General features: G+C 39.7%; 8 protein-coding genes, 1 long non-coding RNA gene and 1 pseudogene across 13 annotated transcripts; 3 read left to right on the forward strand and 7 right to left on the reverse strand.

The window, feature by feature from the left end:
* Positions 1–3,672: 3,672 nt before the first annotated feature.
* On the reverse strand, positions 3,673–4,354 carry LOC133446539 (uncharacterized). The gene is made up of 3 exons (XR_009782846.1): positions 4,215–4,354; positions 4,037–4,124; positions 3,673–3,826 (listed from the first exon to the last, which is right to left on the reverse strand). It is a non-coding gene; the product is annotated as an uncharacterized LOC133446539 (long non-coding RNA).
* A 6,870-nt stretch (positions 4,355–11,224) lies between these two features.
* On the reverse strand, positions 11,225–11,295 carry LOC133446633 (U6 spliceosomal RNA; annotated as a pseudogene).
* Positions 11,296–21,467: 10,172 nt separating this feature from the next.
* Positions 21,468–33,093, forward strand: cep97 (centrosomal protein 97). Its single transcript, XM_061724585.1, has 11 exons — positions 21,468–21,583; positions 23,755–23,897; positions 24,004–24,162; positions 25,503–25,604; positions 25,710–25,823; positions 25,907–26,073; positions 27,811–27,975; positions 28,107–28,285; positions 28,444–29,092; positions 29,264–29,339; positions 32,360–33,093. The coding sequence occupies exons 1-11, from the start codon at positions 21,547–21,549 to the stop codon at positions 32,861–32,863; spliced, it is 2,295 nt and encodes a 764-aa protein (XP_061580569.1). The 5' UTR covers positions 21,468–21,546; the 3' UTR covers positions 32,864–33,093.
* A 1,302-nt stretch (positions 33,094–34,395) lies between these two features.
* On the forward strand, positions 34,396–53,275 carry nxpe3 (neurexophilin and PC-esterase domain family, member 3). The gene is made up of 6 exons (XM_061724586.1): positions 34,396–34,652; positions 43,130–43,285; positions 43,936–44,717; positions 49,577–49,644; positions 49,736–49,957; positions 52,279–53,275. The coding sequence occupies exons 2-6, from the start codon at positions 43,169–43,171 to the stop codon at positions 52,839–52,841; spliced, it is 1,752 nt and encodes a 583-aa protein (XP_061580570.1). The 5' UTR covers positions 34,396–34,652; positions 43,130–43,168; the 3' UTR covers positions 52,842–53,275.
* Positions 53,276–59,586: 6,311 nt separating this feature from the next.
* Positions 59,587–82,138, reverse strand: me3 (malic enzyme 3, NADP(+)-dependent, mitochondrial). Its single transcript, XM_061724587.1, has 14 exons — positions 81,938–82,138; positions 75,498–75,631; positions 74,613–74,762; positions 74,458–74,533; positions 72,357–72,518; positions 70,127–70,230; positions 69,934–70,043; positions 68,444–68,541; positions 65,962–66,075; positions 65,773–65,878; positions 64,064–64,206; positions 62,907–63,080; positions 61,545–61,643; positions 59,587–60,302 (listed from the first exon to the last, which is right to left on the reverse strand). Exons 1-14 carry the CDS (start codon positions 82,121–82,123, stop codon positions 60,141–60,143), a joined length of 1,818 nt encoding a protein of 605 aa, XP_061580571.1. The 5' UTR covers positions 82,124–82,138; the 3' UTR covers positions 59,587–60,140.
* A 2,814-nt stretch (positions 82,139–84,952) lies between these two features.
* On the reverse strand, positions 84,953–105,280 carry ildr1b (immunoglobulin-like domain containing receptor 1b). Its single transcript, XM_061724588.1, has 9 exons — positions 104,995–105,280; positions 102,472–102,642; positions 98,537–98,686; positions 97,593–97,712; positions 96,104–96,250; positions 92,962–93,087; positions 90,240–90,469; positions 87,450–88,076; positions 84,953–85,522 (listed from the first exon to the last, which is right to left on the reverse strand). The coding sequence occupies exons 1-9, from the start codon at positions 105,041–105,043 to the stop codon at positions 85,484–85,486; spliced, it is 1,659 nt and encodes a 552-aa protein (XP_061580572.1). The 5' UTR covers positions 105,044–105,280; the 3' UTR covers positions 84,953–85,483.
* An 18,191-nt stretch (positions 105,281–123,471) lies between these two features.
* Positions 123,472–156,430, reverse strand: LOC133446192 (immunoglobulin-like domain-containing receptor 2). Of its 2 annotated transcripts, XM_061724114.1 has the most exons (9): positions 156,294–156,430; positions 150,629–150,958; positions 148,899–149,018; positions 136,155–136,211; positions 133,297–133,443; positions 131,538–131,699; positions 129,566–129,679; positions 125,871–126,066; positions 123,472–124,335 (listed from the first exon to the last, which is right to left on the reverse strand). In XM_061724114.1, exons 1-9 carry the CDS (start codon positions 156,331–156,333, stop codon positions 123,666–123,668), a joined length of 1,836 nt encoding a protein of 611 aa, XP_061580098.1. In that variant the 5' UTR covers positions 156,334–156,430; the 3' UTR covers positions 123,472–123,665. The 2 variants fall into 2 exon arrangements, with proteins under 2 accessions (XP_061580098.1, XP_061580099.1); XM_061724115.1 differs by lacking the exon at positions 129,566–129,679 and having other exon boundaries at positions 123,476–124,335.
* Positions 156,431–159,434: 3,004 nt separating this feature from the next.
* LOC133446193 (cell surface A33 antigen-like) lies at positions 159,435–171,821 on the reverse strand. The gene is made up of 7 exons (XM_061724116.1): positions 171,674–171,821; positions 171,245–171,411; positions 167,530–167,743; positions 164,550–164,714; positions 164,302–164,418; positions 162,571–162,694; positions 159,435–162,463 (listed from the first exon to the last, which is right to left on the reverse strand). Exons 1-7 carry the CDS (start codon positions 171,723–171,725, stop codon positions 161,791–161,793), a joined length of 1,512 nt encoding a protein of 503 aa, XP_061580100.1. The 5' UTR covers positions 171,726–171,821; the 3' UTR covers positions 159,435–161,790.
* Positions 171,822–181,985: 10,164 nt separating this feature from the next.
* Positions 181,986–214,581, forward strand: pou2f1b (POU class 2 homeobox 1b). 4 transcript variants are annotated; one of them, XM_061724118.1, is made up of 15 exons: positions 181,986–182,021; positions 195,387–195,452; positions 196,164–196,249; positions 197,748–197,843; positions 198,808–198,987; positions 200,063–200,171; positions 200,297–200,388; positions 200,562–200,735; positions 202,442–202,583; positions 203,091–203,236; positions 204,593–204,781; positions 206,067–206,178; positions 209,799–210,132; positions 210,227–210,315; positions 213,472–214,581. In XM_061724118.1, the coding sequence occupies exons 2-15, from the start codon at positions 195,428–195,430 to the stop codon at positions 213,750–213,752; spliced, it is 2,055 nt and encodes a 684-aa protein (XP_061580102.1). In that variant the 5' UTR covers positions 181,986–182,021; positions 195,387–195,427; the 3' UTR covers positions 213,753–214,581. The 4 variants fall into 4 exon arrangements, with proteins under 4 accessions (XP_061580102.1, XP_061580104.1, XP_061580105.1 ...); XM_061724120.1 differs by lacking the exon at positions 197,748–197,843; XM_061724121.1 differs by lacking the exon at positions 197,748–197,843 and having other exon boundaries at positions 209,808–210,132.
* Positions 214,582–223,885: 9,304 nt separating this feature from the next.
* Positions 223,886–236,811, reverse strand: LOC133445636 (T-cell surface glycoprotein CD3 zeta chain-like). Its single transcript, XM_061722959.1, has 5 exons — positions 236,651–236,811; positions 225,167–225,261; positions 224,199–224,228; positions 224,053–224,079; positions 223,886–223,975 (listed from the first exon to the last, which is right to left on the reverse strand). Exons 1-5 carry the CDS (start codon positions 236,721–236,723, stop codon positions 223,886–223,888), a joined length of 315 nt encoding a protein of 104 aa, XP_061578943.1. The 5' UTR covers positions 236,724–236,811.
* Between the last annotated feature and the right edge of the window lie 3,700 nt (positions 236,812–240,511).

Here is a 240,511-nt window from a genome sequence, read left to right on the forward strand (position 1 = left end):
CGGCCTGGGGGTTCTACTTGAGCTACTTTCTCATCAGCAAGAGAGGCGACGGACGTCGTCCCATCTTGGACTTGAGGGACCTCGACGAATACATGAAGGTCCTGCCCTTCCGGAGGCTTGACCACAGCAGATGCTCTGCGTAGGTCAGGAGGAAGTGGTTTGCAACTGTGGACCTACAGGGCGCTTGTTTCACGTGCCGGTCGCGGCACGTCACCGGTGGTTCCGGGGGCTAGCCTACCGGGGCCACCGTTGTCGGTTCAGGGTGCTCCTGTGCGGGCTCTCCCTGTCACCGAGGATTTTTTTCACCAGGTGCGTGATGGCAACCCTTGCCCCTCTTATACCTTTGGGCCTGCTGTCGCTACGCCCCCTGCAATGTGGCTGGACAGCCTCGCCTGGATGCCAAGAGGCACGGGCGCAGGCCGGTCAGGGTTTCGCGGGTGTGTGTCTATACCCTTGCACCCTGGAAAGGCGGGACATTCCGGCTGAGGGGTGTGCCCTTAGGCGCTGTCCCCTCCCTGCCGGGAGGCTGTCATCAGTAGTCCTCCCGGGTCCGCACGCGCCACATCAACGTGCTGGAGCTCTGGGCTCTGCACTTCACACTAACATTTTTTGCAACTCCTGTGGGGGAGGCACGTGCCGGGTCGGTCGGACAGTGTGTCCACTGTTCCTTGATCGGCCACCAGAGGGGGCCCCGACTCTGCACAGCTGCTGCAGGTGTCCCGGGGCCTCCTAGCGTGGACAGCTCCTCGCCTGCCCGGCCTTCGGGCGATGTTCCTGCCTGGAGACAGGAACCGGGTGACGGACTTCCTCTCCCGGCGCAAGCCGCCTTTGCAGAGGGTCCTCCAGAGGGCTCACGGGCTCCTCTTGGTGGCCCCCTTCCGACCGGGGAAACATGGTTTCCACTGCTGCGGGGGCTCTGCTGCGACACAACATGACGCCCCTCAGAGGGACCGTCTTTTCCAGCTGGGGATTCAGGTTTTGCACCCCGACCCCGTCGCTTTTGGCTCTGAGTCTGGCCGCTGCGGCGCCCGACCCATTGTTGTCGAGCTGTCCTGAACCCGTCAGGGCTGGCATCTCGAATGCCCATGTGCCTCCCACCCGCCTCTGGTATGAGTGCGAGTGGGGGAGATTCTCTGTCTGGTGTGCAGACGGGGCAGAGGACCCTGTTCTTTGCCCCGTGGCCACGATCCTGGGGTCCCTTCGGTCCCTCCTGGATGGTGGCCGTGCTCAGTCCACTTTAAGGGTGCATGTGGCGGTCATTTCATCGCAACATGCCCTGGTTGAGAATGCCGCCGTGGGGTGCCGCCGGCTGGTTTCTCTTTCTCAGGGGGGCTCTGAGGCTGCCCCCCCCCGAGGAGCCCAAAGGCCCCAGTTTTCGATTCCATTCGATTTTATTTATATAGCGTCTAATACAACAGATGTTGTCTCTAGACCCTTTCCAGAGAACCAGAACATAAACATGAATATAAACCCCCGAGCAGTGTGGGACCTGCCCATGGTGCTAGGTGCCCTCTCTTCTCCACCCTTTTGGGCCCTTGGCCCGGGTGGGCCTGAAGTGGCTCTCTACGGAGATAGCTTTTCTCCTCGCCATGACATCGGCGAGTCGATGAGTTACATGCCCTGTCAGTCAGCTCAGGGGCTATGTTGTGGCCGAACGTGGCGTTCCTGCCCTAGGTCCTGCAGAGAGTGGGCCGAGCCCTTTGTGCCCCGTACGGGCCCTTGCTGCTTATGCTACCGCGCCTGTGCGACGGTCGGAGCAGCTTGTTCTCTGCCATGGTGGCCCCAACAGGGGGCGTGCTGTTTCTGGACAGCGCCGTCCCACTGGGTGGTGGACACCGTCGAGCACGCCCACAGGGCCAGTGGCCGCCCCTTACCAGTGGGGGTGAGGTGCCACTCGGCCAGAAGCGTCGCAGCTTCTTGGCTGCCCTGCAGGGGGTGCCTCTGGAGGACATCTGCACCGCGACTTCGTGGACGTCGCCAGACACGTTCTCCAGGTTTTACCGGATCAATGTCGCCACTCCCCAACCATTGGGCGTGGTTCTACTCCCGGGTCCTTCTGCCCCTGATCAGTGAGGTATGTGACCGGGATTCTATGTGACATTGTTGGTATTCGTCATCCAGTGCTTACAGCACCGCCTGGCGGTCAGTAGGGACGAAATAGAACGAAAGTTACGCCTGTAACTACGGTTCTATGAGTCCCGGATGACCGCCAGGCCTGCCGGTCACTCCGAATCCTCGTGCTCTCGCGAGAAGATTCTAGGAGCCGATCCCATGCTGACGCCGGAAGATATACCCTTCCGGGGGTCATGCAGGGGTCACGGGTGACGTGACATTGTTGGTATTGTACTCGACATGCGCATGCGCGAGGGGGAGATATCCAGTGCTTACAGCACCGCCTGGCGGTCATCCGGGACTCATAGAACCGTAGTTACAGGCGTAACTTTCGTTCTTAACCTTTCTGACCTTGGGGCCCAATTTTTTCAGTACAGAGTGGCCCGGGGCCCATTAAATATAAACACTGTATAGCAGGGGTATTCAACTTTAAGAGGTCCATTAAGAGAAAATGTACTCAAGCGAAGGTCCAGAACATCATAATATATATATATATATATATATATATATATTCAAGTAGCCTCATAGTTGTATCAACATCTGCATCTGACTGTTATATTAAAAAAGTACATATTTGCCCATTAACATGTGTAACTTCAATTACACATATTTCTTTCTCTTAAAAATAAAATAGATTTTATTTTATTTTTCAAATGCTATCTTATTTTATTTCTTTACCAGTTTGAATTTCCCCTTTTCTTTGTTAATTGTCTCAACACATTTGTATAATAAATTAATATAAACACATCTTAACAATTGAACAGTTTTGCAGTTTTTCTTTCTTCCCCTTAATCTTATGCCCCCACTTTGGGCCAATCCCAATTCTCCTTCACTCGCCCTTCTTTTCTCCACTCGCACTTCTTTTCTTCCCTAAGCCCTAAAAAAGAAGGGGGAGATTTTAGGGCACTTGAAATCTAGGGCACTTGGCCCAGGTGCCTGTCCCAATTCTCCCCCTACCCCTCGTTTCCATCCCTACCCTGATCAGGAAGCTGTAGCGCTGTTAATATGGCACTTATATTCCATATAAAAAAATGTGCACAGAAATATTTACAAAAAAAAAAAGTTTGCAGTGTATGTGCTGCTACTGCTGATGAGGTGTCCTGTCCACCATTTTCTCTAAAAGGTTCAGGAACCTGTCCATGTGTTCTTCATATAGTTTTGTACTTGTGTGGTTTTACTCACTTGGAAATACTTTTAAATTGTCTAATAAAACTTGTTACACAACAGTTTTCTCTTCTGGGGTTTCTCAAAGTAAGGTAATGTCTCAAATTATAAACTGTACAACGAGATCAATAGTAAAATAAGGATAGTGAGAGAATCTGCAGTAAAAAAGGCTTTATTTGCTATATTCAAATACAATTTTTAAAAAGAAAAAAGTAAACATTGCACGCAGAACAAAGAAAGGTGCTGTTCCATATAAAAAAATTTGCACAGAAATATGTACAAAAAAAAAATTGCAGTGTATGTGCTGCTACTGCTGATGAGGTGTCTGGTCCACCATTTTCTCTAAAAGGTTCAGGAACCTGTCCATATTCATTCTTTTGACATCTTCTGTCTTCTTTGGCGGCCTCAGCTTGAAGGAAGTCCTGCATAGAGAGTTTCTTTTTTTTGGGGATCGGGGGGAAAGTGGACCTGATGCCTGAAGCTTCCAGCTTCCTCTTCCAGCTGGTGAGGCAGAGCTTGAGGCCAATGTGCTGGCGTCTTCCAAAGTGTTCTGAGATAAAAAAAAAGATGGATACACATGTTGATTACACACATGACTGGACTATCATACACACCCACAACATCATACCAGGTTCATTATCACTGTATAAATAAAAATTACCTCTTTGCTATTAATAAATACTTTACATGGATCTTTTTTTGTTAAGCATCATCTCTTCAGCAGATAATATAACTTACCATAACCATAACCATTGCTTACCTTATATTTTTTTTTTAAGATTTTCCCATTTTTGCCAATTTGTGCTGTGGTCACCTTTCCCTCCAGTTCCAGCTCTTTGATGAGTTTCCTGTAACAGAAAACAGTGATGAATAGCAGTTATACCATGGTTAAGGACCCCATCACAGATATTCTGCAAGCAGATAGCTAGATCACTCACTCCCACAGTGGTTTAGCAGCATATTTCTTCTTAGTAAAATTCTCCTCGTTGGTAGTCCTAAAGCTTATTAGGTGTCGGACCTGATCCGGAGTCCCTGGAATGAAATGTGATTACTGCAATGCACAAACGACCTCGAAAAAAAAAAAAACAAACAACAAAAAAAAAAAACGTTTGAATTATGATAACAGGCAGCAAGCAACGTTATTATTACATCGTAACCCCCCCCAAATAACGTTGCTGCCTTATAGTAATGTGAAATATACAACAAATTTGTAGAAAATATGAGAGTTAACGAGTAGTTAACAGGACACGGCAATGTTATCTACCCGACTCATCATGAACAGCCACATATTATCTTACGTTAACTCAGAATCAGAATCAGCTTTATTGGCCAGGTTCTAACATTGTCCAACAAGTAATTTGACTCCGGTAATTTCACTCTTTGGTATTAAAAATAAACAATAAACAATGTGGTATTTCTATGTACTGTTCAAACTGTTAAAACATACAAAAGCACTGTGATTTTTTTAATTCCATGGGACATTATACTTACATTTGTGGGTTCAATATCCTCCTGCTCTTTGCGGTTCGCCATTTGACTCAAAAAAAATGAAAAAATGCTTGCTTGCTCAAAATCGAGACGAGTCTGCAAAGCATGTTTTCCTCGGTCGGCGAGCTTTAAATAGACGCAGCCTACGGCGTAGCTTACGTAACCTACAGCGTTGCTTACGTAGGTTACGTAACCATATTCCGGCGCGATCTTAGCGAACAACGGACAAAAAAGGGATGATGTACATTCACTGAGTGAATATTATGAAAGTAAAATATCGGTTTGCGCCGAGAAATGTAATCAAAATGCATTTTTATGCAGAAACTAACTCAAAATATTGATTTTATTCCCAAAAAAACAAGAAATGTCCTCCATGTTTTTTTTTTTGATTCAGTCCGCAAATGACGACGAAAAGCATTCTGGGAAATCTTCATACCCCCTCGCTCGCCAAGTCAGCATCTGAAATCCCTCGATTTGAAGGGGCTATTCTCAGCCCCTAGCCCTCGTTATGCCCCCTCCCCCTAGGTGAAAAGAGGAATTGGGACACCACTACCTTCACGGGAACGCGCAAAATTTAGGGTTAGGGAAGAAAACGAGGGCGAGGGGGAGTATTGGGACGCAGCCTTTCTGTCGTTCAGTGAGAGAACTGAGCTCTAACTTCTCCTGTCAGGACTTTAAATCTGGGCTGGATGGTGTCAGGTTCTCATATGCATGAGAAGGTGCTCATTGTTGAGCCTGGAACGATATTTAGTTTTAATTCCGTTCATTGTGGACAAAGCTGCTTCACAGCTGTATGTGGACCCAAACATGTTTTAAGATGGTCAGCTTATTTTCTGTGACTTCAGTTCAGACTTGAGTGGATATGTTTGATGAAAGACTTTGTGTTTTGTTTCAGTGGCGTTTCACTTTTGCACTTTGAACGCCACGGTCTCTGAACGTATGAGACACTGGTTTTGTCCCAGTGGGAAGACTGAACAGGATGAATTTGTCCATTCCGGGTTGAACTTTCCTTTCCACCTGTTAGGCTTCTCATCTCTGTAAGAGTCAAGCTAATTACTTACTAAGTAACTTACTAAGTTTTATTTACATTAATAAGTTGTCAGGACTGCGCGTGTCGGGTTTCATCCGAGCCTGAGCGGGCAGAGCCAGCACCGCAGCTCTCTGGCCGCTGCAGCAGAGTCAATTTCCGATGCTTTTGCGAGCCCGAACAACAGTCCAGTCCAGCAGACACGTCAGCCCACGCATCTACCATCCTTCAGCAGTAACGACGGAGCCCGCCGCCCGAGCGGCACCGACCTCCCCGGCCGCGGGGACGCGTCAGGATAAATGATCACGCCGCGCTCGCTCGCTCTGGGCGCAGACCCAAGTAATCGATCCCTGATCCTGGCGGATCTAAACCTACTCTGTGCAAAATGAAGGATTTTCTCTATAAATACACACCATTTCTCTTACTATTACACGTACAGCTAGCTGAGTGTCTTCTTCTCCTCATTTGGTTGGGAGTTGCTATGCAGTCCCGCGGCCCTCGCGGCCCACACGTACAAAACTGATTTTTTTTTCGCGGCCCACTAGATGGCGCAAGTGTGGGCCGCGGCCCTATGGTTAAGAATCACTGCTCTAGCGTATCTCTCTGTTGCCTTGAACAGGCTGTGTGCTGCAAAATGTGCTGCAATTGTGACCGGAATTTCCCGCGCTGTCCTGCGGATGTGACGTCACATGACGCTGCATGCACGTTCTCCCCGTTCTCCCCAGCCCCCGGGTCTCCCACTCAGAAGGCGCGCCGATTTTTTCCAGTGGCCAGCCGCGGTACTGCAGCAAAAAATCCCATGCGGCCCAGAAAGCTTTTTTCCCATAGACCGCAATAGTAAAAGAGAAGCCTCTAAAACTGTTCACAGGACACCTCCAGCTGTAATCACCGGCAATTACTAATCTTTGTATTCTATATTTTTAAGTCATGGACTTTATATCTGTCAAAAATGTTTTATAACGGCCAGAAAAGTCAAAGAAAAGTCTCTTTCTGGGCGTGACGTCACGGCTGACGTCACAGCCGTGTCCGTGCATTCCACGGATGTTTATATTAATATATATTATGTAATTATATTATATTAATACATTAATAATATATGTAATACTATACATGTAATAATATACATTAATTAAGATATTATATTAATACATATTATATTAATACTCGCGTCATTGCCCCGGGGCATGATGGGAGGCCCCAGAGCATCATGGGAGGTGACTCAACTGCGCATGCTCTATGGGCCGCTGTATGCGGAAGTAAACCCGGAAGTCAGAGATTTTTTCGGCTTATGCGCTGGCTGAGCAGAATGCATTGAAATGAATGGGCGGCCATTTTTGACGCCCCATCCAGTTTTATATAATACATCCATGGTTCTCCCGTGCCGGCTTCGCTGTTGGCTGCAGTACCCCCGACGGCCGTCGTGGCGAAGGGTTGCGCTATAGTCTGATTTCTTAAAAGGAGCCTCATGCTCCTTTAATACGGCCCGAACCGTAAAGTGCACCCAGGTGTGTTATACATCAAAATATGCGTCTCCATCTCGCATTTCTTTTCTCTTTCAAAAGCGTTACCGTGGCGACGCTAGATGCCAAAAAGCGCGCCCCCCCCCCCCCCCCCCCCCCTTCATCTCATTGGTCCATATTTGATAGTTCTCCAAAAGTCACCAAATTTTGCACGCAAGCCAGGCCTGGCGATAAATTCGATATTTCGTGGTTTGCATTAATGGGCGTGGCCTAATGGCTCAACAGCGCCCCCTAGAATACTTTTCTCTGCCATAACTTTTGAATGGTTTGAGATAAAGACTCGTGGGTGGTGTCATGGGACTCGGTATAGAGTCCTTGAGCTTCATTGGCCTCAATTAGCCCCGCCCCTTCTTCTGATTGGTTGTCCCTATTTCCTGCTATAACTTTGGAATGGTTTGACATAGAGAGTCGTGGTTGGTGTCCTCGGACTCGGCATTGAGTCCTTGACCATAATTGGTGAAAATTAGCCCCACCCCTTCTTTTGATTGGTTGTCCCTATTTTTGGTTATAACTTTGGAATGGTTTGACATAGAGAGTTGTGGTTGGTGTCCTCGGACTCGGCATTGAGTCCTTGACCATAATTGGTGAAAATTAGCCCCACCCCTTCTTTTGATTGGTTGTCCCTATTTTCTGTTATAACTTTTGAATGGTTTGACATAGAGAGTTGTGGTTGGTGCCCTCGGACTCGGCATAGAGTCCTTGACCATAATTGGTGAAAATTAGCCCCACCCCTTCTTTTCATTGGTTGTCCCTATTTTCTGTTATAACTTTTGAATGGTTTGACATAGAGAGTCGTGGTTGGTGTCCTCGGACTCGGCATTGAGTCCTTGAACATAATTGGTGAAAATTAGCCCCACCCCTTCTTTTGATTGGTTGTCCCTATTTTCTGTTATACCTTTTGAATGGTTTGACATAGAGAGTCGTGGTTGGTGTCATAGGACTCGGTTTTGAGTACTTGACCTTCATTGGTGCAAAAAAAATGGCTACAGCAGGTAACAATATACTCTGGTCCGTCATAAACGGTTAAACGCATATAATCAGATATTCTACAGTTAGAGTTGAGGGACTGCTTACTACTTCTTGGCAAATGACAAAATCTGAAACTAGCGCATCCTCCTGTGCTTCCTGTAAGTCTATGTGTAACCAGAGCTTTTGCTGAAGCCTAATGGTTTTATGTTTGATGTTAAATACAAAACGTTTTACTCTGAAAAGGGCTCTGGGATGAAGATTTTCTTTTCTTTGGAGAAAGATTGTGGATTCTTGCAACTGAGGGAACATTCTAGCTAAAATCTGCGATTAAACTCAGGTCAGACAGTCTCAGACGGTCCACCAACTGTAATATAAAACTATATTTGAGTTGGTGGACGCATCAAAAGGAAAAATGAGGAACGCTTCACGAATTTGCGTGTCATCCTCGCGCCCCCTGGACACCCTTCTTCTCTGTTCCATTTGTTCCAATTGTTCCATTTGTTCCATTTCTTGTTCCAATTTCCACCAGCCAATCACAATCAGAGCCCGAATTTGTTCCAATTTGTCGACCAATCAGAGCCCGAATTTCTGGGTTCACTTTTTGTAGGGTTTCCCCGTCTCGACATTCTCGTCTCGCATTCGGTAAGTAAGGACATATACAATGTTTTCCAATAACTAGTTAAACCAGGTGGAACATGACCTCAGTAACCGTGGTGTTTTTCCAACGTTATATTGTAAAATGACCGAGTTTGGGCCGGTGAAATCGACGCAGAGCTTACAGGCTGATTTATGGTCCTGCGTTAAATCGACGCAGACCCTCTCGTCTCTCTCATACCTGCGCTGCACACACACACACGCACGCACGCACGCACGCACGCACGCACGCACGCACGCACGCACGCACGCACGCACGCACGCACGCACGCACACACACACACACACACACACACACACACACACACACACACACACCCTTAACGGGACAGGGCTGGCCGGTAACAACTGTATGTGACGTCAGATTTGTTTAATTACACCACATGATTGTAACCTGCTCATCCTGCCATTACTGTCTGATCACTGATCAATACCTGACTGTGACATCACTGTCGTCTGCTCCTTTCCAGTCTAAACTGTATAATGGCAGTAAGAATGATTGTAAGTTGTGTTTTATTGCAGTCATCATTCTCTCTCTCCTTCATTCTTATGTGATTTAAAGGCACCATGTCTGAGCACTCGGGTCCAGCTGCCCCTGACTCTCCCAGAGCCTCTGGAAACCTCTGGAAACCTCTGGAAACCTCTGGAAACCTCTGGAACCCTCTGGAAACCTCTGGAAACCTCTGGAAAACCTGTCTCCTGACTCTCCCAGAGCCTCTGGACACCGGTCTCCTGCTCCACATCCTCAGATTCTGAGGTAACCACCACACTCACAGCTGACTTTAACAGACAAAAACATTGTACAGTGTTGCAGAAGATCTACATGATGGAGGTAAAGCAAGTTTATTTGTATAGCACAATTCAACACAAGGTAATTCAAAGAGCTTTACATCAACATTAAAAGCAGCAAGACACAATTAAAGAGTAAATAATAAAATGAAATAACATGATAAGAAAAGAGGTAAAATAATAGAAAGCACAAGTTGTTAAAAAGTATGGGCAGTAGAGTCCAGCAGGTTCATCTCATTCTCACAATGGCAAGAATTACCTTTCTATACGGTCAAAAGGTACAAAGACCAGGTCAAGTATAGTATTACGAGAAGCAAACAGCATTCTTAATAGTGTGTGGTTTGTGGCTGCTTCCGTTTTATTTGTTCACAACCGTCTTTTTCTCGTTCATTTCCTCCTCAGGAGGAGGTCCAGCGTCCTGATGTCCAGCCGGGATTTCATCATGTCCTGGTGGAGGCCGTTTGCAGCAGCTCTGCCGTCTCCATCCTGCCGCCACACGCGTGGGAGGATCATGAGGACCCGCTGGTCCCTCATCCACGGAGACTACGTGTCCATCAGGGAGACTACGTGTCCATCAGGGAGACTACGTGTCCATCACGGAGACTACGTGTCCATCAGGGAGACGGTGCTGGCAGCCCGAGGTTGATGCTCAGACCCAGGACTCTGTGGTGAGAGCTGCCGTTGGTGGTAGACTGGAAGGACAGGAAAAGACAAAGAAAAATGAGATTTTGTATATAAATGTATAGTCTTTTATAATTTGTATATAATTTGTTTTTATTTTGTATATAAATGTATATATTTGTTTATCATGTGTGTATTATTTTTCTTTTTGTATGAATAAATGTGGCTTGTTTTTCTTTAAAACTTTGAATCTTTGTCTCATTCCTTGTTAAATTATAGATGAATATAGTTTGATTATCCACTTGAAATGATTGTTAATTACATGACTGGATCAGATGAGATCCCATTGAAAAAAAACCCTCAGGGAATACCTTTAATTGTTCTTGTTATAAATGACATAAATAACAAGAAGAACTGGAGTAAGCAGCCAAAACAGGATCTGGTTTATTTACATATACTATTTATTTTTGCAGCTTTACAGATTCTTGGCAGGTATGTCGTCTGGTTGTTCTCCGGGCCCACGTATCTGAAAGAGAAACACATTTAATATAATAATATTAATAAAATAACTAATATGGTTTTAAATATAAACCATGTTATGGTTTTATCTATCTTTATCCTTGGGGCAGGCAGGGCACACTGTTGTGCATGTTTTGGTTATTTCCCTTCATAATCACACATTTTATTAATTAAGAAAAAATAATTGTTTCAATCTAATCTAATCTAATTGTCATCTGTTGATGACAGAGTTGGGAACCGCTGATCTGTTTTATCCACCGTTTGTTATTGTGGTGAATTTTTTCGTCCAGCAGATGGCGCCATTTCACCGAATCGGGCGCGTCTCCCCCGCCTCCCCCGACAGAGACGATTGGGCAGGGTCCCTCGCGCAGGGGCCATGCTAATCTTCTCTGTATCGTTCCAATTTTAGTATATGTGATACCGAAGTAACACAACAGAGAGGTCTCTGTGAACCGTATTTAAGTACGCTGGGTGTCCCACCGTGGAGTCACATGGCTGCCTTACCGGAGGGCAGAAATGGGCTCTAATGGGAGAAAAACAACTCAAAAACAAGTATCGCAACTTCATTGCACAGATATATACATTTAACAACTCATCCATATCCCAATGTGACAACATCTGGTTCTGATCCGTCACATTTAGCCTCAGTTTTCTCTTTAAAACATGCAGTGGGCTCACGGGAGAGAGAGCAGGCTCTCAGTCGTGATTGGGTGGCTGCAGAGACAAAGACGGGCTGATATGGCGTCCCTCCCCCACAGTAACCCGAGACGGCGGGTATCAGTAAACCGTGAATAAAACCTGCTCAGGGACTGAGAACTCCAGTACAACATAAACCAGAAGGCTAATCTGGATTCCTCCGGGCCTGGAGATACTCGTGTCCTGCTTGGATCACAAACCTGGCTGTTTGTTGCACTGTAGAACACATCTGGATCGGACATGAAGACGCTCTGGGATTTTTTAGTTCTGCTTAGAGCCTCTGTATTTAAATTAAGTGCATGTGAGTGATAGCGTTGCTGAAGAAATGCTTTTCTGCTTTGATAATCTTTTGTTTTAAACTGAAATAAAAAGGAAGTCGTTTTTGTTTTTTGTTGTTGATGTAATGTCATTTGCCTGCCACTTGATGTCGCTGTCTGACCGCTCTCCTGCAGCCTGCCAGCGGAGCCCAGCGCCTGGAAGGGAGAGGAATCCAGTTAATAGGTTTTAAGCAAATGTAATGGGTACACTGATGCCGCGTTCCATTTGTCCTCGGAAGTGGGGATTTCCCAGTTCCCAGTCGGAATTTTCAACTGGAACGCCCCTCGAAGTGGGATTTCCCACTGGGAAAGTAGGAGAGTCTTCACCACCCCCGAGTTCAGATTCCAAGATGGCTGTCCCGGTTGTAAACAGTAGAAGAGAGCTCTGTAAAAATTCGTAGCACTTCATTCTAGTTTTGGTCACACTAAATCAGTCGTATACAAGTATTGTTCGGCATATATATGCTGCTATAGTGTAATTTACATTTTTCATGTGGTATATGCGAACTACAATCTTGTTTTCCTACTTTGTAACTGGAACGCTGATAACTCGGCTGTGACGTCATTCCCAGTTCTCAGTTCCGACTTCCGAGGTAAATGGAACGCAGCATTAGATCTAGGTTGGATGTTTTTCTCAGCTGTGACAATGAAGACGCAATTTAAGAAGAGGGTAGTTATTCTGGATGCAGTTTACAAACATGTTCAGGAAGTTTACTGTCATCTGTCAATAATATGACAATAAGATGTGCAATAATATAAGATGTGCAATATCTGCCAATCTGCCAGTCTACCTCACAACACTCCACCTGCCTTTTCTGCACCGTTTCTTCTTTCAACCAACTGTATATACTGTTCATATTCTGTGATTATACATATTTTGTATATATTTTGTATATATTTTTTATTTCTGACTTTTCAGTCTTTTTACCCCTCCCCTGCATGTGTGTGCTAAGTGTACTGCTGACAACAAAATAAGTTTCCCCACTGAGGGAGAAAATAAAGGATATCTTATCTTATCTTATCTGCAGCAGTAACACAAGCACCACGAGCAATTAAAACCTTGTGACAAGGCATGCATTTAATAATAATATTAACACTTGAAGCAAATAAAAACAAGGAGCTAGAAGCATAAACAACAAGAAAAAATTAACTAAAATCCGTATAAATAAGGGCAGGTCTGACCCAGGTCTTGGACCTGAACAGGCCTGGTCCTGGACCAAGGCCTGTTCAGGTCCAGGTCAAGGTCCAGGTCCTGTTCGGTAAAACACACACCTACATCAGGGTGTCGGACTCCAGTCCTCGAGGCCAGTCCTGCATGTTTGACATGTTTCCTGCATCAACACAGCTCCTTGTATCACCATATGCTGCAGCAGGGCAGCATTTAAGACATGCAGGACTGAGTCCGAGACCCCTGGCCTACACAAGCCCCTTAATTACTTCGCTTTGCATTTACAAATGTATTGTAGCGACCCTGCAGTTATGTTCAGTTATGTTAGTAATGTTGTCATGTTCAGATGTTCTGTTTAATGTTAAGCCTGTGGGTAGAGAACAGGTAGGGGCAGGGTAAGCACGGGAGTTGTGAGTGTGAGTGTGCGCATGCGTAGAGCGGCTGAGCGGCGCCCGTTAGGAGGCGCGCCAGTTGAACAGCTGTTGAGCGGAGTTGAACAGCTGATTGAGTAACTCAGCAGCGTTTTTGTTGTTTTGGCGTGGTTACGGCCATCAGTAACCAGTTTAACAGATTTATTATCTGTCACAGAAATGGGTTACTGATGGCCGTAACCACGCCAAAACAACAAAAACGCTGCTGAGTTACTCAATCAGCTGTTCAACTCCGCTCAACAGCTGTTCAACTGGCGCGCCTCCTAACGGGCGCCGCTCAGCCGCTCTACGCATGCGCACACTCACACTCACAACTCCCGTGCTTACCCCGCCCCTACCTGTTCTCTACCCACAGGCTTAACATTAAACAGAACATCTGAACATGACAACATTACTAACATAACTGAACATAACTGCAGGGTCGCTACAGTATTACCAATTAATTTAGGTCGAGTTTTTCTTTATATAATTAACACAAATCACATTATTTAAGAAGTAAGTTACAGCGTTGTAACAGGTCATTTATTTTGATACAGTGTAACGATAAAAAGTTTTATTTCATAAAATGGTATCGAGAGAAATATTAGTTATCTTCAAACCTTTATACGGCCCTTTATTCATAAGAATATCCAGCAGTTTGACGGTTTACAGGACCGAACAGCGACGTCGGCCAAATGTTTTATCCACTGCTCTGGTTTCACCCATAGACATAAAAACGTAGACGCCCCATCGAGCTGCTGCGATACGTCAACGTCGCCGCCATATTGGATGTGGCAAGACTGCTGTAGTGACTATCATTAGACTTTAGACTCTTTCTTCTTTTGACCAAACATCTTACTCACTTCATGAATGGTAATGACGACAGGAGATTTTTTACGGGTTGAGTACGGCAACAGAACCGTCAACAGAACGGTAAAACGCTGTGTTGCTCCACCGTCACTCGTTTATTCTTTCAACTGACAATAAAACACACCTTCAGCTGCTACGGAAGCCCCACTGGCCCAAACTACCGAAACCGTTAAGGCAAAACAAATATCAGTAGTGAAATTTAGGTCTTAATCGTAAACTATAAAATAATAACTCTCAAAACTTAAACTTAAATATATTCCTTCTCTGTAAACAACAAGGCATATTATGCAATAAAAGAGTTAACTATAAAGTAAATTATAAGCTATAGGCCTACATGGCGCTTCTGCGCTGTAAACTAATACAAGTAAATTGACTTATTTTCATAAAGCACCTTTCTACAAAGAAATTTACGTTTTACGTCTCTTTTATTCATTCACACACGCACTAATATACTTGGGAAACAGTTAGGCACCAAATATAATATATTTCATTTTCTCAGATGGCAAAAATAAGAACTTTATTGATCCCACATAGGAGTAATTCATGTTATATCAGCTATAGAGAACAAGGTAGCGCCAAAAAACAATATACATCAACAAAGCATATTTTACATAAACATATTTTAAATTTTTCAAGTAACAAAATAACATATTTGAACCATTTTTCAGATTTTTTCAGTTATTTTATTGTCTGAAAAATGGTTCAAATATGTTATTTTGTTACTTTTTGTTACTAAAATTTATATTTGTTTTGTTGATGAGAAAATACGTTTCTCTATTTTTCTTATTTTTGTGAGGGGGGTTATTTTTTTTTTTTCGGCGCTACCTTTGCCACCTTTATGTTAACAAAAACTTCCACAGTTATATTAACTGTCATTTTTATATCATGATTTGTTACAATGGAGAACAATGGAGGAGAAGAGTCTAGTTACTGATTTCACGCCACGTTGCCGTGGAAGAACCAGGCGTCTTTCACTGGCTGAGCGGAGCTGTCGAGAGGGAGAGTAGCTCTGGAAGAAGGAGTGAAGGTAGAGGGAGAGTAGCTCTGGATGAAGGAGTGAAGGTAGAGGGAGTATCTCTGGATGAAGGAGTGAAGGTAGAGGGAGAGTAGCTCTGGATGAAGGAGTGAAGGTAGAGGGAGAGTAGCTCTGGATGAAGGAGTGAAGGTAGAGGGAGTGTAGCTCTGGATGAAGGAGTGAAGGTAGAGGGAGAGTAGCTCTGGATGAAGGAGTGAAGGTAGAGGGAGAGTAGCTCTGGATGAAGGAGTGAAGGTAGGAAGGAGCCGTTTGGGTAATTGTTTGGTAAGCCGGATCTTTGAACTTGGTGCTGCGACTGGAAGCCAGAGCAGGGAGATTAGCAGCGGGTTGGCTGAAGACCAGACGTGCGTCTGCATTCTGGAGGAGGTCCATGGTCCTGATGGCCAGTCAGGATTTCAGCATGTCCTGAAACTGGCCAGGGCAGATGGAAGATGGTGGAAGCCAGGAGTCTCCAGGGGCTCGGAGAGAGAAGGGTAGACAGACTCATCGCGTCGACAGAGAGTCGTCTACCCATTGATGACTGTATGTGACGTGAGATTTGTTTAATTTCACTGTGATCACATGATTGCTCATCCTGCCATTAGTGTCTGATCACTGATAAATACTTGATTGTGACATCACTGTTTTCTGCTCGTTTCCAGTCTAAACTGTATGATGGCAGCCAAAATGATCGTAAGTTGTGTAGGCTCAGTGAGCGAAGGTTAGATGGCGACAAGCGGCGAGTCGTCTACCCGTCCAGACACCAGAACAAAGTACAAGGGTTCAAGGCAGCAAAGGGGAAGAACACTTCCTGTCCTGGGAAAGAAAGTCTCCAGCCGTGAGTTTCATTTCAAACAGATCTGGTCCTCCTTTTGCCCTCTGCGTCTCACCTCCACTGTCTTCCAGCTGCTACTCCGACTCAACTCCTGCAGACGGGCCAGATGCAGCCGCCTGGTGGAGGCCGTTTGCAGCCAGCTCTGCCGTTTCCATCCTGCCTACACTTCGGCGTAGGCTCTGCGTCGATTTAACGCAGAACCATAATTCAGGCTTCACCCGTTGCCGCAAATCTTCACACACTCCTCAGCAGAACTTTTTCTACAAAACGGCATGATATAAATCTACACTTTTTACACAGAATGGAGAAAACACAATAGGTTTCGAAATATCTAGCTCCCATTGGTCGTTTATATCATTGAAAGAAAATAGAGGTTATAGTAGGCTACGTGAAAAGGAGTTCTTTGTATCTGCACTCGATTGCTCTTCCTCCGGAAGACCCGGATGTCTGGCACAGTAAAATTGAAATTGAATTGCAGGAACTGAATTTGAATTGTGAGAACTGAATGTAGATTCAGTTTTTCAATGCAATGATTCAAATTAAACAATACAAATTCAAATTATGTGATTCAGATTCAGTTTTTTAATGCAATTATTCAAGTTGAGCAATTCAAATTCAAATATAAATTATTCAAATTCAGTTTCTAGTGGCACATATTTCTGCCCATAGATCAGCACTTGTTAGAGTGTTTTGCTCCACATGATACGAGTGCTCTGGTGTGATGTCACCAGGTGTCACTGGAAATGAAGTCTCTCTTGTTTTGAGCAGGTGTCTGCGATTTCTCCTGTACATTTCTCCTCTTGTGGTTTTGATAATGTATGATCTGGGCTGAATGTGTTTCTCTACCACAGTGGCTGGTTCTTCCCAATTGTTGCCTTGTCTAACCCGCACATTTTCACCAACTTGGAGGTCAGACAGTGTCTTGGTTCCTTGATCAAAGTATTGTTTCTGTCTCTGTTGTCTATTGACGAGGTGGCTCCTGGCATCTTTATAGAAAGCTGGCTGCAATAATGTCTTTGTCACAGGTAACTTTGATTTGAGCCTTCTTCCCATGAGCATCTGAGCAGGTGAGTCCAACCCCACTCAGTGGTGTGTGTTCCAGTATTCAAGCAGTGCTAGGTACGGGTCACCAGCGCTGTCCTGTGCTTTTGTCAGCAGGTTTTTTATTGTCTGAACTGCTCTCTCAACTTTCCCATTTGACTGCGGGAAGGTGGGACTTGAAGAGGTGTGTTTGAAACCCCACTCAGCAGGGGCGTCAATTGGGTATATCAAGGTATGGCAGCCGCCACACCTTGGCTTCAGGGGAAAATGTAAATGTTTGTTTTTTAAATACATTTATGGAATTACTCTGTCTATTTGTATTGATTATTCTATTACTTAATACATATGGAATAACTACAAATGCAAATCAGAACATCATCGATTTCACTAGTTATTATACACTGCAAAAACTCAAAATCTTAACAAGAATATTTGTCTTATTTCTGGTTTAAATGTCTAATTTTTAGTAAAAAAAAATCTCATTACACTTAAGACAAGACTCAAAAACAACCATTTTCACCTGTTTCAAGTAGATTTTCACTTAAAATGAGTGGAAAAATCTGCCAATGGAACAAGATTTTTTTGCTTGTAATGAGAAGATAAATCTTGTCCCACTGGCAGATTTTTCTACTTATTTCAAGTGAAAATTTACTTGAAACAGGTGAAAATGGTCAAATAACAAGTTATTTTTCTGGTGATGACTCTTCTTTTAAGTGTAACGAGATTTCTTGACTAAAAATGAGACATTTTAACTAGAAATAAGACAAATATTCCTGGTAAGATTTTGAGTTTTTGCAGTGAGCGAGACTGCATTTGAAAAAGTTCCAATTTTCTTGACCACACAGATAAGCTACATAGCAGACTTCTGTTATAAGTATTTGCTGGACGTGTTGATTGATACTCTAGTTAAGTTCTGTGACTCGTAACCTTGCCATACCTTAGCTTCCACTGAATTGACGCCACTGCCACTCAGCACTGAAGTCCACCATCTCTTGGCTCACCAGCTGTCTGCCATTGTCGGAGAACTGGCACACATCTGGCACACAGTGCCTTGCAAATACAGACTTCAGCCCAATGATGATGTGTTTGCTTGTGGTTCCATTCAGTTTGATGATCTCTGGACACTTTGAAAAATAATCTACACACAATAAATACTCTACATCCTTGAAGTGAAACAAATCCACCCCTATCTTTGCCCATGCTCTCTCGGGCACTGGATGTGATATAAGTAGCTCTCTGGGATTATTGTTCTTGTGTGTGTTACATACAGCACACTGAGCCAAGACTTCTTCTATCTGTTTGCTCATGCCCGGCCAGTCCAGTACATCCCAGGCTCGCTCCTTACACTTAACCATGCCCATATGTGACTTGTGGATTTTCCTGAGCATTTCACTTCTCAATGTGTGTGGTACGACCAGCATCAACTCAGCATCCTCTTGTGTTGCTTCTTTGAACTCCTGCAACTTTTCCTCTGATACTGGGAGGTGGTGATTTACAAAGTTAATCAAATTAATGTCTTTTTTTCTTTTTTTTATCGAACACAATTTATAAACAAAAACACAAATGTGTGTCACACACATTTATACAAACTACTTGTGGAGGAAATACAATACAATGTAAGAAAATAGAACATATTTTGGGAGGTATCATGAACAAGAGACATACACACAAACAATTAGGTAAACATAAATACAATTAATAACAAGATAAGTAAGGCTTTTTAAGGCAAATAGCATTGATATTTCAGAAAAAGATTAAAATAAAAGATGCTTTGATATATTTGCTAATAATTTCTTTTAGTTATTTGAGTAAATTTCTTTATAAAGACAAAAAAACTTTTGAAATCATATAAAAAACATTGGAAAGAGGGCTTCATTTTTCTCCACTTACAACAGTGTATGATATTTAGCCAGTAGAAGAATGACATTGACATGACAAGAGAGACACTGATTTGTCAATTGTATCTATGTAAAAAATAATATTTGAGATTTCTAATTGTAAACCACTTTCTGGTTTAAAGACAGCGTCCTCACACTGTGAATAAAATATGCGAAAGAAATTAAAAAAAAGAAATTACATTCAGGTGGTTTATATAATCAAGTGTATTTTTTTATTTATTTTGCTAATAATAAATTAGCAATATTTTAACAAGTTTACAAACAGTTATGGCATGGTACAATGTAGAAAGCACGTAGGTAGGCAACAGACAGTACACAAAGTAAGATAGAGTGAAAGGAAATATGGAAATGAAACTATGAAATTAAATAATACAAATTAAAAGAAAATAAATTAAAAGAAAAGGCAGCTAGAGGTGCTTTGCAAGATTAAGTTCCTCTACTAAACTGGACCGTATTACACCGGTCATGAAATCACTACACTGGCTTCCAGTGAGTCAAAGGATAGAGTTTTAAATCTTACTGCTGGTCTACAAAGACCTGAATGGTCTTGGACCAAAATACATGCTTGGTCTGTTAGTTCCTATGAAGCTCCCAGACCCCTGAGATTCATCTGGATCTGGTTTGTTGTGGTTCCCAAGAACCAGAACCAAGCAAGGTGAGGCAGCGTTGAGTTATTCTGCTCCTCACCGGTGGAACAAACTTCCTGTAGACCTGAGGTCTGCTCCAACTGTAGATCCTTTAAATCAGGATAAAAACATTACTGTTTACTGAAGGTACTCTTAAATTAAATACTTACCTGCTGTATTCTACTGCCCTTACTTTTTAACAAATTATGATTTTTATAATTTTATTTATTCTATTTTATTTCATTGTATTGTATTATTATTTCTTATTTCTATTTCCCTTTTTAATTGACTTGTTACTGTTTAATTGTGTCTTGCTGCTTTTAATGTTGATGTAAAGCACTTTGAATTACCTTGTGTTGAATTGTGCTACAGGCTACAAATAAACTTGCCTTGCCTTACTACTCTGGTTTAATCTACTCTGTGAAGGAAACGTCAAATCTCTTTGTCTCTCTGCTTAACGAGATTTCCGATCTTCCTCCTTTCCATTCAACTGACTTCTGTGATTATCTCTTGTCCCTCTTTACTTTAAAAATATCTTAACAACTGACAACAACTTGCCTCTGAAGGAGCTCCTGCTATTGTCTACTGTATACTCTACTGCCCTTACTTTTTAATGACTTGTGCTTTTTATTATTTTACTTCTTTTCTTATCATTTTATTTGTTATTTACTGTTTAATTGTGTCTTGCTGCTTTTAATGTTGATGTAAAGTACTTTGGAATTACCTTGTGTTGAATTGTGCTATACAAATAAACTTGCCTTGCCTAAATTGCAAAGTTTCACAGCATTCTTCTTCTCCATACACTTTAAAGATGAAAAATAGTTTTGCTTGCTGGCCTAACAGCAGCAAAAAAAAATAATAGCAGTAAGATGGAAACCACCACACACACTTAACATCTCCCATTGGTATTTGACCTTCCTTGAAATTATCTACCTGGAAATATTTACAGCCCGAATCCATAATGCAAAACAACAAAATATTTTATTTTGGTTTATGGCAGCAGATAAAATTAAGTCCAAACACGAAAGATGTATTTAAAATTGACATAGATGTGTGATATGTATGTGTACGCATATGTATGCGTATATATATATATGTATATATATTAAATATAGTAATAATGCACATATATATACTTTTGGTTTCTACCGTCATGGTATCAATCATTAATATGTGTGCAGACAAGGTAAAAAAAACAAAAGAAATTGACATAGATTACCTTGTTGCAGCTATCCTGGTCCAGTTTTTGATATTATTATGTTTTGCCTTTGTTTTATTTTGTCCTTTGTTCTATTATCTTTGTAGTATCTGTTTTTCTGCATTACCAATTTATTTAGTCATTATTTTTTCTTTTTTTTCTTTTTAGGTCCAAGGGGTGGGTTTGGAAGGGGCTGAGAATGTGCTTGTTGTTAATGCTTGTTTAAAATCATTGTGGATGCCACCTTTGATAAGAAAATCATGAAAAATAAATAAAAACATTTGATCACAAAAAAAATATGAAAAATAGTGACATAGCTCCTTATGAAAAACATAACAGTTTGGTTTTACTATCAAGCGTATCTCAATGATCTCAATACATCTTTTTTTCACTCCTACAACCAGGCTGGCGGGCTTTAGCGCGCTGTATAAAACGTGTAGTCTTTTAGAGCGGAACGTCCCAGCGTCATCAATAGGTAGAGAGCCAGTATGAACTACATTTCCCAGAATCCCCTGCTTTACGCAGTTTGACAGGGTGAACCGGGGACGTCCAGTCTGCTGTAGCTAACAGAGTTGTTAGCTGAGCCTGCTCGCTGTCTGGACCAACAACATGGGTGTTTCAGATCTACAATTTGATGCAGATGCTGGTAAGTCACTTAATAGCTATTTAGTTCAGACAAAAAATACCCGAGGTTTCTTTAGCGGCCGCGTAAAAAAAAACAGCCTTTAGGTTTCCAACGTTACTGAACAAAAACATGTCTCACTTTGTGATCCTGCTGTGCCAAAGTTGAACATATTCACATATTAAAAGCACATGTAATGTGTTTTCGGTCTTGCACGTCTTGATATGCTGTTGAAAAATGTGTGTTTGCAGGATATTGATACCCATTTTTCTTGCCCTTGTTTGCCTTCCTGTTAATATACTGCATATATGTCGTAGTTAACATTATAATACAACATTAACGTGTAAATATGGGCACAATTTGACTAAGGGCAGTATATTTCCTTACAATATTATAACACATTAGGTTTGAATGTCATGAACTGTACTTAGAATACCCTTTATTGTTATTGTATACAGGGCAACTCCCATCAGTGCATTTAAAAATACAATCAAAATGTAAATGCATTTTGATTGTATTATACATTATATTACAGCAAATAAGTGTAAATCTGGGCACAATTATGGGCTGCATATGTTTTTTCAATATATAATACATCAGATATGAATGTTATGAACTGTACTTAGAATAGCCTTCATTGTTATTGTATATAGTGCAACTCCCATCAGTGCACTTAAAAATACAATCAAAATGTAAATGCATAGTAAGAAGTAAAAACAATTCATGCTATATAAATTAGGGCTGGGCGATATGGACCAAAAGTCATATATCGATATTTTTTCTGTGACATAATTGGGGTTTCCCCCAAAGCATTATAGCATAGCATCTCTGTTAGCTTCACTTCTTTCTGAGGCAAGCCCTTAAAAAAAACAGTTAGTTTTAATACAAAGCCTTGTGCCAAATGTCACACAGGTTCCTTTATTAATAGAGGTCTGCACAATATCAAAATTCATAAAACAAATGAAATAAAAATAAACTGCCTGCATGTATAGAATAAAAATGCTTCTTGAATAAAATAAAACAAATATCTCTTTCCTGCATAACAATTAAATTAAAATACACTGTGCAATTAATACAATGTAGACAGTAACAGGCAGACTTTTCCACTGAGGTTGACAGTTGTGCAAATAACAAAACATTTGTGCAAATCTCAAATAAAACATGTAAACAGATATTGCATCTCTTTGAGCAAATCTCAAATAATTATAAGTCAACTACTGTACATTTTACAGATTTTGTGCCAGGAAAACTAACCTGTCAACACTGTCAGGTTTCAGCACACAAAGGTACTTTTTGGCAGCGTGAGGGGTCAGCGTTGATGTACAGTCAATTTGTCACAAAATAAGCTATATCGATATAAACGATAATGTCTCGTACCATATCACGTTTGGAAATATATCGATATATATTAAAATCTCGATATATCGCCCAGCCCTGATATAAATACATATAGTCACACACTCTTATTGCACTGTTCATTTATTGCTATTATGAGTTAAAAATCTGATTTTCCATGTTATTCTAACAACTGTTGTTGAAATGGTTTGTTTGACACCTTTTACCGCTTGAACCTACTGTACATCCAGAGGGCAGAAGGTGGAACAGACCCTGACCAGGGTGCGAGAGGTCTGACAGATCTTCCTAGCAGCTGTGCAGCCAGTGTACCAGACCATGATGCAGTACACTTCCTCTTGTGAGGCGGTAAAAAGTCAGCAGCAGTTTGACCTCAAGTTAATTGTCTTCTGCAGTAAATCTTAACTGCTGCCAGTGGTCCGTGTTAATGTACACTGGCAAAGAAGTTAATAATAGGGATGTTCTCCACACCAGTAGTGGAGCAGTTTAGGGTTAAGGTGATGGACTTCAGGAGGCAGAACGGATGCTCTCTGCCTCCTGAAGTCCATCACCATCTCTCTTGTTTGCTGGCAGCTTTTTGACCTCTCTTTGTCACTTTCAGAGGGTTAGGTGGAGTTGTGTACTTAGAAACAACATGAGGGATTGTATTTACTAAATTTTAACTAATGGTTGGGGGATAAACACGTGGTTAAACACAGAAATGTGGTTTTATTGTCTTTAAACTCCTCGCTGGTAATTTGAAGTGAAAGGGTATTTTTGTATGACTGTTGTTTATGAGGTAAGTGTGGAATAATATTGATTATGATTGTATGCATGCTCTATCCCATCCCTTCACCCGACAGGGCCAGTGCTGGATCTTTCGGCTAGAGGAATGCAGAAGTTGGATCCCAGTTTCACCTGCTCTGAAGACACTCACACGTTAATCCTGGATCGTAACAACATCATGAAGTTGGACAATCTAGAACGAAGTCCAAGTCTTCAGCAGGTACTGTAGCATTTGCATAGTTGCCAGTGAACCAGTGCTTAAAGATTTGGTATTGATGCCTGTTCTGAGGATATACTTTTAAATCCATGTTATTTTCAAATCTTAGCTGTCTGTAGCCAATAACCGTCTGGTCCGAATGATGGGGGTGTCTCGGCTGACAGAACTGCGAGTCCTCAATCTTCCCAACAATAGTATCGGCTACATTGAAGGGCTTCGAGATATGCCTCATCTGAAATGGCTCAACCTGTCTGGGAACAACATTAAGGTGAGGAGAGATAAACTCTGTCTACAGCCCCAAATCTAAGGTTTTTATACTTTTATAGTATAAAAAACAATATAATTTTAAAGATATTTCATGTTTTGTAATCTCAGCTTCATTTTAATTGTTTATATCTATCAAGATTTTGCACTTCAGGGCTGTACCGCATTCTCTAAAAGATGGGATGGGAGCAAATTATAGATAAAACTAAGGTAAAAAAAACATAAAAGCTGATGATAATACTTCAGAAACGGTAATATCAACAGGCGATTTTTATTGTAATTTTGGAAAGAAGGGTTGAGTCTTTGATGAGTAATGACAGTCAAGATTCTCCAATTTCTGAATATATGTGTGAGAAAATGGTTAAAAACAATGTGTTTTTAGACCTTTTTAATATTTCCCTCTTGTACATATTATTAAAAAAATTATACTTACACAGTTCAATGTTTTTTCTTCAGTTCATAAACGGTAAGAGTGCAAACTTTAGCTGGACAGAAGGCAATCCATCAAACAAATCATTAGTAAATCATTTAGTCACTCGGCCGAAGTTTTAATGTGGGAAACCTTCCTAAGTAGTTCAATATGGAGCAGACTTAAAAATGTTTGGTAACTTTGGCGTTGTTGACTTTTCTGAGCTCAAGTGGACCGTCACAAAGCGGAAACTTGGTGACCATCAGTGATAATGAAAAGTCAGGACCTGTGATGGTACGGAGGTTGTGTCAGTGACCTTGACATATTAAATTTACACTTCTGCTACGACAGTATTAACGCAGAAAAGTACTTTGAAATTTGAGAGTGACATATGCAAGCTTTAAGATTACATTTCTACCGAGAATGAGATGATGTAAAACCTTATTCTGCACATGTCCCTTTTCATGGACACACAAGAACACAAGTGCTGGACTGGCTGCCTGCAGTCTTGACATTTCCCCCCAAGAAAATATATGTAGAATTAGGAAACCAGAAGTGCAACAAAGATGTTGAACAGGAAGAGTGGGACAAAAAAACACGTGAAACACATCGGTTGTTATCCTCACTGCCAGAACATTTTTATCATTGTGAGAAGAACTTGCAACATTTCAGGTTTGTAAAAAGATAATTGTTCCAACTTTTGGAGTTGGAAATGTCTTACAAGACTGAAATGCAAAGATAGATGAATATTAATTAATGAAATGAAGGTGAAAATACAAAGCATGCAATTGCTTGCTGTATCAAAATAAAAGTAAATTATTGATATTATTTTTTTTATTATTTTACATATTCCAAACTCTTTTTGATTTCTTTGCCACCAAAATTTCAAACTTTACTTGATGGCAAACACTTAACAACTCTCCAATCTGTTACAGGTGATCGAGCAGCTTAACAACTGTGTGTCACTTCAGCACTTGGACTTATCTGACAATAACATCTCTGCTGTTGGGGATCTGACCAAACTGGTAGCATTAAAGGTCAGTCTTGACGACAGTGCAGTTAAACAAAAAAGAAAAAAAAATAACCAGCTCTGGAAATTTTTTTTCTTACTAAAAATTTCTCAAATTTCTGTCGCTTTGCAGACTCTTCTACTTCATGGAAACAGCATTACAACCCTCCGTGCCATTCCTGCACACCTTCCTGCTCATTTATCCATCCTGTCCCTGGCAGAAAACGAGATAAGAGATCTTAACGAGGTGAGTATCGATGCAGTTAGTCTCATTATCGTGACACAAAGACGGACAATCGTTGACCACCTTTCAACCTGATTGTGCTTCAGGTGTCATATATCACGTGTCTTCATGAACTGGAACAGCTGTCCATCATGAGCAACCCCTGTGTCATGGCCACGCCTTCATTACCAGTTTTTGACTATCGTCCGTACATCATGAGTTGGTGCCTGAGGCTGAAGGTCCTGGATGGTTACGTAGTGACACAGAAAGAAGGGTGAGTGGATCATGTGGTGGTAGTTTTCAAAATAAGGATTCTCAATATATTTGTTTTATTGTGTCTTTTTTTATTTTTTTTTATATATCTATATATATATTATTTTTATTTAGTTTTTCAACAAAAACAAAACATAAGACAGACAGGGTCATCACAGGTGTATAGAAATGCATATTGTAGAAACAAGATTGGATGGGTCCGGGTTAGGGCTGGGGATCGATTCAAATGTCAAGAATCGATTCGATTCCGATTCTTAAGATTCAGAATCGATTATCAAGATTTGATTCGATTCGATTCCGATATTGATTTGGGTTAGTGTTATTAAAACAGTTTTTTGAGCTGTTGCATGAATTATATGACTGTAGTTATGCAAAATATTACTACTAGTATTATATTGAGATTCAACAGCAAGTATTGCAGCTAATGATGCTGTAAGGACCAATCAGCTCCCAGAATGCTGATAGAACTGCTTTCAGAAACATCGTGGGTCAGAATTACCAAACAGATCCAGGGAGGAAACAGAGACGGATGAAATCGGTTTTATTTTTTTCCCACATTCCATTTTTATTTGTTCCATTTTCGGTCTATTTTGGTTTTTAATTTTTGAGCATTTGGTTTTTAGCATTTTTTGCAAATGTAACCCCAAGACAGTATATAAAGTAATGAAATATAGACAATTTATGCAATTATAACCTAACACTTTAATGTTTTCATACCTTTAAACATATTTAAAGGCAAAAACATGGCACCAGTTATTCTCGTGTCCAACAAAACATTCCTTTTTTGGGGATAAACAAAAAAATAACCAAAAGTTGTAATGTAATGATGAAAAAAAAAAATACATAAATACATTTAAAAAAAAAAAACAACCCAAAAAAGAAAAAAATCGATCTTTAGACATATGGATCGATTTTTAGGAATTAATATGAGAATCGATTTAGAATTGGGAAATCGATTTTTTCAACACAGGCCTAGTCCGGGTTACATTCTTATCAAAATATATTGGGTCCTTACACTGTCCATGTGTGCCAATTGGGGTGCTAGAGGATTTTAGATCCTTCACTCTGTTTCTTGTAGATCCTAAGCGTTCCGTACCAAGGAAGATGTCTCCCATTCTTTCGTAACTCAAAAGTCCATTCTTTTTGGGCAGAGGGGAAATACAAAGAACAATGGCATATTTCTTCTACCAAACACATATACAGAAAATCATTTCAGGTTCAAATAGGACTTTAATTTTTCCCAGTATTTTTCACCTTTCTTGGTAGCATGTCTCAAAGAAAAAATCAATCGTTCCATATTATAGATTTAATTAACTATTTCGATCCATTCAAGGGTTGTAGGAGATTCTTTACTCAGCCATTTTCTGGTTATTGCTTTTTTACTAGCTACTAACAGTATTTGTAAGAGGTATCTGTCCTGTTAATTCAGTCCAGTCGGTACATTTCCTAAATATATAGGACTAAAATTGAAAATAAGTTCTGAATTGATTATAGATGTGATCTCTTTCATTATGTCTATCCAATAGGAAGTTATGTTTGGACATTCCCAAAAAATGTGAAATTGACCAGCTGACATATTACCGCACATTCTCCAGCACTGATTTGTTCAGGGTTGTTACTTTGCGATTTTTTTAATACTTGGGGTTATAAAAAACCTTAAAATGTTTTTCCAGGTGTATTCCCTCCATAAGTCAGAGCTTGATGTTGTACACATTGTGTCTTATTTTTTAAATCCTAGTCTCAAAGCGGAGTGGCTTTACAGTCAAGGCAAAGGCCGCTCATATCGCCCCGGCCAGCACGTCCAGCTGGTTCAGTACTTGGCCAATGTTTGCCCTCTGACCGCATCACCAGCCCTGGAGACGGCAGAAGATGCCAAACTGGAGAAGATCCTCAGTAAGCAGAGGTATAAATCTGAATCTAGCGGATCTACCATCCAGTACCTACTTCAATGTCTCCGCTAGCTTACATCTCTTTTCCCTTCTTTATGGAAAGTCCGGTACTTGAATTCATATTGGAAGTAACATTTGTGTCCAGGTTTCACCAGATGCAGCTGTTGGAGGAGAGCCAGGGAGGCTGTCCAAGTCCTCCTCGTCCTACTCAGCTGGACGTAGAGACGCACTGTCCTTCACATGCAGCTCCACAGGGGGGAGCCCAAGAGATGAACAATATCACTACATCTGGACCGGATGCCGTCCCGTCGGGGCAGGAGAAGGGTAAGACAGACGGCTGCTTTCTCTCTGTATCTGTAGCGATTTTGAGTGTTGTTTTTTTTTTGTGTGTGTGTGTGTGTGTGTGTGTGTGTGTGTTTTCTTTGTGGTATCGTTTTGTGATGCTGAGCTTTCTGCTGTTAACACTTTTTACTTTTCTGCAGAGCCAGTCATGCAGTTTAATACCTGGGTGAGCTGTGATTCTTCCCAGCCAGGGCTTCCAGCGGGTCGCAGCCCAAAGAGTGCAGAGGAGCACCTTTATCTGGAAGATGTGCAGACTGACGAGGACAAACTCAGTAACAGCATGCTTTCCTCAGAGTCCACCTTCCTCCCCTTCACATGTGACACGGAGCCGCAAATGACCCACTCTGAGAGCGAAGACGAGACAGAGACATTTGAGCCAGATTCTTTGGCTCCAAAATGGCCAGCACAACCCAAAAAACACGACACAAACAAGCTGCACTATGTTTCCCCTGGGGAAAGGCATGAGGGGAAGACTCCTGAAAGAGAGCTCGTTTCTATTCCCACCACAGCATCGTCACCGGTCAGAGCTTCCACACCACACAACGACCCAGAAACATCCTCTGACTTTAATAAAGCAGCAATTAAGGAATCTCATGAGCAGGAGGAAGTGGCTTTAAATGTCAGTAAATTGAATTTGGTGGAAGCAGAAAAAGCAGCAGTCAAAATACAGTCCTGGTGGCGGGGACATTACACACGGTGTTGTCACCCCGCCGCGAAGGAGGTGCGCGCTGAAATCCGCTTGCGCAGGATGCAAGAACACATCGTCTTCCTCTCTGACAAGTTAGACGTGTAAGTAAAGACATCACGATGGAATGAATCCAGAAATCATAGTTGCAAAAACACCAAATTAACTGTCTCTATTACAGTAATGGATCTTTTCTTTTATCTTCCTGCTGGTTCTCTCTAATATGGTTGCAACTTCCAGTCTAAGTAGTAAAGTCCAATCTGGTGTTTTTGCAGTGTCCAGAAACAGCATGAAGAGGAACGGCTGCAACGGCTGGTTCAGGAGGAGGCTGTGAAGTATTTATGGAAAGAGGTCTGCATTTGAAATTATTATTTATGATTGATAGAAGTTAATTTGACTACCCCTGGTATTTGTATTTGTTTGTACAGTTTTTCAAATATTAAGAAAGAAAGCAGCGTCATGGAAAATCATTGGCTCTGCTATTCCAGATGAGTTGATCCAAACTCTTGAGACTAATTGATAATGTCAGCGATATGATTTGTTCATACTTGTTGTTGGAAAAGGACAGATAATTGAAATGTCCAAGTTTTAAAAAATAATCCTCAACTGTTGGCCAAAAATCCAAACCAATGGTTTCCTTTAAAATAACATCATGACAAAATAGGTAATTCCTACAACGCAGCAGAAGTCCATGAGATAGTAACAAGTAATTTTCAAATCTCGCTATTTCAAGAATACAAAATATTGAAAATCAATAGATTAGATTAGAGCTTTATTTGTCGCTGAGCCAGCTTCCCGGCACAGTGAGATTTCTGCTTGGATAACCCATCAAGACAACAGAAAAAAAAGGCAAAACAGATGAAAACATATGACATTTGAGAAATGATGACACCGGATAGAGGAGGTAAAAAAGGCATCATCAAAATACAGCGTGAAAGTGCAAAAAACACCTCAGCTGATACAGGTCCACAGGTGTCATGAGGGGAATGGGGTGCTAGTGGGAGCAGAGCGTCTTGTTTTCATTCATCCAGGGAGATTGTGACTAGAGCGGCCTGCAAAGCCGCTCTGTCAAGGTCAGATTGTAGAATCAACAATTGCATTTGGGTCAGGCACACTCCAGTAATTTTCCATCTGCCTTAAAGGAGCATGAGGCTCCTTTTTAAGAAATGAGACTCTCTAGCGCCACCCTTCGCCACGACGGCCGTCGGGGGTACTTCAGCCAACAGTGAAGCCGGTGTGGGTACCAGATTGTATCGGGCTGCAATATTTTCCCCGGAAGTGTGCATTTTTTCCCCGAGATGGTATTTTAGTCAGAAGCAGCAGATCATAGTGGAGGTAAAAGGGAGAAGAAACACATACAAGGAATTATCAGAATTATCAGTGATCTTACTGACATAGGCTAAAAAAATATTAGAGTTAAAATATTTATTAGGGACTATTTTCATTAGACAATTGGAGATTCATCAGTGAGCTGAAACAATAATAGCCTACTATGTACAGTATAGGGTAAACAATCTTTTGCTTGCTGCATAGCAGTAAGCAGTTAAATATTTTGATCTTAATAGACATTTTAAATTATCGATTTGCTTTATTACATTTATTAATCATCAGTTTTCACAAGACGGAACGTCATCACGTACGGTCAAAAGCCAATCACAAGACGAAACGTCATCACGTACGGGGAGCCGGGAAAAAAAAGCAGCTGGGAAAAAAAAGCACCGACACCGGCACGGGAGAACGGGGAGAACGTGCATGCAGCGTCATGTGACGTCACATCCGCAGCCCAGCGCGGGAAATTCGGGACCGAATTGCAGCACATTTTGCAGCACACAGCCTGTTCAAGGAAACGGAGAGATACGCTAGAGGGCACATTCTTTTTGGTTTGGAACGCTTCATCTGACATTATTACTAGAAAACTTAAAACGTATACGAATTTTTTTTTCAGAAATCCTGCCTCAATCCTGCCTCATGCTCCTTTAAGTCTCTTGGTCAATCAGGGGGGGTCCTAACCTTTGCATGCCATGATATGAGGAGCAGTATTCAATTCAATTTTATTTAAAAAGGGACAGTGTACAGTTAAAACATAAATGTTGCCGTCTGATGCACTGTACCAGATTATAGCTTTAAGCTAATTTGCATCTGCAGTCCCTTGGCAGGTCACAATAAAAAAATACAGTAACAAGTAATACAATAACAAGAGAAATACATGGATATTTAAAACACAATTTAAAACAACAATGGCTGCACACATCTGCGTGCAATCCCCCCACCCCGACACGCCCCCCACCCACCCATCCCTTATCCCACATACACACACCCAGAAGAGAGCCCAAATTAATGGTTACAGAGCTGAGCAGCTTTTAACAGATTTTTCAAGTTGGCTTTAAAGACTCTGAGAGAGCTACTGCTCCTTACAGTATCAGGTAAGGTATTCCACTGGTTTGTGGCTCTTACAGAAAAAGCTGATTGCCCAGTTACAGTGCGGCGAAATGGTGTAGTGCGATCTAGTATTGAGGATATGCTAGTGGACCCGATGGAGCCAGAGACGTTCTATAAAACGAGACAGCCCACTAAGGTTCAAGTTCCTGCATCTGTGTCACGTGACTGCCACGCCCCCTTAGGAGACTAACGGTAGGTCCTGAGTCTATTGAGTCCTATGGGAAAAGTGAACGTGAGCACAGATTATTACCAATTCCTTCGCCCCATAGTAACCTAAGTAAATATGGGACCCATTTTCCAAAAGCCACAAACCTTCTGAACATTCTGACACCAAAATGGAAATTTTCAGACCGACAGATTAGGAGAAAATTAACTTTGTTTGAGACCTGTCTCTGTCTGTGCAACACACTCTCGCGAGATTTGGCTCTCATAGTTTTCCCATCGGATAAAATGAAGTTTAAAACTAATATAAAACTTGCTTCTTTGCTTAATAATACTGTTATTTTTATTATTTAAGCCTTTTTTGGAAGAAAGTTGTACTGTATCTAGTGTTGTATGTTCCAAAACGATGTGGGGAGAGGGGCGGCCACGCCCACTTAGGAGACCGGAAGTGTATACCATTCCATACCATTGCCAGTAACGGCAATGCGCTATCTTGTGTATAGAAGATCTTTGATGGAGCTTAACGAGCGAGTGTGAACAAAGTCACACAATGGCTGGGGGGCCAAACCATTTAAAATTTTATAAACCATGCACAAATTGGCAAATGACCTAAAATTCTCAAAACTCAATAGGTTGTGTCTCTCAAGTATTCTACAATGATGGTAGCGAATTGGCTTTTTGTCTAATGTTTTTAAAGTTTGTTTATATAAAGACTCCAAAGGTTTGATTGTCAGGGCTGTGTCTTAACGTCTCCTGTGTTCTGCCTGCAGCTGCAGTCCATGCAGGAGTGGAAGCAGTCTGTGGAGCACCAGCTGGCAGCCGTGACGCAGGCGGTCTCTGCAGCTCAGATCTCATCCGCTGCCGTCTGTGACGAATTCCCGCCCGTTGTTTCCAGCACCACCAACCCACCCAGCACTGGCATCTCCTTCCCAGACTCCGGCTTCCAGTCCACCAGCGATCAGCTGGCAGCGCAGGAGGACAGCTTCCTCAGCAGCGGCACAGCCGATTCTCTCAAAACCGTGCGGGCGCTCAACTCTGCCGGGAGCGGCCCGGCCGGTGGCCTGGACAGCGCAGACTGCAGCTTGCTGGAACAGTACCTCACCTCTGTGCAGCAGAGGGAGGAGGAGGCCGAGGAAGTGACTAGCGATAGAACAGTAACGCCACAACCCTCCTCACCCGTTTTACCCAGCAGGACAGCCAACTCTCCCGCACAGAAGGCAACAGAAACCTCTCCCGGCTCCGGGAGTCCTCATCTACAAGACAGTCCTCACTAACTAAAAGTATCTGTAAACTAAAATGTAGGTTTCAAATGCTAACTAATGACCCGGATCTCACTGCTGTTCATCAAAGCTGAACCAGCAACTGAAGCACTACCTGTGAATGTTTCATACTACCTGTTCTATTATTGACAAACACTTGGTTTTCTGTAAAGACATTGAATGTGATGTAAGAAACTGTTAGAGCAGCTATTTTATGTGAGCAGGTTATCACTAATAAATAACAGGCATGATATAACTTGTTTTATTCATCAATATCTATCTATATATATATATATATATATATATATATATAAATATATATATATATATATATATATAAATGTATCATCACAATATCAACAGCTTTATCAGTGATGCAAAAAAGGTATAATACCAGTGAAGGTGGTCTAATAATTTCCCACAAGTGCATTTACACTCTAAATGTCTAATATGTTTAGTGAATCAGTTGTCTTTCTGCTGAGATGCAAACTTATGAACTTACATGGAGAGTGTTGCAAAGGTTGTGATGAAAGGAGGAAGGAAATGTGACCAAGCAGCGCACCCACATCTGCTTTCAGTTCTCCAAAAAGCGAATCAAACGTGGTTATAAACCACGTTCACACACAACAGTGTTGCCTGGGAATGTGGATCAACACAAGGTTTGTTTTTCCACACGTTTGAATCAGTTTTTACAGTTTTTTTTATTTCAGAACTAATGTAATGTAGAAAAGTGCTTTACATGTTTAAAAATTTTACAATTAAAAAAAAGTTAAAACAGGGCTCAAACCGCACTACCCCGAATCATAATAATATTTTTTTTAAAAAGAGTAGCACAGAGGGACCACTGGAAATTAAGAACTAAAACCTAAATCTACCATAAAATGATAAGAACATGATATAGTATGAAATGTAAAATAATAATAGTCATTAGAGAAAAAATTAAATTCATATTCAGACGATTTTATGAATCCCTTTGGGAGGTTCCCTCAGGGAAATTGGCATCTCCATCTCACACACTCAGCACTGTCATATACAAATCAAACCCCCAAAACCAAACACCCATATAAAGATAAAAAATAAAAATAAAGATAGAAATAAAAAAATAAAAATAAAAAGTGCTGTGCCAAATGGAATTATATGGATAGAAAAGAAATGTGTTATGTAATATTGCACAAAATTATTGCACAGATAAATACAATTATAATATATAAATTAAAAAAGTTTAGATAAAACTAAAATAGGAGATACAATTATATTATTAAAAGAAAATTAGTGGGTCTTTGGCCTTTTTCTTTTTTTAAATATCAACATTCTCTGCGGCCCTCAGGTCCCCCGGCAGCCCGCCTCATTATGGGGATTTTGTATTAACTAAACATAAACACACAGTATGTGAGCTTACATGGGCTTTTTGCTTATATAAACCCAATTTGTGTGTTTAAATGAGCTTTTTAAAAAAAAAATAAGAATCCATTCATGTAAGGAAGAGTGTGTTGTCTTCTTCCCAGTCCGTGTGGAAACAAAAGTTCCGCCTACGTGGTTCCGCCTTCCGTTCGCAGTGCCCGGCGACAGCATCGGCATTTGACGACAAAAAATGATAATATACTGTATTTAATTATATTTTAACCCAAAGCTGACCGCTAGATGGCGGGGTAACTGGTGTAGGCCACAGACTGGATTAGGTTAGCCACAAATCTGTTTCCGACGCCTTACCCAGCAGATGCAGCCTCTCCTTAGTATTTTTTTGTGTGTATTTTTTTTAATTTATTGCGGTTTTCTCGCCACCTCTACGAGATCCTACTGATACGTAAGTATACCGAGATTAAATGTAACTATTGTGAGCATATTTTGGAGATTGCTCTCTTGTCGTTAACGTAATTGAAACATCTGGCTGTTAAAATTTACATTTGTTTTGGTTTCTCATGCCAAAACGGAAATAAACCTCAGCTTTTCAGTCATCAGTGACACATGGAAACCTCCATAATCCATAATACACCGGAAAACCGTTTGAATTGATTTTCTTAGTTATTTATTTATTTATTTATTTATTATTTTTAGTATTTTAGACCTAAGGATTGAGACACAATGCCCTTGTTGAGCCGCATTTTGTAATAAACGTCCAAAATGTAATAACTTTGTCATTTCATTTTGTAATAAAGCCACATTTTTTTTAAATAAACTGCCACATTTTGTAATAAACTACCCCAACGCATTTTGTAATACATTTTGCCGCATTATGTAATAAGTTATTACATTTTGAGAAGATTATTACAAAATGCACTTGCAACTTTTTTATACCGCGGTTGAATTGGTTTGATATTGGATATTGGATATTATGAATTCAACACCCATAAAACTTGTGATACATACCACTGAGTTTGGTCATATTGCTTGTGATGTGTTCATGGTCATCTAGACTATATATCACAAAACAGTAATTATTAAAAAATCATATATATTGGCTGATTTAAAAATCATATATATGGGCTGATTTAATGTGGTTTAATGAATTCAACACCCATAAAACTTGTGATACATAACACCGATTGTTTTCATTAAACCTCATTGAATCAGCCCATAATATGATTTTATAATAATTACTCTCTTGTGATATATAGTCTAGATGACCATGAACACATCACAAGCAATATGACCAAAATCAGTGGTATGTATCACAAGTTTTATGGGTGTTGAATTCATTAAACCACATTAAATCAGCCCATATATATGATTTTTAAATCAGCCCATATATATGCCCATATATATGAAATTGTAATAATTACTGTTTTGTGATATATAGTCTAGATGACCATGAACACATCACAAGTGGTTTGACCAAAATCAGTGGTATGTATCACAAGTTTTATGGGTGTTGAATTCATAATATCCAATATCCAATATCAAACCAATTCAACCGCGGTTAAACTGCCACATTTTGTAATAAACTACCCCAACGCATTTTGTAATACATTTTGCCGCATTATGTAATAAGTTATTACATTTTGAGAAGATTATTACAAAATGCACTTGCAACTTTTTTATTCTCTAGAACAGTGGTCCTCTACCTTTTTTCAGTGATGTACCCCTTGTGAAATATTTTTTCAGCCAAGTGCCCCCTCACCAGCGCAAAGCACTTTTGGTTGTAAAAAAAAGACCTAAAACAGAGCACTGTGCCATCAGTAACTGATTAAACATAAACATATTGCTGCTACGCTTCAACCACGACTCCATCGTTGGTCCAAGTGATTGACAGGTGAAGCCAGGTGATTGACAGGTTAGGTGGAACCATCCTGGTGTGGGGGATACTCTGGGGTTTTAGGATAATAAGTTGAATAGCCTACTCCTGAAGATAGAATTCATTTTATGAATTTAGACTTATATTTTCCTCAGTTATTTATTAAATATTTATTTTTAAAGGATTTTTGCATGGATGCTACTTTTAAAATATATGTATATTTTAAAATCTCACGTACCCCCTGGAGGGCCTTCACATACCCCCAGGGGTACGTGTACCCCCATTTGAGAACCACTGCACATGTAATAACATGCTGCATTATGTAAAAACAATTCTAAAGCATAGTTTATTTGTTTGTTATTGGTCTATATAATTCCAAACTTCAAATAGGCAACTCAAGTTATATTTGGAGTTTTATACATAGATTTATTGGGCTACATAGCTCTAAGGGAAATTGCATAAAAAACAACAAAAGTCACTCTTGTATAAATTCATTGTTAAACAAACAACAATAATAGGTATTATTACATAATGCACCATGCTATTACATTTCCTAGAAAATAAAAAAGTTGCAAGTGCATTTTATAATAATCTTCTTAAAATGCAATAACTTATTACGGTACATAATGTGGGAAAATGTATTACAAAATGCGACTTTATTACAAAATGAAATGAAAAAGTTATTACATTTTGGATGTTTATTACAAAATGCACCGTTATTACAAAATGCGGCTCAACAGCTCTTCATGAGCCTATAAAGTTTAAACACATCTCCATGGACCTGTGCATACAGCCCATTACAATGTAGTTGGTATGAAATATGGGATTTGCAAATCATTATTCGGTTTGTATTTACATTTTGCAAGCAGTTAAAATGTTTAAAAACATTAATAGAAGATAACAGCACATTTTGAATTTGTCATTTACCATTGCTTCGTTTAACAAGTGTCTGAAAACACCTGGGAAGTAGACTTGTAGTGATCACCACCTAAACCGAGACCAAGACCAGGACTAGTTCATCTCAAGACTGAGACCAAAAAAACACCTAGTTATTTCCTGATCCTGTGTGATTGTAGAACATCAGCCCATCACCATGCCACCCTTGGCCCCTACAACACTGCACTTCTTCTAGCATTCCTACTCATACAAAAGCATGATTCTACTGAGGCATTCACATAGTGTTTTCATTCATACTATAGTGTCTTCCATTCTGCACATCAGTGTTCAGTGGGTGCTTAGAAATGTCTACTCAAATGATGTATGTGTTTGGCATTTGAGAAAGAAATACCATTTAGTGAAGAGTTAACACTGTTTTGAGGATAGAGTGTGCTTTTTCAAGAGAAGTTTAGTATTTTGCATTTTGTGTTTGAGTTTTGTAATTTGTGTTTAGAGTTTTGAGAAAGTGAGGTAGTCTATCAATTGTGAAAAACTGTAAATACAGACACACATGCAGATGCACCAAAACATTAAATCAAATGCAAAATACAAATAGTTTACGAAACTCTACATTAACAAGAGGAAGAACTGCTGATCACAAGATTGTGACACCTAACAGGAAGCTCAGAGGGGACAGCGCCTTCGCTGTTGCAGCTCCAAAACTTTGGAACAACCTGCCTCAAATCAGACAGGCCTCCTCTCTGTCTGTTTTTAAATCCCTTCTCAAAACCCACCTTTTCTCCTTGGCTTTTAACACTTTTAACACAGTTGACTTTATTTTATCCTTTTCTTTATTTTATTATTTTATCTTTTATTTTATCCTATTTTATTCACTAGCATTTAACTCACCATGATTGTTTTATGTTATTTATGTGTCTTATGTTTTACGGTGTTTTATTTTCCATTCGCTTGTCCAGCACTCTGGCCAATGTTAGTTAGTTAGTTAGTTAGTTAGTTAATATTTATTTCGGTCAATAACAAGCATACAAATCAACAAACAAGATAACAAACATCCACAGGTTTTTCTTTGGTCAACATTGTGATTATTTTGACCGAAAAGGTCTGGGCTTGAAGCATAAAGCTTATCTTGCCCACCTTTTAACATAATAGAATATACAAAAAGAACAAATTAAGTATCATGAGGTTACACAAAATAATAATAATAATAATAATAATAATAATAATAATAATAATAATAATAATAATAATAATAATAATAATAATAATAATAATAATAATAATAATAATAATAATAATAATAATAATAATAATAATAGCTTAAATAACTGTAATAATAGTAATAGTAATAATAATGATAATAATAATAATGATAGCTCTGAAAACTTAAAGTGAAAAGATGCTAAACAAACCGACAAAACCAATTTAGGTTGTCATTTCATCTCATACATGTGTACATTCTTCTTTGTTTGCTTATTGTGCTTCTATATATGTGTCCATTACCTTTGCTTTGAATAATATCTTGTATGCTTTTATTGAGTTTGCTAGTTTAAGGTCGTTGTCTAATGAGTTCCACAGTTTTACTCCTAAAACGGATAAACATCTGCCCTTTGTATTTGTTCTTACTGTTGTTGTCTTAAACATTGCTGTTCCCCTGAGGTCGTGTTTGCCCTCTCTTGGCTTGAACAGTTGTTGTTTTTAAAGTGCTTTATAAATAAACTTGACTTGACTTGACTTGACCTTTGTGTGCAACGGCATCTCAATTATCCGAGTCCGAGACATGTCGAAGACCAAAGACTGTCGAGGCCGAGACCGGTCCCGAGAACTACAAGTTTACTGGGAAGTGAGGAGAGCAGCTGTTGGAGTTGTAGGAGAGGAGTGTTGTTATTGTTTAATGCAGGATTACATCTGATCAGCAGTCCTTGGACTTCTGTTTCTGGCCTCTTCATGTCTCGATGCTCCAGATGTTCTCTGTTGATGAAAGGTCTGGACTGCAGGTAGATCCGTTCAACGCACGGACTCTTCTCATGTGAAGCCTTGGGGCTTCGATGGATGCAGCATGTCGTTTAGCGTCTTCTTGCTGAAATATGCAAGGCCTAACCCCGAAATAGATGTACAGGACTGTCTCAGAAAATTTGAATATTGTGATAAAATTCTTTATTTTCTGTAATGCAATTAAAAAAAACAAAAATGTCATACATTCTGGATTCATTACAAATCAACTGAAAAATTGCAAGCCTTTTATTATTTTAATATTGCTGATTATGGCTTACAGTTTAAGATTAAGATTCCCCTCATTCCTCTCTTTCTTCCTCCTTTTTATTTATCTTTTTATTTACTTTTCTTTTGTTTTTGGGTTTTTTTTTTTTTTTTTGCTTTGGATTTTTTTTTTCTTTTTTTCTCCCCCTTTTTATTCATCTATTTTTTAATTCATACTGTTTAGCTTTAATACTTAAATATTACTTATATATAAGAATATAATAATTTTCATGTATTTGTCATTATTTTGTGTGGATTTTTTGTTCTGTTCTTAATCCAAAAAAAAAAAAAAAGGAGGTAGATTGTATATCTTTTTTTGTTTATTCCTGTTCAACTGTGCCCTACCCCCCTAATAAAAATATCAAAAAAAAAAACAAAGATTAAGATTCCCAGAATATTCTAATTTTTTGAGATAGGATATTTGAGTTTTCTTAAGCTGTAAGCCATGATCAGCAATATTAAAATAATAAAAGGCTTGCAATATTTCAGTTGATTTGAAATGAATCCAGAATGTGTGACATTTTTGTTTTTGTAATTGCATTACAGAAAATCACAATATTCTAATTTTCTGAGACAGTCCTGTAGACTTGATAGGAGCAGATGAGGCTGTTAAAGCCTTTATGTACTTCTCAGTGTTGATGAAGCCTTTCCAGATATGGAAACTACCCGTGCCATGAACATTAATGCAACCTCAGACCATCACCTGTGCAGGGTTTTGAACTAAGAACTGATATCAGGCTGGATGTCTCTTCTCCTCTGTAATCCGGAGGACATGATGTATATGGTTTACAAAGAAACCCCCCCCAAAAACAAGCCAAATTTCCATTCATCAGACCACTTAACAGTTTTCCATTTTCCCTCAAGCCATTTTTTGAATGAGCCTAGGTTTAGAGAGCGTTTCAGGATTGTGTTCACACGTGTTTTCTTTGCACGATGGAGCTGTAAGCTGCATTTGTGGATTGTAGGGTGACCTATTTTCACAGACAGTGATGTCTGGAAGTGTGCCTTAACCCATGCAGTGAATCATGTTTTTAATGCTGCCCGAGGGCTTGAAGACCACGAGCACCAGGAGATTCTTGACACTTATTGAATCTATTCTTACATTCAACATCTCATCCTGGTACAACTTGCTCACCACTATACTACTACTACTAGGGATGGGCAATATGGACTAAAAAATGTATCACGATCATTTCTGGCATTTATCCTGATAACGATAAAAATGACGATAAAAACAAATACCAATTCAACTCCACCTTTGTAACTATAAATCTATCACCACATTCAGTCTTTGGAGCCCCAAAAACACTGCTCTAAAAGATACGAAATGCTACTAAACTACACCAATAATTGAATTAATAAAAACCAGTTAAATGAGTAACACCTGTACTGCAAAACTGTAACGACTCATATCCTCCATGTTTGTTACACAAAAACCTCATCGACGGGAATTTATCCTTCTTTCTTTCTTTCTTTCTTTCTTTCTTTCTTTCTTTCTTTCTTTCTTTCTTTCTTTCTTTCTTTCTTTCTTTCTTTCTTTCTTTCTTTCTTTCTTTCTTTCTTCAGGCTCATATCTTTCTTTCTTTCTTTCTTTCTTTCTTTCTTTTTCTTTCTTTCTTTCTTTCTTTCTTTCTTTCTTTCTTTCTTTCTTTCTTTCTTTCTTTCTTTCTTTCTTTCTTTCTTTCTTTCTTCTTTCTTTCTTTCTTCTTTCTTTTCTTCTTTCTTTCTTTCTTTCTTTCTTTCTTTCTTTTCTTTCTTTCTTTCTTTCTTTCTTTCTTTCTTTCTTTCAGGCTCATTTCTTTCTTTCTTTCTTTTCTTTCTTTTCTTTCTTTCAGGCTCATTCTTTCTTTCTTTCTTTCTTTCTTTCTTTCTTTCTTTCTTTTCTTTCTTTCTTTCTTTCTTTCTTTCTTTCTTTCTTTCCTTCTTTCTTTCAGGCTCATATCTTTCTTTCTTTCTTTCTTTCTTTCTTTCAGGCTCATATCTTTCTTTCTTTCTTTCTTTCTTTCTTTCTTTCTTTCTTTCTTTCTTTCAGGCTCATATCTTTCTTTCTTTCTTTCTTTCTTTCTTCTTTCTTTCTTTCTTTCTTTCTTTCTTTCTTTCTTTCTTTCTTTCTTTCTTTCTTTCTTTCTTTCAGGCTCATTTCTTCTTCTTTCTTTCTTCTTTCTTTCTTTCTTTCTTTCTTTCTTTCAGGCTCATTTCTTTCTTTCTTTCAGGCTCATATCTTTCTTCTTTCTTTCTTTCTTTCTTTCTTTCTTTCAGGCTCATTTTCTTTCTTTCTTTCTTTCTTTCTTTCTTCTTTCTTTCTTTCTCTTCTTTCTTTCTTTCTTTCTTTCTTTCTTTCTTTCAGGCTCATTTCTTTCTTTCTTTCAGGCTCATATCTTTCTTTCTTTCTTTCTTTCTTTCTTTCTTTCTTTCAGGCTCATTTCTTTCTTTCTTTCTTTCTTTCTTTCTTTCTTTCTTTCTTTCAGGCTCATTCTTTCTTTCTTTCTTTCTTTCTTTCTTTCTTTCTTTCTTTCTTTCTTTCTTTCTTTCTTTCTTTCTTTCAGTCTCATATCTTTCTTTCTTTCTTTCTATAATTTTTACAGCGAGATGACAAATTCTTACCGTGGGGAATGTTTTGGACGGTATATCGCCCATCCCTACTCACCACCAAACACAAAACCAGACTCTCACGAACAATAAACCAGGCCAGCAAAATCTGCAGATCACAACACCCCCCCGTCTGATCTCTACAACCGCTCTGTGATCAGGAACTCTGATCACAGGAGACCCCTCTCATCCTCTCATCCTCTCATCCTCTCATCCTCTCATCCTCTCATCCTCTCATCCTCTCATCCTCTCATCCTCTCATCCCTTTCACCACTCACTTCAACTACTGCCGTCAGGCAGAAGGTATAAAATTCCACTGGCCCGGAAAAACATTTACAAAAAATCATTCATTCCATCTGCCACAATAATTCTGATCTGATCCAATCTGATCATTGCACTTTTAACAGGCACTAATCATGTCTGTTCTAACTTATTTACTGTTTTCTAACGTATTTATTCGGTTTCTATTGTAATGTGTCCTCATGGGAATGTATGAATGTGGTTGTGAGCCCTGTCAAAGAGGAATTTCTGTCACCATTGGAACAGACAATAAAGTATTCTATTCATTCAATAAAGTATTCTATTCATTCCCCCAGATTCTCTGAATCTAATGACATGATATGCTGCGGTTGAATCTTCAAAGTCTTTGCATTTTTACACTGAGGAACATTTTCCGGAAATTGTTACACAAAATTCTTCGACACAGTTTGTCACAGATCATCTAAATGCCCCTTTTATACTCTTAAACTAGTCATGTTACTGACCCGTCTCCAGTCATCCCGGTTATTTGTCAAATGATCCTCCAGATGTTTTTTATATTTGCCAGTTACTTTTCCAGCCTTTTTGTTCCCTCAGTTCCAGCTTTTTTGAGATGTTGCTGCAATCAAAACTAATCTTTTTCCCTTAAATGACAAAATGATTCAGTGTTAGCACCTGGTATGTTGTTTATGGTTTCTTGGGAATAAAATAAGGATTTATGAGATTTGCAAATAATTATATTTTGTTTTTCTTTACATTTTACGCAGCGTCCCGACTTTTTTGGATTTGAGGTTTTAGAAAACACAGTCCAAATGCCGCCTTTAACCTTATGGTGAATCAGAAGACGTCAATCAGATACTAACTTCAAGATCACTTCCCGTGTTACGAGTAATTTAAGTTTTACAAACAACGCCAAATGCTTCTCTTATCGGTGCACACCTGATTTAAAGAGCTCATACAGATCAGATTGCTTAGACAGAATAGTAATAGTTGCTTTATCTGTTAGTTATCTCATGTTTTCTTGTTTTTTTTTGTCCACGTTTGTTTAGAGTGAAATGACATAAAACCAGACTGAAACCGTGCTGATCATGGGAGACAGAGGGGCGTCACCATTGTGCAGAAGTCTGTCCAAATATGTCCTGGTCTTCCTCTTCCTCGCTCTGTCTGGCTTCATCTTCCTGCTGCGCAACATCCACACGGTGGAGGTGAGGACAGAAGTGGCTTTCGTTGGTGGAGCCTGAAGGAAACTGATAAAAAACGTTCATTATTGTAAAGAGAAATCCACTTTTGTCATTTGTCACTGTGAAATGGACTTTGTTCACTCTTTTCTTTAGTCTTTTCTGTATTATTTTAGTAGAGGGAAATTCATGGAAATGTTATTGCATATAGTTTAAATATATAGATGTGCATAACAGGATCATGCAATCTTTTTCCAATGGAGAGGGAAACGGATAAAATACAAAGAGAAAAAAGTCCTGATGTGCAAAAAGTAATACAATTAAGTATGTTATTTTAGACAAAACACCAAATACAATTCTGATCTGTTCACTTAGACCAAAATATGAGGATTCCTTGGAAGAATCCCAAGTTACTAAAGTAAACACGGCAGCTGGTGTTTTAGTTTTCATCCTCCACAACCTTGAAAAACTCCCAAGAGACTTCGGTTTAATATCACAGCAGCACAAGCAGAAATATATAGTTTTTTAACCTATAAAGGTAAAAAGACCAATTTTCAGGGGAGAAATCAGATTCTGGCAGGCAATCACTTTTTGGCACAACACCGGCAGTTCACATATTCTCACATTTTCCTCTTTTCCTTTTATTATAAGTTCTCAATCGTTTCGTCTCTCTCCAGACCTGGAACTGCCAGACGATCTCGGCCATCTACCAGCTGCAGAGCAGGATCCAGTCAAGCGTCGTCCAGGAGAACCTCCCCGCGTTCCGGCGCAACAGCACCTTCTGCCCCCACGTGGGCCAGAAACCGTCCCCCGAGGACGAGCTGGAGGAGCGCTACCTCCTGGACTCCATCACCTGGCCCGGGCCTCCCGCCGGCCCCGCGCCGCCCGGCCTGCGCCAGACCAGCGACCCCGTGCACAGCCTCTTCACCATCCTGCCCACCAAGGCGGGGCGGGAGTGGCACCTGGGCGAGCAGCTGGAGGTCCTGGTGCAGATGCACGACTTCCAGGGCCGGCCCAAGCACTACGGCGGGGACTTCCTCCTGGCCCGGCTGCACTCCCCGGAGCTGGGGGCGGGCGTAGCCGGGCTGGTGGAGGACCACAGGAACGGGTTCTACTCCGCTCTGTTCCCCCTGCTGTGGGTGGGGTCAGCGCGGGTGGAGGTGACGCTGGTGCACCCCAGCGAGGCCGTCGCCGTGCTGCGGCGGCTCAGGGAGAAGCGGGCCGACCGCGTCTTCTTCAAGAGCCTGTTCCGCCTGGGCTTCCTGTCGGAAACCACCGTGTGCAACATGTGTCTGCCGTCGCACCGGCAGCCGCTGTGCAACTTCACGGACCTGTCCACGGGCGAGCCCTGGTACTGCTACAAGCCCAAGATGCTCAGCTGCGACACCAGAATCAGCCACGCCAAAGGAGGATACCTAAAACACCTCATCACCAACACCGAGGCCCTGCTCTTCCAAAGGTTTGTAGTTTTATTTACATTTTTTTTGCAAGGCAAGGCAAGTTTATTTGTATAGCACAGGGGTCGGCAACCCAAAATGTTGAAAGAGCCATTTTGGACCAAAAACACAAAAAACAAATGTGTCTTGAGCCGCAAAAAATGAAAAGTCTTGTATATAAGCCTTAGAGTGAAGGCAACACATGCTGCATGTTTCTATATTAGTTAGAACTGGGGGGAGATTTTTTTTTTTTCATTATGCAAGTCTAAATGTCGAGAAAAAAGTCAAAATTTGAGAAAAAAGTCAAAATGTCCAGAAAAAAGTCAATTTCGTGAATAAAGTCGAAATGTCGAGAAAAAAGTCGAAATTTAAGAAAAAAGTCGAAATCTCGAGAAAAAAGTCAAAATTTCGAGAAAAAAGTCGAAATGTCGAGATTAAAAAGGAAAGGAAAAAGGAAGAAGAAAGGAGAAAAAAAGGGAAAAAAGAAGAAAAAAGAAAAGAAAAAAAAGAAGAAAAATGGAGAAAAAAAAAGGTCAAACATTTCTGAAAAAGCTCCAGGATTTTTTTTTTTTTTTTCATTATGCAAGTCTAAATGTCGAGAAAAAAGTCGAAATGTCGAGAAAAAAGTCGAAATTTGAGAAAAAAGTCGAAATGTTCAGAAAAAAGTCAATTTCGTGAATAAAGTCGAAATGTCGAGAAAAAAGTCGAAATCTCGAGAAAATAGTCAAAATTTCGAGAAAAAAGTCAAAATGTCGAGATTAAAAAGGAAAGGAAAAAGGAAGAAAAAAGGAGAAAAAAGAAAAGAAAAAAAAGAAGAAAAAATGGAGAAAAAAAAACGTCAAAAATTTCTGAAAAAGCTCCAGGAGCCACTAGGGTGGTGCTAAAGAGCCGCCCTCTAGAGCCGCGGGTTGCCGACCCCTGGTATAGCACAATTCAACACAAGGTAATTCAAAGTGCTTTACATCAATATTAAAAGCAGCAAGACACAATTAAACAGTAAATAACGAATACAATGAAATAAAATGATAAGAAAAGAGGTAAAATAAGAAAACAAGTTGTTAAAAAGTAAGGGCAGTAGAGTACAGCAGGTAAGTATTCATTTTTCTGTTGGGTTCTGGTCGGTGGTTTGGTTTTTCCTTATTTGAAAAATTAACAGATGCCTCAAAGGCAACATATGTTGCTCTAAAATCTCTGTGTTTTTCTGCGTTAATGCTGCCATCACAAAGGGGTCAGTGGGTCCTGCCAAAGGCACCGATACAACACTGTAGCATCCAAGAATTTAATTTAATTTGATTAGACTTTATTCCTCTCCAAAGGGAAATCATGATGTTGCAGTTGCTGCAGAGAACAGACCAGACAGGCCAATAAACATAATTTGAATTCTTCATTGCCACCATGTGATGACCATCACAGCTCCTTTCCAGCCCGGAGGAGTCAACGCTGCTCACGACGAGGTTAACGTCTTTGTTTTTGCAGAGTTAAGTTCTGTGTGGCAGAAGGTTCATGATGTAACGACGACTGAAGAACCAGAGATCACAAATGGGTTGTACCTTTGGTCTTTATCTACTGAAAATCCTCCAGACTCCTTGACATGTTTGATAGTATCATGCACAGAAAAAAGGAGAACTATGCCAATTCCTGTTAAACATCTGATGGATTATCTTGACAAGGCGGAGATCATCTATTTATTTGGTCCTCGGAGGCTTTCCCTTTCTTGGAGGCTGTTTTTATTACCAAATCATTTGAAATATAGATTTTTGAGCACTAAATTGGCTTTTGAATCTGCAACAGGTCTGAAACACAAAAACTGAAGCGTGTTAACAAACTAAATGAAAGTGAAGAAAAAAACATGGAAGAACTTGTGTTTGTTCTGTCTGTAAAGAAATAAAGGTCAAAGTGAGTGTAAGAATCGCTGCATTTGTTTTTAACTGCATTGTGTTTTATGATTTGGGGTGTGACTTCAGTAAAAGAGTCAGATAGAGCTTTTATGATCGTTTATCTGCTGTCAATCATTGCACCCAGAGATTCGTTTCTCGTCTGTGGTCGGAAATACAAGCTGATTATGCGATTTGTGATTGATTGATATCAGGTCTTGCCAAATTGTCTTTGTTTTTTTTTGTTTTTTTTAATGTATTTCTTGTTTACTCTTAAGCGTCCCAGTAAAATATTGCCATTAATGTCCAGGGGTGAGTAGGCGTAACCTTTGACCTTTGATCAGTATTAGCTAGAGAGCAAACTTGAAGCGCGCTCCTCGGGAAAGGACGGAGACGCTTCTGTTTTTTCTTTTCTGTGCATCGTCAAAGTATCGGATCTGGACTCTGTATCGGCAGATTCTCAAAATCAAATGATATAAAAAAACTGTGATCAGGACATCCCAAGTAAAATTAAATCGATTATATGATCAACCCCATCTATAAGTAAGTCTAAGGTTTTGATTCCCTAGAGCAGTGTTTCTATACCGGGGGTCCGCGGACCCCTAGTGGTCCGTGGTGTAATTGCAAGGGGTCCGTGGGTCTGTGATAATTTCCTTTTTTTTCTGTTTTTTTAAAGATTCACTAACATTTATAGAACTAGATTTTTACTTTACTTAGATGTGACTGAGACTTTTATGTACCTAAACTAGGGACCTTCTTTTACTCTTTACAGGTGTAATTTGTTGTATTTTAACACGAACGTAACACAATCTGCATCCTTTTATGATCATGAACCCCCCAGTTTCAGTGGGCATATAAACTTCATTTCTTTAAAATTAGTGATGCACCGATTGTTCGGTAACCGAAATTGTTCGGCCGAAAATGGCAAAAAAACGCTTTCAGTGTTCGGTGGAATAAGTGGGAAAAAAAAACGAACAATTAATAACGGCGTTGTAATATAAGGAAATAGACTGGCCGCTCCCGTAACGGTTGCGTACCACAAACATAAATCACTGCCCAACCAAAAACTAACCACATAAGAATTTTACCTAACATTCACCAGGAGGTGGAACCAAAACAACATAAATCAAATCTATTTTTATGTTCAATAAATATTTTTCTACCTTGTAAAAGATTTTTTTCTTTGAAAAGCATGCCTAAATCAAATTTATTTGATTTAGGCAAATAAAATAAAATTTATTTGATTTAGGCATGGTGAAAAAATTGGCAAAATGAATGAAAAACTGCGAATAACCATGTTCGGTATTGTTCGGTATTCGGCCAGTTAATTTTTTTCGGTTTCGGTTTCGGCCACAAATTTTCATTTCGGTGCATCACTATTTAAAATGCTTTTATTGTGAAATATTTGCAGGAAGTTGTTGGGCTCATTAAAAAACAAAGAAGAAGGTGATAAATACAGTAACGAAAACAAAAAGAAAAGAAGTATTCGAGGATGGCTCGTATAAAATAAAAAAGACAGCTTGTTCTGGACGTAGCAAACTCTGAGCCACTGCAGTAGAAAAAGAAAACAGATGTCAAGAAGAGACTTTTATGAAGAAAAATATATCATGTTGGGATTAACAGCAGCTGATTGTACCTCAGAATCCTCAGTGTTTTTTATGTGGAGAAGTTCTGTCGAACCGAGCCGTGAAACCAGCACACATGCAGCGATCAGAGATTATCAAAAATATGCAGGGGTCCAGGACCCCAAAAAGGTTGACAACCTCAGATCTAAATGCTGAAGATGCAGTTTTGATCAACAATGGAAGGGTATATTTTAGGAAGGGGCGATATTTTACCGTTCACGATATACCGTCAAAAAAAATTCCCCACGGTAAGAATTTGTCATCTCTCGGTAAAAATGATAAATTCCCTTTGATGACGTTTTTGTGTGAAGCTGATTTATGGTTTTGCGTTAAATCAACGTACGGGAGGGAGGGAGGGAAGGAAAGGAGCCTGAAAGAAATGAACCAGAAAGAAAGAAAGAAAGAAAGAATGAAAGAAAGAAAGAAATGAGCAAGAAAGAAAGAAAGAAAGTAAGAAAGAAAGAAAGAAAGAAAGAATGAAAGAAAGAAAGAAATGAGCAAGAAAGAAAGAAAGAAAGAAATAAGCCAGAAAGAAAGAAAGAAATGAGCAAGAAAGAAAGAAAGAAAGAAAGAAAGAAAGAAATGAGCAAGAAAGAAAGAAAGAAAGAAAGAATGAAAGAAAGAAAGAAATGAGCAAGAAAGAAAGAAAGAAAGTAAGAATGAAAGAAAGAAAGAAATGAGCAAGAAAGAAAGAAAGAAAGAAATGAGCCAGAAAGAAAGAAAGAAATGAGCAAGAAAGAAAGAAAGAAAGAAAGAAAGGAACCAGAAAGAAAGAAATAAAGGAACAAGAAAGAAAGAAAGAAAGAAATGAGCAAGAAAGAAAGAAAGAAAGAAAGAAAGAAAGAAATGAGCAAGAAAGAAAGAAAGAAAGAAAGAAAGAAAGAAATGAGAAAGAAAGAAAGAAAGAAAGAAATGAGCAAGAAAGAAAGAAAGAAAGAAAGAAAGAAAGAAAGAAAGAAAGAAAGAAAGAAAGAAAGAAAGAAAGAAAGAAAGAAAGAAAGAAAGAAATGAGCAAGAAAGAAAGAAAGAAAGATAAATTCATTCCAGTTTTGCAGTACAGGTGGACTCATTTAATTGGTTTTTATCAATTCAATTTAATTGGTGTAGTTTAGTAGCATTTAGTATCTTTTAGAGCAGTGTTTTGGCTCCAAAGACTGAATGTGGTGATAGATTTATAGTTACAAAGGTGGAGTTGAATTGTTTGTTTTTTTTTAATCGTCATTTTTATCGTTATCGGGATAAATGCCAGAAATTATCGTGATACATTTTTTAGTCCATACCGCCCATTCCTAGTATATTTGTGTTTGGCCTCCCTGCGTCATTAAAACAAAGATTCACAGCCTCAACTTTTCACATGAACAACTCTGTTTTCTTTTGCATCAGTGACGTAAACATCAAAGTTCAGATTCACCCTTCAGGAAGCGACCGGATCTTCGTGCTGCCGCAGAAAGGTACCGTTCCCCTGCAGAGCCTTGTCTGTTTACGTTGAGACGACTTGTTCCACCAACTAATTTTCTCTGCAACATTTCTTTCTCCGATCAGACAAAGGCGAGGAGGAGGGCGGCAGTTTGAAACCCGAAGACATTCAGTCTGCAGCTTCTGGATATTACTACAACTCCTCGTGGAGGCCGCTAGACGGCGCCGCCATGCGTCAGTTCCGCGAGCCGTCCGCCATCACTCAGTGCTTGAGCAACAAGGTGATCTACATGTACGGGGACTCCACCGTCCGCCAGTGGTTCGAGTACCTCGTCACAATCGTCCCAGGTGAGCCGTTTTTATGTTTTGGCTTCATCTTGATTTAGGCCACGTTTACACATAGCCAGGTATTTGGGTCAATGACGAATAAGGATTTTCAACAGGTCAATTTTAAAATAATAAAAAAAAGAATATCTATTGCAGTAGTTCAAACATTAGAATGTTGTGTACACATAAATTCATATAAAAAAATTTAATTAAGTGATTTCAGAGTTTTTTGTCAAGATGAATTGGCACTAGCCTTAAAAAAAGTCATGTGGTGCAACCATGATTCATATTAAAATAAATTAATTTCCTTAACATCTTGACATCTTTTTTTTTTTTTTTTACAAGTTTTCAGTATTATACAAAAATTGTTGTTTTTTTAATGGTGATATTTGATATACATGATATTTCATAAAAATGAACATCATCAGTATAAACTTTGTTTGTATATTATGATGGAAATATAAATACAAATGTGTTGCAATCTTACACACTACAAGACATTATGGAAATCATGCCTGATAGGGCAGAAGATTGATTTAAAAACATTTAGAGTGATTTCAAAAAAAGTTTTCAGAACAAAAGTCATGGCCAAGCAGATTGTAAATACATGTCGCACACATGACGCTGGTGACGTTTCTGTCTAGCCCAGGGGTCGGCAACCCAAAATGTTGAAAGAGCCATGTTGGACCAAAACATAAAAAACAAATATGCCTGGAGCCGCAAAAAATGAAAAGCCTTGTATGTATAAGCCTTAGAATGAAGGCAAATGGCGAAAGGCGAAACGTCGAGAAAAAAGTCGAAATGTGGAGAAAAAAGTCGAAATGTCGAGATTAAAAAGGAAAGGAAAAAGGAAGAAAAAGAGAAAAAAAGGGAAAAAAATAAGAAAAAAGATAAGTATAAAAAGAAGAAAAAAAGAGAAAAAAGGAAAAAAAGAAAAAAAAGGAAAAAAAAAAAGAAAAAAAAGGTCAAACATTTTCGAAAAAGCTCCAGGAGCCACTAGTGCGGCGCTAAAGAGCCACATGCGGCTCTAGAGCCGCGGGTTGCCGACCCCTGGTCTAGCCTAAATGTCTGTTTTCCTCTGTTTACAAACAAACATGAAAAAAAGGCGTTTTCAGAAATGATCGTTTTTGGTGACTTTGAGCTAGGAATGGGTGATATTTTACCATTCACGATAAACCGTCAAAAAAATTCCTCACGATAAGAATTTGTCATCTCGCAGTAAAAACGATAAATTCCTGTTGATGATGTTTTTGTGTAAAGCTGATTTATGGTTCTGCATTAAATCAACGCACAACGTACGTGAAGGAAGGAAGGAAGGAAGGAAGGAAGGAAGGAAGGAAGGAAGGAAGGAAGGAAGGAAGGAAGGAAGGAAGGAAGGAAGGAAGGAAGGGAGAAAACAAGGAAAGGAGGAAGGAAGGAAGGGAGAAAAGGAGGAAGGAAGGAAGGAAGGGAGAAAACAAGGAAGGAAGGAAAAAAAGAAGGAAGGAAGGAAGGAAAGGAGGAAAGGAGGAAGGAAGGAAGGGAGGAAAGGAGGAAGGAAGGAAGGGAGAAAACAAGGAAAGGAGGAAGGAAGGAAGGAAGGAAGGAAGGAAGGAAGGAAGGAAGGAAGGAAGGAAGGAAGGAAGGAAGGAAGGGAGAAAACAAGGAAAGAAGGAAGGAAGGGAGAAAACAAGGAAAGGAGGAAGGAAGGAAGGGAGAAAACAAGGAAAGGAGGAAGGAAGGAAGGGAGGAAAGGAGGAAGGAAGGAAGGGAGAAAACAAGGAAGGAAGGAAAAAAAGAAGGAAGGAAGGAAGGAAAGGAGGAAAGGAGGAAGGAAGGAAGGGAGGAAAGGAGGAAGGAAGGAAGGGAGAAAACAAGGAAAGGAGGAAGGGAGGAAGGAAGGAAGGAAGGAAGGAAAGGGGAGAAGGAAGGAGAGAGCAGGAGGAAGGAAGGAAGGAAATGAGCCTGAAAGAAAGAAAGAAAGAAAGAAAGAAAGAAAGAAAGAAAGAAAGAAAGAAAGAAAGAAAGAAAGAAAAGAAAGAAAGAAAGAGGATAAATTCCCGTTGATGACGTTTTTGTGTAACAAACATGGCGGATCTGAGATTGAGATAGATTTATAGTTACAAAGGTGGAGTTGAATTGGTATTTTTTTATCGTCATTTTTATCGTTATCGGGATAAATGCCAGAAATTATCGTGATACATTTTTTAGTCCATACCGCCCATCCCTACTTTGAGCTTCGTTTTCGTGTAAACAAACGGCCAAAAGGCATGAAAACACCACCGTTTTAGCTACGCGTAAACGGGGTCTTACTTTTGAATTGTTTTTCTGAGTTTAACCTCCTTTTATTCATCGATATCCAGAGCTGAAGGAGTTTAACCTGTACAGTCCCAAAAACGTGGGGCCGTTCCTGGCCGTGGACAGCAAACACAACATCCTCCTGAACTACCGCTGCCACGGCCCTCCCATCCGCTTCTCCACGGTGGTGTCCAGCGAGCTGCGCTACGTCTCCAACGAGCTGGACGGGCTGGCGGGGGGCCCCAACACCGTGGTGGTCCTCAGCATCTGGGCCCACTTCAGCACCTTCCCGGTGGACGTGTACATCCGCCGGCTGCGCCACATCCGGCGGGCCGTGGTGCGGCTCATGGACCGAGCGCCGGGGACGCTGGTGGTGATCCGCTCGGCCAACCTGCAGGCGCTGGACCAGGAGGCCAGCCTGTACAACAGCGACTGGTACTCCCTGCAGCTGGACGCCGTGCTGAAAACCATGTTCAAGGGGCTGAACGTGCTCATGGTGGACGCCTGGCAGATGAGCCTGGCGCACCACCTCCCCCACGCCCTCCACCCGCCCCCGCCCATCATCAGGAACATGATAGACATGCTGCTGTCCTTCATCTGTCCAGAGAACAAGAAGAGCCAGGAATAGACCCGGGGGGGGGGGGGGGTCCGGAAGACCAGAGGGAAGAGACGGACGTCGTCGCATGAAGCTGCACAAACCCCAAACATCTCTTTGTCTGATTCTCTCAAAGTCCCAAAGCACAGTTTGCTTGAATACTGTCCTCAACGAGTCCTTTGCCAAAATGTTACGGACTCTGTACGCTGCTTACATTGTATTTACTTCACTTACGGTATCTACCAGCACAAAAACCCACCACAAATCGAGCAATATTTAAAGGGGACCTATTATGAAAAACACGTTTTTTCCTGCTTTAACATATATAAAGTGGTCTCCCCTCAGCCTGCCAACTCAGAGAAGGAGGAAAGTACGGTGGCCGAGACCCGCCATTGCTGAAAATAAAAGTAACGTTGCAAAAAGAAACAAACGCCGCTGCAAATTAAAGAAACGCTTAGCAAATAAAAGAAACGCTGCAAACAAAAAGAAATGCCGCTGCAAATAAAAGAAACGCTGCAAATATAAAGAAACCCTGCTGCAAATAAAATAAAAAAACGACGCAAATAAAAAAGCCACAACGGAAGTGAATTACCGGGGACTATTTTTGCCGATGCACCGGTGTTGCACATTAAAAATTACACGTAGCGACGTTGAACACTAACCTTTTCAATTATTTTCTCGTTCCTTGTTCTTTTTATTCCTCGCTCTTCTTATTTCTTCCTTTTCACTTACGTCCTCTTCGTGTTCTTCTCCTCCTCTCAAGTAAAAAACACCGGTGCATCAGCAAAAATAGTCCCCGTTAATTCACTTCCGTTGTGGCTTTTTTATTTGCGTCGTTTTTTTATTTTATTTGCAGCAGCGTTGCTTTATATTTGCAGCGTTTCTTTTATTTGTAGCGGCGTTTGTTTTTATTTGCAGCTGCGTTGCTTTATATTTGCAGCGTTTCTTTTATTTGTAGCGGCGTTTGTTTTTATTTGCAGCTGCGTTTCTTTTTATTTACAGCGTTTCTTTAATTTGCAGCAATGGCGGGTCTCGGCCACCGTAGGAAAGCAACCAAATTCTGCAGTGTCTGTACAGCCGCCTGGATGAGCCATCCAGTGTGATGTGGCTTCTACGAGCCATTCAGATTTCGTTACGTCGCCAAAATGCAAACCACGCCCACAACTAAACACCGTGTCTTAACTGCATGCGAGCGTCCGTCTATCGCGTCGCAACTGCGTGACATCGGACGCTCTCTGTCCATCTCCCTCCAGCAGCTGCCACTTTATTGAGGTTTTTGTAGTGAAATGAGGAGGAATCATAGAGATAATTTCTCATTTCAACTAACTGGATCAGCCGTTCCTCATCCATGACCGTTTCCTACAGTGCTTTCAACTGGCTTTCAATGCGAGCGACAGGAAGGAAATAGAAGCAGGGCGTCCCACAAATGTTCAGCTCAAAACGGCGCGCTCCGCAGCGCTGCATTGCTCGCGGCAAGTAAGGACAGTCCAATAAAAAATAAAGCAATGGAATTGATTTTGTCGCTGGCACTCGCTCGCATCGCATGCAGTTAGGACACGGTTTAATAGTGTACGCAGCCGGCTGCTCTTCTGTCCAGAGCGAGGCTTTGTGCCCTCCCCTGCTACGCGTCATTCAGGCAGCCAATCAGCACAGAGCCTCATTATCATAGCCCCGTCCACTCAGAATCCCTCACAGAGAATGAGGATAGAGAATGGGAAGATAAAGACATGGCTCAGAGGCTGAATTTCTCATTTATTTAGCAAAAACAATCAAAAGCTTGTTTCTAAGACATTCAAGGCCTGTTTAAAACAGGTATTAGATGCCATAATAGGTCCCCTTTAAATGAGTTGTCCCTGTTCTCCTGTTCCGGATTAGTTAGGTGTAACGAGGTCAGCGTGACGTCATCAGCCAGAAACTCCAGCCGACGCCGCGCCGCCTCGGATCTGCAGGGAACCGGATCTTCAGTTGGTTTTCTCCTCGTCTCAAGAGTTTCGTGTCCACGATCGCACGTCTACCGTCCAAACCCGCAATACAGATGCTGCGATCCAGATGAAAATCTTAGATTATACAATTACACAGTTTAGTTGGTTTACAAACTTAAGCAGTGTTCCTTATTTAGATCTTTGATTACTTTAATGACTAACGAATGAAATGTGAAATCTATTGCGACTAAACTGATGAAGTTCTGATGAAGCCTAAATTAGACATCTGAGCCTGAAGTTATATTTCGGTACTATGGTTGAAAGATCACCGGTACGTTCAGTGCACAATAATTTTATACTGAAGGAATTTCTTTCTTTACCCATAATTTGTTTTTTGTATATTTATATATATTTATTTTTTTGTAAATGTGCTTGAGGTTGATGTAAAGAGCGGTGTTTAACATGATGTTGCACTCGGTGCTCACCACGTGTCTGTGATTCACACGTCATCTTTTCCTTTTTCTTCTGTAGCTCTTTGAAGTGAAACAACCGTCGTAGGTCAACAGTTCATGTGGAGTTGATGCGTGTCTGATATTTCACTGCTAGGTTACAAATAACGGAGGTATGAATGAATTATTGTACAGCTGGTGATTGTTTTGAAACAAGACGGATGATGGCGCATGGAAATGAACAAGAATGATCAATAAATGTATAACACTTATGTTGTCTTTGTACGGCTTGTTTTTCATCTGTGCAAGCTTCAGAGATGTCAAAAGTATTCACATTCATTACTCAGGTAGAAGTATAGATACTAGAGTTTAAAATACTCCCGTAGAAGTTGAAGTATCAACTCAAGTTTTTTACTCAAGTAAAAGTATAAAAGTACTGGTTTCAAAACTACTTAAAGTATAAAAGTAAAAGTAATGTAAGGGGGAAAAAGCCATTAAGGACAAAAGCCATTGCAAATGAATGCATCTTAGTATAATGCAAATATATTAAAGAACCATATATGTGTACTATTGAGCATTAACATGTGTTTCAGAGAGCAGGAGATATGATGACTAGTTGCCTATAAGTATTGTAATGGTGCAAAAAGTCAAACTTCAGAGGCATGTTATCATTTATCCTAACCTTTATTGGAATGTACATCCAAGTTTAGTTGCAGGAATCTGAGGGAACGGATGTAAGAACAAAACTGGACAAGAACATCTGAAACAACCACAACCAAATTCACTCTATCCGGATGGAGCAATTTAACTGGATAGTTTTTTTTTAAAGGCCGAAATGAAATAGGGTAACGAGGCTGTTTTTTTTAAATGTAAGGAGTAAAAAGTACAGATAATTGCGTGAAAATGTAAAGAGTAAAAGTAAAAAGTCGTCTGAAAAATAATTACTCCAGTGAAGTATAGATAACCAAAATTTCTACTTACGAAGGTAACAAAGTATTTGTACTTTGTTACTTGACACCTCTGGCGAGCTTCAACCCTGCTCAGGGTCGCGGGTTCTTCTGGAGTTTATCTGATAACAGTCCCGTGTTCATCAGTGAAGACTCGTCACATGACGGTTATCATAAACTTCTGAGATCAAAACGATGCTGAGCTGCCGGGGAAGAGAGACCCTGGAGGGAAAAGTTAGTCTAAAAATGATCCCATGACTACACGAGGTAAATCCTGAGGCCTTTCCACTTGCTGCTACACAACTCCCTTACCCAACAATTCAAACTGTGTCAAACTATTACTTTTAAACTGGAAAATTATACTATATTGTAAAAACCTGTTGTGGGAGCTATTCAGTTATGTGTTTTTGCTATGTTGTATTTTCTTTCTTTTAAATATTTTTATTGATTTTTGTTTTAAGGTAAGAAAACATGAGAAGGAAATATAAGAACACCATATTCTACACAGAACACACTGAGCAGGAATTCACACACGATGATGAAGCAAAATGAGTAAACAAATATAAGGAAGGGGGATAGAGGAAAAACAAAAGAGGGGGGGGAACTATTAACCGTTGAATGGGTACGTGACCATAAATCCAGGCAGTGAGGTGTTACAAACAACATTCTGCTTGATTCAAACTCAAGTATAGGCTTCTCTAGGGATATATGTCCATATAAGACCGTAGAGGCCTCTCTGCAAAGTCTGTGCACGATCTGTTCCAATATAGTCCAAGAATGGGTCCCAAATTTTTGAAACAATGAGGGTTTGTCCTTAAACCAGTAGGTCGTGGCTTCCAGAGGGATGAGTTCCATTATACTTTGCTGCCACTGTGAAAGCTTAGGAGGTTTGTCAGAAATCCACTGACGTAAGATGCACCTTCTGGCAGGGGCGAAAATCCCGGGGGGGACAGGGGGGACAAGTCCCCCCCCATTAGTAAAGCTGTCCCCCCCTAGAATAATTTGAGACAGAATTAATAATTTTGGAACAATGCAGTAGTATTTAGTAGTGATGCACCAAAATGAAAATTTGTGGCCGAAACCAAAATCGAAAATAATAATAAACAGTAAAATCTCATTACACTTAAAACAAGACTCATCACTGGAAAAAAACAACAATTTTCACCTGTTTCAAGTAAATTTTCACTTGAAATAAGTAGAAAAATCTGCCAGTGGGACAAGATTTATCTTCTCATTACAAGCAAAAAAATCTTGTTCCACTGGCAGATTTTTCTACTTATTTTAAGTGAAAATCTACTTGAAACAGGTGAAAATTGTTGTTTTTTCCAGTGATGACTCTTGTTTTAAGTGTAATGAGATTTTTTGACTAAAAATGAGACATTTTAACTAGAAATAAGACAAATATTCTTGTTAAGATTTTGGGTTTTTGCAGTGTATTATGTAGGATGTGCTGTATTATTGCCACCTTCCACCTAATACCATTGTTTTGTATTACTCTAAGAAAGGTCTTCTGCCTGTTTGCGAGATAGAGTTGAAAATGTCAAAATACTGTATTATAGGAAGGCTAAAACTTTTATTCCTTGTCCCCCCCTGGATTTATTCTCTAAAGTTTTACTGTTTATTGTCCCCCCCAACTATGAAACGGGATTTTCGCCCCTGCCTTCTGGCACCAAACAAAAGAACATCGAGCAGTTTTACCATGTGGGGTTTAAGATTCAGAATAGAATGTAATCCAAGAATACAGGAAAGTGGTTTAAGACCTAGATTTTTACCAAATATTACAGAAATTTCAGAGACCTTTCCCCAGAAACTTTTGATAAAGGGACAATCAAAAATACAGTGGAAGTAAGAACCATCAGAAACCTAGCATTCGTTACAAAATTGGGAAAATATAGGATTACATTTATTCCGTAACACTGGTGTAATCTGGAGCCTATGAATTATTCTAAACTGTAACTCCTTGACCTTGTTGGTTGACAAACAACCAGATGAGCTCAACCAAACACCTCCCCACTCATCTGAGATTGTTATGCCCAGAGTGATTTAAGATGACCCATGCCCTCTGCTGGTGGGAACAAAGCGTTGTAAAACCTAGTCAATTTTCGGGGCTCGGGATCTTGTTAGACTTCTTCTACAGGAGAGCGAGAGAACCCACTCGGGTGTAGCCTTACTTTTGAGGAGACAAAACAACTATGTTGCATTTTCAATGTCTTTTTTTTTTGCATAATTAGTTCAGTCAGTCTTATTTTAAGTCCATTTGAGTTGCAGCTATAAGCTTTTATTTATTAAGGTGGTGGGCAATTTGGGCACAGCTGATGATACTTAATTGATTAGAGCACAGTGGGAAGTCAGTGGGCACCAGGGAATGTGTCTGGTTTTCAGGACAGAATTAAGAGCCAACATTTCAACATCTTGCTGGATTGTTCAGGAAGAGGTGTATTAAAAGCAGTACTTGAGTTGTAAAAAAAAAATCAGGGGGGATGGTGGATTTGACCATATGGGGACAGATAATTTGTGCCGATTACAAATATAATATATTACAAATAATAGCAGTGACCAAAACACCTGCAGAAATACTGCAGGAATGACATAGCAGCAGTTAAATGCAGCCTTCTGTAAGCTTTAAATATCCACTGGGCTTACATCAAATACATCAAAACACAACAATAAAAAACTGTTTTCTGAACTTATCAATATGACTCTGTCCTTCACAGGATAAGTAAAATGGATCATTGCAAAAACTCAAAATCTTAACAAGAATATTTGTCTTATTTCTAGTTAAAATGTCTCATTTTAGTAAAAAAAATCTTATTACACTTAAAACAAGATTCATCACTGGAAAAAACAACAATTTTCACCTGTTTCAAGTAGATTTTCTCTTGAAATAAGTAGAAAAATCTGCCAGTGGAACAAGATTATTTTGCTTGTAATAAGAAGATAAATCTTGTCCCACTGGCAGATTTTTCTTCTTATTTCAAGTGAAAATTGACTTGAAACAGGTGAAAATTGTCAAATAAGTTATTTTTCTGGTGATGACTCTAAATGTTGAAATAGCAGCAAAACATTCATTGATGAAATGACATAAGGGATGGAAAGGGGGGATGGCAGTTTTACAGGGGGGATGATTTGGACCGTTTTTATTTCAGGGGGGGATGCCATCCCCCCTCATCCCCCCTCATCTCCAGTACTGATTAAAAGCCACAAAACGTTGCCTAATGGACAATCGCCTCATTCCATCCTGTGGTTCCTATCTGACCTGCGTTAGTGCAGTATCAGTGGCTTTTTGAAGTAGTTGTTGGAGACAAATAGCCACTACAGCTGTACTTTGCCAAACTATGACAAGATTCCTTGTTTTTGCAATCTCCTGAAACAACCAGCAGGGGGCACCAAACAACACTGCTCCAGAAAACTGCCCCAGGCATTTTTCTTAAGCAACTGTCAAAAAATTGAAAAACTCACATAGTTTTCCAAGAATTTTATTCAAAAACGTACATGTTCCCTTTGAAAACTTAAAGCTTATATATCTCAGTACTAAAGCCTGCACAGCATCACGTTTTGCTCAGAGTAAAAGATACAGGCCATCAAAGTTTTTTGGCAAAAAACACAACAGAAAGATATCTGTACAAAACTCAAGGCAACACACACTTCCTTCAAATACAGTCAAGAAAACAGGAGTGCTGATCATCAGAAATACCCAATGCTCACAACGAAGCAGAGCCAGAAATGCAAGCTGATAGAAACTAGTAAATGGAGTGTAGTTTTAGCTTGGTGTTGTGTGATATGCTCCTGGGTGGATATGAAATATTCCTCTCACGGAAGAGATCAAATAAAACATACAGCACTGAGGGAGCCGAACTTCTTCATGGTATATTAAACATTCAGTAGGTACAGTAATGATTATTTACTGCCTGGTCTTTGTGAGAGGCATTTACCGACATGTATAAAAGACTAACGCACAAATCCAGAAGGCAAGTGTCGTCTGCAGGAGTTTTCTGAGGGGAGGCAGCGCGCGGATCACACGTCCTGAACCTCCATGGCCGCCTTGGGCCAGCCGTACGTGTCCAGGGTGAAGGAGTCGTAGTCTGGACTGTAGATGTGAGACAGCACGAAGGCCTCCTTGTCTTTAGGCTCGGGGTACACCGAGGCCACGTTGTGTTTGTAGGCGTAGTTGATGATCTGGGAGGAGAAAAGCAGCTCCGTAAATATATGAAAAGCAGAGATTTGGCATCCAGTATTTGATCAAAGACATGATGTGAACTTTAAAACCAGAGGTGTCAAGTAACGAAGTACAAATACTTTGTTACCTTACTTAAGTAGAAATTTTGGTTATCTATACTTCACTGGAGTAATTATTTTTCAGACGACTGTTTACTTTTACTCCTTACATTTTCACGCAATTATCTGTACTTTTTACTCCTTACTTTTTAAAAACAGCCTCGTTACTCTATTTCATTTCGGCCTTTAAAAAAAAACTATCCAGTTAAATTGCTCCATCCGGATAGAGTGAATTTGGTTGTGGTTGTTTCAGATGTTCTTGTCCAGTTTTGTTCTTACATCCGTTCCCTCAGATTCCTGCAACTAAACTTGGATGTACATTCCAATAAAGGTTAGGATAAATGATAACATGCCTCTGAAGTTTGACTTTTTGCACCATTACAATTAGGGCTGGGCGATTTTGGACAAAAATAAAATTCCGATTTTTTTTCTCTGAAAACCCGATTTACGATTTCGATTTTTTTTGGTAAAACTACAAAAGACAATGGAATAAATAGTTTCAAATATTTTATCTTTATTTTTAAAGAAAAATAGCAAACAAATTTCCCTATTGGGAATGAAGTGCAATTGAAAGATACTGTAAATCCTCCTTGAGTTTAGTAAAGTGACAGCATTTACAATTTTCTTGACCAAACAAAGATGACTAGACGCATGCAGCCAGCTGCAAAAAAGGAAAATCGATTTTACGATTTTCCTTTTTTTAACATCGTCTTGATTAATAAATCCGATTTGGATTTAAAATCGATTAATCGCACAGCCCTAATTACAATACTTATAGGCAACTAGTCATCATATCTCCTGCTCTCTGAAACACATGTTAATGCTCAATAGTACACATATATGGTTCTTTAATATATTTGCATTATACTAAGATACATTCATTTTCAATGGCTTTTGTCCTTAATGGCTTTTTTCCCCCTTACATTACTTTTACTTTTATACTTTAAGTAGTTTTGAAACCAGTACTTTTATACTTTTACATGAGTAAAAAACTTAAGTTGATACTTCAACTTCAACAGGAGTATTTTTAAACTCTAGTATCTATACTTCTACCTGAGTAATGAATGTGAATACTTTTGACACCTCTGTTTAAAACTACAAGTCTTATCGTTGGATTTGACACGTATGTGATGGATCTCCCACCTTCACTGCGATCTTGAAGGAAACCTCTCGTATGGTGTTGAGTGGAGGATACAGTCGTCCCTCTGCCAGGTGCTCCTCCGTCACCATGTCAGCGATCGACTGACAAAGACAGAACAAATACCGGCTTACATTTACCTATAAATCGATCATTTCTGATAAAACAGCAGCTTTTTGTGTCTGTGAACTTTGACCTATATGGTCAAAGTTATTGAATTGTTAATCAATAAAAGATTTTATATGAAGTCAAAGCAGAACAGCAGTGATTTTTGTTTTGATAAAATAAAAACAGTCTTGTTAGTTATGCAAATATTTCTGATTTTATGATGAAATTACATCATAAAACTCACTTAAAGCCTCATTTAAAGACATTAACTGGCAACTTTTAAATGTATTTAACAAAAACAGATGAAATACAAACAACCCTTCGATGATAAAACCGACAGAAATGATGCTCAGTGAGGTTGAAGTATTCCCACCGATTCTCCTGCAAGTGGTCTGTCTCGCATTTTATAAATATTTAACGAGATTGGTGACTTTTCCTGAGTGTTTTTGTTACATATGACACATTATAAATCAATAACATTTATCATTTTAAAATATCTGACTGCCCGGAGCCTCATCACAGCCGTGGTTCAACGCCGAGTGAGAGGGCGGAAGGAAAAGTAGTTCCCATCCAAATTCACTTTTCACAAGAAAATACTACAGAATTAAATTAATGAACATTTACAGGACTGTCTCAGAAAATTAGAATATTGTGATAAAGTTCTGTAATGCAATTAAAAAAACAAAAATGTCATACATTCTGGATTCATTACAAATCAACTGAAATATTGCAAACCTTTTATTATTTTAATATTGCTGATTATGGTTTACAGTTTAAGATTAAGATTCCCAGAATATTCTAATTTGAGATAGGATATTTGAGTTTTCTTAAGCTGTAAGCCATGATCAGCAATATTAAAATAATAAAAGGCTTGCAATAATTCAGTTGATTTGTAATGAATCCAGAATGTATGACATTTTTGCATTACAGAAAATAAAAAAGGACTTTATCACAATATTCTAATTTTCTGAGACAGTCCTGTAAAGTCTTTTTGTTTCCTAATAGGAGGACTGGACCTTCAAACTGAACCATCAGGACTGAGATGTTGGTATTGATCCACCGTAGACCAGGATGTGTGTTTTGGAAATAGTTTAATGTGTTTAAGAACGTTCTGTTGAAGATGGTAATTAGGTCTTTTTAAACCTTCGTTAGTCAGGTGGTTTAATAAAGTTAATAAAAGTATTTAATGTGATCAGAATGAGTCTGATCTGAATCTTTGTGGGTGTCCAGAGGTCCGACCGCTCTCGTGTGTGACTCACCTCTGCCGTGGTGAGGAAGATGTCGTCAGAAATGTGCCGCACTCCGCAGGCGATGACGCCCAGGGCCACGCCGGGGAACACGTAGGCGTTGTTCCCCTGGCCGGGGTAGAAGGTGCGCCCGTCCGCCAGCGTCACCTTCTTGAACGGACTCCCGCTGGCGAAGATGCCCCGCCCCTGAGCAGAAAGGGGAGGAGTTAAGTTACCGTGCAGACAAACCCACCACAAAACCGCCTAGTTCAGGGGTGTCAAACTCATTTTGCTTGGCGGGCCAGATTTGACCAATTCTTTTCTCGCACGCTCAAAATAACAAAAACAGTGCGAATTTTTTTTTTACTATTGTTATCTAATCCAATATCAGTTTAATTAATTTTAAAAGGAAATATGCACTTTGTTTACACTCTAATTATGTAAAATATATTTCTTCAGGATCTTTTCTAGGAAATTTCTCGTTTTTTTTTTTCAAATTATGCAAGATACTTTTAGAATAGAAGTATGTTTTTTTTCATATTTCGCTTTTTTATAGGAAATTTAATTAAAAGCAAAATCTTTCTTATTACATCCGAGAGTGTTTCTTTGTGATTTTAGAGTTTTCCAGTACAATTAAGTGTATCTATTTTTAAAAATTGGTGCAGATATTTACGCCAGTGTGCCGAAAAAGTCAGCACTTCTCTTTTAACTATTTTACTTTGTCACTATCCTCGTATTCAAAACGGAAATTCTCAAAATAAATATCTTTTATCATCTTTTTTAGCAGTGATATTTTTCCTGTGAAAATATATAATAGTAGTCAGTTAATAAAAATAAACGACCGTCTACAAAGAAATAAAATCGGCAAATGCATTCTAGAAAACTAAAAAAAAGTCGAAAACTGCTCTATTTGTGGAATAACGATGGATTTGTAGAAGAAATATATTATCGGATATGCTGCGATTCATGGCAATTATTTCTGCCTTCCTTTTTAGTAAATTAACGTTTCGTTTTTTTGCGTGCCTTCTCGCGGGCCGCATGAAAATCTCTCTCGGGCCGCATGCGGCCTGCGGGCAGCACATTTGACACCCCTGGTCTAGTTCCTTTTGAGTTTTTAACACTTTCACAACAGCGGAGGACTTTTCAAGACCAGCAGAAACACGGTAACCATGGTAACCACGGGGCATCACCTCGGTGAGCTTGTAGCACTGCTCCGCCGTGCACTCGGCCTTGCTGGTGGGGTTGCTCAAGGCGAAGATGATGGGCCTCTCGTTGAAGGCCGCCATGTCCTTGATGATCTTCTCGGTGAACGCTCCTCCGATCGCGGCAACGCCTTCGGGACAAATTCAACATCAGTTTCTCCAACGTTCGCTTCAAATTCATCAGCTCAAACACAACTGGTGTTGCTTATTTTCTCTCTGAATACGTCTCAAATAGGCCTGTGTTGAAAAAAAAAAAAATCAATCTAAATCGGGGCAGCACGGTGGCTTAGTGGTTAGCACTGTTGCCTCACAGCAAGAAGGTCCCCGGTTCGACTCCCAGGCCCGGCAGGGGCCTTTCTGTGTGGAGTTTGCATGTTGTCCCCGTGCTTGCGTGGGTTCTCTCCGGGTACTCCGGCTTCCTCCCACAGTCCAAAAACATGCATATTAGGTTAATTGATGATTCTAAATTGCCCGTAGGTGTGAGCGTGAGTGTGATTGTGAGCATGGTTTGTGTGTCTATATGTGGCCCTGTGATGGACTGGTGACCTGTCCAGGGTGTAACCCCTGCCTCTCACCTAAAATGAGCTGGGATAGGCTCCAGCAGACCCCCGTGACCCCGCAAGGGATAAAGCGGGTATAGATAATGGATGGATGGATGGATCTAAATCGATTCTCATATTAATTCCTAAAAATCGATCCGTATGTCTAAAGGTCGATTTATTTCTTTTTCATCATTACATTACAACTTTTGTTTTATTGTTTGTTTATGCCCAAAAAAGGAATGTTTTTTTGGACACGAGAATAACTGGTGCCATGTTTTTGTCTATATGTTTAAAGGTATAAAAACATTAAAGTTTTCAGTTATAATTGCATAAATAGTCTATATTTCATTACTTTATATACTGTCTTGGGGTTAAATTTGGATAAAATGCTAAAAACCAAATTCTCAAAAAATAAAACCGAAACAGACTGAAAATGGAAAAAATGAAAACGGAATGTGGGAAAAAATAAAACTGATTTAATACGGCCTCTGTTTGCTGCCCTGGATCTGTTTGGTAATTCTGCTCCACGATGTTTCTGAAAGCAGTTCTATCAGCATTCTGGGAGCTGATTGGTCCTTACAGCATCATTAGCTGCCAATACTTGCTGTTGAATCTCAATATAATACTAGTATTAATATGTTGCATAACTACAGTCATATCATTCATGCAACTAGGCCTGTGTTGAAAAAAATCGATTTCCCAATTCTAAATCGATTCTCATATTAATTCCTAAAATTCAATTCATATGTCAAAACATCGATTTTTTTTAATTATTTTTTTTATTTTATTTAATTAATTTTTTTCATCATTACATTACAACTTTTGGGTATGTTTATCCCCAAAAAAGGAATGTTTTGTTGGACACGAGAATAACTGGTCCCATGTTTTTGCATTTAAATATGTTTAAAGGTATTAAAACATTAAAGTGTTAGGTTATAATTGCATAAATTGTCTAAATTTCATTACTTTATATACTGTCTTGGGGTTACATTTGCAAAAAATGCTAAAAACCAAATGCTCAAAAATTTATAATAAATAGCACTAACCCAAATCAATATCGGAATCATCGATAATCGATCCCCAGCCCTAGTCTTAAATGAGTCATAATTCAGATTTGTGAGGATGAGAGGGGTTAACGGGTGTTTCACGCGTCACCTATGATGGCCGTGGGCTTGACGGTGTGCACCACCTCCTCCAGCGTCTTCAGGTGCGGATGGTCGTGAGCGAACTCCTCCTTCTCGTGGTTCAGGTTGCCTCTCCCCTGCAGGGACGGACACGTCTTACGTCGTCGTTCAGAAACCCTCAGAGACACCAACACCTCGAGGACATGCAGACGTGTGTCACCTTAACGATGAGGCCCTTGGAGTCCACCATCCAGATCCTCTTGGCCGCCTCCTCCCGACTTACGCCCTCCTTGGCCATGGCCATGATGAGGAGGTGGGCGATGCCCAGAGCAGCCTGTTCAGAGAGGAGAAGAAGAAGAAAAAGTGGGACGATTCTCCCGTTTCAGCTGCTTTCAGGTCATCAGAGCTCAAGCCATGGAGAGAAAAGTGACTCAAAACATTTGTGTGTCTGTAACTTTCTCGAAGTTAAGGACAAAACAATAATTATGACTTAAAAAAGCCCCAAAAAAAGGTTTTGAGACTCTTTTCACACCTCCAGAAACCTCACAGATTTGTCCTACGTGGTGGATTTAAAGGTGACCTATTATGAAAAATATGTTTTTTCTTGTTTTAACATATATAAAAGGGGTCTCCCCTCACCCTGCCAAACACATGAAAATCTGCAAGGTCTGCTCCCCCCCGCCCGACTGAATCCCCCGGTGTCATGTGGTTTCCACGGGCCGTTTGGATTTGTGCATTTTCTTTACGTCACCAAAATGCAAACCACGCCCTCGGTCTCCTCCGCTGCTGAAACCACACCCACAACCAGCGCAGCCGCCCTGAGGCTTCTTGGAGGCGTGGAAAGTCTCAAAACCATTTGTTCGTATCTAAAGCTTTGTGCATGTATCAGGCAATTCGTGCATTTAATGACTTGTGTGTAGGAGGCTTTTTGAATTCTTAAAAGGAGCTTGAGGCTCCTTTTAAGAAATGAGACTCTCTAGCGCCACCTTCACCACGACGGCCGTTGGGGGTACTGCAGCCAACAGTGAAGCCGACACGGGAGAACGGGGAGAACGTGCATGCAGCGTCATGTGACGTCACATCCGCAGCCCAGCGCAGGAAATTCGGGACCGAATTGCAGCACATTTTGCAGCACACAGCCTGTTCAAGGCAAAGGAGAGATACACTAGAGGGCTCATTCTTTTGGGTTTGGAACGCTTCATCTGACATTATTACTAGAAAACTTAAAATGTATACGGATTTTTTTCATAAATCCTGCCACAATCCGGCCTCAAGCTCCTTTAACTATCGTTTTGTCCGTAACTTCGTGCGAGTTACACACAAATCTAATGATACACACACAAATGTTTGGAGTGGATTTTCCCTCCATATCAGCTCTGAGGGAGTTAAAGCAGCACAACGTAACTTTCAGCTTTTCTGAGTTTGGCGGCATCTTGTGGACAAAATCGGTAGTGCTTTACCAGAAAGAACACTACGTTTCCCATGAGCACCAGCGCGTACTGCCGGAAAACTCCTATCCCGTCGCTGCATTTGTTTTGATGAGAGAACACGGGACGCTTTTCTGTTTCACCAAGTGAACAGAAGGAACGCAAAAAAAGATGTTAAACTGCTGGAAAGGAACTGGAATTTACCGGGATACCTTAAACAAGGAAGCCAGGGAGCGGTATATGGAGAAAATAATGATTATTAACGGTCTGGATCCATATGAAATCATTACTGAAAACCCATGTGTTTCAATAAATTTGTATAATAGTACAACATACAGTAGCCTAAATGTTTTGTATCCCTCTTACTTCTCTTTTCTTTTTTTTTGACTGCTATATTATGTTGAAGAGGCGTGAGCAATATTTTTTTTTCCTCGTGAGATTATTTTTTTCCTCTGCAGCTACAAATAAGAGTTAATATTTTTTCCTCAACAAACTAGTTTTATCTGAAGATTGGGGTTAATTGCACCGCAGAGAGCTGGCCAGCAACTGCGTTTAGCTGGCGAAGTGGGGAATAAAACCCGTGTTTTGATCCGACCCCGGTCTGTGTGAGTGTTTGTGGTTTAAGGCTGTTTATGGTTCTGCGTTAAATCGACGCAGAGCCTACGGCGTAGGGTACGCGGCGACACGCACCGTACGTTGTGCGTCGCCACGTACCCTACGCCGTAGATTTGCGTCGATTTAACGCAGAACCATAAATCAGGCTTTACTGTGTGTTTGGTCGTTACAGCTGCGATCCAAAGCGAGCCGACGACTCTTTCACTCTTTTACTCTGTTATATCAGATACTTGGCCTGCGTGGTTCTGCCTCCGAGCAGGAAACCGGTGAAAAGTTAAACCATTAGGATCTTTTCCCCACGTCTGTTATGTGGAGCTGCTGCAGCCACGACGCAGCAACGGGTTACCAGCTTCTCCTGAGCTCTGAACTCCAAGCCCCGCCCATTTTCGTCTCGACTGCGAATCGGGAAGGAGGGGGAAGTGACGTATGCCGTAAAGCAGTCAAAGTCGTAACGATTTGTAGTTTTTTAGTGTGGCAGGGTTCCTACCATGCTCCTCAAAGTTACATAGTGCCAGTGGAGGCGATACAGACCCCCTCAGACCATGACAGAGGTTTCATTAAACCTGTTGGAAGTTGATGTACCATCACAATGACTCTGGAAATATTAGATTAAGGTGGAAAAGTTACGTAGTGTCGCTTTAAAAGAGCGAAGCCTCTCACCTCTCCGGCTCCCTGGAAGACAAACTTGTGGTCCAGCAGTTTGTTCTTGGTGATCTTCAAGGCAGCCAGGACCCCGGCCACAGCTACGGAGGCCGTGCCTGCAGGAGGAAATGGACAAAAACGTGCACTTGTGACGCCTCACGGGCCAAAACCAGCAGCTCCATCTCACCGGGAGAAACGTTCAAAGGTGCTTTAAACAGTTTCACTACAGAGAGACTTTGAAATAAAAGTCTCAAGGAACTTCTGACTAACTTCTCAGCGTCTGGAGGTGTTTAACTTTTGGTTTCCAACCTGTAGACCAGTGGTTCTCAAACTTTTTTGGTAGAAAAGAAAGAGGTACAGTGCTGTGCCTTCAATGTCTGATTTATTAAACCTTAAATAAACATTGAACTAAACATTGCATGTAGAAACAAATAAGAAAAACAGAAAACAATGAATATACATAAATAACTAAAAATGTGTTCACAAAAAAAAAAATCATTAACTTAATTATAAATAAATCATATTTTCTTTACAAATTGATTTATAAACAGGTATATGGAAGAGGAAATGGGTTGACGGGGAGTGTGAGAAACAAATAAGGTGGGGAAAAATGGTATATTATACTTGCTTAAGATATGTTTAGATATTTATGTAGTATATATTATCTGTTGAGAAGGATAGTTGAAATTATGTAATGTATGTTATATATTTATTGGGTATGTAGCACATATATATTTATAGAGATATTTATGTAGTTTATATAGTGTATATTTATATAGATGTATATAATAGTTGTATTTTCTAGATATTGATATAATATTTATGTAATATTTATATTGTCTATATACTTATATGGATAATTATGTAATAATAGGCATGTTTACAGAGTATTTATATAGATTATATTTATATGGATATTATGTAGATATAATACTGTAATAACAATAATGTAAATCCATAGTGTTATAAAGGGGTAAGAACTAGGAAAAAGTGTAAACTTCTTCCTACTCCTTTTTTTCGAACATATGTTTATATGAAGATGTAAATGTTTATCTTTTTATTATTATTTTTACTTTCATTTTATATACATGTTCGAAATAAAAATTCATTCATTCATTGATTCATTGATTCATTGATTCATTCCTTAATAATAAATAAAGATTTGCTCACACAAAATCAGCAACTTTGCTTCTTTTGGTGATCAAACAATGAAAATTGCAAGTTTTCATCACATAAAATTGAATTGTTGCATTGAACATTGAATATTTCTTTAAGGATACTAAAATTAATACTGAATATAAAATTCAGTGTATGAATGTGCATTTATATTTTATTTTACTTTTTATAATATAATTATTTCTCAAGACTTATTTATTATTATTAGGCTTACTGCTTTTTTTAAATATATATTTTTATAAATCTCACGTACCCCCTGGAGTACCTCCACGTACCCCCAGGGGTACGCGTACCCCCATTTGAGAACCACGGCTGTAGACGACCACAAATACCTTGGATGTCGTCGTTGAAGGTGCAGTAGCGGTTCCTGTATTTGTTGAGGATGCGAAAGGCGTTGCTGTTGGCGAAGTCCTCAAACTGTATCAAGCAGTTCATGCCGTACCTGCGGGGGACGGGGGGGACAGGGGGGACAGGTGAGACCCTGGACTCGCCAGACTCTCCTCACTCAGCCGAACCTTCACTCACTTGTCGGTCACGGCGTCCATGAACTCGTCGATGAGGTCGTCGTACTCCTTCCCCCGGATCCTCTTGTGCTTCAGTCCGATGTACAGCGGGTCATCGAGCAGCGCCTGGGACGGACATGAAACACATTTTTAGTGATTCCTCCACCGTCTTGGTTGTTTTCAATATTTTTTCTTTTTCTTCTTCTGAGTCAGAGCATGAAACCTGCCCCCGATTGGTTCGGTACGTTCTGTACCGGTGGGAAAGGTCACAAAAGGAAAGAGAGTTTAAGACTCGTTTCACAAGAAAGTATTTTAGTGAAAAAATTCTAAAGAAATTTTGTTTATGTTTTATAGTTTTTTTGCGTTTTTATCCGCTGTTGTTGCGTTTTGTGTACATTTAAGCGGTTTAAAACAGAGATGGGCAATATTTTTTTTTCCTCCTTACGCAGTACTCGAGTTGTAAAAAAAAAAAAAAATCAGGGCGGATGGTGGATTTTATCATATGGGGGACAGATAATTTGTGCTGATTACAAATAATATATCATAAATAATAGCAGTGACCAAAACACCTGCAGAAATACTGCAGGAATGACATAGCAGCAGTTAAATGCAGCCTTCTGTAAGCTTTAAATATCCACTGGGCTTACATCAAATACATCAAAACACAACAATAAAAAACTATTTCTGAACTTATCAATATGACTCTGTCCTTCACAGGATAAGTAAAATGGATCACTGCAAAAACTCAAAATCTTAAGAATATTTGTCTTATTTCTAGTTAAAATGTCTAATTTTAGTAAGAAAATCTCATTTCACTTAAAACAAGACTCATCAGTGGAAAAAACAACAATTTTCACCTGTTTCAAGTAGATTTTCACTTGAAATAAGTAGAAAAATCTGCCAGTGGAACAAGATTTTTTTGCTTGTAATGAGAAGATAAATCTTGTCCCACTGGCAGATTTTTCTACTTATTTCAAGTGAAATTTACTTGAAACAGGTGAAAATTGTCAAATAAGTTATTTTTCTGGTGTTATTTTTCTGGTGATGACTCTAAATGTTGAAATAGCAGTAAAACCACATTCATTGATGAAATGACATAAGGGATGGAAAGGAGGGATGGCAGTTTTACTGGGGGGATGATTTTGACCGTTTTTATTTCAGGGGGGAATGCCATCCCCCCTCATCCCCCTCAACTCGAGTACTGCTCTTATGTCCATATTCCTACAGTTAAAGAAGACAAAGGGCCACACATCAGATGATCTAATTTAATCTTGCTCAGTTTAATGGCTGAATATACTTTTTTGTATTTTATTCACCATCACACAAAAGCTCGCTTCCACAAGTTTGTACGATAGATTTCAGTTCTATGAATTTGTGGACAGTTGAATGTTCAGTAAAAATGTTCCTTTGTTTATATTAATTAGGTAAAGTTTGGCTTATTTCTTCCTTTCATATCATTGGCATGTTACTCGACTTGTCAAACATGAGTCCAATAAATCAATACAATGATTTCTAGTTTATTCTAACTGGTGGTTCTGAACCTCCTATCTGAGTGTGTGTGTGTGTGTGTGTGTGTGTGTGTGTGTGTGTGTGTGTGTGTGGCCCTGTGATGGACTGGCAACCTGCCTTTCGCCTTTCGGACCCTGTGACTCGGAATATACAAGACAATAAATAGATGTTTATGGTCTGTCTATTTTCATAAAACAGATTCACCCGCCGGGCGATAAACTTCCCGCCGTCTTATTTCCCGTTGGACGTTGTTGTAGCCATTGTGGACAAATGTTATTTATGTTTAAAATGATTAATACCTTTTTTTAAGATTCCTTCGGTTCATATTTGTTCTGACCAGTGACTAGTGACAAAGCAGAATACTGCATTTCTATTGGCTGCTGCATGTAGAATAAATATACGGTAACTCAGTGAAAGTCACTGGACCTTAGAGCAACACAGTCTTTTAATCAGCATATTTTATTTTATTTAGAAAAGTTAAGGATTTGGTTCTGTATTTTGTATAATTTTTCACATTTTGGAGTAAAGATACAAAACAAGAACTTTGCTTTAACACCTTTCTGTGCAAAGAACTTTAAGGTCCAGGGCTGGTGAGGCAGCTAGCTGCTGCACCCACAGACGAGATCGGGCTGATGAATCATTAAGCATCTCCCCGGTCGTATCAATAACCTTTAAAACTCATCTGATATGGCTGATAAAAGAGCTGCACCGGGTCACGTGACCCGACCCGCACCGCGGCTCACCTGGTTGTCGGTTCCCACGTCCAGCAGCACCGGCAGGCACTGCTGCGGCGGGACGCCCCCGCAGGCCGTGTAGAGCGCCAGCTTCCCCACGGGGATCCCCATCCCGTAACCGCCCAGGTCGCCCAGGCCCAGGATACGCTCGCCGTCCGTCACCACGATGGCCTGGAGGGAGAAACACGGGAGGAACACGGGTCAGGGACTTGGAATTACTTGGAATAGCACAGGGGTCGGCAACCCAAAAGGTTGAAAGAGCCGTATTGGACCAAAAACACAAAAAAACAATATATCTGGAGCCGCAAAAAATGAAAAGTCTTGTATAAGCCTTAGAATGAAGACAACACATGCTGCATGTTTCTAAATTAGTTATAACTGGGGGGATATTTATTTTCATTATGCACTTCGAGAAAAAAGTCAAAATGTCAAGAAAAAAGTCGAAATGTTGAGATTAATGTTGAAGTACAATCTTGAGAAAAAAGTCGAAATGTCGAGAAAAAAGTTGAAATGTCGAGATTAAAAAGGAAAGGAGAAAGAAAAAGAGAAAAAAAGAAAAGAGGAAAAGAAAAGAGAGGAAAAGGAAAAAAAAGTGAAAAAAAGGAAAAAAAAAGAAAAAAAGAAGAAAAAAATGAAAAAAAAGGTCAAACATTTTTGAAAAAACTCCAGGGAGCCACTACGGCGATGCTAAAGAGCTGCATGTTGCTCTAGAGCCGCGGGTTGCCGACCCCTGGAATTGCCTCCAAAAAGACCTGAAGCTAAACACATTAGTGTCATTGTCTGATTTTAAAGCTCTTACAAATGCATTTCTAAATGACTGTCGGTACATGTCACTGTCCTTAAGTATTGTACCGTAGATGACCATTTAGTAGCCCGGGCGTTTAATATGCTAAATCCACTTGGACCCCAGGCGTTTATAAGAACCAGGCGGGTATTTGCACCAGGCTACAATTTATTTTTGCAATGAGCAGCACCAGACCATTACTTACAAAGAACATATGAGATCACCATAGTACCACTGGAACTAAAATTGTACACACTGTACACAACACAACACCTCACGACGAGCTCCCGATCACGAATCGTGAGGTCGCAAGAAAATCAAGCGTGTTTGAAATCCTGGTCTCTCCTCGTGAAGGAATCACAGTTGAAGCAGCTGCGACCCGATTAGCCTCATCCTTTCACAGAGAGCATGCACAATCTCTGATGTCACGTCAAAAACTATTATTTGTAGTTTAAGTTTTGCAAATTCACATTACAAATCATGTTTTAATAGCAAAAAAAAAAGAGCGCATTTCCACGTACGGTGCGTGTCGCCGCATACCCTACGCCGTAGGCTCTGCGTTGGTGTAACGCGGAACCATAAATCAGCCTTCAGTGTGTGCGCTGCCTGCTGAACTCTTTTTTCTCTTCTCATTTTGCTGGACGCCGGGTTCCTCCGCCGAGACACAACTTGAAATGATTCGCAGTGCACACACCCAATCAGAAACGGTACAGATATTTTGGGATTTTAATATATAAAAAAATTAAATTATAAATAATAAAGAAGGCGGAGCAGAGCGGTGACAACCTTTGTGAGCGAGGAGCGGAAATTCTCGCCGCTTCACTCCGCTCACATGCTCTGATATACAAAGACAGTTTGTCTGTGTAACGGCGACACACGGAGCTGATCAGAGCAGTATGAACGATACTGTACACAATACAATGCAAATACAGTGTTATTACCAGGTTATTACCGGTAGTCGCCCGGGCGTTTAATTGAACCGGCGTTTATTATGCCAAATGGGCTCGGACCCCCGGCGGCTATTAGAGCACAGGCGCGTATTTGCGCACGGGCGACTATTTGGTCATCTACGGTAACTTATTTACTGGCACTGTTTTGTGATTTATTTTGCATTGTCCTTCTATTTCTGTTGTTGTGGATTTGTTGTTTTGTCTGTAACTTTTAAAGCTGCCATTTTTGGGCAGGTCTCCCTTGAAAAAGAGATCCTTGATCTCAATGGGACTAACCTGGTAGAATAAAAGGTAAAATAATAAAAAGGGAGGGACAAACACGGGTCAGGGAGGTCTGCGGCGCCTCCGCCAGCTCGCCGGAGCACGCCGTCTTTACCTTGATGTCTTCCTCGGGCCAGGAGTTGAGCATGGTGGCGATGTGTCCCCGGTCGTGGATGGTGATGAAGAGTCCTCTGAAAACATCACAGGTTTAGCAGCTCCAGCGAGCCGTCAGACCGGGTTCCTGCACCGTAAATTACCCTCTCATCTCACCGCGGCCTCCTGAAGGCGAGTCCGTACTGCTGGCAGGCCAGGCCCACCGTGGGCGTGTACACGATGGGCATGAACTCCTCGATGTCGGAGGTCAGCACGCGGTAGAACAGCTTCTCGTTCCTGTCCTGCAGCGTCATCAGGAGGATGTACCTGAGAGACGGGAACCGGCAAAACGTCACGCAGAGAGACGGATCTCTGACTATGTTTGCTCATCTCGACCCGCATTCGACCTTCGACCCACATAGATGCATCTGATTTCATGAAAAACTGCCCAATATTCAAGTCTTTTTGCAATGAAAGGGGGTGAAATCAAATCAAACTGGACTTTAAGCCTTTAATGCCACACTAATGGCACTTTTCCACTAGTACCTACTAGGGATGGGTGGTGTGGACTAAAAAATGTATCAGGATAATTTCTGGCATTTATCCCGATAACGATAAAAATTACGATAAAAAAAATACCAATTCAACTCCACATTTGTAACTATAAATCTATCTCACTCTCAGATCCGCCATGTTTGTTACACAAAAACGTCATCAACGGGAATTTATCCTTTTTTCCTTCCGGCTCATTTCCTTCCTTCCTCCTTTCTTTGTTTTCTACCTTCCTTCCTTCCTTCCTTCCTCTTTTCTCCCTCCCTTCCTCCTTTTCTCCCTCCCTTCCTCCTTTCCTTGTTTTCTTTTTTCCGACTCTGTAGTAGTTACAGAAAAGTATCTACTCGGCACGTTAGACTCCTAGTGGGAAAGAACCAAACCGAGTCGAGTTGAGGCTGAGTAGGTACTAGTGGAAAAGTGCCATAAGACGTGGACATCTGTTGCTCTGGCAACAGATGCTGAGGAGGACCTTGTGATAATCAGCGGTTACGGTGAAAGTGCGAGTCTCACTTGTCCAGGGGGTTGACGCGCGTCTCGTAGCTCTTCATGACCCGCAGCACCTGCACGTCCTGCGAGAGGAAGCAGGGCGGCAGCAGGCCGTGGATGCCGAGCTGCAGGCGCTCCTCCAGCGTGAACGCCATGCCCTGCAGCGGGGGGAGATCACACATGAGGAGACTCTGGAACCGGTTTACACGGGTATATTATCAGATCAGCAACTAGGCCTGTGTTGAAAAAAAAAAAAACGATTTCCCAATTCTAAATCGATTCTCATATTAATTCCTAAAAATCGATTCATATGTCTAAAGATCGATTTTTTTTTATTTTTTTTTTGGGGGGGGGGGGGGGGTTGTTTTATTTATTTATGTATTTTTTTTCTTTTTATCATTACATTACAACTTTTGGTTATTTTTTTGTTTATCCCCAAAAAAGGAATGTTTTGTTGGACACGAGAATAACTGGTGCCATGTTTTTGCCTTTAAATATGTTTAAAGGTATGAAAACATTAAAGTGTTAGGTTATAATTGCATAAATTGTCTATATTTCATTACTTTATATACTGTCTTGGTGTTACATTTGCAAAAAATGCTAAAAACCAAATGCTCAAAAATTAAAAACCGAAACAGACTGAAAATGGAACAAATAAAAACGAAATGTATGAAAAAATAAAACCGATTTCATCCGTCTCTGTTTGCTGCTCTGAATCTGTTTGATAATTCTGATCCACATGATGTTTCTGAAAACAGTTCTATCAGCATTCTGGGAGCTGATTGGTCCTTACAGCATCATTAGCTGCCAATACTTGCTGTTAAATCTCAATATAATACTACTAGTAATATGTTGCATAACTACAGTCATATAATTCATGCAACAGCTGAAAAAACTGTTTTAATAACACTAACCCAAATCAATATCGGAATCGGATCGAATCAAATCTTGACATTTGAATCGATCCCCAGTCCTATCAGCAACACAAACACACTCAAACATCCAAATGCCCAAATCAGCTGTCTCATTAATTAACCGTCAATCGGGAAAATCTCTCATTTCAAACATCAGAGATTCAACAATTCCAGCTGAATTGCTGTTTTTCTTTTCTTTTGAACCATCAGGGAAGGACTTTGTCACCGTTGTTGGAGTGATCCATAAAAAAAATAAGTGAAATAAGTTTTTCTTTTCATGAACCATCTTTTGAGTCGGTGCTGCTTTATGATGAATGATTTTTTTCCCCCTAAAGAGTGAAAAACTAAATAAAAGCCTCCCAGTGGAAAGAGCTTACACGGGTATATCAGCAGATGTCATTTACCGCCCGCAACACAAATACACTCAGAGAGGGAATGTCTGACTGTCGTCCAAATGCACAGATCAGCTTTCTTGTTGATGAACCATCTGTCGGGAAAATCTTTCATTTCAAACATCATCAGATTCAACACTTCTGGCTGAGTTGCTGTTTTTCTTTTCTTTTGAACAATCAGGGAAGGAATCAAAGAAATGACGCTGCTTCGTCAACATTGTGGACATGTACGTGTACTGGAATATACTTCCAGAAAATCTCATTTCAACTAGTGGCAGAGTTGGGTCAAGAGGAGACTAAGAAAGGAAGTTCAAAAGAAACTGGTTGTTTTAGATTGTGTCTAATGGTTTTAGCTTATTGATTTAATTGAGTTAGGTGTTATATAAATAAAAATATTTTCTTGTTCTGCATTTAATTTCAATTTTTTTGTATTTTATTTTGCTGAAGTTTTGTGACGTTTCCAGTTATTTTCACTATTTATCTATTTTTAAATTTTCTTCTATTGAAATACATTTTTTGGTTTTGTTTTTGTATTTGCATCATTTAGTATGCACTTATTTATCTTTAGTTGTACTTGGATTTACCTTTAATCTATCTGTTTTTGGTTGTGTTTTTTTTTTTTTTTTTTCATTTAGGAAAATTCATTTTCTTTTTTTCCATTGTTTTCTGCTTATTATTATTATTATTATTATTATTATTATTATTATTATTATTATTATTATTATTATCTTTAGTTTTTATTTGTTTTTTTGTCTTGTTTTTCTTTTTAGTTGTTGTTCTTTGTACTTGTTATCTACTTTGTTTTATTCTGTTTAACTAACATTTTATATTGTACTGTAAAAGTTTTATAGAAATGTATATTTGTACTGTTGGACCCCAGGAAGAATAGTGGCTGCTGAGGCAGCAACTAATGGGGATCTGAAATAAATAAATAAATAAATAAATAGACCGATTCATTAAAAAAATAAGTGAAATAAGTTTTTCTTTTCATGTAACATCTGCTTTATGATGATTTTTTTTTCCTGAAGAGTGAAAAACAAAGTAAAAGCGTCCCAGTGGAAACTCTGAAACGTGAGCAGGGAGTTCCTCAGCGTGGCCCGGGCCGGTGTCAGTACCACGTCTGACTGGAACCAGAACCATCGGACCCGGCGGATCTTTGGTTCATTCAGAGTCTCTCGTGTTCAGATCGGCCCAAACATGGTGGTGCCGGACCCGAACGGGCCTCTCTAAGAAAACACCTAAACCACACTGAGTCACGCGTTAGTCATCACGGTCGGCCGTGGTTAGAGATGACTCATAACCCGACCCAAATACAGCTCACTAGAAACCCAAAATATGTGCTAAAAAACTTAAAGCAGAACTTTCATTCTGCTGCGGGGCCTTCTGGGTTTGAACACTTCTGCTCTCCTGCCTCAGCGGTGGCAGGTATCTAGTCAGGGGGGTGAGGGGGTTAATCTATTTATTCTGTCCAATGGAGACGGGTCCTGAACCCACTCCCCCCGTCAGATCAGCTTCCCTTTCCTCTGTTTTTTTTTACACTCTCTTCTGCAGAGAGGTCCTGCCGTGGGTGCAGATCCCGGGGGAGACGGGGGGGGGCATGCCCTCCCCAATTTCTGAAAAACATGAATTGTCTCCCCCAATAAAAATACCCTAAATTATTCAAAATTGAACAAATGTATTTTCAGACTTAAAGGTTGAATATTTATTAAAAATATATTTCTAAAAAAATAATAATTGTCGTGTCTACTCGTCAGATTGATGATAAAAAGGGCAACATGGGTACATTTTGTTGATAATTTTCATGATTTTGTAGTCTCTTCTCTAAATGAATGATAAATGAATGAATATGAATTTATTGTCAAGTTGTATTATCCATGAGTTGTCTAGATACAGATAAGAAGATTTATACAGACAAGAAGAGTTAGCCTATTAAGATACAGGATCTCTTTTTCCAGGGAGTCCTGGAAAATGACAGATGAAAACAAACATGGACATTTATGTAAATAAATTTGATGTTGGGTCAACTTGTGCTGAGTTTATTGTGCTCTTAGCAATGGGTCCTTTTTTTTTTTTTTTTTTTTTTTAGAACTGTTTACCACCATAACTGTGTTAAAACATGATCAGTTAGTTTAAACAACTTGTTTAGGGCTCCATATATCAATTGATCTTGCATAAAGTAGTCCCATAGGATAAAAGGAAGATGGTGAGAAGAATTTGAGATGAGTAGACACTACATGCCCAAAACCCTTAAAATGATGATTTATGAATATAACAGTTAAGTAAGCAGTGACACACACTGTTGGCTGTTTAGGACAAATAAACAAGAAAGGTAAGCACAATAAATGATTCCCTGTGCAGTATTTTTTGCCGAGCCTTTACCAATTCATGGCATGGTAAGAGTTGCATATTGGCAAAAAATTTAAAATTAAAATCACGTTGGGTTCCCCCCCAATCCTGACATGGGATCTGCACTCCTGGGTCCTGCACGGGTTTCTAGGCCCAGTTTGGTTCCATCTGGTTCTGTTTGAGCAACTAAAGAGGCATTAAAGTGAAACTGTTAAGCTCCAATCAGTTGGGGGTTAATAACGGTTAAAACTACATGTCACATGAGGACAAGGAGAGAAAATGCCTCGACTGCTATTAAATGGACCTTTATCCGCTCCTTATCAGGAGAACCGTCATGTCTCTGAACCTGCGATAGAGTTTTATGGACTCATGCAGCGATGAGACGGAGGGTTGTGTTTGATATCTGAGAAATTACTGGGATCATGTCGGGACGTCTGGATGAAACACACAATAAAAGTCAGCGGAGTTGGGCTGCACTTCCTGTCTTTCTTTGTTTATCTTCGGGTCAGGATGTGACTGCTGAGCTTGCACCGACACCGAGGACTTGGCACCAGAACCAGCGCAATAAACTCAGTGTGTGTGTCCTCTGGTCATCCTGAAGCTAAAGTTTGGAAAGAAATGCAGTATAATCACAGGATTTTACTAAAACTAATCATTAGCAAAGACCAGATTTGATGTCAAAAGTATGAAGTAAAAAGGTTTTTAAGACAAAACTCTTTGATTCGATGTGTTTTTGGTGATTCCTCCGCCGTCTTGGTTGTTTTGAATATTGTCTGTAAGAGCATAAAACCTGCCTCCCGATTGGTTCGGTAGGTTCTGTACCGGTGGGAAAGGTCACAAAAGGAAAGAGTTTAAGACCCTTTTCACAAGAAAGAGTTTCTAAGGTTGTAGTTTCTGAAATTTTGTTTATGTTTCATAGTTTTTTTTTTTGTTTTTATCCGCTGTTGCGTTTTGTGTACATTTTAGCGGTTTAAACCAGAGATGGGCAATATTTCTTTTTCTTTCACGTCCATATTCCTACGGACCACGGTTAAATAAGACAAGGGCCCACACATCAGATGATCTAATTTAATCTTGCCCAGCTTAACGGCTGAATATACTTTTTTATTTTAATTCACCATCAAACGAAGGCTAGCGCTTTTTCACAAGTTTATATGGTAGATTTAAGTTCTATTAATTCAGTTGAACGCTGAGAAACTTAATTTTTTTTTTCCTCTTTTCATATCGTTGGCATGTTACTCGACTTGTCAAACATGAGTCCGATAAATCAATACAATGATGTCTAGTTTATTCTAAATGGTGGTTCTGAACCTCCCATAAGAGTGAACGTGTGTGTGTGTGTGTGTGTGTGTGTGTGTGTGTGTGTTCCTGACTCAGAGTAGGAATGTAAAGACTGTAAAAAGATGTTTATGGTGTGTCTATTTTAACAAAGGGGGCCGGATTGAGGTGGTCGGGGCACTGCATCCGGCCCTCGGGCCACATCTTTGGCCCATCTGTGGTTTAAACCTTACAAAATGATCGTTTGTGAAAGAAATCTGCAGATAAATAAGGGATGGAACGTGAAATTAATGCAGATCAGGGTGAAAACTGTTTTTTGCAGAGCCAGATTTCATCATCAATAAATCTATTTACAAAAAAAAAAAAAAAAACATGCATGCAGTTTGTATTTATTAAATGATACACTGGATCTTCAGTTAGACCGGAAAAAAAGCAGGATATTAATTATGATCACATACTTCGCTAAGAAATGTATACCTTTACTTTGGAAAGATGATTCCCCTGCAACTTTCAAGCTCTTTTTGGATCAAATGTCAGTTTTTTTACCATTGGAAAAATTAACTTTGGAAAAATACATATCTTTCAAGAATTTTGGTCTCCATTATTTTCAAAACTGGAGAACTTTTCCAAGGGGGACCAATGAGTATCTCCATTTTCGAACTTGTGCCTTATACAGATGTATGTATACAGTATGTATGAGAAAATAAGCATGTGCTGTATGCATGTATGTATGCATGTATGTATGTATGTATGTATGTATGTATGTATGTATGTATGTATGTATGTATGTATGTATGTATAGATAGATATATAGTTTATTGACATCGCTGTTGCTGCCATTTTTTTTATTTCTTTTTATATTTATTTAATTTTGATCTCCCTTAATGTAGTTTAGTTTAGTTTATTTTGTTTTGGTCATTTACATTTTAAGATGTTTGCATATACACACTGTATATGTACAGTATACACACACGGGTATAAATATATATATTATATGTACACATTTCCCTTTTTTTTTTTACCAAAAAAGGTATAGGCTGAAGCCTCATGGCTTATTTTGCCTATCCTTTTCAACAAAGGCAGACTTCAGAAACAAAAGATACTAATAAGAAGAAAACGAAACGAACGAACAAAACAAAGAAAATAAACAAAGAAGAGAAGAAAATAAATGTGGTCACTCACGATTTGAGGATAGCTGCAGGAGGAAAGTTGCATAATTTAGACAGTTTAATATGAAGATAATTTATATTTGTGTTCTATATTTATACATTATTTTAGATTTATAATTTTTTTTTACATTTATAAATTGAGCTACTTTCTTTTAGTTCCTCATCCAGGCAAAGATACAAAAATGTATGATTTTTTTATTTTCTCTTCCCTAGGGCAATTGTGGGGAGGGTAAGAATGTGGGTAAAATAGAAATTGTGAATGTGAATTGTGAAAATTATTGACAAATAAAAAGATTTAAAAAAAACATGCAATTATTAATATTTAGTTTAAGGAAGCCGCCTGCCCGACACCTGTAAGAGCCCACCTTGTTGAGGTGGGGGTTCCTGGTGATGTCGTAGCCCCTCTTCCTCGTGTGCACAATGCCCTTGCGACTGGAGCCGGAGTGGCAGACCCGGACCTGGGGGTGGCCCGGGGCCCCGGCCGGGACCCGCATCCCGGCCGCACCGCGCCTGCACAGGGACAAAGCGGCTCGTCCAGGGAGGGAGTTCATGCTGCCTGCAGGACGAGATCCGCACAGATTTATGGCTTTATTTAAAAAAGTCTAACACATAACTGCGGCGGGGCTACCAGAACACGCATCCTCACCTGGGAACTGTGAGATGCTGCTGGTACCTTCTCTGCTGCTGCTGCTCTTATCGATCTTTGTTTGCACTGATTGTCAGCTGATCCTCGATACTTTGACATTGGTGCTTTCACTTCCCCGGTCGGGTCAGTCCCGCCTCCGCCTCCACCAATCAGAGCAGCCGCTGCTCCGCCTCCACCAATCAGAGCAGCCGCTGCTCGGTAGGCCCCGCCCACGCCCCGCTCCTTCCCCGTCTCCAGCGTGTCCGCTCTTTAAAACCTATGCCGCGTTCCATTTGTCCTCGGAACTCGGAATTTCCCAGTTCCCAGTTGGTATTTTCAACTGGAACGCCCCTCAAAGTGGGATTTCCTACTGGGAAAGTGGGAGAAGCTTCACCACCCCCGAGTTACCATTCCAAGATGGCTGCTATTCCCAGTTCCGATTTCCGAGGTAAATGGAACGCGGCACAAGTCAAGTCTCCCGTTTTGGCCGGGAAATTACCGTATTTTACCCGGTCTTTTCCCGCAGTCCTCCCGTATTAGTATTTCCTCGTACATTTCACGTTTTATAATATAATAACTTTTAAACTGCAAACTGAATTGTCACAAGCCTCGCGAGAACTGCCCCCTGCTGTTGCCTGGGTGGCAGTTCTCGCGAGGTTAGTGGCGACAACGGGAGCAAACCAAACTCGGATAAACAAATGAGAGATGGATGGATGTAACGAGAGCTTTTTAATTTTATTTGGAGGAACAAAAATCACTATATCAAAAAATCAGTAATAATGAACTCATGTGATAAGGGTGGCTTTAACTTTTTAGACGTTTCTACTTTGAATAACACATTCAAAATTAATTGGCTAAAACAATTCTTAAAGAACCCATTTTCAATTTATACCACACCTTATTTTTTCTAGATTGGGAGGCCTAAATTTCCTTTTATTTTGTAACTATAATATCGAAAAACTCCCTACAAATGTGTCCAACTTTCATAAACAGATGCTTCTCTCATGGTCATTAATTTATAAACATAATTTTTCTCCACATAGATACTACTTTTGGAACAATAAAGACATTATATACAGAAACAAATCCATATTTTACGCTCAATGGTTTTCTAATACCATTCTTTTGGTTGGTCAGCTGTTTAATTCAAATGACTTACTCTTGACATATCAAGAATTTATGTTGAAATTCAATATTATTGTCCCCGTTAAGGAATTTAATGTCATTATAAATGCACTCCCTACCATTAGACTCTCCACCAATGCAAAGGCCATCAAGGCCTTAAGTTTTTGTGCTCTTTTAATGTGTTTCATTGTGTCCTGATTTTCCGCCGCTGAGTGTGTGTCTCCCCCTGGCGGTTGGATTGTGCTGTTTGCATTTTGTCTTTCAATAAAAAAATAAAATAAAAAAAAAGGCTTCTAAAAAAGAGAAGACTTGGTGTAAATATCTCTAAAAATGGGAGACCGAATTTACTTTGCTAAAGAGGAGCAGGATGGGGAACAGTTACGAGTTCTGAACAGTTACGACTTCTTTGTAAGTTTAACAGGTGTTAGGCAGGGCCAAAATTTATCGCGGAGGTACTGCAGGGGGTCCTCCAATTTTAACCAAAATAATTTGTGAGTTAAAAAAAATGTAATAAATAAATTTATATATATATATATATATATATATATATATATATATATATATATATATATATATATATATACATACACAAATATATATATATATGTATATATGTACTAACCGACCGATCTATGTTTAAATTGATTTTGTTACTACAATCTAATAAGTTAAATGTTATTTATAAATTAGGCGCCTTTTTGAAGAATGTCCTTCCTCTGTTCAAATGATATTTATTTTGCCAAATTGAGTATTTTAATTGAACATGCCCTCAGAGGCCAATTCAACTGGAAACATCCGATCTGGAATACAGTTGCGAAAAGTAGGTGCATTTCTGTTTGTGGCGTGAAGTTATGGAATGCATTACCGGAAGAATTAAAATATAGCAAAAATGTGTTGAATTTTAAAAAAAGGTATAAAGACATGATAAGACATATTTTCATGGTATAAAGACTATTATTTGAAAAAAATTATTTAAATTTAAAAACGGAAATAAATCTGACTCACCCAATCGTGCAATAAAAGAAGTGAATTAATAATAATTAAGAAAACAAAGACAAAAGACCATTAATTTCGGCCGGATTACTCCCTCTGCTGGACCTTCCACAGTCTTCATACTTGTAACGACTCCAAAAGACACAGTAATGCAGAGAACACAGCTACACTGTGTTTGTGCACGTAGGCATGTAGACTGACATTCCAAGTTAAGATCACAAACTGAAATAACCACTAAATAACATTGTTAAATAAAACCAAACACAGTCTTTACGAAGACAGGAGTTTGTTCAGAGCTGGAGATATAAATCACATTTACCTTGTAAGGACGCAAATCCCCAACAATATTAAATATCAGAATATATAATTAAAATAAACCTGAAGGTTACAGTAAAAATTCTCTCTCTCTTGAAACACTAAACATCAGAATGCAGTTTACCCCTAACTAACCCTAAACCTTGATCAAGATTATTCTGTAAAATCCAGTATTTGATCTATTACTAACTTGAAATTAACGTCCTATTTTCTCCCATAATATTAAGAATCAAGTTAAGTTGCAAATGGCCAAAAGATTATTTGATAATTTAATAAAAGCTGATATTCTATGCACATAAACGACACTCTTGACCCTGGAGCTTTTTAAAAAAGATTTTATTAAAAACACATCTAATGATGAAGCATCTCTATCGTGTAACAAAAACAAGTTAATGAAGATCACTATTATTCAGTATTTTTGTGTATAACAAGTATTTACAGAAAGAGCTTCAAAGATTTCTAGTAATCTATTTCTCTACTTTATAAAAAAGAAGGTCTATGTAATGTATTTGACAGTAATGGTATTGCTGCCTGACAGAATTACGATGGATAAATATCTAAAAACAATAATGAAACTGAAATGCAAGCAATAATGCAAAAAATAAGAATTATTTACATCACCAAATATAGGGATTATTTTATCCATCACCAAGAAGATTTAAGGCAGAGAGGAATGACCAAACATCATCAAATAAAAAAGACGCATAAACACGTTTTCAGTACAATTATAGTGCAAACAGAGTAAAAACAAGCATTTACAGTACACGCCCACAACACCTCCACTCAACGAACTTTACCTTCATTTGCACCTGTGTGGAAGAATTCAGGAGAGAGTCTAAGAGACAGAAATGTTTCAGATGACTACGCTGGTGCTGCTATGGGAGCCTCTATCCTGAGAGAGAAAAGGGAAAAAGAGGGAGTTAGAGTCTAACTAGAGAGATGAGGTGATGAATGCTTGAAGGTCAGAGGGAAACGGCAGAAAGGGAACCAAGAACAAATGTTGTTTAAAGGGGACCTATTATGAAAAACATGTTTTCTCTTGTTTTAACATATATCAAGTGGTCTCCCCTCAGCCTGCCAACTCAGAGAAGGAGGAAAGCAACCAAATTCTGCAGTGTCTGTACAGCCGCCCGGATGAGCCGTCCAGTGTGATGTGGATCTACGAGCCAATAAGATTCTGCTTCCGTCGTTACGTAACGACGGGCGCGATTTACATCGGTTGGCCTCCGATGCGTGAAACCACGCCCACAACTAACTCCACCGGCCGGATCTTCCGCCATTTTTTCGTAGCGGTGTATCGCGTCATTCAGGCAGCCAATCAGCACAGAGCCTCATTATCATAGCCCCGCCCACTCAGAATCCTTCATAGATAATGAGGTTAGAGAATGGGAAGATAAAGACATGGCTCAGAGGCTGAATTTCTAATTTATTTAGCAAAAACAATCAAAAGCTTGTTTTTAATAGGTATTAGATGCCATAATAGGTCCCCTTTAAGAGTGTTTAACCCTTGTGCTGTCTTCAGGTCAAGGAAAGAGGAAGGGAAGAAGGGAGGAAAGAAGGAAGGAAGAATGAAAAGAAGGAAGGAAGGGAGAAAAGAAGGAAGGAAGGAAGGAAGGAAGGAAGGAAGGAAGGGATGAAAGGAAGGAAGGGAGAAAAGAAGGAAGGAAGGAAAGAAGGGAGAAAAGAAGGAAGGAAAAAAGGAGGAAGGAAAGAAGGGATGAAAGAAGGAAGGAAGGGAAAAAACAAGGAAGGAAGGAAAGAAGGAAGGAAAGAAGGGAGGAAAGGAAAAAAGAAGGAAGGAAAGAAGGGAGGAAAGGAAAAAAGAAGGAAGGAAGGAAGGAAGGAAGGAAGGAAGGAAGGAAGGAAGGAAGGAAGGGAAAAAAGAAGGAAGGAAAGAAGGGAGGAAAGGAAAAAAGAAGGAAGGAAGGAAGGAAGGAAGGAAGGAAGGAAGGAAGGAAGGAAGGGAGGAAGGAAGGAAGGAAGGAAGGGAGGAAAGGAAAAAAGAAGGAAGGAAGGGAGGAAGGAAGGAAGGAAGGAAGGGAAAAAAGAAGGAAGGAAAGAAGGGAGGAAAGGAAAAAAGAAGGAAGGAAGGAAGGAAGGAAGGAAGGAAGGAAGGAAGGAAGGAAGGGAAAAAAGAAGGAAGGAAATAAGGGAGGAAAGGAAAAAAGAAGGAAGGAAGGAAGGAAGGAAGGAAGGAAGGAAGGAAGGAAGGAAGGAAGGAAGGAAGGAAGGAAGGAAGGAAAGAAGGGAAAAAAGAAGGAAGGAAAGGAAAAAAGAAGGAAGGAAGGAAGGAAGGAAGGAAGGGAAAAAAGAAGGAAGGAAAGAAGGGAGGAAAGAAGGAAGGGAAAAAAGAAGGAAGGAAAGAAGGGAGGAAAGGAAAAAAGAAGGAAGGAAGGAAAGAAGGGAGGAAAGAAGGAAGGAAGGGAAAAAAGAAGGAAGGAAAGAAGGGAGGAAAGGAAAAAAGAAGGAAGGAAGGAAGGAAGGAAGGAAGGAAGGAAGGAAGGAAGGAAGGAAGGAAGGAAGGAAGGAAGGAAGGAAGGAAGGAAGGACAGAAAGAAGGAAGGAAGGAACGAAGGAAGGAAAGAAGGGAAAAAAGAAGGAAGGAAGGGAAAAAAGAAAGAAGGGAAAAAAGAAGGAAGGAAGGAAGGAAGGGAGAAAAGAGGAAGGGAAGAAGGAAGGAGAATTATGTCACTTTGACCCAAAGACAGTACAAGGGTTTAAGGAAGAATGTGGAAGAAGAAGCAGATTAATGACAGAAATGAAGTACGGTATTTTCATTTTGCAGGAGCGATGTGTCAGCAGATTTGCGAGGCTCTTACAGAAATGTGCTCGTAGTTCCTGCGGCCGTGTTGGGGCGTGATGGAGAAGTAGCTGGGAGGTTTCTCCGGCCAGCCCTTTCCTCCTCTCTTCCTGCCGTCGTCGTCGTCCGAGCTCCAGGAGCCTCTGCGGTGTCGGGGGGGAGAGCAGCTCCTCTCCCTCCGGGCCGCTCGGCCGTGCAGCTCCTCCATCAGGTCGTCTCGGCTCCGCGTCCGCGGCCTGGACCCGCCCCCGCCGCTCCTGGCCGAGCCCCGTCCCCCGTTCCTGGAGCTCCCCCGCGGCGCTCGGCCCCGCCGGCTGTCCCAGTCCGAGTCGTCGCTGTAATCCCGCAGGATCCCCCGCCTGGGCGGCGAGGCGTCCCTGTAGCCCCGCCCGTCTCTGCAGGGGCCGCCCCCCGAGCGGCTGGTGCTCCCGCTGGACTGGCTGGGAAACCTTTGACCCCGGGCTCCGTCTCTGCCGGCGGGGGCCCGGCGGGAGGAGAAGCTGGGCTGGCGCTGGATGATCGGAGGCAGAGTGATCACCCTCCTCTCCACCCCCCTCACGCCCATCTCATCCAGCGCTGACAGCATGCTCGGGGGGCCGGGGGTGTAGGGGACCCCCGGAGGAGCGGTCTGGAGGTCCTGATAAGCCTGTAATTAAAGTGGCTTTCGTCAAAGTTATGACTAAATATCATCGTCAATGCACCTTTATCTCCTGAGGAAAATGACACGAGAAGCAACGAAAATGCTGGTCATGTGACGATAATGATAATTAAATATATAATGCAATATCGTAGACGGATAAAAAAAAGACTAAAATGTAGATTACATAATAAAAACCAAAACGAGACGAGAAGAAATGTTCTAACAAAGATCCTTAATCTCTCTCATTTACACCTTGATGTATCAAAGACTGTCTGTATGTTTTTTTCAAATAGGGTAAGTGCTGATATAACTCCTGATGTATTTGTACAGGGAACAAGACTTGAGGTTGTACAGGAGTTCAAATATCTGGGAATCATGATAGACTCACAGTTAGGGCTGGGTATCGATTCAAATGTCAAGAATCGATTTGATTCCGATTGTTAATATTCAGAATCGATTATCATGATTCGATCCGATTCGATATTGATTTGGCTTATTGTTATTTAAAATGTTTTTTGAGCTGTTGCATGAATTATATGACTGTAAAATAACTAGTGAAATAATAATTTCACAATAATTATTGTAAAATAACTAAGAAATAAATAACTCAATATCCATTTAAAGTGCAAAAAAGAAAGAAATTGCAACAGTTCATGCAGTAAACAAATCATTTTAGCTTTAGCTTTATTCTGTCACCACGCACACATATTGCCATGAAGCACCTGGCATTTTTCAGAAGTGTCATGACAAACTGTGTGTCCGACTACTGGGATTAAAGTTCACCTGGCGAAAATGATGGACAAAAAAAAAAAAAAAATTAAAAAAAAATCGATCTTTAGACATAAGAATCGATTTTTAGGAATTAATATGAGAATCGATTTAGAATCGGAAAATCGATTTTTTTCAACACAGGCCTACTCACAGTTACGCTTCAAACAACAAATAAAAAGATCTATGAATCAAATAAAACGTAATCTCTCTAACTTCAGATACATTAGAAATAATTTAACTGTTGATTCATCCAAACTGTTTTTTAATGCAATGATAGTACCACATATCACCTACTGTATAACAAGCTGGGCAATGGCATGTAAATCCACACTAAAGCCTATAGAGATTGCATACAAACAGTCTTTGAAAATTCTAGATAAAAAGTCCAACACGTACCAACATTGTGCAATCTTGGAGAAATATGAACTTTTGAGCTGGGACAATATAATTAAATATTCAGATTGCATCCTTGTATATAAAATCATCCATGGTCTTGCTCCACCTCCATTAAATATATTTATAAAGAAAAACATGAACAGGTTAACCAGAGCAGGATCCAGAGGTGACTGTATTGTACCGAGCATTTCATACATGAAACACAGTAGCAAATGTCATACGAGACAAACCTACCCTCACCTCCTTCATTAAACACTTAAGAACAAGCTTCTAGAGAATCAAGTCTGCACTCATATTACATCTTAGTGTATTTTATTGTACGTTTTATCTTATATCTTAGTGTATTTTATTGTATTTTCCTCTATTGTGTATTTATTAGTGTATTTTACTGCTGTGTGTCATAATTTCTTGGACTGTATGTAATGTAAGTGTGTCTGGAACCTTCTTTTACATCAACCTGCCCCAGGGACTAAAGATGCAAATTAGCCACTGGCTATAATCTAGCATATTAACATGAAAATGTTATTATTAATATGTACTGTCCCTGGTTCTTTCCTTTAAAAATAAAATACAAATACAAATACAAATGTTTTGAGTAGTTTCCTCTGGTTTAGTCGTATGACGTCACGTCCTCAATCCCAGTGCAGCCACAAGATCACAGGAAAAAATAAATATGTTGTAAACTCAAATTAAAGCGTCTTCTGTATCTGGAATGAATGTATTCTTGAGTCTATAAGGTAACAATAATATAATAATAAGATAACCTTGTTTGAATTGTAAAATGGGTTTGGCTAAATACAATCTTTGACTAAAACTGAACTAAAATGGTCCTGGACAATTCTGACTAAAATAAGACTAAAATAATCAGACTTTTAGTCGACTGAAACTTGACACGACTGAAAGGAGAATGAACGTGACTAAAACTAATAAAAATTAAAATGATAGCTTGACCCAAAGACTAGACTAAAACTCAAATTGAAACAGAAACAGAAACAACATTACCTGTAATGGCACCATATGCTGAGCATGCTGGGGAATGGTTTGAGGTACTGCCACATCCAGCCCCTTGACCCGGTTCTCCAGGTAGTCCAGGACCTGGTTGGTGCCCTGGACGTTGCTGTGCAGGTGGAGGTGATGCGGAGGGGGAGGAGGAGGGTTCATGGGGTTCATGGGGGCCAGCTGCATCGGGGCCATGGCAAAGTTGTGCTTGGTTGGGTATTCCGCGTATGAACCTGGAAGCAAAATGAATAAAAGTTGGACTCGTCTCTGATCTCTGGATACAAACCAAACATTTACTGTGTTTTCTGCACTATAAGGCGCACCGATTAGCCTTTCATCTTCTCAAAAACCGTCTCATATAGGATCATTACGGTAATTTCTGTCACTGTAGTCAGGGGGATTTTGGGTATGGCGGTTTCACAAAGGCAGGAATCGCCACAGACAACAATAGCGATGCCGACTCGCACAATGGCGACTGACGAGCCGGAGCCGGGACCAGGGGATGCCAAACTCGCCCAGCTGTTCCACCCCGACACAGAAGAAGAAGATTTGGAGGGATTCGGGGAATGAACTGGAAAAGTCCCCCTTTCCATTTGTTTTGGGAGTGAACAAAGTTTTCAGAAAGCTGTTTTTTATTTTGTTAATAAAGTGTAACCGGGTCATTTTATGACTGAGTGCTGAATTTTCCCACAACAGTGGTGTCCGTGAACACACCAGTTCCTGTGGGGCATTACTCTGGCAGCCGTAATTGCCAGATGCATAAAAGGTGTGCGTGCTGAATATCTTTGTCTCTCTCATCTAGTGGTGGTTGCAGCGGTGGTGGTGGAAGCGTCTGGAGGAGCAGTTGGTCTCTGCTGGTGCGGTTTGTGTTCTCAACAATGTTCTCATTTAAGGCAGATTCTGGCAGGGTTACAGATTAGTGTATTTTGATAAATATTTGGAAAAGCCCTTCTCCAAAGGGAATGTTTTGATCTAGATCACAAATTGCATACGATCACTAAGACCTGAGTTGATTGTTTATGTGGATTGTTTTTCTTTGTTAACCGGTTTTGTTTGGTTTGTAACTAAGGCCAGGCAGGAGAAAAATTTAAATAATATTTTAGAGGAGGAATATTTTTTTTTTCATTATGCACTTCGAGAAAAAAGTCGAAATGTCGAGAAAAAAGTCGAAATGTCGAGATTAATGTTGAAGTAGAATTTCGAGAAAAAAGACGAAATGTCGAAAAAAAAATTGGAAATGTCGAGATTAATGTTGAAGTAGAATTTCGAGAAAAAAGACGAAATGTCGAAAAAGAAAGTCAAAATGTTGAGAAAAAAGTCCAAATTTCGTGAATAAAGTCGAAATGTTGAGAAGAAAGTCGAAATGTTGAGAAAAAAGTCGAAATGTTGAGAAAAAAGTCGAAATTTTTAGGAAAAAAGTCGAAATTTCGAGAAAAAAGTCAAAATGTTGAGAAAAAAGGCGACATTTCGACTTTATTCACGAAATTTCGACTTTTCTCAAAATTGTATTTTAACATTAATCTCGACATTTCGTCTTTTTTCACGAAGTGCACAATAAAAAAAAATCTTCCACTCAAATTTTTTTTCTCTTGCCTGGCCCTAATACTCTTCCGTAGGTTTGTTACTAACCTTGGCTTGATGTGTTTTTGGTTAGTTTGCTTTCATTCATCCTTTACTGTTAATTAGGTCTAGTATATCAAGCTTTCTGAATCTGGGAGTTTTTAAGTGAATTTATATGAAATTAAAGTACTTTTTTTTTATTATTGAATGTCAAAATAAACTTTGTTAGTATCTTTACCACTATTCTTGTTTCTGTTCCTTCAGTTGCCAGCCTTACCTGCTTTCTATTTTTTAGGGAACCCTTTTCTCCTTTTTGTTTAGTTTCATTTAGCGGTGAGCTTTGTCCATCGGGACAGTAATTATTTAACAGGGCTAGCTCGGTCACAAAATTTTGACTTGCGGTACTTTTCCTCTTGTTTTTTTTTTGTTTTGTTTTTTTTTAATTTCCTGTATCGTAGCTCCATCAGGTAGATGTGTAACTCAACCCCAGCCACCATAGTGCGGTATCCAGTGTTGGGGTAGTTACTCAAAAAAAGTAATCCGATACATATTACTAGTTACTTTAAAAAAAGTAATCCCTTACACTACTTAGTTACTGGTTGCTGAAAGTAACTAGTTACATTACTAGTTAAATTACTTTTGGATTACTCCGCAATATCACCTGAGCTGCACCATAACTCGATTGCCAATGAACAACATATACAGGACTGTCTCAGAAAATTAGAATATTGTGATTTTCTATAATGCAATTACAAAAACAAAAATGTCATACATTCTGGATTCATTACAAATCAACTGAAATATTGAAAGCCTTTTATTATTTTAATATTGCTGATCATGGCTTACAGCTTAAGAAAACTCAAATATCCTATCTAAAAAAATTAGAATATTCTGGGAATCTTAATCTTAAACTGTAAGCCATAATCAGCAATATTAAAATAATTAAAGGCTTGCAATATTTCAGTTGATTTGTAATGAATCCAGAATGTATGACATTTTTGTTTTTTAAATTGCATTACAGAAAATAAAGAACTTTATCACAATATTCTAATTTTCTGAGACAGTCCTGTATATGAAGATTTATTGAAGGTGCACCTTATAATACGAGCCTTATGGTGCGGAAAATACGGTACGCCCTTTTCAGTTCAGTGAGGTTGCTGGTCACCTGAATACAGCACGGGCCCACCGAGGGACGAGCCGTTGGAGCTGACGGGAGCGTAGATGGGCTGGCCGTTCATCCAGGGAGCCATCGCCTTCCGAGCCTCTCGCAGCATCCTGTGCTGCATCACAGCTGGAAGAAGAGACTTTGGTTATATATTGTACGTTTATAAGTAAACATCTTCGCTTTACAGTCAAGAGTTTACAAGAAAGAACAGAGACTCTTCTTAAAAAACACATTCATGTTTTGATTTCTCCGCCCTGAAACTCGAGCAGTGAACAGGAAGTCAGTCTTCAATGACTTTTATGAAGACAGACGCAAAAAAATCTACTTTTCCAACACATTTCATCTGCATCATCATCACTTCCTGCATGTTTTAAGTGTTTCTTTCATTAATTTGAACGGTATGGCGAGCTAAAAGTTCATCCCTCAGTTGCGACGGCTGATTAAACACGACTGTAGTGAGACGACAAACATCGGCTCAGCAGATCCAGTTAAAGTGGCTGGGAAGGTGCAATGAATCAAAAAATATTTATTCACTATGAAGAAATCTAATTTTGTTTTCATCCAAGTGTTTGATTTAATCTCAAACCATCTAATTGGCTTCTTCGTCTGGATTGTGCTCATTATTGATGAGTATTGACCTTTTAAGAGCATTTCAAATTACACGGACAGATAAGACGTGAAATTACTTCCCAGTGGCGTCTGAGCTGCTAAAACCTGCCATGACATAAAAGAAGAGAAGTAAACAATCTAAAATTAATAACTACAACAAACTACAGTGTATAGGTGAGACGTTTACATGCAATATTGTGATTCTGGCTTTTAACAGATCATCTTTAAATGATACCAATGATGGGAATATCGTGTTCTTGCCTGCAGGAGTGTTTTGATCTGCAGCATCTACGATATATTTAATTCCTTTCTTAACTGGTACAACTGTCACAATACTTACCACGTCACTGAATAAAGTGCTGGTCTCTTAGTAAAAGTAAGTAACATTTATTTATAAAAGCACATTTAAAACAGATATATTACAGACCAAAGTGCTTTACATGCTGATAATTAAAAAAAGAACATTCAATGACAACAAATTAATCACAAATTTGACCTAAAAACACAGACTGGGGGGACTGGGAAAGCTCGTGAATAGAGGTAGACTTGTAGTTCTTGAGACCACGTGTCTGTATTTAATTACAGGTTTATGTTTATAATGGCCTTGTTTGAATAAATATGTTAATAATATTTGCATATTGTTGTGATTGATTAAGCATCAGGTCCATTTCAGTGATGCTGATATACGGTGTAATCTGATTACCTTAATGGTAAATAATGTAATTTCAAGTTGGTAATTGTATCTTTAATATTTAAAATTCATGTTTCATCTCCAAATTCAGTCCAATTTAAATCAGTAACATTTCCTATTCAGTACTTTTCTGAGGTGGAGGGGGGTGTTGGAGCTGGTTATTCTGCTAGAGGACTTTGGGACTAGTTAGTAGTCGTGTTAATCCTTAAAAGCACTGGAGTCAATCCTCCAATAGTGTAGAAATAGCGGTAGTGCAGTCGCCACACATATCTGATCTCAGCTGATGGATGGAAACATTTATAGTGAGTTCAACATCATCATCCACTTCTCTGTGTTATTGAGCTGCAGTTGAATACAAGCTCATATGGAAACTAGCTGGACCAGGATGATGTTCTACAATCACACAGGATCAGGACATTACTATGTTTGTTTTTGGTTTCGGTCTGGAACTGAACTAGTCTTGGTCCTGATTCTCTCTGGTCTTGGTCTTGGTTTAGGCGGTCTTGACTACAAGTCTAAATAGAGGTGAGTTTTTAATCTAGACTTAAAGGTGGAGATAGTGGGGGAACATCGACTGTCTGAGGGTAACTGGTTCCTCTGGCGGTGGCTGACTGGAGCTGAAGAATGTCAGTGATATAAGCGGGGGCCAATTTAGAGCCTTAAAAACCATAAGTACAACTACAAACTTAATTCTAAAATTAATGGGAAGCTAAGACAGGGGTGACATGTCCACGCCTCCTTGTACCAGTCAGCAGTTTTGCCGCAGCATTTTGGACCAACTGCAGGTGTGTTAATAAAGACTGGGGGAGGCCAAGGTGAAGGGAAATGCAGTAATCATACCTGTCAAGTCTCCCGTTTTGGCCTGGAAACAACCATATTTTACCCCTCTTTCCCGCAGTCCTCTCGTATTAGTATTTTCCCGTTTTATAATATAATAATTTTTAAAAAGCATTATTTTACCTCTCTAAACTGAATCACCACTGGCCTCACGAGAACTGCCACCTGCTAGCCTGGTTCTCGCGAGAGAGAAGGCATTTCTGCCAAAAAAGCAAAGACTTTGTGTAAATATCTCTAAAAATGGGAAACCAAATTTACTTTCCTAAAGAGGAGCAGGACAGGGCTCAGTTACGAGTTCTGAAAGACGTGTAACTGCGATGTTAGTGTCTCTCACAGGTGAAGGACCGATGTCTGTCAGCAGCACCAGAGTGAAAATGACAAATAAAAAGAAAATGTAAATGTTTCACTTGAAGAAAATCAATGTGTATATAAACTGAAAATATTTAAAATAAATAAATGTGCTTTAATTCCCTTTTGTGTTTTCATTTAGGCTCTATTATAGTAATTACAAACATAGGAATGTCCACAGCATTTCAGTGTCAACAAAGGTCGGCCTATCAGATTCTGAGGGCATAATTGTAATTTTTACGTGATTGACAGGTAAATATTTTGGATTTCTTGTAAACCTGTCTTAAAATGTAAGATACTGGACCTCGGTTGGGCTGGTGGGACAGCGGTGGAAAATTTACCGTATTTTTAAATCCAAAACTTGACAGGTATGAATAATCCCAGTGAGATGTAATGAATGCGTGGATTACTTTTTCCAAGTCATTATAGGTTAAAAACGATTCAAGGTGGGAAATGATTCGTAGTTGATAAAAACTGTTTTTAACAAAGCTTATTTGTTTGTCAAGAGTGGATGTAGGAGGACCAAAGATGATGACTTCTGTTTTACCAATATTTACCTGAAGATACTTTGACATCCAGACTCTTGATTATTTTTGGGGAAATCTCCAACTCCCTCCTCCCGACTACCTGGGTGTAAAACTAAAGTGTGTCTTGTACCTTTTTCGGGGCAGCAGCACGTCTGAGGACAACAGGGGCAGCGGATGTAGCAGCAGCACTTCTGCGGGCAGCACTGACAGCAGCAGATGCCCAAGAGCATGATGAGTAGCAGAGCTCCGATGATGATCAACAGGACGGTCAGCCAGTCTGCAGCAGGGGACGGGAAGCAGAGCTGTTGACAACACCGCTTCAGTCCGGCTCTAACTTTCTTTTTTTTCAAATTCTGTTTATTGATTTTCACTCTTATAACAAACATACAAAACATACATAACAAGCCCAAACCCCCACCCCCCAAGATCCTCAGCAAAAGTACTCAACAGAAAATATGTGAATACATAAAATAACTAGTAATAATAATCAAATGTAAAGAATAAAATAAAATAAAAAGGACTTAACTCAAGGGGAAAAAAAAAAAAAAATTGTCAACTAATCTTTGTCCATGAGAATCATTGGGCAGATTGTCCATAAAATGTAAAAAGGGTAACCACATGTCATTAAATTCTTCAACTTTACCTCTTAGAACAGGGGTCGGCAACCCAAAAAGTTGAAAGAGCCATATTGGACCAAAAACACAAAAAACAAATATGTCTGGAGCCGCAAAAAATGAGAAGTCTTGTATAAGCTTTAGATTGAAGGCAACACATGCTGCATGTTTCTATATTAGTTATAACTGGGGGAAGATTTTTTTTTTCATTATGCACTTCGATAAAAAAGTTGAAATGTCGAGAAAAAAGTCAAAATTTTGTGAAAAAAATTTAAATGTTGAGAAAAAAGTTGAAATGTCGAAAAAAAGTCAAAAATTTGAGAAAAAAGTTGAAATGTTGAGAAAAAAGTTGAAATGTCGAGATTAAAAAGGAAAGGAAAAGGGAAGAAAAAAACTGAAAAAAGGAAAAAAGAAAAAAGAAGAAAAAAAGAGAAAAAAGGAAAAAAAGAGAAAAAAAGGAAAAAAAGAAGAAAAAAAAAGGTCAAACATTTTTGAAAAAGCTCCAGGAGCCACTAGGGCGGCGCTAAAGAGCCGCATGCGGCTCTAGAGCCGCGGGTTGCCGACCCCTGGTTTAGAATGTATGTTAATTTTTCTAATACTAGGTGTGAAGACATCTCTTTTAACCACTGGGTGGAATTAGGACTCCGAACATCCTTCCACTTCAAGGCTAGTACCCTTTTAACTTGTAACAAACAAAAATATATGAGCTTTCTTTTCTTTGCATTTGTACCAAAGTCTTCAGGGTATATATGTAATAGACATAATCTAAGTTCAACAGGAATTGTACACTCTGTTAATCTGGAAACCAGGCAAAGGGTATCTTTCCAAAATTCCTGGAGTTTCTTACATTCCCACATACTGTACAATGAAGCAAGGTACCTCTTTCTATGTTACACTTAGGGCAATTGTCTGGAATGTTGGGATTAAAATGATTTAGTCCGGCTCTAACTTAGTTCAATCATCACAAACACAAGTGCAGGTTTAGCAAAACATGATGATACTTACGGAAAACAATGAGCTTGATTTCACGATCCGAGTCCCCCGTTGTGTCTCCCGGAGCGTCGATGCTGCAGTAATACATGCCGTTATCCCACCACATCACCTCATTTATGACCAGGTCGGCATCTGGAGAAGAAAACAGTGAAAATAAAGCAGAGATGATGCATAAAGCACGAAGAGCATGTTTGCTCTTGTTTGTCCGCAAGAAATTTAAATGCAGTCGAGAGAATAAAGCACAAATCTGGGGCCGGATTCACAAAACATTCTTAAGAAAAAAAATCTTCTTAAGTGTCATTTTTTTCTTAAGTTCAGTCTTAAGAAGAAAAAAAGAGTCATATTCTCCAAAAAAGTTCTTAAGTATTTTCTCAACTTTCTTCTCAAGTTTCTTCTTAAGAAAAAACTTAAGAATAAATGGTATTCTTAAAATAAAAGTTCTCAAATTTGTTCTTGACTTTTTTCTGAACTTTAAGACAACCTTGACCTGTCTGAAAATGTTCTTTTGTGAAAGGGTAATAATAATAATAATAATAATAATAATAATAATAATAATAATAATAATAGTAGTAATAATAATAATAATAAGCCTCTAATATCACCTTTTTCAACACATTTTAGACAAGTTTAGACTAGTAGGTCATAGTTTGAGGATATACTTTGTATTTATTTACACAAAGAGCCTGTTAACTGTTTGTTAACAGGCTGTATATATGTTGTTTGTTGGCGCGTGCAATGACATATTTTAAAAAGTTCTTAAGTAGGAAAAATAAGAAATTCTTAAGAAATGACAGTTCTTAAGACGGTTCTTAAGAAAATATTGAGGAATTGCACTTAAGAACTTTCTTATGAACTTCTTAATTTTAGATCTTAAGACATTTCTTAAGATTGTTCTTAAGAACATATTGGTGAATCTGGCCCCTGGACTGGAGTTGTTGTGCCGGGACCAAACTCACTGTTCTGGACGGTGATTTTGCGGTTTCTGTACTCCGACCCCAGGATGGCTTCACTGATGCCTCTCTTCTGGACCACCGTGCGGACGATTCGCTGGCGATCCGGGCAGTCGTCAGCCGGGTCCTGACCCAGCTGCAGGGCTGCCTGAAAAGCTTTGGAGACGACAGACAACAAGGGAACCGGCTCAGTTTACTGCGGGTTTGGAGCCTGGTCAGTTCTGACCTTACAGCCAGTTTAATAAAATAAACATCTTTATATTGTATGATTACGGAGGCTGAACCCATAGATTCGTAATAGAGACAAAAAATGATAGGGTCAACATCTTGCACAGGCCCTGGGCTTGTCATCAAGAACCAGAGGTCTGGGGCCTCATTTATAAAAGAGTGTGTAGGATTCATACTAAAAGTGCACGTAAACCCAAAAGCCGAAAATGGCGGGTGCAAAAAAAAATCTGGATTTATAAAACTGCGTGCACGCACACTTGCACGCAATGTTCGCTTTATAAATCACATTCCAGCTGGAAGGTTGCGCAGGTGAATTCGCCTCCTTTCCCGCCCTCTACACGCACACATTATACCATAAATGGACAATGCAAACTACCTGATGACTGTATTTGCATATGAATGAGCCTGCTGAGCATGCACAGCGGCTTCCTGCAGTCTGTTTGGGCGTCAGGATGAATGAGACGTGTCGAGCCACCGTGCCACTAAATTTCACGGAGACTGAGATCGAGATGTTGTGGATGAGGTGGAGGCCAGGAAAATGACATTATTTGGTGGTCACAGTAGTGGCATCACTAACAAAAATAAAGCGAGTGAGTTGCCTGCCAGAATCTGATTTCTGGCCGCGGTAGCGCGCACAGCAGCCCGTTGAGCGATAGCGCTGAAACGTCAGATTTTCAGATTATGAAGCTCAAGAATTAAATCAAGTCATATTTAGGTAGAAACAACCTTTCATTAGCTGTATTTGGCCTTCAATCAATTTTTGGCAGGTAAAAAGACCCATTTTCAGGGGAGAAATCAGATTCTGGCAGGCAATCTCTTTTTGGCACAATACCTGCACGGCGTGTCCTGCACCACGGACACACCGTGCCGGTAGGATGATTTGACTGATGAAAATACCCCGTCAGATCACACTTCTACATAGACATCAACATTCATCTATGTGGAAGCGTGATTTGACTTTTTTTTTTCTTCCGCCAAAGTGTCGTACACATAGATCTATGTGAAGCACTTTCTGACTTCCTGCTGTTAAATCGTCTATTTGCATGAAAAAGCCTTTGAAAAAAAATTAACTGAGATAAAAGAAACGGGGATCGTTTTGCAGAGGTAGGACACCTCGGCAGAATACCGGCTTGGGTGTAGATGGATCTATAAGTCTGATATGTGATGACATTAAAAGTATGACATGAATCTGGCTTCATTTCACCACCTCACCGCCTGCGTCGCCAGTTCCCCATATCTTCAGACTGTTCCTATGGGAGGGTCAGGGTTGGCTTAAAGATACACACATTTTTCGGTTAGTTTTTTCTTTTTAAATCCCAACCTTTGCGTAGAAGGTGGCTTGCGCATCTTTCAAGCCCTGTTTTGTGCGCACGCAAGCTTTTTAAATGAGGCCCCTGGCCCCTTTTTCAAGCAGAACACCTTTGCTATTATATTTATTCTCGTTTACGGGTACTTTGTTTACAATGTTACATTTATTATTTAGTGATTATTATTATTCTTTTTTATGTTATTGCTTTATTGTTCTGCTGTTTCATTTATTTCTTTGTGCTATTTTTCAAAATAAAAGATATTAATCAAATTTTGCTTTTTTTTGTCGGGAAAGAGTCTGAACTCGTCGTGAGGTTGAAAACTACCAACTAAACTCAGCACAAAGAGTAAGGACATTTGTGTTTGGTAGATTATTATAGTTTTGACTGTTTGGTGGATTGGATGACTGACGCTTGTGCTGGTGTTGCCGACACGTCCTCCTCAACCCAAACCCTGATCAGCACAAGTGAATGGATGGATATACTGTATAATTCACATCAGTGTGCTACTGATGACAAATATGACAACATTTTAAGGGAACGTGACCCCAGACTAGCAGCCGTAGGTGTACAAACACACCTGCAGCTCCTTTCAGAGCTTCAAAGCACATAAAAGGTGCCGTGCCATCATTTTCATTGTTTTCTCCCGGTGTTTTTCCTGTGCGACCGGTTTAAATATAAAATACAGATCAACAGAACCAACATGCTCTGCATCAGGAACCCGACACCATCGTGTACAATCTGACAGACAACTGGGACAGAGCTTCTGCAGCTGAAACTACCCTGCAAGCGTCATCTTTCATCTCGAATTATGAATAAATGCACGGAAAGTTTCTGGAAATTCAAGGACGACTGCGCTGACCTCGTCTGGAGGTGGCATCAACATCTCAGGCTTCAGAAGCACCAACGCCTCCCCAGGCCAGACAATCATTATAGTCTCCCAAGCAGGTCCAGGGTCTGCGCCGAGGCGTTCTCCTAGTTCCCCAAAAATCCAAAACCCCACGGAGGAAACCAGGAGTGTAGCACCCTATAATGTAATAATTTCCTGAAAATTTAATAACGCCTGAAAATGTAATAAAATTTGCACTTAACTCATTCGAAAATGTAATAAAATATCCTGACTGATATTGTAATAACATTTTTACCGATAATGTAATACCTTATTACATTATTGGGAATTTATTACATTTTTAGGTGGGTCTTTTTTTTTCAAAACTGATCATGTAATACTTGACAGATAATGTAATATATAGGCTATGTTCATTTTCAGTCCAGACTTCTACATTTTGTGTTTTAAGTGTCTAAGAATGTTATATACGCTGGATTTGAAACACCAGAATGACTATTGGCTTTAATTGCAGACTTTGAGTACCATGCAATAAATTCCCAATAATGTAATAAGGTATTACATTATTGATAAAAATGTTATTACAATATCCGTCAGGATATTTTATTACATTATTGGTGAATTTATTACATTATTGGGTTTTATTACATTTTAGATTGAGTTGAGTGCAAATTTTATTACATTTTCAGGCGTTATTACAAAAAACAAAAATGTCATACATTCTGGATTCATTACAAATCAACTGAAATATTGCAAGCCTTTAATTATTTTAATATTGCTGATCATGACTTACAGCTTAAGAAAACTCAAATATCCTATCTCAAAAAATTTGAATATTCTGGGAATCTTAATCTTAAACTGTAAACCATAATCAGCAATATTAAAATAATAAAAGGCTTGCAATATTTCAGTTGATTTGTAATGAATCCAGAATGTATGACATTTTTGTTTTTTTAATCGCATTACAGAAAATAAAGAACTTTATCACAATATTTTAATTTTCTGAGACAGTCCTGTATATTTATTAATCCTAGTTTACTTTGTTTACGATGGTACATTTATTATTTAGTGATTATTATTGTTCTTCTGCTGTTTTATTAATACATTTTTTTGTGTTTATGTCCGAAATAAAAGATCAATCAATCAAATAATAAATGTGTGAAAAAGAGACAATTCTGTACCATTTCACAGCTTAAATCATATTGAATGAATTACTTCACCCTTTACTATCATCGTTGTTTGTTATATTAGTGGTAAAAGCTTCACACTGCCAACTTTTTGACCCAAAATTAAAACATTTTGGGTCCATACAGTCTGCAAATAATAAAATTTTAAAGTAAAACTCACTAAACCTTCATTTTTATTGCATTTTTCAACCAGTCTCACATTTTTCTGATTTAGGCCGGTATAACCTTAATAAAACCACAGTTCCTACTGGTTTTTTTCAGGTCAGCACTCGTGTTTCAGTGCTCAGTGACGTGTGCAGATGTGTTGCTTATTTAAGTAAAAATAAAACTATGAACATTCTCCAACACGAGCTCTGCTTTGGCCGGTCTCACCTGTGGAGTAATACTCCAGAATGGGGTCTTTACAGAAGGACTTGAACCTCCAGGTGACCAGGACTTCGTTGGCGCTCGCTGAGGTCGAGTAGTCGCAGCGCAGGATGACGGAGGCGAAGAGCATCGTCCTCCTCTCCGTCTCTGGAACGACCACCTGGATGGACAGCAGCTCTGACACGAGCAGAGATGACGGGAAGGTTAAAACACAGTTCCCAGAACCGTCACTGCTGCTGACAGCCGTGAATGGTGATATTTAATTAGAGGAAACATACCGAAGACAGAGAACCTCTGTTATCAGATCTGTTTATCACAAGTTAACGAGTTTCACTGAAGGACTCGCATTAATATAAAATTACAACATTTACTACCTGCAAGGAAAAATTCATTAACAGACTTTTGCTGAAACCAGTCATATAATATATAGATTCAGAAGGTTTCGGACCTCTCACATTACATATCTATTAAGGCTGTATGTACAGGTCTCAGAAAATTAGAATATTGTGATAAAGTCCTTTATTTTCTGTAATGCAAAAATGTCATACATTCTGGATTCATTACAAATCAACTGAAATATTGCAAGCCTTTTATTATTTTAATATTGCTGATCATGGCTTACAGAAAACTCAAATATCCTATCTCAAAAAATTTGAATATTCTGTAAATCTTAATCTTAAACTGTAAACCATAATCAGCAATATTAAAATAATAAAAGGCTTGCAATATTTCAGTTGATTTGTAATGAATCCAGAATGTATGACATTTTTTTTTATTGCATTACAGAAAATAAAGAACTTTATCACAATATTCTAATTTTCTGAGACAGTCCTGTATGCTTGTATATATGTGCATTTTTGAATGAGTATATTTGATTTAATATATTTAATGTACTAATTTGGGAGTAGATACTTGTTTTTGTTTTGTTCTTTTCTCATTTGCCTGTAAATTTAATTTGGATATAATTGTCATCTACAGCTGGACAGAAAAAGGTGTATATACTGAATGGTGTTTCTGGAAATCCAATAAAAAATAAGTAAAAAAAACCCCCCAAAAAACAGACTTTTGGGAAACAATAAATAGAAAAAAAATCCCAGATTTTAGACTCATAAATGCAAAAGATGTGACGATAATATATATATATATGGCTAATAACAGTTTTACATAGGCTACTTATAATTCAGAAGTAGGTTGTATTTATGAAATGTAATAAAGTTCTTACTATTAATTTGTGAAACCTTTCACTATGTCAATTTTTAAGTTTAGAGAGCAGCTTGTCGTTTATCAACTTTGTAAAACTACGACTCTGAGATTAACTGCAACAAATTTAATGATCTGCTGATGGACCACCATCATCATCATTAACTAACTTCATCTTTATTGACTGGTTTATTTAATTTGACTGAATATGGACTGAATATTTGTGTTTAATGTCGCCGCTCCTTTTGGCGAGTCAAAGACCGTTTTCAACCACAGTGACCAACAAAGCTTAATTAATTTAAATTGAATTAAAAAAAACAAAAAGTTAAAGAAAACGTGAGTTCTCCTCATTGAAGGGAAATGTTTTTAAATGAGCAAAACTCGGCTTATTTCTCTCCCAAACATCTCTGTTGAACTGCTGCTCCAACAATTTAAGATGAGAGTCACATCTACAGATGCACGTTTCACATTTGCTTAATAATTTCTCTTTCATAATGAAAGTGTCCAAACACATTAACATAATGCGTTTCCTAAACTTCTGTTCATCTGGACTACATTATAGTACTACAGTATTTTCTTTCTGGTTATAGTTTGTTTTTAAAAGTGACTCGTTTTTTCAATATGTCTCATTATCTTCGCGCAGACGAGGTATTTGCAGACTAATCGTTCCTGAAAACTGCAGATAATCCTTTTGTACTTTTTTGTGTAATAAACATGTTATTACAAAGATCTAAAAGTAGGAATAAAAGTAGTTATGGCTGAGCAGAGAAGTAGGCATTTTAAAAACATCATTCTAAAAACATTATCTAGCAAAAAACCCAGATTCAGACCATACAGGGTCAAGGTTACGGGAGTCCAGGTGAACATGTGCCACAAATGTAAATAACATACAAAAAAGTGGATTTGTGAGTCTCCCTGAGGACTTCATTAGTTTATTTGTTTTGTTTTTTTGAATGTCATTTTATTATTTCCTTATGATTATTTTAAAATATGTGACATGAAATCTGTGGTACATGACAGGGACCTGAATAAAATTTATTAACAAAAAAAAGCCATTTAAAAAAATAGGTTTTATTATTTTAATTTCTATATGTTCTGAGATATGAATGTTGAAATCTGTAGTTTTTGTAAATAATTAAACTGTTTCTGTGTCTTGTCACGTGACGTCACCACCGGCCTTGTCTTGTTTACGCCTGTCGATAATTAACTTGTGGACATCACTGTTTGCATTTCTCAGAAATTCCCTTATAAAACTGGAAAGTAAAAGTACGTATGTTAAAAACAGACTTAAACAGTAAGTGATCTCGCTGTGAAAGTTTAAAGCCTCACCTGCAGGCAGGTGGAGCAGCAGGAGCGCCAGCAGGATCACACTCCCCATGTCAGTGCGCTGTATCCTTCCGCGGATCTATCTTCACTCTCTGTTCTGTAAACGACAAAAAAATCCAAGATATTTGTAGAAAAAGCTCAACGCAGATTCGGCTCCGCATAATCCCCAGACGTCCCACCGAAGACAACACTGATATTCAGGCGGGTTTGTTGTCTTTGGAGTGGCAGAAGTATTCAGAACCGTATCAGAGGACTTTACCTGCGAAAGAAGAGACGACGCATCACCCCTCCCCCAGCACAGGTGACGTCATCGCTCCGCCCACTACGACAGGTGTAAGATGGAGATTTCAACAAGTAAATGCTGTTTAGATTTTTGTGACTTTAAATGCACTAACCAGAGGTGTCAAAAGTATTCACATTCATTACTCAGGTAGAAGTATAGATACTAGAGTTTAAAAATACTCCTGTAGAAGTTGAAGTATCAACTCAAGTTTTTTACTCAAGTAAAAGTATAAAAGTACTGGTTTCAAAACTACTTAAAGTATAAAAGTAAAAGTAATGTAAGGGGGAAAAAAGCCTTTAAGGACAAAAGCCATTGAAAATAAATGCATCTTAGTATAATGCAAATATATTAAAGAACCATATATGTGTACTATTGAGCATTAACATGTGTTTCAGAGAGCAGGAGATATGATGACTAGTTGCCTATAAGTATATCCACACTCTATCCGGATGGAGCAATTTAACTGGATAGTTTAAAGTACAGATAATTGCATGAAAATGTAAGTAGTAAAAGTAAAAAGTTGTTTGAAAAATAATTAATCCAGTAAAGTATAGATAACCAAAATTTCTACTTAAGTAAGGTAACAAAGTATTTGTACTTTGTTACTTGACACCTCTGTATATCTGTCTCTCATTCTTTTTTTTGTGTTTTGAATATTGCCCTTATATGTGGAATATGTCTTCTGAATGCTTTACATCATTTCTGCTGTAAAATGAAATCAGAATAAAAAGAAAATTTGCGCTTTAATTTATTTTTTTCCTGATATTTGTTGCAGGGTCTTTCTGTGTGGAGTTTGCATGTTCTCCCCGTGCTTGCGTGGGTTTTCTCCGGGTACTCCGGTTTCCTCCCACAGTCCAAAAACATGCATGCTAGGTTAATTGATGATTCTAAATTGCCCGTGGTGTGAGTGTGAGTGTGTCTGGTTGTTTGTCTGTATATGTGACCCTGCGATGGACTGGTGACCTGTCCAGGGTGTAACCCCTGCCTCTCGCCTGAAAATAGCTGGGATAGACTCCAGCAGACCCCCGTGACCCTGCAAAGGATAAAGCGGGTATAGATGACGGATGGATGGATATTTGTTGCTTCTGGTTTTTTAATAGAGTATAGGTGTAACTGACTAAGGTTTTGGTTTTAATATTGATTTCTTAAAAATTGAAACGGTATCTCTATAACTTCTAATCTCTCAAGGAGAGAAATTAGGTTCAACACATTTTTTTTTTGCTTCACAATCATTTTATTTTATATACACTTTATTTTATATACACTGTACACTGTTTCCATTCAAGTGTTTGTCAGCCGGCTCCAGACCCGACGGGTCACCGGAGGCTCCGTGGGACTGGTTCCTCCTCGGGTTTGGTGGTTCCTCCACAGCTCTGATGACCTCACGGCTGCAGCTTCCCTCGTCTGCTTCACGGACGGAGCATTGAAACGCGCCCCCCAGCTCTCCGGAGATTATTATTTTTATTATTATTTATTTATTTGCACAGTTAAACATTACGCACATAAAAGTACCAACTTTACAATTTTAAAGTGCAGGAAGAGGCGAAAACTCAAAGAGCTTATCAGGTGCCTCCACCTATAGTTAACATACAATTTTATATCATACTTATAAAAACAAAATATACAAATGAGCAGTTAGAAATCTATAGATGATAGAAATTAAAAGAAAATTACAAAGAATTTACACAAAAGAAAAATGATCGGATATATGAAAACCGATAGAGTACAATTTAATAATTAAGAAACAAACAAAAAATAAACAACTAAATAACAAACCAAATGAACAAAACCAAAAAATAATTTCAAGGAGATTACACAAGACGATAAAAATTTTCAGCACATCCATTACTTATCCCAGAGCAGTTCCATTTACAAAACAAAAATTAAGTGGTGTTTCAGACATCCTTTAAAACCTTGTACAGAGAAGCATTTTTTTGCCAAAAGGGAATATGTATTCCATAGTTTGACACCCCTGTACCGTATTGCATATTTAGAGATGTGGTTGAAGCTCTGCCAGCGGTGGGAGTTGAAGATGGACCCCACCTAGTCGCGTGTCGATGAATGGCTCTCATCGATACCAGGGGCGAGTCGCCCCAACGACGTGGCTCCTTTCTGCTTCAAGGAGGGAAAAAATGACACCCACTATACGACCCGTTTTTGGTTTTATGTACATATGTCACCCAGACCCATGCTCCCCCACTGATGTCACCACATGGTGACACTTGCAGTCACTGCTGGAGACAACTAGGCTTCAGGAGTTTCACAAGAAGAGTTGGACTGGGGAGGGGTCTCTGCACTCTTCTTAAACTTCTGGAAGAATCTCCTGATGGGTCCCTTCTTCTTCTGTTTCTCTCTCTTTGTGTTCTCCAACTGCACTTCCAAACTGTGAATCTGGCCCATCAGGGCCTCGGTGGAAGCCTTCTTCTCCTGCTCCGTTCTGCAGAGCCTCCTTCATGTCAGAGATCTCCTGCAGGAGGCAGGACTTCTCTCTGCTCCACAGCTGCATCTCGTTTTGCAGCACCTCCTTCGCCTCCTGCACCTGCTCCTTCAGCTGGAAGCTGATCTCCAACTGCGCGGCCAGGAGGAGGGACTTCTCCTCCCACTGGCGCTCCTGGTTGCCCATCTCCTCCTTCATCTGCAGCAGAGCAGCCTCTTTCTCCTCCTTCATCTGCAGCAGAGCAGCCTCGCTCTCCTCCTTCATCTGCAGCAGAGCAGCCTCTTTCTCAGCCTCTTTCTCCTCCTTCATCTGCAGCAGAGCAGCCTCTTTCTCCTCCTTCATCTGCAGCAGAGCAGCCTCTTTCTCAGCCTCTTTCTCCTCCTTCATCTGCAGCAGAGCAGCCTCTTTCTCAGCCTCGCTCTCCTCCTTCATCTGCAGCAGAGCAGCCTCTTTCTCCTCCTTCATCTGCAGCAGAGCAGCCTCTTTCTCCTCCTTCATCTGCAGCAGAGCAGCCTCTTTCCCCTCCTTCATCTGCAGCAGAGCAGCCTCCGTTTCCTCCACTCTCTGGGTCCAGTTTTCCTCGGCTTAGTCTCTGCAGGTCCTCTCGGCTGAGACAGCCGCCTGCAGCTCGTGGATCTTTTTGGTCGCAACTATGCGCAACTTGGCCTTTTCACCCACTTCTTTCTCCTTTTGAGCTCGTTGGGATTTGAGCTGTTTTCACACCTGCATCAACTCCTTATTCTTATTTTGCAGCTGAGCCTGTAACTTGTCCATCACCGCCCTCATGTCGCTCATCTCCTGCCGTTGCTCTGTCCATAATCTCTCCGTGAACTCTCTCTGCTCCCTTTCGCGGTACAAGTCCTCCTCCACGAGAGAATCTTTGTGTTGTTCTCCTCTCAGATACACGATCTCGTCTGACATTTTCCTGGTAAATTTTTCCAGGTCCTGTATGCGTTTGTCCTTGTCTTCCAGTATTGTCTGAAACTCGGACTGTGACATCGGGAACCCGCAGTCTTGACTGCGATGGCGGCTCTGGTCTCCTTCCGTGACCTGCTGCTTCTTCTCGTTGGCAGACTGAACATCTGGAAGTCCAGCAGCTGCAACAGGTTTTTCAGATGCAGCTGCAACATGTTGTTCAGATGCAGCTGCAACAGGTTTTTCAGATGCAGCTGCAACAGGTTGTTTAGTAGCAGCTGCAACAGGTTGTTCAGTTCCAGCTGCAACAGGTTGTTCAGTTCCAGCTGCAACAGGTTGTTCAGTTCCAGCTGCAACAGATTTTTCAGATGCAGCTGCAACAGGTTGTTCAGATGCAGCTGCAATAGGTTGTTCAGTTCCAGCTGCAACAGGTTGTTTAGATGCAGCTGCAACAGGTTGTTCAGGTGCAGCTGCAACAGGTTTTTCAGATGCAGCTGCAACAGGTTGTTCAGGTGCAGCTGCAACAGGTTTTTCAGATGCAGCTGCAACAGGTTTTTCAGGTGCAGCTGCAACAGGTTGTTTAGATGCAGCTGCAACAGGTTTTTCAGATGCAGCTGCAACAGGTTGTTTAGATGCAGCTGCAACAGGTTGTTTAGATGCAGCTGCAACAGGTTGTTCACGTGCAGCTGCAACAGGTTTTTCAGTTCCAGCTGCAACAGGTTGTTCAGTTGCAGCTGCAACAGGTTGTTCAGTTGCAGCTGCAACAGGTTTTTCAGATGCAGCTGCAACAGGTTGTTCAGATCCAGCTGCAACAGGTTGTTTAGATGCAGCTGCCACAGGTTTTTCAGATGCAGCTGCAACAGGTTGTTCGTATGCAGCTGCAACAGGTTGTTTAGATGCAGCTGCAACAGGTTGTTCAGATGCAGCTGCAACAGGTTGTTCAGATGCAGCTGCAACAGGTTTTTCAGATGCAGCTGCAACAGGTTTTTCAGGTGCAGCTGCAACAGGTTTTTCAGGTGCAGCTGCAACAGGGTTTTCAGATGCAGCTGCAACAGGTTTTTCAGATCCAGCTGCAACAGGTTGTTTAGATGCAGCTGCAACAGGTTGTTCAGATGCAGCTGCAACAGGTTGTTCAGATGCAGCTGCAACAGGTTGTTTAGATCCAGCTGCAACAGGTTTTTCAGATGCAGCTGCAACAGGTTTTTCAGATGCAGCTGCAACAGGTTGTTTAGATGCAGCTGCAACAGGTTGTTTAGATGCAGCTGCAACAGGTTGTTCAGATGCAGCTGCAACAGGTTGTTCAGATGCAGCTGCAACAGGTTGTTTAGATGCAGCTGCAACAGGTTGTTTAGATGCAGCTGCAACAGGTTTTTCAGATGCAGCTGCAACAGGTTTTTCAGATGCAGCTGCAACAGGTTTTTCAGGTGCAGCTGCAACAGGTTGTTCAGATGCAGCTCCAACAGGTTGTTTAGATGCAGCTGCAACAGGTTTTTCAGATGCAGCTGCAACAGGTTTTTCAGATGCAGCTGCAACAGGTTTTTCAGATGCAGCTGCAACAGGTTTTTCAGATGCAGCTGCAACAGGTTTTTCAGATGCAGCTGCAACAGGTTTTTCAGATCCAGCTGCAACAGGTTTTTCAGTTACAGCTGAGCAGTCACAGTGTCTGTCTGTGAGAACAAGTCTATTAAATCACAGAAAAATATGTTTTTCATTATGGAAGAACAATTTTATTTAACAGAGACTGTATTCCAGCATTAGGATAGCAGAACAAAGGTGGGGCTACGAAATGTCTTACATTTCTTACAGTGGAACACAAGCTCCTTTTACACACTTAGGGCCCGATTTACTAAAGGTTTGCATGCGTAAAAACGTGTGCAAACTTGACAGCACCCGCAAACCAATGTGCGAGCTGATCTACTAACAGCGTGCAAAGAGGACTGCGTCTCTGAAATGCGCAAAATTGCACACGCAATTCAGTTAGTACTTTTGCCCTGAGGAATAATCAATATGGGGCGTACCCGGCAGAAATCCTAAATACTGGGAGGGGAAGATGCATATTGGTCCATTTACCACGCGCAATGAGATTTACCAAGCCTGAAAGTAATTGCGCGTATTGTGATTGCGTCTGTATTTAATACGTTTGAAAGGAAGGTGCTAATCTGCTGCTGCCGTTATTGTGGCAAGGAGGCGACATCCAAAATCAAAGAATATGCAGAGAGAGAGTCTTTATTCTGCTGCATGCTATTTTAAAAATGGTTGCACAAGTTTTATTAAAGGCCACTTTTTCTTTAGTTCTCCGCCTTATATCTTGCCACCTTCTTTTAATGTGCCCCTCTCCACTCGCCCACAAGCAGGCCAAGCCTTTGTGCCAAAACTTTGTATTTTATTGATTACTTATCTTATTGAACGTGAAATCATCCTTCGTAAATTACATTTAATTAAAACCCGTGCTTATTAATCACAAAACACAGGTTAAACATCATGACCAAATCCGCTCCGACCCGCTGTGTCAGTGATCAGCGCAGAGACTGCAGCTTCGCCTGAATTATGGTTCCGCGTTAATTCGACGGCGTAGCCGACGGCGTAGGGTCGCGGTGCGGCGTGCGTCGCCGCGTACCCTACGCCGTCGGTTCTGCGTTGGTGTGACGCGGAACCATAAATCAGCCTTTAGTGTGCGCTCTGTGCTGTTCTGAACACTTCTCTTCTCTTCTTTCGGCCATATGATGGTCCCGTCTGTCACACATTTACTGTCAGTGTTTGCTATATAATATATTATATTTGCAATATACTGTGGACATCTGAATAAAAACTTAACTCATAAATAGATGAATCAAAGCGCTCTCCAGCTCTGTGTCTGATTGTCTTTTTCTCCTCAGATCATGCCGAGCCAGAACCAGACGTTTTTCCGTTTTTTGTGTTACCAACTGCATTTATTCTATCGCAGGTTTTCTCCGATATTGCGTTTTCTTTTGGTAATGTTTACATTTATTTGCTGTAGTTCATGAATGTGTTTATTTGCCTCTTCCACTAATATCTCTAACTCCAACTCGTCAAATTTCATTTTGCGCTTGTGACTTGTGACTGTGCATTCCATCCACTCTCCATGGCGCAGAGTTTGCGCTCGCAAACCTTAACACACGCAACACCTCATTTAAATACTGCTGTTTGCACCTGTTATCAATTGCGCACGCAATCTTAGTTGATCACCCGTAAACCACGCAACAACAGCACGCGCAAACTTTTTCAGTGCACACGCAATTTAGTACTCTTTATTTAGGATCTTAGTAAATCGGGCCCTTAGCCTACAGAGAATATGAGCATATATTTTATTAGAAGTCATCGGGAGTCATCGTTTAACAACAAAGTAATTGGATTACAAGGTATACTGGTTCCGATTATATCACCTATCCAGCATACTCCTTGAGACCAAAAAAACTCCACATCTGGGCATTGCCACATTGTATGCAAGTAAGTTCCTATTTCTCTAATATTACACAAGGGGCAGATGGGAGTAGAGCAGAGTTGTAGTTGGCAGCGTTTCCTGGGAGTGTAGTAGAACCCTTCATGAGTCTTGATTCTCTGTAAAAACAAAGACCAGATTATTTAAATTCAAACCGAGTAGCGGATCTCAGCTCATCTTTTGATGTATTTGTATTAAAACTGCCTGTTGGAAAAGTTCCCCCTTGTGCAGGGATGTTTACGTCTCTTCTGGAGGACGTGGATCCCTGCCAGCTTCACTGTAACGACACAAAACAAGCCTGTTTGAGCTCAGCTCGAGTGCTGCTCGGCGTTCACTGAAGTGTGCTTCAGAATCAACAAAGACCGTAGAAAGGAGAAGTTCTGCACCACCTCTGTTTCTGGGTTCAATACTTCAATCCTTTCTTATCTGGTACCTGGTACCTGGTACTGTGTAGTACTTGGTACCTGGTACCTGGTATCTGGTACTGTGTAATACCTGGTACCTGGTACCTGGTACCGTGCAGTACCCTGGAGTCAGAGAGTCTTGGTATCCAAAGTACACAAAATATTTACACTGTAGCTTAATTTGCAGTCTATTAAACTATAGTACAATTTCTGGTTTTCACACTCATCATTAAGTTTAATTTTGTTTAAAAGAAAAACACACGCATCTGGGACCCTTTTCTGGAATATATTGGGGACAACGGTGCTCAAGCTCTTCGGAGCGGGCTTTATGGTCTAGCTTGGCCTGACATTGAAAGGTACATACATGTCCAGTTTCTGATATGTAACACGCTGTTACCCTGATATCATGTTTGATTACCCCTTCTGTCTTTGTTATTATTTATTTATTTACTTGTTACTTATCTTATTTATATTCACTAATTTTTGTAGGTGCGCCTTTTAGGTCTTTAAGTTTCACCCCCCGTTTTTTTTATTTGTTTTATTTTATTTTATTTATTTTTTATTTATTTTTTGTAACTTATTTTTTACTTTTTTTATTTACGGTTATTTTTTGTTACTTTTCTACTTTGATTTGTCTGTGTGGAGAGTGTGTTCCATGTTTTGGGGGGTGTTTAAAAAAGGGGGCATATTTCTGTAATATCGTTTAATTCTCGACTGTCTGACCATTTGAAAATGAATAAATATACTTTATAAAAGAAAAACACAGACCCTGTTAATCCAAAAATGGGCGGAACAAGCAGATCTGACTAGAACACGCCCACTTTAGCCCCGCAACCTCTACCGGCCAGTAAAGGAACTGCATCCACTGGCTGGATAACCTTCACATTAGAGCCCCCGTGTGGTTACAAGTGGTATCGCTACATATAGACTCATGAATATTTTTAAGAACTACTTTTATTTTATTTTTTTAAGAATATTTTTTTTAAAAACTGTCATCCATAAATTGAAAGAAAGGACGACAAATCAAAATATGATCCAAAGGTTGCTCTAGAAATCCTTCTTCTCCTGCACTTAGTGCCTTTTCTGCTCTTTTTTCATTTAGTCTGCAGGTCTCATTTGGTTTGAGTTTTTATAATTGAAGCTACTTTTCCCACCTACAAAATATATGCTATAATCAGATCAGAAGTGTTTGGAAACAAATGAAAATGCCTCTGTACACCATATAGGTGTGGTTTAAGTGATACCTTTCGGCACTTTTGACAGACTGTTAAGTCTTCAGTGTTCAAATTACTGAATAATCATTAATAAAAGTAATTTTTTTTCAAATGTGGATATAAGTAATTTGCAGTACATTAGTCCCAAATGTCCAAAATCACCCGGCTCCCTGTGATCTCTTATGAGATTATTAAACATCTGTAAATCACACATTTGCATCCTTTCTGGTCATTGTCTCCAAGTTATCACGCTGCACTCACCTGTGCATGTGAGGAATGATGTACAGGACCCAGATACAGGTCCACAGGTAGGAGACAAGAAGATTAATACGTTATTTAATGAAGAAATAAAAAAAGGGCACAAATGAAGCAGGAAACCTGAACTGAACAGAAGCAAAACTCACATTTACACCGACATGTTCTTAAACAGTAACCAACCACCTAAACGAGATCGGTACAACATGGGATAATCAATATTTCACAGGCAAGTCTTTATTAACTGTAACAGAGCCTCTTTTTAACTTTAATTGGTGCTGTGTTGTTCGTTTCTGTTTTATTGTTATTGTTGTTTCAACACTTAAAAAAAGATGAATAAGCCTAATGATGTCATTTGTGACTTTTCTATGAACATGTAAGCCCCTCCTGTGATGTGATCGCGTTGGCTGAGCCAGATTTCGGTTGGCTCACCTTGAAATGCCGTGAACAGAGGTGTCAAGTAACGAAGTACAAATACTTTGTTACCTTACTTAAGTAGAAATTTTGGTTATCTATACTTCACTGGAGTAATTATTTTTCAGACGACTTTTTACTTTTACTCCTTACATTTTCACGCAATTATCTGTACTTTTTACTCCTTACATTTTAAAAACAGCCTTGTTAATATATTTCATTTCGGCCTTTAAATAAAAACTATCCAGTTAAATTGCTCCATCCGGATAGAGTGAATTTGGTTGTGGTTGTTTCAGATGTTCTTGTCCAGTTTTGTTCTTATAGTAAGGGAAGCGTCTGAAAATCTGGGAACTAAATCGTTACCAAGAAATCTCTTCACCAATGTGTTTCTAAAGGTGTCTAATAACATGTCCTAAAAAGTTGAAATTCAACTCCTGGGGGAAACCTCATAAAAAACTGCACAAAGTCCGCATACCAATAACCGATTTTTGAAAAATTGAAAATGCTTAATTTGGCCTTAATTAACTTGTGAGGGGTCAAACTAGGGGTTTTTTATGATTCTGAGTTCATTTATAGCATTTGTTTTTCACTACAACCATTCCTTAGTGGAAAAACTGCCACACCATTTTTTGCATTTACATAAGATTGCATTTATTACGATTCGTTTCACATTAGTCAGAGCAAACAGTGATCCCCCTTGTGGAATGCTTTATGAGTCAATGTCTGAGTATTCCTCATCAATGCCATCACTTTTAAAGTAGTCATAGCTATCCATCCATCGTTCGCCGCTTATCCGTTCCCAGGTCGCAGGGGCAGCAGTCTCAACAGAGATGCCCAGACTTCCTTCACCCCAGACACTTCCTCCAGCTCTTCCTCCATCTCTTCCTCCAGCTCTTCCTCCAGCTCTTCCGGGGGGAGTACGAGGCGTTCCCAGGACAGCTGAGAGACATAGTCTCTCCAGCGTGTCCTGGGTCTTCCCCGGGGTCTTCCCCGGGGTCTCCTCCCGGAGCGACATGCCTGGAACACCTCCCTAGGGAGGAGGAACATGCCTGGAACACCTCCCTAGGGAGGAGGGACATGCCTGGAACACCTCCCTAGGGAGGATCCAGGAGGATCCGGTACAGATGCCCAAGCCAACTCAGCTGACTCCTCTCAATGTGAAGGAGTAGCGGCTCGACTCCGAGCTCCTCCCGGGTGACCGAACTCCTCACCCTATCTCTAAGGGAGCGTCCAGCCACCCTGCGGAGGAAACTCATCTCTAAGGGAGCGTCCAGCCACCCTGCGGAGGAAACTCATCTCTAAGGGAGCGTCCAGCCACCCTGCGGAGGAAACTCATCTCGGCCACTTGTATCCGCGATCTCGTCCTTTCGGTCACTACCCAAAGTTCATGACCATAGGTGAGGGTAGGGGCGTAGATTGACCGGTAAATCGAGAGCTTCGCCTTTCGACTCAGCTCCTTCTTCACCACGACGGTCCGGTACACCGACCGCATAACTGCGGACGCTGCATAACTCATAGTCATAGCTAATGAAAGTAATATACTTTGCATGTACACACAAATGTTACTGACCTCAACCGAGCCATCTGTAGCAATAGCCAATGCCTCTCTCACAATTAAAGTGTCAGCATCATTGTCACTCTGCACAACGGTGATGCTAAGCTTCTGGAATGTTGAAGAGAGGAGGTGAATGAGCTCACTCTTATTATGGCTGTTGTCCAAGAACTTTGCTCTTGGTGTCCAGTCTATCAGATCCGGTCGAATCTGGAGATCACAGCATGTTTTCTTGGTACATCGGATGTGGTCATGATCTTTTGGCGATCTGTTATAGCCATCAAAGACCACAATGATCTTTTGACAGTTACGGCCAAGATGCTGCAGGTAGCTTAGGTAACTGTTGGCAATCTCCTGCCAAGTCTGACCTTGTTCCCACTTCACCATGTAAAGAAGCCACCCACCATCAACCACCAAAGTGGAGCAGGGTTGTTTAGTGAGGTCAAGTGGATCAGTCAACTCCTTCAGGCTAGACTTGGAAAAGCCTGCTTTGTTTGCCTTGTCCATTTTATGATCTCTGTTGCTGAAAAGGGACAATGGGACAGGAGTCAGCTCATACTTCAAGCTTGTCTCAACCGTCATATCCCGTTGGGCAAAAATGATTAGTCGGTTAAACAACTTCAGTGAGTCAAGGTTTATCTTCTTTTCGTTGATCTTAGGGATCTTTCTCAGAGAAGAGAGGGCTTGCACCTTTGACTTCATCTCCATTGTTGATGTCGCTGACTGTCCATCCAGCTTCTTCTGCACCTCTCTCCCTACTTCAGCTGCTCTCTCAGCATTGACTGGGTCATCTGCTGTGCTTGTGAATCCTGTAGAGAAAGATACAAGCATCTCTTTGTCGCGTCCGTGGTCAAATGGGTTGTTCTCCTCAAACCATTGGAGGGCAGTGAATAATGTGTTCAGAAAAAGGAAAGAAAAAAATTCGACCTCTCTGACAGCTTTAATCCTGTAAAAACTCTGACCAATCTGTTTTTTGCGTCCGAATGGCACGGATTCGTCAGAGGACCAGAGGCTTGGCAGGGGGGAAAGAATCAATCAGATGCCTTCATTTTAAAGAGCATATTGCAGGTTAGGGTTTTTTCAAAAATTATACCTGACCTTATGTGAAAATGACTATGTGAGAAGTTAATGTAGGATTTAATATGTTTTACAAGACATAAGGGCACGTATTCAGAGGAAAAAGTGGCTGATTTTAGCGAAGCTCCTAAAAACGCTTTTTTTTTCCGAACACCGCGTCATATGACGTAGCACCAGGGAGACGTCTCCACAGCTCTGCCCCATCTGAGCGCAGACCCCGTACACACGTAGCCGGGTATCTGCTAAACCGAAGATATTTTCCTACGTTTGGACCTGTCATCCACATGAAAACGCAAATAAACGAATGTTTAAAAAAACTCCGGGCAAAGTGAAGATTTTTGAAAACTCCGTTTATGTAGATGCGTGTAGACACAGACAACCGGAGTTTTGCGTTTTCGACCGTCACATTATGCTCCAAAACAACAACAAATCTGCTCTGATTCTGACGTCTAACGTGTGACCTTTGTTTACTACAGAACTACAGATGATCCACCATCTGTTCTCCAAGCTATTTATTAAATAAATGGTCTCTGCTCTTGACGACCGTTTACTGCGTTACACCGACGCAGAGCCTATGCCGTAGGGTACGCGGCGACGCGCACCGTACGCCGTACCCTACGGCGTAGGGCTGCGTCGGTTTTAACGTGGCAGCTCCGTGGTGGGATACGGGGGGGACTCGGGCTCGTTACCGAGAAGGAGACTAAATAATAAGCTTGTTTTCTGTTTAGAAAGTACAAACGTAGACAGATTACAAGTACTCACCCATCTTTTAGGAGTTATTTTCGGAGTTTCTTTCAGGAGCGCACGGGCGGGTGCTGCGGTGAATAAAGGCTGATTTATGGTTCCGCGTAAAATCGACGGCGTACCCTACGCCGTAGGGTCTGCGTTGGTGTAACACGGACCCAAAAATCAGCCTTTTAAAAAGCGAGTTTCAGCTGTCAATCAAAAGAACGTGGGGGCCCTAACGGGTTCGTAATTATAAGGCTGTGGCCTGTCATATTTGTGTGAATACACATTCACAACCTCTTCAGTGTCACAACTAACATTAATATCCATTATTTTTCCTATTGTTGAAATTCACCGCGCTCCCTCCCGCTACGTCACTTCTGGTTCAGCTTTTTCGGATGCGGAAGTAAAATACTCTCACAAAAACAACTCCGGAGGTCACTGTAGTATATATTTATGTGTATTTCAATGAAAATTCAGATCCTACATTATTTGCTCTTTTTTTTGCTCTTATTTTGCTCTTTAAGTCCCGCCCACGCCCCCCTCTGCTTCCAGCCCCCGTGTCCACTTCCCACGGGTCTTCCTCGGCTCAGAGACCACTCCAGACCAACTGGCAACCGTGGCCTGACATCGGAGGGCCCCCGCCGCTCCCGGCTTCACCGCCGGCTCGCGGTCGGGAGGTCACGTCGATGTAATGGCTCGCCCTGCTAAAAAGGCTAAAAAAAGAAGGCCAAAGTGCGATTCTGCGGCGCAGGTTGTCCGCTACTGGGGATCTGCCACGGACCCCCAGTATGGGGGTCCGTGGGGATGGAGGCGTCTCCATCCCGGTGAGGGCGGAGAGCGCCGGTGCGGGTGGCGGTGCAGGTGGCGGTGCGCTACGGTGCTGTACAAGCTCTGGAGGCACGGCTACGCCGCAGGGTACGGCGTAGCCTATGCCGTAGGGTACACGGCGACGCGCACCATTCTGCGTTGGTGTAACGCGGAACCATAAATCAGCTTTCAGTGTGTGCTATGTCTGCTGTTCTGAACTTCTCTGTTGTGCTCATTTTGCTGGGACGTCGGGTCCCTCCGCCGAGACACAACTTTTGCGGTATGCGTTCATTGTTCATTGTGATATTTTTTTATATTTATAAAAAAAATAAAGGATCCCCATAACTTTAATTGGGTGGGCAGGACGCACGTTTGGGTGGACACAGCCCCCCCCCCCCCCTAAAACCGGCCTCGCTTACAGGTGAATGAGACATGGGGTAGTTTTGTTGAAAATGTGCTGTCCAAAATGTCCTGGAAAACTCGACTCCTGCAAATGCACGTTCCCCAGAGTTTGTGGGGGCGTGGCTTTGGACGGAGCGCTGACGGGAGGGGGAGGAGGGGGCGGGGCTTAGAGGAGGTGCCACTTTCAAATCTTGCTAGCTCTCCAACATCACAGACTATACCTTTAAGGTCTGCTCAATGCAGATGTCCCACCAGGTGCCAGACCAATCGTGGCTGGAATACCGGACAACATGGTTCCCATGGGCAGTGAAACGTTCAATGGTCTCTTTGTAACCAGGCAAAGTTTCCAGTTCCTTCATCAGTTCACAGTACAGCCGTGCACCTTTGGCATACTGATGATGGCCTGCAGCTGCAAAGATGTCCAGCATCCAGGTAAAAGCAGTATATTATGTCCATCCATGATCAAAAAAAGAAAAGGGATGCAAATGGATCCAGCATGTTTGGTCCTAAAGTTAACTCAAAACGTCCTCACGTTGAATACAAAAACAACTACAGCAACCATCACTAAACACTGACTTGGCCTATTCATCATGTCAAACAATAAAGAATAAACTATTATCTTTTTTTCTTTTTTTACATATGCTATGTGTGAGTGGGGGGCATTGCCGGGATGAACGATGACCTGGGAAAGTGGGCGTGGTTGTACTGAAAAATAAATAAATACTGAAAAATAAATACTTGCAATGAACTCAGAATATTGAAAAACCCCTAGTTTGATCCCTTGCAAGTTATTTAAGGCCAAATTAAGCATTTTCAAATTTTCGAAAATTGGTTATTGGTACCCCGACTTTGTGCAGTTTTTTACAAAGTTTCCCCCAGGAGTTGAATTTCAACTTTTTAGGACATGTTATTAGACACCTTTAGAAACACATTGGTGAAGAAATTTCTTGGTAACGATTTAGTTCCCAGATTTGCCAAATATCCCATAAGACAACCTTACTATACATCCGTTCCCTCAGATTCCTGCAACTAAACTTGGATGTACATTCCAATAAAGGTTAGGATAAATGATAACATGCCTCTGAAGTTTGACATTTTGCACCATTACAATACTTATAGGCAACTAGTCATCATATCTCCTGCTCTCTGAAACACATGTTAATGCTCAATAGTACACATATATGGTTCTTTAATATATTTGCATTATAATAAGATGCATTCATTTTCAATGGCTTTTTTCCCTATTACATTACTTTTACTTTTATACTTTAAGTCATTTTGAAACCAGTACTTTTATACTTTTACTTGAATAAAAAACTTGAGTTGATACTTCAACTTCTACAGGAGTATTTTTAAACTCTAGTATCTATACTTCTACCTGAGTAATGAATGTGAATACTTTTAACACCTCTGGCCGTGAAAAAGCAAAAAAATGAGTTTATTACAAGCTGTTCAAAGCACTTTTCACTTTTCAGCCTCCATGGGAAAATGCTGAAACCCACAAGTGTTTTTGAGGACTTTAATCTCACTTTTAATCAGTGATAAGAGGTTTCCTATCTGTTTCCCATTTCAGTTAACTAAATAAGTAAATCCAGAACAAAAACTGCCTGAAGTTGACTCTCAGTTGCACGTTCATGTAAAAGACCCACAACTTCAGAGGAGATTCCTTTATTTAAAAAAAAAAAAAAAAAAGAAGTATCTAAACAGTGCAATAACCACCTGCAGGGCAAATTCATGGTGCAATATTCACATATATTGACATGATTAAAAGATAAATGGTAAAAATACACGGTAAACCTGAGCTGCAGAGAACTGGAGACGAGACACGAAGACCTGAAGCTGCGTAACGTTACACCAGACTATTCTAAAACTGGCAAACAACAACAGAAACAAGCATCTTGGCACTGGCGTATCCCTCACTTCAGTCGGTAAATTCAGGAAATAAAACACACGACAAAAACGTACAATCTGTAAAATATGCATGTTAAAATACACAGATATTATTCAAGCATAAGTAAAAACACATGAAATGTCCTGCGTTATCAGGAACTGTGATGCAAACATTTCTTGGGTTTCCCATTGGCTACTGCGGTTTCTCAGCGAGGTTATTTTGTGAACCAGACTTCGTGCAGACGATGGAGGAACAGTTAGCGTCTCCTGCGAAGCTGCAGGACGGTTAAAACGAAAGGACTGGCAGCGATGTGCAGGTGGAGCCGTGTCACACAATGAGAGTGTCCCTGCTCAGTGCAGTGCTCTGTTAGGGAAATACAGTGAGAGCCAGAGTTTAGAGATGGTCACGTTCATGCTGGGTTAGTGATGACTGAGCTGCAGAAGACGTGCAGCCGCCGTGGCCGCGAAATCAAGCCTGATTCCACGGCCAAAACGACTTTAGCAACTTTAGTCAGCCAGAAAAGTGTTGTAGTAGAGTTGTAAGACTGTAATGTTTGAAAGAAAAGCTGGATTACAATTATAAGCTTTGATTCATTAGAAAATTCAAGTAAAAGAAAAAAAGGAAAAAAAAAAGGCTGCCACCACCTTCATATAACCATGAAATAATTAAGATACAGAGCAATTATTCAGTGTTACAGCAGAAATATAATGCACATAATAATGCAAGACATATTTAAATATTAGAGGATTGACAGGTTTTATTTTCTTTTTCTCTTATTGTCAACAAAACTCCTTTATGGACCAATACAAGAACTGACTCAACCTGCATTACTGGCTCAGGCCGCTGGGGGGCAGCAGAACACACAAACCAACAGTTTATTTATCTATTTTACACGTCCAGCAAATCATTTTACAACATATTTGGAGGTATTCTAACTATTTACTATGTTTGATCATTACGATTATCAGCTATTTCAGTGATTTTGAGCTTAATCCGCCAATTTGAGGCTGAATTGGAACAAATAGATACTGATGAGGACGATAAAAAACGACAAACACTGGAGGCTGAAACAGGAGACTCTACACAGGTAGTGATTCTCCATAAGCCCAGACGTTCTGTGTCATTTCTTAAAAGTTGATTTCAGTGTCTTTTCTCATAACAGTCTTATTTATGTTGTTTTACAATACATTTTTTGGTTTTCATTTTGTGCCTCAAGGTTATTTATGTTTCTGTACCCCATTATGGTTATTTTGCATCTTTTCATAGTTGTTTTGCATCTTATTTTGGTCATTTTTACATTGCTTTGTGCTCATTTTAATGTCTTTTCAGTCAGCCACTGTCTCTGAGCTTATTATGTGTCATGTTTGGAACATTTGAGTCTTTTTATGATTGTTTTGTGCTGCATTTTCTTTATTCTGCATGTTTTTGTTTTCCTCTTTGTGGCTATTTATATCTCTTTATTACTGTTTTGTGCCTCCTTTAGGCCTGTTTGTGTGTCTGTGTTGGTGATGTGTCACTCTTTAGTCACCATGCACACCTAATCTGCACCTAAATCCCTCTCTGGTCTCAAGCACTCATCGGTCAGACCGACGTATTGCTGATGTTTTGTTGACAATAAGAACATTTTAGGATGACCTCAGAGTAGGAATGGGCGATATTTTACCGTTCACGATAAACCGTCAAAAAAATTCCCCACAGTAAGAATTTGTCATCTCGCGGTAAAAACGATAAATTCCTGTTGATGATGTTTTTGTGTAAAACTGATTTTTGGTTCTGTGTTAAATCCACGCACAACGTACGTGAAGGAAGGAAGGAAGGAAGGAAGGAAGGAAGGAAGGAAGGAAGGAAGGAAGAAAGAAAGAAAGAAAGAAAGAAAGAAAGAAAGAAAGAAAGAAAGAAAGAAAGAAAGAAAGAAAGAAAGAAAGAAAGAAAGAAAGAAAGAAAGAAAGAAAGAAAGAAAGAAAGAAAGAAAGAAAGAAAGAAAGAAAGAGATGAAGGAAGGGAGAAAGAAAGAAAGAAAGAAAGAAAGAAAGAAAGAAAGAAAGAAATGAGCCAGAAAGAAAGAAAGAAAGGGAGGAAGAAAGAAAGAAAGAGATGAAGGAAGGGAGAAAGAAAGAAAGAGATGAAGGAAGGGAGGAAGGGAAAAAGAAAGAAAGAAAGGAGCCAGAAAGAAAGAAAGAAAGAAAGAAAGAAAGAAAGAAATGAGCCAGAAAGAAAGAAAGAAAGAAAGAAAGAAAGAAAGAAAGAAATGAGCCAGAAAGAAAGAAAGAAAGAAAGAAAGAAAGAAAGAAAGAAATGAGCCAGAAAGAAAGAAAGAAAGAAAGAAAGAAAGAAAGAAAGAAAGAAAGAAATGAGCCAGAAAGAAAGAAAGAAAGAAAGAAAGAAAGAAAGAAAGAAAGAAAGAAAGAAAGAAAGAAAGAAAGAAAGAAAGAAAGAAAGAAAGAAAGAAAGAAAGAAAGAAAGAAAGATAAATTCCCGTTGATGATGTTTTTGTGTAACAAACATGGCGGATCATAGTACAAGTGTACTAATTTAATTGGTTTTTGTTAATTCAATTGAATGGGTGTAGTTTAGTAGTATTTAGTATCTTTTAGAGCAGTGTTTTGGCTCCAAAGACTGAATGTGGTGATAGATTTATAGTTACAAAGATGGAGTTGAATTGGTATTTTTTTTATCGTCATTTTTATCGTTATTGGGATAAATGCCAGAAATTATCGTGATAATTTTTTTAGTCCATACCGCCCATCCCTACCTCAGAGTTCATTTACAGGATGATGAGTTTTTTTTAAAATCTTTTCCTGCTCTGCAGAAAAGGAGGGATGTCCTCTGTCCCGCTACAAGTAACTCACCAGGTTCCGGCTCCTGTCTCGCTCGTCTCTGCCGGACTGTAGCGTCTGGTTCTTCCCCGGCGGGGGCCGGGGGTGCGAGAAGGTCCTCATGGCCGTGTCGGCGGTCCGATACCTGTCCGACCGGGGGTGATCGGCCGTGCGGTACCGGTCTAGGGTCGGGTCGGCCCTGCGGTACCGCTCCATCTCCAGCTCTGAGTACGGAGGCAGGGGGTCCTCCTCATCCGGGCGGTTGCTAGGCGACCGGCTGTAGTAACTATCCTTTCCTCTGGAGCTGCCTTTGGAGGGGGTGTCACTGTCCTCGTCCCCCCTGCCGGCAGCCCTGTCCCCGCCCCGGCCCCGGGCCTTCCTCTCCAGCACGCTGTTGAGGAAGGTGTCGTCGTAGCCCCGGCCCTGGGGGGGTCGGGCGGGCCGGTCGCTGTCCCACGTGTCCCTCCTCTTCTGCTGCGAAGGTGACGGACTGCGGCGGCTCCAGCCGTCGTCTTCGTCCCGGTAGAAGCGCCGGGGGGGGCTGTAGTCCCGCTCGTAGGGCGGGAGCTCCGTCCGGCGTGGACGGGAGTTGTAGCACTGGGCGAATTCCTCCAGCTCGTCCAGGGAGCCGGTGCGGCCCCTCCTGCTCAGCGTCTTCCTCTGCAGGTGCTCGGACCGCGGGTTCCACCTGCGGCACAGCAGGGACAGAATCTCAATCAATGACTGCGTTTACATGCATCAATAACCCTTTTAAAACCCGAATACTGGCAATAACCCGAATTTGCACGGCCATGTAAACACCAATAACCCCTTTGAATAACCCGAATTTGCTCATATTCCGGGTTTTAAAAACCCTAATATGACCTCTGGGTTACTCCTTTTAAAACCCGAATATTGGGTCATGTAAACGCCTAACGGAATATCCCGATCAAACGGAACATGAATTTGTTTTCTGTGCATGTTCTTTTCGCAAGGAATCCTGGTCTTTTGAGTCCAGGAAGTTCTTCTAAACACGCGAAACGCAAGACCAGGAGGAGACTAATCACTTCATAAATGTAATGAAGGATATGAACATTTTGTCATTTGTAGACGGTAGAAAGTACCGGGATAGCCAGATTTACAAGAAGGTGAGCGTAAAGTTGCGCGAAGCAGCATTTGTTTTGAATTTGGATACAGGAAGAAGAAGCGGAAATGACGCTAATTGCGTCATCACGTTCTCCGCGCGTCGCTGGTTTGATCGAGACATCCTGAATGATTAATTACCATGTAAACGGAATATTCCGAATGTTTCAGTAACCGGAATATTAGCAATAACCCGAATTTTGACTGAATTTTAACATATTTACCATATTTACCTCATACTGCTGCACCTTTCACTTTTTTTTGTATAAACAAAAATTGTATATATGTTAATAAGAGCCATTTGTCTATTTACTGTTTGCAACTATTTAAGTCTGGGTTCAGTGAGCGAAACAACCAAAGTAAAATTCCCTGTCTGGCATGTTCATACTTGGCCAATAAAGCTGATTCTATTCTATTCTATTCTATTTATTTTTCCCAATTTCTCCCCGTCTTTGTCTTTTTCAATGGCACATTGGGTTTTCTTTTCCACGTCTATGTGGGAAAGTGTATCCAAAGATGGTTCTTCTTCTTCTCCCCCCGAGAGCAGATCCCCACGTTTCTCTATGTAACTTTGTTTTTAATTGACGTGAACCTAGAGCTCTGTGTTAACGGCATCAGCCTCTAACTCTGCAACTGCATCTTCTGGATCTGATTCCCCGCTGCAGCGACTGGGATTGAGGACTAATGTCACCCAGCAGAACTAAACCAGAGGAAACCACTGAAAACATGGACATTAAGGATCTTTGTTAGAACATCTCGTCTCGTTTTGGTCAACGTAAATGAAGACACATTTTAGCAGAGTTTTTATTTTGTAATCTACATTTTAGTCTTGTTTTTATTCCTCTACGATATTGCATTACATATTTAATTATCGTTATCGTCACATGACCAGCATTTTCATTGTGTCTCGTCTCGTTTTCCTCAGGTGATAAAGGTTTGTTTACGACGATATTTAGTCATAATTCTCGTTGACGAAAGCAGCTTTAATCTCAACGTGACGATTAACGGGAACGGATCGTGTTTCCGAGCACGGAAACGCCAAACTGCAGCAACAGCTGAAGACGTCAGCTGCTGACCTACTGACCCGGCCTCCGGAGTTACCTGCGGTCCAGCTCGTCGTCGGAGTGGGCGTCTCGGTCATATCTGGGCTTTCGGCTCTGCGGAGGCGGAGGCGGCCTGAAACGCTCGTCGTGGTCCGCGATGGGTGGGAGCGCCTTCATCTGGACCGTCTGATAGGTGTGTCTGAAGTCGTGGGTGGGTCCGTCGTGAAGGGAGCTCAGCTCCGACAGGCTGCTGACTGCAGGGACAGAGATTTATCAAACAATATTCACTGAGAGGATTCAGTCCAAAACAATCCAAAAACATGCGTAGTAGGTTAATTGATGAATCTAAATTGCCCGTAGGTGTGAGTGTGCATGGTGGTTTATCTCTATATGTCCAGGGTGAACCCCTGACTATCGCCTGAAATTAGCTGGGATAGGATCGAACAGACCCCCGTGAAACCTGAAAAAAGGATAAAGCGGGTATACACGAATCCAGCAAAAACCGGAAGTCGAGCGGCCGCCATTACTGCGGTGGCGGCTCCCTGCCAGGCTCTCTTAATGTATTTGTATCATCGGAAAACTCCTGTCCCGTCGCGTGCAGTTGTTTTGATATTGAATGAAGACGGGACGGACTTTCAAAACTACTTTTCTGTTTCACCGAGTGAACAGACGGAACGCAAAAAAAAAGATGTTAAACTGCTGGAAAGGAACTGGAATTTACCGTGATACCTTAAACAAGGAAGCCAGGGAGCGGTATATGGAGAAAATAATGATTATTAACAGGTTGGGTCCATATGAAATCCCTATCAATGCTCCGTGCCGGTTTCGTGCTTTGTTTGTGGTTTTTTTGTTGCAGATTTCCAGTGCTTGACGTGTGTCTCCGTGTGTTCCTGCTTCCTGGATTGGCAGCGGATGTCGTCACCCCCCCCCCCCCACCCCCTCCCCCCCCCCAAAAAAAAAAAAAAAAAAAAAAAAAAAAAAAAAAAAAAAAAAACACTGGGTTTGTATGTGTATGTTTATGTATGTGTACGCATATGTGTGCGTATATATATGTATATATTACATATAGTAATAATGCACATATATACACTTTTGGTTTCTACCGTCATGGTATAATTCAATAATATGTGTGCAGACAAGGTAAAAAAAAAAAAAAAAAAAAAAGAAATCCCTATCAAAGAGTGGAGCTCCGATGAGGATTTACTGCCGCAGTTCTGCACAACCCACGTCTTAGGCTACCTTGTTTAGGAGTGTTTGGCAGCTGCTTTGGTAAATGTTTGACTCGCCATGTGTTTCAATAAATAAGTATAATAGTACAACATACAGTACATGTTTTGTCTTACTCTTACTTCTCTTTTTTCTCTTTTGACTGGCATATTATGCGGAAGAGGCTCCGAGGCGTGAGCAATATTTTTGTTTTCCTCGTGAGATTATTTTTTTCCTCTGCAGCTACAAATAGAGTTAATATTTTTTCCTCAACAAACTAGCTTTATCTGAAGATTGGGGTTATGTATGTATGTATTCTGTATCATCCGGAGCTGAGATAGTTCTGCCCTTCAATTAGAGACCTGTAATTGCGTTTTTTTTGGTCATCGGACGCCAGGCGATCAATAAAATATTCTTGGATACCTAAAATAAAATAAAACATAAATAGGTGTTGTTGTTGTTTTTTTTTAATCACGTAGCCTTTCCATAATGATTAAATGTCGCGCTGCTAGCTTGCTAACGTCAGCACACGTAACGTATGCTATATTACAGTGTTTTATCATACACTCCCTTATCTCCCTATTCCTCTATTCTTTCCTGCTTATCGCTCAAACAAATCATTATTTATAAATTAACATCAGCATTAATTTAAGATACCTTCATTAGTTATGGGAGGCCACTGTCTAACATCATCAATCCAGCTATTCATAATGCTGTGTAGAGCGTCAGGTTACAATAACAGCTGGATTGGATGGATGGATGGATGGATGGATGATGGATGGATGGATGGATGGATGATGGATGGATGGATGGATGGATGGATGGATGGATGGATGGATGGATGGATGGATGGATGGATGGATGGATGGATGGATGGATGGATGGATGGATGGATGGATGGAGGAGACCTGTAGACCTCTCTGGAGGTCCAGGAAGAGCTGGATGGTCAGAGGGAGGACTGAACTTGCTCTGCTAAAGGTGCCCCCCCCATGACCCGAATCCGGATTAGCAGGAGTTAACAGATGGGCCGTCTTTGTGTGATAAGAGTTTTAAAGATTATATCTTCCGAGTGATGTAGAAACACCGGGGAAGCACTTTCTTCTCATGATATTAGTTGATAAAACCAACAACTCAACGTTTGTCCTTCAAACTGTACAAGAACCACGACTTTCATCTGACAAACTGAAACTATAAATATCCAGACGCCATCACATAATGACCATAATTAGGACGGTCAACACATCTCGTACTTATTTAATAAAGGTAATTTTGTCCGTGGCTTTACAATTGAACTTGCTGATTCTTATCGTCAGACAAGAATATTTATGTTTCTTAAAAACCTGACATGTTTTGGCGATTCCTTACTGGGTGACTGATAAATTGTAAAGCCATGGACAAAATGAACTTTATTAAATAATGTCTCTTACTTCTTCTGATGTCAATCAGCAGAAGTTAATGTTAATGTAAAAACTTTAAACATGTTATCAGTACAATCCAGCTGGAGTCCGTCTCGTGGTATCACCTCGAGGCCCGGAGCCTCCCGCTCCGAGTCTGGCGGTATTTAATAAGAACAAACTAAGAAAAGGAGGTTTCATAATCATGACAGATTTACTTGACAACTCATCAAGTTTTCCTTCTTTTGGCCTTTTTTAAAATCCATAAAGATGAAAGTTTCTCGTTTCACCTCCTGGTGAAATTATGAAGTTACAACGATATGATGTTATAGAGGGAATGTGCATGACGTCACAGATGTGACTTCACAGCGGGTTTCGCCCACTGAATGACAGAAAGACTGAGTGGCAGCGTAAACTTTGAGTTTGAGCACTTGAAAACATCTAAAATGGGAAAGAGCTGTTGTGGGATCGACTGTACTCATAGATTTAGCAAGAAGTCGGAGTTATCGTTTTACAGACTGCCGAAAAATAAGCTTAAGAGAGACAAATGGATCGCGGCAATTTGCAGAAACAACTGGATTCCAGACACCGAAACGTGGATTTGTGGTTCCCATTTTGTATCAGGTAATGTTGGATTTTTGGGTAGCTAACGTTAAACGGTCAAATCATAAAGTTCTGTGTCCTCATCACTTTAATTTCTACAACAAATCCTGCCTTGAAGTCGGACCAAGCATCAAGACTTTTGTAAGCCTTCAAGCTTTGCTTCGTGTGTTTCCCCGGCGTAGAAATTAAGTACATATAAATATCAGGAAACTGGATTCGTGGCCAAATATTAATGTCTGCGGACCACTGGCTCTTGGGGTAACTGTACGGGTCACTGTCAAGTCCAACTGCCTTTAATTTAAGCAGATAATCGGCTGTTTTCCCGTCTTCTCCACTAGTTGCAGCCATTTTTGCCACTCAGTGCGAGTAAGGGGGCGTGATCCCGTGGGAAAGTGACGTCAATGCAAACCCTCTATTACAGAAGACCCGGCTGAAAGATGACGAGCCGCTCGCTCCGATTAGATGGATTCGAGTCATGCACGCGTAATGAGACGCACAAACACGTGCACGCGGCTGCACAGGCCACAGACACTAATCTGCGCAGGCTTACGTTTGGATGCAGACGTCCTGCCGGGCGGATACTGAGCCAGCTCCTTCTCAATGTAGTACAGAACTTTCATTGAGTCCTGGTCTGGACTGCCTGTCAGGCGGTAACCACTGCGCACTGCGGACGTGGACACACACACACACACACACACACACATGGGCATGCACACACGAGAACAAGGCCATGCGATGACACACGTAGACATGATGGATGCTACAGTAACATGCATGACATGGAGACACATTTCTATTGGATTAACGATGAAATGCGGGTTAGTTGAATCACACTTTTACTTCAGACCTAAGCATACCTGTCAAGTCTCCCGTTTTGGCCGGCAAACTACCGTATTTTAACTTTTAATTTTAACTCTTTTCCTTAGTATCTTCCTGTAAATTTCCCTTTTTATAATATAATAATTTTTTAAACTGCAAACTAGGGCTGGGCGATTTTGGACAAAAATAAACTCCTGATTTTTTTCTCTGAAAACCCAATTTTCGATTTCGATTTCGATTTTTTTTGGTAAAACTACAAAAGACAATGGAATAAATTGTTTCAAATATTTTATCTTTATTTTTAAAGAAAAATAGCAAACAAATTTCCCTTTTGGGAATGAAGTGCAATTGAAAGATACTGTAAATCCTCCTTGAGTTTAGTAAAGTGACAACATTTACAATTTTCTTGACCAAACAAAGATGACTAGACGAGCTCTGTCTGTAATGCAGCCAGCTGCAAAGAAGGAAAATCGATTTTCCGATTTTCCTTTTTTTAACATCGTCTTGATTAATAAATCCGATTTAGATTTAAAATCGATTAATCGCACAGCCCTACTGCAAACTGAATTGTCGCAAAATCTGCGATAACTGCCACCTGCTGTAGCCTGGTTGGCAGTTAACGCAAGGTTAGTGGCGACAACGGGAAGAAACTCGGAACAACAAATCAGAGATGGATGGATGTAATGTGAGAGAACATATTTCTGCCAAAAAAGTGAAGACTTTGTGTAAATATCTCTAAAAATGGGAAACCGAATTTGTTTTCCTAAAGATGAGCAGGACAGGGCTCAGTTACGAGTTCTGAAAGATTTGTAACTGGGACCGATGTCAGTCAGTGACCAGAAAGCCACAAATTAACAAATTAAAAGAAAATGTAAATGTTTCACTTGAAGACAATCAATGTAAATAAATAAATGTACTTTAATTCACTTTTGTGTTTTCATTTAGGCACTTTTATAGGAATTACACACATAGGAATGTCCACAGCATTTCAGTGTCAACAAAGGTCGGATTGAGGTTAAACTTTCAGATTCTGAGCACATAATTGTAGTTTGTAAGTGGTTGACAGGTTGTTATTTCTAGATTTCTCGTGAATATGTCTCAAAATATAGGATACTGGACCTCGGTTGTGCTGGTGGGACAGCAAATTTCCCGTATTTTTAAATCCAAAACTTGACAGGTATGGAGAGGATAGAGAGAGGAAACCATTTAACTTGCTGATTCTTTTTGTCGGACAAGAATATTTAGGTTTTTAAATATCTGACATGTTTCGGCGATTCCTTCACCAGAGTCACCAGACGGTGTGTGTATCTCTCCAATTTAATAATAATAATAATAATAATAATAATAATAATATTTCCTTTATTAATCCCACAATGGGAAAATGTATTCTCTGCATTCAACCCATCTCTAGTCAAACTAGGAGCAGTGGGCTGCCATTTTTTGCAACTCACCTGTCGGCCAAATTCACCTGGTGACTCTGATGAAGGCGGAAGTAATCGCCGAAACATGTCAGGTATTCAAAAACCTAAATATTCTTGCCCGACGAAAAGAATCAGAAAGTTAAATTGTGAAGCCACGGAAAAGATGAACTTTATTAATTCAATAAGAGAGGAAACGATGGACTGAAGTTCATCAGGTGATAAATGCACCTTTACCTGCCTTCCAGTGAGGTAAAGAGTTAAAACGGCGACATGGACCCTCACCTCCAGTCAGGTTGTTGTCCACTGAAGGAATGGAGGGGATCTTTGGATCTAGGTGGGAGGACGGGGCCAGAGGGACCACGGTGGGAACGCCGGGGATGTAGTAGGGGTACACGGGAACCGGGGCGGGCGGCAGAGTCTTCGCCAGCTTCCCCGCCTCGTACACTGGACAGATTAGATTTGATTTGAAGATTTTATTTCGAGCATGCATGTTGGATGGATGCTTTGAAAAGGTCTATGACCGAAACGTTGGCCTAATAAACAAGTGTATAGTGAGAAGAAGGTGTGCGGGAGTTTTCTTTTTAAATTTGAACATGCATGTTAAAAAAGAATACAAAAAAGTAAAAAAACAGAATACTAATTATATATATATATATATATATATATATATATATATATATATATATATATATATATATATATACATTCTTACATATAACGAGACGAGTTTCAATAAGCTTACTTATAAAACACCCATACCTACTTTAATAACTGTTCAATACAGTGATATAATACTCAATTATATGTATATATAAATATAGTCAAAATCAAAACAAATCAAAGCAAATGAAAGAAAACAAAACAAACGCCCAGCATTTAGTTGTGCTACTATGTATATATGTATGTACTAATAGAAGTAATTGTAATGCATTACATTATCATTACTTTACTATAATACTACAATATAATACATATATAATTTGTACAGACTCACCCGGCACTTTAAAACCTCATTTTGTACATTTCCGGTCTACATTTTATTTTACTGTTTATACTTTTTATTGTTTATACATTTAATTTTATTTTATCTCTTATATATTTGTTTTTATATTTGTATTGTGTTGCACCAATCCCCAAAACAAATTCCTCGTGTGAAAACTTGGCAATAAACCCTTTTCTGATTCTGATTCTGATTCTGAGAACAATAGACAGCGATGGTATAACAATATACTTGAATAACTATATAAGAGTAGATATGCTATATATACACTGGTTCATATATTTACCTCCAATTATATACATAAAAATTACTATAAATTTATATATCGACATATCTACATACAGGACTGTCTCAGAAAATTTGAATATTGTGATAAAGTTCTTTATTTTTAAATAAAAAAAAAACAAAAATGTCATACATGTACATTCTGGATTCATTACAAATCAACTGAAATATTGCAATCCTTTTATTATTTTAATATTGCTGATTATGGCTTACAGTTTAAGATTAAGATTCCCAGAATATTCTAATTTTTTGAGATAGGATATTTGAGTTTTCTTAAACTGTAAGCCATGATCAGCAATATTAAAATAATAAAAGGCTTGCAATATTTCAGTTGATTTGTAATGAATCCAGAATGTATGACATTTTTGTTTTTGTAATTGCATTACAGAAAATCACAATATTCTAATTTTCGGAGACAGTCCTGTATAACTATAAATCAATATATATATTAATAGAGATATAGATACACAAATACTGTACGTATAATACAACTCAATATATCCATATACATACCTACATATAACATATCTATATCCATAATATATAAAGTCATAAAAGTCTATATATCTACATATATTAATAAATGTACATATCTACATGTTTATTCACATCTGTATTTTGAATAAAATGTTTATCTGTATCTTTTTTTAAATTGTGATATGTTTTGACTTAGTTCCAGCTCCATGCTCAGGCAGGTGAGCGGTAAACGTGAGCACCAGCCCCGTGCAGGGGCCGGTGCTGGCGGGAGTCACTCACGGTGCCGGGGGCAGCAGCAGGAGTCCGGGCAGCAGCAGCAGCGGACGTAGCAGCAGCAGGAGTGAGGGCAGCACTGGCACCAGCAGATCCCCAGCAGCAGCAGCAGCAGGACGCTGCCCAGCACCACGGAGCCCACGAAGGCCCACTCTGCAGCCGGACACAAGCACGGACCAGCGTGAGAGGGAGAACATCGGTACGGTTCACCAACACATGCACACAAGGGCGTAGGTTTGGTCTCAACATCGGTAGGGACGATATAACAGCATAACCTGCATGTACACTTTTTGCTGGGGACGGGACATTAATAAGACCAAACAGATTGGGTGAACGGGGGTCAGGGCTACATTTCACGAATATGAACCTAATTAATGGATAGGCTAAATCCGGGGTCGGCAACCCGCGGCTCTAGAGCCGCCCTAGTGGCTCCCTGGAGCTTTTTCAAAAATGTTTGATTTTTTTTTCTTCCTTTTTTTTCTTCTTTTTTTCCCTTTTCTTTTGTCCTTTTTTTTCTTTCTTTTTAATCTCGACATTTCAACTTTTTTCTCAACATTTCGACTTTTTTTCACGAAGTTTTGACTATTTCCTCGACATTTAAACTTTTTTCTCGAAATTTTGACTTTTTTCTTGAAATTTTGTATTTTTTCTCGAAATTTTGACTTTTTTCTAAACATTTCAACTTTTTTCTCGACATTTCGACTTTTTTCTCGAAATTGTACTTCAACATTAATCTCGACATTTCGACTTTTTTCTCAACATTTCGACTTTTTTCTCGACATTTCGACTTTTTTCTCGACATTTCGACTTTTTTCTAAACATTTCAAATTTGTTCTCGACATTTCGACTTTTTTCTCAACATTTCAACTTTTTTCTTGAGATTGTTCTTCAACATTAATCTCAACATTTCAACTTTTTTCTCAACATTTCGACTTTTTTCTCGACATTTCGACTTTTTTCTCGAAGTGCATAATGGAAAAAAAAATCTTCCCCCAGTTATAACTACAGTAGATACATGCAGCATGTGTTGCCTTCATTCTAAGGCTTATACAAGACTTTTCATTTTTTGCTCTCTTTCAACATTTTGGGTTGCCGACCCCTGGGCTAAATGATCAATGCAAAATAAATCTGTATTGACTTATACTAACTTTCATGTGTATTGGTTCACCTGATACACGGTTCGATTCAAACCTTTGTTTTCAAAAACTACTAAAGAAACATTTTGAAAACTTCCAGAATATTCCAGGATTTTATTAGCAATTTAAATTGCAATATTTGAACATAACTTAAATTATATTAACATACACAATAAATGTATTAATTGTACTTATTAATAATCTCTTAACTATCCAGAATGCAAAAAATAAACATTTGTCTAAGACAGGGGGCGGCAACCCGCAGCTCTAGAGCCGCAAGCGGCTCTTTAGCGCAGCCCTAGTGGCTCCTGTCCAGTTTTTTCAAAAATGTTTGACCTTTTTTTTCCTTTTTTTCTTTTTTCTTCCTTTTTCCTTTTTTTTCTCTTTTTTTCTTCCTTTTTCCTTTCCGTTTTAATCTCAACATTTCGACTTTTTTCTCGAGACTGTACTTCAACATTAATCTCGACATTTCGACTTTTTTCTCGACATTTCGACTTTTTTCTCGACATTTTGACTTTTTTCTCAACATTTCGACTTTTTTCTAAAGATTGTAATTCAACATTAATCTTGACATTTCACCTTTTTTCTCGCAATTTTGACTTTTTTTCGACTTTTTTCTTGAAGTGCATAATAAAAAAAGAATCTTCCCCAGTTATAACTAATATAGATACATGCAGCATGTGTTGCCTTCATTCTCTTTTCATTTTTTGCGTGATGGAAACACCTTTTTCCAGCTCGACTGTATTGTGAATGAGGCCGCTACCTCAGTATACTTCTTTCCTTTAAAATAAATAGCTAAATAAGTGACTCTGATGTCTTGTATTCTTAAGCTATCTAAAATAAATTTACCGGTCACATTAGGTGTATTTGCAGAATGTATCGTATCGAATCGGTATCGCCGATACCAGCCTGAATTTTACTCAATATCAGATCGGAAAGGAACTCAGTGGTATCAAACATCACTAATCTACAGCGGCTCGGCACCCGGCAATAAATCTGTAAAATTGTACTTATACCAGTCTGATGAAGACAGACGATTGACCCTTTATCAGCCTTCTGATTGTTCCCTGACTAAACAATCAGAAAAATCCTTCTCCGTTGCTACATCCAAGTCAGAATATCCGTCTCTCTCATTCACATCAAAGGAAAAAGTCTAGTTTTTACTTGCCTTGTATCAAAATTTTAATCAAATTTTTAAAACTTTGTATTAGTAAAAGTGAACACTTGTAGTGTCGTGATGGTGCAGCGTATTTTTATCCCCAAACTGGCAGAAATCCGATCCGTGTTGCCAAAACAAAGCCGGCTCGGCAGCAGCTACAACCCATAGCTACAACCGCGAACGCGTTTATTTATTTAACTTAAAATAGTTAAGCGGTATGCTCGGCAGAGCCGGTGGTCTTGGCCACCTGAGATCTACAAGACTTTGCAAATAAACAGGCTCTGCTATAACACAAGTATTGATCCTCCTGTCAAGTGTCATCATTAATTAATCATTAAAACATGTAAAAAGCAGAGGCCTTTTCCATCAGAGTATCTAAGGAGCAAAATCTACACCCTAAAATGAAAGTAAAGCACATTTTCCCTCATTCGGAGAGTAACGAGTGTTAGATGAGAGTCAGGTGTTCATCTGTCAATCAAGCAGATCAGTGATCAGCCAGAATCAAACGTTAGTGGGAGCCAGAGAAAGTGCCAGGCAGTGAAAGGAAAGTGCAGCTTAGGGGCCCGTACCTGGCATAATCTCCACATCAAACTCAGGTAGGAGGTCGTTCGGCTCACCTGTCCTGCCTGCAGAGAGAGGGAGAGCACAGGTGAAGGCCGGCAGAGCAAGCAGGGAAGCAAGGGGCCAAAGGTCAGGCCGACGAGCAAACGGCGCAGCAGAGTGAGGGATTAATGGTCATGCTCTACTAGAAGAACTGCAGGAACCAGGGGCCTCATTTATCAACCGTGCGTAGAAAAGGTTCTAAATTCTGTCGTGGGAATGAAATTTAGAATGTGTGTAAGTACAAAAAAATCTGAATTTATCAAACGTGCGGACACCGGTCGTACGCACACTAGTAAGTAGTCAGTGATGAACTGCCATGCTTGTGCATGGTTAGGGTAATTTGCATTCAGAAACGCCTCCAAACGCCTCCAATTGACCATATATGGCAGCAACAACAGTTCCTGCTTGGAAGTGCACGCCAACAGAGCTGGGGCCTCATTTAAAATGGACTGCGTAGAATTCATACTAAAAGTGCACGTACACCCAAAAGCCGAAAATGGCGGGCGCAAAAAAAAATCTGGATCAATAAAACCATGTGCACACACACCTGCACGCAATGTTCGCTTTATAAATCACAGTCCAGCTGGAAGGTTGCTCAGCTGAATCCGCCTCATATCCCGCCCTCTACACGCCCACTTCATACCAAAAATGGTATGTTTTTGCATATGAATGAGCCTGCTGAGCATGCGCAGTGGCTTCCTGCAGCCTGTTTGGCTTCAGGATGAATGAGAAGTATCCAGCCACCGTGCCACTGAATTTCACCGAGATCTGAGATCGAGATGTTGTGGATGAGGTGGAGGACAGGAAAACCACATTATTTGGTGGTCACAGTAAAAGTAGAAAAATAAATAGTATAAAATACAGCGAGTGAGTGGCAGCACGGTGTTGCTGCGCTAAATGCTGTGGGTGCCCCGGCGCAACAGTGGGGGCATGTCCCCCCGTCTTTTCAAAATCATGTTTTTGTCCACTTTTTACAGTTTAAAAACTAACGGTAGGATCAGCCATTAATTGCAAATCATCAACACACCCTGTGCGAAGACGATGCACGAACGGCCCGGCAGCCCCGTTCCCCCTCCCGTCTCCCCTCAGAGCTGCTCAAGGCTGATTTATGGTTCCGCGTCACACCAACGCAGACCCTACGGCGTAGTTGCGCGTCTACGCGTACCCTACGCCGTAGGCTCTGCGTCGTTTTAACGCGGGACCCTCATTTAGTCTTACACTCGCACCTAAAGGTTTCACGCGTGCGTAAAACTCATTATATATATAAAAAAATCTGTGTCCCTTTAGGGAAGAAATGAGGGGCTCCGTGGAGCCCCTAAACGCTCTACGAAGCCCCTCATTTGTTCTGTCCTAAAGCGGTGGAGGAGGTTCCCGGCGTGTCACCGCGGCTGCAGCAGCACCAGAGTCCTGACTGACGCTGAGCTTCACACACAGAGGGACACGATCAGCGCTATTTTATTATAAGTCTGATATGTGATGACATTATTAAGAGTATGACATGAATCTGGCTTCATTTCACCACCTCACAGCCTGCGTCGCCAGTTCCCCGTGTCTTAAGTAAATTCTTACGGGAGGGTCGGGGTTGCCGTAGGGATACGCAGATTTTTCTGTTAGTTTTTTCTTTTTAGATCCCAGGCTTTGCGTAGAAGCCGGCTTGCGCATCTTTCAGGCCCTTTTTGTGCGCAAGCAAGCTTTATAGATGAGGCCCCTGTTCTGCAGAATAAATTAGTCGTGCGTTCCTCCAGGCCACCGGGCAACAACGTTTGACAGAGACATAGTTGCATCGCAGATTATTTGTGCATTGATTGAATGAAATCCTTTCCTGTTCACGTAACTGAATTCATTGTGTGATGGTGCTTTTATTGCGATGTGGGTGCAATCTATAGCTCCAATTATGTTTGGGAATCCGGCGATGGCGTGAAATCCTCGTTTAATTTCGGTTTGTTGGTGATGAGTGTATGGGAACTGGATGTAAGTTGGGCCAGAGAAATTACCGTATTGCATCCAACACTGCCGGCATGATTCTGCTTAGTGTCGGCTGCGAAATGCTGCATATGTCTCCAATCTCTCTCTGAAATGTTCCGGTGGCCAAAAATCCCAGGGTGGACAGGAGCTGGATGTGACTGGGATGGCTTTGGTGCGTTTTGTCTCTCGCTCCAACATAGGTTGTAAATCACGGCATAGATCCGTCAGAATGTTTTTGGGGAAGCGGTACCTGCTGAGAAGCCACTCCGTCTCTCACTGAACAGATCAGCGCGCTCTTTGAAAACGCGCTCCCTGTGGAGCGCACGCTTCTCCAAATCCTCCAACAGTGCAAGATAAGCCATGGTACTTGTATTTTCTTTTCAGGTCGTCCTCCCACAGCTGTCTTTTATAGCTTTTCACACCAATTATTCAAAATGTCTAAATTACTAATAGAGAATTTTTATTGATTAGAGGAAACAGGGAACATGTGTGAAGTTTGAGATTGCTGAACACTGTGACTCTTTTAATGGGTTCTATTTGTAGTTTCACTGTTCTACCACTAGGTTTTGTGTGTACGCATGGTCGGAGCTGTGCTTTAATTTACACACGTTCCTACCCACAAGTACAAGTTGATAAATTCCTCACTTTGCGTGGGAATGTTCTTACGCACACATTACGCACACATCTGTGCGTACGCTCGGTTGATAAATGAGGCCCCAGGTTTTTATTCGATCAGCATGAATGAGCAAAAACAGAGCGTTAGAGAGATAGTGAGGTTTCCTTAAAACGAGGCTGCACCAGGTTCTGATCTCTAATCAGTTTGAAGCAAAAGGCTGCTTTTGTCCTTTATTACAGTAAAACGGAGGGAGGCTACAGGAACAGTTGCAGTTGCAACTTTTACTTCAGTAAAGCTCCTGATGATCAATGACGTAATCTTTGAGCAACCAGCAACGTCTTTTAACGTGAGAAGGCTCCTCTTTTTGTATTGTAAGTAAGCCAAAAGAAGGTATTTCTGATTCTTTATTTCCCGCCTGTTTCAACCCGGTCAAGACAATTATCCCCACCATCTTAACCTCCTCCTAAACCAGGGTGTCTACAGGTTTGACCAAGTTCAATTTAAGACTTTTTAATACCATTTTCAAACCAAATCTATGACCAAAAAGACAGTCACACTGTCCAGGGAAAGTGGAATTTTCGAGCCATTTGTCGCTAAAATTACATTTAACCATATTTGCTTGCCTTGTGTCCAGACTATGTAATGTAAAACTAATGAGAAACCACCCCAAATCATACATTCGCGATGTTAAAACCATAAATTATCAAATGCGTAATACATTTCTAGTCATGAGCAAATGATCAGGCTCCAAACAAAGACCACAATTAAATTGAGTAGATTAAGTTTATTGTGTAAGTTTCTACTTTTGTCTGCCATAATGGAAACCTTTTTGTTAATAATTTCTCCTAAATATTTTGTAAAAACCAGGAAAAGCAGTAAATTTGATCAACCAGCCCAATTGGGCGGAAACCGGCTCAACCTGGTAACGCTGACGGAGGCGTTGTCAAGCAAGCACGTGTCTAACAACTGGTAAACAAATGTATTTTTCCTCAAAACGATTAAATAAACTTTTCCTTTTCAAAGTCTAAGAAAACTTTTTAATGATGACTGTATACATTATATATATATATATATATATATATATATATATATATATATATATATATATATATATATATATATATATATATATATATATATATATATATATATATATGCTCTCTACCCTTTCACAATAAGAGCTTCTGGTGTGAAACGCATACATCATAGTGTCCACCACGACAATATCATGTTATATTATCTTTATCATGTGTGTTTGTTCTTTCAGTTGTAGGAAGGTGTGAGATTCAGGACCGGCAAAATCCCAGGACCGGCCCTGCACAGGTGAGTGATCCTACCAAAGTTGCAGCAACGACTCTTCATCCTGTCCCACTATAAATATTTGCAAACTCTCTGGATGTTTTCGGCCCAGAAACTCACGGTGACTCAACAACGAATCCCAGCAAAGTGAAATATCATCATCTATGAGACGTCTGTGTTCTGCCTTTTGTAAGTAACAATAGATTACGTTTTTGTGAACTTCCCCAGAACCCCTTCTGGTGGTTGTTTATAGCATTGTTTGGTTACCCCCCAAAAAAAAGATACGAGGTAGTGGATAAATCCAAGATCGCTAAACGTAATGCAGACGTTCCACAAGTTAAGCTGATATTAACCTGATATCATTGTCGATCCGGACAAGATTTGTCCGTCAGTATTGCTTATGACATATATTATTATCTTTTTGTTTCGTGTAACAATTGTATCATCATTTGCATATTTATGGTTATAGTTATTATAGTTATGAAAATGTTTGTTTTGCATGTGCTTGCATTTAACAAGCTAATTTGTAATGTCAGTCAGGTGATGCCACATTTTGTATATGTCGGTTTTACGATGGTCAAAGAGAAGACAACGGTCAGAGGCCATTCTTCAATAAACCAGCTAAAAGAAAGAAAATGTTGCTTTTTGGAGCATCGTTATCTTGCTGTCTTGCTGGTGAACACCAGAAAAAGTGCCGCCCTTCACCTAAATAAAGGAGGGATGAACTCCAGCAGTTTCCCGAGGCCCTAAACAGTACTTAGCTGGTATAGATAATAGATGGTTTGGTGGATCATCTAGGACTTTTAATATCTGTATTGTTTACCGTTGATTGACAAAATACTGGACTGAAATTCACACCTTTCCCTAAACGTATACACAAGAGTTTAACTTCAGACTCTTATAAGTTGTGCAGCTCATGTTGCTTTAGGATGACTAAGGGCCAATCCCAATACACCCCTTACTTTCTTTCACTAGCCCTACTTTCTACCACTAGCCCTCCCTCACTACCACTACCCCTAAAAAAGAAGCCACAGATTTTAGGGCACTTGAAATCTTCCCAGGGGCCTGTCCCAATACTCCCACTACTCCTACTTTCAGCACCACCACTAAAATCAGGAAGCTGAGAGCCAAAAGCTGTTTTAATTTCAGCTGTAGCGCTGTTAATATGCCACTTTATTAAGTTTTAATATTTTTTCAGGCGTAAAAGTAACCGTTAAGATCCCCAACCTGGGCTCAGTTTATCCAAATAACGCCTGTTAAGAAATTTGATCTGATGTTTTCAGCGATGATAAGAGCCGCCAGTCCGGGGAGCAGCAGCAGCAGCAGCCGGAGTACACACGTGATCGTCCCGGGGAGAAACCTGCAGCTCTATGGAGAATTACCACTGGCTGAAATAAATCATTTAGGAAGATAAATGTTGGTTTAATAGATGAAATCTAACAGTTGTAGCTACGCCTTGACAAATACCTTTGTCATTCATTAATCTCACAATCCTTCAGCTTTATTTCATCATCCATGAACATCTAAAGTAGTTCACTGCAGTAGTTGTGTGTCAAAACCAATCTTTTATTTTGATAAGTCTTTTTAAATAAATGTAGTTATTAAATTTGACATCAGTGACTGAGACTGAGAAATTTGATCCGAAAATTTCGGGATTTCTGCCTGCCTGCCGGCTCGGGAGCTGATTTATGGTTCTGCGTTAAATCGACGCAGAGCCTACGGTGTAGGGTACGGCGTAGGGTACGGCGTGCGTCGCCGCGTACCCTACGCCGTAGGCTCTGCGTTGGTGTAACGTGAAACCATAAATCAGCCTTTATTCTGGCGAGGTTTGAAAAAGACTTCGCAACAACGGGCAAACGAGTGATTATGTACATTCTCTGAGTGAATATTATGAAAGTAAAATATATATTTCTCGCTAGAAATGTAATCAAAATGCATTTTTATGCAGAAACTAACTCAAAATATTGATTTTATTCACTAAAAAATAAGAAACGTCCGCCATGTTTTTTTTTTTTGATTCAGTCCGCAAATGACGACGAAAAGCATTCTGGGAAATTTTTCTGGCCCTAGTTCAGCTAGTGAGCATCCGAAAACCCTCGATCTGTAGGGCCAGATTCATAGCCACTACACGCGTTTTCTTCGTGAAAAGAGGAATTGGGACACCACTACCCTCACGGGAACGCACAAAATGTAGGGGTAGGGATGAAAACTAGGGGTAATGGGAGTATTGGGACAGGGCCTAAATTGTTTCTTTAAACCTTTCTATGACTTCGGTGTTTCTGTGGCAGGATGCACGCCAATCTTCCGTCTCAGACTCAAAATTAAAATGAAAATAAACACACGTAGTATTAAACATACTACATGGACACAGACGCAGCCACAACAGCTCACATCCACCAGGAAAAGGAGGGCGAGAGGAGTGTTTGGGAAACTGGGGCGCAGAGAGAATCCAGGACAACTATGTACCGTGGCAACTCGTCAAAAAAAAGGGTCACACAAGTGTGCTGGGTCGGTGTGAAACAGGGCACGTTTTGTGCTTCATGTGCAACATAAAGAGGCCAGAAAAGACTGAAGGTAGAAAAACACAGAGCTTGCTCTGTGGGTGTTCAGGTGCTTATTATGAGATCTGGACAAAGACCATGATTACAGCAAAGACCGGTGGAGGTCTGACGTCTCTGACGTGTCTGACTACGTGGACGGACCGGACGCCGGTCCTCCTCCGAGTCTGGAGCGAGCTCAGCAGCCTGTTAGCCCGAAGAACAATAAGTAATCTGAGTACTTTGGCCTGGCACACTCATCTACATACCAGGAGTGACACCGAGTAACCCGAGCGAGCTGGAAGCGGGCGGAGGAGTGAGCGAGGAGTGAGTAATGGAGGAGTATGGGAGGAGAATTAGGAAGAAAAAGGAAAAGGAGGGAGCAGATTAATCCACCAGCGCTGGTTTCTTCTTTTCTTTTGTAACTTCTGCTATTTTTTTTGGTTTCTCTTAGCGTGCTGACCTCTTCTTGTTCTGGTGAAGCCCCTGTTTTGTTTGGCTTTATCTTTGACTTTTCCCGTTTTCCTGTTTTACCTTGAAAGTTGAATTTCTTGCGTGATAAGTTCTTGTTTTGACTTCCTTCGTTCCTATTGGCCCTGACTCCCAACGTTTCTGGAGCGCAAACTCGGAAGAAGAGCTTTGGAGGACGGGAGGACGGATTTCAGCCTTTGAACAGCTGGAACATCCGTGTATTTGATGACATCACAGCTCTACTGATTAACACTTCAAACATACATGTAATTAAACATTTGTATTTTGCATCTGATTTAATGGTTTGGTGCATCTGCATGTGTCTGTATTTAATTACAGTTTTTTGTTTATAACTATAACTAAATCGTTGTAATTGATTAAGTATCAGGTCCATTTCAGTGATGCCGATATAAGTAATCTGATTACTATAATGGTAAATAATGTAATTTCAAGTTGATAATTGTATCTTTAATATTTAAAATTCAGGTTTCATCCCCAAATTAAGTCCAGTTTAAATCGACATTTACTATTCATGACTTTTCTGAGGTGGAGGGGGGTGTTGGAGGCTGGTTATTCTGCTAGAGCAGGGGTCGTCAACCCAAAATGTTGAAAGAGCCATATTGAACCAAAAACACAAAAAACAAATACCGGTATGTCCTTAGCCGCAAAAAATGAAAGATCTTCGAATGAAGGCAAATTGCGAAAGGCGAAATGTCGAGAAAAAAGTCGAAATGTCGAGAAAAAAGTCAAAATGTCGAGGAAATAGTCAGAATTTTGAGAAAAAAGTCGAAATGTCGAGAAAAAAGTTAAAATTTCGTGAAAAAAGTCGAAATGTTGAGATTAATGTTGAAGTACAATCTCGAGAAAAAGATCGAAATGTCGAGAAAAAAGTTAAAATTTCGAGAAAAAAGTCGAAATGTTGAGAAAAAAGTCGAAATGTCGAGATTAAAAAGGAAAGGAAAAAGGAAGGAAAAAAAGAAGAAAAAAAGAAAAAAGGAAAAAAAAGAGAAAAAAAGAAGAAAAATGGAAAAAAAAAGAGAAAAAAAGAAGAAAAAAAGGAAAAAAAAAGATCAAACATTTTTGAAAAAGCTCCAGGAGCCACTAGGGCGGCGCTAGAGAGCCGCATGCGGCTCTAGGGCCGCGGGTTGCCGACCCCTGTGCTAGAGGACTTTGGGACTAGTTAGTAGTCGTGTCAATCCTTAAAAGCACTGGAGTCAATCCTCCAATAGTGTAGAAATAGCGGTAGTGAAGTGGTAGTGTATCTGATCTCAGCTGATGGATGAAAACATTTATAGTGAGTTCAACATCATCATCCACTTCTCTGTGTGTTATTGTGCTGCAGTTGAATACGAGCTCATATGGAAACTAGCTGAACCAGGATGGAGCTGATGTTCTACAACCACGCAAGATGAGGAAATAACTAGTCTTGGTCTTGGTCTCGGTTTAGACAGTCTTGACTACAAGTCTGCTGTCTCAGAGCTCTACTTTCATCCAAAACTACCTGAAAGTATTTTTAAACTCCCTCCACAGCTGTGTCTTTTGACGGACTAATATAAATTAACATCAACGACCGCAGCTGACTTCATATCAGAGGCGAGAAAAAGACTCAACAAACTGATGACAGAGGAGAAAACAAGTGACTTTCCAAGCAAGAGACAAAAGTAAAGTAAATCTTAGATGATGTTATAAAACATACTTAACCTCCACACCTACAGGGAGACCCTTTATGGTACAAACTGCTAAAAATGTGTGAAGCTTTAAGAGAATTGTGCATAAACAAATGTCCGTAAACCTCAAAGATCTAATTTAACGTAGTTAATATCAGAAAACGAAAACATCAAGTGATTTCTCCTTCAGGTGATTCTCCAACCTGTTGAATCAGACTTCAATCACAGCCGTGTAAGAAGTCACGTGTTAAGAAGATAAGATAAGATAAGATAAGAAATCCTTTAATAGTCCCCCAGAGGGGAAATTTCCAGATTACAGCAGCAAAGTGGATAGTGCAAAACACAAGAGGCATCAATATCACACAATAATAATAATAATAGAAAAACACTATATGTTGCTGTTCACCTGATGATTTAACTTTATTTGAATTTTTAAAATTTTTAATTATTTTAATTTTCAGACCTGGTAGGAACCAGGGGCCAGATTCACAAAACATTCTTAAGAAAAAAATCTTCTTAAGTGTCATTTTTTTCTTAAATTCAGTCTTAAGAAGAAAAAACAGAAGAAGTCATATTCTCCAAAAAAGTTCTTAAGTATTTTCTCAACTTTCTTCTTAAGTTTCTTCTTAAGAAAAAATTTAAGAATAAATGGTATTCTTGAAATAAAAGTTCTCAAATTTGTTCTTGACTTTTTTCTTAACTTTAAGACAACCTTGACCTGTCTTAAAATTTCTTCTGTGAAAATATCACCTTTTTCAACATAATAATAATAAGCCTCTAATATCACGTTTTTCAACACATTTTAGACAAGTTTAGACTAGTAGGTCATAGTTTGAGGATATACATTGTAATTAATTACACAAAGAGCCTGTTAAATGTTTGTTAGCATGTTAGTTAGCGTGGTAGTTAATTATTACTAATTTTCCCCAATAGTATTTCTTTTTTCACACATTAATCTCATCCACCATAACCTTGAAAAGTTCCTGCATCTCTTTTTCTCCTTCTCCATGTTTAGTGAGTGACTGACGGTTAAGATCCAAACTACCTGTATAAATGTTGTTTGTTGGTGCAATGCAATGACATTTTTTAAGAAGTTCTTAAGTAGGAAAAATAAGAATAAAAATAAGAAATTTGTAAGAAATGACAGTTCTTAAGACGGTTCTTAAGAAAATATTGAGGAATTGCACTTAAGAACTTTCTTATGAACTTCTTAATTTTAGATCTTAAGACATTTCTTAAGATTGTTCTTAAGAACATATTGGTGAATCCGGCCCCAGGTCCTCATATATAAACCTTGCCAGGGTTGCTATTTCTGACTGTTGATGGTTGTTCGTTTAGTCAAAGAGTTGTAAGATCTTTTCACCACGATCAGACAGATTCACAGACTCCTGCACTCCGGCGACTCTAAAATCACTCATTTATATACTGTATTTTAGTTCGGTTGTTAAATCTGTCAGATGTCTGGCCTATAATCTTAAAAAAACAACAACATAGTGAGTTTAACCCTTCGAGGGGGAAGCGGCTCAGTGCCTGAAATCACTCTGGGTAAATTGCAGTGGGAATAATAGAAAACCTCCTTATATGGACATCAGAGGATGTGTGTTTACAGCCAACGTCTTCTTGTCTTCCTTCATCTTTTTATGTCTTATCGAGTCAAAGTAATGACTGATTTTATAATAAGATACCTTTGTAAACTGGAAGAAGCAATAATTGTACAAAGCGGACAAAAAATAGGTTATTTTGTTCGTAAGAAAAATCGAAGTGAACTTTGAACTGTGACTTATTTTATTGACAACGGATAGGGAGTTGAATTTATAAAAAAAATGTAATCTGATTACTCTTTGCTTGGGTGAAAGTGGGGAAGAAACATAATTAGACTAGGGCTGGGCGATATGGCCTTTTATTAATATCTCGATATTTTTAGGCCATGTCACGATACACAATATATATCTCGATATTTTGCCTTAGCCTTGAATTAACACTTTGATGCTACAATCACACCAGTATCATGATTCTATATGTCTACATTAAAACATTCTTGTTCATACTGCATTAATATATGCCCATTTTAAACCTTCAAATAAGTCAAATTTACCAAAACTGTATTTATCAAACAGTTACTGAGCAGTGAGTGGCATAAACATAAAAAGTGTCATTCCAAAACAGAAAGTGCAGGTTGCATCTCTCTGACTCCCCGTCTGAAGAACATCTGCTAAGAACATGTTCTGGTCCTGGTTTCACCTGGTTTCACCTGGTTTCACCTGGTTTTACCAGGTTTTACCAGGTTTTACCTGGATGAGCTGCTCTGAGCAGGAGGGCCTTTATATTCAGACTATTGTAGGTGTGAGACTGCAATGTTTCATCCTATCCTCCTTTAATTTGCATCACTTTCACTTACTTTTAGAAATATGACGTCATATAGTCTTGTTTGACTTTGTTTCGATGATAGTGGTTGGTTTCATGTGGCCACATTTAAGCAACACTAGGTGACGTTTCTCAGCTATGGAAGAGAAAAGCCTGAATTTTGGTTCCACGTTAAATCGACGCAGAGTCTACGGCGTAGGGTACGCGGCGATGCGCACTTACACCGTAGGCTCTGCGTTGGTGTAACGCGGAACCATAAATCAGCCTAAAGGCTCGGCTGCGCGTGTCGCACTGAGCGGCTCCTCAGCTCTCCGGAGAGCCGGCGCATCGTGCGAGGAGAAAACATCCCTTCCCGTCTTTGCTAAACCGGTTAGCTTTGAAAAGAGTCTGTTGCGCGTAGCAACCGCGCAGATGAGCTCATGGCGCAAACAGGCCGAGTTTGGGAAAGTTAAAGCGGGGTGGAAGTGAGTGGCGGTCCCGGACAGCAGCACCGACACCTGCAGCTGGTCGGGGGCCAATGATAATGCACACACGACAGCACGTGACTGACGTGTGTAACAGGGTACGCTTGTTTTATGTCTCAGAGAAGGAGAGAAGAGACGAGAGAGTGAGAAAAGCCTGTAATTTAACGCCTGCGGCTAAAAGCAAATGTATATTCGAATATTCACGATAGAGTCATTTTGTACATCGCACAGAGTAGAAGCCGAGATACATCGCCTATACTCGATATATCGCCCAGCCCTAAATTAGACTGCCTTGGTTGTCCTGAAAAACTATGTAAGACGCTTTATATTATCATAGGCCCAATGCATCATGGGTAAAAGCAGCCTAAATTCCCTAAGTTGTGGGTTCAAATACACCTTTACTGTCAGGTAGACTAACTCTTCCGCCCGTGCTTGTAGTTAAAAAAAGCTGGCTTTATCCCCATCAGTACCAGTTACACGTTAAAGTAGCGTCGGTCTTAACGTTGAACTTAGAGAAGGTAAGCTTATTTTGGAAAGTATAAACAGTTCGTTTCAATTTTGAAGCCTTTTAGAAAAGCTAAATGGTCTTGCACCTCAAACCCGGCCGGTCCTACGCTCACAGGTTTAAGCCTCTGTCTCTAATAAGCGGTGAGCTGGTTATAATTAGATTAGTGCAGTGGAGAGGATCTTTACCAAAGTATCGGGTCACTTTAACTGTTTAAACTCTCACTTTAAACGGAAGAAAAGGAAAGATCTCAAGACTTTTTTAGCTCTCTGTCTTCACATCTGCACTGACAACCTTTAATTTTCTTCTGTCTCTTAAAGTCTGTAACCATGGTGACACTCCAAGGAGGGATTTTGAACCGGGTTTCTCTCGTTGAGAGCTCTTCAACTTTGCAGCAGAAGACAATTTCCTGACCTTTCCGGGTAAAATATTAGCCGCCTGATGTACATTTGGAAACCTTGTGCAATCATTAACTCGGCGCCGATCAAACAGGAACCCACGCTGAGGCCTTGGCTGCCGTGCAGCTCAACGTATAATCCCATACGGTCCTTCGGGGGCCCCTGATTTAGGATTTTCGCAGCCCGGCCAAGTTCATGTCAGCCCTCCAAAAGAGCACGGCCGGCTGAACAATAGCGGTCTGTCATGGACGGATCAAGAACCACGTAAAGCGTTCAAGTTTTTGCCTGTTTCCATGGAAACTGCCGTTAAGACAGTCGGGAATGCAGCCCAAGCAGAAGACACCTTTGCAGACAGAATGCGGTGCGAAGCCTCTACAGAGCTGGAGATGCAAACAGGCGTGCGTGAGGTGAAGTGCAGCCATACCGAGCACCAGCAGCTCCAGCTGCGCCTCGTTCTTCCCCTCCAGGTCGTCGGCGATGACGACTTTACAGTAGTACACTCCGCTGTCGCCCCACTGCAGCTCCCCGATACGCAGGCTGGCTTCTGCAGACACAAACGGGCGAATGTTCATACGTGATTTATGTCAAAAGGTCGGCGTGTTTTACGACGTGGGTTGAGCGTTTAAGTGCTGCATCCATAAGTCACCCCTGGACACCGCTCTCATCACAAAACCTGTTTTCTCCTGATAAGGCCTCACTTATTAAAGGCTCATGAATGGACACAAGTAAAAAAAAGGGGTTGTGATCATGTGACTTTGGTTCCTCCTTTATCGTGACAACAAAAGAGGTATATTTAGAGAGAGCAGTCAGCTCTGATTCATGTGTGGAGGTCAAACAGCTGTAGCAACTCTCACATTCATGCATTTGCAGAGGTGGCAAGTAACAAAGTACAAATACTTCGTTACCTTACTTAAGTAGAAATTTTGGTTATCTATACTTCACTGGAGTAATTCTTTTTCAGACGACTTTTTACTTTTACTCCTTACATTTTCACGCAATTATCTGTACTTTTTACTCCTTACATTTTAAAAACAGCCTCGTTACTCTATTTCATTTTGGCCTTTAAAAAAAAAAACTATCCAGTTAAATTGCTCCATCCAGATAGAGTGAATTTGGTTGTGGTTGTTTCAGATGTTCTTGTCCAGTTTTGTTCTTACATCCGTTCCCTCAGATTCCTGCAACTAAACTTGGATGTACATTCCAATAAAGGTTAGGATAAATGATAACATGCCTCTGAAGTTTGACTTTTTGCACCATTGCAATACTTATATGTAACTAGTCATCATATCTGCTGCTCTCTGAAACACATGTTAATGCTCAATAGTACACATATATGGTTCTTTAATATATTTGCATTATACTAATACATTCATTTTCAATGGCTTTTGTCCATAATGGCCTTTTCCCCCCTTACATTACTTTTACTTTTATACTTTAAGTAGTTTTGAAACCAGTACTTTTATACTTTTACTTGAGTAAAAAACTTGAGTTGATACTTCAACTTCTACAGGAGTATTTTTAAACTCTAGTATCTATACTTCTACCTGAGTAATGAATGTGAATACTTTTGACACCTCTGATTTTGATCTAGCTTATTTTGTGACAAATTGACTTGAATGTTTTATTTGAGATTTGCACAAATGTTTTGTTATTTGTACAACTGTCAACCTCAGTGGAAAAGTCTGCCTGTTACTGTCTACATTGTATTAATTGCACAGTGTATTTGAATTTAATTGTTATGCAGGAAAGGGATATTTGTTTTATTTTATTCAAGAAGCATTTTTATTCTATATATGCCAGCAGTTTATTTTTATATATATATAAGATATTGTGCAGACCTCTTTTAATAAAGGTACCTGCGTGACATTTGGCACAAGGCTTTGTATTAAAACTGACTGTTTTTTTAAGGGTTTGCCTTAGAAAAAATGAAGCTAACAGAGATGCTATGCTATAATGCTTTGGGGGAAACCCCAATTATGGCACAGAAAAAATATCGATATATATCGAGTATCGCCATTCAGCTAGAAAATATCGAGATATGACTTTTGGTCCATATCGCCCAGCCCTACTCTGATTCATGTGTGGAGATCAAACAGCTACAGCAACTCTCACATTCATGCATTCGTCATTAAAAAAAAAGGCTGATAACGTTACTGTCAACGATGGTGATGTCTCTTCCCTTGTAGTGCTCGGCCAGCGTCAGCGAGGGCCCCTGCGCCGAGGCCACGATGCGGACCGTGCGGCTGCTGTCCGAGCACTCCAGGTGGGCCGTGGCGCCCAGCTCCGAGGCCTTCATGCCCAGCGTGTCCTGCAGGCTGAAGGCGTCCCGCGTGCGGTCCCGGCAGTACGACTTGTACCACCACTGGATCACCGGTGGCTTGGTGGACGGCGTCTGGTACTGACACGGCAGGACCACGGACTGGAAGAGCATGGCGTAGCGCCGCGTCTCCCGCACCGTCACGTGCACGCCGTCACACAGGCAGACTGATACATGCAAGCCAAAGATAGAGAGAGAGAAAAAGAAAGGGGGTTGGGAATAAATGTTTATTATTTTGCTCCTTTTTCTAATCTTGTTGAAAGAAAACAGAGACAAGTTGACGGCTGCAGTGACTCCAGGAGATTCGTTTCTTTATGATTCCTTCATGCGAATGATGTCTTAAAGATAAAACAATATACACCAATCATATCAGAGCCAAAAAGAAGAAAACCATTGACATGACCTGCAGAAATGAAAAACAGACACTCGCTGACTTCACGGACCCATCTCACTCTTCAAAGACAGGATCATAAAAGAAAAGACTAGATTATTGGTTTTGCAGCCACAACTTTTGATCTAAATAGTTTTTTTTGTAGATATGCAGTTATTTCAGTTGTTTTGAGTAGTGGCTCTTGGATGCTCCTGTATAAGTATTAAACTGGTGACTGGTCCGGTATGTTCTGTACCGGTGGAAACAAAAGTGAATGTGGGAGGGGTACCAGACCTATTTCAAGAGAAAAATCAGTGTCAATTGGCCAAGTGACAACAATTCAACTACTAGAGTATGCTGGGAGGAAAAATCCTGCAAGGTCCACTCTCAAAACCAGTCTCCCCTTTGAATATAGATTTAGATTATAATCCCAGAACTGACCCATATTTGATTTAGAGTGATACACAACGACAATATTTCCCACTTAACAGGCCGAAACCAACATTATTAGACTAGAAACAATCTTATAATGGTGTCACTAGGGTTGCCACCCGTCCCGTAAAATACAGAATTGTCCTTTATTTGAGAAAAAAATGTTGCATCCCGTATTGAACTAATAAGGGACGCGATTTATGATTATTTTGGTGATTATGGCTCACAGTTTATGAAAACCCAAAATAAAAAATAAATTAGAGAATATCTAATGAAATCAATAAACAATTCCATCATCAAAATTATAACAAATAAAGGTTTAACATATCTTGCTTTGCATGTAATAAGACTAGGTAATATATTAGTTTCACCTTTTAAGTTGAATTATTGAAATAAATGAACTTTTAAGCCATATTCTAGTTGAATTATTGAAATAAGTTAACTTTTACACCATATTCTAGTTGAATTATTGAAATAAGTTAACTTTTACACAATATTCTAGTTGAATTATTGAAATAAATTAACTTTTACACCATATTCTAGTTGAATTATTGAAATAAATTAACTTTTACACCATATTCTTCACCTGTAGGCTATATTTTACATCTTGGCTGATGTGGACATAGTAGGCTATTTCAGTTGCTAGTATGGTTGGCTGTCTGTACGGTCATGCAAGTTCAATGCTATTAAAGCACTTTAAACTTTAAATCAAAGCATTTTGTTTTTTCATATAAAATAAACACATTTCTATGCAGTTTAGAAGTTTTGGGGCTTTTTTTTGGCTCCTGCGCTGCTGAAATCGGGGCGTCCCTTATTTCTATTTCTGAAAGGTGGCAACCCTAGGTGTCACACAAGGTGAAATAGTAAAATAAAACTTCTTGGACCACAATTACTTTGAGAAACAACCAGAATTTTCTATGAAAAACACACAAGGAATGAATAACAGCGTAAACAGGAGTGTAAAGAGGCCTCTTGACCCCACTCCTTCCCACGCCCTTTACCCAGTAAACATGGGTCATAACCTGACCTTTATTTTGATGTTAGATGTTCAGACACATAAATTCATCACCGTGTCACAACTACCAGAGACCGTGTAAGAAAAACTGGACAACCCTCTGCGATGGTTTTAAAGAAGCTTCTTTTTCTTCATTAACAGCTGAAATAAACACCCCCACTTTATGTCAATCACAATTAAACATATTAGTTTGGCTGATTTTGTTGATTCTAACTTATGCTGGTAATTAACCTGCACTACATTTAAGGAAAACACACCTTCAAGCTGTAGTGAGATGCTGATTCAAGCGTGCTGCTATTTTTAGAGATCTTACTTTGTTACTCCTGAATAATAAGGTGTTATTTCGTTATTACATCATGAACACAACGGAGAAGGATTGCAGGGCTGAAGTTTCCAAATGAGTCAGCATCTGATGTAAATTACAGGTTTATTACTAAAGCAACAGCTGTGTTTCCTCTTTATCTGTAGGATGAATAATGATGAGAAAGTGTAATCTGCAGCGTATCAGAGCGGGAGCGAGGACGGGAACAGAGATTAGGTGTGCGGGGGCTCCGACGCTGCCCCGTACCGAGGTCAGGAGGTTAAATTCCTGCGAGCGTGGGGGGCTGGGGAGGCCTGCGGAGAGGCAGGGGGTTGTCATCGCGCAGCGGCCGGGCACTCGGGGGTAATCTCTGCTCTAGGTGGGGCAGGAACTCACTCTAAACATTTCCCTGAAGACAGGAAACCCAAACAAAAGCAAGTCCGGCAGCTCCGCAGAAGCAGCGAGAGCAGCACACACCCAGCCTTCAAAAACCAGCATTTATTCCAGTTTCCGACCGATCTGAGATAAAAAAGTATTTTTATTTCCACAACAGGATGAGGAATGAGACTTCTTCTACGATAATACAACTCATAGCTTTTTTTTTTTTTTGGAAAGCAACTTTGAAAATTGAAACTTTGTTTATTTAGTTGTGGAAGTTAAAAACTGTCGCCCAGCTTCTCAAAACTGTTTTCCGGTTTTCTACAAAAATAAAAATTGCATCTTTAAGTTTCCGGTGAACTTTTTTTTACAAAAACCATTTGAAGACATAATCAACACAATTATGGTCACTATTATGGTGTTTTGCAGCTCCCAAGCTGTTTTGCATTTTGCATGAAAAAAATACTTCAAAATGGTTTCAAATGTTTCTCTTTAACCAACTGGTGTGTAAATGATTTCCAACTTTTGCGTTTGAAATCACAAAAGTTGGTCATTCAAAACTGTTTTGCAGCTCACAAGCTGCTACATTTTAATTCTTTGATAATGCCAAGTGCAACAATTTCATTTTGCTTGAAAAAAATACTTCAAAATGGTTTCAAATGTTTCTCTTTACTCAACTGCGTGTAAATGATTTCCAACTTTTGCGTTTGAAATCACAAAAGTTGGTCCTTCAAGACTGTTTTGCAGCTCACAAGCTGCTACCTTTTAATTCTTTGATAATGCCAAGTGCAACAATTTCATTTTGCTCGAAAAAAAATACTTCAAAATAGTTTCAAATGTTTCTCTTTAACCCACTGGTGTGTAAATGATTTCAACTTTTGCGTTTGAAATCACAAAAGTTGGTCATTCAAAACTGTTTTGCAGCTCACAAGCTGCTTTTAATTCTTTGATAATGCCAAGTGCAACAATTTCATTTTGCATTAAAAAAATACTTCAAAATGGTTTCAAATGTTTCTCTTTAACCAACTGGTGTGTAAATGATTTCCGACTTTTGTGTTGGAAATCACAAAAGTTGGTCATTCAAAACTGTTTTGCAGCTCACAAGCTGCTACCTTTTAATTCTTTGATAATGCCAAGTGCAACAATTTAATTTTGCATGAGAAAAATACTTCAAAATAGTTTCAAATGTTTCTCTTTACTCAACTGGTGTGTAAGTGATTTCCAACTTTTGCGTTTGAAATCACAAAAGTTGGTCCTTCAAGACTGTTTTGCAGCTCACAAGCTGCTACCTTTTAATTCTTTGATAATGCCAAGTGCAACAATTTCATTTTGCTTGAAAAAAATACTTCAAATTGGTTTCAAATGTTTCTCTTTAACCATGGTGTGTAAATGATTTCCTACTTTTGCGTTTGAAATCACAAAAGTTGGTCCTTCAAGACTGTTTTGCAGCTCACAAGCTGCAAAAAATATCAAAAATTCTTTGATAATGCCAAGTGCAACAATTTCATTTTGCTTGAAAAAAATACTTCAAAATGGTTTCAAATGTTTCTCTTTAACCAACTGGTGTGTAAATGATTTCCAACTTTTGCGTTTGAAATCACAAAAGTTGGTCATTCAAGACTGTTTTGCAGCTCACGAGCTGCTACCTTTTAATTCTTTGATAATGCCAAGTGCAACAATTTCATTTAGCTTGAAAAAAATACTTCAAATTGGTTTCAATAGTTTCTCTTTACTCAACTGGTGTGTAAATGATTTCCCAACTTTTGTGTTTCTAATTTTAAACCTGTAAATATTTACTTGTAGGATAACCACTAGGAGGGAGACTGAGATCCTAAATTCCTCCCACGATGGAGTTTTGCTCTTCCCTTTGTTTCCTTTTTACTCCATACTCCAGGCCATTGTTATCCCCCCCCCCCCCCCCCCCCCCCCCTCCTCTTATGTCCCACTTGAGGAGCAGGGAGAGGGAGGAGGTCGCAGATTCCCGACCAATGGGAGCCTCCAGCTTAGTGAACTGACCAATTACCTGCCAGAGATTTAAACCAAACCGTTATTCCCTCATCCGCCTTCAAATGAACCTGCTAGCCAGGAAGTTTCACACCTGAGTGACCCACTGTGCGCTAATGCGCAGGTGCACCGGGTGCGCGCACCCTCCTCCTCTCACCTGCAGCCTCCCCTGCAGGTGCAGGAACAGATCTGCAGCTGAAGTCCTGTTTGCAGGTCTCACTCCTGCTGCTGGACTCACACACGCTTCCTGAAACACGCACTCTCTTCCTCTCCACAGACTTCACGTTTCCTGTCTTTACCAAGCAGCGCATTCCTTCACATTGAGTCATTATTCCAACAAAAGGTGCCCGATAAGTCCGAATATATATAGTCTCTGTGCTGATAAAGGTTTCCTCAGCAGTTTTACAAACCCACATGAGCACTTTCAGGCTCCTCTGGAGCAGATCTGCTCAGCTTTGGGATCAGTTTGAGTTTTATTATTATTTGTATTTATTTTGGGTTTAAAATATCAAAAGAATTGAATGCATAAAATGCTGAAATGTTTATCCTCCCTGGATAAAAGATTTAAATAAACCATTTGTCATATTTGAGTCACAGAAATCACAAAAACACATCATTTAACCACCTTTTGGAAACTTAAACTTGCAATTTTTAGCTATTTTCTTGGAAAGCAGTCGACACAGTTTACCCAGCAGGTAAAATGCTGTTTAGACAGTTAAGTTATAGTGAAGCTTTGAGGTAAATCATTACTTCCATCGACATATTATTGAATATCTGTCTCTGAAATGATTTACAGAGCCAAAGCTCCCTAAAAATGTAAATTAAATAAGTGTGTAAGCCATCATTTGACCTCCCAAACAAAAAACAGGAAGCAAGCCCTTTTGCCGAGTCCTCTGATGCAGCAGGTCTGGGAAGAGCTGAAGTTTATGGGCTCAACCTGTTGCGATGTTGTCGCGAACGAACAAAGACATTTCCACAGATTTTTGGGGGGGATAAACTCACCCGTGGCTCCCAGGAAAACGGCCAGCCGGTAAAAATTCATGATCCTGTCCGTTCGTGTAGTCAGGTCCAGTTAATCCGCATGTTGTTCATGTCGTCCCGTGTTTCTGCTGCCGACCGTCTCCGGCTGCTCCGACTAACGGGACTGGCCGCTTTACGCACTTTACGCAGCTGGCGCGTCTCGCGGCGCAACAGCGCCACCAAATATCAGTCCATAGGTGTGTGGGGTCAGGGCTCCAGGAAAGAGGCGTTTCTTTCATTCACAAGCGTACATAAAGCCAATTAAGTATTTTTTTTTAAATAGTAAATTACATTTATCCATCAAATCACTTATATTCAGTACTCGAGTTGTAAAAAAAATCAGGGGGGATGGTGGATTTTATCATATGGGGACAGATAATTTGTCCTGATTTCAAATAATATAATATATTACAAATAATAGCACTGACCAAATCACCTGCAGAAATACTGCAGGAATGACATAGCAGCAGTTAAATGCAGCCTTTTGTAAGCTTTAAATATCCACTGGGCTTACATCAAATACATCAAAACACAACAATAAAAAACAGTTTTCTGAACTTATCAATATGAATCTGTCCTTCACAGGATAAGTCATATTTAGTTTCTAGTTAAAATGTCTCATTTTAGTAAAAAAATCTTATTACACTTAAAACAAGACTCATCACTGGAAAAAACAACAATTTTCACCTGTTTCAAGTAGATTTTCACTTGAAATAAGTAGAAAAATGGATGCCAGTGGAACAAGATTTTTATGCTTGTAATGAGAAGATAAATCTTGTCCCACTGGCAGATTTTTCTACTTATTTCAAGGGAAAATTTACTTGAAACAGGTGAAAATTGTCAAATAAGTTATTTTTCTGGTGTTATTTTTCTGGTGATGACTCTAAATGTTGAAATAGCAGTAAAACCACATTCATTGATGAAATGACATAAGGGATGGAAAGGGGGGATGGCAGTTTTACAGGGGGGATGATTTGGACCGTTTTTATTTCAGGGGGGGATGCCATCCCCCCTCATCCCCCCTCAACTCCAGTACTGCTTATATTACTTTTATATATAAGGCAATGCTTGGTCTGCTGCCTTCTTACATCTGCTCCTTGATTGGACAGAGAAGTCCTGGTTCTTACTTGCTACGTTCACAAGACTGTATACCTGTTGCTCTCTGTTCCTTTTGCCCGTACTGAACTGGCAAAAGAGCCTTTGTTTATTCTGCTCCTTCAGCCTGGAACATATTACAATATGACTGGAGGCTAACAGAGTTAATTTCTCTGAGAAATTTTGAATCTAAATTGAAAATACTTGAGGCCGACTCCATCACATGTACCCGTTTTTTGTGATTTGCTTGCTTTTTTAATTTAATTTTAATTGTATTTTATCTGTTGGTGTTTTCTGCCATTTTTAACTATGTGTTTTAATTGCTGCTGCCTATCTTGGCCAGGTCTCACTTAAAAAGAGGTTTTTAATCTCAATGGGATTTTCCTGGTTAAATAAAGGTTAAATAAAAAAAATAAAAACTTAGTTTTGATTGGGATAATAATTAATGTGGACTTTTTTGAAGGCAATGTCGAGGCTTAGAATATACGTCCTCCTTGTCCAACAAACAAAAGATTGTAGAGCATTCTTTTGAATGTATGTCAATTTGATTTGATTTGATTTGATTTGATTTTTTATTTTGTACATGTAAAAGACAACAATTAAAGAGAAGATAAGAAAACAAAACAAAGCAAACAAAAAAGACAAAAAAAGAATTTCATACTTTAACACTTAATATCTTAATTACATGTGCAAAAAGGAGTAGAAAGAAGTGTAAACTTATTTAATCCTACCCCCATTCACTAATAATTTATTAACACGTATTTATAATAACTAACTATACTATAATTATACTCATACTGTACTCACACACTTACCTATACATACATACACATAGTATTTCTATATATTTGTACACACATGCCCATATAAATATTTATATAAATATACTTATTACATATACACAATATACAATTAAAATTGAAGGAAAATTACTTTTTGGTGAATAATCAGATTTTTTTTGGAAAACACTGAATCCAGAGACGTATATTTTTTCTGTGTTGCTGTGATATTACAGAACTTGTAGTGATATTAAAGGGGCTTCTTGATTACAGGATTTTACTGTAAAATATGAGTTAATTGCTGTAAAATCCAAGGAGACTGATGTTTTCATTGGGATATTACAGGGAAACCTAATTACAATAAGTTACTGTAAAATAACACTGCTAATTATTGTGAAACACTGGCAATTTCTAACAGTGTAAAAGAACCGCACTTGAATGGATGGAAGAACGGACAAGTCATTCAACAAATCACTATAATAACATTGATTAATCGATTTAATAATAATAATAATAATAATAATAATAATAATAATAATAATAATGGTATTAAATAATATAATAATAATACATTTTATTTATGATGCATTTTATATTTAGTCATCTCAAACTTTATATTCCATTGTAGAGAAACTTGCTTTTCTTTTTTGTTTCATGTGATATTTTTTTTTACGTTGCTAAACTGGCTGAACACACACTTTTATAGAAAGTGTGCCTTAAGTGATTATATTTGTAATTTGTTGAAATAAGGTTAAATAAAAATGTGACAGAAGGTTTATGAAATCAGGTCATTTTTATAGGAATTTCACTCGACACCACTGTCCTTAAGACATTTTATTAAGCGCCATATAAAAATGCACATAAAACATTCCAAGAGTGAACTTTTACATCACAAAAACAAATACAGTACAAATATTCAACCAAAGTAAAAGGCAATTGAGGCCTTTACTTCGTAGACTGAACTTGTAATTATACTTTACAATTGAGTTCAATGAAATGATTTCAACTTGTAGGTGTCGGTGACTTGTGTTTGATTTGAACAGGCACAGGTAGCCAGTGAAGGTCAGAGGTTAACAGAGGTGTCACAGGTAACCTTATGGGTTGATTGAAAACCAGATGCACTGCCTTGTGCTGGACCTTCTGCAGAGTTTTACTGAGCAAGCTGGTAGACCAGAGGGCACAGTGGTAATTAAGAAGCGATATAATCATGGCCTGTACCAGGAGTTAAGTGACATGTTGAGTCTGTTGAGACCAAGAATAGAAGCAATATTTATGCTGATGTTATGAATGATCAAATGATGGGTATGGATAACCAGAACTTAAGTCTTAGATAAGGGAAGTGGAAGGTGGTGGACATTTGAGAAGAGATGAGGTCATGTGGCAGGAATGATAGGTAAAGTTGTGTATCGTCTGCGTAGTGGTGATATGAGAAGACGTTAGGGTGGATAAACTGGCCCATGCAAAGAGAAGGGGGCCGAGCACTGAGCCTTGGGGCACTCCTGTGGAAAGGCAATGACACGAAAATGTTTCTCCTTGCCATGGCACTTTAAAGGAACATTCGGTGAGATAGGATCAGAAAAAAGAATGCAATATGCCTGGATTTGAGAGTAGACAGCAGTAGACTGCGGTTAACTGTATGAAAGGGAGCTGATTTTTTTGGATATTATCTATTATCTTCCCTGATGTGCATTTGTGATGTCACAATACATGAAAATCTGAACATTTCACTTTCATTATCATCATTAGTGGCAGCAGTGGTAGTGACTTCAGACACCCAAGCGCATGTTGTATATAATCAGTATATATAGGATCATATTTTATCACCAGTAGAGATTCCCATGAATTCTGATTTTTATTTATCCTTTATTTATCGAGGAAAGTCCCATTGAGATACAATATCTCTTCTGCCAGGGAGTCCTGGTCAAGATGGCAGCAGAAAAATAAATTCAGTTTCATATAAAAGAAAATACATACAAGGACAAGTAACTTTACAAAAAAAAACAAAAAAACATATCAAAACAAGAAACAAACAAACATTAAAACATACAAGGATCAGAAAGCTAAAAAGAATTCATGACAAAGAATGACACTTGATTAAAAACAATGACATTGTTCTGTGAAAAATGATTTTAACATATGTTTGAACATGTTAAGAGAAGGTAAATATTTCAAGTTGAGTATGTGTTGTAGCTCATTCCAAGCTTGCGGTGCATAAAAGGAAAAGGCCGATTTACCAACTCTGTTCGAGTGCTTGGGACCATGAGGAGAATTTTCTCTGATGATCTAGTGTTATAGCTACAAGAGTAATATTTTAATAAATTGGATATGTACAGAGGTAGTTTACCCAGTTGATAGATTGATAATAAAACAAATTTAACTGAGTAAATCTGAAAAAGAAGCAAGTTACAGTGAAAACTCAATCTTACTCCACGCCATTTACGCTACCAATAAAAAGTTGCTTCTCATAAATGTTGCAAATTGAGAATGCAATGTAATCAAATATAGATACAATCAAATCAAATCAAAGACAGTTTTGATGTCAAGGATCCTTCAAAGGACCTCATCCTTTGCTCTGTGACATTTTTATATGATAAGAATAAACTTATTCTGTGCTTTGGAGCATTCACTGGAAATCTGACTTCACTACTGGCTCAAAAGGTCAGATCTGCTTGGTACTGTGACATCACACACCCAGATCAGAGTCAGAGTGTTTAATTTTTTTTTTTTACGCCTAGGAGGAGGGTGATATAAAGCTGTACCACTTAGCTCAAAATAGACACGCCCTGCAGGATAGGTGGGTGGAGCCGTGTTGCTGACTCCACCCTCCTAAAACCATCTGGTAGGTAAAGAGCAGTAAAGAAACTGTTGAAAAGGAGCTTTTATACTGTATGCCTGTGGTATTTCGACTAAAGTATATCACAGACATTCCATTAAGACCTAATAAAACTGCATTAACTTGTGGAAAAAATGGCCATAATGCCATTTAAACCATCCAAGATGGCACATTGATGGATTTTGGTGGAATACACATTAAAACTGAGTTAATTATTTATTTATTGTTTAAAACCTTAAACTGTTTGTTGTCATGGGAGCATTGCAATGTTCTCTATCAGAAGGATGAAAGGCTGTTCGTTCGTCACCGGCTGTCCAGCAATTCGCAGTTTTCATCTTTTGTTAGTCATGAAACTGAAGGCGGGAATGTTACTGTTAAATAAACCTGCAGTTTGTTCTATAATGTTTTTTACAAACTCAGAAAAATACCTTTTCTTAGCTGATTTAATTTGAATGATATCAGGACAGAGTAAAGGGAAGAAAGGGACACTAGAACATGATCAATACAGTTAAAGGCCTGGTGTGATTGGTGAAGCAGTGTCACAAGATTTTAGGGTTATTGGCTTTCGCCAAAACATATCTGGTATTTTTGATATTTTCTTCAACTAAAAAACATACATTTTTTTGACATTTAACTGGCCCTCCTCAACCAGTGGATTTGGTTACCTGGTTGAAGGAAGTCCAGTTGGCTTGGACAAGGTTTTGGTCGCCAGCCCCGAAGGTAGCCGTGGCAGCCGTCCAACGAGCGTTCAGCAACCTCGGATATGTTCACATCAATCTCTGTAATCGTCAATGTACTCAATGTGATCACGACTGCCACCATAATGGTCTCGACGGTTGTCAAGGTGATCACGACTGCCACCATAGCGTCCGCGTTGATCGTCAAGGCGATCCCTACTGCCATGGCGATCGCGTTGATCGTCAAGGCGATCCCGACTACCATGGCGATCGCGTTGATCGTCAAGGCGATCCCGACTGCCATAGCGATCACGTTGATCGTCAAGGCGATCCCGACTCCCATGACGATCGCGTTGATCGTCAAGGCGATCTCGACTGCCATAGCGATCGCGTTGATCGTCAAGGCGATCCCTACTGCCATGACGATCGCGTTGATCGTCAAGGCGATCCCGACTGCCATGGCGATCGCGTTGATCGTCAAGATGATCGCGACTTCCCCGATGATGACCATGCTGGTCGTCACGGTAATGTCGCGAGCCAACCTCACTGCCCTTCCCATCATGCTGGTCGTCACGGTAATGTCGCGAGCCAACCTCACTGCCCTTCCCATCGAACCGGTCGTCCTCAGACCTCTGCCCTGCTCCTCCTGTGGCGTAATCGCCTCCGGGAACAATGTCAGAGTCTTCTTTCTGTCTTGGAATGGTTGACCTGTCATCCTCCCCGGCCTCAGGACCATCTTTGTCATAAAACTCCATCTCACCTGGGGAGCTGAGGCACATACCAGGTAAAACCTCTAACACGTCATGACGGTTGCTTGTTCTCCGACTTATTGCAGTTTCTAATTATTATAGGTGCATAGGACATGCACTACTTACCCTTCAGCATATTTGTCTTTTTTGTTCTTGTGCCGGCAGTAGCAAAAGATGATAATCCCCAGAACCAGTACACCTGCAAGGACTCCTCCGACTATTGCTGCAGTTGAACCAGCCTTCATGCTCGCTGAGATAATTTCAAAAATAAATGTTCTTAGTACAAGATAAAGTATTCAGTAAGCAGTTAGCACAAGGTGTCTGCAACACACTGGATTGATTAAGCAACTACAGCAGAGGTTACAGGGCTGTGCAGGAAAACCTGAAGGTACAGTAGGACTGTAGTTCTGCAGAGAACTGCCAGCACCATAGTTGTATTTTTGCAGATTATTGAAATATCCATCTTTGGCCAAAAGTTACTTTTGCTGTATTTTGTACCTTCTATGTTGCAAAAGATCCCACATACATACATGTCATGTTCTGGGTCTCTGGAAAGCTCCTAGAGACAACTTCTGTTGTAATAGATGCTATATGATGTTTTTTTTCTCTTCCGGCTCTCAGCGAAGGCGGACGCTTCTCTGCTCCTCTCCCTTATCTATCTGCCCTACTACTGCTTTTTGTCCTGTCTCGTTTTCAGAGTCTTTTCTTTTCATTCCTCCGAAACCTACAATCATGGAATTGATTAACTGGTCTCTCAGCACAATCGACCACATTTTTGCGACGAGAAGTGAGGGGGTAAGGGAGCCCTCTTACCCCGATGGGACATTTTTTGCTGGATACACAATGGATTCCTGGAAACATTGGAAGCCGTTTTGCCTGGCGATCCTGTCTGTCGAGGACGTTGAAGACGCCTTCATAATTGGATTTATGATAGCAGGATTTCTCCTAATTGGAGCGGGGGGATTCCTCGTCTATCGACAAACGCGTAAGTCGGTGACAGCTGTTTTGGCCCTCTCCGAGCTGCCTGACGTGACTGAAGGGATAAGCGCTGCGACTAACACTCTGACTTTAAAGCTGGGGGAGCAAGGCTGCAAGCTGGATGCAGGCTTTTGCAGGCTAGCGGCGGTCTTCGAGCTCATTGGCAAGATGGAAAAGAACATGGAGAAGTTGGAAGCTCGGCTTGGTGGGAATTAATCACAAATTCGTCTGATTGAAGTCGCCATTGAGGAACCAGAGACTTAAGGCTGACGGAAAATTACTGCTCTGCCTGTTCTTTTCAATAAAATTGTTGATTCTATAATCTGGCCTTGACACAGCGGTTTGGCTGATTGCTGTAGTCACAATCTTCCTGGTGGAATGTAAACAAGGTGACTCTGCCCCGGAATAACCCTTCCCTCTCCAGATCATCCGCTGACCTGTTTTCAGAACTGACCGAGCCGTCTGATAACACCAAGGACATTGGCTGAGGCAGCTCTGAGCGTGTTCATGGACTCACCGCCACACATAAATTTGCTGATAACCACACCTCCCTACTTTCAACGCCTTCCTGGCTATAATGCTTTCTCTTTCGTTCCGGTCGACCGGCCGGCAGCTGAGCGGATTTACTGTCTTGTATTGCTGCTTAGTTGTCCTGAATTGCCCCTCGGGGATGAATAAAGTTTCTCTGAATCTGAATCTGAATATAAATAAAAGTGAATTGAATTGAATTGAATACACAAGGACATAATCAATGCATCGTCCATCAATACATTGCAAACTGTCAAACTTCAATGAAACGGACTGGATGAAGGAAGCTGAAGCGAACGGCAGAGGTTCATCACTGTGGACAACTGAGCGCTTGAACATACTGAGACTCACCAGGCACCACGGCTAAGGTGAAGTTGCAGGTGGCAAAACCGACTGTATTTTCTGCCCGGCAGACGTAGAATCCAGATGTTTCTTTTGAAATATTGAAGAGAGACAAAACTCCATCTCCTGCAATGTAACCATGAAAATGAGTCAGAACGGCACAGAAATTATCCGCCAGTAAAAAGGTTTCCACTCATGAAAACTATCAAGTCGCTTTATAAAAAAGGTTCTTCAAGGTAAAACGTCAAATTGCATACTCTGAGTTGCCTTCGGTGGTAATCGTCTGGGAATGTTGGCGACACTGTAGCTTGTCCACCCGTAGTTTGGTGTTGGGGACCCCTCTTCACACTTGCAGGTGATGTTGATGTTTTTAAAATACTCTGCTGCACCTTGGAGACTGCAGATCGGTGGGGAGGGGGGCTCTGGGAGAGAAAGAGTTGAACGTTAACAGAAATGCATAACTGGTGCAACGACAAACTTCAAAGACAAGGACCTAGGTATGGGGGAAAGGGACATGTCCCTACCTGTGATCAGTAGAATGGTACCCACCAATGTTTAAGCTAATTTGTTTTCTTCGAGTGGATGGGCATTTTTATGATATGTGCTTTCACGTGTCTAAATAACCTTTTTAGACACACTAGAATACATACACATACACACACACACACACACACACATACACATACATACACATAGCCACATAGACATATACACACTCACGTACACATACACATATATACATATTCATATATGCACACATACACACACATAGCCACACATATGCATACACACACACCGACATATTTAGCCACACATACATATACATGCTCACACACACACACACACATACACATACATACACATAGCCACATAGACATATACACACTCACGTACACATACACATATATACATATTCATATATGCACACATACACACACATAGCCACACATATGCATACACACACACCGACATATTTAGCCACACATACATATACATGCTCACACACACACACACACACACACACACACACACACACACACACACACACACACACACACACACACACACACACACACACACACACACACACACACACACACACACACACACACACATAGCCACTCAGTCACATACGTATACACACACATACACACACATACACAGCCACACACACATATACGTACACACACACACACACACACACACATAGCCACACAGACATGTACACACACACCTACGTATACACACACACACACACACACACACACACACACACACACACACACACACACGCATGATCATATACATACACGCACACACACACATAGACATACACACTGGCTTGTTCACCTGCATGCTTGCTCTGTAGTTTTGGGGTTAGTTAGCGGTAGCTTAGCTCAGACTGTGATCAGTTCTTGAGATTTGGGTCGATTGCTGTTTTGGTCGGCTCCGTGTCGGTTTTGTGTTTTGTTACCAATGTTGAGAACCAAACTTACTGCTTAAAAAAAACCAAAAAAAAACCTATTAAAGTCATCAAGTTCTTGACCTAACAGAGCTAATTTTCTACCTTTGTTCATTTTGCACAATAGACACAACTTTCCACTTTTCCACTTGTCCAGTTCTTCTTAAATAGTCTGTTCACATAAAATACAGCTTCATTTGTTTTTATCAAATTGAAATTTATAATTAGTGTAAAATCCGGAAAACGCTGGAAAGTCGGAGCACAAAACGCAAACACGGTGTGTACTCTGAAAGGATTTTAGATAAAACATTTGATCCAAGACTACTGAATTTATTGTTTTTATTGTAATTATGAGGTTAAAAACTGAAAGTCCACCATGCAAGAAAAGTTGCCTATTGCCTGCCTCAGACCTATAAGGTTGTCGGGGGTGTAGCTTTTTCAAAAATCATGTTCGTGGGAAGAAATGCAAGTTTCAAAGCTTTAGATGTTCCCAGTCCTTAAACCTTGTTTTTGAACCAGCAGGAGGGATGCACGGGCCCCTCCAAGCTGCAACCGGACACTTTTTTTACAAGGTAAAATTACAGAGATGACAGAGAACCTCTTGCAGGTTTACTACTGCAGAAAGATGAAAGATAAAAGATAAAATAATGCTAGATTAAGTTAGCATATGCTGTGGAGCACTGACGGTAAAAGTATGCTTCAGGAAAGAGGATGCAGAATATTATGAATAGAAGAGTGATTATCTTAAACTCTGTTGGACAAATTGAGGAACTAGAAGCGTCCAAACGTTTTTCTTGATACTATAGTGAAGACATAAAGAAATAAAGAACGTACATGTGTTGATTATGCGATTATGTTGACTATGGATGGGCGGTATGGACTAAAAAATGTATCACGATAATTTCTGGCATTTATCCTGATAACGATAAAAATGACGATAAAAAAAAATACCAATCCAACTCTACCTTTGTAACTATAAATCTATCACCACATTCAGTCTTTGGAGCCAAAACACTGCTCTAAAAGAATACTAAATACTACTAAACTACACCAATTAAATTGAATTGATAAAATATTCCTGTTCCGCCATTTTTGTTACACAAAAACGTATCAACGGGAATTAATCTTTCTTTCTTTCTTTCTTTCTTTCTTTCTTTCTTTCTTTCTTTCTTTCTTTCTTTCTTTCTTTCTTTCTTTCTTTCTTTCTTTCTTTCAGGCTCATTTCTTTCTTTCTTTCTGGCTCATTTCTTTCTTTCTTTCTTTCAGGCTCATTTCTTTCTTTCTTTCTTCTGGCTCATTTCTTTCTTTCTTTCTTTCTGGCTCAATTCTATTTCTTTCTTTCTTTCTTTCTTTCTTTCTTTCTTTCTTTCTTTCTTTCTTTCTTTCTTTCTTTCTTTCAGGCTCATTTCTTTCTTTCTTTCTGGCTCATTTCTTTCTTTCTTTCTTTCAGGCTCATTTCTTTCTTTCTTTCTGGCTCATTTCTTTCTTTCTTTCTTTCTGGCTCATTTCTATTTCTTTCTTTCTTTCTTTCTTTCTTTCTTTCTTTCTTTCTTTCTTTCTTTCTTTCTTTCTGGCTCATTTCTATTTCTTTCTTTCTTTTTTTTTTCTTTCTTTCTTTCTTTCTTTCTTTCTTTCTTTCTTTCTTTCTTTCTTTCTTCCTTCCGTCATCAACGGGAATTTATTATTTTTACCTCGAGATGACAAATTCTTACCGTGGAGAATTTCTTTGACGGTATATCGTGAACGGTAAAATATCGGCTATTCCTAATTCTTACCCAGGACCAAGAGGGACGTGGTGGCGGCGGTCGTTCCCTCGTCGTCGCCTGATATTTTTACGCTGCACTGGTAGTGGCGGTTGTCGGTGGTGGTCGTCTTCGATAGGCGCAGCGTGGCGGTTCCCGCAGCGATGTTGACGTCCAGGAACGCTCTGCCCTCGTAATTTGGTGCAATGTCGACAGGGCTGTTCAAAAAGTACGAGGCCACTGTTTTCTGGAAAAGTAAACACAAGATGTGTGCTTAGAAAAATGAAGGTTCATTTATCACTGTGCCTGTTAAATATTCATATTTATTTAATTATTTTTATTTTCATTTAAACAGTTTGTTTCTTTGGAATCACCTCATTGCTTCTGCAGCAGCCTCCAAGTTATATTAGTGAATTTACATCAACTACGACAGAATACAAACCACAGCGAAACAAAGGTGTTGTCACATTAAAAAGTGATTCATTCTGTGTCAGTTAGTTATTTACACAACACGGTTCTAACTCATCAACCGACTCATCCTTTCCTGGACAAAGGTCTTCGCTGTAGCGCGGCCGCACCACAGAAGATATTACTGTCTTTTAGATAGACTTGTAGTTCTGGAGACCACTTTTTTGTGGTCCTGGTCTTGTCTCGGTCTCTCCAGGTCTCGGACTCGGATCATTGAGATGCCGTTGCTCACCAAAGTGACAGAATCTGGTGATCAGCAGCTCTTCCTATTGTTAATGTTAAGTTTTGTAAACTATTTGTATTTTGCATCTGATTTAATGGTTTGGTGCATCTGCATGTGTGTCTGTATATAATTACAGTTTAATGTTTATAACAGCCTTCTTTGAATAAATATACGAATATAGCATCAGGTCCATTTCAGTGATGCTGATATACGGTGTAATCTGATTACTATAATGGTAAATAATGAAATTTCAAATTGGTAATTGTATCTTTAATATTTAAAATTCTGGTTTTATCTTCAAATTAAGTCAAATTTAAATCAGTAACATTTACTGTTCATTCCTTCTCTGAGGTGGAGGGGGGTGTTGGAGCTGGTTATTCTGCTAGATACTTTGGGACTAGTTAGTAGTCGTGTCAATCCTTAAAAGCACTGGAGTCAATCCTCCAATAGTGTAGAAATAGCGGTAGTAGTGCAGTCGCCACACATATCTGATCTCAGCTGATGGATGAAAACATTTATAGTGAGTTCGACATCATCATCCACTTCTCTGTGTTATTGAGCTGCAGTTGAATACAAGCTCATATGGAAACTAGCTGAACCAGGATGGAGCTGATGTTCTACAATCACGCAGGATCAGGACATTACTAGGTTTCTGTTTGGTCTCGGTCTTGAGCTGAACTAATTTCAGTCTCTGGTCTTAGTGTCTTGGTCTCTGTTTAGGCGGTCTTGACTATAAGTCTACTTTTAGAGTAAACATAAGACATTTTCAAAAGGTATTTCTGTGTTTTAAAGCACACATTTGAGGCTCTGAAGCCTAAAAAAAACAACCAACAATCCTGTAACTTTGAATTTTGCTTATCTAGAGTTAAAAATAGATCATCCATGAGCTGTTCAGATTTATCTGGGATGGTACGTCACCAACTCGGCTCGGAAGAGAATTACGCACGCTTCCTGTTTTTCATTTCCCCCCAAATATGTCGACCAAATGGGGGAAGTGCAAACTCCTTTCCTCTTATTTTCTGCTCGTTATTACCAGAAAATACTCATCATTAGTTATGTCATTCACTTAAGAAAGAAGTATTGAAAAATAGTACGCAACTGAATCAGTTTTAGTAATGAATATAGTAAAATACATATTTAATTTTCAGAAACATATTATTTAATGTCTAAATGCATCCTGTATTTGTGGAGTTTAATTAAATTTAGTGAATAGAGTAACTTTGGTGCCTGGGATTTATTTATCAGCCTCATATGTGATGGAGAAATGATTACTATTATATTATTGTTTAATAGAATATTATTACTGCTGGTCAGTTCTGTGTGGTCCGTGTTTTCTGATGTGATAATAACATACAGATTTATATTTGTATTGTAAGTGGAAGCTGGAGGACGGCTCAAATATGGATTTGGGCAGACGGGTAATTATAAGATAAATAAAGATCTTCTTATGGAGGAAAAGGGAATTTCAGAGGCTCATGTTAATCATTAAAAACAGTTTCTATTAAAAGAGGTGTTTAATGTTGAAAACAGAGTAGTTGAAGTGGCTCTATTTGGTAGTTTTACCAAATACCCGTCTAACTTCCAGGTTTAGACCGACAAGAAAGTATAAAAAACCTGAGTAACTTGCCACTGGGGGCTGGATGCAGCAGAAATAAACATATCTATAGCCTGGTTTGGTATCTATAGCTAGTTTTTGTAGTGGGCGACACGAAAAATTAGGAACATTCTAACAGATTTGATCAGAATGAATATTTTTTACATTTTTTAAAGGTATTTGTTTTATTTATTTATCTATTTCTTGTAATGTGTTTATTATTATATTTTATTGCTGTGGACTGATTATTTTTTAGCCTTAATCCTTGAACTTTTATCATTTTTTCATTTTAATTAACTATATTGTATGTCAGTGTGCATTGGTCTCCCAGTTTTAATTTTTTTGGTCTCCCAGTTTTTTTGTTTTTGTTTGTTTATTACGCTTATTTTTCAGTCAAAATGTCAAAGCACTTCGTATTTCATGTACCTGGATGAAAGGTGCTATATAAATAAAATTTGATTGATTGATTGATTGAATGTAAAGAACTATTAATTAGCATCAAAGGTTAGCATAGGCTAAGCTAAAGTGGCTAACAGTGGTTGACATGTGGTGGGTGTTTTACAGGCCTGTTAGCTCCACCCATTCATCTGACAGACAGTACAAGACAAAACGAGGGTGACATCACAGCACGGTTGTCCAATTCTTCTTATACACTGAGAAAGAGAAACTATTATTTACTAAAATGGGTCTCTGTTTTAAAGGGGACCTATTATGGCATCTAATACCTATTTTAAACAGGCCTTGAATGTTTAAGTTTTTGCTAAATAAATTAGAAATTCAGCCTCTGAGCCATGTCTTTATCTTCCCATTCTCTAACCTCATTATCTATGAGGGATTCTGAGTGGGCGGGGCTATGATAATGAGGAACTGTGCTGATTGGCTGCCTGAAAGACGCGATACACCGCTACAAAAAAATGGTGGAAGGTCTGGCCAGCGGAGATAGTTGTGGGCGTGATTTCAGCATCGGAGGCCAACCGATGTAAATCGCGCCCGTCGTTAAGTAACGACGGAAGCAGAATCTGAACGGCTCGTAGAAGCCACATCACACTGGACGGCTCATCCGGGCGGCTGTACAGACACTGCAGAATTTGGTTGCTTTCCTCCTTCTCTGAGTTGGCAGGCTGAGGGGAGACCACTTTATACATGTTAAACCAAGAGAAAACCTGTTTTTCATAATAGGTCCCCTTTAAGATTTTTATAGCCTCTTAAAAATATATATTCATTTTTTTGACTGAGGAGAACGTTTTTAGGAAATTAATTGGAAACAGTGGAAGATAAACTAAAAACTGGCAATATCTTAAATATCAAATTCATGTGTTGGCTATTTGAGGAAGCACGTCCATGAGAGTTGGAGACTGCATTTTAACTGCATTTCCTCAACTTTACTCCCGGAAATCGACCTGTAATCACAAATCTCAGACCAGAATCACATCACCGATCGGCCTGCACACGCCACATCTCACCAGTGGGGCGCCATCAGCGTCGGGGTAAGCGTCCCATGTGAGGAGAAAGTTGTTAAAAACAGACACGGCTGGGACGAAGGAACACGTCATCGTGACATCGTTTCCCTTTTCCACCTTATATTCTCTCTCCGGGATAGAAACTTCCAAACTCCAGCAGCAGGGGAACGCTGGAAATAAAAAAAAAGTAAATTAAAACTCATAAATAAAACATTATAACGTAGAAGCAACGTATTCCCCAGTAAAACACAGAAATCTAGCCACCACAAGTTATACACATTCGTTTAACCAACAGGTCTCCTGGGTCAATCATAATTCAGCTACCAGTCGAATAGAAGGAGTCGACTTAATGATTAACAGCGTTTATGATGCCACGAAGGTGTGGCGATGCTTCTTTTACAAAAAGAGAAAGAATAAAAGCATAACGCTCACCTGATACTAGAAGAAATAGCTTCAACCATCCAAGCTGACTTCTGGGCCTCATCTCTGAGAGCGGAGGAAATCATCCAGCTATGGAAACAACGTGAAACTGGTGATCTCTGTCGAGGAGCGGGAGCCGGCCTAACCTTCACGGTGAACTCTCAGGTGCGGAGGAGTTGACTCTTCCAGGTAATAAGTGAACAATGTGTGTCACATGTCAGCTGAGATCCAATCCCCATCCTGTTTTCTGTTTGATGAGGTGTTTGAATTAGAGATGAGTGTGATAAGAAGGGGTACCATAAAGGCGTACCATAAATACGCACAAAGAGAAACTGGCCTGAACAAATCTGCAGCAACATGTTAAAATGTGTACTTAAAATCACAGGTGTCTCCAATCTTCAGTCAGTTTGACTATTTAATCATGTAATCTTATTCAAAACATTTATTGTTATACTGGGTGAAATGGTCCTTCCATCCTGAGAGTAGCCAGTGAATAATGTGTTCAGAAAAAGGAAAGAAAAAAATCCGACCTCTCTGACAGCTTTAATCCTGTAAAAACTCTGACCAATCTGTTTTTTGTGCACCGAATGGCACGGATTGGTCAGAGGACCAGAGGATTGGCAGGGGGGAAAGAACCAACCAGATGCCTTCATTCCCGTCCATTCATATTTTTTTAGATTTATAAAAAAATAAAATTATAAAAACATAAAGGATCCCCATAACTTTGATTGGGATTGGGTGGGCAGGACGCACGTTTGGGTGGGCACAGCCCACCCCTGCCCCCCCTAAAATCGGCCTCGCTTACAGGTGAATGAGACATGGGATAGTTTTGTTGAAAATGTGCTGTCCAAAATGTCCTGGAAAACTCGACTCCAGCAAATGCGCATTCCCCAAAGTTTGTGGGGGCGTGGCTTTGGACGGAACGCTGACGGGAGGGGGAGGAGGGGGCGGGGCTTAGAGGAAGTGCCACTTTCAAATCTTGCTAGCTCTCCAACATTACAGACTATACCTTTAACTGGTTAAAAGGGTAAAAGTCTGCTGTTTGGTATCGTGGTCTTCACCACTCTGGACCTGGACCAGACGAAGAAAAGGAGACGGTTGTCTGAGGAGACCAGGAAGAACAATCTAGACTAGCGTGTTAAAGGCCAAAAGAGCATCTCCAAGCAGCTGGATTATACCGTGACAACAGAAGTTTAGGCTCCACAGAGCTGTAGACAACCTCCCTGGATGTGGACACAAGAGGACAACTGATGATAAACTGGAGACACCGATAATACGAATGGAAACCAAAGAGTCCAGAACGACTTCCAGGTCAAGGTCCATTAGTGTCAGATCAGATCATCCATCACTGCTGACAGAACATCAGAAAAAAAAACTGACGGAAATTTGTCCAAATGCATATTAACAAACTTTCTGGGAGAATGTCTTTTGGACGGATGAAACAAAATTGGAACTTTTTAAAAGGTCACATCTGTTATATGTTCACGGGTACGAAAATGAAGCCTTCAAAGAAAAGAAGACTGGATCTGTTGTGGAACTTGGAGGAGGCTCGGTTCTGTTCTGGAGCAGCTTTGCTTGAATCCGTGCGGGTCCATTGGAATCTCAAGACCATCAAGAGGTTCTGGAGACAAAAGTGCTGCCCAGTGTGTGAAAGCTTGCTCTCAGTCGCAGGTCATTAGTCCTCCAACAGGATAACGACCCTTGGCTTGGAGCGAGAGCTCAGGAGAAGCTGGTAACCCGTTGCTGCGTTGTGGCTGCAGCAGCTACACACAACAGACGTGGGGAAAAGATCGCTAATGGTTTAACTTTTCACCGCTTTCCTGCTCGGAGGCAGAACCACGGAGGTCAAGTATCTGATATAACAGAGTAAAAGAGTGAAAGAGTCGTCGGCTCGGTTGGATCGCGGCTGTAACGACCAAACATAACCTTCCACACAGTATCACAAACTAACACGCACACAAACCGGGGTCGGATCAAAACACGCGTTTATTAAACCACAAACAAACAAACACACAGACCGGGTTCGATCGGGTTTTATTCCCCACTTCTCCAGCTAAACGCAGTTGCTGGCCAGCTCTCTGCGGTGCGATTAACCCCAATCTTCAGATAAAACTAGTTTGTTGAGGAAAAAATATTAACTCTATTTGTAGCTGCAGAGGAAAAAAATTATCTCACGAGGAAAACAAAAATATTGCTCAAGCCTCGGAGCCTATTCAGCATAATATAGCAGTCAAAAAAAAGAAAAGAGAAGTAAGAGTAATACAAAACATGTACTGTATGTTGTACTATTTTCAAATTTATTGAAACACATGGCGAGTCAAACATTTACCAAAGCAGCTGCCAAACACTCCTAAACAAGGTAGCCTAAGACGTGGGTTGTGCAGAACTGCGGCAGTAAATCCTCATCGGAGCTCCACTCTTTGATAGGGATAGACCGTTAATAATCATTATTTTCTCCATATACCGCTCCCTGGCTTCCTTGTTTAAGGTATCCTGGTAAATTCCAGTTCCTTTCCAGCAGTTTTACATCTTTTTTTTTGCGTTCCGTCTGTTCACTTGGTGAAACAGAAAAGTAGTTTTGAAAGTCCGTCCCGTCTTCTCTCAAAACAAATACACGCGACGGGGACAGGCTCTTTCCGGCAGTACGCGCTGGTGCTCATGGGAAACGTAGTGTTCTTTCTGGTAAAGCACTACCGCTTTTGTCCAAAGGAGCCGCCAAACTCAAAAAAAGCTGAAAGTTACGTTGTGCTGCTTTAAATACACAAGTTGTGAGAAAACTGTGTTAAGCATAGAAATGTTTTTACAAATCACCTCCTTTTTTGTTATTTGTTTGGTGCTGTCGTTCAAATATTCGTTCAGTAAATTACGTATCATCCTGATACCAGTACCGGATCAGCTTGACCTTATATGTCAAAGCTGCTATAAAACCTGCATGTAGGAAATCACTTTTCTTTCATTGCTCAACTTTTTGTCCTCTCGGTATTCCCCGGAGTGATGATGTTTTCTTCTGATGACTCTCTTTTTACTGTTATTGATCTGTTATCATCTAATTATGTGTGATATTCCACCATGTGTTTTAAAACCGTCCCCCTTCTTATCTAGCTCAAATTCCTACTTTTTTTTTCTTTTATTGCATGTAATAATAAAAACTGAATAAATTATGTATTTAAAAAAAAAAGAAGGTTTCTCAGGTGCAGTTTTAAGTTGATACCAGTTACGTAAGACTGGAAGAACCAGTTGGAGTCTGTTGAACACTCATTAACTGCTGGGCAGGTCCCACGCCGACGCCAAGTTCCCATAAAGCAGCCTGGAGCGCACACAGCAGACGTCAGGTAACACATGGATTAACACCTGCAAATCAGTTTCATGTCTGTAACGTCGTCATCAACTCCTTGTAATTGCTAATACGTTGTCACTCTGATGATCTGCAAAAAGCATAACTCTGATGTATACTTAAAGAGCTTATTCATGCAAAACATAGTTGTAATTAACGTGTAATTGCCTCCACCCTCTTTATAATCAACAGATCCGTGTCTATATGTCAGAAACCCTCCATCAGGCTTTGCTTGCTGCAAAGAAAAAGCATATTCACCGCATGTAAGCAGTTGTGTGACATTCTTATGCATTTGAATCTCTCTTCAGCTTTATTACCTTCCTTTCATGTCAACGTGCTCCTCAATGGCGCTGTGTGTCAGTCATGAGACACACGACACCAGGAGTCACATTCCTCGTGTGTGTGTGAAAGTACTTGGCCTGTCAAGAGTAAATTAAATTCAAATTAAGGAGGTATTAAAAGGCCGGCACTGCCACAAATAGCAAAGTCACAATGGAGCGATGCAGGACTTCCTGCATCAGTCCGGCATCAGTCAGAGCAGCAGTCCTGCACGTTTCCAGTCAAGTTTTGATCAAATGACCAAAACCAGGTGGTAAATGTGTCTGTTTTATGTGGAAATGTTGCAGGACCATTAAAAGATGAGCACTCGTGGACTACTGAGACTTTAACCCTTCAGGTATTACGGACTACATCTGCCAGCAATGATCTCCTGCTGCGGTAAACATCTGTAGTGTAAACAGGAGCTGATTGGCTGCAGTCGTGTTCACCGGTATCATGCTTTCAAAATGGTAAATTAAAGATTTAAAGGACCAAAAACATGCCAAACTATCCAAAGAGACTCGACCTGTTAAACAGCATGCACTGTATGTGTGTGTGAGCGAAGGAAAGTGGTGTGTGCAGGACAGGTCAGTGGGAAACGGTGCAGGAAGTGATGGAGTATGAGGGAAATGTGTCGCCGCTCTAATCAAATCAAATCAAACTATATTTAAATAGCACTTTTCATACGGTAGTAACACAAAATGCTTTACATAATAAAATCAACATTTAACATGTAAAAACTCACATAGTCAGTTAAAAACACACTAATTTTCACACACATTCTCAAATTAATACCCATACAGCACACATATATATCAAATAATTGAAAAATAAATATTTAAAATAATAAGAAATAACTAGATAACACATAGTGGAGAAGTGAAACTAACTTTATGTGGTCAAATAAAACGAACAAGTATCTCCGATGGGGTTTTCTGTTATCTGTCTTCTCACCTACATTCAGTCAAATCCAGAAATATTTGAACTTGGACCAAAACAATGAACCTCCCATAAAACATTTTTAGTTGGTTTTTGAAATAAAACCTCTAGTTATAACAATAAAACAATCAAAATGTGATGAAATTACATACTTTCAGCTTTTAATCACAAACAATAAATAAATACAGCATTTAGGAATTTCAGCAATTTTAAGATACGGGACTTCATGTTCAAGAGCTCAAAAGTATTTGGACTCTTGATGGAGAGGAAAAAAGGGTTGAAACAATGTGGTTAGGCAGGTCCGTTCCCTCGTTGGGTCGAGGCAAATGAAGCAGATAAAAGGTCTGCACTGCAACGACTGACTATAAAGCTGCTGTCTGAGTGGAGTGGCCAATATGATCAAGAAGAAGAAGGTCATCATTAGGCACAAAAAAAACACAAATCTGAAAGCAAGACGCAAAAACCTTCTTAAGACTCTTAAAAAGCAGGACGTCGTAGGTGAGCTCAGTATTTGAAAAGGCCTGGAGAACAACTGGAGAGGATGATCACAGAGTTTCCCTGCTGAAGAAGAAAAACCCTCCACAACATCGACAGAACAAGCCAGATTAAACTGGAGCCAGAGTATTTGTTTTTATAATTAAACCATGATAAACTTGTGTCAGACTGACAGAAGAGAAATGTTTTGAGATGTAAAGGAACAACAGAGGGGCTGTTATGGCTCGGGATGAAGAGATCCCATGTCCAGACCAGATATCAGAAACTGGAAAGTTAAACCTGATCTCTCACTTCAAGATTGTTGCTGAATTATGACGTAAACAAGGATATTTTTGTTTAGTCAAAGTTTAAATCAAACAGGTTTGTTTGATTAAAGATACATCCTAGGATGCACTGGGACACATCATCAGTGATGTGCCTGAGATCATCGGGGGTTTCGGGTCTTTCAACAATCATACCCCCTCCTTCAGGTGACCCAGCCGGGGTTGATCAAGCCCCGACTTGTGTCCCAGTAGCATTGGCCCACAGATCGCTCCTCCTGATCCAAAGCCATCTCGAGGCTCTCTCTGCTGCCTCCATGGTGGACTTGATGGCTTTCCTTTTTGCAGCCCCCGTAATGCCAAGGAGCGTGAACACCTTGCAGAGGGAGCGGCCAGCAAACCCTCTACAGCTACTTCAATGGGCTCACAGCGTGCCTTCCAGCCTCTTCTTTGGCATTGCTCGACCAGCTCCTGGTACTTCGACCGCTTCCGCTCGTTTGCCTCCTCTATTCGGTCCTCCCAGGGAACTGTCAGTTCAATCAGTAGCACCTGCCTTGAAGAAACCAATGAAAGCACGATGTCTGGCCTCAAAGATGTTGTAGTGATGTAATCTGGAAACTTGAGCTGCTTGCCCAAGTCCAGTCGTAGATCTCAGTCAACTGCTGAGGTGAGGAGGCCGGCTGCTGGTTTGGGCTGTGACTGCGGCTGCTCTCCAGCCCTGATAAAGGCAATGTTCCTATTGCCAGGTTGTTGCTTGCTGCTGTTGCGTTTGGCCACGATGGTGGAGATGGCTTCAGCAACTGTCTTCAGCACTTGGTCGTGCCGCCAACGGTAGCGGCCCTCCCCCAGGGCTTTAGAGCAGCTGCTTAAGATGTGTTCCAGAGAGCTTTTCCTGGAACACAGCGCACAGGCAGGAGAGTCAACCATGCCCCAGAGATGGAGATTGGCTGGGCTGGGTAGGACATCGTAGACAGCTTGGACCATGAACTTGATGCGCTGGGGTTCAGCCTGCCTGAACTCAGACCAGGTCACCTTCCTATCCAGCGCTCCCTCCCATCTTGTCCATGCTCCTTGCTGCTGCATGCCCACCATCCTGCTGGTCCGTTCCTCCTCAACCCCTGCCCGCACCTCCTTCAGGACTAGCTGGCGTTTGTCCTTACCTCGAACCTTCTCATAGCGAGGTTGAGGAATGGCTCCCAGTCCTGCACGGCCTGTTGCAACGGTGCCCACCAGAGCCCTATGTCTCAGTCGAGACTCAGCTACCTCCAGGCCTTCCTGAGCCCTCCACTTCCTACCGGTTCGCACCACAATGCCGCTGATGCCACTTTCGAGTCTTTGGAGTCCCGGTAGAGCAAAGCCTCTCTTGTGCGAGAGACCCTGAACTCCTCTTCAAGGCTGCTGAAAGGAAGCTGGAGTTTGTTGGTCTTTCCATACAGAGCTGCACTACATAGGCTCCGTGGAAAGCCCATCCAACGACGGAGGTGGCTGCTGATCTTCCTCTTTGATTTAAACTACCGAAGATGTTTAAAAGTGAATAAAGAGTGTCCATCAGAACCAAGGACAGATTTAAGTCATTTTAAGGAAACTGTTACACGCAGATGTTTGCACCCACATCAGTGAGGATTCAGTTTGTATTTGTCTGTTCATATCTGTTGAGGCTCAAAAATTAAACACCAATGTGACAATAACTTAAATTAAAGTAACTGGTCTGGGCGTGTTTAAGACTTCTGGACACAGATGACAGATGTTGCCATGGAGAAACAATATGATGTAAGTATACACATGCTTTGTGCTCTGTATACATGTTGAAAACCTTTCTTAAATCTTAAAAAACTCAAAAGTAATTTTAAGACTTTTAATAACCCTTGAAAAACAACAAAATAAAAAAGGTTATTCTTTTGTCTCTGTTGAAAAACCCTGTTGAAATAAATACTACTACTACAATTACAATGTAAGCAAGTACATGCATAGATAAATAAATCTCTTTTGAAATTAAACATGCTATTTCAGGTTTTACTGTGTTTATTTAAACTATTGTGAAGGGTTGTGTTGTTGGTTTTTCTGGTATGCAAATATGTGTTCAAGGGATTTCCCCAAATATTTCCTCATCCAAATTCTCATTTCCATAGAAAACTAAATGACAACGTTAATAACGCACGCCTAGACTTGTAGTCAAGACCGCCTAAACCGAGACCAAGACACTACCGAGACCAGAGAGTATCAAGACCAGGACTAGTTCAGCTCAAGACCAAACAGAAACCTGGTTATTTCTTGATCCTGCGTGATTGTAGAACATCATCCTGGTCCAGCTAGTTTCCATATGAGTTTGTTTTCAACTGCAGCACAATAACAGAGAAGTGGATGATGATGTTGAACTCACTATAAATGTTTCCATCCATCAGCTGAGATCAGATATGTGTGGCGACTGCACTACCGCTATTTCTACACTATTGGAGGATTGACTCCAGAGCTTTTAAGGATTGACACGACTACTAACTAGTCCCAAAGTCCTCTAGCAGAATAACCAGCTCCAACACCCCCCTCCACCTCAGGAAAGTAATGAATAGTAAATGGTACTGATTTAAATTGGACTTAATTTAGAGATGAAACCGGAATTTTAAATATTAAAGATACAATTACCGACTTGAAATTACATTATATACCATTATAGTAATCAGATTACACCGTATATCAACATCACTGAAATGGACCTGATGCTTAATCAATCACAACGATATGCAAATATTATTCAAAGGCCAATGATGCTGTGTATTTATTGTAACCACTGACGAATTTGCCAACATTTTTGCGTCCTCATCCGTTGGATCTAGAAGGGGGAATGAGGGCGGGAGAGTGCCGACGCCGACGCTGTCTCTGTAACAGAATAACCAGCCTCCAACCTCAGAAAAGTCATGAATAGTAAATGTTACGGATTTAAATTGTACTTGGTACTTGGTTGGCCGATCCAAACCAGACAGTGATGGACGTGCAGAGAACAGACTGTATGATGGCAGAGTAGAAGGTGATCAGCAGCTGCTGTGGCAGGTTAAACTTCCTGAAGAAGTACAACCTCTGCTGAGCTTCTTCCTGACAGAGTTAATGTGGGTGGTCCACTTCAGGTCCAGAGAGATTGTGGATCCCAGGAACCTGAAGGAGTCTGTGGTGGAGACTGTGCTGTTGAGGACGGTGAGGGGGGGGAGTGACGGTGGGTTTTTCCTGAAGTCCACCGTCATCTCCACTGTCTTGAGCGGGTTCAGCTCCAGGTGGTTCTGACTGCACCAGAGGACCGGCTGTTCCACCTCCTGTCTGAACACGGACTCGTCCCCCTCCCGGATCAGGCCGATGACGGTGGTGTCGTCCGCGTACTTCAGGAGTTTCACAGAAGAGTCCCCTGAGGTGCAATCGTTGGTGTAGAGGGAGATGAGCATATTTAAAATCTGAGTTCAGTGAGCGAAAAAAACATAAAAAAGTCCCTGTCTGGCATGTTCATACTTGGCCAATAAAGCCTATTGTATTGTATTGTATTGTATTGTGTTGTATTGTATTGTATTTTGTGCTGTATTCCATCCTATTCTATTCTATTCTATTCTATTCTATTCTATTCTATTCTATTCTATTCTATTCTATTCTGTTCTATTCTACTCTACTCTACTTTATCCTATCCTACTCTATTCCATTGTATTGTATTGTATTGTATTGTATTCTATCCTACTCTATTCTATTCTATTCTATTCTATTCTGTTCTACTCTACTCTACTCTATTCTACTCTACTCTACTCTATTCTATTCTATTCTATTCTGTTCTATTCTACTCTACTTTATCCTATCCTACTCTATTCCATTGTATTATTGTATTGTATTGTATTGTATTCTATCCTACTCTATTCTATTCTATTCTGTTCTATTCTACTCTATTCTATTCTATTCTATTCTATTCCATCCCATTCCTTTCTATTCTATTCTATTCTATTCTATTCTATTCTATTCTGTTCTATTCTACTCTACTCTACTCTACTCTACTCTATTCTATTCTATTCTCTTCTCTTCTATTCTATTCTATTCTATTATCTTCTCTTCTCTTCTCTTCTCTTCTCTTCTCTTCTCTTCTACTCTATTATGTTTTGTTCTATTCTATTCTATCCTATTCTATTCTATTCTATTTATACCTTATTCTATTCTGTTCTACTCTATTCTCTTCTATTCTATTCTATTCCACTCTACTCTATTCTATTCTATTCTATTCTACTCCATTCTATTCTATTCTATTCTATTCTATTCTACTCTATTCTATTCTATTCTCTTCTATGCTACTCTATTCTGTTCTCTTCTATTCTATCCTATTCTATTCTATTCTACCTTATTCTATTCTATTCTATTCTATTCTACACTATTCTACTCTATTCTATTCTCTTCTATTCTATTCTCTTCTATTCTCTTCTACTCTATTCTCTTCTATTCTATTCTACTCTCTTCTCTTCTATTCTCTTCTATTCTCATCTTTCCTATTCTATTCTATTCTATTCTCTTCTCTTCTACTCTACTCTATTCTATTCTATTCTATTCTACGCTATTCTATTCTATTCTACGCTTTTCTATTCTCTTCTATTCTACTCTATTCTCTTCAATTTTACACTATTCTATTCTATTCTATTCTCTTCTCTTCTCTTCTATTCTATTCTATTCTATTCTATTCTATTCTATTCTATTCTATTCTATTCTACGCTATTCTATTCTCTTCTATTCTACTCTATTCTATTGTATCCTATTCTATTCTATTCTATTCTATTCTATTCTATTCTATTCTACTCTCTTCTATTCTATTCTATTCTATTCTCTTCTATCCTACTCTATTCTATTCTATTCTACTCTACTCGCCCACTCCACTGTTTGTGAGCCCCTGCGCGTCCCCGCGGTGCGCGTCCCCGCGGCCTGCTCGCTCTGGGAGGATTTTCGGGTTAAATATTCAAAATGGCGGACGGAGGAGCAGCGAGTCAAGATGAGAGTTCGGGAGCAGGTAATGATTACGGCGTTTTACATATTCATACTCGCATTCAAACCGCCTTCGCTCGCCATAAAAACGACGAAGGAACTTGAAAGTATTCCACAATTAAAAGAGTCTGGTTTCGCTGCGTGTGTTTACAGCAGCAGCGAGGCGTTGCAGTGCGACATTAAACATGCCTCCCCCTCTTTGTGCGACCGCACGGCCGCTCGCCGCTACATATTCATACACCCCTCCGCTAATAACACACATTTAGCATATTTTATTAGTAATCAAACCGGGACTCGGGCTCTGGTGTGGGTTTTCTGCTCGTTTTTCGGGGTTTGGGGGGTGCTAGCGCGTTAGCTCTGCGGCTAGCGGCTTTGTGTTGACTTTAGGGAGGTTTGCATATTCATGTTTACCAGCCGGATGCTGCTTTACCCGCAGAATCAGCCCAGCTAAACACCGGCCAAACCCCCCAAACCACGCTCCCAGATCACACTCATTCATTTATGTCGTTCTGTGTCTTTATTTTTGTTATTTTTATTATTTGTAGCAGGTTTTCCCCCAGTCTTTGTGCCTGCAGCAGCAGCAGCAGCAGCCTGTTGTGTATTCATGCAGGCCTCCACAACAGTGCAGGTTCAGCATATTCAACCAGATTAATGCATATCAAGTTATCAACACCACGCTTTTTAACAAATATGACGCCGTCTGTTCAATCTGCATACGGCTGTTTTATTGGTTTCATCAATGTGCAGTTAACTTTGTGATTATTGATTTTCTTTAATTTTTTTAATCTATTTTTTATTTATTTTTTAAAATCTGAGCCACAGTTAGTTTTCTCAGATTAAAGTTGGTCCTAACTTTTTTATTTTTTTATTTATTTTTTAATGAAGCAGTTGAGGTGGGAGTAATCATTTTCTTTAATTTCTTTTATCTATTTTTTTTTTTTTTTTAAGGACTGAGCCAGAGTTGGACCTAACACTTTTTTTTTAAATGTATTTATTTATTTTTTAATTAAGTAGTTGAGGTGGGAGTAGTTAATCATTTTCTTTCTTTTTTTTAATCTATTTTTTTGTTTAGGTCTGAGCCACAGTTGGTTTTCTCAGATTAAAGTTGTGGCTAACTTTTTCTTTTTTTCTTAAAACATTTTTTTTTTTTAAATGAAGTAGTTGAGGTGAGAGTAGTAAACTAGTCTGACGTGAGGATGGTGCTGCTCTGCATGGTTAACTGTTAATCAGTTCACATTTATAATACTACATTTGATCACGTTGCATTTTATTTTGAAAACCTACAATCAGCTCGGACTCATTCATTTGTCATTCTGTCTCTTTATTTTTTTTTAAATTTGTATTATTTGTAGCAGGTTTTCCCCCAGTCTTTGTGCCTGCAGCAGCAGCAGCCTGTTGTGTATTCATGCAGGCCTCCACAACAGTGCAGGTTCAGCATATTCAACCAGATTAATGCATATCAAGTTATCAACACCACGCTTTTTACCAAATATGACGCTGTCTGTTCAATCTGCATACGGCTGTTTTATTGGTTTCATCAATTTGCAATTAACTTTGTGATTATTGATTTTCTTTCATTTTTTTAATCTTTTTTTTTTTAAAGTCTGAGCCACAGTTGGTTTAAAGTTGGACTTTATATGGCTGTCTTATTAGTTTTAGTTTGGCCACTAAGTTCAGGCAACATGCAGCTAACTTTGTGATTAATCATTTTCTTTATCTATTTTTTTGTCTGAGCCACAGTTGGTTTTCTCAGATTAAATTTGGGCCTAACTTTTTATTTTTTCTTAATTCTTTTTTAATGAAGTAGTTGAGGTGGGAGTAGTGTGACATGAGGATGGTGCTGCTCTGCATGGTTAACTGTTAATCAGTTCACATTTATAATACTACATTTGATCACGTTGCATTTTATTTTGAAAACTTACACTCAGCTCGGACTCATTCATTTATGTCATTCTGTCTATTTATTTATTTTTATTTTTATTATTTGTAGCAGGGTTTTCCCCCCAGTCTTTGTGCCTGCAGCAGCAGCAGCCTGTTGTGTATTCATGCAGGCCTCCACAACAGTGCAGGTTCAGCATATTCAACCAGATTAATGCATATCAAGTTATCAACACCACGCTTTTTACCAAATATGACGCCGTCTGTTCAATCTACATACGGCTGTTTTATTGGTTTCATCAATGTCCAGTTAACTTTGTGATTATTGATTTTCTTTCATTTTCTTTATTTTTTTATTTTAAGTCTGAGCCACAGTTGGTTTAAAGTTGGACCTAACACTTTTTTTTTATGTATTTATTTATTTTTTCTGCTCTCTGTTTAATCTTTATATGGCTGTCTTATTAGTTTTAGTTTGGCCACTAAGTCCAGGCAACATGCAGCTAACTTTGTGATTAATCATTTTCTTTATCTATTTTTTTGTCTGAGCCACAGTTGGTTTTCTCAGATTAAATTTGGGCCTAACTTTTTATTTTTTCTTAATTCTTTTTTAATGAAGTAGTTGAGGTGGGAGTAGTCTGACATGATGATGGTGCTGCTCTGCATGGTTAACTGTTAATCAGTTCACATTTGTAATACTACACTTGATCACGTTGCATTTTATTTTGAAAACCTACACTCAGCTCGGACTCATTCATTTATGTCATTCTGTCTCTTTATTTATTTTTATTTTTATTATTTGTAGCAGGTTTTCCCCCAGTCTTTGTGCCTGCAGCAGCAGCAGCCTGTTGTGTATTCATGCAGGCCTCCACAACAGTGCAGGTTCAGCATATTCAACCAGATTAATGCATATCAAGTTATCAACACCACGCTTTAATCAGTGTATTGGCTTAAACAGGAGAAGTATTAAAGAATATTTTATTTAGTTGTTTGGATAACCTTTAGAAAGTTTCTTCTTTTTTATTTACAGGTTTGTTTTTGATACATCATGTGTAATCAGTCATCTGGTGTTTATGAAGTTTACCTTTCTTGTTCATGGTAGATATTGTTACCTGCAGTAGGTTGTTGCCTCTATACTCTCATACCGATCTATTTTCTTTCTTTTTTTTTTTAGTCTGAGCTACAGTTGGTTTCTGTGATTAAACTTGGGCCTAACACTTTAAAAAAAATTTGTATTATTTGTAGCAAGTTTCCCCCAGTCTTTGTGCCTGCAGCAGCAGCAGCAGCCTGTTGTGTATTCATGCAGGCCTCCACAACAGTGCAGGTTCAGCATAGTCAACCAGATTAATGCATATCAAGTTATCAACACCACGCTTTTTACCAAATATGACGCCGTCTGTTCAATCTGCATACGGCTGTTTTATTGGTTTCATCAATGTGCAGTTAACTTTGTGATTAATCATTTTCTTTCATTTTTTTTTAGCTTTTTTTTTTTTTATCTGAGCCAAAGTTCTTTTTTTTCAGATTAAAGTTGGACCTAACACTTTTTTTAAATGTATTTATTTGTTTTTAGTCTGACATGACGATGGTGCTGCTCTGCATGGTTAACTGTTAATCAGTTCACATTGATAATATTACATTTGATCACGTTGCATTTTATTTTGAAAACCTACTTTATACACTGGTGGTCCTTTTCACAAAATATGACGGCGTCTGTTTAATCTGTGTAAGGCTTTTTTATTAGTTTTAGTTTGGCCACAAAGTCCAAGCAATGTGCAGTTAACTTTGTGATTTTTTTATTTTCTTTCATTTTTTTGTCTATTTTTTTGCAGGGTTCAGCATATTCAAACATGATTAATGCATATCAAGTTATCAACACTACGCTTTTTACAAAATATAAGGGCGTTTCTCCGTTATTTACATTATATCATATCTCATTATATCACACATCCTACCCCTTCAGAGCCTCCTTCTGCTGAAGCAAATGACCAACATTAACATCATGTCTCAAAAAACTGTATGAAAGGTCTCCAGATGTTATCAAAAACATGATGTTTCCGTTTAATAATGTACGTTATCGTTTTTCAATGTCATGTTTGATGCCATCTCTTTAATCCATCTTCCAATTCTTGGAGGGCTATCTTATTAGTTTTATCCTGTTGGCCACTAAGTCCAGGCAACATGCAGTTAAGTTTGTGATTATTGATTTTCTTTCTTTTTTTCTTTTATCTTTTTTATTTTTTATTTTTTTTTTTAAATCTGAGCCACAGTTGGTTTCTCAGATTAAAGTTGGGCCTAACACTTTTTTTTTTTTTTTTAAATATGTTATTTGTAGCAGGGTTTTCCCCCCAGCCTTTGTGCCTGGAGCAGCAGCAGCCTGTTGTGTATTCATGCAGGCCTCCACAACAGTGCAGGTTCAGCATATTCAATCACGATTAATGCATAACAAGTTATCAACGCCATGCTTTAATCAGTGTATTTGCTTAAACAGGAGAGGTATTAAAGCATATTTTATTTAGTTGTTTGGATAACCTTTAGAAAGTTTCTTCTTTTTTACTTACAAGTTTGTTTTTGATACATGTGTAATCAATCATCTGATGTTTATGAAGTTTACCTTTCTTGTTTATGATAGATAGATAGATAGTAGGGATGTCCTGATCTGCTTTTTTTGGCCCCGATCCGATTCCCAGTAATTTTATATTGAGTATCTGCCGATACCGATTCCTGATCCAATACTTTCGTAACACATTAAAAAGAGGATCAAATGCAAAACAAACAGGTCCACATTATTTTATCATTTAGCATTTAAACAGAGCATTTCTCTTCGAGGTAGCTTGAACAATCAAGTAATAATAGTGCAACTATTAACTAGTAAAAATAGTGCAAATTTAAACATACATTTGAATAAAAAAAAAACAGAAGCTCAACTTGTTTAATATTTGACTTGGTTGTCAACTTATTTGTTTACAAGGCACAGATAAGCGCATAAAAGTGCAACAGTGTCATAAACTAAGGCCACTAATGTGCTTTTTAGACTGTACTCTTACTTCTTACTGTCCTTTTTTAGCTTAAAGAATAAAATGCTTGTGTTTGAAGTGACCTACAATCTCCCTCGCGGTAGACTGGTGTCCATCACGCTGCCATCGTGCACGCAAAATCTCTAAGAAACCACCTGTGGCGTTTTTCTGACTACTCAGCTGAGGAAGTCGAACCAGACGCCAGCTTCGTTCGGTTTTCAATCACCGCTGTAACTTAACTTTTATTTATTTGCCTCTGCTGTAACCCGGCTGTGCGCATGTGCAGATCACCACAAACAAACAACTTTATTAAACTCACTTTACGTGACACAGCCCACACTCCGCCTCCCCACCTCACCCAAAGCTTTCTTCATATTAGCAGCGTTGTCGCGCAAAATTACGCGGACCAGTTGCTTGCTGACACACCGGTTGTTTAACATTTTTTCCATCATCTGTTTGATGCGCTGATCAAAATAATGAGAATAAAATACATATCCGAACCCTGATCTGGATGCAACGCCCGATTCCGATCAAGTCTGAAACGGCGTGATCGGGCCCGATTACCGATCACGTGATCTGATCGGGACATCCCTACAAAATATGACGGCATCTGTTCAAGTTTTTTTTTAAATCTGAGCCACAGATTTTGGTTTTCTCAGAAGCTAACACTTAAAATTATTATTTTTTTATTTAAAAACATTTCTTTCTTTCATTTCTTTCAAGTAGTTGAGGTGGGAGTAGTCTGACATGAGGATGGTGCTGCTCTCCGTGGTTAACTGTCAATCATTTCACATTTATAATACTACATTTTTTATCACGTTGCATTTGATTTTGAAAACCTGCTTTATACACCGGTGGGACCACCTTTTGTTGGCGGAGTTTTGTCTGCGCTTCCTTCAAAGACTACCTGTGCATCCCCCTCAGGCGCAGGGAGGGGAGGTGAGGCCCACTTCCGGAAGGCCACAGTAATAACAGGCAGAGCATTCTTATTATTCTCTCTACTGGCTTCATGGCTGGGCAAGACGCAGCTTGATGGCAGGGTTGGAGCCCATGTAGATACTGTTTTCATTAAGTTCTACTTGAGCGGGAGCAAGTCTTCTGTTGTAACTACAGCTAAAACAAACATTGAGTTGATGATTATCATGCAAACGGTAAAGTTTTCTTTTAATTTTTTATCTCGGTTGATTTTAGACTAGTCAAAATCATGCGTGCTTCTTCAGAGTTTCTGGACTTTTTATTTGACTTTAACCCAAAATGTCACACAGTGGGCCTTTTTTCCTTCTCCTTTTTTTTAGTTGCACACATTAATACTCAACATTAATATAATTTAATGCTAATCTAAAAGCAGCTGTCAAATGTTAGAACTAAAACTCCCAAAACGGACAGATGAGGGCAAAAAACAACATGAAAGTAATGATGGTGCAATAATGGCTTCATCCAGCTGTTTTCGTGCAGATCAATGGGACTAGTTCACATCATTATTTAAAATTATTGGGATTGAGTCGAATAACTATGATTGGATGATTGTGCAATGAGCGTGTAAAGGCTGAATTACACTTCTGCGTCAAAACGACGCCGTGTCTACGGCGTGTGGTTTTTGGACACGCAGAGGACACGCCGTCACATGCGCCGTCAGTGACGTGCACCTCCCGAAAATTGTAACTACGCGTCGAGGAGACGCGGACCACACGCAGACCGAGAGGGCTGTGATTGGTTCGTTTGAAAGCGAAGCATTTCCGGTTTCCGGTTTGAATCAGTAGTGAACTTCCAGGGCTTTTTTCTTCGTTTATATGTGATTTTTTTTGTTTTTGTTTTTTGCACAATAGTTGTCCTTATTTCTTTGATTTACTGTGACCGGAAAAAGTCGGATAAACCATTCAGAAAAAGATCGCTAACTAGTGGCCGCGGGGGGTACTGCACCGCGACCAAATGGAGAGACGGAGAAGTCTGAACGATTCGTGACGGCACCACGGGTGCGCCGTGTGCTCTGCGTGTGTGTGACGCAGAAGTATACTCAGCCCTTAAGACTTTGTATTTTTAGTCTGGGGAGGTGGGGTAGGCTTTTTATGCTCTTTTATATAATTATTTACTATTATATCTTATTTTTAAAGGTTCAAGTTTTATCTGAATGCCTGACCAGCCAAACTTAATCACTTTGAAAATTTTACCACCTGAAATGTGCCTGGTATCCCTCCCATTTACAAGCCATTTGCCCCCCCGGTACAGAACGTACCGAACCAGTTGCTTCGAGGCAGAGGCTTAATGTGATGACTTCAACAGCCACTAGTCAGTACGGTTGTAAATAGCAAGTTTTATCACGATACAATATTGCGTTAGTTAACTGGATGACAGTATTTGCTAGGGCTGGGCGATTTTGGACAAAAATAAAATCCCGATTTTTTTTTTTCTCTGAAAACCCAATTTTCGATTTCGATTTTTTTGGTAAAACTACAAAAGACAATGGAATAAATTGTTTCAAATATTTTATCTTTATTTTTTAAAGAAAAATAGCAAACAAATTTCCCTATTGGGAATGAAGTGCAATTGAAAGATACTGTAAATCCTCCTTGAGTTTAGTAAAGTGACAACATTTACAATTTTCTTGACCAAACAAAGATGACTAGACGAGCTCTGTCTGTAATGCAGCCAGCTGCAAGAAAGGAAAATCGATTTTCCTTTTTTAACATCGATTTTGATTAATACATCCGATTTAGATTTAAAATCGATTAATCGCACAGCCCTAGTATTTGCCGATATCACAAAGTCCATTCACTTCAGGAGCTGGAGAGCAATATGGGACTATATCATATGTCGATTTGGAAAATATTACTTCCATTCAAATAAAATTACAGTAAGTCACTAAAATATAATTTCACATTTTGTCTGGGTTCATCTAGTTTATTAAATGAAGACACTGATCTGTTCATTTTCTTAGTAATGGACTGCAGAAGGCCATTTAATGACATGTATTGATGCCTGATCAATACTTTTCTTTTTGTATTGATGCTGTTGGAGTCGTCATTGAACTGATGTACCAGTGTAGAAGAGTGGATCAGTACACCCCTTTACTGAAAACACATTGGATCAACACATTTCACTGCATCCGTTTACTCTATTGTGGATGTCTTTTGTTGATGCTAGCCTGGTTGTTGCTCTGCCTACGTCACCTGCTTCATTTCTGATTGGTTGTTTACCTCGTCACTGGCGTCTCCAGGCAGTTGCTTCTTCTGCATTTGTTGGTATTTTTTTTCCCCTGGAAATTGAAGACAAAACCTGAAAACGAGACTGCCTCTTTTATAAAAGACGAAAATTATTAAGATAGCTGATCAGACTAGCCGGTATCTTTTTTTAATTAGTTGCCTTTGATCAACTGTGGCTCTTGCGCTGACGTTTCGGAAAGGTTAACTACTAAAGGAAGACCTGAGCATTAAAAGTCAAAGAAGGTCCTTTTTGATGTGGAGAACTTAGTTTTATGTTTCAAGATGTATTGTTGGTTTGATTTTTGTTCTTATTGTTGCAAATAGACACATTTTATACTTTTCTTTTATTTTTAGTTGTCAAATTGTAAAACTAATTTTGTCATTTCTTTTAAAGATCATCAAGTAACATTTATCTTGAGATGTTAAGATATTTTGTATAACTTACGATGCTCCAAATTGTGGTTTTCCGCAGATTTTTGTTGGCATATTGTGACAGTTTGGAAATATGCAAATTTTGTTTCAGAATTAAATGACTTATTTAACTGGATTCCTTCAAGAGCAGATGAGAAATAATTCTGTCTTCCTCACACTAAAGCTACTTTTTCCTCATTTGATCAGTTTTACAGTTCCACCCTTATTCCAGGCTTGTAGTTCCATCATGAATATTCATTGATGTAAACACAGTTGTTATGAATAATGCATCACTTGCTGTAATAAATTCAGGACGTGCCATCTCAAAGTACAGAGAAGGCCTCCATGAAAGCTCCAGTCAGACAAGCCCTTTCACTTTGGAGAAGGGAAATTTTTAGATAACATGACTTTCTGGCTATCTGTAAGAATTAAATTAAGTTGTTTCTGGTGATTTCTGTTAAGGGAATCATTCCTGGCCAAATGTTACGAAAAAAAAAAAATGCTTTTATATGAATACACAGATGTAACGCAGACATATTGCTAAGATGATGCTCTTCAACTGTAAAAATAGCTTATTTTAAAACAAGATGAAAAACACCATCTTCTACCAGCCTATATACTAATTTTTTAGAAAAAGATGGGAAGACTTGCGTTTTGAAACACCCTTAGATAAAAGTAAGGATAATGCAGTTACAAAAGATGGTCCATTAAAGGGAGACTTACAGGAAGAGAGATGACTCGTAGATGACCTATGAGTTGGTGCATTTGTCGGGCAACAGATGCTATGTTGTTCCTGATCGCTGTCATGTGTCTGACATAATTAAGATCACTAGTAAACATTAGCCAGTGTTTCATTTGAGCCTTTTCAGCAGCTAACAGGGAATAACCGTTTTTAAAACACAAGTGCTCATTGTGAAGTCATGGACCCTTATCAGGGAAACATTCAGACCATTCAGAATATTGTTGTTCAGTGTGAATAATGTGCTCCTTTTTTTTTTAAATGAAAGGGGAGTGCAGCAAACTGAAACAGCCAGGAACTTTGTTAAAATCTGAAAAGATGTTGTGTTTTGCGCACCACAGAGATAACAAGTTAATGCAAATAGCTTCTCCTTAAGTGTTCAACCAGTAGCAGTGGATCATGTGGTTTAACCTCTGCACGGGCTTATTTGAGGTGGTTGAATATTCCTCTTTGTTATCTCCGAGAAGCCTCACTTTAATTTGGTTAGACTGAATCTTCCAGCAGGTCTACATACAGTTGCTTAATGACCACCCGAGAGAGATCCCACAGTATCTCACCGAGGTGTTAGCCCCATTACTGTTCATCACATTACACCATTTCCTGTATTTTGATCTTTGTGGGCTCAGTCCAGTGTTGCAGTTTTTACCCTCTCTCAGACTGCTTGGGTTTGATGCCCTGACTGGTATTAAAAACACGTTTCTGATTTACTTGGATGTTTCTGTCTGTGCTGCTTTTTGGTGGGGGAGGTTTAAATTGTTGTTAATTGTCTCAAACTGAAGGATTGTTTGTCTTGACCAATAGGAATGGGCGATATTTTACCGTTCACGATATACCGTCAAAAAAATTCACGATAAGAATTTGTCATCTCGCGGTAAAAACGATAAATTCCCGTTGATGATGTTTTTGTGTAAAGCTGATTTATGGTTCTGCGTTAAATCCACGCACAACGTGAAGGAAGGAAGGGAGGAAGGAAACAAGGAAAGAAGGAAGGAAGGAAGGGAAGAAGGAAGGAGAGAGCAGGAGGAAGGAAGGAAGGGAAAAAAGAAGGAAGGAGAGAGCAGGAGGAACGAAGGAAGAAAGGAAAGGGAGAAGGAAGGGAGAAAACAAGGAAAGGAGGATGGAAGGGAGAAAAGAGGAAGGGAAGAAGGAAGGAGAGAGCAGGAAGGAAGGAAGGAAGGAAGGAAGGAGGGAAGGAAGGAAGGAACAAAGGAAGGAAGGAAGGAAAAAAGAAGGAAGGAAGGAAATGAGCCAGAAAGAAAGAAAAATAAATTCCCGTTGATGACGTTTTTGTGTAACAAACATGGTGGATCTGAGAGCGAGATAGATTTATAGTTAAAAAGATGGAGTTGAATTGGTACTTTTTTTATCGTCATTTTTATCGTTATCAGGATAAATGCCAGAAATTATCGTGAAACATTTTTTAGTCCGTACCGCCCATCCCTATTGACCAAGCATCTTTTCCTTTAAAAGCGCGGTCCTCAGACTTGTCAAAATGGTCCTAGTGAATTCTGTGTCTAACATGAAGAATAAAGGTAGAAGTGCAGAATGAGGATGTGCTAATTAAGTCTGCTCAGTCTCATGTTGAATCTCTCAGCTCACATTAATGTCTCTGCAGTATTCAGCCAGCCTTCCCATATTACAGCGCTAATGAGATAGTGGCTTGAAATTCTCCATGCAGGATATTTGTATAATGCGTTCTTCCAGGCTAAGGTTTTGCAAGCCATTCAGCCAAGTAACTGTACATGTGTCGAAGTGTTTTACTGATAACCGCCTTTGCATACACCGCTCCTTTTGTTTGCTCTTGTGCTTGCTAGAAGTCAGCAAGACGAGATTCGTCTCTACACCTCTGGGACACACCTTGTTGAGAAGAGATTTTCTGTCTGTGTTTTTTTTATACTTTCTTTTTTGAAAGAACTTAATACTGTGTTGAGTGAGTAATAGGACATATTGACATATTTTGCATTGTCAATGCTATTTATTTCCAAACAGGAATGCGTCTGCTTAAGTGCTGTTATAATAATCACTGCACCGCTTGGATGGTATAACGCTCACAGGGAAGTAATAATACACAAGTAAAAGTAATATAAAAGGCTGAGAATATTAGTGCCACTAATCGTTTTAATTCTTAAGTAAAAGTACTGAATAAAGCAACAGTTATATATTGATTCTACCTAATCAACTTTTTGGGATTAAAATTCCAGTTGGAGAAAATAATTGATGATAAATAATAACCCCTTTACCGAGCAAAGTCCAGTTCACAATCATCAGTAATAAATGAAATAGAGGCATGGATTTTTTTTTTTCTCTTAAATAAAGTACTTACCTCTTACATAGCAGATAAGTCCGTTTGTGTTTTCAGTATTCACTGTCTTAAACACAATTAGACCTTCTTGGCATTGTTGTTTTGATTTGGTCAGCCGGCATGTAAATGCCTTTTGTCGAGCGGCGGGGTAAGTGCAGAGGTTGATTAGAGCGTTAGCCAGGAGCAGTTGTTGTGGATTTACTCGCTAAGCCCCTTTTTCCCCGCAGACCAAACAGGCAGCTATGCATTCCACTCGTGATTCACTCGACACCTGTGCAGCCTCCACAACCGGGGCGGTTTCCCTGCCGTATTAACTCTCGTGGCGCATGCCGAAAATGAATTCACAATTCCGCCTTTACAATGAAGCGGTAATGGAATGTAAAGCTAATCTAAATATGTTAATCCCCGCCGCTTCATAAACATGGACGCCAGTGGTCCGCCACCCGGTTTCTGCAGTCATAGCTGAGGAATGCTGCAGCCGCGGGGGTTCTGGCTGTAATGACGGGGCTTGTGGTGGATTAATGTGAAGTTATTTATTTCCAATTGAACGAACCCCCCCTCTCCCTCCCCTCCCGGACCCCGACCCTCCTCCCTTTTAGCAGCTTGGCCTTGTCTCCGTGACTCCCGGAGATGTTCTGAATGAGCAGTCACAGACATGCCATTAAAGCGGTCCACCTCACCAACACGCCGAGCCCGCCGCGGACAGACCTCATACTGTATTCAGGGATATCTCCAGCCCTTTACCTGCTCTTAGCTAATTACTTTTTAGGCCCGCGCTCGCCCAGTAATTGGTCTTGTGCTGCCACTTCCCCTCCCTCCGCTGCACCAAGTGCAAGATTGGGCACTTTTTATTTTTTTTCTTCCTTCCTAGCCATCCTTATTCCCCTGTTTTTGCTCTCTTCTTTTTTTTATCATCCTCCAAAAGCTATCCAATTAATATGCTAATGAGCTGATAAATATTTATAGGGGGTTTAAATTATGCAGAAAGCTTTCAGAGCCCGGTGTGAAATGCGTTGCTCGCAGGACTTCAAAGCCTTGCATTGCTAACGAGGCAGGGGCTGATTTGCATATGGCTTTAATCAGCTGAATACTGATTATGCTTCATTATAGGGGCTAGAGGGAGGAGGGGGGGGTAGCCGTGTTGGAGGAGGCCGCCAGCTGCACTTGTCGTTTGTTTCATTCCAGCGAGAGGGGGAGAGGGCGAACTTTTTCAGAAGTACAATCTTGGCAGGAGGGAAAGGGAGAGAGAGTCGGAGAGGGGAGTGCAAAGTAGGCACAGCGCAACAGAAAAAAGGGGGCAGAGCTAAAAGAAAAGAAAAGAAGAAAGCAAGAAGAGCTGTTTGCCTAAACCCTGTTGGCTTTCCCGGTGCGCGTATCCCAGTGTTGTTCAGCAGACCGTGTGGTGGACACTTCCACCGTGTCTGTCTGTGCCTCTGGTTACATTGAACCGAGCTTCGCTGCTGACCAGTGGAGGGTGAAGACGGGGAGGAGTGGGAGGAGGAAGTGAGTGCTGGACACCCTGACGGTGGGTTTGCCCGGCCAAGGCAGTTTTACTTGATAGGTTAAGCAGCCATGCTGGAAAATTCAGGTGGAGCGAGAGCGGGTGAGTTTGCGATGATGCTGTGATGGAGCTCAGCCGGAGATATTTGTGTGACACAATTGGACACATTTTCATTAAAATATCCACCAATAATGTAACATCAGCCAGGGATTTTTCTTAAATTTAGTTCGGCGCTGTCTTCTTTTGGATGGAGTGATCATTCTCTCTTAATACTTGACATAAACACGTAGAAGTGGGAGCAGCAGTGGGTGCACGTCTCATTATGTCTCTGTCTGGCTCTTTCAGATGTTAAAGTGAATAATCAGTCAGAAACTACTAAATGTGCAATGGACAGTGGTGACGGAAACACCGGTGAGTGATGTCCAACATTTCTTTCTTTTTTTTTTTTTCGTCTGGCTAAAATTGGGATGTTTTGAATCCTACCTCCTCATTCAACAGGTTTCAAAATCACAGCTGGCAATTGTTTTGGCATTTTTGCAGCAACAAACCTCACAGTTCATCAGTCTTCACTTAAACTCTGAGATCTATGCATATTCCTCAGAGAGCAGGTTTCACTCGTTTGTGTCTGAATATAAACCTGCTTTGTTGTTTTTCAAGCTTCAATGATGCTGTGATGCAAATCAAACTGAAAATGTTGAATATTTGCAACTGTGAGGTTGATGATGTCAATGAAACTACATGCTTCTGATTTATTTTTGTGTGTGAAAGCTCTAAATGTAAATATTAAGTCTAGCATTGACTCGCCTTAATTTAAATAGATGCATGCAGCTGTTGCACACCATCCTTTCAAAAAGTGGAGTTTATACCTACCAGTGTTTATTATTTGCTCGGGGGGGTCATGTTCTGGGTCTCTGGAAAACCCCTAGTGACAACTTGTATTGTAATAGATGATATATAAATAAAACTGAATTGAATTTTAGAAAGTCCATTTGTGCACCTGAAAAAGTTCTCATTTCTTAGCCTCTCTCTCCTTTTGTCTGCCTATTCTGGGCTTTCTGTCACCGTAAATCATCTTTGGTCCATGACTGCATTTTAAAAATGACTGTATGTGTGTGTCCTCAGGAATCCAGACCAATGGATTGGACTTTCAGAGGCAGATGGTGCCAACCACAATCGCTAATGCACACACACAAGCCCTCCTCCAACAGGTACCACGCCAAGCATGCCTGTCTGCCAGCACGACATCACATATTTTGTTGTCCGTTTTTGTGAAAGAAGCTGATCTTTTGTTGTTTTTTTTTTTTTAACTGAATGATGCAGTTTAATCATACCTTTTTTTTATTTTAAAAAAAGAAAAGAAAATGAAAAATAAGGCATGATGTTTAAAGAGAGGTATGCTGATCTGCACACAAACATTCACAAGCAGAAAGAGTTTATTTAAATGAACCAGGCTCTCACAGTGTCGCCTGGCAACAAGGCAGATTAATCAACCCTGTATGCTAATTAGCTGCTCTGCAGTTGCTCGGAAACAGATGGCCGAGAATATGCAAATCTATGCAGAATTTGCATGCACTGCATCTCAGTTATTTTAATTAGCATTTTCAATTCTTCCCTCCCCTTCCCTTCACTTTTCTTGTCTCTGAAGGCTGCAGCACATTTCAAATACCCACTTTATTTTTGATTCAAATTCCTCTCACTGCTGAAAGACTAAAGTGCCATTCTGACGAAGCAACTTGGGTACCTGAGAAATTTGTTGGGTCTTTTTTTTTCTGATCGTTTTTTTTCATAGTTTAATACAGATGAGGTTAATTAAATATTAATTTGAAATGTTTTTGATTAAAACCACCAGTGTCTCTCTTTATTTTTTTTTTTAATGATAACTGTTGTGACATTAACTTAAGACGCAGTTATACTAGGGCTGGGCGATATGGACCAAAAGTCATATCTCGATATTTTCTAGCTGAATGGCGATACTCGATATATATCGATATTTTTTCTGTGCCATAATTGGGCTTTCCCCCAAAGCATTATAGCATAGCATCTCTGTTAGCTTCATTTTTTTCTGAGGCAAACACCTAAAAAAAACAGTCAGTTTTAATACAAATCCACGTGATAAATGTCACACAGGTTCCTTTATTAACAGAGGTCTGCACAATATCAAAATGTATAAAACAAATGAAATAAAAATAAACTGCCTGCATATATAGAATAAAAATGCTTCTTGAATAAAATAAAACAAATATCCCTTTCCTGCATAACAATTAAATTAAAATACACTGTGCAATTAATACAATGTAGACAGTAACAGGCAGACTTTTCCACTGAGGTTGACAGTTGTGCAAATAACAAAACATTTGTGCAAATCTCAAATAAAACATGTAAACAGATATTGCATCTCTTTTGAGCAAATCTCAAATAATTACAACAAGTCAACTGTACATTTTACAGATTTTGTACCAGGAAAACTAACCTGTCAACACTGTCACGTTTCAGCACACAAAGGTACTTTTTTGCCAGCGCGAGGGGTCAGCGTTGATGTACAGTCAATTTGTCACAAAATAAGCTATATCGATATAAACGATATTGTCCATATCGCGTTTGAAAATATATCGATATATATTAAAATCTCGATATATCGCCCAGCCCTGAGTTATACCTCCTGGAAGAGTTGCTCTAAGTCCCCCATCTCTGTTTCACATCCCCTAGTCTAAGTTGGAAGACTCGGGCGCTCTCCCGACCTCCGTCCAGCAGAGCGTCCAGCCTCAAACCCAGCTAATGTTGGCCGGGGGACAGATTGCTGGAGTAAGTGGCTTTATTGCTCTCAGTTAAAACCTGGTCATTGCCATGCGTACCTGGATGACACCTCGGTGCGAGCAGCCCCGTCTTACAGACGAGGGTGGTGAATTGATGGCTTGCCTGACACTGAGCCTAAGACTGATGTCTCCTGCCTGTTTGCCTGCTCATCCCCGCTGGGTTTTTTTTTTCTTTTTTTTTTTAAACGAAACACTGGGGCGGGTTTGGACGTTTGTGTCTGAACAGTTATCATTTCCGCGTCTCTCCCTGAGGCCTCGCTGTGGCTGAGAAGACCAGACGGCTGATGCGGCTGCTGCTGTTCTGTTCTGTGCTGTGCGAGAGTGAATGTTTGCTGTGCATGTGAATGTGTTTGAATATGACATCAACGTGCTCATTTGCATTTGTGCCTTGCTCATATGCATGAGTCTCTCACCAGTCACCGTGAAGGCTCATTTGTGTCTGCGGAAGTTTCTAGCACTTCAATACCCTTGTGGAAAGTTAAATTTAGTAGATACATTTGCACAAAGAATTGGTACTTATGACATGCTAAACCAAAAACCTGGTGTCGCTCTTTTTCTATAAAGGTGTGTGGACACAAATTGGAATAATGAAGTATAAAAATGGGTTAGAGTGAACTGAGGCAGTTCTTTTGAATAAAAGCATCAAACAGATCAATCAAACTGTTAATGACTGTGATGATTATGCATTATAAAGCCCAGCAGACAATATTATTAAGATATCATTCATGTACAACATTGTGTCTGGTAAAATCCTGTTATTTCAGATATGAAACTTTCTCATGGGTATCGAAGTTCTAGCTTCATTATCGTGACACTTTGCTTCCTGTTCTGTGCGACTGATCCTCCAACCTTGAATGTATTAACACTTTACTCCGTCCCCTGTTTTTACGGCCGTTCCTCTGTGACGCCCTGCATCCATCCTTCTGTCCCTTCCTGCCTTGCTCTCTCTTCAGTTGGCCCTGACTCCAGCACAGCAGCAGCTGTTGATCCAGCAGGCTCAAGCTCAGCTCCTGGCTGCAGCTGTGCAGCACTCAGCCAACCAGCAGAACGGCACCACCGGGGCCAGCATCTCGGCCTCCGCAGCCACACCCATCACCCAGCTGCCGCTGTCGCAGCCCATCCATATCTCCCCTGTAAGTCACGAATGTTCTCGTACTACAGTTTCTGAAAATCCTGAGTATCGATTTGCGATGTAAAGAACCATTTAATAGGGGTGTAACAATATGTCGTGCCACGAAATTTCACGATACAAAAATGGCACGAAACGTGTCGTGGAGGTGACAAAGTGTATCGCGATATTGAGTTATTAATATTAATCCATTGTGTTGACTAGAAACGCGCATCCGACCACGCGTGACGACGCGTCTCGACCTGCGGACCAAAATCTTACTACGCTCAGAAGAAACTAGTACCGTTTTGCAGTCCCGTTTTGAGCTCTGAACCTTTACTTATGTAAGGCTGGTGTAGAGTTAAGCCTTACCTTATTAAATTAAACCTTTTTCTGGTCGTGAGTAGGATAAACACGGGGCAACTTCTGCTGAGTTCCAGTGTACTTTAATGTCCGCTCAACAGCGTAGGATTTTAGAACATCAACACAGCACCTAGTGCCGTACTGTGGCGTATCACTCCGCCCAATCTAAAACAGACTAATCACTACAGATAAACTGACTAGTGTCATTATAGTCCCTGATTTACATCAGAATATAAAGGATATATTTATAAAATAATGAACCCTGAATTACCAAAATAACCTTCTTAACAAAAATAAATCTCCTCTTACTATTGTTAGTTACTATTGTTACATTTGTACATGTATTTAATTTTAGTTACATTTCTGGAAAAGAAAAAAGTCAAATCATACATGAGAGAAACTATTCAGTTTGTGGCAAAATATCTTCACTTCACTATGAAACTGAAGATGCATAATGCAAACCTGACGTTTACTTTTAGTTCAGTTTGTGGAAAATGGTTGGCCTGGCTTTCTCTTTAAAACTTAAACAGTTATAAAGCATTACAAACTGTAACAATAGGGCAAATGCACAGCATTGTTTTGTATTTTTTTTCTTTCAAATAAAAGACAATTTTTTCCAGTCATATGTTCCTCATTCAAGGTTGTTAAAAAAATACTGTTATAATATCGTATCATATCGAGATTAGTGTATCGTTACACCCCTACCATTTAATGATTTTTCTTTCTTCCTGCAACAGCAGAATCTAGGCCTGCCTCAGTTTGTCTTGGTTCAGCCCGGCCACCAGATTGCCACGTCACTGCAGCCTGCCCAGTTCATCATCTCGCAGACGTCACCGGCCCAGCAGGGTGACTAAAATGCACACAATGTTTTGCTTTTCATGCATATTTAAGAAGAGACTCCGATTTCAAGTGTGGAATTGCGGTTAAAGCTTTCATTTTATCTCCTCCTGCCATTCGTCTTTCACTTTCAGGCATCTTGCAAGCCCAGAGTCTTCTAACTCAACTACCTCAAAGCCAAGCTAACCTCCTGCCGACTCAACCAAGCATCACCCTTGCAACTCAGGTTGGTTAAAAAAAGCAAACACCACCCGTAGCGTTCATACATTTTTTAGATTAAAGATGTGCTCGATGCCTTTTTATCCATTTATTATTATATTCTGCTTAAACTTCACTTCTTCATACACTCACCTTTTATAGAAAATCACATTTTCTTTTTTACTTTTCTGCTTTTTCCAGCCTGCAACTCCAACACGGACAACCACCGCCACACCTATCCAGTCCTTGCCCCAGAGTCAGACCCCACCCAAGCGGTTGGACACCCCGACTCTGGAGGAGCCTAGTGATCTCGAGGAGCTGGAACAGTTTGCAAAAACTTTCAAACAGAGACGAATCAAACTGGGCTTTACGCAGGTGTGTGAGACGCTGGAGGGACGGGGTTGGGCCCAATCCCAATACTCCCTCTACTTTCTTTCACTAGCCCTACTTTCTATCACTACACCTAAAAAAGAAGGGACATATTTTAGGGCACTTGAAATCTTCCCAGGGGCCTGTCCCAATACTCCCCCTACCCATACTTTCAACACCACCCCTAAAATCAGGAAGCTGAGAGCCAAAAGCTGTTTTAATTTCAGCTGTAGCGCTGTTAAAATGTCACTTTATTAAGTTTTAATATTTTTTCAGGCGTAAAAGTAACCGTTAAGATCCCCAACCTGGGTTCAGTTTATCCAAATAACGCCTGTTAAGAAATTTGACCCGATGTTTTCGGAGATGAGAAGAGCCGCCGGTCCGGGGCGCAGCAGCAGCCGGAGTACAGACGTGATCGCCAGGTCAACCTGCGCCGTCGTCCCGGGGAGAAACCTGCAGCTCTGTTGAGAATTACCGCTGGCTGAAATAAATCATTTAGGAAGATAAATGTTGGTTTAATAGATGAAATCTAACAGTTGTAGCTACGCCTGTTAAGAAATTTGCTCCAAAAATTTAGAGATTTCTGCCTGCCGGCTCCGGAGCTGATTTATGGTTCCGCGTTAAATCGACGCAGAGCCTACGGCGTAGGGTACGTAACCTACGCCGTAGGCTCTGCGTTGATTTAACGCGGAACTATAAATCAGCCATTATTCTGGCGTGATCTTCGGCAAACGGGCAAACGAGTGATTATGTACATTCACTGAGTGAATATTATGAAAGTAAAATATATATTTCTCGCTAGAAATGTAATCAAAACTCATTTTTATGCAGAAACTAACTCAAAATATTGATTTTATTCACAAAAAAATAAGAAATGTCCGCCATGTTTTTTTTTTGGAATCAGTCCGCAAATGACGACGAAAAGCATTCTGGGAATTTTTTTTGTCCCTAGATCAACTAGTCAGGATCGGAAAACACTTGATCCGTAGGGACAGATTCATAGCCACTACACTCGTTTTCCCCACTACCCCTAGGTGGAAAGAGGAATTGGGACACCACTACCCTCACGGGAACGTGCAAAATTTAGGGGTAGGGATGAGAACGAGGGGTAGTGATAGTATTGGGACAGGGCCTTGGTCTCCACCGATCCAGGTCGTATGTAGACCTGGAAATGTGTACTTTTCTTTTGATAGTGAAACCGTGCAGGAGTTTTTATAAGTAGACTGAGATTATTAATTTATATAAATCCTGTGATGTTGTTTTTTTTTCTTCTTTCTGCTGGAATACATTTGCTTTACTGACTCTACTGATGTTCAAAATAAAAGTCTATTGCGCTGCCATGACTGATGCTGTTATCAGTCTCCGTTTTGCACTCCGATTCTCCTGCACTACTGTTGCTATTATGTCGATATGTCGGTTAGATTACTTCTACAGTCTCTGATTACTGCTGCAGTTGGAGCTACAGGCTAGTAGCAGGGAGGTGGAGGCGGGGATCATTTGCATACTCATACTTCCACGCATATTAAATGAGGCAAAAGTATAGAGTTGCATCATGATGGGACTATTTTCATTTGGGAGGGGAAGAATCAGAATATCTACTTTTGATGAGCAGAAATGAGTTTTAAGGGTTTAATCAAATCCAGGAGATGAGAGGAACTTAAAATATTTATAGTACTCATTGTTCTCTGTCTCCAACTCCCACCGTCTCTCAGGGGGACGTCGGCCTGGCCATGGGGAAGCTGTATGGAAACGACTTCAGTCAAACCACCATCTCTCGCTTTGAGGCCTTGAATCTGAGCTTTAAAAACATGTGCAAACTCAAGCCTTTACTGGAGAAGTGGCTCAACGATGCAGGTTTGTCCCTAAACCCTCTTCAATTGTCAGGTGGTTATCTCAACCGTTTGTAGAACATGCTGCGTTTCTTCTACACCAACGATGACAAAGGTCTTAAATGGCCCTGCAAATGCCGCGGATCCTTAAAAAGTCTTAAAGTCTTTGTTTGGAGCCTGAACCTTTTTTTGGCTTCATTTGCTTATGACTTGAAATTTATTCCGCAATTAATAATTGATGGTTTTAACATAGAGAATGTATGATTCAGGCTGTTTTTTTTCATTATTTCGGCAGGTTTTACATCGCGCTTGGGCTGCAACCTGTCAGATCTGGCAACCGTGACCTCTTTTTGGTCTTAAATTTTGTTTGGAAATGCTATTTAAGTCTTAAATTTAACTTGGTCAAACACCCTGTACACACCCAGGCATCCTCCAACTGACAGCCCCTCCAGAGGCTGGATTATTGGTCTTTAAGTACCACATTCGTCGTCTTTACCTCTCTTCTTTTGTTGTGTCGGTACTGTTTGTGCAGAGAACCTGACATCTGACCAGGCCTTGTCCAGTCCCAGCGCCCTGGGCTCCGCGGGCATGGGCATCGAGGGGATCAATCGTAGACGGAAGAAGAGGACCAGTATCGAGACCAGCATTCGAGTGGCCTTAGAAAAAAGCTTTCTGGAGGTGAGAAACTGATTTTAGAAGTTGACTGTATCGGTTTTAACTAGTGATGCACCGATTGTTCGGTAACCGAAATTGTTCGGCCGAAAATGGCAAAAAAACGCTTTCGGTGTTCGGTGGAATAAGTGGGAAAAAAACCGAACAATTAATAACGGCGCTGTGATATAAGGAAATAGACTGGCCGCTCCGTAACTGTTGCGCACCACATAAATCGTTGGCCAACCAAAAACTAACCACATAAGAATTTAACTAACATTCACCAGCAGGTGGAACCAAAACAACATAAATCAATCTATTACAGGTGCGTTTAGATGACGAAATCAAACGTGGAAGAGCGTGGAGTGAAGTGGTGCAAACATGTCAGCAGTGTGGAAGTATTTGAGTGGCAAAGAATAATACAAGAATGGCTGTTTGCAATGAATGTTCTGCTCAAATATCTAGAGGGGGCACATCTGCAAAGTCTTTCAGCACTACAAGTTTGATTTATCGTTTGAAATGATAAAAAACCCTGAGCGCTTTAATGCATTTTTATTGTTTTAAGGCCAATGTTACAATGTTCAGTCAGTTAAGCCTAACGTAAGCTCAAAGATGGCCAAAAAATTTATTTTGCTAATTTATTTATTTTAAGTTATTGTTTTTTGCTGGTATAATTTCTGCTGGAATATTTAAGAAATGCTGGGAAATTAAAAAATGTTCAGTTTTTTATGTTCAACAAATGTTTTCTACCTTGTAATTTTGTAAAAGATTTTTTTTCTTTTAAAAGCATGCCTAAATCAAATTTATTTGATTTATGCAATGGTGAAAAAATTGGCAAAATAAATGAAAAACTGAGAAGAACCATGTTCGGTATTGTTCGATATTCGGCCAAGTGTTTATTATTATTTTCGGTTTTGGTTTCGGCCACAAATTTTCATTTCGGTGCATCACTAGTTTTAACAAAGACGTAGTGTCCAACCCTGTAGGAGGTAGTGACTACGTTTACATGCAGTCAAAATTCGGGTTATTGCTTATATTCCGGTTACTGAAACATTCGGAATATTCCGTTTCCATGCGTGAGCAAACAGGGTTATCCCTGTTTACATGGTAATTAATCATTTGGGATATCCCGATCAAACCAGCGACGCGCGGAGAACGTGATGACGCAATTAGCGTAATTTCCGCTTCTTCTTCCTGTATCCAAATTCGAAACAAATGCTAAAGGGTTATTGGTGTTTACATGGCCATGGAAATTCGGGTTATTGCTAATATTCGGATATTAAAAGGTTTATTGAGTGCATGTAAACGCAGTCATTGAAAACATGGTGGGAATAGTCTCCTCAGTGCTGACAGGGAATCCTTGGCTTCTTTGCCCGCTTCAAGCAGAACCAAAAACCTACCTCTGAAGAGATTACCATGATCGCTGACCAGCTCAACATGGAGAAGGAAGTAATTCGGGTCTGGTTCTGCAACCGCCGCCAGAAAGAGAAGAGGATCAACCCCCCCAGCAGTGGCAACAGTATCGGAGGAAACACCCCCATCAAAACCATCTTCACGCCCAGTAGCCCTTTGGTAATATCCCACACACTGACAGTTGTTTTTCTTATGAAACCAGATATTTGTATGTTCATTTTCAAGCTCTTGTGATTTTTTTTTTTTTGTTTCTCATCAGAGAGCACGAGTTAATCCTTCAGTGTGGCCGCAGGTCCTTAAAAAGTCTTAAACTCCATTTTGCTAAAATAAGGCCTTTAAATGTCTTAATTTGTCCTAAATCTCAATCCAAGGGTCTTCATTTTTGAATCTTACTATAAGAGGGAATTTATCCAGTCATCATTAAAAAGTTTTCTTACACTTTGAAAAGGAATAGTTTATTATATAGTTTTGAGGAGATGTAAATATGTTTACCAGTTGTTAGACACGCGCTTGCTTGACAACGCCTCAGTCAGTGTTTCCTCCCAATTGGGCTTCATTTGACTTTGGGCTGAAAAATATGGGCGGGTTGATCTAATTTGGGTGGCTTTTCCTGGTTTTTACAAAGTATTTAGGAGAAATTATTAACTAAAAAGTTGCTATTATGGCAGAGAAAAGTAGAAATGTACACAATAAACACACTGATATTATTACGGAAGAGTAATAATATTTGAGAGGGGAAGATTTTTTTTATGGTGCACTTCGAGAAATACAATTTCAAGAATAAAGTCGAAATTTAGCATTTTTTTCTCAACATTTCAACTTTATTCACGAAATTTGACTTTTTTTCTCAACATTTCGACTTTTTTTTCTCGAAATTGTACTTCAACAGTATTCTCGACATTTCGACTTTTTTCTCAACATTTCGACTATTTTCTCGAAATTTTACTTCAACATTAATGTCGACATTTCGACTTTTTTCTCAACATTTCGACTATTTTCTCGAAATTTTACTTCAACATTAATGTCGACATTTCGACTTTTTTCTCAACATTTTGACTTTTTTTCCTGAAGTGCACAATGAAAAAAAAAAATCTTCCTCTAAAGTATTATTTTTATTTTTCCCCTGCTTGGCCCTAATACTCTTCCGTTAATTATGTTTGCTTTAATCTACTCAATTTAATTGTGGTCTTTGTTTGGAGCCTGAACTTTTTTGTCTATTTGTTTATGAACTAAATGTATCACGCATTTAATAATTGACTGTTTTAACATGGAGAATGTATGATTCGGGCTGTTTTTTGATTATTTCTGCGGGTTTTACATCGCGTTTGGGCTGGAACCTGTCAGATCTGGCAACCTTGACCATAGCTTGGTGATTTACATTTGAAGATGGGATGTAAAAATACCTTTTAAAACTCATTTAATCCGCTCATATTCTGTTGCTCAGGTGGCCAGCACAGCAAGCCTTGTTAACAGTCCAACTATTAACACATCCACCACTCTGACTGTAAACCCAGTGATGCCTCTCAGCACCAGCGTCTCCGGTCTGACTTTCACAGGTAAGTGCGCTCTTCGCCGTGCGTGTATCTGCACCGTTCAGATCTGTTCCTATATTTCTGGCTTTGATTGTACCCCTAAGAGCCATCTCCTTTTATTAAAGTTACATTCTCTTTCAGTGCCACAATGCCTTTTATATTTTCAAAGGGCTTAACTGCACCTCTGCACCTTCACGGTTTCATGAATATGCAAATTGACCCGTTCCTCCATCTTGGCCGCTCCTCCTGCAGCTGGATCAAACCAGCTCAAGTTTGATTCTGTGTGAATACTTCACTCCTCACTAAGGCTGAACGATTAATCCCATTTGCAAGAATATCACGATATCATGAAACACGATTTTGAAATCGCAACGTGGCCGATTATATGGTTGTGACGTGAGAGTGAGCACTCGACCGCATCAACTCTTCATCCTTCATTTTACTCTGTTGTGCAACGGCCTCTGGGTAGATGCTCTTATATAGGTTATGGGCTGGATGGACCGGTCTGAAACTGGATCAGCTGAAACTGTCTAGACTAGAACAGGAACAGAACATCCATACTGCAGGATTATTAGGGTTTTTACAAAAGGAAAATGCCACCTGCTGTCAGGTGTTCAAAGCGAGCCGCGCTAACGTTGCTCTTCACTGAGTAAAACTACACACTTGTTCCAGCATGTTAAAAAACAAACACCAGAGACGTGTATGACAGATGTGCCGCTAACATGTTGAGCGTTAGTGCGCCAGACAAGTCAAAGACGGAGATCATTGAAATGTTTGAATGTGTCGCTTACAGCTGAATTTGTCCGGGCTGAGTCTGGTACAGAACCACTGCTGCATCAGGAGACACTCATCTAAACAACAGCGCTTCTCGTTATTTTGAATAATTAAAACAATATTTGTAACCATTATGCCAACGAAACTCCTTGATAGTATATAATCCACCTAGCAGTGGATTATTTGATTCAAAAGTTTAATATCAGAGCTCTGACTAAAACTATTAATATTCTACAGCGTGATGCTGATCTACCTTTTTTTTTTTTTTTTTTTTTTTTTTCCTTTCACCTGTCATCACTCGTCAGTCTCAGTTCACAGATCAGTATTAAGATTTTGGTCATTTATGTGATCTTGAAAAGAGGTGATTAAACAAGAAACACCACCAGATCTGTTTTAAATGTCTTTGAAGCTTTTGGGGAGTTCAACTTTGAGATGGAGCTGGAGCGAGCTCTCCCAACACTGACATTTGTTTATGAATCGCATCAAGACCAACTGTATTTTAGAAGAACCAGCCCTCAGCACAGAACCAGTTCAGAAGCCACAATACTTAAACTGCTCTAACTAGGAGTAAATTAACTCTGGGACATCTTAAATAGTTCAATTTTGCTGTTTTTTATTGGTTCTCATATCAAATATTTTGTCAAATCTGTTTAAAAAAAACCCAAAACAAACAAAACAGCAAATGTTTAAAAATAATGAACTTATTCCAATTTGTATACATCTTTGAGGTTGTAGATCTGTTGTTGGTGGTGTTGAAGTAATCTGGTTAAAACTTTCTAAAAAAAAAAGCATTAGTTATATTATTATTATTAGTCTGTATATATTGTGTTTGCTAGTTAAATTGAAATATGCAAGACTTAAAACAAAGATGCCCAGTTTTTGGAAGAAAATTCTATACTAAATGTAAATCATATTATGTGAGTATTAAAATCATCCATTAGGTTTTATTGAAGAAAAAAAAAAAATTAAATTGCAATATTGGGTGGGGGGGGTAGCAATTAGATTATTTTCCAAAATCATTCAGCCCTACTGCTCACAATTAGTGCAATAAAGGATAAAACGTGGAATTAATTTTACAATATAATGAGGGTTGGACTTGTCAGAGCTGCGGATCAGAAACACAAGCAGACGGCCGATTGCTCGTTAACTTTATAACATCACGCAGAACAGAATATGAAACTTGTTTCCATCATGAAGCTTTACCTGGTGTGATGTAGATCATGGGTAACTCTTCAACCAGCGTAACTCCAAGGGCAGAGTTGAAGGTGAAGCTGTAGAGATTTGCATACCAATTTATATGCGCATATTAAATTACACGACTGTAACGTTACCACCGATTTCAGATGTGAAGGAATTATTTTCAGGGAGTGGAAGGAGGTTAAGTTTTTTTTTTTTTATGTTTATTTGATATGGACAAAGCGATTACATTGGACAAACCAGATGCATTGTTTAAATGTTTTAGCACAAGTGCTAATTCGCAACACTTGTCCATAGGCAGCTTTTGAAAAGAATAGAGAGCAATAAAATATTAAGATAACAAGAATGGAAAAAGGAAAAAGAATAATAAAATAAATAAATGAAAAAAACAAACAAACAACAAAACGATTGGAAAGGAAATCAAAGAAATACAAACAATTTTCAATTAGAAACATAAAAAGACAACAAAGCAAGCAGTCAACAAGTTAAGAACTATTCATGTGTAAACTGCTGATTAGATTTTAACCACTGTTTGAGTCCTTTGTTAAAAGCTTTTGTATTTGTCTCTAATTTTAACTCAGTGGGTAGAGAGTTCCAAAGTTTTGCCCCCTTTACAGAGAGAGCAGACTGGCAGAAAGAAGTGTTGCATTGTGGGATGAGACAGTCACCACTAGTGGATTCTCGTGTGGTCGCTCTGTGAGAGCTGTGACGCCTAACGGCCACGTCAGAGAACAGAGTTGACACATGATTATTTAAACATTTAAAGAAAATTTTTAAAATACTGAGGTTAATAAAATTTTCAAAAGTGAGGAGGTTGTGTTTCCTTAAGATGCGGCAGTGATGCCATTTCATTGCTTTTTGGTCCATGATTTTTATTGCTTGCATATAGAGCAGAGGTGTCTTCAGTATTCACATTCATTACTCAGGTAGAAGTATAGATACCAGAGTTTAAAAATACTTCTGTAGAAGTTGACGTATCAACTCAAGTTTTTTACTCAGGTAAAAGTATAAAAGTACTGGTTTCAAAACTACTTAAAGTGTAAAAGTAAAAGTAATGTAAGGGGGAAAAAGCCATTAAGGACAAAAGCCATTGAAAATGAATGCATCTTAGTATAATGCAAATATATTAAAGAACCATATATGTGTACTATTGAGCATTAACATGTGTTTCAGAGAGCAGGAGATATGATGACTAGTTGCCTATAAGTATTGTAATGGTGCAAAAAGTCAAACTTCAGAGGCATGTTATCATTTATCCTAACCTTTATTGGAATGTACATCCAAGTTTAGTTGCAGGAATCTGAGGGAACGGATGTAAGAACAAAACTGGACAAGAACATCTGAAACAACCACAACCAAATTCACTCTATCCGGATGGAGCAATTTAACTGGATAGTTTTTTTTTAAGGCTGAAATGAAATAGAGTAACGAGGCTGTTTTTAAAATGTAAGGAGTAAAAAGTACAGATAATTGCGTGAAAATGTAAGGAGTGAAAGTAAAAAGTCGTCTGAAAAATAATTACTCCAGTGAAGTATAGATAACCAAAATTTCTACTTAAGTAAGGTAACAAAGTATTTGTACTTCGTTACTTGACACCTCTGCAAATGAGAAAGAATCATAGCATGTATAGTTTTGCAGCTTGGTGAGAACTAGTGTCTCTTCTCTCCATCGAGGCACGACAGTTGGAGCCACGAACACGGCATCGGTCATCTCCACCACGCCCATCTTCACCACGTCGGTCAGCTCTCCGTCTCTCAGCCCGGCGACTCCCACGGCTCTCCAAGCCTCGTCCACGGACAGCAAAGCCGGCCTTCAGGCCCAGACCATCGTCACGCAGGCGCCGACGTCCATAGCCACGACTCTCGGAGGGGGTCAGGTGATGGTGACGGCGTCGGGGCTGTCGGCCGCGCTGCAGGGCGCCCAGCTTCCCACCAGTGCCAGCTTCGCGGCGATGGCGGCTGCTGCGGGGCTCAACCCGGGACTGATGTCCACCCAGTTCACACCAGGGTTCGTATGCGCCGCGTTGAGTCAACACGCCGGGTTCTGACCTCGCTGGAGTTCACGTGTGTTGATGGAAACGGTCTTGTTCTTGTGTGTGCAGGGGCACCCTCCTCAGTCTGACTCCGGGGGGGCTCGGCAGCGCGCTAAGTCCTGCTCTCATGAGTAGCAGCACCCTGGCTACACTTCAAGGTGTGTACTTGTACCACGACTGCTCAGTGAATCCTTGCAGTTCAGATAGTCCCCAAAAAACACAAAAAAGCACTTTTAAATCTTGTTCATGTTGCGGATTGGCTCAAGTAGCATCCAAGGTAGTATCTTTTAATTCCACTTGATGACCAAGAATTGGAAGATTACAGAAAACCTAGTAGTTTTCACACAAAAAAAAAAGAATTACTGAATCAATTAATAATAAAATACTATGATTTTGAGAAACAATACATTTTTAAAGTCTAGAATGGGTCATTAATATAAACTAGTGGTGATATTTGCTTGACGAACCACATGTTTACATAATAAGAACAAATCAAGTCACTGGGTTTAATCTTGCTGATGGAAAATTGCATCTGTGAATACAGAAATGAATAGATTTTCTGTGTAAAGTTGCTTTTGTCAACGAAAATTATGACTAAAGATCGTCGTCAACGAACCTTTATCACCTGAGGAAGACGAGACGCAACAAAAATGCTGGTCATGTGACGATAACGATAATTAAATATATAATGCAATATCGTAGAGGAATAAAAACGAGACTAAAATGTAGATTACAAAATAAAAACTCAGATCCTTACAGGACTGTCTCAGAAAATTAGAATATTGTGATAAAGTTCTCTCTGTAATGCAATTTAAAAAAACTAAAATGTCATACATTCTGGATTCATTACAAATCAACTGAAATATTGCAAGCCTTTTATTATTTTAATATTGCTGATTATGGTTTACAGTTTAAGATTAAGATTCCCAGAATATTCAAATTTTTTGAGATAGGATATTTGAGTTTTCTTAAACTGTAAGCCATGATCAGCAATATTAAAATAATAAAAGGCTTCTAATATTTAAATTGATTTTTAATGAATCCAGAATGTATGACATTTTTGTTTTTGTAATTACATTACAGAAAATCACAATATTCAAATTTTCTGAGACAGTCTTGTAATGTCCATGTTTTCAGTAGTTTCTCCGGTTTAGTTCTGCTGCTGGGTGACGTTAGTCCTCAATCCCAGTCGCTGCAGCGGGGAATCAGATCCAGAAGATGCAGCTGCAGAGTTAGAGGCTGATGCCGTTGACGCAGAGCTCAAGATTCACGTCAATTAGAAACAAAGTTCCATAGAGAAACGCAGGGATCTACTCTGGGAAGAAGAAGAAGAAGAACCATCTTTGGATACACTTTCCTACATAGAAGTGGAAAAGAAAACCCAATGTGTCATCAAAAAAGAAAAAGATGTGGAGAAATGCGAAAAAAATAAATAAGTTGTAAACTCAAATTAGAATCTTCTGTATCTGGAATGAATGTATTCTTGAGTCTATAAGGTAACAATAATATAATAATAAGATAACCTTGTTTGAATTGTAAAATGGGTTTGAATAAATACAATCTTTGACTAAAACTAGACTAAAATGGTCCTGGACAATTCTGACTAAAATAAGACTAAAATGCTCAGACTTTTAGTCGGCTGAAACTTGACACGACTAAAAGGAGAATGAACGTGACTGAAACTAATAAAAACTAAAATGATAACTTGACCCAAAGACTAGACTAAAACTAAAATTGAAACGGCTGACAGAAACAACACTACTGATGTGTGAAAAATATCCGTTGAATATACAGGACTGTCTCAGAAATGTCTCAGAATATTGTGATAAAGTCCTTTATTTTCTGTAATGCAAAAATGTCATACATTCTGGATTCATTACAAATCAACTGAAATATTGCATGCCTTTTATTTTAATATTGCTGATCATGGCTTACAGTAGGGATGTGCGATATGGACTAAAAAATGTATCACGATAATTTCTGGCATTTATCCCGATAACGGTAAAAATTATGATTAAAAAAAAAATACCAATTCAACTCCACCTTTGTAACTATAAATCTATCACCACATTCAGTCTTTGGAGCCAAAACACTGCTCTAAAAGAATACTAAATACTACTAAACGTAATCAATGGGATTCTTTCTTTCTTTCTTTCTTTCTTTCTTTCTTTCTTTCTTTCTTTCTTTCTTTCTTTCTTTCTTTCTTTCTTTCTTTCTTTCTTTCTTTCTTTCTTTCTTTCTTTCTTTCTTTCTGGCTCACTTTCTTTCTTTCTGGCTCACTTTCTTTCTTTCTGGCTCACTTTCTTTCTTTCTGGCTCACTTTCTTTCTTTCTTTCTTTCTTTCTGGCTCACTTTCTTTCTTTCTTTCTTTCTTTCTGGCTCACTTTCTTTCTTTCTTTCTTTCTTTCTGGCTCACTTTCTTTCTTTCTTTCTTTCTTTCTGGCTCACTTTCTTTCTTTCTTTCTTTCTTTCTGGCTCACTTTCTTTCTTTCTTTCTTTCTTTCTGGCTCACTTTCTTTCTTTCTTTCTTTCTTTCTGGCTCACTTTCTTTCTTTCTTTCTTTCTGGCTCACTTTCTTTCTTTCTTTCTTTCTTTCTGGCTCACTTTCTTTCTTTCTTTCTGGCTCACTTTCTTTCTTTCTTTCTGGCTCACTTTCTTTCTTTCTTTCTTTCTTTCTGGCTCACTTTCTTTCTTTCTTTCTTTCTTTCTGGCTCACTTTCTTTCTTTCTTTCTTTCTTTCTGGCTCACTTTCTTTCTTTCTTTCTTTCTTTCTGGCTCACTTTCTTTCTTTCTTTCTTTCTTTCTGGCTCACTTTCTTTCTTTCTTTCTTTCTGGCTTCCTTCCTTCCTTCCTTCCTTCCTTCCTTCCTTCACGTACGTTGTGCGTGGATTTAACGCAGAACCATAAATCAGTTTTACACAAAAACGTCAAAAACAGGAATTTATCGTTTTTATCGCGAGATGACAAATTCTTACCGTGGGGAATTTTTTTGACGGTTTATCGTGAACGGTAAAATATCGCCCATTCCTAGCTTACAGCTTAAGAAAACTCAAATATCCTATCTCAAAAAATTAGAATATTCTGGGAATCTTAATCTTAAACTGTAAACCATAATCAGCAATATTAAAATAATAAAAGGCTTGCAATATTTCAATTGATTTGTAATGAATCCAGAATGTATGACATTTTATTTTTTTTTAATTGCATTACAGAAAATAAAGAACTTTATCACAATATTCTAATTTTCTGAGACAGTCCTGTATATAATTCCTTCAAATGCATGAAAATGTAATAATTTTCTTCCTTCTCTCCAGCGGCCCTGGCGTCGAGCGGCACGATCCCCATCACCTCCCTGGAAGGCGGGAACCTGCTGTTCGCCAACACCTCCGGCACCACGCCCAACCTGGTGACCACGCCGCTCTTCCTGAACCCCCAGAACCTGCAGAACCTGTCGCTGCTGACCAGCAACCCGGTCAGCCTGGTGTCGGCCGGGGCGGGCGGGCTGCAGCTCTCCGCCGACCCCCACCACCAAGCCTCCGCGGCCGCCGTGCCTGTGCAAGCCTCCACCATCACCACTGCCTCCAAGGCCCAGTGAGGCCGGCGCCGGCGCGGCCGCGTCCCCAACCGACGGCCCGGCTCCTCCGGCGAGCACGATGCTGTCGCATCACCGAGGGACGGGGACGCCGACTCCCCGACCTTTGTTTCATTGTATCTACCATTATTTAATCCTTTTGCTGCCACCAAAAAGAAAACAACCTCCAATAAGATTGGGCATACTTTTTCTTTTAAAAAAAATGTTTTTTTTTGTTTTGTTTTTTTTCTTTCGTTTTTGATTCTTGGACATTTTTCCAGAAGCAGAAGCCACATAGACATTGTTGTTGGCGAGCCTCTGCTCACGAACCCTGACGGGCGTCCGGGACGAAAAGACGTCCCCGGCGCCATCAAGTTCACATTTTGTATATACATCCTCCTGTTTCCAACTCTGATCTCTTTTCTCTACAACACTTCTAACCAAAAACAAAAACTTTTCTCTTTTAACATTCAAACTTAAACGATTTTACTAATTTCACACCGTTAATCATCACTAACTGGTTTGTGCACCACCTTATGATTAATTATGTTTTCTTTTGTTTTTTTTGTCAGGCCTTGACGTGAATCATATCAAATTTATATTTTGGAAACTTTTCTTTATCCTTACTTTCTATATTGTTGACATTTTCAGAACTTTGTAAATCTATTATTAAGTTAAGATTTAACTATCACTTTTTAATCGTGGTTATAAGGCTTTAAAAACAAGTAATAAGTGGCCGATATAAAGGTTATCATTGCTTTAAGGGTCGGAGGGACCTCGCCGTCTCTCCGAGTCTCCTCTGGAAACACTGACTTTTATGTTTTTGCTGCGGCGGTGGCGATGACGCCGCTGCCGTCGCCGCCGCCGCGCGGCGCGTGTAAGATTATGGTCCCGGTCTGGATTATTGACACTGACACAAAAATGACTGAAGACTTTACAAGTGAGAGCTTTAAAGCGAGCTGCAGACACGCAGTCCTGCATTTCAATGAGAATGGTTTGGTTTGTGATATCCGTTGGGGGAAGCTGTACATTATGTTTAGAGGCGGAAAGTAAAACGTCTTGTTGTCGACAGTTCTGGCGGACGCCGATCCACGCGGTTCTGCGGTGTGTGTGTGTGTGTGTGTGTGTGTGTTTAAGAGGGCAGTCGTGAAACGTGCTCGTCGTGCCGGATGGACGGTGGCTTGATGAGTTTATTGTACTGTGGGTGTTTTTTTGTTTTTGTTTTTTAATAGTAATACTGTCGTATCTACTTGTGCACAGTATCTGTACCAAAAAACTGGATTGATGAGCTGCAGTCTGCCTGTTTTTGGTGGGATTGAAATTCTGTCTTTTTATTCTGTCTGCAGTCGTTGGACTGAGTCACATACTTTAAGATATACCAAAAATATTTGTTAAAGTAATTACTATGTGTAGTTGGTGTAGCTTAGTCTTAGTCGATATATTTATGAGTACAGAATCTCTCTTCATTGTAACAGATTATAGAAATGCAATATTTTGATGATCATTTTTCCAAAGATAACATTTGTTTTGATTTGATAAAGTTGTCTCATAGCTCAATTTTTTGATTGGCAGCACAACTGACCAAAAATAGGGATTGGTGGGTTGGGGTGTGTGAAAGTAGCTTCTTCTTCTTCTTCTTCTTCATCAGAGCTTTTTTGTTTTGTTTTCTAACGCCGCCTGGGCCTCACCCCTGGTGTTTCATCCGGTGAGCCAGCCGACGACATTTTCTCAACCACAGTGGAGAAAGGGTTTTATTGTTTTTGTTTTCTGTGCGCGTGCGCTAGTACTCAGCCATAAAACAACAGCTTGAACCAAAGTGGTTTTCCTCAGTAGTTGCTGTGCCTGCCTGAGCACACGAGTCGCCGTTCTCACGGCCTCTCAAACGTCACAAATCCTCTTTTACTCCTCCTCTCTCCCACCTCGACCAACACGCTTCCAGCGACGTTGAGCTGTCGATTCCTGCGCGCTTTCTTATAGCTTTAAAACCAACAACCCGACTCAAAATCAAGGTTTCGTAGTTTCGGTCCTCCCAGCTGGAAGGACTCGTGGAAATAAATTACCCCGACTTCGTCTTTGCTGCTCCCAAAATCCGTCTGTGGACCAGTTTAAACCCTCCCGAACTATTCTGACCCGACAGCGGCGATCTGACGCGCTACGTGCTCGACCGCTCGCAGAAGCATCGCCCCGCATCGACATCAATCAGTGCCCTGATCGTTTGTGGATTTAGGCAGTGAAATTTTTGTCCGCAATATCCTCTCGTGTGCTTCTTTTCTCTTGAATTATTTTGACTGAATATACCTCAGCAGCACTTCAACACAAGTTTCACCTTTTTAGACGTTGCGTATCGAACATGGTAGAATGTACAAGCACCGTCTGGCTTGCCATTCAAAGTTTATACTATTGAACCGAACATAGGAACCGGGCGTAAAAAAAAAAAAAAAAGGACGACCTACTACTGCTATTTTCTAGTACTACTATTTATGGGGGTATTTCCAGGTTTAGATATTATTTTGAGATCCTTCTTGCCAAAGTAAAAGCCTTTCTCTTTGCAGCTTGGTGGATGTCTGGCTGCCCGGGTCGCCGGTTTCCCGCCGCGCTCCCGTCGCAGAGCTGTTTCTAGTTACGACTGATGAACCAGTTGGCTCCGTAGGATGTTACTGAGATATTTATCTGAGGAGAGACTTAAGAATTAGATTAACGATCCTTTCCTAATTCTAGACATATAAATATATATATATAAATAAATATAAATATATATAAACACTTGTAAGATATTCATATTTTATATTTGAACCGGTATGTTATCAAGACTGAATGTAGTGTTTATCATGATAACTCAAAAATAGATCTCCCCTGATTGTTTTCTTTTTTTTTTTTTTAAATACATTTAATTTGTAAGAACTGACAAGACCAAAAAATAAATAAATATGAGAGGAAATGTGAGGATGCGACTGGCCGTCACGCGTCGAGGCCCCTCCGGCCGCAGGGGCTCCTGCTGCTGGAGGGGCTCTCTCATATTGATATTTAGATTATTATTATTATTATTTTTCTTTTGAGTCGTTGTGGACTTGATTTGCTGTCTTTAACAATCATTTGTTTTGTTTTGAAACTATCATTTTATGCCTTTTTAATTGTTTTGTATAGTGTGAGAGGGCACGATCACTGGCTTTCTTAGTTTGACAGAGAAGATTAACATTATCATTTATGCCTTATTGTTACGTAGAAGACATGAGCATTGTAGCATTGTTTTGTAGTTTTGGGTGAGTGTGTGTGTGTGTGTGAGTGTGTGTGTGAGAGCAAGCGAACGAGCGCTCCCCCGGTGCATTGTTTTCACTGAAACAATACAGTGTACTTTGGGCATTTCTGAGCGTGGGATGACTACGTTGCTACCTTTCTGATTTTTGAGGTGCGACTCCGACAGGTGGGGGATACCTGTGAAAAAAGCTTTACTAATAATTCCAGCAGGTGTCTGTCTGTCTGTGTGTGTGTGTGTGTGTGTGTGTGTCTTTATAAAGAGACAACGGGGAGGGCGGTCTGCAGACCTTTACGGTGCATTTTTCTCTTTCTTCCAGTGTGTGTCTCGAGAGAGAGCGTATTTTTTGTCGTTTGGATTGAGGTTCTCTACTGATTTAACCAGTTCTGGCTCCATGTTGGTAAATCTACGGTTTGTGGTCAACTCCCGTTCCTAGGAACCGTCTTATTGGCACTGACTTGGCTTATTACGCTTCACTCTCAGTAGGCGATCGTGAGATTTCAAGATTGCGATCTTGGATCCACCAGGAATGGAGTTGGAGCACGTTGGCCTCCCCCCCCCCACACTGGTTTCTGTTGTTGTTTCTGGTCTTTGACGGTGGACGTGCGGGGCGAAGAAGGCTAAATAAGTTGTTGTATACCTCATTTCTAACTCAAGGCTGAGTGAAACCTGCTTTAATCTACTTGAGAATAAAATGTTTTTAGAAATGTTTCACAAAAAAAAAAGGAGAAAAAGACAAAATACTCAAATGTGTGTGTCGGTGGAGCAAGCGCGCTCGCACCTGTACCTGGTGGGTGGCGCGCAGAGCCGCCACTAGAGGGCGACGCAGCACACGGGGACGCACTAGTGCGCATGAATGTCTGCTGTCTAATGCTGCACACCCACGTCTGTCAGCATTAAACACAACTAATGATTTAACTTCAGATAAAAGAAAGTTCCTTATGTTTGAACACCTTTTTTTACTATGATTTCTTTTAAGTTTGACAATCCTGTTTAGTTTGTAACTCCCACCCTGGCCAGGTACAGGTGTGTGCTGTCGCAGCCCGCGCTCGGCTTCCTGTGGTACCAACGTTAACCAAAGACTTTTAACTTGATTGTATTGGAACAAGTCCGACGTCTCGCCCATCCCCGCCTCGCTGCTCGGCCCCGAGCCCGGGCCGCACGGCCTCGCCCCGAGTCCACGAGCGTGCGTCCCGCCGGCGCGGCGGTTTCAGTGCCTGGAGACGGGGGATTGGACGGGGCTGAGCGGGGACGGAGCGGGCTTTTTCTTTCTTTTTTTTGTCCCCTTCTCTCTCTTTCTCCCCTGACTGGCACCACCATCGGGGGGGTAGCTGGGTGATGTTTGTTAATACACACTGTGGGTTGATCCTGTTCACACTGTACCTGCTACTTTCCCTCCTTCCTACTGTCTTTTTCTCTCTCTTTCTCAAGGACTGTGGTGGAAATGCTCTTTACTTAAATGTCTCTGTACTCCCCGGGACTTTAACCCTGCCGTCTTGAGGAATACACATCCCTTTTCCTCCTCTCACCTCCCCTTCCACATCCTGTCTTCACTACAGACTCTGGTCAGCTGTGACACTATGCATCATGGTCCTTCTCTCTGCATGGGCTGTGTCCCGCCGGCCCGGGCTCCGGGCCGATTGGGCTTCAGTGACACTTTGTGTAAATGCTTTACTCCGAGTGAGGTTGCCGCAAGGACCTCGCAAGCGCTATTTCCAAAGCAAAAATCCAAATATTTGACTTTTGACAAATGCAGATACCAAAGAAATCTCTCTGTCCCGTGTGTCTGAGTGTCTTCTCTCCACTTCCTCCCTGCAGCATGTGTATTAAGAGACAAACCCAGCACTGGCTTTAGTCCTAGTCTCAGTAATTCCAAAGCTTAGATGTATATTTTGGTATATTCCTGAGGAAAAACTTGCGTGAAAAACGTCTGTTTTTACTTTGTTTGTTGTAACCTCTTCTTTTATTTCCTCTTTTCTTTTTTTTTTTCTTTTTTGTCACAGCATGGAACTAATTGCAGAACTGTCTTACTCTTGGTAGGTTAAAAAATATAGTATTTTTGTATGTTTTTGGGTGTGTCATGTGTGCGATTATCAGTCCACAGCCCAAGTGACCATGGCTTTCAACAAAAGATGAGGAAAAAAAACGAGATTTAAAAAAAGAAAAAAGAAAAATGCCAACCATGTACATATTATTAAGTCTGTGTATCTCAAGAAGTTCTTTCTGTAAAACACTTCACATCGGAATCTTGGGCTCATCTTAAGGAATGTGTTCTCTTTTATTTCCCTTTTTCTTACTCTGCAGACTGATGATGATGATGATAATAATAATGGACTTTCCAGGACTCGAATGTAGAGTTTTGGTTTCCACCGTTTAATACAACACTGAGAGGGACACTGCTCTAATCTGATAACAAAATAATAAATAAATAAAAAAAGGATAAAAAAAATACAAAAATCATGAAAAGGAAAAAAAAAAAAAGCCTCCATTCACGGAGGTTTAGAACTGAAAGATTGTGTAGGAGTTTCAAGTATGTGAATCAGGATACATAGTGGGTTTTGATGCATTTGTCTGCTGTATTTTTGTTTGTTTTGTTTTTATACACATACAAAGATAATCTTTTACAGTAACTGTACAGTTCTTTTGTTGTAAACATCATTAAACCATTTTCCAAGTGTTTTGACATATATCTGTCTTTTGTTGCGAGTCGCTCTATATTATGACTCCCAGAAAGTACTGATCACATAAATGTATGTGTTTTAGGGCAGGGGTGTCAAATGTGCGGCCCGCGGGCCGAATGCGGCCCGAGAGAGGTTTTCATGCGGCCCGCGAGAAGTTTCCAACACAAAAAAACGAAATGTTAATTTACTAAAAAGGAAGGCATAAATAATTGCCATGAATCGCAGCATATCCGATAATATTTCTTCTACAAATCCATCGTTATTCCACAAATGGAGCAGTTTTCGATTTTTTTTTTTTAGTTTTCTAGAATGCATTTGCCGATTTTTATTTCTTTGTAGACGGTCGTTTATTTTTAATAACTGACTACTATTGTATATTTTCGCAGGAAAAATATCACTGCTAAAAAAGATGATAGAAGATATTTATTCGGAGAATTTCAGTTTTGAATACGAGGATAGTGACAAAGTAAAACAGTTAAAAGAGAAGTGCTGACCTTTTCGGCCCACTGGCGTAAATATCCACACCAATTTTTAAAAATAAATACACTTAATTGTACTGGAAAAATCTCTAAATCACAAAGAAAGAAAGAAAGAAAGAAAGATTTTGCTTTTAATTAAATTTCCTATCCAAAGTAGAAAACTTTGCACACCGGATATGCAGAAAGGTGCGTCAGAGGAGGAAAGCTGCAGCCAATTTAAAAAGAAAACTCCAGGATGCCTTGAGAAAGGTCGATGACTGAAACGTTGGCCCAATAAAACACTAGTCTGGTGAGAAGAATAAAAAAAAACATGTTTCTGTTTATCTTTGTAAAATATTAAAAGTATCTTACATAATTTGGAAAAAAACGAGAAATTTCTCAGAAAAGATCCTGAAGAAATATATTTTACATAATTAGAGTGTAAACAAAGTGCACATTTCCTTTAAAATTAACTAAACTGATATTGGATTAGATAACAATAGTAAAAAAAAAAGAATTAGAGAAAAGATTTTCTGCACCGTTTTTGTTATTTTGAGCGTGCGGCCCGCGAGAAAAAAATTGGTCAAATCCGGCCCGCCAAGCAAAATGAGTTTGACAACCCTGTTTTAGGGGGTTCGGGGTCAACACTGAATGTATTTGACCTTCTGAAACATCCGTATGAAGTTAGTTTTACATTTTTTTAATACATTTTTTTATTACTGGACATAACAAAAAATAGATAACATGTTGTCTTACAGCATAAAAGTGAGAAAGAAATATCACATTTTCACATCCAAAAGACAAAGAAAAGTAATTACTTCCACAGTAAAACCAGTAATATGGGATGTTGAGTATTTGATCCTTCAAAATACACTACCCATGACATGAATTACACTTTGTGAACATTATACGATAAGGAGAAAAAAAAACAAGCTTTATTTGATATTCATCAGTCATTCGCCTTTATTTAACCAGGCAGGTCATTAAGAACACATTCTTATTTACAATGACGGCCTGGCAAGCGACAAGGACCACTTGGGGGGGAAGGACGTGGGCTAGGGAGTAAAACACAGTAAAATTGTAGCTCTACAAAGGTAGAAAACCCTTAGGTAGAATTTTTTGGCAAAGCAGCAGAAATTGGCAGAACAGCGGTCCGTCAGCGCGGGGCGAGAGTCTGCAGAGCGATACCGGGCTCTGGCTGGTCCGTGCTCCTCTGCTGGTCCGCCTTCTTCTGCAGAGACAAGTTCACGGTTTTATCTCACCAGGACAGAAAACTACACCATTTAATTCAATCTGACGTCAGTGAGAGGAGCAGTCTATGTAGTGGTGCCCGTGGCCAAAATTAAAAATCCCACCACACTGAATGATTTTCGGCTTGTGGCCTTGACCTCCACTGTGATGAAACAAAACTGAGCACTTACTGGACGCTCTCCAATTTGCTTACAGAGGTAACAGAGGTGTACAAGATGCCACAGCTACACTACTTAACCTGGGGCCGGATTCACAAAACATTCTTAAGAAAAGAAATCTTCTAAAGTGTAATTTTTTTCTTAAGTTCAGTTTTAAGAAGAAAAAAGAGAAGTCATATTCTCCAAAAAAGTTCTAAGTATTTTCTCAACTTCTTAAGAAAAAACTTAAGAATAAATGGTATTCTTGAAATAAAAGTTCTCAAATTTTCCCCAAAAGTATTTTTTTTGCACATTAATCTCATCCACCATAACCTTGAAAAGTTCCTGCATCTCTTTTTCTCCTTCTCCATGTTTAGTGACTGACGGTTAAGACCAAACTACCTGTATAAACGTTGTTTGTTGGCGCGTGCAATGCAATGACATATTTTAAGAAGTTCTTAAGTAGGAAAAATAAGAAATTCGTAAGAAATGACAGTTTTTAAGACGGTTCTTAAGAAAATATTGAGGAATTTCACTTAAGAACTTTATTATGAACTTCTTAATTTTAGACCTTGAGGAGAATTGTGCGTGTTGCTTCTAAAGTTGCTGGGGTGAAGTTCAGCAGTCTGGACGAAATTTTTTAATTCTCAGGTGCAATCTAATCGCAGGGACGAAGATACTCACTGAATGTTCATATCTGCTGCAAACCTAATCGCCCTTCAGGGGACAAATTAATAAAGTGAAGTGAAGTGAGCCTGAGCGGCTGGTTTGCTTTTTAAAACTACACAGAACTTCATAATGACGTCACGCAGCTCCACTAAAAACCCACATTTAAGTAAACTGAATCAAAAAACAATCATCTGAAGTTATTCGGTGCGTCCGAAATGCCATACTAAAGAGTATATACTCAAAAAGTATACTTAAGTTCGGCACAGTTTTGAGTAAATATCAGTGGTCTGCATTAATTCAGAGCCACACGGCACTTCCTGCCGTTGGGAGGGGGAGTTGTTACCATGGTAACAACTCCTGTCACAGCAGCAGTAGCAGCACCGCTCCGCTCTTTCCCGTTTATCCTGGCCGAAAACAAGATGACATTATATAATATTATATACGAATATTATAATATTATTATATAATATTATACTTATATTATACTTATACGATCTGCGTATTACTTAGCAACCAAACACCGCTGCATTGCATTGTGGGGAAGTTTCTGCTTAGCTAGCTTCCATCAATCCACACTAATACATTTCTCCGGAATGAGTATGGATAGTACATACTATTGTGTACGTACTAATGTTTCGGACGCACTAAAAAAATTCTTACATACAGGTGGAAGGATGGAATTTCAGAAGGAGCTATTGATATGAACTGTTATGGATTATGACGTAATACTTCACCAGACTAGACCCAGGTACAACAGAGACCATGGCTGTGTCCGAAATCGCATACTTCCACCCTAATGAGTATGCAAAATGAGTGTGCGAGATTTTTTAGTGCGTCCGAAACATTAGTAGGCTACGTACTCAATAGTATGCTCTATCCATACTCATTCCGGATAATTTTTTTAGTGTGGATTGATGGACACTAGCCGAGCCGAAACTTCCCACAATGCAATGCAGCTGTGTTTGGTTGCTAAAGTTGCAATATGCAACTTCTGAGAGCTAGCAAGATTTGAAAGTGGCGCCTCCTCTAAGCTAAGATACGTATATGTCATAAGTATAATATTAAGTATAATAATATTATTATATAATATTAATATTATAATATTCGTATTTAATAATATTCTATAATGTCATCTTGTTTGGGCCAGAATAAACAGGAAAGAGCATAGCGGTGCTGCTACTGCTGCCAGGAGTGACAGGAGTTGTTACCATGGTAACAACTCCCCCTCCCAACGGCATGAAGTGTGCGCTCTTAATAGTACGCCAGGATTAATGCACACTACTGATATTTACTCAAAAGTGTGCCGAACTTAAGTATACTTAAGTATACCTTTTAGTATATACTGTTTAGTATGGCATTTCGGACGCACCGCATGTCTACCACACCAGCAATAATAATAATAATAATAATAATAATGGTCCCTTTTCAGGATTATATGTAATAGTTGTATCTTCAAATCAAACTTCAGCACAAATTTGAACCCAATTCTGAGAAAATTAGTTTTTAAAAACCTATGAAGAACTTCAGGAACCTTCACAGTTGTGAAATCTTGATATTTTTCTATCTCAGGATTCATGAGTCAAGTCGAACCCGAGCGTTAGTAAACCCATCTTACCTTGGCTCTGTTTTTCTTGCCGCCTTTTTTCTACAACAGAAAAAAACATTGAACAGAGAATTAGGACGGCAGAACTTTGGGGGGACCAGGCCGTTAAACAGTCTCCCGGTGAAGGTCGTCACCCACTTTTGGTTTTTTCTGATCGAGCACCTGATAAACATCGTTCCCGGGTCTCTCCAGTTCCTGGAAAAGACAATAATCCATAAATACATCTCATGTGAGCAGCAGAGTTTCACTCCATCTGTGCAGAGAAACCTCACCTGGTATATACCTTCCTTTTCCCCCGCCTTTATAAGGAAAAACAAACAAAATTAAACTTGAATGTGGAAACAAAAAGCCTGAAATATAAACTGAGAGCAGATACAACCAGACGTAGATGGAGATTATCTGAAAGTTGGAGACTTACAGTTCCTTCTTCAGCTGGGATGAAGGAAAACTGGAGCAGAAAACAAACATTTATCAATCAGAAGCTTGTTATCAGTTCTTTTGGGAATCAGTTGATCATCTTAATCAGTTACCACGGTAACCAGTACTGGAGTTGAGGGGGGATGAGGGGGGATGAGGGGGATGGCATCCCCCCTGAAATAAAAACGGTCCAAATCATCCCCCCAGTAAAACTGCCATCCCCCCTTTCCATCCCTTATGTCATTTCATCAATGAATGTGGTTTTACTGCTATTTCAACATTTAGAGTCATCACCAGAAAAATAACTTATTTGACAATTTTCACCTGTTTCAAGTAGATTTTCACTTGAAATAAGTAGAAAAATCTACCAGTGGGACAAGATTTATCTTCTCATTACAAGCAAAAAAATCTTGTTCCACTGGCAGATTTTTCTACTTATTTCAAGTGAAAATCTACTTGAAACAGGTGAAAATTGTTGTTTTTTCCAGTGATGAGTCTTGTTTTAAGTGTAATAAGATTTTTTTTTACTAAAATGAGACATTTTAACTAGAGATAAGACAAATATTCTTGTTAAGATTTTGAGTTTTTGCAGTGATCCATTTTACTTATCCTGTGAAGGACAGAGTCATATTGATAAGTTCAGAAAAGTGTTTTTTATTGTTGTGTTTTGATGTATTTGATGTAAGCCCAGTGGATATTTAAAGCTTACAGAAGGCTGCATTTAACTGCTGCTATGTCATTCCTGCAGTATTTCTGCAGGTGTTTTGGTCAGTGCTATTATTTGTAATATATTATATTATTTGTAATCAGCACAAATTATCTGTCCCCATATGATAAAATCCACCATCCCCCCTGATTGTTTTTTACAACTCGAACTGACGGTAACCACAGACCAAAGCTGATAAAAGAGCTTCTTTTCTCAGCTGGTGTTTAAATCTGGAGACCAACGCCGCCATCGAAGCTTCTCACCTTCTCCCTGAAGAAGAGCGCCGTGGCGGTGATGCAGTAGATGAACAGGAACCCGTCCAGGAAGTAGCAAATAACCGGCTCCGTGAAGAAGTTATCTGCGAAAACAGACGCACAGCAAGAGAGGAGCTTTTATTCCCTTTACTGGACTCGAGAAGGCCAGTCGCTGTCACGTAAACAGGCCGCTCTCATCGTGTGAGGAGACAAGAATCTTAGTGATATTTGATGATGGCCAAGAAGTCAGCTCAGTTATAAAAAACTGTTTTTATCATTTAAGGATTTTATCAAAAGTAAAAGGATGTTTGGATACTGTAATCCAGCTTTTACTAACACCAGACTGGATTACTGCAACTCTCTTTATTCTGGCGTAAGCATGACCACACATCCCCGGTCCTGCACTGGCTCCATGTTGCTGTGAGAATGGATTTTAACATTTTATTGATTGTTTTTAAACCTCTTAATGGACGAGCCCCCGATTATTTGACTGAGCTCCTCAACACCCACAACCTTGCCGGGTCAGTGAGATCCTCCAATCAGCTGGTCGCCCCCAAAACATGACTGAAGACCAGAGGTGACAGAGTCTTTGTGGCGGTGGCGGCCCTGAGACTCTGGAATAACCTGCCGTTTCATGTTCGATCTTTAGCTACTTGAGGTTTTTAAATCAACTTTAAAAACACACCTTTTCTCCCAGGCTTTTGATTCGTTTTACTGGATTCTGGCAAAAAAAAAAAATTGTATTTTATTTTATTTTATTTTATCTTAATTTAATTGTATTTTATTTTATCTTAATTTATTTTATCTTAATTTAATTTAATTTAATTGTTTTTAATTTAATTTAATTTAATTTTATTTTATTGTATTTTATCAGTATTATCTTACTGAGTGCGTGAGAGTGAGAGTGAGATGAGATGAGAGATGAGTGTATTTTATTTTATTTTTATTTATTTTATTTTAATTTTATTTTAATTTAGGTTATTTATTTATTTTATTTAATTACATTTTGATTAAAACATGTTTTTTTTATTAATTATTTTACTCTTATTTTTATTTGTTCTTGTATTTTGTACTCATTTTATTCTATTTATTTAATCTTTGTAATATATGCCTTGTATACTTCATTCAGCTGTTTTTTAACTGTAGGTTATAGCACTTTGGTCAACATTGGTTGTTTTAAACTGCTATATAAATAAAGATTGAGTTGAGAAGTGAACTGGTCTTTTGCAGATTCACTTGTTATAATTCAAAATTTGCTTTAAAGTCAAATAAACAAATACAGATCTGCATGCAAGCTCGTATCTTCCTGAGTTTGCTTTGAAGAGAATTTGGACGCGATAAGAAACCTCAGCGATGCTGCTCGACGATAAACATCTGCCTGCAGTCGAAGCAGATAAAGGCTGCAGTCCAGTTCCTGTGTTGTTCTACGTTATTCGTGTGATGTGCAGGTTTCCATGGCGACCGATGTGTTGATGCTGTGGTTGCAGGTCCTCTGTGAAGACCACCGGTCTGAGTGATCTCTGTGGTTTTGAACTGATCATCCGCTCATTTTAACTAGCGAGACACAGCCTGCGTAGGTAATACAGACTCACATAACATATGTTCACGTAGAACAACACAAACTGGATTAATGATCAATAACTGAGAAGCAGTAAGCCCTTAAATTTCCTCAAGAATACACACATAATCAGGGAAACCGGGCCTAGGGAGGGTGGGACTGACAGACAGCACAGAGGGGCTAATCTTGGCTGCACAGGAGCCAGAGCTGGGTAGAGTAGCCAAAAATTGTACTCAAGTAAAAGTACTGTTACTTCAGAATAATATGACTCAAGTAGAAGTAAAAAGTAGTCATCCAAATAATTACTTGAGTAAAAGTAAAAAAGTACTTGGTGAAAAAACTACTCAAGTACTGAGTAACTGTCGAGTAACGTCTGATTTATTTTTTTAACACAACCATTCAAACAGACAAAAGTACAAAATAATCATCTTCAGGCAAATTAAATCAATAAAATAAATAAAAATTGATAAAAAATTAATAAAAAATAGCTTTAATTAAAATAATCTAAAAGTAAATTCAAGTACTTTAATAAATAATAAAATAAATAGAATAATAACAGAATAAAATTTTTTTTACCGGTAAGCACAAGTAGCACAAAATTTCAAGCCTTTGTACTTTTCTTTTTTAACCAGGCAGAACTAGAACAAGCCCATGAACTCATAGAAACTCTGTGTGTGTTTGAGTCTGTGTAAATGTGACAAAACATGCAAAAACAAACATTTTTCCCAAAGAATCACCCAGTGATGTCATGAGATTGACGCGTACGCGGATAAAAGGGATAAAAGAAAAGTAACAGCTCAACGTAGCCTAATGTAGCGGAGTAAGAGTAACAGTTTCTTCTTCACAAATCTACTCAAGTAAAAGTAAAAAGTATAGTGATTCAAAACTACTCCTAAAAGTACAACATTTCCCAAAACTTACTCAAGTAAATGTAACGGAGTAAATGTAACTCGTTACTACCCAGCTCTGACAGGAGCAAAGCTCGACCTCCAGAGCAGTAGAGGCCTGGATCTACTGGTCCAGACGGTGTAAACAGGTCCACCACCTAACAGCAGGGCCTAAGATACCGGCTAGTGACGTTCAATACCACTGATTTCCTTTCCAATCTGATATTGAGTAAAATTCAGGATGGTATCAGCAATACCGATTCAATTCCGATACACCTAATGTGCCCGATAAATCAAAAAATTTGGTATTTTAGATACCTTAATACAAGACATCAGAGTCACTCATTTAGCTATTTATTTACAGAAGTATAATGTGGTAGCGGCTTCATTCACAATACAGCCGAGCTGGAAAAAGGTGTTTTCATCACTAAAAAAAGATCCTAAGTAAAATAATGATTTAAATAAATAAGAGAATAATAAACAAAAATAAGAACTACCTTAAACATTTTTTTAAAGTATACCAGCAATGTGTCATTTAGACAAAATCTGAATAGTTTAGTTACTTTCCACCATATTCCTGTTAATGATTTACAGGACTGTCTCAGAAAATGAGAATATTGTGATTTTCTGTAATGCAATTACAAAAACAAAAATGTCATACATTCTGGATTAATTACAAATAAACTGAAATATTGCAAGCCTTTTATTATTTTAATATTGCTGATCATGGCTTACAGTTTAAGAAAACTCAAATATCCTATCTAAAAAAATTAGAATATTCTGAGAATCTTAATCTTAAACTGTAAGCCATAATCAGCAATATTAAAATAATAAAAGGCTTGCAATATTTCAGTTGATTTGTAAAGAATCCAGAATGTATGACATTTTTGTTTTTTTAATTGTATTACAGAAAATAAAGAACTTTATCACAATATTCTAATTTTCTGAGACAGTCCTGTACATTACCACAAATTATTATCAAAAGTATCGATATTTTCATTTGAGAATCAATTATAGAGCAAACAGATCTGGTATCAGAAGTATCGATATTTCAGTATCGATCCTCACATCACTAATACTGGCAAGGAAAGAACATATGGAAGACCAGAACCAAGTAGCTGGTGTTGTTTACAGAAACATCTGTGCAGATTATGGGCTGGAGACCCCGAGGTTTCAAAGGGGAAACACCTTCCCAGGTGGTGGAGAATGACAGAGCTAGGATCGATGTAGCCCTCCCCAACGAGGGCGACATCAGGAAGAAAAGGAACAAAGGAACCTGGAGAAACACGAGGGCTTTTTTTTTATTAACCTTTATTTATCCAGGTAAAACCTCATTGAGACCTGTTTTAGGTAGATAGCAGCAAAACACAGTTACAGACTAACTAACGTAAGAGAGACAAAAACAAGACAGAAACACAAGATAATTAATTATAATAAAATGAAGGAGAAAAGGGGGGGCCAGATAATTCCTGCATGTATACCAACCCACGCTTAGCCGAGCTACTGACCGCCCCGGGACCGCCCCTTCTGGAAGTGACGACACCGCAAAAACAAGAATATCAACACAGAAGGAGAAGAAGGAGACGAACAACAAAGAAGGAACCGGAAGAACGCCAATGCAGAAGTGCATAATCGATTGTCTTCTCACGCATGTTTACTTGGATTTCTCTGAAACCCCAGTTTAATCCTCAGCTAGATTGTTGCCAATAGCTGGATTTAGATGTGCATGGAACCAAACTGATTAATAATACGGATGGAAACCAAAGAGTCCACAACAACCTCCAAAGAGATTGAAGGTGAACTCCAAGGTCACGGTCCATCAGTGTTACTGTGAAACACGGAGGAGGCTCGGTGATGGTCTGGAGCTGCTCCGCTGTGTCTGATGCAGCTACAATAAAATCTGAAGACACTCTGTAGACAAATGTGCTGCCTGGTGTCAGAAAGCTTCAGTCGTGGGTCCTCCCACAAGATATTGACCATGTGAAAAGGCTGCTCCTCTCCCTTTTCACTAAGCCCTGTTCTCCACATTATCATGATTTTGTGTGTTCATATCATTCAAATGTTTGCATTCATTTGTTGGGTTTTGGATGAGTGAATACATTGTTTTTTTTTTTTTTGGGGGGGGGGTATCTTTTTTTACAGGTTTATCTGTTAGGGCCCTGACACACCAAGCCGACTTTCGGCCGTCGGGCCGTCGATGGGCGTCGGTGCGCGTCTGTCGGCCTAGTTTCCCCGGTGTGTCCCGCACGTCGCCACAGGTCTGGCGCCCGTCAGCAGCTTTTCAGCCGATTCGACATTTTGAATCGGCGTCGGCGATCGGTCAAACAGCTCACTCTGTGATTGGCTGTTCCCAGAATTTCCCAGAATGCTTTTCGTCGTCATTTGCGGACTGAATAAAAAAAAAAACAACATGGCGGGCATTTCTTATTTTTTAGTGAATAAAATCAATATTTTGAGTTAGTTTCTGCATAAAAATGCATTTTGATTACATTTTCTAACGAGAAATATATATTTTACTTTCATAATATTCACTCAGTGACTGTATATAATCACTCGCTTTCCTGTTGTTGCAAAGTCTTTTTCAAAGCTCGCCAGAATAAAGGCTGATTTATGGTTCTGCGTTACACCAACGCAGAGCCTACAGCGTAGGTTACGCGGCGACGCGCGGCGTACCCTACGCCGTACCCTACGCCGTACCCTACGCCGTACCCTACGTCGTACCCTACGCCGTACCCTACGCCGTACCCTACGCCGTACCCTACGCCGTACCCTACGCCGTACCCTACGCCGTACCCTACGCCGTACCCTACGCCGTACCCTACGCCGTACCCTACGCCGTAGGCTCTGCGTCGATTTAACGTGGAACCATAAATCAGCTCCCGAGCCGGCAGGCAGAAATATCGAAATTTTCGGAGCAAATTTCTTAACAGGTGTAGCTGCAACTGTTAGATTTCATCTATTAAACCAACATTTATCTTCCTAAATGATTTATTTCAGCCAGCGGTAATTCTCCACAGAGCTGCAGGTTTCTCCTCGGGACGACGGCAGGTTGACTTGGCGATCTGAGCTGCTGCTGCTCCTCCCCCGGACTGGCGGCTCTTCTCCGAAGACATCGCAGCAAATTGAAACACAGACTGCTCAGAACGTACGTGCTAGTCGGCCGTTGGGTGTCGTCTTTGCGGTGTGTTCAAGTGCTTCTTTTTGAGCCCGACCCAGCCCGACACAGGCGACGCGACACAGCAGTCGGCCGACAGCGGGCGACGTCGGGTTGGTGTATCCTCGGCTTTAGAAGGGTCAGCCCACTCTGTATGTTTTCATTTGTCCTGCCTGGGTTGTTGTTAGTAGATCAGCTGCTTGATGTGAGGCTGATTTTTTTTACTAAAATGAGACATTTTAACTAGAAATAAGACAAATATTCTTGTTAAGTTTTTGCGTTTTTGCAGTGATCCATTTTACTTATCCTGTGAAGGACAGAATCATATTGATAAGTTCAGAAAAGTGTTTTTTATTGTTGTGTTTTGATGTATTTGATGTAAGCCCAGTGGAAAGCTTACAGAAGGCAGCATTTAACTGCTGCTATGTCATTCCTGCAGTATTTCTGCAGGTGTTTTGGTCAGTGCTATTATTTGTAATATATTATATTATTTGTAATCAGCACAAATTATCTGTCCCCATATGATAAAATCCACCATCCCCCCTGATTTTTCTTTACAACTCGAGTAGGCTACTGCTTAAAACAAAACACTGAATTACTTTCTTCGAGTTGAAACGAGTCAGTCGCCGCGAGCCTTTTAGCAACCGTCAAAACCGACAGAACAGAAGAAGCTACAAACGGACATGTTTGTGTGTCTGCGTGGAAAAACAGAGTGGCGCTGAAACATGTGAGAAAGCAGGCCAAGACCCTCCAACAGGAAGTATAAACCCGGGTGCTTCCTGTGAGCGCGGTGGGCTGCTGTGAGGTTTCTGGTCGTGACAGAAGCCGAGCTGCGAGAGCGAAGACGGCCTTGATGGTTCTCGAGAACTCAACCGGCACGTCGTCTGAAGCCTCTTCAGGATGAGACGTTTCCTCGCGTCCTGGACTATTTTTACCCGTCTAAAAGTGTCGTGTTCTGCAGCTTCAATTAAAAAACACGGGTGGCTGACACGTCGCCATGGCAACTAAGTCTGGAGCTCCTGTTTCTGTGCTGTTTCTTTTTAAATCTTCACCCATGTACACTTTAACACAAACAAACTAATGTGTTAGACGTTTTAAAAAGGCAGGAAACAGGTTTACAGGCTTTCTCCTAATAATAATATACATTTAATTTATTTAAGGTGTCTTGTGAGCAGAGGTGTCAAGTAACGAAGTACAAATACTTCGTTACCTTACTTAAGTAGAAATGTTGGTTATCTATACTTCAATGGAGTAATTATTTTTCAGACGACTTTTTACTTTTTACATTTTCACGCAATTATCTGTACTTTTTACTCCTTACATTTTAAAAAAAGCCTTGTTACTCTATTTCATTTCGGCCTTTAAAAAAAAACTATCCAGTTAAATTGCTCCATCCGGATAGAGTGAATTTGGTTGTGGTTGTTTCAGATGTTCTTGTCCAGTTTTGTTCTTACATCCGTTCCCTCAGATTCCTGCAACTAAACTTGGATGTACATTCCAATAAAGGTTAGGATAAATGATAACATGCCTCTGAAGTTTGACTTTTTGCACCATTACAATACTTATAGGCAACTCGTCATCATATCTCCTGCTCTCTGAAACACATGTTAATGCTCAATAGTACACATATATGCTTCTTTAATATATTTGCATTATACTAAGATGCATTCATTTTCAATGGCTTTTGTCCTTAATGGCTTTTTCCCCCTTACATTACTTTTACTTTTATATTTTAAGCAGTTTTGAAACCAGTACTTTTATACTTTTACTTGAGTAAAAAACTTGAGTTGATACTTCAACTTCTACAGGAGTATTTTTAAACTCTAGTATCTATACTTCTACCTGAGTAATGAATGTGAATACTGAAGACACCTCTGCTTGTGAGGAGTTTGATGAACCAACTGACCTCCCGCCCCGACGCGGCCGGTCGGCTCACGAGCTTTGAGAAGCCGCGTTTAGGGGAAGAAAGGAGGATGTGGGTTTTTATCTTCAAGTTTATCTTGTTTTCAGCATCTTAACTTGAAAACACAGAGCCAAAAGAGGAGGGAGGGTCTCAAATTATTTAATTAAAAACAAATTCTCAAACTACATTTCTACAAGTTTTTAATCCTTTTAAACAAATAAAAGGCAAAAGAAGAAAGAGCCATCTTCTGTGAGAAGTGGCAGCATCTTTTATTATTTATGCCTCTGACATCAGTTTCTATCATTTATAGATGGTATTGACTGAAAACGCTGAAGATTGATTTAAACTAATCAAATCTAAAAGAACAGCTGACCTGCTTCATGAGTCCTGACGAGATAATTATGCACAATTATGTGCTCATGTTATATTCATTTATCTTTCTTATTTGCCCAATCTCATTTTCTTTCCGTTGATGAGGGACGTTTGTGTGCGGTGTGAAGACTCGTCTCTTTATCAGAAATATGCCATTTAATTTATCTAAGCAGCGCTATTTTATTAAAATGTTAGAAAAGCTAATTTATTGCTTTGTTTTAAAATTGATGCACATTTCTGCACTGCTGATATCACTTTATATGCTGTTTTTTAAACTCTTAATTTCAAATCAGAAAGTTAAAGATAAGTAGATCATTCATCTATCATTTTTTTCAATCAAATTGGCTTTAAATTAATAAAATTACTATATTACTTATTGATATACATATATTTTACTGAAATCCCTTTTGATTTATCCATTTTTGTTTTGCACATATTTTCCATCTCTTCTTTCGTTATTATTTTTCTTGTTTCACCTTTCAAAGTCCTGAATTCTGAGCTGCATCATCTGAAACACTAGTGATGTTCGATACCGCCGATTTCCTTTCCGATCCGATATTGAGTAAAATTCAGGCTGATATCAGCGACACCGATTCGATATCGATACATTGTGTAAATACTAGGGCTGGGACTTTATCGCGTTAATTACGATTAATTAATTACAGGAAAATAACGCAACAAAAAAAAAATAACGCATTTAATCGCAATTTACTTTTGCACTCCAAACAGTGCGGAATGTTTCTCATTCCACGAGTTCCCGGTATAAGTTTCCTGTAATACTGATGCACAATACTGGGAAGTCGTTGCTGGGTTCGGTCAGCGGAAATTTTAGTTTTAAAAAACTACAGAGTGGAAACCTGGATAAAAGCACAGTTGTGTGCAAATTGTGCAAGAAAGAATTTGCCAATCAGCGGATCTTCCAGCCTCCGCTACCACCTCAATGCCAAACATGTTGCAGCGAGCACAGACGATGCTCCTAGTTCGACAATTTAGTCTAGTTTATTTTTTAAGCTCATTTATGTGATATTATGTGATTCAGCCATATACCAAAATCCATTTAAATTGAAGAATGTTGCTTCTCGTGTCAAATATTGATATGCGATTAATTGCGATTAATTAATTACAAAGTCTCTAATTAATTAGATTAATTTTTTTCGAGTCCCACCACTAGTAAATACACCTAATGTGCCGGTAAATCTAAAAAAATTGGTCTATTTTAGATAGTTTAAGAATACAAGACATCAGAGTCACTTATTTAGCTATTTATTTTAAAGTCAGAAGTGTATTGAGGTAGCGGCCTCTTTCACGATACAGCCGAGCTGTTACAACAACAGAAAAACCAGAATGTTTGAAAAAGGTGTTTCCATCACTAAAAAAAGATCCTAACCATTAAACCATTAAACCATTAAAATAAATAAAAGAATAATAAACAAAAATAAGGACTACTATGAAAATGAAAAAAGTAGTTCCAACCAGCAGCGAGTCATTTACACAAAATCTGAATAATTTAGTTACTTTCCACCGTATTCCTGTTAGCAATATACATTACCACAAATTACTATCAAAATAATTGATATTTTAGTTTGAGAATCAATTTTTAGAGCGAACAGATCTGGTATTGGAAGTATCGATATTTCAGTATTGATCCGGACATCACTACTGGACTGGAGAAAAACTGATTATAAAAGAAAACAGACAAGAGGCTGATTTTCCACAGGGACACAGATGACTGCTGATCCGTCCAGATGTTCCAGGATTGATGGATGGATGGATGGATGGATGGATGGATGGATGGATGGATGGATGGATGGATGGATGATTCTCAGGTAATAACTCTCCATTAGAACGTAAATTAGAACAAATATTCATGAATAGCTGCATTAAGGTGAGTCGGCACATTTTACAGTTAAACAGTAATTAAAAAGATGAGTTTTTGTTCTTAAAGCTGCTTTAAAGGGTAATAAAAAGTGGAAGACCACATCACTCCTGTCCTGTCCTCTCCAGTTCCTTTCAGGACTGATTTAAAATGCTATTGCTTGTTTTTAAGTCACGTTGGTGTTGCTCCTCAGCTCACAGACCTGTCGGAGGTCTGCAGGTTTTTAAATCTGCACTAAACTCATCTTTTCTCAGCCTTTAATTAAGTCAACTAAGTCCTTTTCTCGTGCTATTTGCATGTGTTTTATTGTTGTTGTGTACTTTTATTTGTGCAGCACCATTTGGCCGACCGATGTTTATAAATGTGCTGCATAAATACATTTTACATTTAGAGGTTTAGGATATTATTCATTGTGAGTATTAATTAATCTCTTCTCATTTAACGCTTTTCTTGATCAATAATTATGGATTTTCGCAGACTCAACCCGGTGAATGTGGAAGGAATTGAGAAAAATATTCAATATTTAATGAGATGCATGAAAACGTGTGCGTGTTTCTGCAGAAACGGAGTAAAAAATACATCTTTAATATTTGCTCACACAAGTTTCTGGAGGCAGATTGTTTCTTTACGCCGTCGCTCTTTGTGTAATTCTTTCATCACAGTAACGCGCCTCAAACACTTGACAGGACTTGAAAGGGTTTACATATATATATATATATATATATATATATATATATATATATATATATATATATATATATATATATGTACACACACAATTTTTTTCAGCCCCTTTAACTGTGAGATAAAACTTTGATTGAAACCACAAAAGCCTTCTGATCACAAAAATCCAAATCCAGACACAACATCTTTTTATATTTAGAATACTGGTATTCTCTTTATCTGTGAATCACAGTATCGGTTTTAATAATATTATAATAACCAACTGAGAGATGAACAGTTTTACGTGGTGGAAAACCCTTTAATTCTGGTTCATTAGTAGTCAGAAGACTCACAGAAGCGTTGCTGTATCTGGGTTTCTGGTGTCACAGATAACTGATGGAAAAATCTGTCACATGAAAACAGAACCTCGTTGTTTCCATCCCAGAAAGTGCTGACTGAGGAAAAACGCTCGACCTCGCCTCTAACTGTCACACAGATAACTGATAACTGTGATGGAAAATCACAGTTATCGAAGACGCCACAAGCTGTAGTTTAAAGTAAAAGCAGCAACAACTCCAGGTGGAAATGTGAAGCTTTGACGTAGAAATCCCTTAAAATAGTTGAAATAAGCAAATAAGTGCGATTGACTATCTGTAAATGTTTCTTTGCTTTTCTGTTGTTTCTTTGCTTTTCTATTCTCTTTATGGTTTTCTGGAGGTCGGTAGCCACAAAAAGAAAGTTGGTAATATAGGATAGGCTTTTATAAGCAGTTTGTTTCAGCCTATGCCTTTTCAGTCATTGTTCAACACATGATTATTGGTTTTGTATGAAATGTTAATGCTGTGCACAGTTCTTTTTGGTTTTGTGTTTTGTGTTGTCATGACTGAATAAACTTCATTCATTCAAATAGTTACATTTAAACATTGAAATAAAAGTTTTAAATTCAAGTCCTGAGTTTTTCTGTGTCTGTGTTAAAACCACCTGATGAAAGTTGGTTTCCTCACTGTTCAACCCCAGATGTCTTTTTTTTTAATTTTCCATCTCAGTAAATGAGGTTTGAAGTGTGTTGGCTCCACTCACCTCGACAGGAAACTGGCCCCAGCAGCACGAGCAGCACCAGCAGCACCAGCTCACCTGTCCTCAGCGTATCCATGGCTGCTCTGTCGGTGCAAACACTCGTCTCTCCTCTGCTGCTGCTGCTGCTTTCTGATGCGTCTGGAGGCGAGCTGCCGTGGACCGACTGATGCACCGAGCAGGAACCTGCAACCCCCTCTTTAGGCCTCTGGTGCAGTTCAGCTGTTTCCCTCCCTGATCAGAGGGCTGGTGTCAGGGTTTCACCTTCCTCCGAGGGTCAGACCTGCGCAGTGCCGAGACCATCCACCCATCACTCTAATAACGTGTGATGGAAACTTCAGCCGTGGCTGAAGTTTCCATCCAAGAAACATTCTATTCAAAATACAGATGCAAATAAACATGTAGATATGTAAATTTATTAATATATGTAGATATATAGATATATATTATGGATATAGATATGTTATGTGTAAGTATGTATATGAATATATTGAGTTGTATTATACGTACAGTATTTGTGTATCTATATCTCTATTACTGTAATATATACTGATTTATAGTTACATGTAGATATGTCGATATATAGATTTATAGTAAACTTTATGTATATAATTGGAGGTAAATATATGAACCAATATACAGCATATCTACTCTTATATAGTTATTCAAGTATATTGTTATACCATTGCTGTCTATTGTTCTCTATTATATTGTAGTATTATAGTAAAGTAACGATAATGTAATACTATGCATTATAATTACTTCTATTATTACATACATACATAGTAGCACAACTAAATGCTGGGCGTTTGTTTTGTTTTCTTTTGTTTGCCTTGATTTGCTTTGATTTTGACTATATTTATGGAGTATTATATCACTGTATTGAACAGCTATTAAAGTAGGTATGGGTGTTTTATAAGTAAGCTTATTGAAACTCGTCTTGTTATATCTAAGAATGTATGTAAGATTCAGGGGTAGGACTCAATAAGTGGCTACTTCATTCCTACCATGTTGGTGGATCCGTGAATTATTATAATAGGAATTGCTGTACATATATATATATATATATATATATATATATATATATATATATATATATATATATATATATATATATATATATATATATATATTTACTTTTTTGTACTTTTTTTATCATGCATGTTCGAAATAAATCAAATCAGCCGTGGCAACTCGATTAAAACTCATCTCATCTCATCTCTCAAGTTTTATTCTTGGTAACTTAGACACTCAGTTTCAGTCCAGTTGTTAGAAAGAACGCGTTAAAGAGCATTTGATGGGTTTTTCCACAACATAACATACTAAATCAAAAAAAAAATTTAGCCACAAAAAACAAGCTGTAGGCACATTAATTTCAGTCTGACGCAAATGACAGGAGATGTAATCCAGTTTAGAAGCCTTTACTGAATAAAAAAGGTTTACATTACACTGTGTCACACGGTAGAAAAACTATATGCTCACATGCCTGATGCAGCTCTCTGCTCAACTCTGCAGCAAGTGACATCATCACTCGCTGAATTAAAGGGAGCTTCTGTAAGCAACATTCAATATACAGGAATTTGCTTTGTACATGTTATACATTACTATAAATTATGAATTATGAATTTTACATGAAATTTAAATAAAATAATATTCTCACATTATGACTCTTACAACTTCTACACACAAAAACAAAGAGCTGGTGGTGGGACCTGGACAGCTCAGTGGGTTGACCAGGAAACATTTGTAGAGGCTGTAGTCCTCATGCGGGTTAGGGTTAGTAGTAGCGGTGTTGTGCCAAAAAGTGATTGCCTGCCAGAATCCGATTTCTTCTGATTTCTGGCCGCGGGAGCACGCACAGCAGCCCGTTGAGTGATAGCACTAAAACGTCAGATTTTCAGATTATGAAGCTCAAGAATGAGATCAAGTCATATTTAGGCAGAAACAACTTTTCATTAACTGTATTTGGCCTTCAATCAATTTTTGGCAGGTAAAAAGACCCATTTTCAGGGGAGAAATCGATTCTGGCAGGCAATCACTTTTTGGCACGACACCTGTCGGGCCTGTCGCTCTGTACTACAATGTCTCTACCCGTTTCCTGTCTACCTAGTTCCTCAATAAAGACCACTAGTGCCACAAAAACCTTTAAAACAAAAGAGCGGGTCCTTCCTAAACACGCATCTGACCATCTGAACATCACATGGAACTCTTCTCGGCATGAAATACTTTATTTTGACTTATCTTGCAATATATATATATATATATATATATACATGTATATATATATATATATATATATATGTATTTTTTATTTTTTTTACTTAGGACCAGCACCTGCGATGAAGCACCTGTAATTTCGTTGTTATGAAATATGAACAATGACAATAAAGAATCTTGAATCTTGAATCAATGAATTTGACAGTTTTATACGTAATCTCTCTTGTTTCTGGGGAATTTTTCTCATTTCTTGAAAATAATCGTAGTCATTTGTCCAACTTTTCTTTTAACTCGATAAACTAGAGCGTTTTTTTCACACGACAGCTCTTTGAATGCATGTCGCGGCCTTCCTGGTGGGATTTTCCGGCCTAAAATAACGGCAGTGGCAGCTCGGCTCAGTCCAACATCTCGCATCCCGCTGGTTTTCAGCCTGGAGACTCCAACAGGAAGTGAGAAGGCAGTATCGCTCAACTTCCTGCATGGTTTTTAAAGCCATGAAGAAGAATCTGGTGTTCCCCAAAGTCCTCTCTGGTGGGTCCAGCGTGAGTCCGGACAGGAGGGATGAAGCTGAAATTTATAAACCTCAGATAAGGCCGGGATGTTATTAAGGACCTAAACTGACGTGGAAATAATTAAATTACAATTATAGATCATAATAACTCTGCTCTTGTTAAACTGGACAGCTGTAAAATGTTGCATGTGTTTGAAAAGTATTTACGTATATCCTCCTCATACATGTTTTACTTTCTCATCAATTTTAAGGGTTCATCAGAAAAAAATGTGTCGGATGCAATAATGAAATATGAACCTAATCTGAATTCAGGGGAATTTCTCCGTATTCAAAACAATCAGTTGAAGAAACTTTAAGAGGCACAACAAAACTCAAGCTTGTGTCCTTGACGTATATCTGAGAATGCGGTAAACAGATAACGTTGAGCAGTGAGTAAAACTCCAGATAAGACTGAAGTACCAAATGTGCAGGCGACCATCAGGAGGCTGCAGGCGGGACGATCGAAGGCCTGCAGCTACTGCTGCTGCGCGGTCAAAAGGTCAGAGGCCGTCGTTAACGTTCGCGTGTCCGTGACACATGACCTCTGCATCCTTCTGCGGTCTCGGGTCCGTCTCATCTTCATCTCACTCAGGGGAGAATTCATTTTAACACCGGCCTGTAAAAGGATCGAGACTGAAGCTCAACTGAACCAGACGAGGCACATCTGAGCTTCTGCACCGCGAACGACTCAATATCTGTATTTTATTTACGTCTGAACAGAAAAGCAGGAAGAAATACAAGAAAGTGCAGTTCACAGATATGCGGCTGATAATAAAAGCGACTTTATAATCTCATTATCCAACCATCTACTCTGGTGATTATTTGTTAAGCATTAATGTGAAATACAGGACTGTCTCAGAAAATTTGAATATTGTGATAAAGTTCTTTATTTTCTGTAATGCAGTTAAAAAAACAAAAATGTCATACATTCTGGATTCATTACAAATCAACTGAAATATTGCAAGCCTTTTATTATTTTAATATTGCTGATTATGGTTTACAGTTTAAGATTAAGATTCCCAGAATATTACAATTTTTTTAGATAGGATATTTGAGTTTTCTTAAACTGTAAGCCATGATCAGCAATATTAAAATAATAA

The sequence above is a fragment of the Cololabis saira genome, chromosome 6 (assembly GCF_033807715.1).
Source record: "Cololabis saira isolate AMF1-May2022 chromosome 6, fColSai1.1, whole genome shotgun sequence".
Taxonomy (NCBI): Eukaryota; Metazoa; Chordata; class Actinopteri; order Beloniformes; family Belonidae; genus Cololabis; species Cololabis saira.

Bases quoted from the DNA above. Each gene is read 5' to 3' on its own strand.
- LOC133446192 (XM_061724114.1), bottom strand. From the start codon at position 156,333: ATGAATTTTTACCGGCTGGCCGTTTTCCTGGGAGCCACGG. The intron at 133,444-136,154 runs GTACGGGCCCCT...GTCCGGCTGCAG, and splicing joins TGATGTGGAGATTATGCCAG to AGTGGGCCTTCGTGGGCTCC. The intron at 124,336-125,870 runs GTAACTCCGGAG...GCTGTGCCGCAG, and splicing joins GACGACGAGCTGGACCGCAG to GTGGAACCCGCGGTCCGAGC.
- me3 (XM_061724587.1), bottom strand. From the start codon at position 82,123: ATGAACTCCCTCCCTGGACGAGCCGCTTTGTCCCTGTGCAGGCGCGGT. The intron at 72,519-74,457 runs GTAAAGACGGCG...TTCTCCCTCCAG, and splicing joins GGCCCGAGGAAGACATCAAG to GCCATCGTGGTGACGGACGG. The intron at 61,644-62,906 runs GTGAGTCACACA...TGTCTTTGTCAG, and splicing joins TCTTCCTCACCACGGCAGAG to TCGATCGCTGACATGGTGAC.
- nxpe3 (XM_061724586.1), top strand. From the start codon at position 43,169: ATGGGAGACAGAGGGGCGTCACCATTGTGCAGAAGTCTGTCCAAATAT. The intron at 43,286-43,935 runs GTGAGGACAGAA...GTCTCTCTCCAG, and splicing joins GCAACATCCACACGGTGGAG to ACCTGGAACTGCCAGACGAT. The intron at 49,958-52,278 runs GTGAGCCGTTTT...ATCGATATCCAG, and splicing joins CCTCGTCACAATCGTCCCAG to AGCTGAAGGAGTTTAACCTG.
- cep97 (XM_061724585.1), top strand. From the start codon at position 21,547: ATGGGTGTTTCAGATCTACAATTTGATGCAGATGCTG. The intron at 25,824-25,906 runs GTGAGTATCGAT...ATTGTGCTTCAG, and splicing joins AGATAAGAGATCTTAACGAG to GTGTCATATATCACGTGTCT. The intron at 29,340-32,359 runs GTCTGCATTTGA...TTCTGCCTGCAG, and splicing joins TGAAGTATTTATGGAAAGAG to CTGCAGTCCATGCAGGAGTG.
- LOC133446193 (XM_061724116.1), bottom strand. From the start codon at position 171,725: ATGAGGCCCAGAAGTCAGCTTGGATGGTTGAAGCTATTTCTTCTAGTA. The intron at 164,419-164,549 runs GTATGCAATTTG...GTTACATTGCAG, and splicing joins ACCACCGAAGGCAACTCAGA to GAGATGGAGTTTTGTCTCTC. The intron at 162,695-164,301 runs GTGAGTCTCAGT...AAATTATCTCAG, and splicing joins CACCTTAGCCGTGGTGCCTG to CGAGCATGAAGGCTGGTTCA.
- pou2f1b (XM_061724118.1), top strand. From the start codon at position 195,428: ATGGACAGTGGTGACGGAAACACCG. The intron at 200,736-202,441 runs GTGTGTGAGACG...ACCGTCTCTCAG, and splicing joins TCAAACTGGGCTTTACGCAG to GGGGACGTCGGCCTGGCCAT. The intron at 202,584-203,090 runs GTTTGTCCCTAA...CTGTTTGTGCAG, and splicing joins GAAGTGGCTCAACGATGCAG to AGAACCTGACATCTGACCAG.
- LOC133445636 (XM_061722959.1), bottom strand. From the start codon at position 236,723: ATGGATACGCTGAGGACAGGTGAGCTGGTGCTGCTGGTGCTGCTCGTG. The intron at 224,080-224,198 runs GTAAGTCTCCAA...TTCCTTATAAAG, and splicing joins TCCCAGCTGAAGAAGGAACT to GCGGGGGAAAAGGAAGGTAT. The intron at 223,976-224,052 runs GTGAGGTTTCTC...TGTCTTTTCCAG, and splicing joins AAAAGGAAGGTATATACCAG to GAACTGGAGAGACCCGGGAA.
- ildr1b (XM_061724588.1), bottom strand. From the start codon at position 105,043: ATGGGGAGTGTGATCCTGCTGGCGCTCCTGCTGCTCCACCTGCCTGCA. The intron at 102,643-104,994 runs GTGAGGCTTTAA...TGCTCGTGTCAG, and splicing joins GCTGCTCCACCTGCCTGCAG to AGCTGCTGTCCATCCAGGTG. The intron at 93,088-96,103 runs GTACAAGACACA...CTCTTCTTCCAG, and splicing joins GTGCTGCTGCCCCGAAAAAG to CTGTGATGCAGCACAGGATG.